The sequence below is a fragment of the Stegostoma tigrinum genome, chromosome 7, assembly GCF_030684315.1.
Source record: "Stegostoma tigrinum isolate sSteTig4 chromosome 7, sSteTig4.hap1, whole genome shotgun sequence".
In the NCBI taxonomy this organism is placed as follows: Eukaryota; Metazoa; Chordata; class Chondrichthyes; order Orectolobiformes; family Stegostomatidae; genus Stegostoma; species Stegostoma tigrinum.
Genome location: NC_081360.1, coordinates 104361999 through 104650356, shown reverse-complemented (window position 1 = coordinate 104650356; position 288358 = coordinate 104361999). Strand labels below are relative to the sequence as shown.

At 46.8% G+C, this 288358-nt stretch overlaps 5 protein-coding genes across 15 annotated transcripts in view; 1 reads left to right on the top strand and 4 right to left on the bottom strand.

Annotated features, from left to right (window-relative positions):
• tns1b (tensin 1b) overlaps positions 1 to 16096 on the bottom strand; it is a 571744-nt gene extending 555648 nt beyond the window's left edge. For 3 of the 4 annotated variants that reach the window (XM_059647607.1, XM_059647608.1, XM_059647610.1), the window contains exon 1: positions 15910 to 16096. In XM_059647607.1, the coding sequence (XP_059503590.1) occupies positions 15910 to 16011 (102 nt within the window). In that variant the 5' untranslated portion in view covers positions 16012 to 16096. The remainder of the gene's footprint in view (positions 1 to 15909) is intronic. The other variant, XM_059647611.1, reaches the window with a different exon arrangement.
• A 67654-nt stretch (positions 16097 to 83750) lies between these two features.
• LOC125453810 (FYVE and coiled-coil domain-containing protein 1-like) lies at positions 83751 to 156257 on the top strand. The gene is made up of 11 exons (XM_059647604.1): positions 83751 to 83767; positions 100753 to 100874; positions 101047 to 101153; positions 107690 to 107815; positions 108275 to 108381; positions 116626 to 116769; positions 127795 to 127876; positions 128714 to 130960; positions 150225 to 150331; positions 152264 to 152410; positions 153359 to 156257. The coding sequence occupies exons 2-11, from the start codon at positions 100823 to 100825 to the stop codon at positions 153462 to 153464; spliced, it is 3225 nt and encodes a 1074-aa protein (XP_059503587.1). The 5' UTR covers positions 83751 to 83767; positions 100753 to 100822; the 3' UTR covers positions 153465 to 156257.
• LOC125453811 (C-X-C chemokine receptor type 2-like) lies at positions 99922 to 217119 on the bottom strand. Of its 7 annotated transcripts, XR_009445975.1 has the most exons (4): positions 216976 to 217119; positions 124745 to 125040; positions 115939 to 116187; positions 99922 to 100867 (listed from the first exon to the last, which is right to left on the bottom strand). XR_009445975.1 is itself a non-coding variant. In XM_048533788.2 (2 exons), the coding sequence occupies exon 2, from the start codon at positions 209009 to 209011 to the stop codon at positions 207914 to 207916; it is 1098 nt and encodes a 365-aa protein (XP_048389745.1). In that variant the 5' UTR covers positions 209012 to 209014; positions 216976 to 217119; the 3' UTR covers positions 202805 to 207913. The 7 variants fall into 7 exon arrangements, 1 of the variants encoding a protein (XP_048389745.1); XR_009445974.1 differs by lacking the exon at positions 115939 to 116187; XR_009445973.1 differs by lacking the exons at positions 99922 to 100867; positions 115939 to 116187; positions 124745 to 125040 and adding exons at positions 129801 to 129901; positions 158515 to 158619.
• Positions 217120 to 221729: 4610 nt separating this feature from the next.
• On the bottom strand, positions 221730 to 228251 carry LOC125453812 (C-X-C chemokine receptor type 2-like). 2 transcript variants are annotated; one of them, XM_048533789.2, is made up of 3 exons: positions 228007 to 228251; positions 226888 to 227163; positions 221730 to 224172 (listed from the first exon to the last, which is right to left on the bottom strand). In XM_048533789.2, exon 3 carries the CDS (start codon positions 224167 to 224169, stop codon positions 223108 to 223110), a length of 1062 nt encoding a protein of 353 aa, XP_048389746.1. In that variant the 5' UTR covers positions 224170 to 224172; positions 226888 to 227163; positions 228007 to 228251; the 3' UTR covers positions 221730 to 223107. The 2 variants fall into 2 exon arrangements, with proteins under 2 accessions (XP_048389746.1, XP_048389747.1); XM_048533790.2 differs by having other exon boundaries at positions 226888 to 227147.
• A 28358-nt stretch (positions 228252 to 256609) lies between these two features.
• LOC125454263 (C-X-C chemokine receptor type 2-like) lies at positions 256610 to 264346 on the bottom strand. Its single transcript, XM_048534856.2, has 2 exons — positions 264251 to 264346; positions 256610 to 257944 (listed from the first exon to the last, which is right to left on the bottom strand). The coding sequence occupies exon 2, from the start codon at positions 257939 to 257941 to the stop codon at positions 256949 to 256951; it is 993 nt and encodes a 330-aa protein (XP_048390813.1). The 5' UTR covers positions 257942 to 257944; positions 264251 to 264346; the 3' UTR covers positions 256610 to 256948.
• Between the last annotated feature and the right edge of the window lie 24012 nt (positions 264347 to 288358).

Here is a 288358-nt window from a genome sequence, read left to right as displayed (position 1 = left end):
GCTGAATGGCCTAATTTCTGCTCCTATGACTTATGGTCTTATGGTTTTATGGTCTTATGGCCAGATCCTGTTACTCACAATACAATCAAGCCATTTTGCAAGATAATGAATGGATCTTTCCTCATTGCATATCACACTCTATCATGAATGGGTCAAAGGCCATGACTTTCACTCCTGCAAAAGTGCCTAGTCTATCTCACATTATACTGAAGGAGAAAGTGTCTCCCAGGTTTGACCAACAGATGACTCTAGCTGTTTCATGCTATTACATCATTGCTGGTTGTTGGAAAAACCCAACTGGGTCACTAATGTCCTTTAGGGAAGGAAACTGCCATCCTTACCTGGTCTGGCCCACATGTGACTCTAGACCCACAGCAATATGGTTGACTCTGAACTGTCTTAAGGGCAATTAGGGATGGGCAATAAATGCTGCCTGGCCAGCGACACCCTCACCCCGTGAACGATTATAAAAACTACCACGACACATGCTGGAACAAGAATGGTGTTTGCCCCTTACAGCAAGTCACTATCAGACAAAAAAGATGTTCTGCCTCTCATACAAATGGGGAATATAACGTTTGAGTTTTAGTGCTGCAGTGATGCCAGGTACGGCCATATGACCCCCAGCATGATGGGTCATATCAAACAGCACATTCCTTCAGTTGTTCAAAATAAGCAAGGTACTGACCATACCCAACCAGGCCACACTTGCAAAGCCCACAACACAGATGCAACATCAGGTGTAAGTCCACAATTACATAGTTAAGAAGCAACAAGGGTCAAAAAACATCAGCGGTAATAGCATGTATTGCAAGTTTCGAAACAATAGTGGTGATGTAGGGAATGATATTAAATAGAAAAGTAGAGAAGAATATAACTAAGGTTCTATAATAATCATGACTTTAACCTGTACACAAATTGTGAAAACCACCTCACCCAATAATATAATGGTGGATGAGTTCATGAAATGCATACAAGGTAGCTCTTCAACTAGCATATTGAGGATCCAACTTGTGAACAGATCATACTAGATTGGATGTTGTGTAAACAGAAGGGATTAATGAATAATTTTGCGGTACAGGGCCCTTTAGTGAAGCATGTCCAGAACATTTTAGTATGTCAGTCCAAGCTAAATCTAAGGTCCTTGAGCAAAACAAAGGAACTTCAAAGTTTTGGCACAAAAATACACTAGAAAGTGGCTCGACTGTAGCCAACAAAATAAATTGACATTAATATTAGATCTAAATAAAGTTGTATAAAGTTGCTATAACAAGCAACAAGCCTGGGGATTGGGAGCTGTTTAGAATATAACAAAGGAGGAGCTGAAGTTTGATTCAGAGGGGCAAAATAGACCATGAGATTAAACTTTCAAGGAACATAAAGGTAGATTGTAAAAGTTTATGCTAGCATGAAAAAGTGAAAGGATTGATGAAGATATTTTGAAGCCCCTTAGAGTAAGAATTGAGAAAATTCAGAATTGAGCCATAGAGAAACGGCAGAGCAACTACCTTCAATCTGTCTTTCACAGAAAAAGACTCAAATAACTTCTCAGAAATGCTTGGGAACTAGCATCTAGTGAGAGGGAGGATTTGGAGGAAATTAGTATTAGTGAAAAAAGTGCTGAAGAAATGAGTGGAACTGAAAACTCTCAGCTCTGAAGGGCCAGTTATACTGAAACCCCAGGGGACTCAAGGAGTTGGCCATGTACATAGTGGATGCCATTGTTGTCAAGGCCCTAAGAATCTTTTATGTTTGAAGTGGAACAGCTCTCATTCTAAACTCCAGAGAATATCAACCCAATTTCTCCAGCCTCTCACATTCTCAGTGAAGCCCTCTCTCACTCTAGAGATCACTCCAGTGAGCCTTCACTGCACTGCCTCCAGTGTGACTGTATCCTTCCTTAAATGAGGAGACCAAAACTGCACACAGTGTTCCAGATGTGGTCTCACTGAAAACCCTGAACAATTGTAACAAGACCTCTTTATTCTTTGTATCCCAGTCTCCTTGCAATAAAGGCCAAACTGGAATATTTCAATAAATTGGAAAATGTAGGTATTTCTCCTAAGCCCAAATGATATACAATATACTTTGCTAATCCATCAGGGATTCAGCCAGTAAAGAATTCCAGCTAAACCTGGAGCAGATTTCTCAGAGATTAACATGAAATGAGGGAGTTTTTAATAGAGGGATCACATCCAGAGCTGACACTTTTTGGGTTCATGTTTAACTCTAGATGTTAATGCAGCAGTTAAAGTTTGGGATGAGTAACGGAGTAATGAAATGAGGGAGTTTTCAATCAAATTCCTGGACGGTCCTTCCAGATTGGAGAGTGAAATATAACACCATTATTTAAGAAAGAAGGGAGAAAGATAACCAGGAAATACAAAATGTTTGAACATCGGTAGTAGGTAAAATCCAAAATCTATCTGACAAATGATGCGATAACATGGCGCCACTGAGAGAAAAAAAAACTAATGATTTTACTCAAAGTTAACGTGGATTTATGAAAGGGCAATCATGTTTGACAAACAGACAAGACTTTCTTGAGGACATTAATCACAAAATAGATAGGAGAGTACCAGTGAATGTGCTGTATTTGGACCTTCAATGATCTTTTGATAAAATCCTACAGGAGAGGTTATTGCATATTGGGAAAGGTGATGGCCTAGTGGTATTATCCCTGGACTCTTCATCCAGAAACCCAGATATTGTTCTGGGGACCTAGGTTCCAATCCAGCCATGGCAGATGGTAGAATTTGAATTCAATGAATGTCTGGAATTAAGGATCTAATGATGACCATAAATTGATTGCCAGGGAAAATCCCATCTGGTTCATTAATGTCCTTTAGGGAAGGAATATGCCATCCTCCCCTGGTCTGACCTACATGTGGCTCCAGACCCACAGCAATGTGGCTGATGCTAAACAGTCCTCAGGGCAATTAGGGATGGGCAATAAATGCTGCCCTGGCCAGCGACGCCCATGTCCCACAAATGAATAAAATAAAATCACAGGAAACAGAATTGGAGATAATCAGTAGCCAGGCAAGAAACAGACAATAGGTTAAAACAAGAGGATCATTTTCAGAGTGAAAGATGGTGTCAAGTGAGGTATGATAGGGATCAGCATTTGAGTTTCTTTAGCAGTTTCAGATTATCCTCCTCACCCTTTTGGCTGGGTGAAGTCCTAACTTCACAATTTGTAGTTAGCTGCCTCTTACACATCAGCCTATCGCACATCACCTTGGAGACTCCATTGCTCAACTTGAATCTTTAACCGCTGCATTAACATCAAGAGTTAAACATGAACCCAAAAAGTGTCAGCTCTGGATGTGATCCCTCGATTGAAAACTCACTCATTTCATGTTAATCTGAGAAATCTGATCCAAGTTTAGCTGGAATTCTTTACTGGCCGAATCCCTGATGGATTAGCAAAGTATATCGTATATCGTTTGGGCTTAGGAGAAATACCTACATTTTCCAATTTACTGAAATATTCCAGTTTGGCCTTTATTGCAAGGAGACTGGGATACAAAGAATAAAGAGGTCTTGTTACAATTGTTCAGGGTTTTCAGCGAGACCTCATCTGGAACACTGTGTGCAGTTTTAGTCTCCGCATTTAAGGAAGGATACAGTCACACTGGAGGCAGTGCAGTGAAGGCTTACTGGAGTGATCTCTAGAGTGAGAGAGGGCTTCACTGTGAACGTGAGAGGCTGGAGAAATTGGGTTGATATTCTCTGGAGTTTAGACGTAAAATATTCTAAGGGGGCTTGACAGGATAGCTGCAGACAGTTTGGGTCTTTTAGTATACTCAAGGCTGTAATAGATATATTTATAATCAGTAAAGTAGTGAAGGGTCATGGGGAAAAACAGGGGAGTAGACTGGAGGATTATCAGATCACAGAATCACTGAATTTTACCATATAAAATAGGGCCACTCGACCCACTGTGTCTATATTCCAGCTCCCAAAAGATTTACTCAGTAGAGCTTAAGAACACAAGAAATAGGAGCAGGAGTAAGCCATGTGCCCTTTTCAGTCTGCTGTGCAATTCAAACCATCATGGCTGATCTTTTGTGGACTCAGCACCGCCCACCAGCGCACCCCCCCCCCCCCCACCCCCACCGACCTGCCTCCTCAACGTAACCCTTAACTCTTTAACAGCTCAACAATCTATCTATCTTTGTCCTCAAAACATTCAAGAAGGTAGCCTCCATTGCTTCACTGGGCAGGAATTCCCTCTGGTTCACAGCCCTAAGCCAGCTAGTCCAGCCCAATCTCCACAGCCCCCTAACATCATCCCTTTCAAATATATATCCAGCTGCTGCCTTTAGAAACCTCCTGTGGAATCCACCTCCCCCACTCTCCCAGGCAGCTCATTCCAAATCCTAACTCCTCACTCAGTAAGGGAGTTTCTCCTCCTTTCACTCCTAGCTGACAATCTAGAAACTGCGATCCCCCTGGCTACTGACATTACAACTAGTGGAAACAGAATATTCTTCTTTACGCTGTCAAATTTGTTCCAGCATGAATGGCGGAACAGGCTCGATGGGCTGAATAGCCTATTTCTTCTCCTATGTCTTGTGGGCTTATAGAGTATCTCAGGCCTCTCTAATTCGTGGACATTACAAAACCTCCAGCTGAAACTATTCCCACATGGGACCGTGCCCTGTTTGGGATTGGCTTCAGTTGTTCAAGAATGGTGTGGATGGCTCACTGCGTGAGTACACTCTTTGCGCCACCTGCTGGTATCAATTGGAGCCTGAGCTAAATTGGATAAAGGACTTTCACGCTCAATTTGAATGCTGGGATACCACTATTCTCCATTCCTGTCACTCACTTCATGGATATCACTCCAACATCCTCCAGGCAAGGGCACTCTGACAGTACTAAGGCAAATACAGGAAAGGAGAGGGACTGAGAGTGAAAACCTGGGTGTGACTGGTACAAATACTTACTACCTAGTTTGCAACTTTTAAATTGTTTCCTCATGGTTTCAACATGGCACCAATCACAAAGTTGTCAAGATGCTGCTCGGAGGCAGCACCATCACCTCTGAGTCAGGAGATTGTGGGTTCAAGTCCCACTATAGAGGCTTGAACTGATATTGCAGGCTGACTTATCAATGCATTGCAGAACCAGTGCTAAACTGCTGGGGTAATAAAATGTGAGGCTGGATGAACACAGCAGGCCAAGCAGCATCTCAGGAGCACAAGAGCTGACGTTTCGGGCCGAGACCCTTCATCAGAGAGGGGGATGGGGGGAGGGAACTGGAATAAATAGGGAGAGAGGGGGAGGCGGACCGAAGATGGAGAGTAAAGAAGATAGGTGGAGAAAGTATAGGTGGGGAGGTAGGGAGGGGATAGGTCAGTCCAGGGAAGACGGACAGGTCAAGGAGGTGGGATGAGGTTAGTAGAGGTGTCCTCCGCTCAATTCGCAACAAACAACTGCACCTCCCAGTCGCAAACCATTTCCACTCCCCCTCCCATTCTCTAGATGACATGTCCATCATGGGCCTCCTGCACTGCCACAATGATGCCACCCGAAGATTGCAGGAACAGCAACTCATATTCCGCTTGGGAACCCTGCAGCCCAATGGTATCAATGTGGACTTCACCAGTTTCAAAATCTCCCCTTCCCCTACTGCATCCCTAAACCAGCCCAGTTCGTCCCCTCCCCCCACTGCACCACACAACCAGCCCAGCTCTTCCCCCCCACCCACTGCATCCCAAAACCAGTCCAACCTGTCTCTGCCTCCCTAACCGGTTCTTCCTCTCACCCATCCCTTCCTCCCAACCCAAGCCGCACCCCCATCTACCTACTAACCTCATCCCACCTCCTTGACCTGTCCGTCTTCCCTGGACTGACCTATCCCCTCCCTACCTCCCCACCTATACTCTCTCCACCTATCTTCTTTACTCTCCATCTTCGGTCTGCCTCCCCCTCTCTCCCTATTTATTCCAGTTCCCTCTCCCCATCCCCCTCTCTGATGAAGGGTCTAGGCCCGAAACGTCAGCTCTTGTGCTCCTGAGATGCTGCTTGGCCTGCTGTGTTCATCCAGCTCCACACTTTATTATCTTGGAATTCTCCAGCATCTGCAGTTCCCATTATCTCTAAACTGCTGGGGGTCTTGTCTCTCCATAACAATGTTAAACCAAGAGTCTGAGATGACCATGCAGCTTTTGAATTGTTTACTCACTGTCGATTGAAGTTTTTGGAGCACTGCTAAGAAGGGTGTAGACCCAAAATGTCAGCCTTCCTGCTCCTCCGATGCTGCTTGACTTGCTGTGTTCATCCAGTTCTACACCTTGTTATCTCTGCTGTATACTGTGTGTTCATCCCTAGCAGCGCAGGGTTTTGAGACCTCACACACATTGCCCAATTTACGCTGCAGATGTCTTGCCAATTGCATTCCCCAGCCTGCAGACCTGGTTAAAAACTGAATAATACCTGAAATTCCACCAAACCTCTCAAGAAAATGAACTCAATTCATGAAACAAGGTGCAATTCACCATTTGCAGTTTTGCCTGTCCTTCAGGGTGACACTTCATTCTGTAACAACATGGTGTGGGCATTTCAGCCTCTCAATCTGGTTACACAGAAACGTGAGGAGGCCATTCAACCCATAAATAGAACATAGTACATAGAACATTACAGCACAGTACAGGCCCTTCGGCCCTTGATGTTGTGCCGACCTGTCATAGCGATCTCAAGCCCATCTAACCTACACTATTCCATGTATGTCCATATGTTTATCCAATGACGACTAAATGTACCTAAAGTTGGCGAATCTACTACCGTTGCAGGCAACGCGTTCCATTTCCTTACTACTCTCTGAGTAAAGAAACTACCTCTGACATCTGTCCTATATCTTTCACCCCTCACTTTAAAGCTATGCCCCCTCGTGCTCCCCGTCACCATCCTAGGAAAAAGGCTCTCCCTATCCACCCTATCTAACCCTCTGATTATTTTATATGTTTCAATTAAGTCAACTCTCAACCTTCTTCTCTCTAATGAAAATAGCCTCAAATCCCTCAGCCTTTCCTCGTAAGACCTTCCCTCCATACCAGGCAACATCCTAGTAAATCTCCTCTGCACCCTTTCCAAAGCTTCCACATACTTCTTATAATGCGGTGACCAGAACTGTACACAATACTCCAACTGCGGCCACACCAGAGTTTTGTACAGCTGCAGCATAACCTCTTGGTTCCAGAACTCGATCCCTCTATTAATAAAAGCTAAAACACTGTATGCCTTCTTAACAGCCCTGTCAACCTGGGTGGCAACTTTCAAGGATTTGTGTACATGGACACCGAGTTCTCTCTGCTCATCTACACTACTAAGAGTCTTACCATTAGCTCAGTACTTTGCATTCCGGTTACTCCTACCAAAGTGCATCACCTCACACTTGTCTGCATTAAACTCCATTTGCCAACTCTCAGCCCAGCTCTGCAGCTTATCTATGTCTCTCTGCAACCTACAGCATCCTTTGTCACTATCCACAACTCCACCGACCTTAGTGTCGTCTGCAAATTTACTAACCCATCCTTCTACACCCTCATCCAGGTCGTTTATAAAAATGACAAACAGCAGTGGACCCAACACCGACCCTTGCGGTACACCACTAGTAACTGCTCTCCAGGATGAACATCTCCCATCAACTACCACCCTCTGTCTTCTTTCAGCAATCCTCTTACACAGGAACATAAGAAGGCCATTCAGCCCCTCTGCAGTCTGGAACATAGGGACTGGAAGAGGCAATTTAGCACCCACCCCCGAACTCCCACCTGATCAAGCCTGTTTCACACAAGGTATCTGAACATAAGAAATAGGATTGGGAATCTGTCCTTCTACTCCTCAAGCCTACACCAGCATTCAACAGGATCATGACTCTTCTCCTCTCTCATGCCAGCTCGCCATAACCTTCAGCTCTCTGATACTTCACAAAGCTCCCTACTTCCTCTTTAAACACTTTGAATGATCCAGCCTCCAGAAATACTGACACCAACATCAGGCTCCTATTTATTAACTTCAGCTCCGTTTTCAACCATAATTCCAAACAAACTCATTCCCCAAACTCCGAGATTTTGGACTGTACTTCCCCCATCTGCAACAGGAACCTTAACTTCCTGACCTACAGATGCAGTCAATGAGGGTAAGCTTCAACACCTCATCCACCATAATCGTCAACACCAGGCCCCTCGAGGCTACATACCGGGCTCTTTATATACTCAGAAATGTATGGCCAAATTCAACTTTGACTCTATTTACAAATTTGCTGATGACACCACTGTAGTAGGTAAGGTATTAAACAATGACAAGGCAGAGTACAGGAAAGAGATAGACACCGTAGTGACATGGTGTAAAAGACATCAACCTCTCCCTCAATGTCTGTGAAACAAAAGAGCTGGTCATTGACTTCAAGAAGTAGAGTGGAGGACATCTCCCTGTCCCTGTCAATGGTGTTGAGGTGGAGATAGTTAAGACCTTCAGGTTCCTAAGAGTAAATATCATCAACAATCTGTCCTGGTCCATCCACATTGACGCTACAGTCTAGAAAGCACACCAATGGCTCTATTTCCTCAGGAGGCTAAGGAAACTCGACATGTCCACAAGGACTCTTACCTATTTTTACGGAAGCACCATAGAAAGCATCCTACCCAATGCATCACAGCTTGGTTTGGTAACTGCTCTGCCCAAAACCACAAGAAATTACAGAGAGGTGAGAATATATCCCAGACTATCACACAAACCAAGCCTCCTCTATTGACTCCATTTACACTTCCCACTGCCTCAGGAAAGCAGCTAACATAACAAAAGACCCGTTCCATCCCAGTCATACTCTCTTCCACCCTCTTCCATGAGGCAAGAGATACAAAAGTTTGAAAAATTGTACCAACAGATTTAAGAACAAGATGTGAGGCAAAACAACTCCTTTTCAACCTCAGGTGGCTCAAGAAATTTGGCCACGTCCACAAGGATCCTCGCTAACTTCTACAGACGTACCATTGAAATCATACTGTCCATGTGCATCACGGCCTGGTACGGCAACTGCTCTGCTCAGGACTGTAAGAAACTACAGAAGGTAGTGTGTACAGCCCAGACTGTCACAGAAGCCAACCTTCCATCCATGGGCTCCATTTATACTTCTTGTTGTCATAGAAAGGCATCTAATGTTATCAAAGATCCATCGCATCCTGGTAACAATCTCCTACAAGCTCTTCAGTCGTGCGCAGGTTCAGGTACAGATTCTTCCAGGCCGTTATCAGACTGATGAATGGACTCTCTCGCCTCAAATAATGCCAATCTTGCTAAGTTGATCTCGCCCGGCACTCTCCCTGTGCAATGTAACCTGTATGGCTCTGTCTAAGCGTTTTTGATCTGTATGTCCCTGCTCACTATGATCTGCCTGTGCTGCTTGTTAACAAAGTGTCTCCCAGTACTTCATTACATGTGACAATAAATCGATCAATCAGTCAAGGACAGCTTCTTTTCTGCTGTTATCAGACTTTTGAGCAGGCCTCTTATATATTAGTGATAATGGGAACTGCTTTCTGATGAAGGGTCTAGGCCCGAAACGTCAGCTGTTGTGCTCCTGAGATGCTGCTGGGCCTGCTGTGTTCATCCAGCCTCACATTTCATTCTCTTATATATTAGAGTTGATCTTTCTCTGCACCTTCTCTGCAGCTGTAAATACTATATTCTGCACGCTGTTCTATTACTTTAATGTTCTTATGTAAGGTACGAGTTGTGTGGTTAGCATGCAAAACAATGTTTTTCACTGTATTTCGGTGCGTGTGGCAATAATAAATCACATCAAATCGAATGAAAACTCTGAGGTCAGGAATTTTAAATATCCATGACTTTCTGGGGAAAGAAATTCCTTTTTATCTCAGTTTTAAAGGACTGTCCCCTCATTCTGTAACTATGTTCCCGAGTTTGAAATTTCCCCACTAGTGAAGACATCTCAAGATCTTCCCTGTCAAGCCCCCTCAGAATCTTCCAGGTTTCAAGAAGATCACCCCTTATTCTTCCATACTCTCACAAATAAAGGGCTAATCTGTTCAGCTGTTCTTGATAAAACAATCTCTCCATCCCAAGGAGATAGTAGGAACTGCCGATGCTGGAGTTTGAGGTAACAAGGTGTAGAGCTGGATGAACACAGCAGGCCAACCAGCATCAGAGGAGCAGGAAAGCTGACGTTTCTTCAAAAGAAGGGTCCAGACCTGAAACATCAGCTTTCCTGCTCCTCTGATGCTGCTTGGCCTGCTGTGTTCATCCAGCTCTACACCTTGTTATCTCTTCATCCCAAAAGTAAGTCTCATGAATCTCCTTTCAACTGCTTCCAATGCCCGTCTATCCTTTCTTAAATATAGGGACAAAACTATGCACAGTATTACAGATACAGCCTCACCAACAAACTGTACAGTTGTAAAGACATTTTCCTGTTTCTAAATTCCAACTGCTGATCAATAAAGCATTACATTTCATTTGCCTTCTCAATTACTTGTTGCACTCCATGCTAACGTTTTGTGTTTCATGCACAAGAACACCCAAATTGCTCTATGCTGTTTAGAGACAGTAAGGAATGCAGATGCTAAAAACTAGAGTCAGTAAATGTGGAGCTAGAAAAGCTCCACCCTTGGAGAGGTAACCAAGTGTGAAGATGGATGAACACAGCAGGCCAACCAGCATCTCAGGAGCACAAAAGCTGACGCTTCGGGCCTAGGCCCTTCATCAGATGCTCTCTGATGAAGGGTCTTGGCCCGAAACGTCAGCTTTTGTGCTCCTGAGAAGCTGCTTGGCCTGCTGTGTTCATCCAGCTTCACACTTGGTTATCTTGGATTCTCCAGCATCTGCAGTTCCCATTATCTCTGATTACCCTTGGGGAGGTGATGGCCCAGTGGTATTATCATAGAACATAGAACAGTACAGCACAGAACAGGCCCTTCAGCCCCCAGAGACCCAGACAATGTTGTGGGGGCCTGTGTTCGAATCCCACCATGGCATATGGTAGAATTTGAATACAATAAAATATGGAATTAACAATCTAATGATGACTGTGAATCCATTGTCGATTGTTGGAAAAACTAATCTCGTTCACTAATGTCACTGAGGGAAGGAAACCTCCATCCTAACCTGGTCTGGCCTACAGGTGACTCCAGACCCACAGCAATGTGGTTGACTCTTAACTGCCCTCTGGGAAATAAGGGATGGGCAATAAATGCTGCCTGGTTAGCAACTTCCATATGCTATGAATGAACAAAAAAACTGGCCTTTAGTTTCCTGCTGAATAAACACTGACTCTGTACAGTTACACAGCAAGTGACCCTTACCCTGCTGAATAAACACTGACCCTGTATAGTTACACAGTGAGTGACCCTTACCCTGCTGAATGAACACTGACCCTGTATAGTTACACAGTGAGTGACGCTTACCCTGTTGAATAAACACTGACTCTGTACAGTTACACAGTGAGTGACCCTTACCCTGCTGAATAAACACTGACCCTGTACAGTTACACAAGTGAGTGACCCTTACCCTGCTGAATAAACACTGACCCTGTACGGTTACACAGTGAGTGACCCTTACCCTGCTGAATAAACACTGTACCCTGTACAGTTACACAGTGAGTGACGCTTACCCTGTTGAATAAACACTGACTCTGTACAGTTACACAGTGAGTGACCCTTACCCTGCTGAATAAACACTGACCCTGTATAGTTACACAGTGAGTGACGCTTACCCTGTTGAATAAACACTGACTCTGTACAGTTACACAGTGAGTGACCCTTACCCTGCTGAATAAACACTGACCCTGTACAGTTACACAGTGAGTGACCCTTACCCTGCTGAATAAACACTGACTCTGTACAGTTACACAGTGAGTGACCCTTACCCTGCTGAATAAACACTGACCCTGTACAGTTACACGGTGAGTGACCCTTACCCTGCTGAATAAACACTGACCCTGTACGGTTACACAGTGAGTGACCCTTACCCTGCTGAATAAACACTGACCCTGTACAGTTACACGGTGAGTGACCCTTACCCTGCTGAATAAACACTGTACCCTGTACAGATACACAGTGAGTGACCCTTACCCTGCTGAATAAACACTGACCCTGTACAGATACACAGTGAGTGACCCTTACCCTGCTGAATAAACACTGACTCTGTACAGTTACACAGTGAGTGACCCTTACCCTGCTGAATAAACACTGACCCTGTACAGTTACACAGTGAGTGACCCTTACCCTGCTGAATAAACACTGACCCTGTACAGTTACACGGTGAGTGACCCTTACCCTGCTGAATAAACACTGACTCTGTACAGTTACAGAGTGAGTGACCCTTACCCTGCTAAATAAAGTAAGATTGACACACGGAAGATTTGGTGACAGAGACATTGGCAGTCTGTAGGATTGGAGACAGTGTACCCAATGTGTTCAGTTTTCTGTTGTGGGATGAGACACTATGGAGTCAGAATGGGACTGTGGACAGAATGAGACACAGAGGATTCAACTACAGCTAAAGGACTGGAATGTTGTCATCAGTGAGATGTAAAGAAATTGTGGAATTGTGACAGTGGGATAGACTGTGTGCATGATTAGAGGTGGATAGATGGGTTCTGTGGGATTTGAGTTGTTTTAATTTTACAGGGTGTGGGTGTCACTGACTGGGCCTGCATTTTTTCCCATCCCTAATGACACTTGCGGAGCTATTTGAGAAGGCAGTTCAGAATCAATCATCTTGCTGTGGATCTGGAGTTACACGTGGAGAGATAGGTGAGGACAGCAGATTTCCTTCATGGATACCAAAACAGCTACGGATTTAAAATCAGGAACAAAAACGGAAGTTGCTGGAAAAGCTCAGCAGGTCAGCCAGCACCCCGGAAGGAAAAATCAGAGTTAAGGTTTTGGGTCTGGTGAACAGTTCTGAGGAAGGGTCACTGGACCCGAAATGTTAACTCTGATTTTTCCCTTCACAGATGCTGCCAGGCCTACTGAGCTCTTCCAGCAACTTCTGTTTTTGCAGCAGATTTCCTTCCCTGAAGTGTAATGACAACCCCAATGTGTCTTTGTGACAATTGTTGACCTTTCTGGTCGCCATTACTCAGATTTGCTTTATGTTCCACATTTATCGCCTTTACCAGTTCCTGCAATTGGATCTAAACACATTGTGTCCCAGAGCTTTCGCCTGGACCTCAGTGATCACTAAATCCAGTGACACCATCATCGATGGAATAATAGACAGAATGCAAGACCAAAGGGGGATGAGGGAGGCAGCCTGAAAACTTAAATTGAAATTGCCAACCAGGTTGGATTATCATTGGCAGCAGAGAGAGAGATGGAAATTCGTTCGGTCATGAACCCAGGCCCAAGAAGTGAACGGTCAGTGTCTGACCCACATACATCACCCACTGCCCAGGGTACCTCGCAAACACAGGAGTCTATTTAACATTGAACCTAAACATTTAACCAGACGTTATCAGTGTATAGGCCTTATTCAATGGGACAGCAGGAATTGAAGTCACTGCCTGTGTTTTAGATCGGTGAGTCAATCTGTACAAATGTCCTCACCAATTCTACAGTCTGTCCTGTGAGTGCCCTGAATTCAACTATCCGCATGGGGATTCAAACAGCCACATGGTGCTATTGCTAGACTCCAGAGACCCTGGTACCATTGGGAACCCACGTTCAAATCCAATTACAGCAGAGGATGGAATATAAATCTGATTTCAAAATTAAGAGTTTAATGATGACCATGAAACCTTTCCAGTAAAAACCCACCTGGTTCACTAATGCCCAGGAGTATAACTGCTGTCCTTACCAGGTCTGACCTGTATGCGACTCCAGACTCAAAGTAATGCGGCTGGCTTTTAATTATCCATTGGAGCAATTAGGGATGAGCAGTAAATGCCGTCACCCACATCACAGGAATGAATGACCAAACCTTGCATAATTGTCCCAGTTGCTGTCCATTTCTTCTTTCAGTTCTCTCCTTCGTCCCTGTACTTGTTTTGCCATTTCTCTCCATCTGCACACTCCTGACTATTTCTATCCTCCTCTGTTTCTGATTTTCTCTCCTTGACTGTCTGCCCTGTAACTGTTTCCTCTTTTCTCTGCCTGTAATTCTCTCCGTCTCTGCTTCACGTGCTCTCCCTCTCTATGTCTGCCTGTATCCCATACCACATTCTGTTGGTCTTATTCTCCCCTCCCACCATCATTTTGTCTACACTGCGAGGTGAGGGAGTTAGCGACAGTGCAGAATCCTGATTACCAGCACACATTCATACTGCTGCGTATTTTAGTCAGATTCAGGAGGGTGTCCAGCAAATATGGCATTCCTTTTTCACCATTCATCTCTCTTCTCCATCACATTGTCACCCAGCCTGTTTGCTCACCCTGCTACTCTCTCCAGGTTAAGCCCATAAGGAATAGGAACAAGAGTAGGCCATTCAGCCCCTCAAGTCTGCCCTATCATTCAGTAGGATCATGGCTAATCCGACATTCCTCACATCCAATTTCCTGCCCAATTTCCCTAACCTTGGATTGCCCGACTGATCAAGAATCTGTGTCAGCCTTAAATATGCACAAGGACTCTGCTCCCACAGCTCTCTGCAGCAAGGAGGCCCAAAGCATCACAAGTCTCTGAGAAGAAGTTCATAGAACCATAGAATTTAACAGCACAGAAGAAGACTGTTTGACTCACCGTGCCTGTACTGGCTCCTGAAAGAACAACCCAGCCAGTCCCACTCTCCAGCCCGATCTCCATAGCCCCCTAACTTCATCCCTATCAAATATATATCCAGCTGCCATCTGAAACCTCCTGTGGGATCCACCTCCCCCACTCTCCCAGGCAGCTCATTCCAAATCCTAACTCCTCTCTGAGTAAAGGAGTTTCTCCTCATCTCAGTTCTGAGGAAGGGTCACCGGACCCGAAACGTTAACTCTTGTTTTTTCCTTCACAGATGCTGCCAAACCTGCTGAGCTTTTCCAGCAACTTGTGTTTTGTCTCCTCAACTCACTCCTAGCTCTCTCACTGACAGTCATGAAATTGTGACCCCCTAGTTACGGACATAACAACCAGCGGAAACAGAATATACTTTTAAACCCCGTTAAAACTGTTCATGTGTTTGAACATGTCAATTCCTCCTCATCTCAGTCTTAAATTGGTGCCCTTTTATTCTGAGACTGCGCCCTCTGGTCCTTGCCTCTCCCCAGGAGGGGAAACATCCTCTCAGCACTGACTCTGTCAAGCCCCTTAAGAATCCTGTATGCCCTGATGCGATCACCACTAATTCTTCTAAACTCCAGTGAGTCTGAACCTGTTTAACTTTTGCTCACAAGGTAATCTGTCCACAGCAGGGAACATCCTCAAGAACCTTCTCCAAAGGCTTTTCTGCAACAATTCACTTGTTTTTGTCATGTTCACACTTCCCATCCTGTCTCTCTCAATCCCCTCCTTCTCACTCTCTCTGCTCTGTCCAATTTGCTGCAGTCTGTTTGCCTTCTCTCTGTAATTCTCTGACACTTCCCTCTCACTTTCTCAGCTGCTCTCTCTCTCTCTTTCTGCCTCCAACCCCCGCCCCCGCCTCAGACTGTCACTTTCTTGGTCCCAGGTAGAAAGTAGACCTCCCCTCTCTGGGGCCTCACTAACAGGGACTTTGTTCAAAATCTACAACAAAATACTAAGCCCTTTGTGTTGTTCTCTGCAATTATTTTAACACTTCATCTGCAGTCGGAGAAGACCCAGATACCACTCACCAAACCCAGCCTCTTCCCTCCCAGACCTCCCTCGATTTGACAAAACTGTTCTAACTTTCACCTGGATGAAGAATTTCCCCACCAAATGCGCAGAGCGGCTCGCACACAAACGGGAGTTTTGCTCAGTGAGGGAGAGAGGTACCTGAGGGAGGAAGGCTGTCTCCTCTCTGCTCTTCTCTTCACCTGAATCGCGGTAAGGCATATCCTGACAACAGCAGCGGTTCAGGCTCACAATGCAGCCCATCCAGGCAGAGAGAGCTCAGCTCCGTCCCTCCATCCACCTCAGGCAGCACACACACCCCCTCTCCTCTCCCTCCTACCCCGGGCTGCAGTCTCTCTCTCTGCCTGGCTCCGCACTCACAGACAGGGCTCTGCGCCGCTTTCTCAGGGGGTGGGGGGATTGTGAAAGTCAAAAAGTGAAGCTTCCTGCTCTCCCTCCCACACAGTGATCGGAAAAGCAGGAAGTCAGGACCGGCTCCCGCCTGACAACCGGGAATTATACCCCCACAGCACTGGGGAAACCCGGGGGCCGAACAGCCGGAGAGCTGACTGCACACCCACTCACACACACACTCGCTCGCGCAGTTACACGCACACAGTTACACACTCGCTCAGTCTTACACGCAGTTACACTCAGTGTTACACACACACAGTTACACACACACAGTTAAACACTCGCCCACAGTTACACACACACAGTTAAACACACACGGTTACGCACTCACACACACACTCAGAGTTACACACTCACAAAAATATTTACACACACATAGTTACACACAGAGTTACACACAGTTACACACTCAGTTGCACACTCACAGAGTTACACATTCACACACAGTTTCACACTCACACAGTTACACACTCACCCAGTTATGCACTCTCAATTACACATTCACACTGAGTCACACACTCAGTTACACACTCACAGAGTTACACATTCACACACAGTTTCACACTCACACAGTTACACACTCACTCACACAGAGAGAATTACACACAAAATTACACACACTCGTACACATTTACACCCACAGTTACACTCTCACACAGAGTTACATGCTCACAGAGCTACACACTCATTCATCCACACATAATTACATACTCACACACAGTTACTCACAGTCAGCCAGTTACACTCACACACAGTTACACATTACTCACACACAGTTACACACTCACGCAGTTATACACCCACTCACAATCACACACACACAGTTACACACCCACTCGCAATCACACTGAATTACACACTCATTCACACAGATTTAGACACTGACTCACACAGAATTGCTTGAGACATTCAGTTCCCATCTTTGGTCACCCTGTCACCATGTCTTTGTAATTCCAATTATATCGTCCCCGTTTACATCTATCTGCGCGATCAGTTCGTCCACTTTATTGCAGATGCTCTGCACATTCAGGTAAAAAGCGTTTAAGCTTGTCCTTTTAACATTCTGTGTGAGTTAGTGGGTGTGTGATTCTGAGTGTGAGTGTGTGTAATTCTGTATGAGGGAGTAGGTGTGTGATTCTTTGTGAGCATGATTGTGTGTAATTCTGTGAGTGGGTGTGTAATTCTGAGTGTGAGTGAATGTGTAATTCTCTGTGTGAGGGAGGGAGTGGGTGTATAAACCTGTGTGAGGGAGTGGGTGTGCAATTCTGTGTGTGAGTGTGCGTGGGTGTGTAGTTTCTGATGTTTGAGGAGAGGTTGACTAGGCTGGGATTGTTTTTGCTGGAATTCAGTCGGATGAGGGGGGATCTCATAGAGACTTATAAAATTCTAACAGGATTGGACAGCGCAGATACAGGGAGGGTGTCACAGGGGTCACAGTCTGAGGATTTGGGGTAGACCATTTACGACGGAGATGAAGAGACATTTCTTCACCCAGAGAGTGGTGAGCCTGTGGGATTCATTACCACAAGAAGTAGTTGATGCCAAAACATTGAATGTATTCAAGAGGCGACTAGATACAGCACTTGGCGGAGGGGGGGGGGGGGGGCGATGGGATCAAAGGTAATGGGGAGAAAGCAGGATTAGGCTGTTGAGTTGGATGAGCAGCCATGATTGTGAAGAATGGTGGCACAGGTTGGAAGGGCTGAATGGCCTCATCCTGTTCCTATCTTCTCTATTTCTATGTAATTACACACTCATACTCACAGAATTACACTCCCACTCACATGCAGAATTACACACTCACTCACTTACACAGAGTTACACACTCACACACAAAATTACATATTCACTTGCATTCGCACACAGAGTTACGCACTCATTTGCACTCACGCAGAATTAAATACTCACTTACACAATTACACACTCACTCACATATACTTCTTACACGCACACAGAATTATAGACACTCCAGTTTTATACAGACAGAACCCAGAATCACACACACAACTATACACACACAGAATTGTACACACACAGTCACACTTGCAACTATACACATACAGAATTGTAAACACTCACAGAGCCACACACACAACTATACACACACAGAATTATACAAGTTTAGACACTCACAACGCACAATCTCACATATACAGTTACAGACACACACCTTACACACAAGGAATTGCTCGTGTATGCTGAATTAGACACTCCCAACTGTACAATTTTACACAGTGTAATTTACACACTCCCAATTATACACGGTCCAAATTATGAACACAGCATTCACACTCTCAATTATATACATGCTATATTATAAACTCCGAATTATACACAGTCTTACAGACTGCCAAAACACATACTCATTCCCTATTATACACACTTACAATGATAAATACACAATGCACTAAATTGGCTGGATGGCTGGTTTCCCATGCAACTATAGTCATCATGAAGGATAACAAGGTCCAGAGCAGGATGAACACAGCAGGCCGAGCAGCATCAGAAGAGCAGGAAAGCTGATGTTTCGGGCCGAGACCCTTCACTCGAAATGTCAGCTTTCCTGCTCTTCAGCCTGCTGTGTTCATCCAGCTCCACGCCTTATTATCTCAGATTCTCCAGCATCGGCAGTTCCTACTATCTCTTCTCATGAAGGACTTTTTTTTTTCAACCTCTCCCCTTCCCAGAGTCATAGTAACCCAGTCATCTCTTACTAATGAGAGAGCAGCCCTATGGCTCTCGGGGGCAATGGCCAATTTTACCTTTATGCACAATCCAAGTTATAACCTCTCCCAATTCTATGCATTTCCATTACATGCACACAATATACACAAAGCCCATTATACATATTGTCTTAACATACATCATACACACTTAAACACCACAGTCTTGGACATAACTATGCACAGTCATATACAAATATAGTGTTTCACACACACAATCATACACAACCTTACACAGCCACAATTATGCTCATAGTTATACATACAATCTTTCAGAGTCACAGAGACATACAGCTTGGAAACAAAGCCTTCAGTCCTACCAGTCCATGCCGAACACGATCCCCAACTAAACTAGTCCCACTTTGTTCCTAGCCCACATACCTCGTTCCTATTCATGTGCTTATTTAAGTGTCATCTGAACATTGTAACTTTACCCACATCCAGCATTTCCTTAGGAAGTTCATTCCACAAAATAATCAAAAATAATCATAACTATACACTCAAATTCAAAATATGAACATGTGTAAGCATAGAAGTGATCATCTTCATGTGAATGTGTCCCATATATATTTGTGTGTGCATGTTCCACGTGCTGTATTATGTAAAATGATTAATGTATTTTACTTGATGTGTAACTGTGAGCTATTAATTGTAGTTGTATAAAAAACTGAATATAATTCTGGCAAAGGGATAACTGTGGGCATGCCAGCATGTCTGCTGAGTGAACTGGTATAAACAGATACTACTGTATAAATATTAACACTGTAACTGGGGGTGTATTTGTTTGCATGTGGTGTTTGTTAACTCATTTCATACAAACATATATTCACGCCTTATGCAGATTTGTTAAATGTGCATTTGTAGAACCATGCGATAACAAATTAAAACACAGATTTGCATATGCTGCTATCTAGCTTTATGTTTTACACCCATCCACACAAGCACAAACACTGCCATCATAAATGGCATATTTCAATTTTTATATTCACGCTGGCAGATGATGATACTCACACTGTCCATACACACATTTCACACCTACATCAACACGCAATTCAAATTTCTACATATACTATACACTGATACATTCACACTTAATCACACCCACTTATCACACTGCGTTGTCTTCACATTGAGAACACCCTCCATCGTGTTGTGTGGCACTATCCCCGTGCTCAATGGGACAGACTTCACACAGATCGAGCAACTCAAGGGCTGGGCATCCATGTGGCGCTGTGGGCGATCAACAGCAGCAGAACTGTACTCCAGCACAGTCTGTAACCTCATGGCTTGGCATATCCCCCACTCAGCCATTACCATTAGGACAGGGGATCAGCCCTGGTTCAATGGAGAGTGCAGGAGGGCATGCCAGGAGCAGCACCAGGCTTACCTGAAGGTGAGGTACCAACCTGGTGAAGCCACCAAACAGGACTACTTGTCAAATAGCGAAAGCAGCAAGTGATAGACAGAGCTAAGTGATCCCACAACCAATGGGTCAGATCTAACCTCTGCAGTCCTGCCACATCCAGTTGTGAATGGTGGTGGACAATTAAACAACTCATTGGAGGAGGAGGCTCCACAAATATCCCCCGTCCTCAGTGATGGAAGAGCCCAGCACATCAGTGTAAAAGATAAGGCTGAAGCATTCACAGCAATCTTCAGCCAGAAGTGCTGAGTGGATGATCCATCTCAGCCTCTTCCAGTAGTCCCCAGCATCACAGACTCCAGTCTTCAGCCAATTCAATTCACTCCACGTGATATCCAGAAACGGTTGGAGACACTGGATACTGCAAAGGCTATGGGCCCTGACACCATTCCGGCAATAGTACTGAAGGCTTGTGCTCCAGAACTTGCCGCTCCCCTAGCCAAGCTGTTCCAGTGCAGTTACAGCACTGGGATCTACCCGACAACGTGAAAAATCACCCAAGTATGTCCTGTACACAAAAAGCAGGACAAATCCAACCCGGCCAATTCCCGCCCCATCAGTCTCCTCTCGATCATCAGTAAAGTGATGGAAGGTGTCAGTAACAGCGCTATTAAGCAGCACCTGCTCAGCAATAACCTGCTCAGTGACGCCCAGTTTGGGTTCCATCAGGGCCACTCAGCTCCTGGTCTCATTACAGCCTTGGTTCACACATGGACAAAAGAGCTGAATTCCAGCGGTGAGGTGAGAGTGACAGCCCTTGATATGCATTCGACCGAGTGTGGCATCGGGGAGCCCGAGCAAAACTGGAATCACTGAGTATCGGGGGCAAACTCTCCGGTGGTTGGAGTCATACCTGGCACATAGGAAGATAGTTGTGGGAGGTCAGTCATCGCAGCTGCAGGACATCTCTGCAGGAGTTCCTCAGGGTAGTGTCCTAGACCCAGCCATCTTCAGCTGCTTCATCAATGACCTTCCTTCCATCATAAGGTCAGAAGTGGGGATGTTCACTGATCATTGCACATTGCTCAGCACCATTTTCTTAGATACTGAAGCAGTCCATGTTCACATGCAACAAGATCTGGACAATATCCAGGCTCGGGCTAACAGGTGGCAAGTGACATTTGCACCGCACAAATGTCAGGCTATGACCATCACCAATAAGGGACAATCTAACCACTGCCCCTTGACATTCAATGGTGTTACCATCACTGAATCCCCCACTATCAACATCCTGGGGGTTACCATTAACCAGAAACTCAACTGGACTCACCGCATAAATGCAAGGGCTACAAGAGCAGGTCAAAGGCCAGGAATACTGCAGCAAGGAACTCTCCTCCTGACCCTCCAAAGCTACAAGGCACAAGTCAGGAGTGTGATGGGATACTCCTCACTTTCCTGGATGGGTGCAGCCCCAACAACACTCAAGAAGCTCAACACCATCCAGGACAAAGCAGCCGCTTGATTGGCACCACATCCACAAACATCCCACTCCCTCCACCACCGACACTCAGTAGCAGCAGTGTGTACTATCTACAAGATGCTCTGCAGAAATTCACCAAAGATCCTCAGGCAGCACCTTCCAAACCCACAACCACTTCCATCTGGAAGGACAGGGGCAGCACATACATGGGAACACCACCCCCTGCAAGTTCCCCTCCGAGCCACTCACCATCCTGACTCGGAAATATATTATCGTTCCTTCACTGTCATATTGATGAAAATCCTGGAATTCCCTCCCTTACGGCATTGTGGGTAAGCCCACAGCACATGGACTGCAGCGGTTCAAGAAGGCAGCTCACTCCCACCTTCTCAAGGATCAAGTACGGATGAACAGGAAATGCTGGCCAGGCAGTGACACCCACATCCCACAAATGAATAAAACAAAATGATGGAATAGGGTTTAAGAGGACATGAGGTCTACACCTACTCCTAATTCCTATGATCATGAGTTGCATTATTATCGCAGGTACAAACTGAACAATTCTACAGATCTGCATGAACACAGCAGGCCACGCAGCATCAGAGGAGCAGGAAGGCTGAGTTTTGGGCCTAGATCCTTCTTCATTGTCTTTCTGAAGAAGGGTCTAGAACTGAAACGTCAGCCTTCCTGCTCCTCTGGTGCTGCTTAGCCTGCTGTCTTCATCCAGCTCTCCACTTTGTTATCTCTATAAGCCACTTCAAAGCAGCTTCCGAAAGAGACATCTATCAGTTTGAACTGTGCATCTATAAAGAGCTTACCTCTGCTGATGGAGAAACTATCTGTATGTGAAATAAAAGGAAGGAAGTCAGATCTAAATTGCTGACATGTTGTCAAGAGTAACTCCCTTTTGAAGAGAACTGAGGATGCTCAGACAGTGTCACATTTTCAATAGAAGCAACAGCACAACATGTTCCAGAAGTTCATTAACCCAGCAGAGATTCTGAAAGCCAAGTACCTCGCTGAAATAGGACATCCAATGCAATATGTCTCATTACAGCCTTGGTTCACACATGGACAAAAGAGCTGAATTCCAGCGGTGAGGTGAGAGTGACAGCCCTTGATATGCATTCGACCGAGTGTGGCATCGGGGAGCCCGAGCAAAACTGGAATCACTGAGTAAGGGCTGCTGTGACAAAACAATAGTCTCAAAGGGACAAGAATCTGCTGTTGCTATTAGAATGCAGTTGACATCCCGAGACACAAGATCTCGTCTCGTACAAAGGACATAGGGCAGAAGGAGATGTGGAATGCAGTTCATCAAGGACTGGAGTTATTTCTGCAGAAGTGCTTAACTGACCAAACATGAGCAATGAGATTAAGGACCCCAGAGCAGAACTTACAACAAATTCCAAACTAAAGACCTGCTTGTGACACTTGACATCCTAAAGAGTCAATGGATGAAGTTTGGAATAGACTTTGTTGCTCCCTCAGTAACTTGTGATCTTCTCACCAACGACTACCCTGACTACTTAGGTTTACACCAGAGACATCAACCAGGCGCGGTGAGCTTAAGGAATGTCTGAAAGCACGTGCGGTCATTTCGGCATTTCCTAACTTTATGATGAGTGACAATGGCTGCCAGTTCCTAAGTGAAGAATTTAGGTGCTTCACCAACTGTTGGGAAAGTTAACACTACACATCATCTACACACTACCTAAATCAAATGGAAAGGCTGAGGTGGTTCTGAAACCCATTAAAGGGATCACCAAATAAAAGTCAAGTAAAATCAGGACTTGTACAAAGTGATCCTTGAGCGCAAATGTACAACTACTGAAGACTTTGGAAAGCAGTCCAGGCCAAAACCTAATGTCATGCCACACACAAACTTCTCTTCCAGTCGTGAAAAATGCTAATAAAACCAGAAATAGTAACAAGCATAAGTTACAAAAGTAAGGTGAAATGCCAGAAATTTCACTTTGGTAAAGTTGCAAAGTCATTGCCAGAGCTGAGCATTAGAGATTAGTCAGAGTGCAAACATTCAACAGTCTTGACAAGAGTCAGCCCAAGTGGCTTTTGCAGATCTGTGCTGAGCAGTTATTACCTCGATCCTATGCAGTGAACATGAATAACTGGGTATAGTATTGCAACCACATGCGTCCATGTAAAACTAGTGCGAGATATAGTGCCCTCAGCCCCTGCACAAAGAATAGATTGACCATCCATCTCACAGGTCCACCATTCTCCAGCAATGCAAACGGTTCAATAATTACAATTATTTTCGGCAAGATGTTGCATCACCACAGTAACATCACTCCTCTAAGAAGGAACTTCATTCTTGGAGCAAGCAGATTCTAGATGAACAGCCAATGTGAATTCACAATATGTGCTGTTAAGAGATCTGCATGTGTGGAAACTGATGAAAATGGAACTGCCTAGAGTTATAACAAAGATCTGTTAATGAATGATAACTTTCTTTGCAACCATGTATATTGGGAACATGCATAACTTGTTACTGCAAATGATAGTGCTTTTTTTGTTACATTTTGTGAAGGAGAATGTTTGGAGAAATGATGTTAGACTTTGTGTACTAATTGGCTTTCTATAGCTATGTGACATTTACCTCCACTGTAAGGGCCTTTCTGTTCAGCCTTTTACAGTCATTAAACACGCATCACTTGAAACACAAGGCAAGGGAAGGCTGAAGAAGTGTTGGGGGGCGTTGGGGCTGGAGTTCTGAGAAAGGTAGACAATTAGAGGGATATTTGGTTTTGTGTCTACAGCAACCTGAAGTTAGCAGGACTTGCAAGAAAACAGGATATAGTGGAGGCAGTGACATAGGGGTAATGTCACTGGAATAGTAATCCGGAGATGTAATCTGGGAGTGTGTGTTCAAATTTTATCAGGGCAGATGATGAAATTTGAATCCGATAAAAATTTGGATAAATAGGTTAGTCTCATGATGACTATGTAAGCTCAGTCAGTTGTCATAAACACCCATCGGTTTCAGGAGTGCTCTTCAGGGAAGGAAATCTGCTGTCCTTACCTGGTGTGGCCTACATGTGACTCTAGACCAAAGCAACGTGGTTGATTCTTAAATGTCCTCTGGCTAATAGTTATTGGCTGAACCAGTGACACCATCATCCCATGAGTGAATGAAAAGGAGTTTCTTTTACTGGCGGAGTATCACTCAGATTGCTGAAAACACCGACTAGACCATAGCCAAAATACTGATATCCACTTCCGGGCATTGGATTACGGAAATAGAGTAATCGTATAATCAGGCACAAAGAGATTTCAGAGGATGTCATGAGCGATGAAGAATATGAGCTGTGGAACAGGTGGCGCTGAGTAGGGATTCTATGAAATGGTGACTAGATCATGAGACAGGATGGTACGCAGCAGACAAGAAAATCAAATTTCTCAGCAGAGAGATCAAACACCAGGAAACATGGAGCAGTTGTTGGAAGGTTTATCGGAAAATTGAGTAATTGTTTTACGCAGTTTGTGGAACACCCACACACCTTAAAGGGGTACAGTCAGATACCCTGTAACCTATACATGGGCCATGTTGGAGACTGTGATTAGGCTGGATGGCTCTTTTACACCAACACAGACATGATGGGCCAAACAAAAACTGAAAGAACTGCGGACACTTGTAGACCAGGAACAAAAACAGAAGTTGCTGGAAAAGCTCAGCAGGTCTGGCAGCATCTGTGAAGAATAAAATCAGAGCTAATGTTTCGGGTCCAGTGTGTCTTTCTCAGAACAGTCCTGAGGAGGGGGTCACCGGCCCTGAAACGTTAACTCTGTTTTTTCCCCTTTACAGATGCTGCCAGACTGCTGATCTTTTCCAGCAACTTCTGTTTTTGTTCATGATGGGCCAAAGGTCTCCCTCTGTACCATACGTACCAATGGTTTTTATGACACTTGCATTCACAATTACCTCGGTTTACACAACCAATACGCATGTTCAAATTCACAATCATTCACATAAACATAATGACCTGAAGGACACACTCAATCACTCCTACACAAGCAAAATTACAAACTGAGCTCATACCTATAGGCCCAACAAACCACAATTAAACTTGGATGAAAGACCTGAAGTCTAGAGGTGATAGCAGAGTGCCTTAGCGAAACTACAGTCAACCAAAGGTTGAAGTCTCTGCTGGTTGGTGTCATCCCCAACACATGGAAGATGGTTGTAGCTGTTGGAGGTCAATAATGGAATTCTTCCAACTTACTGGATGGGTACAGCCCCAACAACACACAAGGAGCTCGACACCATCCAGGACAAAGCAGCCGCTTGATTGGCACCACATCCACAAACATCTCACTCCCTCCACCCCCGACACTCAGTAGCAGCAGTGTGTACTATCTACAAGATGCACTGTAGAAATTCACCAAAGACCCTCAGACAGCACCTTCCATCCAGAAGGACAAGGGCAGCTATTGCATGGGAATACCTCCTCCAAGTCTCTCACCATCCTGATTTGGAAATATATCGCCGTCCCTTCACTGTCGCTGGGTCAGAATCCTGGAATTCCCTCCCTAAGGGACATTGTGGATCAACTCACAGCACATGGACTGCAGTGGTTCTCGAAGGCAGCTCACCCCCACCTTCTCAAGGGGGGCAACTAGGGACAGGTAATAAATACTGGCAATGATGGCATTCTATGAACAACAAAAATGCAGAATTTATTTGGTGCCGCCTTGAATGCTCTACTCTCCCTCTCTCTCCCTGTCTAGCTCATTGTCACACCCTCAGTCTTTCAGCATTCCTTATTTCTCATTTTCTATGTTGCAGTGTCTGTTTTTTATTGTGTTTTCTCTTTTCTTCGTTCTGTCGTTTTCTCTCTGTCTCATTCATGTGATTTGATGTTTCAACTCTGTATCTCTCATTCCTTTTCTCTCCACACCTTCTCTCCCAGTTTCTATCATTCACTCATGTTCTTTTGTTGCTGAGTCATCCCAACATAAGCTGACTGCTACATGACTTCCAGACATAAAGTGAACTGGAACAGCCTGATCTATTAATGTAGTGCTTAACACAAAGATCGCATATCACACTCAGTAAACTACTTTTTAACAAGTTAATATTTTCCAAACCAGGGAGTGTTTGAAGCAGGAGAATATAGAGGGAGATTAACTCTGTATCTAACCCTGTGCTGTCCCTGCCCTGCGAGTGTTTGATGGGAGCAGTGTGGAGGGAGCTTTACTTTGTATCTAACCCAATGCTGTCCATGTCCTGGGAGTGTTTGATGGGAGACGGTGTAGAGGAAGCTTTACTCTGTATCTAACCCTGTGCTGTCCCTGTCCCCGGGAGTGTTTGATGGGGACAGTGTAGAGGGAGCTTTACTCTGTATCTAACTCTGTGCTGTCCCTGAACAAAAGTACTGAAAGAACAGCAGATGCTGTAAATCAGGAACAAAAACAAAAATTGCTGGAAAAGCTCAGCAGGTCTGGCAGCATCTGTGGAGGAGAAATCAGAGTTAGCGTTTTGGAATGGGTGGCCCTTTCTCAGAACTGTCTGTAGCTCAACAGTGAAGAAAGGTCACTGGACCCAAAACAGCAACTCTGCTTCCTGTCCACAGATGCTGCCAGACCTTCTGAGTTTTTCCAGCAATTTCTGTTTGTGTTTCTGTATGTTATTGAGTTGATATCATTTCAGTAAATGACAAAGAGTAGGGCAATTCTGATCAGTGTCCTTGGCGATAAGGTTACAGGACTCAGTAATAGAAATGTACATTGCCCTAGCACCTATCACCAGCCCAGGGCATGTCAGATACATAGGGAGACAGCCGAGATTGTTGGAGGCAGCTCCAGGATATCTCTGCAGGAGTCCCTCAGTGTAGTGTCCCAGGCCCAACCACCTTCAGCTGCTTCATCAATGATATTCCCTCTATTGTAAGGTCAGAAGTGGGGATGTTTGCCGAGTAATGCACAATGTTCAGTACCATTCGTAACTCCTCAGATACTGAAGCAGTCCATGTTCAAATGCAACAAGATCTGGACAATACTCAGGCTCGGGCTGACAAGTGGCAAGTGACATTCGTGCCACACAAATGCCAGGCTCTGATCAACCAACAAATTCCAACCACGTGGACACCCGCCACCTGTGGTTAGACCTACACAACATAATGGGATACAAATGGAGTGCAGCACGATAGCGGACAAAAGCCCATCCCTCCCTGATGCACTCAATGCTTTCCACGCTTGGTTCGAGCAGAATGCCAGTGGCACGGTGTTACCTGCCCCGACAGCCCCTGGGCGTACCTGTTCCCTCAGTCACTGCTGAAGATGGCAGATCGATCTTTCCTGGAGCATCAACCAGTGGAAAGCGGTGGGCCCGGGCAGAGTCCCCGGCCGTGCACTTGGATCCTGTGTGGACCAGCTGGTGGAGATATTCACCAACAGCTTCACCCTCTCCCTCCTACACGCCGAGGTCACCACCTACTTCAAGAAGACCACATTCATCCCAGTACCTAGGAAAGCACATGCAATGGGCCTCAACATGACCTCCACAATCATGAAGTGCTTTGAGAGGCTGCTTATGGCCCACTTTGACCCCAGCCTCCCACCCTGCCTCGATCCCCTACAATTTGTCTAACGACATAACAGGTCCACAGTGGTCACCATTTCCCGAGCCCTGCCCTGATCCCTGGAACAATGGACAAAAGGACGCCTAGGTCAGACTCCTGCTCATCAACTCCAGCTCCACCTTCAACACCGTTATCCCCTCCAGACTAATTTCAAAACTCTAAGACTTAGTCGTCTGCAACTGGATCTTTGACTTGCTGACCTCTCGACCACAGTCAGTGAAGATAGATAACAACACATCCTCCATGCCAACACTGAACACTGGATCCCCTCCTCCCCCCACCCTCAGCTCTACTCCCTGTGCACCCATGACTATGTTGTTAAATTCTGAATGACCGCTATCTACAAGTTTGCTGATGACACCACCATGGTAGGACACATATCCACCAGCAACAAGTCTGAACGCAGAAAGGAGATAGAGGGCTTCATGACATGGTGTAATGAGAACAACCTCTTTCTCAACTTCAGCAAATTGGAAAACTGATCATTTAACATCAGGAAGAAAGGGTAAGAACAGCCACCATCACACCACACACCCCCACCCACCCACCCACCCAAATCTAGTTCCTAGGAGTGACAATAACCGATAACCTGGCCTGGAGTTCTCATGTAGCTGGGATGGTTAAGAAGGCACAACAATGCTGCTGCTTCCTCAGGCAGCTCAGAAAATTTGGTGTGTCCATAAGGACTCTCACCGACTTTTACAGATGCACCGTTGGAAGCAATCTGGATGCATAACGGCCTGGTACGGCAACTGCTCTGCCCAGGACCGTAAGAAACTACAGAAGGTGGTGTGTACAGCCCAGACTGTCACAGAAGCCAACCTTCCATCCATGGGCTCCATTTATACATCTCGCTGCTGCAGAAAAGCTGCCAACATCATCAAAGACCCATCCCATCCCAGTGATGATCTCCTACAGCCTCTTCCATCAGTCAGGAGATACAGAAACCTGAACACACGTACCAGCAGGTTCAACAACAGCTTCTTCCCTGTAGTTATTAGACTGATGGACGGACTCTCTAGCTTCAAATAATGTTGACCTTGCTCTGTGCACCTCTTGCACCGCCATAACCTAGTGTGCCTCACTCAGTCTAATCACCCTGTGTTCTGTCTGTACTTGTATTTTATTATCTACTTACACTGCTCACAAAACAAAGTTTCTCACTGTACTGAGGTACATGTGACGACAATGAATCAAACCAAATCAAATCACTAGAAGGGACAATCTAACCACTGCCCCTTGACATTCAATAGTATTACCATCACTCAATCCCTCACAGTTGACATATCAGTGTTTATCATTAGCCAGGAACTCAACTGGACTCACCACATAAACACAGAGGCGACAAGAGCAGGTCAGAAGCTGGGAATACTGCAGTGAGTAACTCACCTCCTGACTCCCCAAAACCTGTCCACTATCTATAAGGCACAAGTCAGGAGTGTGATTTTTTATTTATTTATTCACAGGATGAGGATGTCGCTGGCCAGGCAGCATTTATTGCCCATCCCTGATTGCCCAGAGGGCAGTTAACAGTCATCCACATTGCAGTGGGTCTGGAGTCACATGTAGGCCAGACCTGGTAAGGATGGAATTTTCCTTCCCTAAAGAGTACTAGTGAACCAGATGGGTTTTTCCCAACAGTCAGCAATGGATTCACGGTCATCATGAGACTCTTAATTACAGATATTTTGTTGAATTCAAATTCCACCATCTGCTGTGGCAGGACTTGAACCCAGGTCCCCAGAACATTACCGAGATCTCTGGATTAACAGTCCACTGATAATACCACTAGGCCATTGCCTCCCCTATTAGAATACTCCGCACTTGCCTGGATGAGTGTAGCTCCAACAACACTCAAGAAGCTCAACACCATCCAGGACAAACCAGCTGCTTGATTGGCACCACATCCACAAACATCCCACTCCCTCCACCCCCGACACTCAGTAGCAGCAGTGTGTACTATCTACAAGATGCTCTGCAGAAATTCACCAAAGATCCTCAGGCAGCACCTTCAAAACCCACGACCACTTCCATCCAGAAGGACAAGGGGCGGCAGATACATGGGAACACCACCCCCTACAAGTTCCCCTCCCAGCCACTCACCATTCTATGTTGGAAATATGTCGATGTTCCTTCAGTGTCACCGGTTAAAAAAATCCTGGAATTCCTTCCCTAAGGGCATTATGGGTCAACCCACAGCACATGGACTGCAGCAGTTTAAGAAGTCAGCTCAACGCCACCTCCTCAAGGAGCAACTAGGGACGGGCAATAAATGCTGGGCCCAGTCAGAGACACCCACATCCCACAAAATGAATAAGTGAATGAATTAATAAATCCAGTGAAATGATTATAAAGTCCACTCACTGTCACATTCTCAGTTAAGCAACACTCTTTGTGCAGATCAAACCTGCCATAGCAGTAAAATACTTGTGTTTTTGCAAAGTTGATTGAAGGGGAAATATTGGCAAAGCATTTTGGTCCCATCTTCAAAACAATTCCTGGCAGTTCTTGCTGTCTCCCTGGGAGGTCAGGCAGGACCTCAGTGTAACCTCTCATTTGAAAGGCAGCCTCTGAGGCAATGCCGCACTCTCTCAGCGCTGCATGGGAACATCAGCCTGTATTAGGAGCTGGCGCCAGTGGAAGGAGCATGGGGATTGAGACTGACTGAGGGTCACCTTCGAAGAGCTAGCAGAGCTCTGATAACCTGGAGTCCTCCTGTGCTAAATTGTTCTACTGTCACCTCCTCCATGTAAGCCTATAGGTATTCTATTGGCAGCTTTTAAACATGTACTTCCTTGATGATAAAGAACTTTTCTGGCTGTGCATTCCTTTACATCTTAAACTGGTCAGTCGTGCCAAGCCAGGTTTTGTTTGGTGATTTGAAGGAAAGGTTGTGAGTTTTTCCAAGTTGCTGGGGTCACCTGGGCCTTTCATGAGCAAATGAAGCAGCTAAAACGGTTTGGGTTGTCCTGAAGTCAGAAGAGGCACTATATAAATGTAAGATAATAAAATGTGGGGCTGGATGAACACAGCAGGCCAAGCAGCATCTCAGGAGCACAAAAGCTGACGTTTCGGGCCTAGACCCTTCATCAGCAGTAGCTCTCTGATGAAGGGTCTAGGCCCGAAACGTCAGCTTTTGTGCTCCTGAGATGCTGCTTGGCCTGCTGTGTTCATCCAGCCCCACATTTTATTATCTTGGAATCTCCAGCATCTGCAGTTCCCATTATCTCTGATACTATATAAATGTAATGTTGTTTTGCTTTGTTCCTATGAACTTGCTGGTCTTACAATCCTGAGCCGCTCAAATTCTGGAACGTATTTTCCGAACCATTTCTTTCAGGGTTTGTAATGTAAGCCTGGTCCGTAGCCGAGAAGCAGTCCACCTATTCCTCATTAAAACAGCGGCATTCTGCCTCAGTGAGTCGTGTTTGAAATGGAGCCAAACTGAAAAAACAAGGCAGAAGCTGGGGAAAATCGAGCTGGCCGTCGTTAACCCTTTCTTTACCACTGACTCTGAGGAAAGAGTTAGGTCCTTTCAGACAGTTGCTTTCACTCGGGTTGGAGAGGAGAAGGCAGGCCAACAATCTGATTAAAGCCTCCAGGAGATTGATGGATCTGTGTCTGGGAACAAACTGTTCCCACATGGAAACGGATCAAAAACCACAGGGCATAGTTTTAAAGCGATTTATGAACGGAGCAAATGTGCAGTGAGAGGAGCTTGGGGTGAGGAATGGATTTCCTGGTAATGTGATGGAGGGAGGTCCCATTGAGGCATTCAAGTGGGGCATTGAATTGTTTTTTTCAAATATAAACAAGGTGCAGGATTACAGGGAAAGAACAGGAGTTAGGCACTAATGTAAAACACTCAAAGCCAGTCAAAACATGTTGGGCTGAATGGCTTCCTTCTGAAACATAACAATTATGTTGCAAAGACCAGATAAGAGTCATAGAGTGATAGAGCATGGAAACAACCAGGCCACGTCAACCATAAGCCCAAGCTAAACCAGTCCCACCTTCCTGCTCCTGGCCCATATCCCTCCAAACAATCCTTATTCATGTACTTATCCGAGAGTCTTTTAAATGTTGTAACGTACCCACATTCACCACTTCTTCTGGCAGTTCATTCCACACATGAACGACTTTGTGTAAATCTTTTAACTTCCTTTACTTTTTGACCTGTGCATTAAAGAAGGAAAATACCGCTTTAAAGCAAGAAGGCAGAGGATTGGCGATCAGAGATAATGGGAACTGCAGATGCTGGAGATTCCAAGATAATAAAATGTGAAGCTGGATGAACACAGCAGGCCAAGCAGCATCTCAGGAGCACAAAAGCTGACGTTTCGGGCCTAGACCCTTCATCAGAGACGGGGATGGGGAGAGGGTTCTGGAATAAATAGGGAGAGAGGGAGAGGCGGATTGAAGATGGAGAGAAAAGAAGATAGGTGGAGAGGAGAGTATAGGTGGGGAGGTAGGGAGGGGATAGGTCAGCCCAGGGAGGTTGGACAGGTCAAGGGGGTGGGATGAGGTTAGTAGGTAGGAAATGGATTGGCAGTAGTTTTAAAAAATGGGTGCATTTTGAGTTGTATAAAAAGCTGTCGTGTTCCTGAAATTATGAGAGCAGAAGCTGAGACCACAGAGCCGATAGGTTCTGCACTAAAGGAAAACTGCTTGGCGACAGTGTTCTGATTGGTTCCTGGTGAGATGACTTGTGTGGAGACGTGAGGTTGGAAAAGCACAGCAGGTCACACAGTATCCTGTCACGTTGTGAGGCAGCAGAGCTAACCACTGAGCCATTGTGATGCTCCATCTTCTCCCCATCATGTTCACAGCTCCAAACTGTATAGCCTGCTGTGAACCAATCACACTTTTTTGGCAGTCAGAAGGTCCTGATCATCAATACAAGGTCACTCGTTCACAGACCAATCAGCTACACATTGCCAGCTGAATCTCTCTTTGTACCCGCCCTCGGCTCCAGCGCATCTGCATATTCTCCTCCTACTGCTTGAGCCAGCAGCTATGCAATTGGCTTCTGTGATAATTGTCAGCTTACTTACTCTTAAAGACAAGTTGTAATTCTTCGGCAATCCTTGGCTTCATAATAGATTTTCTTCATTTCAGCCACAAATGCAGAAAAGTGAAATGTCTCTAAAACAACTCCAACCTTTTGAACTGAAACCCAATTAATAAGAATTGTGTTTAGTTGCTTCCATTTAAGCACCAATATTTCAGGCTACGTTCCATGGGCATCTATCACACACTCCTCCACATCCGGGGAAATGGATATCCAATCTGTACCAGCCTCTAGGAACCCTGCTGGCCATCTCCAATCCACTGAGGGGACACTCTGCCCCTCAATGCTGACCCTCGAGCTGCCCCGGGACCTCTCACTGTAACCCCGTGGCAAGGTCACTGTGGGTCCAGGGACCCAGCCCGAGCTCAGAGACTGCTCCAGGCTGTGCCTCTGGGGTTCTCACTCACTCACTCACTCACTCACTCACTCACCCATTCGGTCACCCATTCGCTCACTAACTCACCCACTCCCTCACTCACTCACTCACTCAGTCACTCGCTCACTCACTCCCTCCCTCCCTTACTCACTATTAGAGTGGAGCTAAGTAGAAACGTCTTCAGCCAGAGAGTGGTGAATCTATGGCATTCACAGCCACAGAAGGCTGTGGAGGCCAGGTCATTGGTTACATTTAAGACAGAGATCGATAGGTTTTGATTATCAAGGGGATCAAGGGCTATGGCAGAAAACAGGGGAATGGGGTTAAGGGACTTATCAGCCATGATTGAGTGGGCAAGCTCAATGGGTCAAATGGCCTAATTTCTGCTCCGATGTCTTATGGTCTTATGGTCTCATTCACACACTCACTCCCTCCTTCCCTCCTTTACTCACTCACTCACACACTCATTCACTCCCTCACTCAATCCCTCCCTCCCTTCCTCACTCACTCATTCAGTCACTCACTCCCTCAGTTACTCTGTCTCTCATCTATTCACACTCAGTGTCTCAATCTCTCTGTCACCTTCTTCCATTCACTCCCTTCCTCCATAACTCCCTCACTCACTCACCCCCTCACTCCCTCACTCAGTCACCCCCTCACTCACTCACCCATTCGTCATTCACCCACTCGTCATTCACCCACTCCCTCCCTCTCTCACTCCATCACTCAACCCTTCCCTCATTCACTCACTCACTCCTTCATAACCTCTCTCAGGAGGTGTCCCGCTTGAGAGAATGGGCAGTGCAGAGGGCTTGTAGGGTCAGTGGTGTCGGGAATGGGGTGAGTGAGGGTGAGGGAGGTGAGATGTTGTAGGTGATAGTGAAGTGGGTAGAGCATGAGGCTGGGTGGGAGGTGGGTGCAGAAGCAGGGAGGGAGTGAGGGTAAGGTATTGGAGCGAAGATGGTACCACTGACCCTGGCAGAGTTGGGAAGGTCATTGACCATCTTCCTACAAACCCTGGGCATTCCTTTAGACATTGAGCCTGCACTGACCTGGGTGGGGGTGTAACCTGGGACTGGGATGGGCAGGGTACCCTCCATGGCTGGCCCTCGGGGTGTGTTGGGGTGTCCCGTCACTGTATCACCCCATCTGGCTGGAAATCCAGGCTCCTGCCCACAGAGCGGACATCAATGATTCCTTCTCTGCCCTGTCTGGGACAAATGACAGGAACCAAGTGGGGCATCTCCAGACTGATAGTGCTCCTCCAACATCTCACTGGGCTTTTGAAGATGACACTAGTGTCAGGGACTCTGGTTAATTCCAAGATGTCCCGGCAAAGGTGACCTGTTCCAGGAATGGCACTAATGGGAATGGAATGGGCAGAAGGAATGTTATTGAGATGGTTAATAAGGTACTTGGTAAGGTATGATGAGAGAACTTGAGAAGGTATGACAAGGCACCATGGTGAAGAAACTTTGGACGGTCTACCTGAATCTTTTTCGGTTTGTGATGTCTTTGGGAGGAGCAGGACTTTGTGGCCAACAACCTCTCCCAGTGAGCTTGTGACACAGTGATTCAGGCTGTAAGGGGTCTGTCTCTGTCCTCACAAAACCCCACTCACCGACACATTCACTGAGCAATACACGAGCAACACCAGCCCCTCAGTTTGAGTCATAGAGTCAGAGAGGTCTACAACATAGAAAAAGGCCCTTCAGCCCATCAAGTCTACACTGTTTGAACAACCACATAAGCAACATATTCTAATTTTCCAGCCCTTGCCCCATACTCACTTTACAATGACCCGTTGCACTCACACACTGCCTGCCTACTTTCCATCTCAGTGTGCCTGCGTGGGAATCTTCCTGAGTATGGCCCAGCAGCTGGCATCCTTAAGACTGAGGAATGGGAATCATGGGATCTCACTGACAAAGTCCCAAAGTGAAAGAAATGCCATCTGTGGATTGGCGCAGCGAACGTTCCCCTCGTTCAATAGAACAATCCTGCACAGCTAATCTTCACCACTCAGGCCACGACAATCCCAGGAGCAGCCCATCTTTGGGATGCTTGGTGGCAACCAACCTCATCCTCAGCAAATGAGGATGCTGTCACTGGGCTCTAGGAACTTCTCTTCGCCAAATAAATATTTAAAACTCTCTGGAGATCTGACTCTACCAGTTCCCAAAAGGTTGGAAAGGAGTATGGCTCTTTACTGGGTTTCCATTGGCCTTTCCTGGTTGTCTGAGCTGGGCTAAGATGATCATACAGACACCCATGGTATCCCCGTTTGTACAGAGTCAGAACCCTGCTCCTGATGATCAATTTCTCCATGTATGTGCCTCTATCACGAAAAGAGTATGATGTCAGGGGAGTGTTCACTCTGGAAGCCCTCACTAGTCACATTCTTTGCAGATATTTGATGGTTTTGTTCAAAGGTCGAAAATAAAGATTCAACTGGAAAGTGATTGCTCTGTTTTCTCTGTCAGCATTTTGGACTTTCTGGGCCATGGGAACAAGATGGGAAAAGCCATTTGTAGGAAAGTAGTAAAGAAAGCACTGCGAGAAGTGATCTGAGGATCCCAACAACTCGACAACAACCTTGTCTCCTGAGCAGCTCAGTTATTACCCAAAAGAGAAACATGCTCATCAGGATAAATGCAAGAATACCAAACGAAAAACATTAAAAACAATTTATTCTGCAGGAGAAAATGTTGCTAAATAGTCCATCAAAAACTATTTGCGCTGGACCAACCTGTAGGTAGCATTGTGTTTGCGATACGTCCATTCGCTGTGATACCTCAGTCACAGTAACTGGATGAGGAAGAAAGGAAAAGGACCTCAGGCATTTGAAGGCAAATGCTGAGGAAGGTCGCGATGTACAGATGTGTCGAACTCCATGGTGCGTCCCCCAAATGACTATGTTTCAGGAACATGACACATATTCAGTGAAAACTTTATGTTCCTCCAATGAAATTGGGCTCACCTGACCACCCCAGCTCCCAAAATTAGACAGAGTGTCAGTACTGAGGGAGTGCCGCACTGTCAGAGGGTCAGTGCTGAGGGAGTGCCGCACTGTCGGACGGTCAGTACTGAGGGAGTGCCGCACTGTCAGAGGGTCAGTACAGAGGGAGCGCCGCACTGTCGGAGGGTCAGTGCTGAGGGAGTGCCGCACTGTCAGAGGGTCAGTACTGAGGGAGCGCCGCACTGTCAGAGGGTCAGTACTGGGGGAGTGCCGCACTGTCGGAGGGTCAGTGCTGAGGGAGTGCCGCACTGTCCGAGGGCCAGTGCTGAGGGAGTGCCGCGCTGTCAGGGGGTCAGTACTGAGGGAGCGCCGCACTGTCAGAGGGTCAGTGCTGAGGGAGCGCCGCACTGTCAGAGGGTCAGTGCTGAGGGAGTGCCGCACTGTCGGAGGGTCAGTGCTGAGGGAATGCTGCACTGTCGGGTGGTCAGTGCTGAGGGGGCGCCGCATTGTCGGAGGGTCAGTGCTGAGGGAGTGCTGCACTGTCGGGTGGTCAGTACTGAGGGAGCGCCGCACTGTCGGAGGGTCAGTGCTGAGGGAGTGCCGCACTGTTGGAGGGTCAGTGCTGAGGGAGTGCCGCACTGTCAGAGGGTCAGCACTGAGGGAGTACCACACTGTCGGAGGTTCAGTGCTGAGGGAGTGCCGTACTGTCGGAGGGTCAGTGCTGAGGGAGTGCCACACTGTTGGAGGATCAGTACTGAGGGAGTACCACACTGTCGGAGGTTCAGTGCTGAGGGAGTGCCGTACTGTCGGAGCGTCAGTGCTGAGGGAGTGCCGCACTGTCGGACGGTCAGTGCTGAGGGAGCACCGCGCTGTCGGAGGGTCAGTGCTGAGGGAGTGCCACACTGTTGGAGGATCAGTACTGAGGGAGTGCCGCACTGTTGGAGGGTCAGTACTGAGGGAGTGCTGCACTGTCTGAGGGTGAGTGCTGTGGGAGTGCCGCAATGTCGGAGGGTCAGTACTGAGGGAGTGCCGCACTGTCAGAGGGTCATTACTGAGGGAGTGCCGCACTGTCCGAGGGCCAGTGCTGAGGGAGTGCTGCTCTGTCGGAGGGTCAGTACAGAGGGAGTGCTGCACTTTCGGAGGGTCAGTGCTGAGGGAGCGCCACACTGTCAGAGGATCAGTACTGAGGGAGTGCTGCTCTGTCGGAGGGTCAGTACAGAGGGAGTGCTGCACTGTTGGAGGGTCAACACTGAGGGAGTGCCACACTGTTGGAGGGTCAACACTGAGGGAGTGCCACACTGTCAGAGGGTCAGTGCTGAGGGAGTGCCGCACTGTCGGAGGGTCAGTGCTGAGGGAGTGCCGCACTGTCGGAGGGTCAGTACTGAGGGAGTGCTGCACTGTCGGAGGGTCAGTGCTGAGGGAGTGCCGCACTGTCAGAGGGTCAGTACTGAGGGAGTGCTGCTCTGTCGGAGGGTCAGTACAGAGGGAGTGCTGCACTTTCGGAGGGTCAGTGCTGAGGGAGCGCCACACTGTCAGAGAGTCAGTACTGAGGGAGTGCTGCTCTGTCGGAGGGTCAGTACAGAGGCAGTGCTGCACTTTCGGAGGGTCAGTGCTGAGGGAGTGCCGCACTGTCGGAGGGTCAGTACTGAGGGAGTGCTGCTCTGTCGGAGGGTAAGTACTGAGGGAGCGCCGCACTGTCGGAGGGTCAGTACTGAGGGAGAGCCGCACTGTCGGAGGGTCAGTACTGAGGGAGCGCCGCACTGTCGGAGGGTCAGTACTGAGGGAGAGCCGCACTGTCGGAGGGTCAGTACTGAGGGAGCGCCGCACTGTCGGAGGGTCAGTGCTGAGGGAGTGCCGCACTGTCGGAGGGTCAGTGCTGAGGGAATGCTGCACTGTCACATGGTCAGTGCTGAGGGAGTGCTGCTCTGTCGGAGGGTCAGTACTGAGGGAGCGCCGCACTGTCGGAGGGTCAGTACTGAGGGAGAGCCGCACTGTCGGAGGGTCAGTACTGAGGGAGCGCCGCACTGTCGGAGGGTCAGTACTGAGGGAGTGCCGCACTGTCGGAGGGTCAGTACTGAGGGAGTGCTGCTCTGTCGGAGGGTCAGTACAGAGGGAGTGCTGCTCTGTCGGAGGGTCAGTACTGAGGGAGTGCCGCACTGTCGGAGGGTCAGTGCTGAGGGAATGCTGCACTGTCACATGGTCAGTGCTGAGGGAGCACCGCACTGTCAGAGGGTCAGTGCTGAGGGAGTGCCGCACTGTCACATGGTCAGTGCTGAGGGAGTGCCGCACTGTCAGAGGGTCAGTGCTGAGGGAGCGCCGCACTGTCAGAGGGTCAGTGCTGAGGGAGTGCCGCACTGTCGGAGGGTCAGTGCTGAGGGAGTGCCGCACTGTCAGAGGGTCAGTACTGAGGGAGCGCCGCACTGTCGGAGGGTCAGTGCTAGGAAGTGCTGCACTGTTGGAGGGTCAGTACTGAGGGAGCGCCGCACTGTCGGAGGGTCAGTACTGAGGGAGTGCTGCACTTTCGGAGGGTCAGTGCTGAGGGAGTGCCGCACTGTCAGAGGGTCAGTACTGAGGGAGTGCTGCTCTGTCGGAGGGTCAGTACAGAGGGAGTGCTGCACTTTCGGAGGGTCAGTGCTGAGGGAGTGCCGCACTGTCAGAGGGTCAGTACTGAGGGAGTGCTGCTCTGTCGGAGGGTCAGTACAGAGGGAGTGCTGCACTTTCGGAGGGTCAGTGCTGAGGGAGTGCCGCACTGTCAGAGGGTCAGTGCTGAGGGAGTGCCGCACTGTCGGAGGGTCAGTGCTGAGGGAGTGCCGCACTGTCGGAGGGTCAGTACAGAGGGAGTGCCGCACTGTCGGAGGGTCAGTCCTGAGGGAGTGCTGCACTGTCGGAGGGTCAGTCCTGAGGGAGCGCCGCACTGTCAGAGGGTCAGTCCTGAGGGAGTGCTGCTCTGTCGGAGGGTCAGTGCTGAGGGAGTGCCGCACTGTCGGAGGGTCAGTACAGAGGGAGTGTGGCACTGTCGGAGGGTCAGTACAGAGGGAGTGCCGCACTATCGGAGGGTCAGTGCTGAGGGAGTGCCGCACTGTCAGAGGGTCAGTCCTGAGGGAGTGCTGCACTGTCGGAGGGTCAGTACTGAGGGAGTGCCGCACTGTCGGAGGGTCAGTACTGAGGGAGTGGGCACTGTCAGAGGGTCAGTCCTGAGGGAGTGCCACACTGTCGGAGGGTCAGTACTGAGGGAGGGCCACGCTGTCATAATCACTTTTCGGAATAAATATTAACATAAACTGCTTTCTGCTCTCTCATTAGTCCAAGAGTTATCTCACGCAAAGCATTGCCGGCGAGCAGAGGGAGTATCTGTGAATATTTAACTGCACAAAGAGTCACGGTCTGTGTGCGTAGCTGTCAGTGGCATTAACTCTGAGACCTGTGTGGTGTGGAGGTGCTGGTGTTGGACTGGGCTGGACAAGGTCAGGAACCACAAGCGACCAGTTTATTGAGGTAACACGGTGCGGAGCTGGATGAACACAGCAGGGCAAGCAGCATCAGAGGAGCAGGAAAGCTGATGTTTTGGGTGTGGACCCTTGTTCTGAACCCTTTTGGACCCTTTTTTCTGAAGAAAGGCCCAGACCTGAAACGTCAACTTTCCTGCTCCCGTGATACTGCTTGGCCTGCTGTGTTCATCCAGCTCCACTCCTTGTTATCTCAGATTCTCCAGCAATCGCAGTTCCTATTGTCTCTCAGAGACCAGGTTATAGTCCGTTTGAAAACACATGCTTTCTAAGCACTGCTCCTTCATCAGGTGCTCGAGGGAGAGGAAGGCTGTGCATGAGGGAATGTTTGTGTGTAATCTTGGCAGCAGGGTGGGGAGAGATAATGGGAACTGCAGATGCTGGAGAATCCGAGATAATAAAATGTGAGGCTGGATGAACACAGCAGGCCCAGCAGCATCTCAGGAGCACAAAAGCTGACGTTTCGGGCCTAGACCCTTCATCAGAGAGGCCTCAGGCCTGAAACGTCAGCTTTTGTGCTCCTAAGATGCTGCTTGGCCTGCTGTGTTCATCCAGCCCCACACTTTGTTAGCTGGGTGGGGCGCTAACTACTGCCAAAGTGTCCTGGCACTGAGAGATTGTGTGAGGTGCATGCTGCTGTCTCAGGCTGGATGTTTAACCCTGTGCCAGTGGGAGTTAGTTCCACTGACAGGAGCGTTTAATTATCAGACAGCACCCGGGCTATTGGTCCAAACAGGTTCCGTCAAATACACTTCACTGAATCGCTAAGTACCCTCAGGCCATTCGGCAGGTGAGCTTCTCCTGTTGTCCTTGGCAACACACCTCCCATGCATTGTCTGACCTCAGATGTCACCTTTTCTTTGATAAAATCTTTATTTATCTCTGGACAGAAATTTGGAGATTGGCGAATTAATGTGTGTGTATTGATGATACGCACTAAAGACACCAAATGTATAAGTGAATGATCAAAGTGTAATACACTGATGCGAAGTGAACAGAGCTAAGATGGCATTAAATCTTTAATCAGTTGGAAAGGAGATGCAGGTTTCGAATCATTAATACTCCAATCTCCAAATTTCTGTCCAGAGATAAGTAAAGATTTTATCAAAGAAAAAGTGACATCTGAGGTCACACAATGCATGGGTGGTGTGTGGCCAAGGACAACAGGAGAAGCTCACCTGCCGAATGGCCTGACGGTACTTAGCGATTCAGTGAAGTGTGATCAGTGATAACGGGAACTGCAGATGCTGGAGATTCCAGGATAATAAAGTGTGGAGCTGGATGAACACAGCAGGCAAAGCAGCATCTCAGGAGCACAAAAGCTGACATTTCGGGCCTAGACCTTTTTCTGATGAAGAGTCTCGGCCCGAAACGTCAGCTTTCCTGTATTTTATGGAACCTGTTTGGACCAATAGCCCGGGTGCTGTCTGATAATTAAACGCTCCTGTCAGTGGAACTAACTCCCACTGGCACAGGGTTAAACATCCAGCCTGAGACAGCAGCATGCACCTCACACAATCTCTCAGTGCCAGGACACTTTGGCAGTAGTTAGCGCCCCACCCTGCTGCCAAGATTACACGCAAACATTCCCTCACACACAGCCTTCATTCTGGCTGCAGTTCCACATGGAAATAGGGTGTGCCCTCATTTCTTTAATTGCAAAGATTTTAATTCCTTGAGCTGAGGCTGTGGTGAGCCCCGCAGATACACAGAGACTGCCTGAAACCTGACACCTTGGCCCTCTGTGCTCTTTCTGGATTCCTTTTCTGGCAGCTATTGACTTGTGACACAAACTCTCAGAGTTTTACATTCACCACAGACAGAATTCCAGCACTTAATCCTTTACTCAACTTTTGACAGATTGGCTCATGCTGCAGAATGTTTGGAGACAGATACAATCATGTGAAAGTATGATCGAATAGTGCTCATGGGTCAACATGAGCATATGCGTGTGTGTGTGTGTGTGTGTGTGTGTGTGTGTGTGTGTGTGTGTGTGTGTCTGTGTTTGTGTGTGTGTGTGTGTGTGTTTGTGTGTGTGTGTGTGTGTGTGTATTTGTGTGAGTGTGTGTGTGTGTGTGCGCGCACACGTGCGCATGTGAGAGTGTGTTTGTGTGTATGTGTGTGACCCTGTGTATGTGTGTAAATGAGACATAGTAGGAACTGCAGATGCTGGAGAATCTGAGATAACAAGGTGTGGAGCTGGATGAACACAGCAGGACAAGCAGCATCAGAGGAGCAGGAAGGCTGACGTTTCGGGCCTAGACCCTTCTTTAGAAACGGGGGAGGAGAAGGGGGTTCTGAAATAAACAGGGAGACAGGAGGAGGTGCGTAGAAGATGGATAGAGGAGAAGATAGGTGGAGAGGAGACAGTCAGGTCAAAAAGGCAGGGATGAAGTCAGTAAAGGTGAGTGTATGTGGGGAGGTAGGGAGGAGATAGGTCAGTCCGGGGAGGACGGATAGGCCAAGGGGGAGGGGAGGTTTTGAAGTTTGAGAAGTCCACATTGATACCATTGGGCTGCAGAGTTCAAAAGGTAAATATGAGTTGCTGTTTCTGCAACCTTCGGGTGGCATCAGTGTGGCACTGCAGGCGGCCCAGGATGGACATGTCTTCTATGACATGGGAGGGGGAGTTGAAATGGTTCGCAACTGGGAGGTGCAGTTGTTTATTGCGAACCAAGCGGAGGTGTTCTGCAAAGCTGTCCCAAAGCCTCCGTTTGGTTTCCCCAATGTAGAGGAAGCCACACTGGGTACAGCGGATACAATATACCACATTAGCAGATTTGCAGGTGAACATCTGCTTCATGTGGAAAGTCATCTTGGGGCCTGGGATGGGGGTGAGGGAGGAGGTGTGGGGGCAAGTGTAGCACTTCCTGCGGTTGCAGGGAAAAGTGCCAGGTGTGGTGGGGCTGGAGGAGAGTGTGGAGCGGACAAGGGAGTCCTGGAGAGAGTGATCCCTCTGGAAAGCAGCTGAGAGTGGGGAGGGAAAAATGTCTTGGGTGGTGGGGTCGGATTGCAGATGGCAGAAGTGTCGGAGGATGATGCGTTGGATCCAGAGGTTGGTGGGGTGATGTGTGAGGACGAGGGGGATTCTCTTTTGGTTATTATTGTGGGGATGGGGTGTGAGGGCTGGATTGCAGGAAATGCGGGAGATTGTGTATGCGATAGTGTTTGTGTATGTATTAGAGTATATTTTTCCACCTAGAAACTGATATCCATTTCAAGCCCACTGACTCCCACAGCTACCTAGCATACATCTCCTCCCACCCATCTTCCTGAAAAAGTGCCATCTCCTATTCCCAATTCCTTTGCTTTGAGGGTGTTCTCAACCACTGCAGGGGGGATGTTCGGTTCTTGAAAAACGAGGACATCTGAGATGTTCGGGAGTGGAATGCCTCATCCTGGGAGCAGATGCGGTGGAAGCAAAAGAATTGGGAATCGGGGACGGAATTTTTGCAGGAAAGTGGGTGGGAGGAGGTGTATTCTAGGTAGCTGTGGGAGTCGGTGGGCTTGAGATGGATATCGGTTTCTAGGTGGAAAAACATGCTCTAACACACACACAAACACTGTCACATACACACACTCTCACATACACACACAAACACATATAAACTCACGCACAACCACACTCACACACACACACACACACACACACACACACACACACACACACACACTCAAATACATGTACTCAAACACACACACGCACTCTCTCTCCCCTCCCACCACACACACACACACATACACACACACACACACACACACACACATATACACATGCACACACACACACACATTCTCTCTGTCTTCCCCACACACACACACACACACACACATTCTCTCTGTCTTCCCCACACACACACACACACACACACACACACACACACACACACACACACACACACACACACACACACACACACACACACACTCAAATACATGTACTCAAACACACACACGCACTCTCTCTCCCCTCCCACCACACACACAGACACATACACATACACACACACACACACACACACACACATATACACACACACACACACACACACACACACACACACATTCTCTCTGTCTTCCCCACACACACACACACACACACACACACTCAAATACATGTACTCAAACACACACACGCACTCTCTCTCCCCTCCCACCACACACACAGACACATACACACACACACACACACACACACACATATACACATGCACACACATGCACACACACACACACATACATACACGCAGACACACACACACACACACACACACACACAGACACACACACACACACATTCTCTCTGTCTTCCCCACACACACACACACACACACACACACTCAAATACATGTACTCAAACACACACACGCACTCTCTCTCCCCTCCCACCACACACACAGACACATACACACACACACACACACACACACACATATACACATGCACACACATGCACACACACACACACATACATACACGCAGACACACACACACACACACACACACACACACACACACACACACACACACACACACTGCATAGTGGTTCTATCACTCGACTAGGAATCCAGATTGAGAATCTGGGTTTGAATCCCCACAGAGGCAGATGGTGATATTTGAATTTAATTAAAAATAATATCTGGAATTAAAACCTCACCTAATGATAACCATGTAGCCGACACCTAACCAGAAACACTCACATCCCTGAGTCAGTTTAAAAAAAACACATGCACACTCTGACGCGTGTTCACTCTCTTTCTCTCACATAAACACTCACACTCTCTCACACACTCACACTCTCTCACACACACAGATGCTCTATCTCCCACACGTAAATAGACAATCTCTCACACTCACATACACACACACTCTCTGCCTGTCACACATTACAACACACATTTCTCAGACATAGATACACACGCTCTCTGACACTCACATACACTCTCCCTCATGCGTGCACACACACACACACACACATGCACTCACAAACTCTCTCAGATACACACACTTTCCCACACACACAAGCTCTCACATGCAAACACACACAATCTTTCTCTCTCACACACAGTCTCTCTCTCTCACACTCTCTCACACACTCAGACACTCTCTCACACACCCTCCGTCTGAGCCAGAAACAAGAAAATTGGGAGGTGTCAATAATGTAACCTTCACTATGTTTCAGCTGTAACCCTGTCCCATCCTATCCCTATCCCATTGTATCCATATTCCATTATATCCCTGTCCCACTGTATCCCTATCCCACTGTACCCCTGTCCCACTGTATCCATTCCCCACTGTATCCCTATCCCACTGTAACCCTCTCCCAATGTACCCCTTTCCAACTGTAAATATATCCCACTGTACCCCGTCCCACTGTATCCCTATCCCACTGTCTCCCTGTCCCACAGTACCCCGTCCCACTGTATCCCTATCCCACTGTCTCCCTGTCCCACAGTACCCCGTCCCACTGTATCCCTATCCCACTGTCTCCCTGTCCCACAGTACCCCGTCCCACTGTATCCCTATCCCACTGTCCCCCTGTCACACAGTACCCAATTCCACTGTTCCCTATCCCACTGTATCCCTATCCCATTATACCCTGCTCCCATTGTATCCCAACCTCGCTGATGGCACATTTTATGTTGGATTTGAGACTGATGCTCTCTTTGTTTTCGGGGATGATCACGGGAAATCCACTGGGATCTTCCCATAGAGATTCTCCCATGTACGTGTGCCAGTTTCCCACTGCATTGAGCGGCCATTCACATCATGCCAACCATCCCTCAGGGACCCAGGGACCAGTTGCATCAACACAGCTCTGTTCCTTCTTGGATTGGAAGATGAGGATCTGACCGTCAGTGATTCAATGGAGTAAACTGCCAGACGGTATTTCCTCTGGTGAGGGAAAGATAGAGCCAGTTTGAGGGAGCACTACCACTCAAAAGGGGCCTGGACATCTGGGAAACTCACCACTAAAAATCCGAGGATTCCAGAAGTGAACTGCAGGTTGCAAAACTGAGATTTCTGTTGGTTGATGGTATCCAGGAATGTGGAGCTAAGGTAAAGAATTGGGTTGGTAGAACCAGCCAATCAAACTGATCAAAAGGCTCGAGGTGGGGTGCTGAATGGCCTCCTCCTGTTCCACTGGTCCTGCTTGTTTGAGGTGGACAATTCATTGTGAATAGTGGGAGGATCCTGAGGAGTCAGATTCCAAGGGAGATCTGTGGCACTTTGGGAGTCTACGGGGCAATGTCACAAATAATACACGCAAACCCACAAATAATAAATGTGAACAAAATGATTCTGAGACAGTAGATTCACATTGCCAAGTGTGTAATCCTCCTTGTATCGCTGCCCCCGTGTTTTCGATTTAATGAGGAGGATGAGTCTGTGTGTCTGAGCTGCTAAGACCCTCGCCCCAGTTGTAGATTGCCATTTCACTCAATGTTTCACATCCCCTATCATCTCTTCAGCTCACATCAAAGAACTGATTGCTTCTGTCCCCGGGCCATTAGTTTAACAAGCGCTCAGCACTTAAACAGGATGTTAACTAAAGCTGGGCTTTCGACAGACAATGGGCAAGTATTGTTCAGCATGAGCTAGGTCAGGTTGAAAGGTCTCTGTCCCAGGGGGAAAAAATAACTTCCTTTCCCCTCTTGGAAAAAGGATCAAAGTGAGCGAGTGAGTTTTGGAGAGTCACCATTGACGTATATAGAAAGCCCCAAACAGAGAGGACTATGATAAACTCAGTCATAGAACAGTGACAGTACAGAATGTGGCAATTCAATACATCATTTCTGTACTAGCTCTCTGCAGAAAGTACTCACCTGGTCCCAGTCCCCACCATCTTCCTGAAGATATTTTTGAACCGACCTGTTCAGTGATGTTAATACACACTCCTGGGGAAGGTGGGGCTTGAAGCCAGGCTTCTTAGCTCAGAGGTAAGGACACTACCGCTGGCCACAAGGGATCTCTTCATTGTCTTCAGGTGCTACCCAATTCACATTTGAAAGCCACATTACAGTCTGCCACAGGGAGTGCATTCCAGATCTGAATTACTCCCTCCGCAAAACAGCTTTTCCTCATTGTTTCACCTTAAATCTAGGCCCTCTCACTCTCCATCTGCTGGGAGAAGGAAGTTTCTCCCTTTCTCCTTTGTCTAGACCTCAATCAAATCTCCGTTCATATCCATGTTGCAACTATCTCTTTATTCCATGGGTTTTAACTTAACTGGCAAATGTGAGGCACTTCATCAATTGCCTTCTGGAAATCTGGGAAAGTACAAGCCAGTGAGCCTTACATTAGTGGTAGGAAAATCATTGGAAAAGCTTCTCAGGAACAAAATTTAGCAACATTTGGAAAAATATGGGCCCCAGCTATGCCTGCCTCTTTGTAGGTTACGTGGAACAGTCCCTCTTCCGCACCTACACAGGCCCCAAACCCCACCTCTTCCTCCGGTACATTGATGACTGTATCGGCGCCGCCTCTTGCTCCCCAGAGGAGCTCGAACAGTTCATCCACTTCACCAACACCTTGCATCCCAACCTTCAGTTCACCTGGGCCATCTCCAGCACATCCCTCACCTTCCTGGACCTCTCAGTCTCCATCTCAGACAACCAGCTTGTAACTGATGTCCATTTCAAGCCCACCAACTCCCACAGCTACCTAGAATACACCTCCTCCCACCCACCCTCCTGCAAAAATTCCATCCCCTATTCCCAATTCCTCCGCCTCCGCCGCATCTGCTCCCACGATGAGGCATTCCACTCCCGCACATCCCAGATGTCCAAGTTCTTCAAGGACCGCAACTTTCCCCACACAGTGGTCGAGAACACCCTTGACCGCGTCTCCCGCATTTCCCGCAGCACATCCCTCACACCCCGCCCCCGCCACAACCACCCAAAGAGGATCCCCCCTCGTTCTCACACACCACCCTACCAACCTCCGGATACAATGCATCATCCTCCGACACTTCCGCCATCTACAATCTGACACCACCACCCAAGACATTTTTCCATCGCCACCCTTGTCTGCTTTCCGGAGAGACCACTCTCTCCGTGACTCCCTTGTTCGCTCCAAACTGCCCTCCAACCCCACCACACCCGGCATCTTCCCCTGCAACCGCAGGAAATGCTACACTTGCCCCCACACCTCCTCCCTCACCCCTATCCCAGGCCCCAAGATGACTTTCCACATTAAGCAGAGGTTCACTTGCACATCTGCCAATGTGGTATACTGTATCCATTGTACCCTGTGTGGCTTCCTCTACATTGGGGAAACCAAGCGGAGGCTTGGGGACCGCTTTGCAGAACACCTCCACTCAGTTCGCAACAAACAACTGCACCTCCCAGTCGCAAACCATTTCCACTCCCCCTCCCATTCCTCAGACAACATGTCCATCATGGGCCTTCTGCAGTGCCACAATGATGTCGCCTGAAAGTTGCAGAAACAGCAACTCATATTCCGCTTGGGAAGCCTGCAGCCCAATGGTATCAATGTGGACTTCACCAGCTTCAAAATCTCCCCTGCCCCCACCGCATCCCAAAACCAGCCCAGTTCGTCCCCTCCCCCCACTGCATCACAAAACCAGCCCAGCCTGTCTCTGCCTCCCTAACCTGTTCTTCCTCTCACTCATCCCTTCCTCCCACCCCAAGCCGCACCTCCATCTCCTACCTACTAACCTCATCCTACATCCTTGACCTGTCCGTCTTCCCTGGACTGACCTATCCCCTCCCTACCTCCCCCCCTATACTCTCCTCTCCACCTATCTTCTTTTCTCTCCATCTTCGGTCCGCCTCCCCCTCTCTCCCTATTCATTCCAGAACGCTCACCCCATCCCTCTCTCTGATGAAGGGTCTAGGCCCGAAATGTCAGCTTTTGTGCTCCTGAGATGCTGCTGGGCCTGCTGTGTTCATCCAGCCTCACATTTCATTATCAGCAATGGGCAACATGGCTTTGTGCTGGGAAGGCCATGCACCAATAACAATTGAGCTTTTAGAGTAAGTGTAAAAGATGGCTCATGAGAGTGGGGCTGTAGATGTTGCCTATATGGACCTCAGTAAGGCTTTTAGCAAGGTCCCTCATGGCAGGCTGATGCAGAAGGTGAAGTCGCATGGGGTCCAGGGTGAGGTGGTAGGATGGATGCAGAACTGGTTTATTCATATAGGATGGAGAACATCATTAGAAGGGTACTTTTCTGACTGGAGATCTGTGACCAGTGGTGTTGTTTGTAATAAACGATTTGGAGGAGAATGCAGGTGCCCTGACTAATAAGCTTGTGGATGTCACAAAGAGGGTTTTGGAGGGAGGGTAGGTAGGTTGGGCTTGAGGGATTGGAGAGAAGCTGCATATTTTGGAATTGAAGAAAATGGAGGGAAGTTGAAACAGGAGGATCCTTCACAGAAGGTAGTACAAGGTTAGTCTGAGGCAGCAACAGAGCTTCTGCAGGACTGCTTGGAATCAGTGGAGTGGACCATACGCAGGAATTCAGTGCTTAACTAGACTAGTGCACCAACACCGTCACAGACTTCAATAGCAAGTGCGTAGAGGACTGTGTACCAAAGAAATCACTGTGTGTTTTCCCAACTGGAAACCTTGGATGAACCAGGAAATCCACTACGTACTGAAGACCAGGCGTGCGACAGGCAAGTTGGATGACCCAGGCATATGCAGGAAATCTAGATATGACATCCACAGAGCCATTAGAGATGCCAAGAGGCAGTACCGGACCGAGTTTGAGGTCCAAACTGACCACGTGGACACCCGCCACCTGTGGTTAGACCTACACAACATAATGGGATACAAATGGAGTGCAGCACGATAGCGGACAAAAGCCCATCCCTCCCTGTTGCACTCAATGCTTTCCAAGCTTGGTTCGAGCAGAATGCCAGTGGCACGGTGTTACCTGCCCCGACAGCCCCTGGACGTACCTGTTCCCTCAGTCACTGCTGCAGATGGCACATCGGTCTTTCCTGGAGCATCAACCAGAGGAAAGTGACGGGCCTGTTTGGAGTCCCCGGCCATGCACTTAGATCCTGTGTGGACCAGCTGGTGGAGATATTCACCAACAGCTTCACCCTCTCCCTCCTACACGCCGAGAAAACCACCATCATCCCAGTACCTAAGAAAGCACATGCAATGGGCCGCAACATGACTTCCATAATCATGAAGTGCTTTGAGAGGCTGCTCATGGCCCATATCGACCCCAGCCTCCCACCCTGCCTTGATCCCCTACAATTTGCCTACCAGCGAAACAGGTCCACAGCAGATGCCATTTACCTAGCCCTGCCCTGATCCCTGGAACATCTGGATAACACTGACACCTACATCAGATAACTGCTCATCGATTACAGCTCTGCCTTCGATACCATAATCTCCTCAAAACTAATTTTTCAACTCTAAGGCCTAGGTCTCAGCTCTGCCCTCTGCAACTAGATCCTCAGCTTCTGACCCACAGTCTGCAATCAACGAAGATAGATAACAGCAACCCCCCATGATAACACTCAATGCTGGACCCAACAACACCTCTTCATCCTCAGGAGGCTAAGGAAATTCAGCAAGCCCATAAGGACCATCACTGGCTATTATAGTTGCAACATAGGGTCAAAAATCACTTGACACCAGGTTATAGTCCAACAGGTTTATTTGAAATCACAAATTTTCGAAGCGCGGCCTCTTCATCAGGTAAAGTGAGGGAGAAGCACACAGGTGCAGAATTTATAGGATGAGCGATCAAATGATCACACCACACAAATGGTGTGAATGAAGTGTCGACAGACTAAATAATAGGTCTCTGCGGATGATCAAGAGTGTCAGATTGTGTGAGTAAAGTGTGAACAGCTGAATAACAAATGAAGGGGTGATCTCTAATCCGATTAAATGAGGCACAGAGATAATTGCAAAAAATTAAAAGTAAGGTGGTGTTGGAGATAATCTAAAAGCCTGGAATAACACGGTAATTATAAGTGCTGCACGCCGAGGGTCTAACCAAAGTCATAGGTCACCCGTAACTGTACAAATGGATTAAGGTAGAAAGATCATAACAATTTATCCCGGTGATGGTAAGAGAACAGGGCAGTAGGGAAGGTTTTACAGATACAGAACAGTGTGGCGGGGTCACACACAACATAAAAAAAGACACAAGATCACGGATGAGGCTGTCTCAGTGGGTACTGAGCTAGGCTGCCAGCCTCTGCTTAGTGACTCTGCATTGTTGCCTATCTCAGAATCTGGGTTGGAGGACACTTACCTGAAGGTCAGAGGCTGAATGCCTGTATCTGCTGAAGTGTTCCCCCACTGGGAGGAACTTTCCTGTCTGGCGATTGTCGCGCAGTGTCCATTCACCCACTATCACAGCGTCTGCTTGGTCTCGCTAACACATCATGCCCCGGGGCATCTCGCCCTGCAGCATATGAGGGGGACAACATTGGCCGAGTCCTGTGAATTTCTGCTGTGTCCGTGGTGGGTGGCGTTCCCACGTGTGAGGGTAGTGTCGATGTTGATGATGTGACATGCCTTGCAGAGTTTGCCATGGCAGGGTTGTGGTGCTGTAGTCAATGTTCTCCCAAAGGCTGGGTAGTTCGCCACAAACGATGGTTTGGAGGTTGTGGAAGGAGAGAACTGGAGGCATACAGATGATCTTGGTGAGATGTTCATCGTCATCTATGATACATTGAAGGCTACAAAGAACCTGGCTTAGTCTCTCCTGTCCAGGGAGGAACTGGACAATGAAAGGCACTTCAATTAGTCTGTACTGTTTTGGAGTACTTGTTACTTTGGTTAGGCCCTCAGCATTGACTCTTTTACCTATCGTGTTATTCCAGTCATTTGGTTTGTCTCCAACACCACCTTATTTTTACCTTCTGTCTCCGCCTGTCTTCATCGGATTATAGGTCATTTCTTTGTTTGTCATTCAGCTGTTCACACTTTATTCTCACCAGCTGGCACTCTTGATCACCTGCAGAGGCTTATTATTCAGTCTGTCAACACTCAACTCATGCCATTTGTACGATGCTTTGACCTCTCGGGCCTATAAATTCTGTGCCTGTGTGCTTCTCTCTCGCTGCATTTGATGAAGGAGCTGTGCTTCAAAAGCTTGTGTTTTCAGATAAACCTGTTAGACTGTGACCAGGTGCCACCTGCTTTCTGACCTCGTCCACCCCAGTCCGAGAAGAGCCGCTCCACATCCTAGGTACATGTGACAACCATAAATCAAATGAAAAGTCTTGGCTTGAGGGAGGGTTGGTCAGTGTCATTGAGGTTTGGGATGGAGCTGATGTTTAAAACGGTACATTTCTTGCCAATCTGAAGTAATTGTGTTGATGACGGGTGGCGTGAGGGAGGCCATTGCTCACCAACCGCTGTGGTGAAACAGCTCCCCCTAGTGCCCACTGACATAGAGAGCAATCCAAAGCTTCAGCTTCAGTGAACAAGCACACTCGCACTAACACTCACACTCACACACACACACACACACACACACTCACACTCACACTCACACACACACACACACACACTCACACTCACACACACACACACACACACACGCATACGCACACACACACACACACACACACTAACACACACATACACACACACATGCACACACACACTAACACACATACACACACACACGTGCGCACACACACACACACTAACACACACATACACACACACACATACACTAACACTCACACACACTCACACTTGCGCACACATACTAACACTCACACATACACACAAACACACACGCACACACACACACACACACACTAACACACACACATACACACACTCACACACATACACAAACACACACATAGACAAACACACACACACATACACACATGCACACACATACACAAACATACACTAACACTCACACACACTCACACACACACACTCACACACACACACTAACACACACACACACATACACACACTCACACACATACACAAACACGCACTAACATGCACACACACATACACACACGCACGCACACACACATACACACACACACTCACACTAACACTGACACACACTCACACTAACACACACTACTACACAAACTGACACGCACACTAACACACGCTGACACACACACTAACACACTGACACATACTCTAATACACACACTGACACACTCACACTGACACATTGACACAGTCACACACTAATACACAAACTGACACTCACACTAACATACATTGACCCACTCACACGCACACTAATACACAAACTGACACTCACACGAACACACACTCATACACGCACGAATACACAAACTGACACTCACACACTAACATGTTCACACACTCACACACATTAATGCACAAACTGACACTCACACGAATACATTCTGACACTAATACACACACTCACACTAATGAGCAGAGTAGTAATCTCAGATTTGCTACTAGTGCCACAGGCTAGTGAGGCCAGAAATAGAGAGCCAGTGCAGCTGAATGTGTAACTGCAGAGCAGGTGTAGGAGGGAGGGCTTCAGTTATGTGGGTCACTGGGATACCTTCTGCGGAAGGTGGGACCTGTACAGGAAGGGCAGGTTGTGCCTGACCTGGAGGGGCACCAATATCTTGGGCAGGAGGTTTGCTAGAGCTCTTCGGGAGTGTTTAAACTATTTTTGACACTGGGATTGGAACCAGAACTACAGATCAGAGGATGGGGGAGCCGGTGTACAGACAGATAGAGCAAGCAGAGATCCTATGTGGAAGAATAGGGCAATGTGGCAGTCAGTGCGATGGGTCGGGGTGTGTCTACTTCAGTGCAAGAAGTGTCAGGAATAAGAATGACAAACTTAGAGCATATGGATCAGTACTTGGAGCTACAATGTTGAGGCCATTATGAAGACTTGGTTAACACAGGGGCAAGAATGGTTGTTGGATGTTCCTGGGTTTAGAGGTTTCAAAAGAAATAGGGAAGGAGGTAGACGAGGTGAGGGAGTGGCATTCCTAGTCAGGGATGGTATCACAGCTGCAGAAAGGGAGGTCGTGGAGAAGGGTTTGTGCACTGAGTCAGTATGGATGGAAGTCAGAAACAGGAAAGGAGCAGTCACTTTATTGGGAGTTTTCTACAGATCCTCCAATAGCAACAGAGACACTGAGGAACAGGTTGGGAGGTAGATTTTGGAAAGGTGCAGAAGTAGTAGGATTGTTGTCACAGGTGACTTCAACTTTCCTAATGTCAGCTGGAACCTCCTAAGGGCAAAGAGTTTGGATGGAGCAGATTTTGTCAGGTGTGCCCAGGAAGGACTTCTGACTCAGTCTGTAGATAGGCCGACTAGAGGGGAGGCCACACTGGATTTGGTACTTGGTAACAAACCAGTTCAGATGCCTGACCTCTTGGTGGGAGAGCATTTCAGTGACAGTGATCATAACTCCCTGACCTTTACTATAGTCATGGAGAGGGATAGCAGCAGGCTGTATGGGAAAGTGTTTAAGCAGGGAGGGGTAATTACAATGCTATTAGGCAAGAACTACGGAGCACTAATTGGGAACAGATGTTACCAGGCAAACGCATGACAGAAATGTGCAGGTTGTTTCGGGAGCGTTTGCTACGAGCACTGAATAGGTTTGTCTGTCTGATGCAAGGAAGGGATGGTAAGGTGAAGGAACCTTGGATGGCAAGACATGTGGAACATCTAATCAAGAGGAGGAAGGAAGCTTACTTAAGGCTGGGGAAGCAAGGATCAGACAGGGCTCTAGAGGGCTACAAGGTAGCCAGGAAGGAACTGAAGAATGGACTTAGGAGATCTAGAAAAGGGTATGAAAAAGCCTTGGTGGGTAGGATTAAGGAAAACCCCAAGGCGTTCTATATTTATATGAGGAACAAGAGGATGGCCAGAGTGAGCGTAAGGCCAATCAGGGATAGTGGAGGGAACGTGTCCACTGAGTCAGGGGACGTAAGGGAGGTCCTTAATGAATACTTTGCTTCAGTATTCAACAGTGAGGGGGACCTTGACATTAGTGAGGACAGCATGAAGCAGGCAGATAAGCTCAGACGGGTTGATATTAGGAAGGAGGATGTGCTGGAAATCTTGAAAAACGTAAGTATAGATAAGTCCGCTGGACCAGACGGGATATACCCAAGGTTTAATGGGAAGTGAGGGAAGAGATTGCTGCCCTTTGGCGATGATCTTGTGTTCTCACTGTCCACTGGAGTAGAACCAGATGAATGGAGGATGGCAATTGTTATTCCCTTCTTCAAGAAAGATAGATACAGAGAAAGAGAGACAGAGAGAGAGAGAGAGAGAGAGAGAGAGACAGAGAGAGAGAGACAGAGGGAGAGACAGGCAGAGAGACAGAGAGAGACAGACAGACAGAGTGAGAGAGACAGAGTTAGATACAGAGAGAGAGAGAGACAGGCAGAGACAGGCAGAGGGACAGACGGAGACAGAGAGAGAGAGACAGAGAGAGACAGGCAGAGAGAGATAGAGAGAGACAGACAGACAGACAGAGTGAGAGAGACAGAGATAGATACAGAGAGAGAGACAGGCAGAGACAGGCAGAGAGACAGATGGAGACAGAGAGAGTGAAAAACAGAGAGACAGACAGGCAGAGAGAGACAGAGAGAGAGACAGACAGAGTGAGAGAGACAGAGACAGAGAGAGACAGACAGAGACTGAGAGAGAGAGAGAGACAGAGACATACTGAGAGTGAGAGTGACATAGAGAGAGACACAGACAGTGACAGAGAGAGTCACAGAGACAGAGCGAGCGAGAGAGAGAGAGAGACAGAGACAGAGACAGAGAGAGAGAGATAGACAGAGTGAGAGAGTGTGGGTGACATAGGCAGACAGAGACATAACACATTCACATTCCTCACAAAGATAATGGGAACTGCAGATGCTGGAGAATCCAAGATAACAAAGTGTGGAGCTGAATGAACACAGCAGGCCAAGCAGCATCTCAGGAGCAGAGAAGCTGGCGTTTCAGGCCTAGACCCTTCATCTGAAGAGCCTTTTCTGATGAAGGTTCTCGGCCTGAAACGTCAGCTTTTGTGCTCCTAAGATGCGGCTCGACCTGCTGCGTTCATCCAGCTCCACACTTTGTTATCTTGGATTCCTCTCAGGTCTGGATCATCACTGCCACCCAATGGACATCACTGGCAATGATAGTTCGAAGTAGCTTAAAATTTTCATGGAGGCAATTCAAACACATGACGCCAAGGGGAGAGAAATCAGACAGTATCTCAGAGGGTCGGAGCCGACGGAGTGCCGCACTGTCAGAAGGTCAGTGCTGAGGGAGTGCCGCACTGTCGGAGGGTCAGTGCTGAGGGAGTGCCGCACTGTCAGAGGGTCAGTGCTGAGGGAGTGCCGCACTGTCAGAGGGTCAGTACTGAGGGAGTGCCGCACTGTCAGAGGGTCAGTGCTGAGGGAGTGCCGCACTGTCGGAGGGTCAGTACTGAGGGAGTGCTGCACTGTCGGAGGGTCAGTGCTGAGGGAGTGCCGCACTGTTGGAGGGTCAGTGCTGAGGGTGCGCCGCACTGTCGGAGGGTCAGTACTGAGGGAGTGCCGCACTGTCGGAGGGTCAGTACTGAGGGAGCGCCGCACTGTCAGACGGTCAGTGCTGAGGGAGTGCCGTACTGTCAGAAGGTCAGTGCTGAGGGAGTGCCGTACTGTCAGAGGGTCAGTGCTGAGGGAGTGCCGTACTGTCAGAAGGTCAGTGCTGAGGGAGTGCCGTACTATCAGGGGGTCAGTACTGAGGGAGTGCCGCACTGTCCGAGGATCAGTACTGAGGGAGTGCCGCACTGTCGGAGGGTCAGTGCTGAGGGAGCGCCGCACTGTCGGAGGGTCAGTTCTGAGGGAGTGCTGCACTGTCGGAGGGTCAGTACTGAGGGAGCGCCGCACTGTCGGAGGGTCAGTGCTGAGGGAGCGCCGCACTGTCGGAGGGTCAGTGCTGAGGGAGTGCCACACCGTCAGAGGGTCAGTACTGAGGGAGTGCCGCCCTGTTGGAGGGTCAGTGCTGAGGGAGTGCCACACTGTCAGAGGGTCAGTGTTGAGGGAGCACCGCACTGTGTGAGGGTGATGGGGGTCACAGAGGAAAATGGAGATTGACTTCTCTGCAGATCTGGGAGGGATTGAAGGTGATTACATCATGTCACTTGTCATATTTTGACTTTTCTGTACTGATTTTCATAGAACTATGTCCTGTCTTTAGGAATCAGTTTGGCATCAGTTTTTGAAATCCTAGATGTGCCAACACAGTTGGCCAAGGTGATTGCGAAGACAAATAGCATGCCTGCCTCGATGGGCCCCATTTGGAGTATTGGGTGCAGTTTTGTTCACCACGCTACCAGAGGGACGTGGAAGCTTTGGAGAAAATACAGAGAACACTTCCCAGGATATTGCCCAGTCTCCAGGGCATTGGCTATTGGGAAAGCTTAAAAAAGACTAGGATTGTTTTCACTGGAAAGATGGCGGCCGAGAGGAGACCTGATGGACATCAACAGAATTATGAGAGGCATAGATTGGGTGGATCATCAGAGGCTTTTTCTCAGGGTTGAAGTTTCAATTACAAGGGGGCACAAGTTTGAGGGAGGCGTGCAAGGAAAGTTTTTCACACAGAGGGTGGTATGATCCTGGAATACATTGCCAGAGGAGGTGGTGGAAACAGGCACATTGGCGATGTTTAAGAGGCATCAGGATGGTTACATGAATATGGAGGGAATAGAGAATATGGACTGAATAAAGGAAGGAGGTTGGCTTTTTAGTTTAGTCAGGGCATGATGATCGGACAAGCTAGGAGGGCCGAAGGGTCTGTTCCTATGCTGTAACTTCACTTTTCTCAAGTTTCTGTCTGCTTACAGTGCCGACTGGCCTGGTAAATTCTAGAATGTGATGCAGAAGCTTCTGTTTTTTTTCTCACAACACTGTCTGCCTTTTGTCTCCATTCCCATGTCCTGCCTGTGGCTTTTCAGTTTGCTCTACTCTCCAGTGGCCAGGAAAGGGTGTTCCAAATTATTTGAGGCAAAATCTTTATTGCAACAAGAATATAAGATGATCCCACAGAGATAACAAGGTGTGGAGCTGGATGAGTACAGCTGGGCCACGCAGTGTCAGAGGAGCAGGAAAGCTGACATTTCGGGCCTAGACCCCTTTCTGAAGAAGGGTGCAGACCCGAAACGTCAGCCTTCCTGCTTCTCTGATGCTGCTTGACCTGCTGTGTTCATCCAGATCTGCACCTTGTTATCTCAGACTCCAGCATCAGCAGTTCCTACTATCTCTAATCCCACAGAGCCTCTGTTTTGCACTTGAGGATATTAGGAGCATCATGGAGGTCATGGAATCTTGACAGTATGGAAGCAGGCCATTCAGCCCTTTGAGTTTCACTAACCCTCCGAGCAGCTTCCCACCAAGCTGCAGACCCCCACCCTATCCCTGTAACCCTGCATTTCCCAGGGCTAATGCACCTCCCCTGCACATCATTGGACTGTGGGAAGAAGCCCACACAGACACAGGGAGAACGTGCAAACTCCACACAGACAGTCACCCAAGACCGGAATTGAAACCAGGTCCCTGGTGCCGTGAGGCTGCAGTGCTAGCCACTCTGTACCAGACACCCACCCACCATGCCCCTCCCGCCACCCCACCCCACCTCTAGGACTGTGCCTCTGAGCTTCAATGTTTTGCATCAAATCTCATTGATTCTGGGTTCTTTGTTATTGTCCCTTTGTCTTACCTGATGAAAGAGCAACACTGAAAGATTATGATTTCAAATAAACCTGTTGAATTATCGTCAATACCGTGTAGAGCTGGAGGAATACAGCAGGTCAGGCAACATCAGAGAAACAGGAAGGTCAAAATTTTGGGTTTACACCTGATGAACTGTCAGCTTTCCTGCTCCTCTGATGCTGCCCGGCCTGCTGTGTTCCTCCAGCTCCACACTGTGTTACCTCTGACTCCAGTATCGGCAGTTCCTGCTGTCTCCTGTTGGACTACAACCTGGTGTCGTGTGGATTCTGACCTTTTTCTGTTTGATGATATTCGCAGTTTAATCAGAGTTGGTGTTTCGTGTTGTTTTTCAGCCAGGGCTGTTATTGTAGGCCTTCGATTGTGGTATCCCACGCTGTGTGATTGGTGATAGAGGGTGTTCCATTGTGCTCTGAATAGAGCTTCAGGAGAGACCCTTGTAGTGTGTCATGTCTTACCTTCAGCACACCTGGGTTTGAAATGTTGGCTTCTGCACAAATTATAGTGCTTCACAGAATCTTCTTTTGTTGCCTGTATCAGCCTCCAGTTCAGTTTTCCCACAAGTGGGGTCCATCAGTCGTTTTGCATGTTCTTTACTTGATGGTGATGGGTGCTATGAGATTGATGGCCATGGTCTGTTTTTCTTGGTCAGCCCCCTCCTATGTTTACAGCACATGCTTCTGAGCTGAGGTCCATGCTGAAAGAACATGCTGGCCACCGGCTGCTGTTAGCTCATGGGACTAGGGGAAGTGTACTGAAATGGATAGGAAGCTGGTTTGCAGAGTTGGAATTATTGGGACTTTTTAAGTTGGCAGGCTGTAAGTAGTGGGGTGCCACAGGGATTAGTGCTGGGACCCTAGCCATTCACAATATGTATTAATGATGTGGATGAGGGAACAAAATGTAACATCTCCAAGTTTGCAGATGATACCGAGTTGGGTGGGAGGGTGAACTGTGGCGAGGATGCAGAGATCCTTCGGCATGATCTGGACAGGTTGGGTGAGTGGGCAAATAAAAGGCAGATGCCGTATGATTTGAATAAATGTGAGGCTATTTATTTTGGAAGCAGAAACAAGAAGCTGGATTACTGCCTGAATGGCTGTAAATTGGGAGAGGGGAGTGTGCAGTGGGACCTGGGTGTCCTTGTGCACCAGTTGCTGAAGGGAAGCATGCAGGTGCTTGGATGACACTGGAGTATTGTGTACAGTTCTCAATGCCAAGCTCTAGGGAAGAAGTGAACACACTGGAGACAGTACAAGAGACATGCACAAAATGTTTTTAGGGTTAAGAAGCTTCAGTTAGTCTTCCTTATGATTTTGAAACAGAGACTAATTTAGAAAAGGTTGCTAAACAGCATTAGCACAGGCCACTAATGTATAGCTCTCTTTCCAAAGCCGGATTTTCCAACAGTTCAGGCCAATAAACCACATGCATCACTCCCCAAAAGCTTTGCTCAGCTGTTTTCCGACTTCCTGACATGATGTCATTAACAGATGGATCCCTGCCCAAATTAAACAGTGAACTTCTTCGCCGAGAAAACTCCCTCCTCCTTTGGTAAAACCCTGTTTAATACAGAAAATGCCCAAATATTTCAATATCTTCCCATTTTTCACTGAGTGTAGAAATGTTCCCAACACCAGGAATGGCAGCGTTGTCTTTGAGAGGGGAATTCTGGACAGGTTCTTAGAGATCCTTCTAGAAAGTGTCTGTACCAGCTGGTTTAGGAATCAGGACTGGATGATAAAACACTGAAGTGAGCAACAGCTGCTGGTGTTGGAACTGGTGGCGAGGGCATGTTTGGAATGACTATTTTGCAGACTTGGAAGTTTATTTTGTGATAGTTTTCTTGACCAGAGACGTCAGTGTGACCAATAGAGGGTGGTGTTGGTGTGACATTCTGACAGCTGCCTTGTTCTGAGAAGTTGATCTCACGAAATGTCTCGCCTCACTCGCTCACCAGAGCTGAACGTCACTCAGGTAACTGTTATCACCTGAGCTGAGAATGTTTCTGATGCTTCAGTGAGTGGATTCAACAATAAGGCTTATCTCCGCACCCCCACCACCGTTTAAGTGAGCTTGCCATTAGCTCTGTCAAAAACAGCTCCCACTGTGACAGTAGAGGAACAGAACCCCAGCTCCCACTGTCACCGTACAGAGCCAGAACCGCAGCTCCCACTGTCACTGTACAGAGCCAGAACCGCAGCTCCCACCGTCACTGTACAGAGCCAGAACCCCAGCTCCCACTGTCACTGTACAGAGCCAGAACCCCAGCTCCCACTGTCACCGTACAGAGCCAGAACCCCAGCTCCCACTGTCACTGTACAGAGCCAGAACCCCAGCTCCCACCGTCACCGTACAGAGCCAGAACCCCAGCTCCCACCGTCACTGTACAGAGCCAGAACCCCAGCTCCCACTGTCACCGTACAGAACCAGAACCCCAGCTCCCACTGTCACTGTACAGAACCAGAACCCCAGCTCCCACTGTCACCGTACAGAACCAGAACCCCAGCTCCCACTGTCACCGTACAGAGCCAGAACCGCAGCTCCCACTGTCACCGTACAGAGCCAGAATCCCAGCTCCCACTGTCACCGTACAGAGCCAGAACCCCAGCTCCCACTGTCACCGTACAGAGCCAGAACCCCAGCTCCCACTGTCACTGTACAGAACCAGAACCCCAGCTCCCACCGTCACCGTACAGAGCCAGAACCCCAGCTCCCACCGTCACCGTACAGAGCCAGAACCCCAGCTCCCACTGTCACCGTACAGAGCCAGAACCCCAGCTCCCACTGTCACTGTACAGAGCCAGAACCCCAGCTCCCACTGTCACCGTACAGAGCCAGAACCCCAGCTCCCACCGTCACCGTACAGAGCCAGAACCCCAGCTCCCACTGTCACCGTACAGAACCAGAACCCCAGCTCCCACTGTCACTGTACAGAGCCAGAACCCCAGCTCCCACTGTCACTGTACAGAACCAGAACCCCAGCTCCCACTGTCACCGTACAGAACCAGAACCCCAGCTCCCACTGTCACCGTACAGAGCCAGAACCCCAGCTCCCACCGTCACCGTACAGAGCCAGAACCCCAGCTCCCACTGTCACTGTACAGAGCCAGAACCCCAGCTCCCACTGTCAGGATACAGAACCAGAACCCCAGCTCCCACCGTCACGATACAGAGCCAGAACCACAGCTCCCACTGTCACCGTACAGAACCAGAACCCCAGCTCCCACTGTCAGGATACAGAGCCAGAACCCCAGCTCCCACTGTCACCGTACAGAGTCAGAACCCCAGCTCCCACTGTCACTGTACAGAGCCAGAACCCCAGCTCCCACCGTCACCGTACAGAGCCAGAACCCCAGCTCCCACTGTCACCGTACAGAGCCAGAACCCCAGCTCCCACTGTCACTGTACAGAGCCAGAACCCCAGCTCCCACCGTCACTGTACAGAGCCAGAACCCCAGCTCCCACCGTCACTGTACAGAGCCAGAACCCCAGCTCCCACCGTCACTGTACAGAGCCAGAACCCCAGCTCCCACTGTCACCGTACAGAGCCAGAACCCCAGCTCCCACTGTCACCGTACAGAGCCAGAACCCCAGCTCCCACTGTCACCGTACAGAGCCAGAACCCCAGCTCCCACCGTCACCGTACAGAGCCAGAACCCCAGCTCCCACTGTCACCGTACAGAGCCAGAACCCCAGCTCCCACCGTCACCGTACAGAACCAGAACCCCAGCTCCCACTGTCACCGTACAGAGCCAGAACCCCAGCTCCCACCGTCACCGTACAGAGCCAGAACCCCAGCTCCCACTGTCACCGTACAGAACCAGAACCCCAGCTCCCACTGTCACCGTACAGAGCCAGAACCCCAGCTCCCACTGTCACCGTACAGAGCCAGAACCCCAGCTCCCACCGTCACCGTACAGAGCCAGAACCCCAGCTCCCACTGTCACTGTACAGAGCCAGAACCCCAGCTCCCACTGTCACCGTACAGAGCCAGAGCCCCAGCTCCCACTGTCACCGTACAGAGCCAGAACCCCAGCTCCCACCGTCACCGTACAGAGCCAGAACCCCAGCTCCCACCGTCACCGTACAGAGCCAGAACCCCAGCTCCCACTGTCACTGTACAGAGCCAGAACCCCAGCTCCCACCGTCACTGTACAGAGCCAGAACCCCAGCTCCCACCGTCACCATACAGAGCCAGAACCCCAGCTCCCACCGTCACTGTACAGAGCCAGAACCCCAGCTCCCACCGTCACCGTACAGAGCCAGAACCCCAGCTCCCACCGTCACCGTACAGAGCCAGAACCCCAGCTCCCACTGTCACTGTACAGAGCCAGAACCCCAGCTCCCACTGTCACCGTACAGAGCCAGAACCCCAGCTCCCACTGTCACTGTACAGAGCCAGAACCCCAGCTCCCACTGTCACCGTACAGAACCAGAACCCCAGCTCCCACTGTCACCGTACAGAGCCAGAACCCCAGCTCCCACTGTCACTGTACAGAGCCAGAACCCCAGCTCCCACTGTCACCGTACAGAACCAGAACCCCAGCTCCCACTGTCACCGTACAGAGCCAGAACCCCAGCTCCCACTGTCACCGTACAGAGCCAGAACCCCAGCTCCCACTGTCACTGTACAGAACCAGAACCCCAGCTCCCACCGTCACCGTACAGAGCCAGAACCCCAGCTCCCACTGTCACCGTACAGAGCCAGAACCCCAGCTCCCACTGTCACCGTACAGAGCCAGAACCCCAGCTCCCACTGTCACTGTACAGAACCAGAACCCCAGCTCCCACCGTCACCGTACAGAGCCAGAACCCCAGCTCCCACTGTCACCGTACAGAGCCAGAACCCCAGCTCCCACTGTCACTGTACAGAACCAGAACCCCAGCTCCCACTGTCACCGTACAGAGCCAGAACCCCAGCTCCCACCGTCACCGTACAGAGCCAGAACCCCAGCTCCCACCGTCACCGTACAGAGCCAGAACCCCAGCTCCCACTGTCACCGTACAGAGCCAGAACCCCAGCGCCCACTGTCACCGTACAGAACCAGAACCCCAGCGCCCACTGTCACTGTACAGAGCCAGAACCCCAGCTCCCACTGTCACCGTACAGAACCAGAACCCCAGCTCCCACTGTCACCGTACAGAGCCAGAACCCCAGCTCCCACTGTCACTGTACAGAGCCAGAACCCCAGCTCCCACCGTCACCGTACAGAACCAGAACCCCAGCTCCCACTGTCACCGTACAGAGCCAGAACCCCAGCTCCCACTGTCACCGTACAGAGCCAGAACCCCAGCTCCCACTGTCACCGTACAGAGCCAGAACCCCAGCTCCCACCGTCACCGTACAGAGCCAGAACCCCAGCTCCCACTGTCACCGTACAGAGCCAGAACCCCAGCTCCCACCGTCACCGTACAGAGCCAGAACCCCAGCTCCCACTGTCACTGTACAGAACCAGAACCCCAGCTCCCACTGTCACTGTACAGAGCCAGAGCCCCAGCTCCCACTGTCACCGTACAGAGCCAGAACCCCAGCTCCCACTGTCACCGTACAGAGCCAGAACCCCAGCTCCCACCGTCACCGTACAGAGCCAGAACCCCAGCTCCCACTGTCACTGTACAGAACCAGAACCCCAGCTCCCACTGTCACTGTACAGAGCCAGAGCCCCAGCTCCCACTGTCACCGTACAGAGCCAGAACCCCAGCTCCCACTGTCACTGTACAGAACCAGAACCCCAGCTCCCACCGTCACCGTACAGAGCCAGAACCCCAGCTCCCACTGTCACTGTACAGAGCCAGAACCCCAGCTCCCACTGTCACCATACAGAACCAGAACCCCAGCTCCCACTGTCACCGTACAGAACCAGAACCCCAGCTCCCACTGTCACCGTACAGAGCCAGAACCCCAGCTCCCACTGTCAGGATACAGAACCAGAACCCCAGCTCCCACTGTCACTGTACAGAGCCAGAACCCCAGCTCCCACTGTCACCGTACAGAGCCAGAACCCCAGCTCCCACTGTCACTGTACAGAACCAGAACCGCAGCTCCCACTGTCACTGTACAGAACCAGAACCCCAGCTCCCACTGTCACTGTACAGAGCCAGAACCCCAGCTCCCACCGTCACCGTACAGAGCCAGAACCCCAGCTCCCACTGTCACCGTACAGAGCCAGAACCGCAGCTCCCACTGTCACCGTACAGAGCCAGAACCCCAGCTCCCACTGTCACCGTACAGAGCCAGAACCCCAGCTCCCACCGTAATGCTAACATGCTAACTCCGAACTAAGTCGAAAGGAGCTGTCATTTCTCTAACAATGCTACTTATTATTCTGTTCAAACATTACAGATGATGATTCTATTGTAACGTTATTGGTGGAAGCCCGACTCTAAGAGTGTTGAAAGTTGGCATAAACTATCATTGTTGCTTTTGATACTATCCACAGTTACTTTCCATGTGATTGCAGTGGCCTGAGGATTGGTAAATGCAGTTCAATACAGGTCAGTGTGAGGTGTTGTACTTTGGAAAGTCAAACCAAGGTAGGACTTAGACAGTAAATGAGAAGGTCCTGAGGAGTGTTGTGGAACAGAGAGACCTAGGAGAACATATGTATAGTTCGATGAAAGCTGTGTCACAGGTGGACAGGGTGGTGAAGAAAGCATTTAGCATGCTGGCCTTCATCGGTCGAGACATTGAGTACAGGGGTTGGGATATTATGCTACTGTTGTATAAGTCATCGGTGAGGCTGTACTTGGAGTATTTTGTACAGTTTTGGTCACCCTGCTATAGGAAAGAGATAGTTAAACTGGAAAGTGTGCAAAGAAGATTTACAAGGATGTTGCCAGGGCTAATAGGCCTGAGTTATAGGGTGAGCTTGGCCAGGATGGGACTTTATTCCTTGTAAAGTAGGGGAATGAGGCGGTGACCTTATTGAGGCGTATAAAATCATGAGGGGCATAAACAGGATGAATGCATATTGTCTTTCTCCCAGGGATGGGGAAGTGAAACTAGAGGGCACAGGTTTAAGGTGAGAAGGGAAAGATTTAAGAAGGACATGAGGGGCAACTTCTTTCCACAGACAGTGGTGTGTGTATGGAATGGGCTGCCAGGGAAAGCGGTTGAGGGAGGTACATCAGCAACATTTAAATAATATTTGGACAGGTGCATGGATAGGAAGGGTTTAGAGGGATAACGACCAAATGCAGGCAATTGGAACTATTGAGTGAGCACCATGGTCAGCATGGACCAGTTTGGGCCGAAGGGCCTGTTTCCATGCTGTATTACTCCGTGACTCTACGACTTTAAAGTTTGATGCCACCATTCTAATACTCCTTCCAATTCTGAATGGTAGGCAGTGGATTTGAAGTAAAAACCAAAAGAACTGCGGATGCTGTAAGTCAGGAACAAAAACAGAAGTTGCTGGAAAAGCTCAGCAGGTCTGGCAGCATCTGTGAAGAAAACGTCAGAGTTAGCATTTCGGGTCTGGTGGTCCATCCTCAGAACTGGATTTGAATTGTTTTATTCCTAAATTATCCATAAGCTTCCTTGAATAACTTTGTTGCAAACTTTCACCCTTGATCTGATTGTATTTCTGTAAGTAGTCCATATCTCGTAAAGAAAATTGAGTAACTCTTCTACAGTCCTTTAATATTTCACATTATGTAATGGAATGGCCTCCATTTATCTCATCGACACATCTGTTATGGTTAACAAATACTGATTGCCACATTTTGTTTTAGGGAGGGATCTTGAATAATTAATTCAGATTCTTGTAAATGGTTTCCCACATGCTGGAATCAGTATTAAAGTTGTTGGTATTATCACTGTCTGAGGTAAATGTGGATTCATTGGTCAAATCATTGAGTATAGAAGGTTGGATACCTTGGTGCAGTTGGTAAGGCCTCTTCTGGAGTACTGCGTACAGTTCTGGTCACTTTGCTATAGGAAGGATTTTATTAATTTGGAGAAGGTTCAGAAAAGGTTTGCCAGAATGTTACTGTGATAATGGGAACTGCTCTGATGAAGGGTCTAGGCCCGAAACGTCAGCTTTTGTGCTCCTGAGATGCTGCTTGGCCTGCTGTGTTCATCCAGCTCCACACTTATGCCAGGATGTTACTGGTCCTGGAGCGTTTGAGTTCGAAAGAGAGGGTAGATGGGCTGGGACTGTTTGACTGGCGTGTAGGAGTTTGAGGGGTGACCTTGTAGAAATTTCTAAAATCATGATGGGCAGAGATAAGATGAAAAGTAAAGGTCTTTTCCCTAGGATGGGGGAATTCAAAACTGGAGGACATAACTTTAAGATGAGAGGACAAAGATTTAAAAGGGACCTGAGGGACAACTGTTTTCACATGGAGAGTGGTTTGTATGTGCAATGAGCTACCAGATGAAATGGTATATGTAGATACAGCCACAACATTTAAAAGACATTCAGACTGGTACATGAATAGGAAAGGCTTAGAGAAATAAAGGGCTAAATTCAGGCAAATGGGACTAATTTAGATTGGGAAACTTGGTCAACATGACTGAGTTGGACTGGAAGGTCCATGCTGTGTGCATTCATGATTCCATGACTCTATGAAATGTTGTTCAGAGTAAGGACATACTCAGTCAGGCTGAGGAGGGTGGTGGTGGATGGGGATGGTTCAGGTCTTTTTTCTGGGAAGAATTGGAGAGCCCTGAAACCACTCCAATGGGGGATGGATGCATAAATAGATTGCATGTCCATGGTGAAGAGAAAGTGTCTGGAGCCCGTGGACTCATCATGTGTCCCTCCCACTTACATTCGCAATTCCTCTGATGCTTATGTTAGTTTCAGAATTTCCAGTTCATGGCTATTTGTTCTCCCAGGCTGATCTTTACCCATTCCTTTGTCTTTCCAACTGTTTTTCTCTCACTCTAGGCTCTACCTCCGCCACTTGCCACCTGCTCCTCCTATCCCATCTTCTGAATAAACAGCAACTTTTTCACAGCTACAATCACCTGTGATGAAGATTGGACACTTTTCTTTCAAATTTTCCAAAAATAATGTTAAAGGTTTGGATGGTGGAAGAATTTGTTGAATACGTCCAAGAAAATTTTCTTTATCGATACGTGAATGCTCCCACTAGAGAAGGAGAAAAGCTAAACCTTTTTTTGGACAATAAGGCAGGGCAGGTGACTGAGGAAATGCAGGGGAGTATTTTCAATCTAGCAATCATAATTCTATTGATTACAAAATAGTTATGGAAAAGGATAAACCTTCCATGAAAGTTAAAGTGATAGCGAGTTTTGAGAAGATTTGTAGCTCAGGTTGAGGTTCTGGATGTGAGTTTGCTCGCTGAGCTGGAAGGTTAGTTTTCAGACGTTTCATCACCATTCTAGGTAACATCATCAGTGAGCCTCCGATGAAGCGCTGGTGTTATGTCCCGCTTTCTATTTTTCTGGTTAGGTTTCCTTGGGTTGGTGATGTCATTTCCTGCATTGGTGATGTCATTTCCTGTTCTTTTTCTCAGGGGATGGTAGATTGGCTCCAAATCAATGTGTTTGTTGATGGAGTTCCAGTTGGAATGCCATGCTTCTAGGAATTCTCGTGCATGTCTCTGTTTGGCTTGTCCTAGGATGGATGTGTTGTCCCAATCAAAGTGGTGTCCTTCCTCATCTGTATGTAAGGATATGACATGATCCACTATCACTCGTGTCCTTACATACAGATGAGGAAGGACACCACTTTGATTGGGACAACACATCCATCCTAGGACAAGCCAAACAGAGACATGCACGAGAATTCCGAGAAGCATGGCATTCCAACCGGAACTCCATCAACAAACACATTGATTGGAGCCAATCTGCCATCCCCTGAGAAAAACAACAGGAAATGACATCACCAACACAGGAAATGACATCACCAACCCAAGGAAACCTAATCAGATAAATAGAAAGCGGGACATAACACCAGCGCTTCGTTGGAGGCTCACTGATGATGTTACCTAGAATGGTGACGAAACGTCTGAAAACTAACCTTCCAGCTCAGCGAGCAAACTCACATCCAGTTAAAGTGATAATGGGAACTGCAGATGCTGGAGAATCCAAGATAACAAAGCGTGAAGCTGGATGAACACAGCAGGCCAAGCAGCATCTCAGGAGCACAAAAGCTGACGTTTCGGGCCTAGACCCTTCATCAGAGAGGGGGATGGGGTGAGGGTTCTGGAATAAATAGGGAGAGAGGGGGAGGTGGACCGAAGATGGAGAGAAATGAAGATAGGTGGAGAGGATTTTTAATCGGAATAATGAAAATTTTAATGGTAAGAGAGAAGAACTTTCAGAAGTTGATTGGAGCAGACTGTTTGCGGGTAAAAGGGTGCCTGACAAGTGGGAGGCATTCAAGAGTATGATGGCAGAGGCATTTTGTTCCTGTTAGAGTGAAGGACAAGGCTGGTTAAGATTAAGGAACAATGGATGAATAAAGGCTTAGAGGTTCCAGCCAAGAATAAAAGAGAATCTTATTTCAGATGCAGACAATTTGGTTCAATTGAATCTCTTAATCAATATAAAGAATGTGAGGGCATCCTTAAGAAAGAAGTCGGGAAGGCAAAGAGGCGGTATGAGATAGCATTGGCAGGTAAGCATGATGTGGAGGTCCCGGTGTTGGACTGGGGTGGACAAAGAGGGAAATCACACGACCCTCTCTTTCATTACCCTTGTATTCTTGGTGTACTTGCTGAATCCCTTTGGATTATCCTTAAACTTATCTGCCAATGTCAGAAATCACACAACACCAGGTTATAGTCCAAGATAACAAAGTGTGAAGCTGGATGAACACAACAGGCCAAGCAGCATCTCAGGAGCACAAAAGCTGACGTTTTGGGCCTAGACCCTTCACCAGGTTATAGTCCAACAGGTTTAATTGAAAATGCAAGCATATGGAGCCACTCCCTCAGGTGTCAGTGAGAGAGGGTAGTATCCGACACTGAATTTATCAGTAAAAGATCAAACGGTCACACCACTGATCAGGGTGTACTGAACAATTTTGTTAGTGCTAATCGGGTGGATTTAAACTAGCTCAGAAGGGGGATGGGAAACTGAGGTGGAGTCCTAGTGTACAGGAGGATGAGCGTAGGGAGGACATGGGCAGGATCTCACTGTCACAGGAGTGTGCTGGCAGACAGCAAGCTGGATTGAAGTGTGTCTACTTTAACGCCAGGAGTATCCGGAATAAGGTAGGTGAGCTTGCAGCTTGGATAGGTACCTGGGACTTCGATGCTGTGGCCATTTCGGAGACATGGATAGAGCAGGGTCAGGAATGGATGTTGCAGGTTCCAGGGTTTAGATCTTTCATTAAGGTCAGAGAAGGTGGTAAAAGAGGAGGAGGTGTGGCTTTGTTAGTCAAGGACAGTATAACGGTGGCTGAAAGAACTTTTGACGAGGACTCGTCTACTGAGGTGGTATGGGCTGAGGTCAGAAACAGGAGAGGAGAGGTAACACTGCTGGGAGATTTTTATAGGCCCCCGCAAAGTTCCAGGGATGTGGAGGAGAGGATCGGCAAAACTATTCTGGGCAGGAGTGAAAGAAACAGGGTGGTCATTATGGGAGACTTTAACTTCCCCAACATTGACTGGAAATGCTCTAACTCTAAGACGTCAGATGGATCAGTTTTTGTCCAACGTGTGCAGGAGGGTTTCCTGACTCAGTATGTTGAAGGGCCGACAAGAGGGAAGGCCACATTGGATCTGGTACTTGGTAATGAACCAGGCCAGGTGTTTGATTTAGTGGTAGGTGAGAACTTTGGAGAGAGTGACCATAATTCAGTTATGTTTACTTTAGCAATGGAAAGGGATAGGAACATGCCACAGGGCAAGAGTTATAGATGGGGAAGGGGTAATTATAATGCGATTAGGCAAGACTTAGGAGGCATAGAATGGGTTAGCAAAATGCAGGGGATGGGGACAAGCGAAATGTGGAGCTGGTTTAAGGAACAGACATTGCATGTCCTTAACAGGTATGTCCCTGTCAGGCAGGGAGGAAGTGATAAGGTAAGGGAACCGTGGTTTACTAAAGAAATTGTATCTCTTGTTAAGCGGAAGAGGGAGGCTTGTGTGACATTGAGACGAGATGGCTCAGATTAAGCGATGGAGAATTACAGATTAGCTAGGAAGGATTTAAAGAGAGAGTTAAGAAGAGCAAGGAGGGGACATGAGCAGACATTGGCAGGTAGAATAAAGGAGAACCCTAAAGCTTTCTATAGGTATGTGAGGAATAAGAGGATGACTAGGGCAGGAATAGGGACAGTCAAAGACAGAAGTGGGAAGTTGTGTGTGGACCCTGTGGAGATTGGAGAGGTGCTAAACGAATATTTCTCATCTGTTTTCACTCAGGAAAAGGAGAATATTGTCGAGGAGATGACTGAGTTACGGGCTACTAGAATTGAAAGGATTAAGGTTAGTGAGGAGGAGGTGTTATCAATTCTAGAAGGCGTGATAGTAGATAAATCCCCTGGGCCAGATGGGATTTTTCCGAGGATTGTCTGGGAAGCTAGGGAGGAGGTGGCGGAGTCTTTGGCCTTGATCTTTGAGTCCTCATTGTCTACACGTTTAGTACCAGAGGACTGGAGGGTTACAAATGTTGTGCCCTTGTTCAAGAAGGCCAGTAGGAATGACCCAGGTAATTATAGACCAGTGAGCCTTACGCCTGTTATAGGAAAAGCTTTGGAAAGGGTTATAAGAGAGAGGAATTATAATCATCTAGCAAGCAACAACTTGATTGGAGATCATCAACATGGATTCGTCAAGGGCAGGTCATGTCTCACTAGCCTCATTGAGTTTTTTGAGAAGGTGACCAAGCATGTGGATGAGGGAAGGGCAGTTGACGTGGTGTACATGGACTTCAGTAAAGCCTTTGATAAGGTTCCACACGGTAGGCTATTGGAGAAAATACAGAGGCATGGGATTGAGGGAGAGTCAGCAGTTTGGATTAGAAACTGGCTTTCTGTAAGAAGGCAACCAGTGGTGGTTGATGGAAAATATTCAGCCTGGAGTCCGGTCACTAGTGGTGTGCCTCAAGGATCTGTTTAAGGACCACTGCTGTTTGTCATTTTTATAAATGACTTGGAAGCAGGCATAGGTGGATGGGTTAGTAAGTTTGCAGATGACACTAAAGTCGGTAGAGTGGTGGACAGTGTGGAAGAATGTTGCAGGTTGCAGGGAGACTTGGATAATCTGCAGAATTGGGCCAAAAGGTGGCAAATGGAGTTTAATACGGATAAATGTGAGGTGATTCACTTTGGGAGGAATAATAGGAAGGCAGAATACTGGGTCAATGGAAAGATTCTTGGTAGTGTAGATATGCGGAGGGATCTTGGTGTCCATGTACATAGATCCCTGAAAGTTGACACCCAGGTTGATAGTGCTGTTAAAAAGGCTTATGGTGTGTTAGGTTTTATTGGTAGAGGGATTGAGTTCCGGAGCCGTGATGTCATGATGCAACTGTACAAAACGCTAGTGCGGCCTCACTTGGAATATTGCGTGCAGTTCTCATCGCCCCATTACAGGAAGGATGTGGAAGCATTGGAAAAGGTGCAGAGGAGATTTACCAGGATGTTGCCTGGTCTGGAGCGCAGGCCCTATGAAGAAAGGATGAGGGACTTGGGTCTGTTCTCATTGGAGAGAAGGAGGCTAAGAGGGGATTTAATAGAGACATACAAGATGATCAGAGGATTGGATAGGGTGGACAGTGAGAGTTTGTTTCCGAGGATGATGACTTCAGCTTGTACAAGGGGACATAGCTACAAATTGAGGGGTGATAGATTTAAGAGAGATGTCAGAGGCAGGTTCTTTACTCAGAGAGTGGTAAGGGCATGGAAGTGTAGGGAGGGGCTTAGATTAGCTCACAGGTTGGCGCAACATCGAGGGCCGAAGGGCCTGTTCTGCGCTGTATTGTTCTATGTTCTATGTTCTATACACTGTTAAACCTTTAAGCAGTTAGAAGGTTTTAATCGATTACTTTGTGGAATTAAATCCCCGAATTCCTTTGAAGTCCCTGTGTTGAGAGAATAATAGGAGTCAGACTCATTTTATTTCTAAAGTAAGATTTATAAAATACCATATTGATAGTGTAAAAATTGTGTGCTGTTGAACAATATAGAATATATCTGCAAATACAAATTCACCGCATAGATTCACGTCTGTGTGTGTCTGTGTGTGTCTGTGTGTGTCTGTGTGTGTCTGTGTGTGTCTGTGTGTGTCTGTGTGTGTCTGTGTGCGAGACAGAGCGCGTGCCTGTAGACACACGCACACACACGCGCTCTCTCTCCCACACTTGTGCAGGCAGTCTCTCCCCTGCACAAACATACACACACACACACACACACACACACACACAGACACACAGACACACACACACACACACACACACACACACACTCTGATTCTTCCACATATGCTCACACTCTCTCTCTTCACTCCACCCACCCACCCACACAAACACACTCAAATACATGCGCACACACTCTCTCTTTCTCTCTCTCTCTCTCTCTCTCTCACACACACACACACACACACACACACACACACACACACACACACACACACACACACACACACGGATGCACACAACGATGGGTTGAATTTGTATTTGCAGATACAATCTATTTTGTTCAAAAAGCACACAATTTACAGACAGTCACTCAATTCTGACTTTAGAAATAAAACCAGTCTGACTCCAAACCAAAACACAAACTGATTGTAACATGCTTCACACCTAACGTGCATTGTCTGATCTCAAATGTCACCTCTTCTTTGCACTGATAAACCTTTAGTTCTCCCAGGACGGTGACTTCAAAGGAAGTCGGGGATTTACATACACAAAATAATCGATTAAGACCTTCTATAATGCTCTCTGATGAAGGGTCGAGGCCTGAAATGTCAGCTTTTGTGCTCCTCTGCTGCTTGGCCTGCTGTGTTCATCCAGCTCCACACTTTGTTATCTTGGATTCTCCAGCATCTGCAGTTCCCATTATCTCCGATTAAGACCTTCTAACTGCTTAAAGATTTAACAGTGTATTAGGTTTGTCTAGTACTTCCCGATCAGTGGGGTGACCCTTTGATCTTTTTCTGATAAATTCTATGTCAGACACTACTATGTCTCTCACTAATACCTGAAGGAGTGGCTTCAAAGGATTGCATACCCAATTAAACCTTTTGGACTATAACCTGTGTGGTTCATGTGATTTCTGACATTGGCAGATTAGGATAAGGATAATCAAAAGAAATTCTGCAACTACAGTAAGAGCATGAGTGTAACGAGAGAGAGGGTTGGGTCCTTTAAAGATCAAGAAGATCATTCTTTGTATTGAACCTCAGGAGATGGGAGAAATATTAAATGAATATTTCACATCAGTTGTTACTGTGGGAGAAGAAATGGAGTCTGGACAATGCAGAGAAATAAATTTAATCTTGCCAACTGGGTACATGATTGGCTCAACAGCAGGAGCCAGAGAGTGATGGTGGATGGTTGCTTTGCAGACTGGAGGCCTGTGACCAGCGATGTTCCGCTGGGATTGGTTCTGGGTCCTCTTTTGCTTGTCATTTATATAAATGATTTAGACGAGAATATAGAAGGCATGGTTTGTAAGTTCACGGATGACACCAAAATTGGTGGCATAGTGGACAGTGAAGAAGGTTTTCTAAGATTACAAAGGAGTCTTGATCAAATGGGTCAATGGGCTGAAAAATGGCAGATGGAGATCAATCTGGATAAATGCGGGGTGTTGCATTTCGGTACAACAAAAGAAGGGTAGTGCTTATACAATTAATGGTAGGGCCATGGGTAGTGTTGTAGAACAGAGGGACCTGGGAGTGCAGGAACATAGTTCTTTGAAGTTTGTGTCACACATAGATAGGATGGTTAAAAAGGCATTTGGTACACTTCTCTCTGTTGCTCAGCTCTTTGAATATAGGAGTTGGGAAGTTCTGTTGAGGTTGACAGGACATTGTTGAGGCCTGTTCTGGAATTCTATGTCCAGTTCTGGTCACCTAGTTATAGGAAGGATATCATTAGGCTGGAGAGGGTTGAGGAGAGATTTACTGGGATGTTGCTGGGTATGGAAGGTTTGAGTTATAAAGAAAGGCTGGATAGGCTGGGACTCTTCACTGGAGTGTAGGAGGATGAAAGGTGACATTATAAAGTTTATAGAACAATGAGGGGGATAGATAGAGTTAATGATAGTTGTCTTTTCCCTAGGATGTGGGATATCAAGGCTTGGGTCAATTTTAAGGTGAGCGCAGAAAGAGTTAAAAAAGGTACAAGAGGCAATCTTTTTTACACGGAGGGTGGTTCGCGTGTGGATTGAAGTTCCTGAGGAAGTGATGGATCTGACTACAGTTACAACATTTAAAAGACATTTGGATAAGTACATGAGTAGGAAAGGTTTGGTGGGATATGGACCAGGAGCAGGCAGGTGTGACTAGTTTAGTTTGGGATTATGGTCAGCATGGACTGGTTGAACCGAAGGGTCTGTTTCCATGCTGCATGTCTCTATGACTCTATGGCTGTGACTCTCACCTCACCTCTGGATTCCAGCTCTTTTGACCATGTGTGAACCAAGGCTGTAATGAGGTCAGGAGCTGAGTGGCCCTGGCGGAACCCAAACTGGGCGTCACTGAGCAGGTAATTGCTGAGCAGGTGCTGCTTAATAGCGCTGTTACTGACACCTTCCATCACTTTACTGATGGTCGAGAGGAAACTGATGGGACAGTAATTGATCAGGGTAAATTTGGCCTGTTATATGAGTACAGAACTGAATAGAATAGGATAGTACAGCAACGGACAGGCCATTCAGTTTGTCATGTCTGTGCCAACCGCGATGCCATTCTAAACTAATCCCATCTAACTGCACATGATCTGGATCCCCCTGTTCCCTGCCTATTCATGTGTCTGTCTAAATACCTGTTAAAACACTGCTATTGTCTCTGTTTCTACCAACTGCCCTGGCAGCACATTCCAGGCACCTACCATTCTCTGGGTAAAAGACTTACCTCCCACATCTCCTCTAAACTTTCCCTCTCACCGTGAACCTATGATTCCTAGTAATTGACATTCCTACCCTGGGAAAAAGACTGGGTCTATCCACCTTATCCATGGCCCTCATAATTTTATAAGTTTGACCCTCAGCCTCTGACACTCGAGTGTAAACAGTCCAAGTTTGCCCAACCTCTCCTTCGAGCAAATACATGCCAATCCAGACAACGTCCTGGTAAACCTCTACTGCACCCTCTCCAAAGCCTCCACATCCTTCCTGTAATGGGGCAATCAGAACAGCACACAGTAATTCAAACGTGGTCTAACGAAAGGTTCGTACAGCTGCAACTTGCCTTGCCAACTTGGAAACCCGGTGCCCCGACTGATGAACCAAGCATGCCATACGCCTTCTTTACCACCTTGTCCTCTTGTGTCACCACGTTCAGGGAGCCCTGTACTTGCACAGCAAGATCCTTCTGTATACCAATGTTGTATATAACTCCGTTGCAGTCTCCTGAGAGTGTTTGATAAGGAATAGCGCAAATAGGAAGCTTTTCTCTGTACCCAACCCAGTGCTGTACATGTCTTGAGAGTGTTTTTTGGGGAAAGTGTCGAGGGACCATGACTCTGTATTTAGCCCCAGGCTATCTCTATCCTGGGATGGATTGATGGGAATAATGTAGAGGGAGCTTTACTCTGTATCTAACCCCGTGCTGTCCCTGTCCTGGGAGTGTTTGATGGGGGGGGGACAGTGTAGAGGGAGCTTTGCTCTGCATCTAACCCCATGCTGTCCCTGTCCCTGGGAGTGTTTGATGGGGGACAGTGTAGAGGGAGCTTTACTCTGTATCTAACCCCATGCTGTCTCTGTCCCTGGGAGTGTTTGATGGGGGACAGTGTAGAGGGAGCTTTACTCTGTATCTAACCCCGTGCTGTCCCTGTCCCTGGGAGTGTTTGATGGGGACTGTGTAGAGGGAGCTTTACTCTGTATCTAACCCCTTGCTGTCCCTGCCCTGGGAGTGTTTGATGGGGGACAGTGTAGAGGGAGCTTTACTCTGTATCTAACCCCTTGCTGTCCCTGCCCTGGGAGTGTTTGATGGGGGACAGTGTAGAGAGAGCTTTGCTCTGTATCTAACCCTGTGCTGTTCCTGTCCTCAGAGTGTTTGATGGGGATATGTAGAGAAGCTTACTCTGTATCTAACCCCATGTTGTCCCTGTCCTGGGAGTGATAGTTGAGTCCTATTATACCATGAACAAAGAAAATTTCAGAACAGGAACAGGCCCTTCGGCCCTCCAAGTCTGCGCTGAACTGAGATCCTCTGTCTAACCCGTCATCTATTTTCTCTGGGTCTGTATCCATTTGCTCCCTGCTCAACCATGTACCTGTCCAAATATATCTTAAAAGACGCTAACGTGTCTGCGTCTACCACCTCCGCTGGCAACGCGTTCCAGGCACCCACCACCCTCTGTGTAAAGAACTTTCCACGCATATCTCCCTTAAACTTTCCTCCTCTCATTTTGAACTCATGACCCCTAGTAATTGAGTCCCCCCACTCTGGGAAAAAAGCTTATACCACAAGGACCTTTGTACATTTTGGCCTCAAGTCTTTTCCCATTCTTGGAGCAGTCCTGAATCATGCCTGTCGCATTTCAAACACTGACGGAACAGTCTGGAAGGTTTTGCCACACCCACCTCCTCTGAACTGTTGTCAAACCTGCTTTTCCTGGGTGTGCTGTGTTCAGACAAACTGATCCTGCCCAGGCGAATCAAACTCGGGCAGGAATAAAAGTCTAAGAGAAGCTCTGCAGAGTCTACCTTTCACTGTTAACGTCATTAACATCTGGAATCACTGGGATTCAGACTTTCATTGTTAAAAGGGTTTTGTGCACCATGCCCCTTTTCACTGGGCATTGCTCGCTGGCCTTCTACCCAACACCCCCAATAACATGATACAGTCTCGGCAGAATAAACAGGACCCAGCGACCCCTCTAACACTGCCAGCTATTAACAGCTAGGGTAGAAAGTTGTAACTGGGGTTTAATTGATGGAGGAAATGAGTCCATGTGGTGATCAGAATGTAGGTACAAATTACTGAAGACTCAGAATGTTGTTTTTAGTGCTGACCAGAATGTGTTGCATAGGACCCTGTAAATGCTAGTCAGTAACCTCTTTTTCCAGTATCACGCTACACGCGGAGTGACCCCTAGGGTGGAGAGAAGGAGAGAGAGAAGTAAGAGAAGCAATCAGCCAGAGTTCCTGCCCCTGATCACTCCCCAGTGATCTCTTGGCCAAGTATCTGTGGTGAGGTGGTCCAACCCCAACCTCACCATCAAACCCGCAGACAAGGGTGGCGCAGTGGTAGTATGGCGCACTGACCTCTACATCGCCGAGGCCAGACGCCAACTCTCCGACACCACCTCCTACCGCCTCCTCGATCATGACCCCAAACCCGAGCACCAAACCATCATCTCCAACACCATTCACGACCTCATCACCTCAGGGGACCTCCCACCCACAGCCTCCAACCTCATTGTTCCCCAACCCCGCACGGCCCGTTTCTATCTCCTTCCCAAAATCCACAAGCCTGCCTGCCCTGGTCGACCCATCGTCTCAGCCTGCTCCTGCCCCACCGAACTCATCTCCACCTATCTGGACTCCAATTTCTCCCCTTTGGTCCAGGAACTCCCCACCTACGTCCGTGACACCACCCACGCCCTCCACCTCCTCCAGGACTTCCAATTCCCTGGCCCCCAACACCTCATATTCACCATGGACGTCCAGTCCCTGGACACCTGCATTCCGCATGGAGATGGCCTCAAGGCCCTCCTCTTCTTCCTGTCCCGCAGGCCCGACCAGTCCCCCTCCACCGACACTCTCATCCACCTAGCTGAACTCGTCCTCACACTCAACAACTTCTCTTTTGACTCCTCCCACTTCCTACAGACTAAGGGGGTGGCCATGGGCACCCGCATGGGCCCCAGCTATGCCTGCCTCTTTGTAGGTTACGTGGAACAGTCCCTCTTCCGCACCTACACAGGCCCCAAACCCCACCTCTTCCTCCGGTACATTGATGACTGTATCGGCGCCGCCTCTTGCTCCCCAGAGGAGCTCGAACAGTTCATCCACTTCACCAACACCTTCCACCCCAACCTTCAGTTCACCTGGGCCATCTCCAGCACATCCCTCACCCTCCTGGACCTCTCAGTCTCCATCTCAGGCAACCAGCTTGTAACTGATGTCCATTTCAAGCCCACCGACTCCCACAGCTACCTAGAATACACCTCCTCCCACCCACCCTCCTGCAAAAATTCCATCCCCAATTCCCAATTCCTCCGCCTCCGCCGCATCTGCTCCCACGATAAGACATTCCACTCCCGCACATCCCAGATGTCCAAGTTCTTTAAGGACCGCAACTTTCCCCCCACGGTGATCGAGAACGCCCTTGACCGCGTCTCCCGCATTTCCCGCGACACATCCCTCACACCCCGCCCCCGCCACAACCGCCCCAAGAGGATCCCCCTCGTTCTCACACACCACCCTACCAACCTCCGGATAGAACGCATTATCCTCCGACACTTCCGCCATTTACAATCCGACCCCACCACCCAAGACATTTTTCCATCCCCTCCCCTGTCTGCTTTCCGGAGAGACCACTCTCTCCGTGACTCCCTTGTTCGCTCCACACTGCCCTCCAACCCCACCACACCTGGCACCTTCCCCTGCAACCGCAGGAAATGCTACACTTGTCCCCACACCTCCTCCCTCACCCCCATCCCAGGCCCCAAGATGGCATTCCACATCAAGCAGAGGTTCACCTGCACATCTGCCAATGTGGTATACTGCATCCACTGTACCCGGTGTGGCTTCCTCTACATTGGGGAAACCAAGCGGAGGCTTGGGGACCGCTTTGCAGAACACCTCCGCTCAGTTCGCAACAAACAACTGCACCTCCCAGTCGCAAACCATTTCCACTCCCCCTCCCATTCTTTAGATGACATGTCCATCATGGGCCTCCTGCATTGCCACAATGATGCCACCCGAAGGTTGCAGGAACAGCAACTCATATTCCGCCTGGGAACCCTGCAGCCCAATGGCATCAATGTGGACTTCACCAGCTTCAAAATCTCCCCTTCCCCAACTGCATCCCTAAACCAGCCCAGTTCGTCCCCTCCCCCCACTGCACCACACAACCAGCCCAGCTCTTCCCCCCCACCCACTGCATCCCAAAACCAGTCCAACCTGTCTCTGCCTCCCTAACCTGTTCTTCCTCTCACCCATCCCTTCCTCCCACCCCAAGCCGCACCCCCATCTACCTACTAACCTCATCCCACCTCCTTGACCTGTCCGTCTTCCCTGGACTGACCTATCCCCTCCCTACCTCCCCACCTATACTCTCTCCACCTATCTTCTTTACTCTCCATCTTCGGTCCGCCTCCCCCTCTCTCCCTATTTATTCCAGTTCCCTCTCCCCATCTCCCTCTCTGATGAAGGGTCTAGGCCCGAAACGTCAGCTTTTGTGCTCCTGAGATGCTGCTTGGCCTGCTGTGTTCATCCAGCCTCACATTTCATTATCTGTGGGCCCACTGTTTGAAGTGATGACTTGTTCTGTGCTCTGATGCTGGCGGAGATGGAGAATGTGGTGCTGGAGCATCTGTTCCTGTAGCCACAAGAGCCCATACACATTGGATGAGGAGCGTGCTGTGTAGGGAAACCAGGGTGAAAGTAGCTGAGGAGTTATTTTGCTAAAGCTCACTGTTTCTCACTGGCCTATTGGTGGGAGCACAAAGATGCATCTCAGTGGTCATTGAGGCCAGCAGGGTCCTGCCTTACATACAGGATGATGTGGGCAGGGAAGGGTTAATGGGCTCTGGGCGGTACTCTATTAACTTGGAACACTTCCTGTCTCTGTGTAACAAGTTCTGCAAACACACAAGACCAGTCAGCAGTACCTGATAGGATTGCCGTGCAGAAAACTGTCACTTTGAGCAAAAGTCACATCGCTGCTCCAGCGCTGGGGGAAGGTAGGAAGCAGTCTCTGTGTTAGGACACAACAAGATGAGGAAATTCCGTGTCTACTGTCTGGACATGTACAGAAACAACAGGGAAAGGGATCACTCACATGAGAGGATTCATGGATGAATCACAGACAAGACAGAGAGAGAGACAGACAGGGACAGAGAGAGAGAGAGACAGACAGACAGAGAGAGAGACAGACAGACAGAGAGAGAGAGACAGACAGACAGACAGACAGACAGACAGAGAGAAAGACAGACAGACAGAAAATCAAACACAGACAGGGACAGAGTCGAATAATTAACTAAAGACAGGAAGACACTAAGACAGACAGACAATCAGATAGAGACAGACACAGGAACTTGGACACTAAATCACTGACAAACAGGAGGCTGGAAGAACACAGCAGGCTAGGCAGCATCTGGAGAAAAGGAGCAGCCAATGTTTCGAGTATTACCCTTCTTCAGGACTACTTTTCTCCAGATGCTGCCTGGCCTGCTGTGTCCTTCTAGCCACCTGTTTGTTTATCTTGGTTTCCGGCATCTGCAGTTTTTTTGCTTCTCACTTTATCACTAACAATCAGGCAGCTAGCCAGGGAGAAGAGTGGCAGTCAGACGTTCATAGCAATCGACAATCCATCAGAGAGAGTTTACCAGGCTGAGAGAGGAATAATTAAACAGAGCAAAACACAGCCAGCCAATCAAACAGAAAACCAGACAGATAATCACAGAGACAGCTCAACAAACACAGGGACAACCAGACAGACAGAGAGAATTTGATTTTTGAGTGTCTTTTCTTGGTTTTACCAGCCAGTAATAGAGTTAGAATTGTGTCAGTAAAGGAATTCCTGAAGTTGTTTTAAAATTCATTCACAGAAAATGTTCATTGCTGGCTGGGCCCAGCATTTATTACCCGTTCCTAGTTGCCCCCATGAGAAGGTGGGGGTGAGCTGCCTTCTTGAACCGCTGCATTCCTCCTGCAGTTGGTTGACCCTCAATGCCCTTAGGGAGGGAATTCCAGGATTTTGACCCAGCGACAGTGAAGGAACACCAATATATTCATGGAATCATAAAATCATAAAGTACAGAAGATGTTGTTTGGCTCGTCGAGCATGCACCAGCAAAAATTACTGTAGATCTACAGGAGTCCACTTTCCCACACTAGGCCCATAGTCTTAAATGTCATGACATTTTGAAAGCTCATCAATTACTTGTTAAAGGTTATGAGGGTTCATGCCTCAACTACCCTCCCAAGGAGTAAATTCCAGAAATGCTCGGTGCCCTGGGTGAAAAATGCTTCCTCAAGTGCCCCCTTAAATCTCCTGCCTTTCCCCTTAAAATTGTGCCCCCTTGTTATTGACCCTTCAGCTAAAGGGAACAGCAACATTCTATCAACCATGTCCATGCCCCTCATAATCTTACACACCTCAACCAGATCCCCTCTCTGCTTCAGAGAAAACAACCTGAGCTTATCCAGCCTCTCTTCATCGCTGAAACACTCCATCCCAGGCAACGTCCTGGTGAATCTCCTCTGCACCCCCTCCAGTGCAATCACATCCTTCCTATAGTGTGGTACAACAGAACGGGATACAGTACTCCAGCTGTGCCCTAAGCAAAGTTCTGTACAGCTCCAACATAATTCCCCTGCCCTTTTAATCTACATCTCTGTAACTGAAAAAGGAAATCATCCTGTCTGCTTACTTAATGTCTCTAACTGTCCTGCCACCTTCAAGAATCTGAGGACAATGACCACAAGATACCTCAGTTACCCTGAGCTTCCTAGTGTCCTGCCATTCCATGTTTCCAAGTCAGGATGGTGAATGGCTCGGAGGGGAACTTGCAGGAGGTGGTGTTCCCATGTATCTGCTGCCCTTGTCCTTCTAGATGGAAGTGGTCGTGGGTTTGGAAGATACTGCCTAAAGATCTTCGGTGAATTTCTGCAGTGCATTTTGTCGTTTGTGCATACTACTGCTACTGAGCATCAGAGGTAGAAGGAGTGGACGTTGTGGGGATGTTTTACAGTACAGGCCTGAAACTATTGTACAATGCCACACCTTGTGGTGCAGTTAATGCTGTGGAATCGTTTGTTCCCACTTAATGGGACCTTGGTTTAACACCTCAAGAGAAAGATGTCCCCCCCACTCCTGGTGATGTGAGTCTCAGAGTGGGTCTGATTGGGAAGTGAACCTATGACCCTCTGACTCAGACTGAAAGTGCAACAGCTCAGATAAGGATGTGAGGTCAGAGAGGAGGGAACAGGGATCCACACAATACAACATCAGCACTTAATAACATTGTTGAACTGCGCTGTGTGTACAACATAGAAACTGGACAAACACCACAACTCCTTGATGTCAGTGACAACGTGACAACTGAGCTCCCCTCAGTTCACTTTTTCACATCCTCCACTAGCTAATTTATCTTTCAGGTATGTACCGTATCTACGTCAACTCGAGGTACAGGGGAGGTCCCAGAGGATTGGAGAATAGCCAATGTTGTTCCTTTGTTTAAGAAGGGTGGCAGGGATGATCCAGCTAATTACAGGCTAGTGAGCCTTGTATCAGTTGTAGGGAAATTATTGGAGAGGATTCTTTGAGACAGGATTTACTCCCACTTGGAAATAAGTGGGCATGTTAGCGAGAGGCAACATGGTTTTGTGAAGGGACGTCGTGCCTCTCTAATTTGATTGAATTTTTTGAGGAAGTGACGATGATCATCAATGAAAGTGGAATAGCGGATGTTATCTACTTGGACTTCACTAAGGCATTTGACAAGGCCCCTCATGGCAGGCTGGTACAGAAGGTAAAGTCGCACGGGGTCAGAGGTGAGCTTGCAAAATGGATAAAAAAACTGGCTCAGTCATAGAAGACAGAGGGTAGTGATGGAAGGGTGTGTTTCTGAATGGACGGCTGTGACTAGTGGCATTCCTCAGGGATCAGTGTTGGGACCTTTGCTATTTGTAATATCTATAAAAGATTTGGAGGAAAATGTAACTGGTCTGATTAGTAAGTTTGAGGATTGTGGATAGCAATGAGGACTGTCAAAGGATACAGCAAAATATAGATCAGTTGGTGACATGGCAGAGGGATGGCAGATGGAGTTTAATATGGGAAAATGTGAGGTAATGCATTTTGGAAGGTCTCATCCTGTTGGAAAATATATAGTAAATGGCAGAACCCCTAAGAGTACTGATGGGCAGAGGGATCTGGTTGTACAGGTACACTGATCACTGAAAGTGGCAACACGGGTGGAGAAGGTAGTCAACAAGGCATACAGCATGCTTGCCTTCATCAACCAGGGCATTGAGTTTAAAAATTGTCGGGTAATGTTGCAATTCTCTATCCATGTCAATATATTACCTCCAACACCAGGGGCTCACAGCTGATGACTTTACCTTTTGTGAGGTACTTTGTCGAGCACCTTCTGGAAGATCAAATAAGACACACCTCCTGGTTCCCCTCTATACACTCTGATTGAGACTTCCTCAAAAAAACTCCAGTAAATTAGTCTGGCATGATTTCCCTTCATGAAGACACGCTGACTCTGCTTGATCGGGTTATGAGTTTCCACATGAGCTGCTATTACTTCCTCAATAGTTAATTCAAATCTTTTCCAACAATAGATGTTAGGCTAATTGGCCCATAGTTACCCACTTTTTGCCTCCCTCCTTTTTTGGATAGTTTCCAATCCTCTAGCACTTCTCCAGAATCCGACGATTTTCAGAAAAGCACAGCAATGCATCCACTATATCTGTAGCTACTTCTTTTATGAACCCTAGATGCAAGCTGCCAGGGCCAGGGGACCTGTCTACGTTGAATTCCAACAGTTTGTCTAATGCTATTTCTCTAGTGTTGATAATGGTACTTAATCCTTGCCCTATACTCTTTCGTATTAGTGGGATGTTAGAAGTAACATTGACTTGCAGTTGTGTGCTATGAATGTTACTTGCCACATGCCAGCATAAACCTGGAATTTGTCCAGGTCTCGCTGCATTTAGACATGAACTGCTTCAGTACCTAAGTGGTTGTGAAAGGGGATGAACTTTGGGTCATCACTTCAGTTCATCAATTCCAAAGCTGTTGATTCTGACATTGATGCAGGACTAGAGTGAACATGTTCAATTAATCTGTCTTTAAAAAAGGAACACTATAACCTGAAATAATAGGAACTGCAGATGCTGGAGAATCTGAGATAACAAGGTGGAGCTGGATGAACACAGCAGGCCAAGCAGCATCAGAGGAGCAGGAAAGCTGACGTTTCATGCCTAGACCCTTTATCAGTTCCTGAAGTTCACTGAGAGAAATCTGGAAGTTTCACTCTGTCACACTATCAATCTCACAACTTGAATTTCCTGTTTATAAACTGTCAAATTGTGCTGCAAGTGAGACAAAAACAATGGGTTTACATCAGAATACTGATCCCAATGGGAACCATCGAAGTGAACTCATCTGCTCATCACTGAGCTTCAGCCAATTTAACATGGAATCAATATCACAAAGACAATGAACTATTCTTGCAGTGGTCAATCTGACAAGACCAACTACAAACAATCTTCAGAATTAACTCTGTATAAACTGGCAGTAGCTATGAAGTATTCACAGTATCAATGAGATCTTGAACCATAGCCCAATTTGCCCTGTCAGCTGGAGGTGGAAAATCTCATAGTCACTGAGATAATGGCAGAGTTCCTCATTGAAATTTATTTCTTCACCAAAGTCACTGTGCCACACAGGTCATTATCATGTTGCTGTTTGAGATCCTGCTGCATCCAGATCGACTGCCATGTTTCTGAAATTAAAGCAATGGCTACGCTTTAAAAAGCATTTCATTGGCTGTGAAGGGCTTTGGGACATCTGGGTTGTGGTGGGCACCACAGAAATGAAGGTTCCTCCAAAACTCTCGCTGATGGCCGATCAATAACGAAAAGACCAGGGTTTGTACAGATGCTTCAGATGTTATAATGGCTCATGGTACATCCATCACAGCAAACTGTTCACTCCATATTACTGAGGACAGATGTCACTGAGCAGCACAAAACCCTGGCAGCACCAACATAGAAAGGGAGAGCAATGTTTATATCACATTGGTCATCTGGTACATCAAATGGTCATTGACTCCATTTCCTTGTTCCCTTAGGAAACACTCCTAAAGCTCAGTAAAACAGAAGAGCACATGAGGTAGGGGCAGCATACTGGCCTGGATGCAAGATTGGGCAGCAGACAGGAAACAGAGCATAGAGATAAATGGGCCATTTTCTGCCGGGCAAATTGTAACTGGTGGTGTGTCACAGAGATCGGTGCTAAGGCCTTAATGACTGAAATCTAAATGAATGATTGGGTAGAAGCAACCAGATGTATGGGTGATAGGTTTACCAATGGCACAAAGCCAGGTAGAAAATTAAGTTGTGGAGAGGAGGTAGAAAGTCTGAAGAGGGATGTAGATATGTTAAATAATCAGGAAAAAAAAATTAGGTGAGTATATTGTGGGAAAAGTGAACTTGTCCACTTTGGCAGGAAGAACAGAAAGTCAGATTATTGTTTAGCTGGAGAGATGATACAGAACCCTGTCCTTTAGAAAAAACTTGCTGTCCTTCTGGATGTTTCACAAAGTTAGTATGCAGGCGCAGCAAGTGATTAAGAAGCAAATTATTAGCATCTGTTGCAAGGGGAATGGAATAAAAACATGAAAACATTTTACTGCAGCTGGACAGGATGCTGGTGAGACTACTTTTAGAGTATTTTCAAAAAGTCATAATGCACTGAGGATAGCGGTTTAAAATAAAACCAGAGATTGCTGGAGAAACTCAGCAAGTCTGGCAGTATCTGTGAAGAGAGAAACAAAGTTAATGCTTTGAGTCCAGTGTGACTCTTCTTCAGAACACAAAGCTTTGCAGAAGTCATATTGGACTTGAAACATTAACTCTGCTTCTCTCCCTATCTGTTTTTTCTTCAGTTGTGCTGTGAATAATTTCAGTCTCCTATTTGGAAAAGGGTAGATTTGCATTAGAAACTAGAACATAGAACATAGGACAGTACAGCACAGAACAGGCCCTTCAGCCCACGATGTTGTGCCAACCATTGATCCTCATGTATGCACCCTCAAATTTCTGTGACCATATGCATGCCCAGCAGTCTCTTAAATGTCCCCAATCACCTTGCTTCCACAACTGCTGCTAGCAACGCATTCCATGCTCTCGCAACTCTCTGTGTAAAGAACCCGCCTCTGACATCCCCTCTATACTTTCCTCCAACCAGCTTAAAACTGTTCAGAGAAGGTTCATTTGACTTATTCCTATTGAGAAGTGGCTGAACAAGTTGAGCCTGACCCTACTGGAGAAGAAGGGGTGATTAATGATCCTGCAGGTGGATGCTAGAGATGTTTTCCTAGTGCGACAGACAAAAACTAAAGGACACTGTTAAAGAATGAAAGGTCACATTTTAAGATGGCGATCTTAAGGAGATTGTTAACCCATGTAATTGTCTTTCCTAGAAAGCGATGTCGTGCTGCACCACTTCAGAAGGTAGTTAAGAGTCACCAATGTTGCTCTGGGTCTGGAGTCATATGTAGGCCAGACCAGGTAAGGATGGCTGATTTCCCTCCCTCAGGGATATTAATGAACACAATGGCTTTTTACAGCAATTGATGTTAGTTTTCATAGTCGCTATCACTGAGATCAGTTTTCAGTTCCAGATGTACTAATTGAATTTAAATCGCCCGAGGGTTAGCTCAGGACTCTCAGCACCTAAACACCTTACCATGCTGCACTGTGAAAGAGGAGGGCCATAGAAAGGAGGGGTGGCACGGTGGCTCAAAGGTTAGCACTGTTGTCTTCCAGTGCCAGAGACCCGGGTTCAATTGCAGTTTTGGGCGACTGTGTGGAGTTTGCACATTCTCCCTCTATCTGTGTGGGTTTGCACTGGTTTCCTCCCACAGCCCAATGATGTGCAGGTTATGTGCTTTGGCCATGGTAAATTGCCCATAGTTTCCAGGGATGTGCAGGCAAGGTGGATAAACCATGGGAAATACAGGATTATAGGAATATGGAGGGATTTGGGTCTGAGTGGAATGCTCTTTAGAGGGAGTAGAGGCTCGATGGGTTGAATGGCCTACATCTACTCTGTAGGGATTCCATGTCTAAACCAACTGGGGAAGCGGTGAGGGGATAATAATACGGAAGAGGAAAATTGGATCCCGTCATCAATGAGGTTGGAAGGTAGGTAGAATAGAATTGTCCCTCTGGGAGGTGGGTAGCAAGTTTGAGAATGTGGCAGGACTAGCGATGGCATCAGGGTGTATGACAATGGGGCGTGTAAAAAATGAATAATTAGCAGGAAAGATGTTGAAGTCAAACAACTGAAGGGAAGAAGCTCCCTAATTTGGGGTACGTTGTCTGAAATTCTCAGTGCCGTTGCCTGCAGCCCTACATACATCTGTTCACAGTGTCCACCTGGGATCAAGGACTCTGCCCCCAGAAGTTCCTATGGAGGAGATAGAGCTCCATCTATGGACAGAGGCATTGGGAAAGTGTGGCCAAAGACAGTGTATCTCCTGAGATCATCAATTCCCATCTTCCCAGCAGGATATTGTGGGAGCTGGAACACAGACTGGAAAAAGGGCATAGTGATTTCCTGTGCTGTCTACTTTGGGGGTTCAATCTATCTGACCTTTACAGAGAACATTGTTTCGGATAGTCCCCTCCCTTGAATTTAGTTTTAGAAGGACACAAACTACCCCACAGCAGGATTGGAGATGCTCCTGAGTGAGAAAGCTAAGAACTGGGTAATCCCAGTACAATGCTACCAAGAATTGCAGGGTCCTAGTGCATATAATTGTCACTGACCTACCCAATTTCACCAAGTGCAGGAGACTTGCATGAAGTCATAATGCTGTGTTAACAAGCCTGCGCAGATACAATGGGAGATTTCGCCTCCTTTTGCATTGAAACACTTCAATGGTTCTACAAGTTGCACACTTGGCAACATTCTGAACTCTGGTTTTGGAAGGTATTAGTATTGTGAAGTGAGCTTTGTTTGATTGTGTGCCAGTCAAAGAAAAAAATAAACGAAAGGTCTGCAGATGTCAATCAGAAACAAAAATAGAAATTGCTGGAAAATCTCGGCAGGTCTGGCAGCATCTGTGGAGAGAAAGCAAGGTCGGACATATACAGTAACAGTAAGGCCCCGAGGGGTGTTGTGGAACAGACAAGATTTGGAGATGCTGGAGTCGGACTGGGGTGGACAAGGTCAGAAATCACACGATACCAGGTTATAGTCCAACAGGTTAATTTGAAATCACAAGCTTGTGGAGTCTTACTCCTTCTTCAGGTGTTAGAGAGAGAGCTGGTATCTGACACAGAATTTATCAGTAAAAGATCAAAGGATCACCCCACTGATCGGGAAGTACTAAACAAACCTAATACACTAGTGATAATGGGGACTGCAGATGCTGGAGAATCCGAGATAATAAAGTGTGAGGCTGGATGAACACAGCAGGCCAAGCAGCATCTCAGGAGCACAAAAGCTGACGTTTCAGGCCTAGACCCTTCATCAGAGAGGGGGATGGGGTGAGGGTTCTGGAATAAATAGGGAGAGAGGGGGAGGCGGACCAAAGATGGAGAGTAAAGAAGATAGGTGGAGAGAGTATAGGTGGGGAGGTAGGGAGGGGATAGGTCAGTCCAGGGAAGACGGACAGGTCAAGGAGGTAGGATGAGGTTAGTAGGTAGGAGATGGAGGTGCGGCTTGGGGTGGCAGGAAGGGGTGGGTGAGAGTCCGTCTTCCCTGGACTGACCTATCCCCTCCCTACCTCCCCACTTATTCTCTCCCCTCCACCTATCTTCTTTTCTCTCCATCTTCGGTCCGCCTCCCCCTCTCTCCTTATTTATTCCAGAACCCTCACCCCATCCCCCTCTCTGTTGAAGGGTCTAGGCCCGAAACGTCAGCTTTTGTGCTCCTGAGATGCTGCTTGGCCTGCTGTGTTCATCCAGCCTCACATTTTATTAAACCTAATACACTGTTAAGCCTTTAAGCAATTGGAAGGTTTTAATTGATTAAAATGTATACGTAAATCCCCAAATTCCTTTCAAGTCACTGCTCTGAGAGAACTAAAGGCTTTAATAGTGTAAAGAAGAGGTGACATTTTAGGTCAGACAATGCATGTTAGGTGTGAGGCCTTGTTTAGAATCAGTTTGTGTTCTGGTTTGGAATTCAGACTGGTTTTATTTCTGAAGTAGGAATTTATAAAACACTATATCGACTGACTGCCTATAAATTGTAGGCTTTTATAAGTTCATGAGAGATAGAAGCAGGAGTAGGCCATTAGGCCCATCGAGCTTGCTCATCCATTCAATAAGAACATGGCTGATCTATCTGTGGTCTCAGCTCCTCACCACCTGTATTATCCCAAAAAGCCTTAATACACCCGTGCTATGCAAAAATCTATCCAACTGCATCTTAAATGCATTGAATGAAGCTGCCTCTACTGCTCCCTTGGGCAGAGAATTCCATAGATTCACCACTTTCAGGGAAAAGCAGTTCTTCCTGACCTCCGTCCTGAATTTACTCCCCCTGATCTTGAGGCTCTGTCCCCTAGTCCTAGCCTTTCCCACCAGTGCGAACAACTTGCCTGTCCCTAATCTTATCTATCCCTTTCAAAATGTTATACGTTTCGATAAGATCCCCTCTCATTCTTCTAAATTCTAGTGAGTACAGTCCCAGGTAGCTCAGCCTCTCCTTGTAGTGTTAACCCCTTGATCTCTGGAATCAGCCCAGTGAACCTGTTCCACACCAGCTCCAAATCCAGTATATCCTTCCTCAAGCACAGAGACTAGAACTGCGCACAGTATTCCAGGTGCAGCCTCACCAGCACCTTGTACAATTGCAGCAAAACCTCCCTGCTTTTAAATACAATCCCTCTCGCAATGAAAGCCAACATTCTGTTTGCCTGAGATAACAAGGTGTAGAGCTGAATGAACACAACAGGCCAAGCAGCATCAGAGGAGTAGGAAAGCTGATGTTTTGGGCCTAGACCCTTCATCAGAAATGGGGGAGGGGAAGGGTGTTCTGAAATAAATAGGGAGGGGGGGAGGCGGATAGAAGACGGGTAGAGGGGAAGATAGGTGGAGAAGAGACAGACAGGTCAAAGAGTTTGCCTTGCTTGTCTTGCTCATTACCTGCTGCACCAGTAAACCAACTTTTGATGATTCGTGTACAAGAACTCCTAAGTCTCTTTGCACAGCAGCATGCTGCAATCTTTCACCATTTATATAATTATCTGACTGACAATTTTTACTTTAGAAGCACATGACCTCACATTTACCAACATTGTATTCATCTGCCAGACAGTTGCCCAAACACTTAACCCATGTGTATCTCTCTGCACACTCCCCATATCCTGTGCACCATTTGTCCTTCCACTCATTTTAGTGTCATCAGCAAACTTAGCTACATTACAATCAGTCGCCCCTTCCAAATCATTTCCATACATCATGAAGGCCCAACACTGACCCCTATGGCACCCCGCTCTTATTAATCTCCAACCAGAAAAACACCCATTTATCCCAACTCTCTGCCTTCTATTGGTTAACCAGTCCTCTTTCCATGCTAATACATTCCCCGCATCTCCATGCAATCTTATCTTATGGATGAGTCTTTTACGTGGTACCCTGTCGAATTGCACAACATCGTCCTGCTCCCTTCTATTCACCACGGTTGTTATATCCTCAAAGAATTCCAGTAAGTTTGTCAAACACGACCTTCCCTTCCTGAATCCATGCTGCGTCTGCCTGATGGAACCCTTTCCATCCAGATGTCTCGCAATTTCTTAATGATAGCCTCAAGGATTTTGCTGACTACAGATGTTAAGCTCACTGGCCTGTCGTTACCTGCCTTCTTCCTACATCCTCTTTTTAAACAACACCATGACATTCGCTATCTTCCAGTCCCACTGGAGTCTGCCCAGAGTCCAGCAAAGTTTGGTAAATTACCACTAACGCATCTACTATAGCTTCCTCCATTTCTTTCAGCTCCCTTTTTTAAATTCATTCATTGGATGGGGGTGTCGCTGGCTAGGGCAGCATTTATTGTCCATCCCTAATTGCCCAGAGAGCAGTTCAGAGTCAACCACATTGCTGTGGGTCTGGAGCCACATGTAGGCCAGACCAGGTAAGGATGGCAGTTTCCTTCCCTAAAGGACATAAGTGAACCAGATGGTTTTTCCCGACAATTGACAACGGATTCATGGTCATCATTAGATTCTTAATTCCGGATATTTTTATTGAATTCAAACTCCACCATCGTCATGGTGGGGTTCAAACACAAAGGTTGGAGGGGCCGTTGATAGTATCGAGGGCTGTTGCAACCTTCAGCGAGACAATGACAGAATGCAGAGCTGGGCTGAGAAATGGCAGATGGAGTTCAACCTGGATAAATGCGAAGTGATGCATTTTGGAATGTCGAACTTAAATGCTGAATATAGGATTAAAGGCAGGATTCTTGGCAGTGTGGAGGAACAGCGGGATCTTGGTGTTCAAGTGCGTAGCTCCCTCAAAGTTGCCACCCAAGTGGATAAGGTTGTTAAGAAAGCACCCGGTGTTTTGGGTTTCATTAACAGGGGGATCGAGTTTAAGAGCCGCGAGGTTATGCTGCTGCTCTACAAAACCCTGGTGAGACCACACATGGAATATTGTGTCCAGTTCTGGTCGCCCTATTATAGGAAAGATGTGGAGGCTTTGGAGAGGGTGCAGAGGAGATTTACCAGGATGCTGCCTGGACTGGAGGGCTTGTCTTACAAGGAGAGCTTGACTGAGCTCGGACTTTTCTCTCTGGAGAGAAGGGGGAAGAGAGGTGACCTGATCGAGGTGTACAAGGTAATGAGAGGCATGGGTAGAGTCAATAGCCAGAGACTTTTCCACAGGGCAGGATTGACTGCCACGAGGGGTCATAGTTTTAAGGTGTTAGGAGGAAGGTATAGTGGAGATGTCAGAGGGAGGTTCTTCACCCAGAGAGTTTTGAGCGCATGGAATAGTTTACCAGTGGTAGTCATTGATAATAATTGAATCAAGGCCCTCACCTCCTGTAATATCCTTAACATCATTATGCGTGGAAATTTCTTTACACAGAGGGTGGTGGGTGCCTGGAACGCGTTGCCAGCGGAGGTAGTAGACGCAGACACGTTAGCGTCTTTTAAGATATATTTGGACAGGTACATGGATGGGCAGGGAGCAAATGGACACAGACCGTTAGAAAATAGATGACAGGTTAGACAGAAGATCTTGATCGGCGCAGGCTTGGAGGGCCGAAGGGCCTGTTCGTGTGCTGTAATTTTCTTTGTTCTTTGTTCTTCTTTGTTCTTTGTTCTTTATCATTTTTTGTCATGATGGACACATCTTCCAGTGTGAAGACTGACCCAAAATGGTCATTCAATGCCTTTGCCATTTCAGCATTACCCAGAATGAATTCCTCTTTCTCTTCCTCCAAGGGGCCTACATCCACTTTAGCCACCTTTTTCCATTTTGTATATTTATAAAACCTTTTCCCATCTGTTTTTATATTCTGTGCTAATTATGAATATTCTATTCATAATCTATCTTTCCTTTCTTTATCTTTTAAATGTTTTCCCGATCTTCTTGTTCCCCACTATTGTTGGCGACATTAAAAGCCTGAGCTTTTAATTGGATGCCTTCCTTTATTTCCTGAGTTACCCAAGGCTGGCTCTTCCTACCCTTGCTATTCTTGTTTTTGACCGGAATATGCTTTTTTTGAGCACTGTGAAAAATCTCTTCCACTGTTCCTCATCTGTTCCACCATACAACTTGTGTTCCCAGTAAAAACTGAAAGAACTGTGGATGCTGTAAATCAGGAACAGAAACAGAAGTTGCTGGAAAAGCTCAGCAGGTCTGGCAGCATCTGTGAAGGAAAAAACAGAGTTAACGTTTCGGGTCCGGTGACCCTTCCTCAGAACTGATGGTGGCTGGGAAAATGTCAGTTTATATGCAGAAAACAGGGAGGTTGGTGGGGTAGGGAGTAAATGATAGGAGAGAGACCAAAGAGAGAGAAAGACAGCTGGACAGACAAAGGTAACAAAGTGTGGAGCTGGATGAACACAGCAGGTCAAGCAGCATCTCAGGAGCACAAAAGCTGACGTTTTGGGCACAGACCCTTCATCAGAGAGGGCGTTGCTAACGATCAGACTGGGAGGGTGAGTAGTTGTTAATGAGGACTGTTAGTGACTAACAACAGGGGGTGTGTAGTGGGAGGCTATGTGGTAACAAGGCCTGGTGTGTGGTATACGGGGCTGGGCCATGGGAGAATTCAGCCCGAAAATGATTGAACTCGACATTGAGCCTGAGGGCTGTAGGGTCCCCAAGCGGAAAATGAGGTGTTATTCCTCCAGCTTGCGCTGGGCTTCACTGGAACGATGCAGCAAGCCAGAGACAGAGATGTTGGCCAGGGAGCAGGGTAGTGTGTTGAAATGGCAGGCAACGGGCAGTTCAGGGTCCTTTTTGCAAGCAGAACGTAGATGTTCAGCAAAGCGATCGCCATGTCTAAGCTTCGTAGAGAAGACCACACTGTGAGCAGCAAATGCAGTGGACTAGATTGTGGGAAGTGCAGGTGAAGTGTTGCTTCACCTGGAAGGTATGTTTGGGCCCTTGGATACTGGGGAGGGAGGAGGTAAATGGGCAGGTGTTGCACCTTTGCCGGTTACAGGGGAAAGTGCAGTAGGGCTGTGGGGAGGTGTGGGGGGTGAAGGAAGTGTGGGCCAGGGTGTCCCAGAGAGAACAGTTGAGCTTGTGTTCCCAGTCTGCCTTAGCCAATTCCCTCCTCATCCCATTATGGCCTCCCTTGTTTAAGTTTAAAACCCTGCTTTTCGATGATACTATTTCACCCTCCATTTGTATCCAAAATTTGATCATACTGTATCAGAGCAATGGGAACTGCAGATGCTGGAGAATCCAAGATAATAAAGTGTGAAGCTGGATGAACACAGCAGGCCAAGCAGCATCTCAGGAGCACAAAAGCTGACGTTTCGGGCGAAGGGTCTGGGCCCGAAACGTCAGCTTTTGTGCTCCTGAGATGCTGCTTGGCCTGCTGTGTTCATCCAGCTTCACACTTTATTATCTTTGATCATACTGTGATCACTCTTTCCGTGAGGATCCCTAACTACAAGATCATTAATTTTATCTGTCTCATTACACAGGACCAGATCGAAGATTGCATGTTCCCCTATAGGTTCGGTAACACGCTGTTCAGGAAAGTTATCATGGATGACTTCTCTGAATTTCTCTTTAACACTGCCTCAATTGCCTTGATTCGCCCAATCAATATGCAAGTTAATGTCCCCTGTGATGACACGTTCCATTCTTACATATATCAGATATTTCTTGCTATATTGCCTGTGCCACTGTCGTATTAATACTAGGTGATCTCTAGACTATTCCCACCAGTGACTTCTTCCTCTGACTGTTCCTAATCTCCACCCAGGTGGATTCAACCTGTTGCTCCTTAGATCCTATATCATCTCTCACTATCGCCCTGATCTCATCCATAAATAAGAGTGAACCCACCTCCCTTACCTTCCTGCCTATTCTTCTGAATCACGTGAAACCCTTGGATATTTAGTTCCTAGTCATCACCACCCTGCAACCATGTTTCTGCAATGGTAACCAAATCATTACCCCGTTGTACTGATTTTTGCAACAAGTTCATCAATTTTGTTTCGAATACTGTGGGCATTCAAATAAAGTGCCCTTATATCATTGTACTCAGTATTTTCTAAATGGGGAGAAAATTCAGAAGCCTGAAGTACAAAGAGACTTGGGAGTTCTAGTCCAGGATTCTCTCGAGGTAAAGGGAAGGTCTTTTAGAACGGAGATAATGAGAAACTTCTTCAGCCAGAGAGTGGTGAGTCTGTGGAATTCTCTGCCAGAGAAGGCTGAGGAGGCCAGGTCATTGAGTACTTTTAAGCACAAGATAGATAGGTTCTAGTTTATGAAGGGGATCAAAGGTTATGGGGAGAAAGCGGGAGAATGGGGCTGAGAAACTTATCAGCTATGATTGAATGGTGTAGCAGACTCGACGGGATGAATGGCCTAATTTATGCTCCTATGTCTTATAGTCTTATTGTGCCTATAGAGTTTAGTAGTCTTCTCGTCTTTTGCATTTGATTCTCTCCTCCAATTTTACTTTTCTATTTTCTAACTTTTTCCCTGATCTCTGCATTGCTTCCTTCTGCCTTTCTGCATGGACTCCCATCCTCCTGCCACTTTAGTCTGTCCTTCCTCACAGTCTCCCTACTCATTGCAGCTACCTTTACACCAACACATCCATCTTCTGGCCTAATGCTCTGGTTCCCATTCCCCTGCCAACGTAGTTTAAAGCCTCCCCAACAGCTCCAGCAAACCTGTCCACAAGGATATTGGTCTATCTCGAGTTCAGGTGTAACCCGCCTCTATTGTACAGGTCATATTTTCCCCAGAAGGGGTCCCAATTGCCCACAAATCTGAAACCCTGGCCCCTGCACCAACTCTTCAACCATGTGTTCATTGGCTATATCTTCCTATTCTTGCCCTGATTAGCGCATGGTACAGGCAGCAATCCAGAGATGACTACCCTTGATGGCTTCCTTTATAGCTTCCTTCCTAGCTCCCTGTACTCACCTTTCAGGACCTCATCCCTTTTCCTAGCTACGTCATTGGTACCAATGTGTACGACAACTTCTGGCTGCTCTCCTTCCCCCTTAAGAATTGTGTAGACTCGATCCGAGACATCCCTGACCCCAGCACCTGGCTCTTTTTGAACAAAATAGAATGTATCTGCAAATACAAATTCACCCCATTAATTTATATTTGTGTGCGACAGTGAGAGAGAGAGAGAGTGAGTGAGTGTGTATGTGTGTGTGTGTGTGTGTGTGTGTGTGTGTGTGTGTGTGTGAGAGAGACAGAGAGAGAGTGTGTGTGTGTGTGAGTGTGAGTGAGAGTGTGTGTGTGTTTGTGTATGTGTGAGTGAGTGTGTGTGTGTGTGTTTGTGTATGTGTGAGTGAGTGTGAATCAGTGTGTGTGCTTGTGTTTGTGTATGTGTGTGAGTGAGTGTGTGTGTGTGTGTGTGTGTGTGTGTGTGTGAGAGAGACAGAGAGAGAGTGTGTGTGTGTGTGAGTGTGAGTGAGAGTGTGTGTGTGTTTGTGTATGTGTGAGTGAGTGTGTGTGTTTGTGTTTGTGTATGTGTGAGTGAGTGTGAATCAGTGTGTGTGTGTGTTTGTGTATGTGTGTGAGTGAGTGTGTGTGTGTGTGTGTGTGTGTGTGTGTGTGTGTGTGTGTGTGTGTGTGTGTGTGTGTGTGTCTCTATGAGTGAGTTTGCGTGTGTGCGCGTGTGTGTGCGCGTGTGTGTGTCTGTGTGTGAGTGAGTGTGTGTGTGTGTGTGTGTGTGTGTGTGTCTCTATGAGTGAGTTTGCGTGTGTGCGTGTGTGTGCGTGTGTGTCAATGTGAGAGTGTACAGTGTGGATGGGTCACCTGTGGTGTGAGATGAACCCAAGACCCCGGTTCGACTGAACTTGCCTATCAGCCTCTGCTCGGGTCACCCTGTGTTGTTGTACATGCCAGAGCCTGCCTTGGAGGACATTTCGCCGAAGATCAGAGGCCGAATGCCTTTCACCACTGAAGCATTTCCCCACTGGGAGGGAACATTCCTGTCTGGTGATTGTTGCGTGATGCCCATTCATCTTTGTCGTATCATTTGCATGGTCTTGCCATTATACCATGTCTCGGGACATCCTTGCCTGCAGTGTGTCAGATAGACAACGTTGGCCAAGTCTCGCGAGTATCTGCTGTACACATGCTGGGTGGTGTTCCCACGTGTGAGGGTAGTGTCTGTGTCAAAGATCTGACATGTCTTGCAGAGGTTTCCATGACAGGACTGTATAATGTTGCAGCCAATATTGTCCTGAAGGCTGGGTGGTTTGCTGCAAACACTGTTCTGTGTAAGGTTTGGTGGTTGTTTGAAGGTGAGAGATGGAGGTGTGGGGAAGATCTTGGTGAGGCACTCATCATCATCGATAATCTGTTGAAGGCTGCGAAGAACGTGGCACAGTTTCTCAGCTCCCAGGAAATACTGGGCGATGAAAGGTATTCTATTGGACGCATCCTATGTCTGTCTTCTGAGGTGGTCATTACGGTTTTTTTGCTGTGATACATTGGAACTGGCGATCAATGAGTTCAGCATTGTATCCTGTCCCTGTGAGGGTGTCCTTCAGGTGTCTGTCTCATTCTTTCTCACCTGAATGGGTCCTGTGTATGTGTAGGATGGCTGGAAAAATGCAGAAGAGTGAGGTACACAGGTGCCTGTCCCTGATGGAGATGTGTGTGTCCAAGAATGAGACTGATTCTATAGAATAGCTCATGGTATGCCTGATTGTGGGACGAGATTTGTTGGTATCACCATGTAGTTGTTTCTGGGATTCCTTGCCATGAGTCCAAAGGAAGCAAATGTCTTCAATGTATCTGGTGTACGGTGTTGGTCGGAGATTCTGTGCAGCAAAGCAGTCTTGTTTGAAGACAGTGGGAACTGCAGATGCTGGAAAATCTGAGATAACAAGGCGGAGAACTGGATGAACACAACAGGCCAAGCAGCATCAGAAGAGCAGGAAAGCTGATGTTTTGGATCTGGACCCTTCTTCTGAAAGAATTTTCTACACAGGTGTAGAGCTGTGTTCATCCAGCTTTACACCTTGTTATCTCAGCCTTGTTTGAATCTGTGCATGAAAATTGTGGCATATTTGGGAGCAAATCTGGTCTACATGGCTGTTCCCATGTGTCTGGATGAAGAATTAGTTTTCAAAATTGATTGTTTAGAACATCTTCATCAGTGTTGTGACCCTTTGATCTTTTATTATAAATTCTGTCTCTGATACAACATCTCACACTAACACCTGAAGAAGACAAAAACTCTGAAAGCTTATGTTTTCAACAAAACCTGTGGAACAGAGGTGCCCAGGAGTACAAGTGTATGTTGAAAGCGGTGTCACAGGTGGACAGGTTGGTGAAGGAGGCATTTAGCACGCTGGCCTTCATCTGTCTCGGCATTGACTATAGGAGTTGGGACATTATGTTATAATTGTATAAGTCATTGGCGAGGCTGCACTTGGAGTACTGTGTACAGTTTTGGTCACCGTGTTGTAGGAAAGACATTGTTAAACTGGAAAGTGTGCAACGAAGATTTACAAGGATGTTTTGTTTCATTCCTTAATGAGATGAGGGTGTTACTGGCCAGGCAGCATTTATTGCCCATCCCTAATTGCCCATCGGGCAGTTCAGAGTCAATGACATTGCTGTTGGTCTGGAGTCACATTTGACCAAACCAGGTAAAGAATGGCAGTTTCCTTCCTTAAAGGACATTAGTGAACCAGATGGGTTTTTCCTGACAATGTTGCCGGACTAGTAGATCTGAGTTATAGGGAGAGTTTGGCCAGGATAGGACTTTATTCCTTGGAATGTAGGAGATTGAGAGGTGACCTTACTGAGGTGTATAAAATCATGAGGGGCATGGATAGGATGAATGCATATTGTCTTTTTCCCAAGGATCGAGAATTGAAAACTAGACAGCAGAGCCACACTTGGAGCATTGCGTACAGTTCTGGTCACCGCATTATACTCTGGTGCGGCCACACTTGGAGCATTGCGTACAGTTCTGGTCACCGCATTATACTCTGGTGCGGCCACACTTGGAGTATTGTGTATAGTTCTGGTCACCGCATTATAAGAAGGATGTGGAAGCTTTGGAAAGGGTGCAGAGGAGATTTACTAGGATGTTGCCTGGTATGGAGGGAAGGTCTTACGAGGAAAGGCTGAGGGACTTGAGGCTGTTTTCGTTAGAGAGAAGAAGGTTGAGAGGTGACTTAATTGAAACATATAAAATAATCAGAGGGTTAGATAGGGTGGATAGGGAGAGCCTTTTTCCTAGGATGGTGATGGGGAGCATGAGGGAGCATAGCTTTAAATTGAGGGGTGAAAGATATAGGACAGATGTCAGAGGTAGTTTCTTTACTCAGAGAGTAGTAAGGAAATGGAACGCTTTGCCTGCAACGGTAGAAGATTCGCCAACTTTAGGTACATTTAAGGCGTCATTGAACAAGCATATGGATGTACATGGAATAGTGTAGGTTAGATGGGCTTGAGATTGGTATGACAGGTCGGCACAACATTGAGGGCCGAAGGGCCTGTACTGTGCTGTAATGTTCTATGTTCCATGTTTAAGGTGAGAGGGGAAAGGTTTAAGAAGGACCTGAGGAGCAACTTCACGCAGAAAGTGGTGTGTGTATATGGAATGGGCTGTCAGAGAAGGTGGTTGATGCAGGTACAGTAGAAACATTTAAAAAAAACAACAGGATAGGTACATGGATGGGAAGGGTTTGGAGGGAAATGGACCAAATGTGGGCAATAGAACTAGCTGAGTGGGAAGCATGGGCCAGTTTGGGCCGAAGGGTCTGTTTCCTTGCTGCATTGCTCTATGACGCTATGACTCTGAATCAGGGTTAATGTTTCAGGTCGATGGACCCTTCTTCAGACAGTTGGAAAGATTTCAGAATGTTCAAAGTGCTTGAGGTAGTTTGTTGAATTAAGTAAGGAGAAACTGGTTGCACTGGCAGGAGGTCGGTGTACAAATGCACAGGTTCCAGAAAGCTGGCACAATTTCAGAAAGAGATGACAGGAATTTATTGATGTATCAAGTTAGGATGATGTGTTGTGATGGGATTCATGGTGTTACTGAATGGTGACTGAAACTATCCATATCTGAGGTTGTGAACCCTCATCATTATGAGCAGGAACCATCGTCAGAATCAGTCCATCACAGCAGACCACAGACATCACATCAGAGCAGATTCCAGAACCAGAATGGCAGGAGACACCGATATCCAACTTCTCAGGGTGATCAGAGACCTACAAGGTAAAATAATTTCATTCACACCATCTCTTCAATCTCCAATCCTGCCCTGTCCGTGTTAAATCCTCTAACATTGTTTACCCCTGCACTGTCCGTGGTTAAATCCTCTAACACTGTTTACCCCTACGCTGTCTGTGTGAGATCTATTCACTGTAGAACCTGGTCATTTTCACAGCTTCTATTGAAGAGCTTCGCAAAGACCAGGAGAGGAATGAACTTCCGATCACAGATGACAACCCAGTTCTCCACGGTCTGTGCACAAGACTTGAATACCTGTTACAGGTGAATGGCATGACTAACCAATCCCCTTCCTTTATCCACATCATTTGTATAACTTGTAATAAAATTGAGGCCTGATTTCTGTGGAACACTTGTTACATGTGACCAAACAGAAAATAATCTGATAATAAGAGAGCCAGCCATGGATGTCTAGGGAAATAAAGGACAGTATCAGATTAAACAAAATACACACAAAAAGCAAAGAGTAGTGGGAAACGAATAGACTGGGAAATCTTTAAAGGCCAACAGAAAGCCACTAACAAAGTTACGAAGAAAAGTAAAATAGATTATGAGAGTAAACTAGCTCAGAATATAAAAACAAGCAGCAAGAGTTTCTATAAATATGTGAATCGTAAAAGATTGGTGAAGGTAAACATTGGTCCTTTAGAGGATGTGAGGGCCAGTTTAATAACTGGGAATGAGGAAATAGCCGAGGCATTAAACAGTTATTTTGTGTCAGTCTTCACGGTGTGAGACACAAATAAGATGCCGAAAACTAATGGCAAGAAGCTTATAGCAGGTGAGGACCAAGAAACTATCATTTTCACTGAGGAGGCAGTGCTGGGCAAGCTAATGGGGCTCAAGGTAGACAAGTCTCCTGGCCCTGATGAAATGCATCCCAGGGTACTAGAAGAGGTGATGGGGGAAATAGCAAATGCACTAGTAATTATGTACCAAAATTCACTGGACTCTGGGGTGGTTCCTGCAGATTGGAAAACAGCCAATGTGACGCCACTGTTTAAAAAAGGAAATAGACAAAAAGCAAGTAACTATCGGCCAGTTAGCTTAACTTCAGTAGTGGGGAAAATGCTTGAATCTATCATTAAGGAAGAAACAGCAAGACATCTGGATATAAATTGTTCCATTGGGAACACCCAGCATGGGTTCATGATGGGTCGGTGATGTTTAACTAATTTGGTGGAATTCTTTGAGGACATTATGTGCATGGTGTACAATGGGGAACCTGTGGATGTGTTGTATCTCGATTTCCAGAAGGCATTTGACAAGGTGCCACACCAAAAGCTGCCACATAAGATAAGTTGCACGGTATTACAGGTAATGTATTGGCATGGATAGAGGATCGGTTGGCTAATAGAAAGCAAAGAGTAGGGGTAAATGGGTGTTTTTCTGATTGGTGGTTAGTGGCTAGTGGTGTACCTCAGGGATCAGTGTTGGGACTGCAAATGTTTACAAGTTACATTGATGATTTGGAGTTGGGTACGAAGTGTGATGTGTCAAAATTTGCAGATAACAGTGAAAGTCTGAAGAGGGATATAGATAGTCCAAGTGAGTGGGCAAAGGTCTGGCAGATGAAGTGCAATGTTGATAAGTGTGAGGTCATCCATTTTGGTAGGAATAACTGCAAAATGGACTCTGTTTTAAATGGTAAAAAATTGCAGCAGGCTGCTGTGCAGAGGGACCTGGGTGTGCTTGAGCATGAATCGCTGAAGGTGGGATTGCAGGTGCAGCAGGTAATTAAAAAGGCAAATGGAATTTTGTCTGCCATTGCTAGAGGGATGGAGTTTAAAAACAGGGAGGCTTTGCTGCAGCTGCATAGGGTCCTGGTGAAGCCTGGTGTACTGTGTGCAGTTTTGGTCTCCTTACTTGAGAAGGGATATACTAGCACTAGACGGGGTGCAGAGGAGATTCACTCGGTTGATTCCAGAGTTGAGAGGGTTGGATTATGAGGAGAGACTGAGTAGACTGGGCTTATATTCATTGGAATTCAGAAGAATGAGGAGAGATCTTATGGAAACATATAAGATTATGAAGGGAATAGATAAGGTGGAGGCAGGGAGGTTGTTTCCGCTATCAGGTGAAACTAGGACTAGGGGGCATAGCCTCAAAATAAAGGGAAGTAGATGTAGGACTGAAGTCACAAGGAACTTTTCACCCAAAGTGTTGTGAATCTGTGGAATTCCCTGCCCAGTGAAGTGGTTGAAGCTACCTCGCTGAATGTGTTTAAGGCGAGGCTAGATAAATTCTTGAACAGTAAAGGAATTAAGGGTTATGGTGAGTGGGTGGGTAAGTGAAGCTGAGTCTCAAAAAGATCAGCCATGGTCTTATTAAATGGTGGGATAGGCTCAAGGGGCCGGGTGGCCTCCTCCTGCTCCTAGTTCTTATGTTCTTATGTTATGACTACTCTCTGCTTTCTGTTAGCCAGTGAATCTTCTGTCCATGCCAATATATTACCCCTCTATTTCATGAGCTTTTATTTTCTTCAATATTTTTGGATGGGTTCACACACTGATAATGTACTTGGAAATTCTTTTTTGACATTAAATGTTATTTCTTCAAAAACTCCAATAAATTGGTTAAATATGGTCAGAAATCTTGGGTTCATGTAGCAGTACAGGCGGCCCCACCACACTTAACATGCATACACACACATACATACAGGCACATGCACTCACACAAACACACACTCACTCTCCCTCCTACTCACACAAACATACACACACACGCACTCTCTCTCTCTCTCTCTCTCCCTCGCTCACAAATGCACACACACTCTCTCTCTCTTTCTCCCTCCCCCACACACCCACTCTCTCTCCCACACACATACACACAAAAACACACTCACTGTCCCTCTCTCTCTCAAACCCCCATACAGATACACACACAAACACACATGCGCACACACATGTGCATGCGTGGACACACACGTGTAAATCTCTGGGGTGAATTTGTATTTGCAGATACATTCTATTTTGTTCAAAAAGCACATGATTTATCGACAGTCAGTCAATGTGGTGTTTTGTGAATTCCTACTTTAGAAGTAAAACCAGTCTGACCCCAAACCAAAACTCAAACAGATTCTAAACAAGGCCTCACACCTAATATGGTTACGGAGATAGTAGGAACTGCTGATGCTGGAGAATCTGAGACAATAAGATGTAGAGCTGGATGAACACAGCAGGCCAAGCAGCGTCAGATGAGCAGAATAGCTGATGTTATGGCTCTGGACCCTTCTTCAGAAATGGGGCCCATTTCTGTACAAGGGTCTGGACCCGAAATGTCAGCTTTCCTGCTCCTCTGATGCTGCTTGGCCTGCTGTGTTCATCCAGCTCTACAACTTGTTATCTCATACCTAATATGCATTGTCTGACCTAAAATGTGGCCTGTTCTTTACAATGACAGAACCTTTAGTTCTCTCAGGACAGTGATTTCAAAGGAATTCGGGGATATACACATACATTTTAATCAATTAAAACCTTCTAATTGAACAAAGATTTAGCTACATCTTGCGTTTGTTTAGTACATCCTGATCAATGGTGTGAATGTTTGATCTTTTACTTATAAATTCAGTGTCTGATACTCCCTCTCTCTATCACCTGGAGATGGAGCGAGGCTCCAAAAGCTTGCATTTTCAATTAAACCCGTTGGACTATAACCTAGTGTCGTGTGATTTCTGACCTTGATCACCCCAGTCCAACACTGGCACCAACACATCATGCTTAAACAAGGGTATCAGAGATAATGGGAACTGCAGATGCTGGAGATTCCAAGATAATAAAATGTGAGGCTGGATGAACACAGCAGGCCAAGCAGCATCTCAGGAGCACAAAAGCTGACGTTTCGGGCCTAGACCCTTCATCAGAGAGGGGGATGGGGGGAGGGAACTGGAATAAATAGGGAGAGAGGGGGAGGCGGACCGAAGATGGAGAGTAAAGAAGATAGGTGGAGAGGGTGTAGGTGGGGAGGTAGGGAGGGGATAGGTCAGTCCAGGGAAGACGGACAGGTCAAGGAGGTGGGATGAGGTTAGTAGGTAGCTGGGGGTGCGGCTTGGGGTGGGAGGAAGGGATGGGTGAGAGGAAGAACCGGTTAGGGAGGCAGAGACAGGTTGGACTGGTTTTGGGATGCAGTGGGTGGGGGGGAAGAGCTGGGCTGGTTGTGTGGTGCAGTGGGGGGAGGGGATGAACTGGGCTGGTTGAGGGATGCAGTGGGGGAAGGGGAGATTTTGAAACTGGTGAAGTCCACATTGATACCATATGGCTGCAGGGTTCCCAGGCGGAATATGAGTTGCTGTTCCTGCAACCTTCGGGTGGCATCATTGTGGCAGTGCAGGAGGCCCATGATGGACATGTCATCAAGAGAATGGGAGGGGGAGTGGAAATGGTTTGCGACTGGGAGGTGCAGTTGTTTGTTGCGAACTGAGCGGAGGTGTTCTGCAAAGCGGTCCCCAAGCCTCCGCTTGGTTTCCCCAATGTAGAGAAAGCCGCACCGGGTACAGTGGATGCAGTATACCACATTGGCAGATGTGCAGGTGAACCTCTGCTTAATGTGGAATGTCATCTTGGGGCCTGGGATGGGGGTGAGGGAGGAGGTGTGGGGACAAGTGTAGCATTTCCTGCGGTTGCAGGGGAAGGTGCCGGGTATGGTGGGGTTGGAGGGCAGTGTGGAGCGAACAAGGGAGTCACGGAGAGAGTGGTCTCTCCGGAAAGCAGACAGGGGTGGGGATGGAAAAATGTCTTGGGTGGTGGGGTCGGATTGTAAATGGCGGAAGTGTCGGAGGATAATGCGTTGTATCCGGAGGTTGGTAGGGTGGTGTGTGAGAACGAGGGGGATCCTCTTGGGGCGGTTGTGGCGGGGGCGGGGTGTGAGGGATGTGTCGCGGGAAATGCGGGAGACGCGGTCAAGGGCGTTCTCAATCACCGTGGGGGGGAAGTTGCGGTCCTTAAAGAACTTGGACATCTGGGATGTGCGGGAGTGGAATGTCTTATCGTGGGAGCAGATGCGGCGGAGGCGGAGGAATTGGGAATAGGGGATGGAATTTTTGCAGGAGGGTGGGTGGGAGGAGGTGTATTCTAGGTAGCTGTGGGAGTCGGTGGGCTTGTAATGGACATCAGTGTCGGTGGGCTTGTAATGGAATTTCCACCCCAACCTTCAGTTCACCTGGGCCATCTCCAGCACATCCCTCACCTTCCTGGACCTCTCAGTCTCCATCTCAGGCAACCAGCTTGTAACTGATGTCCATTACAAGCCCACCGACTCCCACAGCTACCTAGAATACACCTCCTCCCACCCACCCTCCTGCAAAAATTCCATCCCCTATTCCCAATTCCTCCGCCTCCGCCGCATCTGCTCCCACGATAAGACATTCCACTCCCGCACATCCCAGATGTCCAAGTTCTTTAAGGACCGCAACTTCCCCCCCACGGTGATTGAGAACGCCCTTGACCGCGTCTCCCGCATTTCCCGCGACACATCCCTCACACCCCGCCCCCGCCACAACCGCCCCAAGAGTATCCCCCTCGTTCTCACACACCACCCTACCAACCTCCGGATACAACGCATTATCCTCCGACACTTCCGCCATTTACAATCCGACCCCACCACCCAAGACATTTTTCCATCCCCACCCCTGTCTGCTTTCCGGAGAGACCACTCTCTCCGTGACTCCCTTGTTCGCTCCACACTGCCCTCCAACCCCACCACACCCGGCACCTTCCCCTGCAACCGCAGGAAATGCTACACTTGTCCCCACACCTCCTCCCTCACCCCCATCCCAGGCCCCAAGATGACATTCCACATTAAGCAGAGGTTCACCTGCACATCTGCCAATGTGGTATACTGCATCCACTGTACCCGGTGCGGCTTTCTCTACATTGGGGAAACCAAGCGGAGGCTTGGGAACCGCTTTGCAGAACACCTCCGCTCAGTTCGCAACAAACAACTGCACCTCCCAGTCGCAAACCATTTCCACTCCCCCTCCCATTCTCTTGATGACATGTCCATCATGGGCCTCCTGCACTGCCACAATGATGCCACCCGAAGGTTGCAGGAACAGCAACTCATATTCCGCCTGGGAACCCTGCAGCCATATGGTATCAATGTGGACTTCACCAGTTTCAAAATCTCCCCTTCCCCCACTGCATCCCTCAACCAGCCCAGTTCATCCCCTCCCCCCACTGCACCACACAACCAGCCCAGCTCTTCCCCCCCACCCACTGCATCCCAAAACCAGTCCAACCTGTCTCTGCCTCCCTAACCGGTTCTTCCTCTCACCCATCCCTTCCTCCCACCCCAAGCCGCACCCCCAGCTACCTACTAACCTCATCCCACCTCCTTGACCTGTCCGTCTTCCCTGGACTGACCTATCCCCTCCCTACCTCCCCACCTACACTCTCTCCACCTATCTTCTTTACTCTCCATCTGCGGTCCGCCTCCCCCTCTCTCCCTATTTATTCCAGAACCCTCACCCCATCCCCCTCTCTGATGAAGGGTCTAGGCCTGAAACGTCAGCTTTTGTGCTCCTGAGATGCTGCTTGACCTGCTGTGTTCATCCAGCCTCACATTTTATTATTATGCTTAAACAAGGTTTCCCTTTCAAAAATCCATGTTGACTTTGCCCAAGTATATTTTGCTTATGACAGCTTGTAGATTTCTGCTTTCAACCTCTCGCTTTTTTGAATAAATGACATTTGCTAAGAGAAACCGTCAGATAGGCATCAATGTTACCACCTTAAAATGTGAAAATCCAGCCATTCCAGCAAATTGAGATGAAGTTATTTCATTTCTTTTCTCCTTGTTACCAGTATGATCAGAAGGAGAAGAAGGCGATGTTTGGGAGCCGAAAGGATTACTGGGATTATATCAGCCTGTGTCTGAATAATCACAAATGTGGAACAAACGCTGTGCAATTTATTAACCACACAACACAGGTAGGAGTGGGTAGAACAGGTGTCATGCCTTTTGTCTGTAAATGTACCAGTTTATTCACTAACACAGTGACATACAGAAAAGTAGAAGAGACCAAATTGTTTGCGACCCCTGTCCCCATCCTGACACAGTAGAGCCGTTCCATAGTATCAACTCTATACAGCCCTCACTCACCCTGCAGTTACTCAGAAAAGTAACAAAGACAAGGAACAGCCAGTCAAAATGTCTGCAAAGTTAGTTATCCCCAGGGATAAAGCAGGAGATGAAGGTGACCAATGTCACTTATCCCCATCAACCTATTGATAAATCTCAACTATCTCCAATCATTCAAACAGAATGGGTTTTGCAGCAGAGACCAGGGAGGGAGACATTGACACATTGCTGTTTGTAAGAAAACTGTTCTTACACACCGAATCTCATACCAATAAGGCTCCAATGCTCTCTCTCTTTGTGATCTGCAGTTGAACACCTCCCTGGGGAAGGGGCGAGCTTTTATCCGATACTGTCTGGTCCGACAGAAACTGGCAGACTCATTACAGCTGTGCTTCCTCAATCAGCAGCTAGTCGGGTAAGGCGAGTGTCGTTTACACCCCAGGACAGGCAATGAAAGGACTGAGGAGCCTGAGAGGCAAATCATCGATTGAAAATCAAAGTTATCTTTCTTTATTCATGGAATTTACTGCACCTGATGTTAGTCAGATAGCAAGCATCAATTTCGTGCACCATGTAGCAGTCAATTATCAGCTGCCTCTCTCTACCCAATCATTCCTGTCACTATCTTTCCGTCCTCATAGTCTGGATCCTTCTTGCTCTGTCTTTCCATCTGAATCCCTCAATGAAATTGTCTCTCTGACTCCTGTTTGTCAAGCTCATTTATCCTACCATTATAACTGAACAGATTTCTATCGACCCCTCCCCAGTCCTTCAGTGTGTCTGTTAGATCCTTAAGCGTGGTTTCTCTACGTCGGATCTGACACGCTGCTTTCTGCAAACACAAGACTGTTTCTCCTGTTCTCTTTGTAACTTTGTCATTGAGGAAACAATTAAACCTTAAAGCTCTTTCTGTCTTAGATTTCTGTTCCATAATGAGAGAGGCACATCAGGCAGAAGGTTCTGCGAAAATATGTAGAAAATAGGAGGAATAGGCCATTCAGCCCATCAAACCTGCTCCATCGTTCAGTATGACCCTGACTTATCTTCCAACTTGATCCACTGTTCCTGCTTTCTCCCCATACCCTTTCATAGCTTTATCTCCAATAACTACATCTAACTCCTTTTCGAAAGCATTCAATGTTTTGGTCTCAGCCACTTTGATTGGTGGAGAACTCCACAGACTCTCTGGGTGAAAAGATTTCTTCTCATCTCAGTGAGACAATGATAAAGGTTGTTACTGGCCTAGGTTTCTTGTCTTTACTCTGGAGATCTCTGAGGACAGGCTGAGGGTGATCTCTGAATCTTCTTGCTTCTAGTGCAGGGCATCGGGGCTCGTGGCACAGAGTAAGATATTATGGTTAGTTGTTTTAAAAAAGCCCATACAATCTGTCAACCTGACAAAAGAACCCAGCCCTTTATCTTTTAACCTTGTCTGCGATGCCCATGATAGGACTGGATGGTAGTCCTTGGTGACAGAGTTACAGTGTCTCTCATGTGAAATTAAATCAGGGCCTCATTTAAGCTGTCAGGTGGGTGCGAAAGGAATGTCCCAGATGTTTGATTCATATTTATCAATGACACAAAAAGATTATGCTTACAGTGTTATTTGTGGGATCTTGCTGCGTGCAAATTAGATGCTACATTTCCTGGAATATGATTTGGAGGTGCTGGTGTTGGACAAGGTTGGAAAAAGCCAGAAGTCACACAACAGCTGGTTTATTTGAAATCAGAATGCTGCCCTTTCAACAGGTGAAGTGAGAGAGAAGCACACAGGCACAGAATTTATAGGCAGAGGGGTCAAAAGATCATACAAATGGCGTGAGTGGAGTGTTGACAGACCGAATAATAAGTCTCTGCTGGTGATGAAGAGTGCCAGATGGGTGAATAAAGTGTGAACAGTTGACTAGCAAGTGAAGGGCTGACTTATGATCAGAGATAATGGGAACTGCAGATGCTGGAGAATCCAAGATAACAAAGTGTGAAGCTGGATGAACACAGCAGGCCAAGCAGCATCTCAGGAGCACAATCCCGAGATGCTGTTTGGCCTGCTGTGTTCATCCAGCTTCACATTTTGTTATCAAGGGCTGACATATAATCTGATTAGGAGAGGCAGAGAGACAATTACAAAACATTAAAAGTAGGCTGGTATTGGAGACAAACCAAATGACTGGAATAACAATAGGAAAAAGAGCCGTTTGCCAAGGGTCTAACCAAGGTCATAGGTAATCCAAAGTCATAGGTAATCAGCGCTGCTCCACAGGATTGGTGCTGGGTACACTGCTTTTTGTCATTTATAAAAACATTTCGGATGTGAATGTGGAAAGTATGGTTAGTAACTTGGCTGTTGGCTTCAAAATTGGAGGTGTAGTGGACAATGAAGGAGGTTACCTCAGAGTAAAACAGAACCATGATCAGATTGGATGATTGAGCCGAGAAGTGGCAGATGGAGTTTAATTTTGATAAATGTGAAGTGTTGTGTTTTGGCAAATCAGGGAAGGACTGAGACGCTTAATGGTAAAGTCCTGGGGAATGTTGCTGCACAAAGTGACCTTCCGCTGCAGGTTCATAGCTTCTTGAAGGTGAGGTCACTGGTAGCCAGGGTAGTGAAGAAGCTTAGAGACAAAAATACTGCAGATGCTGGAATCCAAGAAAGATAAACAGGAGGCTGGAAGATCACAGCAAGCCAGGCAGCATCTGGAGGAAAGGAGCAGACAACATTTCGGGTATAACCCTTCTTCAGGAAGGCCTGGCTTGCTGTGTTCTTCTAGCCTCCTGTTTGTCTACCTAGTGAAAAAGGCATTTGGTACATTTGCCTTTATTGGATACAGCATTGAGTTTTAGAGTCGGGACGTCATAGTGTGGCTGTACAGGACATTGGTTCGGCCACTTTTGGAATACTGCATTTAATTCTGGACTCCCTCCTACATAAAAAATGTTGTGAAACTTGAAAGGGTTCAGAAAAGATTCACAAGGATGTTGCCAGGGTTGGAGGGTTTGAGTTACAGGGAGAGGCTGAACAGACTGGGGCTATTTTCCCTGGAGCGTCAGAAGGTCAGGGGTGACGTTATAGAGGTTTATGAAATCATGAGGGACATGGGCAGGGTAAATAGACAAGGTCCTTTTCCCCAGGGCAGGGAGTCCAAAACTAGAGGGACATAAGGGGCAACTTTTTCACGCAGAGGATGGTGTGTGAATGGAACGAGCTGCCAGAGGAAGGGATGGAGGCTGGTACAATTACAGCATTTAAAAGGCATCTGAATGGGTACATGAATAGGAAAGGTTTAGAGGGATAATAAAATGTGAGGCTGGACGAACACAGCAGGCCAAGCAGCATCTCAGGAGCACAAAAGCTGACGTTTCGGGCCTAGACCCTTCATCAGAGAGGGGGATGGGGGGAGGGAACTGGAATAAATAGGGAGAGAGGGGGAGGCGGACCGAAGATGGAGAGTAAAGAAGATAGGTGGAGAGAGTGTAGGTGGGGAGGTAGGGAGGGGATAGGTCAGTCCAGGGAAGACGGACAGGTCAAGGAGGTGGGATGAGGTTAGTAGGTAGCGGGGGGTGCGGCTTGGGGTGGGAGGAAGGGATGGGTGAGAGGAAGAACCGGTTAGGGAGGCAGAGACAGGTTGGACTGGTTTTGGGATGCAATGGGTGGGGGGGAAGAGCTGGGCTGGTTGTGTGGTGCAGTGGGGGGAGGGGACGAACTGGGCTGGTTGAGGGATGCAGTCGGGGAAGGGGAGATTTTGAAGCTGGTGAAGTCCACATTGATACCATATGGCTGCAGGGTTCCCAGGCGGAATATGAGTTGCTGTTCCTGCAACCTTCGGGTGGCATCATTGTGGCAGTGCAGGAGGCCCATGATGGACATGTCATCAAGAGAATGGGAGGGGGAGTGGAAATGGTTTGCGACTGGGAGGTGCAGTTGTTTGTTGCGAACTGAGCGGAGGTGTTCTGCAAAGCGGTCCCCAAGCCTCCGCTTGGTTTCCCCAATGTAGAGGAAGCCGCACCGGGTACAGTGGCTGCAGTATACCACATTGGCAGATGTGCAGGTGAACCTCTGCTTGATGTGGAATGTCATCTTGGGGCCTGAGATGGGGGTGAGGGAGGAGGTGTGGGGACAAGTGTGGCATTTCCTGCGGTTGCAGGGGAAGGTGCCAGGTGTGGTGGGGTTGGAGGGCAGTGTGGAGCGAACAAGGGAGTCACGGAGAGAGTGGTCTCTCCGGAAAGCAGACAGGGGAGGGGATGGAAAAATGTCTTGGGTGGTGGGGTCGGATTGTAAATGGCGGAAGTGTCGGAGGATAATGCGTTGTATCCGGAGGTTGGTAGGGTGGTGTGTGAGAACGAGGGGGATCCTCTTGGGGCGGTTGTGGCGGGGGCGGGGTGTGAGGGATGTGTCGCGGGAAATGTGGGAGACGCGGTCAAGGGCGTTCTCGATCACCGTGGGGGGAAAGTTGCGGTCCTTAAAGAACTTGGACATCTGGGATGTGCGGGAGTGGAATGTCTTGTCGTGGGAGCAGATGCGGCGGAGGCGGAGGAATTGGGAATAGGGGATGGAATTTTTGCAGGAGGGTGGGTGGGAGGAGGTGTATTCTAGGTAGCTGTGGGAGTCGGTGGGCTTGAAATGGACATCAGTTACAAGCTGGTTGCCTGAGATGGAGACTGAGAGGTCCAGGAAGGTGAGGGATGTGCTGGAGATGGCCCAGGTGAACTGAAGGTTGGGGTGGAAGGTGTTGGTGAAGTGGATGAACTGTTCGAGCTCCTCTGGGGAGCAAGAGGCGGCGCCGATACAGTCATCAATGTACCGGAGGAAGAGGTGGGGTTTGGGGCCTGTGTAGGTGCGGAAGAGGGACTGTTCCACGTAACCTACAAAGAGGCAGGCATAGCTGGGGCCCATGCGGGTGCCCATGGCCACCCCCTTAGTCTGTAGGAAGTGGGAGGAGTCAAAAGAGAAGTTGTTGAGTGTGAGGACGAGTTCAGCTAGGCGGATGAGAGTGTCGGTGGAGGGGGACTGGTCGGGCCTGCGGGACAGGAAGAAGCGGAGGGCCTTGAGGCCATCTCCATGCGGAATGCAGGTGTACAGGGACTGGACGTCCATGGTGAATATGAGGTGTTGGGGGCCAGGGAATTGGAAGTCCTGGAGGAGGTGGAGGGCGTGGGTGGTGTCACGGACGTAGGTGGGGAGTTCCTGGACCAAAGGGGAGAAAATGGAGTCCAGATAGGTGGAGATGAGTTCGGTGGGGCAGGAGCAGGCTGAGACGATGGGTCGACCAGGGCAGGCAGGTTTGTGGATTTTGGGAAGGAGATAGAAACGGGCCGTGCGGGGTTGGGGAACAATGAGGTTGGAGGCTGTGGGTGGGAGGTCCCCTGAGGTGATGAGGTCGTGAATGGTGTTGGAGATGATGGTTTGGTTTAGAGGGATATGGCCAAATGGGGGCAAATGGGATTTATCTGGGATATCTGGTTAGCATGGACAAGTTGGACCAAAGGGTTTGTTTTCATGCTGTATATTTCTATGACTCTATGAGACATTAAGGAAATGGGTGCCTCAACATTCTCAATGAGGTCTAAGTTGTCCTGTTTCATTCTGTTTGATGGCATCATTGACAGTGCCTGCAGTCATATGGTGCCATCCCTGTACATAGTTTTTTGTGGAATCATTCCTCGTGAGCCTTAATTTTAAATTTAATCCCAGTTGGATTCTGAGCGGCGTCTTGACAATTTTGTGCATGTTCAGAAGAATGACCAATGGTTTATGGTCAGTTTCAATTCTGACAAATAATACCACGATAATCTGGGCATTTTTCACATCTGAAAGATTAGAGAAATTGGCCTTATTCTCCAATGAGAAGAGAAGATTAAAGAGGTGACCTTATTGAGGTCAAAATTATGAACAGTATTGACAGGGTAAGAAGGACATTCTGTTACCACTAGTTGCTATGTCAGTAACTAAGGTCACAATTTCACAACTGTCAGTGAGAGAGCTTGGAGTGAGACAAGGAGAAACCCTGTTATTTGGAGAGCTGTTCGGATTTGCAACACACTGCCTGTGAGAATGTTGGAGGCAAATTCCACAGGAGGCTTCGAAAGGGAGCTGGGTATATATTTGGAGATAGTGGGAACTGCTGATGGTGGAGAATCTGAGAAAACAAGGTGTTGAGCTAGATGAACACAGCAGGCCAAACAGCATCAGAGGAGCAGGAAAGCTGACGTTTCAGGTCTGGACCGATTTCTGAAGAAGGGTCCAGACCTGAATCAGGAGCACAAAAGCTGACGTTTCGGGGCCTGAAACGTCAGCTTTTGTGCTCCTGAGATGCTGCTTGGCCTGCTGTGTTCATCCAGCCTCACACTTTATTATCTTGGATTCTCCAGCATCTGCAGTTCCCATTATCTCCAGACCTGAATCGTCAGCTTTCCTGCTCCTCTGATGCTGCTTGGTCTGCTGTGTTCATCCAGCTCAACACCTTGTTTTCTGGGTGCATATTTGAAAGTGATTTAAGTTAGAGGGATATGGAGGTAGAGCAGGAGAGTGAGACTAACTGGGCAGCTCTTTCGGGTGCCAGTACTGGCACACTTGGTTGAATGGCCTCCTTCTGTGCTGTGAAATTCTACGAATCTGTGCCCAAATTACTGCCAATGCCACATTTTCCATTCTGGGCTGCACTGCTGTGTCTGTGTTAAGTGCTGTAGACAGTAGAATGGTCCTCACTTGCTGTTTTTCTGCGCTGAGCTAGATCTCCCATGCTCCTGTGGGCAATTCATCTGCTGCTGGGATAAAGGTGGATCGTAACGTGTTACAATTTATCAGGAGAATAAGAACCGTCCAGTTTTTCAAAACTGCTTTGCTGCTGCAAGGCAAGTAACATTGCCAACCCTGCCCTCAAAAACTGTCTCAAGAACGTGAACAGAAATTGCTGGGAAAAGCTGAGCAGGTCTGGCAGCATCTGTGCGAGAAATCAAAGTTAAAGTTCTGAGTTCTGAGGGAGGATCACGGCAGGATCACTCTACCAAGGAATCTTTGAATTTCTGTGATCTTTGTGGGTGATGGAAAAGCCTCTTAAAGCATTTCTTTTCCAGGTCAGCAATGATTCCAGTGCCTTGAATGATACATTCAGGAATCATTGGTTTGATGAGTTCTCATTTCTCATTAAGCATTAAGCCTGTCGGGAACCCTCTGACCCTTTTGGTCATGTTCCTGTTTGAATCAATGTGTCAGTCATTATCCAGGTAGCATTTACACTGTCAATGTCTTCTAATCTGCTGGATATCATTCTTTGAAAGATTTCCCAAAGGCAATCTGTTTAAAGAATAGCTTCAGATAGATATTATAAATACCATCAGAAACCTAGAGTCTTCACCCAGGGTGTTGCCAGTTCCCATTATCACTGTTGCCAGAATCTATTGTTAGCACCCAGTTCAGTAAATGCAGTGTTCCTGACCCATGCTGCTAGATTTTCAACCTCAGGCCACTGGGTGAATCTTGTGTTTCTTTGCTTTATCTAATGGAGTTAAATCTACTCAGATTCTTGTGGAGCCTTTGGGACTGAAACCATACCTGAATGCCTTCTTCCAGGCACAATGCCCAGGGAGACAACCCTTGCTGTGTCATCTCGTGGGATAGTGTGAAATTTGTTCTTTAATTTTCCCCAATCCTGAGGCCAGCACAAAGGACTCATCTTCAAAAATTCATTCATGTGCTATGAATCAGTAATTTCAAGTCAATCTCAGTATGCCTTTTGTAAAAGAGGACATTCCCGCTTCTGAATGATATTGAGACATTCAAAGCTTTCTTGTTTTTTGAGTCTCACCGGGCAATCACATAGCAGAAGGTCAAAGGGCACAGTGAATCCATGACAAGTGGCCAGATTATAAAATATTTGGCTGGTTGGCACCTGACCCAAAAGCTTCAAAGCTCGCTTGCTGAAGGCACTGACTCACAAGCAGCAGTGTGTACCATTTACCAGATGCAGTAACTCACCACGGCTCCTCAGGCAGCACCTTCCGAACCCAGAACCACTTCCAGATAGAAGATCAAGGGCAGCAGATACATGGGAACACCATCCCCTGCAAGTTCCCCTCCAAGCCGCTCATCATCCTGAAATATATCTCCGCTCTCTGGGATAAAATCCTCAAACTCCCTGACAGTCACACTCCCGACAGCCTGGTGACTGTGCATAAAGACAGTTCACCACCACCTTCTCCAGTTGGTCAATAACAACAGAAGCACCTACACATCATGAAAAGTAATTCAGTAATTGGACAGTTCTTTCAAAATGTTAGCATAGCCACACTGGGATGAATGGCATCCTTCAACACTGTAGGAGTTTATGGTGTGGGAGCTGGGATTGCATTGGCCTCCATCTGCTCTGGGCACTGTACTTTGCACTATAACTGTCGGGTGAAGAGATTCAAATGTGCGAGGAGCCCTCTGACAGGCTAGCTGCATTGTCTTCCACAAACTGCCTTGACCCATCACAGGATCAGAGATAATGGGAACTGCAGATGCTGGAGAAGCCTCTCTGCTGAAGGGTCTGGGCTCGAAACGTCAGCTTTTGTGCTCCCAAGATGCTGCTTGGCCTGCTGTATTCATCCAGCTTCACACTTTGTTATCTTGACCATTCACATCATCCCTTTGACACACACTGCGTTGATTGCTCCCTTACAGTGACTGGTATTATGCTCGGAGCCCATTCCTGTCAGACCGGCTCCGCTCTGACATTGTGGACATGTTATACTCCCTGAATGAAATAAACTTCGACCTGGATTTGGAGGGTGTCGACTTGGACACAGCCTGGCCATTGGGCAAACGGTAAGGAGGCAGATCAAACTGACTTCTAATGGTTGTAGGTACATGCTTGTTCATGGAAATCTAGCAGGGATACAGTCCCACACACACTGACTCTCACTGGGATACAGTCCCACACACACTGACTCTCACTGGGGTACACTCCCACACACACTGACTCTCACTGGGGTACAGTCCCACACACACTGACTCTCACTGGGATACACTCCCACACACACTGACTCTCACTGGGGTACAGTCCCACACACACTGACTCTCACTGGGATACACTCCCACACACACTGACTCTCACTGGGATACAGTCCCACACACACTGACTCTCACTGGGGTACAGTCCCACACACACTGACTCTCACTGGGGTACACTCCCACACACACTGACTCTCACTGGGATACAGTCCCACACACACTGACCCTCACTGGGGTACACTCCCACACACACTGACTCTCACTGGGATACAGTCCCACACACACTGACTCTCACTGGGATACAGTCACACACACACTGTCTCTCACTGGGATACAGTCCCACACACACTGACTCTCACTGGGGTACAGTCCCACACACACTGACTCTCACTGGGATACAGTCCCACACACACTGACTCTCACTGGGGTACAGTCCCTCACGCACTGACTCTCACTGGGGTTCAGTCCCACACGCACTGACGCTCACTGGGGTACACTCCCACACACACTGACTCTCACTGGGGTACACTCGCACACACACTGACTCTCACTGGGGTACAGTCCCACACACACTGACTCTCACTGGGATACAGTCCCACACACACTGACTCTCTCTGGGGTACAGTCCCACACACACTAACTCTCACTGGGGTACAGTCCCACACACACTGACTCTCACTGGGATACAGTCCCACACACACTGACTCTCTCTGGGGTACAGTCCCACACACACTGACTCTCACTGGGGTACAGTCCCACACACACTGACTCTCACTGGGATACAGTCCCACACACACTGACTCTCACTGGGGTACAGTCCCACACACACTGACTCTCACTGGGATACAGTCCCACACACACTGACTCTCACTGGAGTACAGTCCCACACACACTGGCTCTCACTGGGGTACAGTCCCACACACACTGACTCTCACTGGGGTACAGTCCCACACACACTGACTCTCACTGGGATACAGTCCCACACACACTGACTCTCACTGGGGTACAGTCTCACACACACTGACTCTCACTGGGGTACAGTCCCACACACACTGACTCTCACTGGGATACAGTCCCACACACACTGACTCTCACTGGGATACAGTCCCACACACACTGACTCTCACTGGGATACAGTCCCACACACACTGACTCTCACTGGGGTACACTCCCACACAAACTAACTCTCACTGGGGTACAGTCCCACACACACAGACTTTCACTGGGGTACAGTCCCACACCCACTGACTCTCACTGGGGTACAGTCCCACACACACTGACTCTCACTGGGGTACAGTCTCACACACACTGACTCTCACTGGGGTACAGTCCCACACGCACTGACCCTCACTGGGGTACACTCCCACACACACTGACCCTCACTGAGGTACAGTCCCACACACACTGACTCTGACTGGGGTACAGTCCCAGACGCACTGTCTCTCACTGGGGTACAGTCTCACACACACTGACTCTCACTGGGGTACAGTCCCACACCCACTGACTCTCACTGGGGGACACTCCCACACACACTGACTCTCACTGGGGTACAGTCCCACACACACTGACTCTCACTGGGGTACAGTCCCACACCCACTGACTCTCACTGGGGGACACTCCCACACACACTGACTCTCACTGGGGTACAGTCCCACACCCACTGTCTCTCACTGGGGGACACTCCCACACACACTGACTCTCACTGGGGTACAGTCCCACACACACTGACTCTCACTGGGGTACAGTCCCACACACACTAACTCTCACTGGGATACAGTCCCACACACACTGACTCTCACTGGGATACAGTCCCACACACACTGACTCTCACTGGGGTACAGTCCCACACACACTGACTCTCACTGGGATACAGTCCCACACACACTGTCTCTCACTGGGGTACACTCCCACACACACTGACTCTCACTGGGGTACAGTCTCACACATACTGACTCTCACTGGGGTACAGTCCCACACACACTGACTCTCACTGGGGTACAGTCCCACACACACTGTCTCTCACTGGGGTACAGTCTCACACACACTGACTCTCACTGGGGTACAGTCCCACACACACTGACTCTCACTGGGGTACAGTCCCACACACACTAACTCTCACTGGGGTACAGTCCCACACACACTGACTCTCACTGGGGTACAGTCCCACACACACTAACTCTCACTGGGGTACAGTCCCACACACACTGACTCTCACTGGGGTACACTCCCACACACACTGACTCTCACTGGGGTACAGTCCCACACAAACTAACTCTCACTGGGGTACAGTCCCACACACACTGACTCTCACTGGGATACAGTCCCACACACACTGTCTCTCACTGGGGTACACTCCCACACACACTGACTTTCACTTGGGTACAGTCCCACACACACTGACTCTCACTGGGGTACAGTCCCACACACACTAACTCTCACTGGGGTACAGTCCCACACACACTGACTCTCACTGGGGTACACTCCCACACACACTGACTCTCACTGGGGTACAGTCCCACACACACTGACTCTCACTGGGGTGCAGTCCCACACACACTGACTCTCACTGGGGTACAGTCCCACACACACTGACTCTCACTGGGGTACACTCCCACACACACTGACTCTCACTGGGGTACACACCCACACACACTGACTCTCACTGGGGTACAGTCCCACACACACTGACTCTCACTGGGGTACAGTCCCACACACACTGACTCTCACTGGGGTACAGTCCCACACACACTGACTCTCACTGGAGTACACTCCCACACACACTGACTCTCACTGGGGTACAGTCCCACACACACTGACTCTCACTGGAGTACACTCCCACACACACTGACTCTCACTGGGGTACAGTCCCACACACACTGACTCTCACTGGGGTACAGTCCCACACACACTGACCCTCACTGGGGTACAGTCCCACACACACAGACTTTCACCGGGTACAGTCCCACACACACTGACTCTCACTGGGGTACACTCCCACACACACTGACTCTCACTGGGGTACACTCCCACACACACTGACTCTCACTGGGGTACAGTCCCACACACACTGACTCTCACTGGGGTACAGTCCCACACACACTGACTCTCACTGGAGTACACTCCCACACACACTGACTCTCACTGGGGTACAGTCCCACACACACTGACTCTCACTGGAGTACACTCCCACACACACTGACTCTCACTGGGGTACAGTCCCACACACACCTACTCTCACTGGGGTACAGTCCCACACACACTGACCCTCACTGGGGTACAGTCCCACACACACAGACTTTCACCGGGTACAGTCCCACACACACTGACTCTCACTGGGGTACACTCCCACACACACTGACTCTCACTGGGGTACACTTTCACACACGCTGACTCTCACTGGGGTACAGTCCCACACACACTGACTCTCACTGGGGTACAGTCCCACACACACTGACTCTCACTGGGGTACAGTCCCACACACACACTGACTCTCACTGGGTTGAAGTGTCCTTTCGGTAGCGTTATAAGGAAACCATCTGTTGTCTTGTAAAACGGAAACAAAACCATTTGGTGAGTCTGCTGACCTCATTTAATCATGAGCGAAAAGGGAAATTGACAGCCTTGTGAAAGGAGCAGGAAAAACAAGATATAATTCACAAAAGAATGCTTTCTCTGGCTGTCTGTTACTCTGTTTACAATCCTATTCACTAGACCCTTCAATTCCATTCCAGCCTCTGACTCACTCCCAGGGATCTTTTATTCATAGAACATAGAACATAGAACAGTACAGCACAGAACAGGCCCTTCAGCCCACAATGTTGTGCCGACCATTGATCCTCATGGATGCACCCTCAAATTTCTGTGACCATATGCATGTCCAGCAGTCTCTTAAATGACCCCAATGACCTTGCTTCCACAACTGCTGCTGGCAACGCATTCCATGCTCTCACAACTCTCTGCGTAAAGAACCTGCCTCTGACATCCCCTCTATACTTTCCACCAACCAGCTTAAAACTATGACCCCTCGTGCTAGCCATTTCTGCCCTGGGAAATAGTCTCTGGCTATCGACTCTATCTATGCCTCTCATTATCTTGTATACCTCAATTAGGTCCCCTCTCCTCCTCCTTTTCTCCAATGAAAAGAGACCGAGCTCAGTCAACCTCTCTTCATAAGATAAGCCCTCCAGTCCAGGCAGCATCCTGGTAAACCTCCTCTGAACCCTCTCCAAAGCATCCACATCTTTCCTATAATAAGGCGCCCAGAACTGGACGCAGTATTCCAAGTGCGGTCTAACCAAAGTTTTATAGAGCTGCAACAAGATCTCACGACTCTTAAACTCAATCCCCCTGTTAATGAAAGCCAAAACACCATATGCTTTCTTAACAACCCTGTCCACTTGGGTGGCCATTTTAAGGGATCTATGTATCTGCACACCAAGATCCCTCTGTTCCTCCACGCTGCCAAGAATCCTATCCTTAATCCTGTACTCAGCTTTCAAATTCGACCTTCCAAAATGCATCACCTCGCATTTATCCAGGTTGAACTCCATCTGCCACCTCTCAGCCCATCTCTGCATCCTGTCAATGTCCCGCTGCAGCCTACAACAGCCCTCTACACTGTCAACGACACCTCCGACCTTTGTGTCGTCTGCAAACTTGCTGACCCATCCTTCAATTCCCTCGTCCAAGTCATTAATAAAAATTACAAACAGTAGAGGCCCAAGGACAGAGCCCTGTGGAACCCCACTCACCACTGACTTCCAGGCAGAATATTTTCCTTCTACTACCACACGCTGTCTTCTGTTGGCCAGCCAATTCTGTATCCAAGCAGCTAAGTTCCCCTGTATCCCATTCCTCCTGACCTTCTGAATGAGCCTTCCATGGGGAACCTTATCAAATGCCTTACTGAAGTCCATATACACCACATCCACAGCTCGACCCTCATCAACCTTACTAGTCACATCCTCAAAAAACTCGATAAGGTTTGTAAGGCATGACCTACCCCTCACAAAGCCGTGTTGACTGTATTTGATCAAGCCATGCTCTTCCAGATGGTCATAAATCTTATCCCTCAGAATCCTTTCTAACACCTTGCAGACGACAGACGTGAGACTTACCGGTCTGTAATTGCCGGGGATTTCCCTATTTCCTTTCTTGAAGAGAGGAATTACATTTGCCTCTCTCCAGTCCTCAGGTACGACTCCAGTGGAGAGCGAGGATGCAAAGATCTTCGCAAGTGGCGAAGCAATTGCATTTCTCGCTTCCCAAAGCAGCCGAGGACAAATCTGATCCGGGCCTGGCGACTTGTCAATCTTAATGTTTGACAAAATTTTCAGTACATCAGCTTCCTCTATCTCTATCCATTCCAGCATGCACACCTGCTCTTCAAAGGTTTCATTCACTACACAGTTCGATTCTTTCGTAAAGACAGAAGCAAAAAACTCATTTAGGGCTTCCCCTACCTCCTCAGGCTCCACACACAAGTTCCCTATGCTATCCCTGATCGGCCCTACTCTTTCTTTGACCATTCTCTTATTCCTCACGTAAGTGTAAAATGCCTTTGTGTTTTCCCGGATTCCTTCTGCCAAGCCTTTCTCGTGCCCCCTCCTGGCTCTCCTCAGACCATTTTTGAGCTCCTTCCTTGCCTGCATGTAATCCTCTCTAGCTGAACTTGACCCTAGCTTCCTCCACCTTATGTAAGCTACCTTCTTCCTTTTCACTAGAAGCTCCACCGCTCTCGTCATCCAAGGTTCCTTTATCTTACCCCTTCTTGCCTGTCTCAGAGGGACATATTTACTCATCACTCCCAACAACTGTTCCTTAAACCATCTCCACATGTCTATAGTTCCCTTACCATGGAACAACTGCTCCCAGTCCATGCTTCCTAACTCGTGTCTAATCGCATCATAGTTTCCTCTTCCCCAATTAAATATCCTCCCATTCTGCCTAATCCTCTCCTTCTCCATAGCTATGTAGAATGAGAGAGTGTTATGGTCACTATCACCAAAATGCTCTCCCACCACAAGATCTGATACCTGCCCCGGCTCGTTTCCGAGCACCAAGTCTAGAATGGCCTCTCCCCTCGTCGGCCTGTCAACGTACTGCGTTAGGAAACCCTCCTGAACACACCTTACAAAAACAGCTCCATTCAAATCTTCTGCTCGAAGGAGGTTCCAATCAATATTAGGAAAGTTAAAGTCACCCATTACAACAACCCTACTGCGTCCACACTTTTCCAAAATCTGTCGACCTATGCTTTCTACAATCTCCCTGCTGCTATTGGGGGGCCTGTAGTAAACCCCTAACGAGGTGACTACTCCCTTGCTGTTCCTAATTTCCACCCATACTGACTCAGTAGGCAGATCTTCCTCGACAATGGAAGCTTCTGTAGCTGTGATACCCTCTCTGATTAGTAGTGCTACACCCCCTCCTCTTTTTCCCCCCTCCCTATTCTTTTTAAATGTTCTAAACCCTGGAACATCCAGCAACCATTCCTGCCCATGAGAAACCCATGTCTCTGTTATGGCCACAACATCATAGCACCAGGTACTGATCCATGCTCTAAGTTCATCACTTTTATTCCTGATACTCCTTGCATTAAAGCAAACACACTTTAACCGATCCCTTGGTTCCTTCCCAGGAAAATCCTTCCCACTAGCTGGTCTACCTTTTGCTACTGCCTCACCTGCATCAACGCTCACCTCTGGTATACAGCTCAGGTTCCCACCCCCCTGCCATACTAGTTTAAACCCTCTCGAACTACTCGAGCAAACCTTCCACCCAGGACATTGGTCCCCTTCCAGTTCAGATGCAACCTGTCCTTCTTGTACAGGTCCCACCTTCCCCAGAAGGCATCCCAATTATCAACATATCTGAAGCCCTCCCTCCTACACCAGCTGCGTAGCCACGTGTTCAGCTGCGCCCGCTCCCTGTTCCTCACCTCGCTATCTCGTGGCACCGGTAGTAAACCAGAGAACACTACTCTGTTCGTCCTGCTCTGCAGCTTCCATCCTAACTCCCTGAAATCACTTTTTATATCCTCAAACCTATTTCTGGCTATATCATTTGTGCCAATATGTAACACGATTTCTGGCTGTTCACCCTCCCCTTTCAGAACTTTATACACCCGATCGGAGACGTCCCGGACCCTGGCACCAGGGAGGCAACATACCTTCCGGGAATCCCGATCTTGCCCACAAAATCTCCTGTCGATTCCCCTAACTATCGAGTCCCCTACCACGAGTACTTTTCTATTCTGCCCCCTTCCCTTCTTTGCCACAGTGTCAGGCTCAGTGCGAGAGAACTGACTACTATGGCTTTCCTCTGGTAGGTCAACCCCCCCAGCAGTATCCAAAACGGTATACTTATTGCTGAGGGGAATGCCCACAGGGGATCTCTGCACTGTCTGTCTGTCCCCTTTCCTCCCCCTAACTGTAACCCATCTATCCTCGTCCTGAGCCTTAGGAGTGACCAACTCCCGATAACTCCTCTCAATTACCCCCTCTGCCTCCCGAATGATCCGTAGTTCATCCAGCTCCAGCTCCATTTCCCTAACACGGTTTTCAAGGAGCTGTAGCTGGGTGCACTTCCCGCAGATGTAGCCAGCGGAGACGTGTGCCACATCTCCCAACTGCCACATTTTGCAGGAGGAGCAAGCAACTGCCCTAGCATCCATACCCCACTTATCTGAACACCCACTCAATACTAAAGCAGAAAGCTCACTTCAAGTAATAATAACAAATTAATAACAAACTTATGTTCAATAGAGAAAGTTTAGAATGAACCTTACCTTATTAACTAGGTTAGAGGAGGAGGGCAGGTGGGAGACACTACAGTTGTAGAGTCTCGGGTTTAGCCGCCTTGCTGATATATATGGTCACTGCTTTCCTTCCCGGCTGCCCCTCTGGTCCTCGTCACTTCCTCTGATGCTCCCGCTCCTTCTCTGAAAGAGGAAAAAAAAACACCGCTGCCCGCTACCGGTAAGTAATTTTAAAAATAAACTGCTTTACCTTAGCTGCAGTCTTCCGGGTCCGTCTTGCCTCCGCTGCTGCTCGCACTCAAACATATAATCAGCCGTACCTGTTGCTAAGATTCCAGTTTGTAAGTGAGTCACTCCTGAGTATCTGTTATTTTACGTATACAAAGCACTCCGAACCCCTCGAATAGATCTCAATCTGTAACTCACTCCTCGGTATTGGTTATTCACTATAGGTAAATTTGAACCCACCACAAATCCTGTGTTACTCTGAGTGGTTCACTGGCTCTGTGTTACTCTGAGTGGTTCGCTGGCTCTGTGTTACTCTGAGCGGTGCGCTGGCTCTGTGTTACTCTGAGTGGTTCACTGGCTCTGTGTTACTCTGAGCGGTGCGCTGGCTCTGTGTTACTCTGAGTGGTTCACTGGCTCTGTGTTACTCTGAGCGGTGCGCTGGCTCTGTGTTACTCTGGGCGGTGCACTGGCTCTGTGTTACTCTGGGCAGTGCACTGGCTCTGTGTTACTCTGGGCAGTGCACTGGCTCTGTGTTACTCTGGGCGGTGCACTGGCTCTGTGTTACTCTGGGCAGTGCACTGGCTCTGTGTTACTCTGAGCGGTGCGCTGGCTCTGTGTTACTCTGGGCGGTGCACTGGCTCTGTGTTACTCTGGGCAGTGCACTGGCTCTGTGTTACTCTGGGCGGTGCACTGGCTCTGTGTTACTCTGGGCAGTGCACTGGCTCTGTGTTACTCTGGGCGGTGCACTGGCTCTGTGTTACTCTGGGCAGTGCACTGGCTCTGTGTTACTCTGGGCAGTGCACTGACTCTGTGTTACTCTGGGCGGTGCACTGGCTCTGTGTTACTCTGGGCAGTGCACTGGCTCTGTGTTACTCTGGGCGGTGCACTGGCTCTGTGTTACTCTGGGCAGTGCACTGGCTCTGTGTTACTCTGGGCGGTGCACTGGCTCTGTGTTACTCTGGGCAGTGCACTGACTCTGTGTTACTCTGGGCGGTGCACTGGCTCTGTGTTACTCTGGGCGGTGCACTGGCTCTGTGTTACTCTGGGCAGTGCACTGGCTCTGTGTTACTCTGGGCGGTGCACTGGCTCTGTGTTACTCTGGGCGGTGCACTGGCTCTGTGTTACTCTGGGCAGTGCACTGGCTCTGTGTTACTCTGGGCGGTGCACTGGCTCTGTGTTACTCTGGGCGGTGCACTGGCTCTGTGTTACTCTGGGCAGTGCACTGGCTCTGTGTTACTCTGGGCGGTGCACTGGCTCTGTGTTACTCTGGGCAGTGCACTGGCTCTGTGTTACTCTGGGCGGTGCACTGGCTCTGTGTTACTCTGGGCAGTGCACTGGCTCTGTGTTACTCTGGGCGGTGCACTGGCTCTGTGTTACTCTGGGCGGTGCACTGGCTCTGTGTTACTCTGGGCAGTGCACTGGCTCTGTGTTACTCTGGGCGGTGCACTGGCTCTGTGTTACTCTGGGCGGTGCACTGGCTCTGTGTTACTCTGGGCAGTGCACTGGCTCTGTGTTACTCTGTAAGAGTAACAATAACAACTAGCTTTAAGGAGGGTTTCTCTCTGTGAAGCCAAAGAAGATCTCTCGTTGCATCTTACCAAACTTTTTATGGGAAGTGGGTGACACTGACTAGACCAGTATGTATTGCCCATCCCTAGTTGCCCAGTGTGCAGTTAAGAGTACAGTCTCACATTGCTGTGGGCCTGGAGTCACGTGTAGGCCAGATCGGGTAAAGGTGGCTGTTTCCTTCCCTCAAGTGAATCAAATGGTTTTTTGCAATAATCAACAATGATTTCATAGTCACCATGGGCTTTTTTGATAAATATTTTGAATTCAGACTTAATAAACTATGTGATTTTAACCAACTAACTCAGAACATTAGCCTGAGGTTTTCACTTTCTATTCCAGTAACTGCATCCCCTAAACATTGCCTCATTAACAACCTATAGTACTCCTGTTGCCCTGGCCTTGCCCAATTCTCGACCCGTTCTACCACCTCTCATTCCCAGGAGTAGTTACCACTTACTGAGCATGTGCTGAAAAAGCTGGCATCCTGCAGCATCTTTAAAATACTGCCCTGCACCCAGATAAGAACTGACATGCTGGGGCTGACCTGTTCACCACCGCACAGTTGTTTCAAAGATATTGGAGAAGGAGGAAATGTATGCTGATTCTGTGTTAAGGCCCTTGAGATCCAGGTGGGTGGGGAGCTCCGGGGAGGCCAAGCCGAAGAGACCTCGAGACCCTGGCAGCATAGTTGAGATTGCCAGCATAGTCAATGTCAATTCAAGGAACAAAGGAACAGCCAGCAATGCCAGAAGAAGGTCAGTTACCTTCTCCACCCAGCGAGGATCAATGCTACACCCTCTCTCTGCTGACTCACACTTACTGCAAGGATTCTGACCCAGCAACACCAAAGGGACAGCGATATTTTTCCAGCAGAAACAAAGAGAAAACAGAGTTAACATTTCGGATCCGGTGACCTTTCCTCAGAGCAGATATTTTTCCAAGTCCAAATGGTGAATGGCTTGGAGGAGAACTCGCAGGTTGTGATGTTCCCATGTATCTCTGCCCTTATCCTTCTGGATGGAGGTGATCATGCATTTGGAAGGCGTTGCCCAATGGAACTTTGATGAATTTCTGCAGTGAGTCTTGTAGATAGTACACATTACTGCTACTGAGTTTTGGAGGTGGAGGAGAGTGGGTAAATATCTGTGGATACTAATTTTTAAAATATTAATACTAATATTTTACAGTAACAGCCAAATGAGTTAAGCTATTTGTATAAGTAAAATTGAACATTTAATTATCATTATCATTAATCAAACCCCCTACTCTTCTGTTGATTACAGTGAATATAAGATTCCCAGGAGGACAACAACAACTAGAATTCCATTCAAAAGCCTGTTTAAGGCAAAGAACATCTTCAAAGTGGTACCAATGAATTAATTTTATTTTGTTTCTGAGATTCTGGGAAAAGCAAACATTGCCATTTCTGGTCTTTAGTTTTGGGCAGAACACCAAGGCAGATATACAATAAACTCCATTGACGCTACCCCCTCAATCACTGCCAGGGTTGGGTATGGAGTAAAGCTCCCTCTACACTGACCTCGTCAAACACTCCCAGGGACAGAGACAACACGGGGTTAGATACAGAGTAAAGCTCCCTCTACACTGTCCTCATCAAACACTCCTAGGACAGGGACTGCACGGGGTTAGATACAGAGTAAATCCCCCTCTACATTGTCCCCATCAAACACTCCCAGGGCAGGGATAGCACAGGGTAACATACAGAGTAAAGCTCTCCCTTCACTTTCCCCCAACCAAAGACTTGCAGCACAGGGACAGCACAGGGTTAGATACAGAGTAAAGCTCCCTCTACACTGTTCCCCATCAACCACTCCCAGGACAGGGACAGAAATAAAAAAATGCAGGAGATCACAGCAGGTCAGCCAGCATCCATGGGGAGAAAGCAAGTTAATGTTTCGACTCTAGAATGACTTTTCATCACTGCAGGACAGGGATAGCAGGGCGTTAGATACAGAGTAAGTCTTCCTCTACACTGCATCATAACTCTTGCAGCATGGTTTTAATTCAAAATAAGTGCTTACTTTATCAATAAAAATACTGTCCGTGACCTTCTTGTCGAATCCATTTCATCTTATTGATCATTTTCCACCTTCCATGTTAATGGAGGTGGAGAAAGGAATGTTCTATGATAATTGCTTAACATCTGATATTTAACATTGATGATATTGGCTTCACATTCAGGGGCTGTACAAGAAGCCAAATTACTGGCTAGGAAAGGAACCTGAGCATGAGAAACCAGTGGCTATCGGAAGGATGCAGAGTTCCATGAAATCTGAAGCACCAAGGATACCATCAGGAGCATCGGCAACACACAGTGCTTCAAAGGGTCTCAGTGATCTGCTAGGAAACCAAGAACCAAATCTGGATGTGTATGGTAATGGTTCCAGGTCAAACCCATGTCAACAACTCCAATCTCAACATGATGAGCAGGTGCACCAGCATGAAGAACAGAGCATAGGATTGGTGAGCAACCTGAAGCAAAAGCCTAATGGATCAGAAGTGCCCAGAGGGAGCAGCCGAGTTGCTGTTCAGAGATCTCAGGAACTTGTATCCACCTTAACAACAGATGAGAAGAGAGAGACTGAACTCGAAGTTATATCAGAACAGCGATCTCTCCTAGAGAAACTCAGCATAGATCTAACTGAGAAAGAGGATGTCATTGAGCAACTAAACTTTCTACTCAAAGAGAGAGAGAAGACCCATGAGGAGGAATCCTCCAAACTTCAGCAAGAGATCTCAAACTTGAAGGAATTGCTGAAGAATATTGAGGAACAATCAAACAAGTTGGAGCAGCTGGAGGACAGTAATAACTTCCTGAATGAAACAGTTGAGGAAATGGATAAGATTCTAGATGAACTGAAACAAGCCATGGTTGAGAAAGACCACGAGAATATGTTACTGAGAAAGGAGCAGGTCGAAAAGATAGTAGCAGCCCAGCAGATCCACGAGCCAGAGTTGGAGAAACTGAAGTGTACGCTCGGTGAACATCAAAAGGAAGATGATGGATTGAAAGAAGATACTGACGAAAGGCTCAAAACAGCAAAGGAGGAACTGAGAAACAAAAAGCCAATTCTGGTTCAATTTCAGAGTAAGACCAATTTGGAAAATTGGCATCAGTTGGATGAGATGAAAGAGCTACAGATAAAGCTGCAAAACATGGCATCTGAGAACAATTCACTTGAAGAAAAGTACAAAGCAAGCCAACAGGAAGTCAAAGGATTAAAAATGTCTCTCATCTCACTTCAGTCAGAGATCAGCAAACTCCAAACTCCTGAGAAACAGCTGCTTCAACAGAGTGGTGCTGTTTTTCTCTCTCCTAATGGCGGGCAGTTAAAGCTGGCAATCGACAATGGGAATCCTGAAGAAAACCTGAGGGAAGGCCAAAATGAGTTAGTCAATCAAGAGCTGCAAAGGAATGAATCCACACAGGAAGAGACTGCAAGTTTGGAAAACGTCATAGCCTTGAAGTTGGAACACCATCAGGCCATGGTGAAAAAGGAGAACACAAACATTGCCACAAGGGAAAGGGAAGATCTAAATGTTTTGAAGGACAAATTGGAGGAGATTAATCAGAAATTAGAAGCTTCAAATGCAGAGAAGTTAGAAACCAAACAGAAACTGGAGGAAACTGTGGACCAGCTCCATATGTTAATGGCAAAGCAATCAAGCACAGAAAACCAAACAACAGAATCGAAAGATCGACACGTAGCTCATGAGGCAGAGATGAAGGTGGAGTTGGCAACATCTGCAAGAAATCACACAGAAACTGTGGTGGTACAACCTGAAAGTGCTGAACTGAAACAGCGTTTGCACGAGGTCTGCAAAGAGAGAACAACTGCACAGAGAGAGCTGAGCGCAGCCCTTTCTGCTCTTGAGCAATCTGATCAGGAGGTCACCAGGGTTAAGAAGCAAATGGAAGAGCTGGAGAATGGTCGTAGGCTCCAGGTTCAAGAAATGCTGGGAAGAATCAAGACCATTGAAGCTGAGAGGGAAGCACTGGTGCAACAGAAGGACGACCTGAGAAAGACAGTTTCTATTCTTGAGGAGAACCTGCTGTACCTGAGGGACAATACTGCAAAAGTTGAGCTGACTAGTGACAAGTCTCAAGGTGGGATGGAGAGGGCCCAGGATAAGGTGAAGCACTTACAAGCACAGCTGGTAGAGCTGTCGTCTGAGAAGGTTGAACTGGAGGGAGAGATTGTCAGGTTGACAAAGCAACAAGAGGACGATGCAGTCTGCCAGCTGGAGAGCACACGGGACAGCAAGGAGCAGCTGGCATCCCTTGCAAAGGAAAAAAAAGAACTTTGTGCGGAATTGCAGACTGTGAGGGAACAAGTGAGCTCACTGCAGCAATTGTTGGAACAAGCGAGGTCAGAGTTTGAGCTGGAAATGGCCAAGAAAATGGCTGAATGTAACAGGCAAACAGAGGTACAAACTCAGCCTCAGCGGCTGTGCCAAGCATGGACACTCTTTTGTCTGAGATAACAAGGTGTAGAGCTGGAAGAGCACAGCAGGCCAAGCAGCATCAGAAGAGCAGGAAAGCTGATGTTTCAGGCCTAGACCCTTCTTCAGGACTGCAGAGGCAGAGGGACCTGGCTGTATATGTTTTTGTATCATTGAAGTGGCAGAACAGGTAGCAAGAGACTTGGGGAAAGTCCATTGTGCTCCTCTGATGCTGCTTGGCCTGCTGTGCTCATCCAGCTCTACACCTTGTTATCCCAGATTCTCCAGCATCTGCAGTTCCTACAATCTCTGAAACTGTCTTTTGTCTATTACTTTGCTAAATTTGTCATCAATTTGGTGTGCAGTGGGATTGTGCAATTTTAAAGTTTGCAGATGACACAAATTTTGGAACAATTGTAAACCATCAGCCGGCCAATGTAGAATTCCAAAGAGTGGATGGAAAGGTGGCAGATGCGGTCTAACGCAGACAAGTGAAAACTTGTGAATTTTGGTCAGAAACACATTAAATAACGACATAAATTAGGAGTAACATTTAAAAGGGGAGTGCAGAGGAAGAGGGCCCTGGCTCTACATGTGTTCAGATCATTGAAGGGGCAGGTCAGACAGCAAGAGAATTGGGAAAGCATATCATGTCCTGAGCTTTGTTAATCAGGGTATAGACCACAGGAGCAGGGAGGTGATGTGGAACTTGTACAAGACTTTTGTTAGACCTCAGCTGGAGGATTACACACAGTTATGGTTGACAGATCGTAGGAAATATGTGAATACATTTGAGAGAGTGTCGAAGCAGTTTTAAAATTTTTTAGTAATTCACTTGTGTCATATGGACATCACTGGCTGGGCCCAGCATTTACTGCCTGTCCTGCCCCAGCTGCCCCTTGAGAAGTTGGTGGTGAACTTCCTTCTTGAACTGCAGCAGCCCATGTGCTGTAGGTGGACTCATAATGCCCTTAGGGAGGGAATTCCAGGATTTGACAGAGTGATCCATCACTCCAAGAACCTTCTCCCCTTCCCCCCTCTCTGATGAAGGGTCTAGGCCCGAAACATCAGCTTTTGTGCTCCTAAGATGCTGCTTGACCTGCTGCGTCCATCCAGCTCCACATTTTGTTGTCTCGGATTCTCCAGCATCTGCAGTTCCCATTATCTCTGATACAATTTTAACCTCACTGCGGAGCCTCTTTCAGGGATACCTAACCTGAAGAAGTCACCCTCCTCCCTCCGGACAAACCTCAGGGGGTCTCTCTCCTACTATCCATCTTCGATCCGCCTCCCCCTCTCTCCCTACTTATTTCAGAATCCCCTCCCCATCCCCCTTTTCTGATGAAGGATCTGGGCCTGAAATGTCAGCTTTCGTGCTCCTGAGATGCTGCTTGGCCTGCTGTGTTCATCCAGCTCCACACTTTATTATCTCTTCCCCTCTGAGACACTCACTATCCTGACTTGAAATTATGTCACCACTCCTTCAGCGTTGCTGGGTCAAATTCCTGAACAGCATTGTTGATCTGCCAACGCTAAATGGGCTGCAATGATTCAAGAATGCAGTTTGCTCCCACCTTCTCAAGGGTAATCAGGCACAGGCAATAACTGCTTCCCTGGCCAACAATGCCCGTGTCCCGCGACTGAATTTTTAAAAAATGACTAGGTTGCAAGTAAGACAAATAAATCACTGTTTCATTTTGAAGAATTGCTTGGGGAGATAAGAGCAAATGAAAGAATATGTTTTCCATCTGTTCCCTTTGCAGAGAAAGGTGTGTCTGGGAGGGAGAAGGAGAGACTGAGGAACAGAGCAAAGAGTAATGCAGGAAAATGTCCTTCCAGATTGCTGAAAAGGGAGAGAAGAGAGGAATGGGTTTGCGGTTGCAAGGGGTAGGAGTGTGTGAAATAGACTGGGCATGTTGGTGGAACCATTGGCCGTACTGGGAAGGTGCACCTGGTGGTGGCAAAATGATAACATGCCAGAAGCATGATCGTGGAAGTTTACATCATCAGGTCAGATGCAAGGAAATAGTTAAGTGACAGAACGTAACAGAAAAAGCAGAAGATTAACAATAAGGAATGCTGCTGATTTGAAGAGCCAGTGCTCACATGATCGGTTCCATCTGCACTGTAAGATTTCTATAGTACTGATTCAGTGATGGAGAAGTGCAGTGGAACTAGCTGTGGATGTTGGTAGTTTTGTAAAGATAATTAGTGGTAGCGAGTTTTGAGAAGATTTGTAGCTCAGGTTGAGGTTCTGGATGTGAGTTTGCTCGCTGAGCTGGAAGGTTAGTTTTCAGACGTTTCGTCACCATTCTAGATAACATCATCAGTGAGCCTCCGACGAAGCGCTGGTGTTATGTCCCGCTTTCTATTTATCTGGTTAGGTTTCCTTGGGTTGGTGATGTCATTTCCTGTTCTTTTTCTCAGGGGATGGTAGATTGGCTCCAAATCAATGTGTTTGTTGATGGAATTCCGGTTGGAATGCCATGCTTCTAGGAATTCTCGTGCGTGTCTCTGTTTATGTGTTGTCCCCATCAAAGTGGTGTCCTTCCTCATCTGTATGTAAGGATACGAGTGATAGTGGGTCATGTCGTTTTGTGGCTAGTTGATGTTCATGTATCTTGGTGGCTAGCTTTCTGCCAGTTTGTCCAATGTAGTGTTTGTCACAGTTCTTGCAAGGTATTTTGTAGCTGACGTTCGTTTTATTTGTTGTCTGTATAGGGTCTTTTAAGTTCATTAGCTGCTGTTTTAGTGTGTTGGTGGGTTTGTGGGCTACCCTGATGCCAAGAGGTCCGAGTAGTCTGGCAGTCATTTCGGAAATGTCTTTGATGTAGGGGAGAGTGGTTATGGTTTCTGAGCCCGTTTTGTCTGTTTGTTTGGGTTTGTTGCTGAGAAATCGGCGGACTGTGTTCATTGGGTACCCATTCTTTTTGAATACGCTGTATAGGCGATTTTCCTCTGCTCTGCGTAGTTCCTCTGTGCTGCAGTATGTGGTGGCTCGTTGGAATAATGTTCTAATGCAGTTTCGTTTGTGAGTGTTGGGATGGTTGCTCCTGTAGTTCAGTATTTGGTCCGTATGTGTTGTTTTCCTGTAGACGCTGGTTTGAAGTTCCCCATTGACTGTTCGCTCTACTGTGACATCTAGGAATGGCAGTTTGTTGCTGTTTTCCTCCTCTTTTGTGAATGTTATGCCAGTAAGGGTATTATTGATGGTCTTGAAGGTTTCCTCTAATTTGTTTTGTTTAGTGATGACAAAGGTGTCATCCACATAGAGGACCCAAAGTTTGGGTTGGATGATTGGCAGAGCTGTTTGTTCGAGTCTCTGCGTTACAATAACATTGTTATGCATAACATCAATAACAAAACCTACAGACAAACCAACGGTACACCCATGGGATCTCCGATATCAGGGTTCTTAGCAGAGGCAGTAATGCAGAGACTCGAACAAACAGCTCTGCCAATCATCCAACCCAAACTTTGGGTCCGCTATGTGGATGACACCTTTGTCATCACTAAACAAAACAAATTAGAGGAAACCTTCAAGACCATCAATAATACCCTTACTGGCATAACATTCACAAAAGAGGAGGAAAGCAATAACAAACTGCCATTCCTAGATGTCACAGTAGAGCGAACAGCCAATGGGGAACTTCAAACCAGCGTCTACAAGAAAACAACACATACGGACCAAATACTGAACTACAGGAGCAACCATCCCAACACCCACAAACGAAGCTGCATTAGAACATTATTCCAATGAGCCACCACACACTGCAGCACAGAGGAACTACACAGAGCAGAGGAAAATCACCTATACAGCGTATTCAAAAAGAATGGGTACCCGATGAACACAGTCCGCCGATTTCTCAGCAACAAACCCAAACAAACAGACAAAACGGGCCCAGAAACCATAACCACTCTCCCATACATCAAAGACATTTCCGAAATGACTACGAGACTACTCGGACCTCTTGGCATCAGGGTAGCTCACAAACCCACCAACACACTAAAACAGCAACTAATGAACTTAAAAGACCCTATACAGACAACAAATAAAACGAACGTCATCTACAAAATACCTTGCAAGAACTGTGACACACACTACATTGGACAAACTGGCAGGAAGCTAGCCACCAAGATACATGAACATCAACTAGCCACAAAACAACATGACCCACTATCACTCGCATCCTTACATACAGATAAGGAAGGACACCACTTTGATTGGGACAACACATCCATCCTAGGACAAGCCAAACAGAGACATGCACGAGAATTCCTAGAAGCATGGCATTCCAACCGGAACGCCATCAACAAACACATTGATTTGGAGCCAATCTACCATCCTCTGAGAAAAAGAACAGGAAATGACATCACCAACCCAAGGAAACCTAACCAGATAAATAGAAAGCGGGACATAACACCAGCGCTTCGTCGGAGGCTCACTGATGATGTTACCTAGAATGGTGACGAAACATCTGAAAACTAACCTTCCAGCTCAGCGAGCAAACTCACATCCATAGTTCGTGGTCTGCATATCCCCCGAAGTAGAAACAAAGAGGTCAAGGAAGAGCAGAGTGCTGGAGAAACTCAGCTGTGAAGAGAGAAAGAGAATTAACTTTTTGGGTCCGATATGACTTCTTCAGAACTGAAGTCAGAGGAATAGAGTAGATGACCGGGAGGTAAAGAGAGAAACCGGAAGCACAGGCAATGACATTTCCAGCTCATGGCGAGTGCACGGGGCATTCACCAATTTACTGAGAAGGGAGACGAGGGTGGGGTCCTGAGTAGGACTGAAAATATGAATGTTCACAAAAAGGCCAGTAAAGCTGGGACTGATGCAGGTGACCATATTAACATCTTTTATTTGGAGCAGCTGAGTGGAGTTGAAGAACAAAGAATGGTATAGCACAGCAACAAACCCTTCAGCCCATCAAGCTTGTGCCAAAACATGATGCTTTTCCCAACTGAAAACCCTTTTCCCTCTCTCCCCTGCCTATTCATGTTTTTGGCAAGATGCCTGTTAAAAGTTGCTATTATATCCATCTCCATCATCCCGGCTGGCAGCACATTCCAGGTACTTGCCACCCTCTGTGTTCCAAAAAAACCCTGCCTCTTACATCTCCTTTAAACTTACCCACTTTTACCTTAAACTTATGTCCCCCAGTAATTTACAATTCTACCCTGGCAATGAGATGCTGACTATTGTTTCTATAACAATTTCGAAAGCTTCAATCAGGTCACCCTTCACCTTTCAACATTCAGGTGAAAATAAATGAAGTTTGTCCAATCTCATTGACCAGGCAACTTCCTGGTAAACCATTTCTTCACCATTCATTTCCTCCGGCTCCATTCATAAATTCTCCTCTTTGTTCTTCAGTGGACTGATCCTTTCCTTTCCTACCCTCTTGCTCCGTATTTATGTATAAAACACTTGGGGATTTGTCCTAACCCTGTATGCCAAAGACATTTCATAGCCCATTTTAGCACTCCAAATTCTTTGTTTGAGTTCTTTCCTGCTATCTTCGTGTTCTTCGAGGACTCAGCCTGACTTCAGTTTCCTAAATCTTAAGTATGCCTCCTTTTTCTTTTTGACTAAGCCTTCAATTTCTCTTGTTAGCCAATGTTCCCAAATCTTGCTATCCTTATCCTTCATTATCACAGGACCACTTTGGTCCTGAACTTGAATCAACTGGCTTTTAAAAGATTCCCATGGGTCAGATGTGGATTTGCCCTCAAAAGCTGCCCCAAATCATTCTCCAATTCTTGCCTGATATTGTAGTGGTTAGCGTTCCCCTAATGTAGTAATTTCACACAAGCACTGTTCTTGTCCATAAGAAACTTTAAACTTACGGAATTGTGGTCATTGTTCCCAAAATGCTCCCTCACTGAAACTTTGATCACTTGTCCAGGCTTATGCCCCAATACCCGAATTTGACTATTTACATTTTGTTTCAGAAAACCGTTTTGGACACACCAAACAAAATCTGCTCCCATTCAGACCCCTGGCAGTAAGTGAGCCCCAGTCAATAAAGGGGAAGTTAAAGCCACCCACCACGACAACCCTATTATTGGCACGTGTTTCCATAATCTGTCCACAGGTCTGGTCCTGGATAACACACCCGCTGTTTGTCGTACAATCTCATCATAAGACCATAAGACATAGGAGTGGAAGTAAGGCCATTCAGCCCATCAGGTCCATGCTGCCATTTAAATCATGGCCAATGGGCATTTCAACTCCAATTCCCTGCACTCTCCCCGTAGCCCTTGATTCCTTCTGAGATCAAGAATTTGTCAATCTCTGCCTTGAAGGCATCTAACGTCCCAGCCGCCACTGCACTCCGTGGCAATGAATTCCACAAGCCCACCACTCTCTGGCTGAAGGAATGTCGTCTCATTTCAGTTTTAAATTTATCCCCTCCAATTTTAAGGCTGTGCCCACGGGTCCTAGTCTCCCTGCCTAATAGAAACAACTTCCCAGCGTCCACCCCTTCTAAGCCATACATTATCTTGTAAGTTTCTATTAGATCTGATTTACCTGATTGAGGTGTACAAGGTAATGAGAGACATGGATAGAGTCGATAGCCAGAGACTTTTCCCCAGGGCAGGATTGACTGCCACGAGGGGTCATAGTTTTAAGGTGTTAGGAGGAAGGTATAGAGGAGACGTCAGAGGGAGGTTCTTCACCCAGAGAGTTGTGAGCGCATGGAATAGTTTACCAGTGGTAGCCGTGGAAGCGGAGTCATTAGTGACATTTAAGCGACTGCTGGACATGCACATGGACAGCAGTGAATTGAGGGGAATGTAGGTTAGGTTATTTTATTTTTGGATTAGGATTATTCCACGGCACAACAGCGTGGGCCAAAGGGCCTGTACTGTGCTGTACTTTTCTATGTTCTATGGTCTATGTTCTATGTTCTATCTCCCCTCAACCTTCTAAACTCTAATGAATACAATCCCAGGATCCTTAGCCGTTCATCGTACGTTAAACCTACCATTCCAGGGATCATCCGCTGGAATCATCCGCTGGACACGCTCCAGGGCAAGTATGTCCTTCCTGAGGTGTGGGGCCCAAAATTGGACACAGTGTTCTAAATGGGGCCTAGAGCTTTATAAAGCCTCAGAAGCACATCGCTGCTTTTATATTCCCACCCTCTTCAGATAAACAACAACATTACATTCGCTTTCTTAATCACGGACTCTTCCTGCAAGTTAAGCTTTAGAGAATCCTGGACCAACACTCCCAGATCCCTTTGCACTTCTGATTTGCGAATTTTCTCACCGTTTAGAAAATAGTCCATGCCTGTATTCTTTTTTCCAAAGTGCAAAACCTCACATTTACTCACATTGAATTTCATCAGCCATTTCTTGGACCACTCTCCTCAACTGTCTAAATCTTTCTGCAGCTTCCCCACCACCTCAGTACTACCTGCCTGTCCACCTATCTTTGAATCATCGGCAAACTTCGCCAGAATGCCCCCAGTCCCTTTATCCAGATCATTAATATATAAGGTGAGCAGCTGCGGCCCTAACACTGAACCCTGCAGGACATCACTCGTCACCGGTTGCCATTCTGAAAAAGAGCCTTTTATCCCAACTCTCTGCCTTCTCTCAGACAGCCAATCCTCAATCCAAGCTAATAGCTCACCTCGAACACCATGGGCCCTCACCTTGCTCAGCAGCCTCCTGTGAGGCACCGTATCAAAGGCCTTTTGGAAGTTGAGATAGAATACATCTACTGGGTTTCCCTGGTCTAACCTACTTGTTACCTCTTCAAAGAATTGTAACAGGTTTGTCAGGCACGACCTCCCCTGACTAAATCCAAGCTGATTTTTTTCTAATCCGGCCCTGTACTTACAAGAATTTAGAAATCTCATCCTTGACAATGGATTCTAGAATTTTACCAACTACCGAGGTTAGGCTAATCGGCCTATAATTTTCCATCTTTTGCCTTGATTCTTTCTTAAACAAGGGGGTTACAACAGCAATTTTCCAATCATCTGGGACTTTCCCTGACTCCAGTGACTTTTGAAAGATCACGACCAAAGCCTCCACTATTTCCTCAGCCACCTCCCTCAGAACTCTAGGATGTAGCCCATCGGGGCCAGGAGATTTATCAATTTTTAGACCTTTTAGCTTTTCTAGCACTTTCTCTTTTGTAATGCCTATCGTACTCAACTCTGCCCCCGGCTCTCCCTAATTGTTGGCATACTACTCATGTCTTCCACTGTGAAGACTGACAAAGTACTTATTAAGATCTTCAGCTATTTCCTTATCTCCCATCACTAGCATTCCAGTATCAATTTGGAGCGGCCCAATGTCTACTTTTGCCTCACGTTTGTTTCTTATGTATTGAAAGGAGCTTTTACTCTCATTTCTAATATTACTGGCTAGCCTACCTTCATATTTGATCCTCTCCTTCCTTATTTCTCTCTTTGTTATCCTCTGTTTGTTTTTGTAGCCTTCCCAATCTTCTGATTTCCCAGTGCTCTTGGCCACTTTATAGGCTGTCTCTTTTTCTTTGATATATTTCCTGACTTCCTTTGTCAGCCATGGCTGTCTAATCCCACCCTGGATAATCTTTCTTTTCTTTGGGATGAACCTCTGTACTGTGTCCTCAATTACGCCCAGAAACTCCTGCCATTGTTGCTCTACTGTCTTCCCGCTAGGCTCTGCTTCCAGTCGATTTTCATCAATTCCTCTCTCACGCCCCTGTAATTATCTTTATTTAACTGTAACACCATTACATCCGATTTTGCCTTCTCTCTTTCAAACTGCAGACTGAACTCTACCATATTATGATCGCTGCCTCCTAAGTGTTGCCTTACTTTAAGGTCTTTTATAAAGTCTGGCTCATTACATTGCACTAAGTCCAGAATAGCCTGGTCCCTTGTGGGCTCCATCACAAGCTGTTCCAAAAAGCCATCCTGCAAACATTCCATGAATTCCCTTTCTTTGGATCCACCGGCAACATTATTCACCCAGTCCACCTGCATATTGAAGTCCCCCATGATCACCGTGATCTTGCCTTTCTGACATGCCCTATCTATTTCTCGGTGCATCTTGTGCTCCTGGTCCTGATCACTGTTAGGAGGTCTGTACATAACTTCCATTATAGTTTTTTTTGCCTTTGTGGTTCCTCAACTCCACACACACAGAGTCCACATCCTCTGACCCTATGTGATTCAGTGCCCGAGATTTAATTTCATTCTTAACTAACAAGGCAACCCCACCCCCTCTGCCCACCTCCCTGTCTTTTCAATATGTTGTAAATCCTTGGATGTTTAACTGCCAGTCCTGAGCTCCCTGCAACCATGTCTCTGTGATGCCTACCACATCATAATCATTCAAGAGGATTTGTGCTGTTAATTCATCAAAGTGACTACACCCAAGAGCAATTTGTTTGGAGTCAGAATGAGCTCAGAATGAGCTCAGAATGGTGGAGGTGTTTGATGGATGGGAACTGTTCAGGCTTCCATTGGACAAAAAGTGGAGAGTTTGGTGGTGGAGAAGTTACTACAAACAATTCTGAGGGACACTTTGGAGTGACACAGATTAATCAGGAATAGCCAGTGAGGATTTGTTCAGAGAAGGTCATATTTGACAAATTTGATTAAACATCTTAAGGAGGTAACCAAGAATGTTGATGAGGGAAAGGTATTTGATGTGGTCTACATGGACTTTGAAACAACTTTTGATAAGATCTCTCAAGAAGGTTCGTTTAGCAAGTAATAGCCCATGGGATCTATGGCAAAGTGGCTCACTGGATCTATAATTAGCTGAGAGGTAGGAAGCAGCGGGTGATGATCGAGCATAAAGTCGCAGTGGCAAAGGAAATTCAAACTGGAAAAGTGTAAAGTCCCTTACTCTGAGGTCTATCTCTAAGGTCCATCCCTCTGACTTGGAGAGGGCCAACAAGGCTAGGGGTTACACTGTGAATGGTGGGAAGATAGAAAGTACAGAAGGACCTTGGTATGCAATTCCCAAAATCTTGAAGGTAGCAGAGCAGGTAGGGAAGGTGGATAAGAAGGCATAAGGAATATTTGCCTCGATTAGCCTTAGGAACAAGGAGGTTATGCTGGAATTGTATAAAACACTGGTTGTGTCAGAACTGGAGTAAAGTTCTGATCACTACATTATGGGATGGATGCGATTGCATGAGAGAGGATGCAGAGGAGACGTAGCAGAACACTGCCTGAGCTGGAGGGCCTGAGCTACAAGGAAAGATTGGAAAGGCTGGAGTTGTTTTGATTGAAGCAGCGAAGGTCAAGGGAGGGACTGAAGAGAAGTGTATAAGATTAAGAGGGGCACAGAAAGTATGGAGGAAGACATTTATTTGAATAATTGGCTCATTAAGCAGGGGACACAGACATCAGGTATGAATGTAGGAATAGGAGTAGGCCATTCAGCCCCTTGAGCATGCTCCACCATTCAATGAGATTATTGCTGATCTGTGGCTTAACTCCATATCCCTTCCTTTAGCCCCGTATAAAGTCATAGGGTCACACTGTCCATTTGGCCCATTGAATCTGCACTGATATAATTACCACTAAATGCAAGCTGAACCCAATTTCCTGCACTTGTCACATACCTTGAATGTTATGATATTTGCATTTTTTTTAAGAGTTGTAATGTATTTTGCCTCCACTACCTTCCCAGGCAGTGCATTCCGAATTCCCACCAGCTACTGAGTGAAAACATATTTTGCCAAATCCCCTCTGAATCTCCTGCTCCTTACCCTAAAACTCTGCCCCATCATGCTTGATGCCCCAACCAACAGAAACAGCTGCTCTCTACTCACCCTGTCCATACCCCTCATAATCCTATACACCTCAATCATGTCCATCTTCTGCCTTCTCTGCTCTAAAGAAAACAATCCAAGCCTTTATCTTAATACATTTGCTTAACAAAATATTATCCATCTCAGACTTAAAATTAACAACCGATCGAGCATCCACTGCCATCTGTGGAAGAGAGTTCCAAACCTCTACCACCATTTGTGTGTACAAGCACTTCCTAACATCTCTCCTGAAAGATATGGCCCAAATTCTCTGGGTATGCCCCTAGTTCTGGAATCCCAACCAGTGGGAATAGTTTCTCTTTATCTACCCTGTTAATATCTAGAAGATGTCAATCAGATCACCCCTTAACCATCTAAATTCTTGAGAAAACAGACTTTAATCGTATTATCATTCTTCATAACATAAGCCCTGAAGTCCAAGTATCATTCTCGTGAAACTACATTGTCCTCCCTCTAAGACCAATCTGACCTTCCTAAGGTGTTGTACCCAGATCTGCCCACAGAGCTCCAGCTGGAGTCCTACCTGGGTTTTGTATAATTGCAGAATAATTTCTGCATCCATGTACTCCAGCCCTCGAGATATAGGGACCAGCATGCTTGTAACTGTTTGTGATATTTGAAAGCTCTGTGCCCCTCTACCCTCAAGTCTCTTCGGATATCCACTGTATTTAACTTCATACCACCTAGAAAATACCCTGATCTGTCTTTTTGCAGTCCATAATGGATAATCTCACACTCGCTGATATTGAACTCCATCTGCAATAGTTTTGCCCATTCACTTAGTCTGTCAATACTCCTTTGTAACTTTTTACCTCAACCTACACTGTCCACAATGCTGCCTAACTTTGTGCCACCAGCAAAATTGAATATATGGCTTTCTTTTCTGTTAATAATGAATAAGCTGTATGAATAATTGAAGCCGTAATCCTTGTGAGACATGATTGGTCACTTCCTGCCAATTTGATCACCTACTGATTTCTGTAACCTGCCACTCAAACAATTTCCCAGCCACATCAGTAATTTGTCCCAATTCCATGGGAATCTGCCTTAGCTAAGTTTCTTATGGAGGACTTTATCAAGTGCCTTCTGGAAACCCACATGAACACATCAATAGATATTGCCCTTTTTAATACTTCAGTCATGCCTTCAAAAAAATGTAATGAGATTTGTCAGGCATGACCTACCTGTCACAACTCCATGCCAGTAACAGGAGAGCTGCAGAGATATTTTTTACTCAAAGGGTAATGTGCATTTGAAAGCCACTGTCTCTCCCACTGCAACTCTCTTGTAATCTTCCCATCCACCCACTGCATCCCAAAACCAGTCCAGCCTGTCTCTGCCTCCCTAACCTGTTCTTCCTCTCACCCATCCCCTCCTCCCACCCCAAGCCGCACCTCCATCTCCTACCTACTAACCTCATCCCACCTCCTTGACCTGTCCGTCTTCCCTGGACTGACCTATCCCCTCCCTACCTCCACACCTATACTCTCCTCTCCACCTATCTTCTTTTCTCTCTATCTTCGGTCCGCCTCCCCCTCTCTCCCTATTTATTCCAGAACCCTCACCCCATCCCCCTCTCTGATGAAGGCCTGCTGTGTTCATCCAGCTTCACACTTTATTATCTTGGATTCTCCAGCATCTGCAGTTCCCATTATCACTGATGCATAGATAGTTTACCAGGAAAGACAGTAGAGCAAACAGTAGCAGAGATTTAAGCAGGCATCAAAACATCCCAGTAAGGAGGAAAGATTTGAAGAGCTGGATAAATCAACCACAGCTAACCAAGAAGGTTAAGGAGAGTATATTTTGAAAGAAAAAGCATATAGGAAGGCCAAAGTCAGTGATCGCCCGAAGACTGGGATAAACCAGCAAAGGAGGACAAAAAAGATACAAAAGCAAGAGAAGATAAACTATGAGGGCTAACTGCTGAAAGTGATAGTTTCTCTAAAGACATAAAAAAGAAGAGAGAGGTCAAAGGGCCTCCTAGGTAGTGAATAAAAACCAAAAGAACTGCAGATATTGTAAGTCAGTAACAAAAACAGAAGTTGCTGGAAAAGCTCAGCAGGTGTGGCAGCATCTGTGAAGGAAAAAAAATCAGAGTTAATGTTTTGGGTCCAGTGACCCTTCCTCAGAACCCTCAGGAAGTGTTGCCGGACCTGCAACGTTAACTCTGTTTTTCCCTCTCTCTCATCTCTCATGTCCGACACCCACCGGCAGCAGCTCAGAGAATATCGATTCTTGGATACTTACAGCCCAGAAGGAGGCAGTTGCCCATCATGTCTGTGCTGGTCAACAAAAATCTGACTACTCTAATCTCCTTTTCCAGTTCTTGGCCCACAGCCTTAGAGGCAATACAAGTGAACATGGTTAAACATTAGATAATAAGGTGCAGAGCTGGATGAACACAGCAGGCCAAGCAGCATCAGAGGGGCAGGAAAGCTGATGTTTTGGGCATAGACCCTTCTTCAGAAAAAAAAATCATGGTTAAATGCTTACTAGAGTTTCTGACTCAACCACTTTTTCAGGCTTCGCAGTGAGGTTAAAATAGTATCAGTAATAATGGGAACTGCAGATGCTGGAGAATCCAAGTTAATAAAATGTGAGGCTGGATGAACACAGCAGGCCAAGCAGCATCTCAGGAGCACAAAAGCTGCTGTTTTGGGCCTAGACCCTTCATCAGAGGGGGGGATGGGGAGAGGGAACTGGAATAAATAGGGAGAGAGGGGGAGGCGGACCGAAGATGGAGAGAAAAGAAGATAGGTGGAGAGGAGAGTATAGGTGTGGAGGTAGGGAGGGGATAGTTCAGTCCAGGGCAGACGGACAGGTCAAGGAGGTGGGATGAGGTTAGTAGGTAGGAGATGGAGGTGCGGCTTGGGGTGGGAGGAAGGGATGGGTGAGAGGAAGAACAGGTTAGGGAGGCAGAGACAGGCTGGACTGGTTTTGGGATGCAGTGGGCAGAGGGGAGATTTTGAAACTTGTGAAGTTGACATTGATACCATTGGGCTGGAAAATCTCAGCAGGTCTGGCAGCATCTGTGAAGAAAAACCAGGGTTAACATTTCGGGTGCAGTGTCCCTCCTTCAGAACTGATGGTAGCTAGGGAACATTGCTTTGTGCAAAGGATTGGGTTGGGGAAGGTGTAAGAAATAAATGATAGGCGTGATAGAACCCAAAGAGAGAGAAGAATAGTTAGACAGACAGAGGAGTGGGTAATAGTCAGCCTAAGAGAATGAATGACAGCTGTCGACTATTAGTGGCTAACAATGGGTGCCATGTATTAGCAGCTCATGTGGTAACAAGGCCTGGGGGGTGGGGGTTGGGGTAAGGACATGGGAGAAGGTGCCTCAGGCCCTAAAATTGTTGAACTTGATATTGAGTCCGGAGAGCTTCAGGGTCCCTGAGTGGCAAATGAGGTGCTGTTCCTCTGGCTTGTGCTGAGCTTCGCTGGAGCATTGCAGCAAACCCGAGACAGAGATGTTGGCCAGGGAGCAGGCTGTGTTAAAGTTGCAGGTAACTGGAAGCTCAGGGTCCTTTTTGTGGACAGAACATAGGTGTTCTGTGAAGTGTTCACCCAGTCTACGCTTTGTTTCCCCAGTGTCAAGGAGACCACATTGTGTGCCGCAAATGCAGCAGACTAGATTAAGTGAGGTGCAAGTACAGTGCTGCTTCACCTGGAAGTTGTGTTTGGGTCCTTGGATACTGAGGAGGGAGGAAGGAAATGGGCAGGTGTTACATTGTTCTGCAGTTGCAATTGAAGGTGCCATGCAGCTGTGGAAGGGTATTAGGAATGAAGGAGGAATGGAGCACGGTGTCCCAGAGTAATAGTCCCTACATTCGGCTGACAGGGAAGGGGGGAGCGGAATCTGTGTCTGGTGGTGACATCCCACTGAATATGGAGAAAGTGAAGGCTAATGATCCTCTGGATACAGATGCTGGTAGGATGATAGGGAAGGACAAAGGGGACCCTACTGCTGCTATAGGAAGAAAGAGAGGGGCTGATGTCTGAAGTGCAGGAAATGGGCAGGAGCTAGCCAAGGCCCCTGTCAAATACAGTGCTGGGGAATCCTTTTTTGAGGAAGAAGGACTCTCCTGTCCCTGTCCACTGGACTGAATTCTCAGGGATGTGACTGCCTCCTGAAACACAGCATCCAGGTAACTCTTCCCCTCCCTGATACAAGGCATAAGTCTCCACTTGCCTGGATGACTACAAAGTGACTGCACATAGTCTCCTTAATAGGGTAGGAACCCAAAGTGTTAGAAGTAGTATGTTAGCATGGAAAGAGGATTGGCTGACTAGTAAAAGGTAAAGAGTTGGGATAACAGGGGCAACCTGTAAATAATGGAGTGCCATAGAGATCAGTGCTCGTGGCCACAAATATTTACAATATATATTAATGAGTTGGATGGCAGATGTAAATGTACTATTGCCAAGGTTATGAATGACACAAGAATCGGTGGGTAGGAAGTGATCAGAATGAATCAAAGAGTCTGCAGCTGGATATTGACAGATTATGTGACTGGGCAAAGCTTGGCAGATTACTTGAGATTATTGCTTTTGTAGGAAGAATAGAAGGGATGAATATTATTTAAACAGGGAAAGATGGCAGAAAGCTGCAAAATGAGGGATTTGAGAGTCCTGGTGCATGAATCATGAATAGCTAGCATCCAAGATCAATGAGTAATAGGGAAGGGAAATGGAATGATGACTTTTATTTCATAGGGAATTGATTATACAAATAGGGAGAGACAGTAGGAACTGCAGATGCTGGAGAAACTGTGATAACAAGGTGTGGAGCTGGATGAACACAGCGGGCCAAGCAGCATTGGAGGAGCAGGACAGCTGATGTTTCGAGCCTAGATCCTTCTCCTACCCTCCCTCAACCTCTTCAACTCCAACTGCCATCAAGACATCAATTGCCTCAACGTCTCCACCCCTCTCACCCAGTCCAACCTAAAAAGCATTTCTGATGAAGGGCCTAGGCTTGAACTATCAGCTTTCCTGCTCCTGAGATGCTGCTTGGCCTACTGTGTTCATCCAGCTCCACACCTTGTTATCTTATAAAAATAGGGAGGTCTTTCTTAAACTGTACAAGGCACTAGTCAGACCACAACTGGAATACTGTGAACAGTTTTGGGCCTCTTATCTAAAGAAAAATGTATTGGCATTGGAGGCAGTCTATAAAAAGTTTGCTAGGCTAATAGCAGATATGAAAAGATTGGTTGAGTAGATTAGGTTCCCTATAGTGTGGAAACAGGCCTTTCAGCCCAATAAGTCCACACCACCCCTTGAAGCATCCCACCCAGACCCATTCCCCCTATAATCCACACACCCCTGAACGCTATGGGCAATTTAGTATGGCCAATCCACCTAGCCTGCACATCTTTGGGCTGGGGGAGGAAACCGGAGCACCCAGAGGGAATCCACACAGACACAGGGAGAATGTGCGAACTCTGTACAGACAGTTACCCGAGGCTGGGATCAAACCCGGATCCCTGGCTCTGTGAGGCTGCAGTACTAACCAGTGAGCCACCGTGCTGCCCGAGTAGATGGGTTTGTATGCATCAGAGTTCAGAAGAATGAGAGAGCTTATCGAAATGTGTAAGCTTCTTAGGGATTTTGACACGGTAGCTACAGAGAGGTTGTTTCCTGTTGCCTGAGATACTAGGATCAGAAGGCACAATCTCAGAGTAACGAGTCACCCATTTAAGACAGAAACAAAGAGGAATTTGTTCTCTCGGAAGGAGGTGAATCTGTTTTTGTGTGAAGCTGTTGAATTCTTTGCCGCAGAGGGATGTCGAGGCTGGGTCATAAGGTATATTTAAGGTAGAAAGAGACAGATTTTCAAAAAGTAATGCTGAGAGGGAAAGGGCAGGAAAGTGGAGTCGAGGCTGATTAGTTTCTCCAAAAATTTCTATTTTTGTTCAGTTCTCCAGCATCCACAGTTCTTTGTCATATTTTGAGGATCAGCCATGATCACATTTAAAGGTGGAGAAGAATTGCTCGGCTGACTGGCCTATTTCTGCTCCTACGTCTTATGGTCTTATGGTCTAACTCACCAAAGCTCCTTTGACAGAGACATCCAAACCCATGACCACTACAATCTAGAAGGACAGGGGCAGCAGATACATGGGAACACCACCCCCTGTGTGTGTACCTCCAATCAATTTATTATTCTGATAGAATAAACAATACAGCTCAGGAAGGGGCCCTTTGGCCTGTGATGTTGAGCTGAACATGACACTAAATTAAACTAATCCCCTCTGCCTGCTTTTGGCCCATATCCCTTCATTCCTTGCATATTCATGCAGTTATCTAAAAGTCCTTTAAATGCCCCTATTGTATGCCTCCACTACCACCCCTTGCAATGTGTTCCACACTCCTTTTGCTCTCTGCGTTAAAAAAAGCCACCCCTCATGTCTCCTTTAAACTTCCCCCACTCACCTGAAATGTACGATCCCTAGTATTTGACATTTCAATTCTGGGAAAAAGATTCTAACCATCAACCCGATCCATGCATCTCATAATTTTATAGACTTCTATCAAATCTCCCCTCACCCTCTCTTTATACCCTCTAATCCAGGCAGCATCCTGGTAAACCTCATCTTGCACCCTTTCCAAAGCCTCCACGTCCTTCCTGTAATGTGGCGACTGAAAGTGAACACAATACACTAAGTGTGGCCTAATCCTAGTCTTCTGAAGCAGCAACATGACATCCTGACTCTTCCCTGACCAATAAAGACAAGAATGCCATCCATCTTCTTTACAACCCTACCTCCTTGCGTGGTCACTTTCAGGGAGCTATGGACTTGAACCCCAGGATCCCTCTCTACATCAATGCTCCTCAGGATCCTGCCATTAACTGTATACTTTTCCTTAACATTTGATATCCCAAAGTGCAGCACCTCACACTTACCCATATTAAACTCCATCTGCCATTTCTCCGCCCGTATCTGTAACTGGTCTATATCCCGCTGTATCCTTTGACAACCTCCTACACTATCTACAATTCCACCGATCTTTGTATCGTCTGCAAACTTACTAATCCACCCATCTACACTTCCATCTCAGTCATTTATATACATCACAGACAGCAGAGGTCTCAGCATGGATCCCTGCGAAACACCACCAGTCACTGACCTCCAGCCTGAAGAACACCCTTCCCCCACTGCCCTCTGCCTTCTATGGCCAAGCCAATTCTGAATCCATGCAGCCAAGCCACTGTGGATCCCATGCACCTTAATCTTCTGAAAGAGCAGACCATGAGGGATCTTGTTGAAAGCCTTACTAAAACCCAAGTTAGACAAGATCCACTGCTCTACCCTAATCGATCACCTTCATCACCTCCTCAAAAAATTCAATCAAGTTAGTGAGAGATGACCTGCCCTGCACAAAGCCATGTTAACTGTCTCTAATTAGGCCATGCTTTTCCAAATGTGCGTAAATCCTACCCCTAAGAATTCTCTCCAATAGCTTCCCAACCACTGATCAGAGACTCACTGGTCTATAGTTTTCTGGATTATCCCTATTTCCCTTCTTGAACAGAGGAACAACATTAGCTCCTCGCCAGTCCTCTGGGATCTCTCCAGCAGATAGTAAGGGTACAAAGATCTTGGTCAAAGCCCCAGAAATCTCCTCCCTTGCCTCTCTCAATAGCCTGGGTTGGATATCATCAAGCCCTCGGAACTTATCCATCTTAATGCTCTTCAAGAGACCCAATGGAACTTCTTTCTTGATGTCAAAATGCCCTCGCATATTAGCATACTCCAAAAAAATTCCACTATCCTCCATATCCTTCTTCTGGGTGAATACTAATGCAAAGTCCTTCTTTAGGATCTCTCCCACAGCCTTTGCCTCCACGCACAAGTTCCCTCCTTTATCTTTGAGCAGTCCTACTTTTTCCCTAGTTATCCTCTTGTTTTTAATGTATCTATAGAACGCCTTGGGATTTTCTTTAACCCTACGTGCCAAGGTCATTTCGTGGCCCCCTCTTGCTCTCCTAATTCCCTGCTTGAGTTCTTTCCTGTTTTCTTTATATTCCTCACCAGCATTTGGAACTATATTGCCACGCCTTCATTTTTCCTTGGCCAAAATCCTGGAATTTGTCCTTAGCAGCATTTTGGATGTTCTTAAACCCCAGGGCTACTGCCGTTGAGGAAATTGTCTCAATAACCTCTGGGGTAATTAGGGATGGACAGCAAACACTAGCTTATTGATTACGACCACATCTCATAAACAAAAATCGCTGATGTCCTTCAGTTGAATACCTGGGTGATCCTTGCGGTCTCATCCCAGCAATGAGGAATGGGTGTTTGGCTAACATACTGGTGGATTACCAAGTGAAGGTCACCCACTTCATGGGAAGGCTTCCTGTTATTTATCAAGAAAGAATTGACAGTGGGTTGTGGGCTCTCCTTTGAAATGAATCTCTCTATTTTCCCCTATACCCAGGCTCTCAATGAAGATTTGCTGACCACGAGAAAGGACGTCCAACACAAACTGGAAGAACTAAAGTCCAAGGATGATGAGCTCCTGTCTCTGGCTGAATCTCTTACACAGTAAGGCTCGCTCAGTCCCAGTGCAAACACATATCACTATCTCCCCCTCTCTCCCCATCCCCCTTTTCTGCTGAAGTGTCTAGGCCCAAAACAGCAGCTTTTGTGCTCCTAAGATGCTGCTGTGTTCATCCAGTTCCACATTTTGTTATCTCGGATTCTCCAACATCTGCAGTTCCCATTATCTCTGATACATGTCACTGTCTGTTCATCTTTTGAAGTGTCAGGTTCCATCCTTGATATGTTACTCTCTGTTTAATTGTTCTCCACTAGTGGATACATTCTGATTCAGACTACTTAGTCTATCTAGGAGAACCATCACCCTTAACCAAAGCCAGTCACACATATATATATATATATATATATACACACACACACACACACACACACACACACACACACACACACACACACACACACACACACACACACACACACACACACACGCCATTTCCCCCAAAACGCCTTCTGATGTTAAGTTGTTTTCCAAAATAATGCAACTATCTAAGTGAAAATACTATAAGCAAATTGAATGTTTTTATTCAACCAATGAAACAGTATAGGTCATTTTAGTAGCACCATATTCAAGTAAAAATAGCATTCTTCTACACATTGCTAAATAGCTTCATGGACTAGGACGGTAGTATCTCTATCTCTGGACAAGGAGATCTGGGTTTAACCTGCTCCATCCAGTATCGGACAATAGCTAATCTTTCTCTTATACACAGTGGTTGCTCTAGGTGTAATTCGTGGTGTTGGTTCCCAGGCATTTTTTAAGATGGTAAGAACTGCAGATGCTGAAGTCAGATAACACAGTGTGGAGCTGAAGGAAGGCAGCAGGCCAGACAGAGGAGCAGGAAAGCTGACATTTCGGGACAGGACATTTCGGAAAACAAGATTCTTTCTGAAGAAGGGTCTCAATTTTAACCAGTAGATGGAGCCCCATTCTGCTTTACATCAGCGAAAAGCTTGCAGTATGTTGTAGAGATGATACTGTCTTCATCAGAATCTGTTATCCATTTTCTTGATTACTGCTGAGGTATAAGGGTCATACACACTGAGTAATGCAAAGTTACAATAGCCACACACAGTGCATGAGACAAGACATTTCTATGACATTCTGTTCCTACGTGAAGCTTAATTATCTTGACTGTCCAGATTTTTGCATTAACTTGATCAACTATCCAACCTGCACCAACGCAATCATTGTCCCTTACTTAACATTGAGATTGCAACTTTTATTTATAAAACACCTCCAAAATACAGACATGCCCCTTGGCACGGGTGTGTGATCAAATAGTGACACCAAACCACAGGTACACAATGACTAACTGCATGCGAAAGGGCTAGATTTTAAAGAGAGATGGAGTAATTTACGTAAGAAACTCCAGAGCTCGGGGCCCTAAATAACTGAAAAGTCGAGAGGACAGGATAGGAGGAACACTGAGATCTCAGAGAGTTATTGGGCTGAAGGAAATTATGGAGACAGGAAGGTAAAAGGATAGCAGGGTTTGAAAACAAAACCGAGAATTTTAAAATAATAAAATGTGAGGCTGGATGAACACAGCAGGCCCAGCAGCATCTCAGGAGCACAAAAGCTGACGTTTCGGGCCTAGACCCTTCATCAGATGAAGGGTCTAGGCCCGAAATGTCAGCTTTTGTGCTCCTGAGATGCTGCTGGGCCGGCTGTGTTCATCCAGCCTCACATTTTATTATCTTGGATTCTCCAGCATCTGCAGTTCCCATTATCACCGAGAATTTTAAAATCCAGGCTTTGATAGATCTGTGAGCCAATCACACAATCTGATTGAGAGGGCTGATTGGGAATGTCCTCAGAGAGCTTCACATCACAAAATCTGTTTGAAATTAAACATTTGCACACAGTTGTACAGTATTTAATTTCTGTGAAATTCACTCTTGTATATTCATTCTCAGAATGAGGAGAGCTGAAGAAGATTTGAAGGACACTTTGAAAAAGACACAAGAAGATGCAAAACGTAGGGAGGAGGAATCCCAGTGTGAAATCCGGGTTCTCAGGGAAACTGTCAGATCACTGAAGGAGCGGACAGTGGAACTGCTGAGGTGGGGGACTGAGTAAAACAACTAAATAAAAAAAAGTCACTGCATGAAAGCTGGAAGGGACAATAGAAAAGGCAGATCTATTATTATTTGAGCTGAATGTGACAGGGATGGGGCATGACAGTCGGCGGTGAAAGTGACACTATCAAAGATAATGGGAACTGCAGATGCTGGAGAACCTGAGATAACAAAGTGTGGAGCTGGATGAACACAGCAGGCCCAGCAGCATCTCAGGAGCACAAAAGCTGACGTTTCAGGCCTGGACTCTTCATCAGAAAAGGGGGATGCGGCGAGGGTTCTGAAATAAATAGGGAGAGAGGGGTGGGGGGGAGGACTGAAGATGGATAGAGGAGAAGATAGGTGGACAGGAGACTATAGGTGAGGAGGTGGGGAGGGGATAGGTCAGTCCGGGGAGGACAGACAGGTCAAGGGGGTGCGGGATAAGGTTAGTAGGTAGGAAATGGAGGTGGGGCTTGAGGTGGGAGGAGGGGATAGGTGAGAAGAAGAACAGGTTAGGGAGGCAGGGACGAGCTGGGCTGGTTTTGGGATGCGGTGGGGGAAGGGGGAGATTTTGAAGCTGGTGAAGCCCACATTGACACCATTGGGCTGCAGGGTTCCCAAGCGGAATATGAGTTGCTGTTCCTGCAACCTTCAGGTGGCATCATTGTGGCACTGCAGGAGGCCCATGATAGACACGAGCTAACGTGACATATGTGTCGTGCGTGTGACAGGATTTGTGGTGGTTATAATAGGATATGACTATAATGGGATCTGAAGTGTGTGATGAGTGTGACAATTTATATAGTGATTGTGATAGGGTTTTGTGATAAGTGTGACGGGTTGTGTTGTATTACAGTGTGTGTAGTGAGTGTGACAAGATAAGTTGTGAGTGTAACAGATGTGCAGTGAGGATGAGGAATGTGTGGTTAATATTGATTCTGTGTCTCGCAGGGAGAAGGATATTCTATGGCAGAAGTCGGATAATTTGGAGTTTAACCAGCGACAACTGGATCAGAAACGTTTGTCAAGAAAAGATCGATTTGGAAGCAAGAAGTGAATTTAATCAGTGGCTGGAAATTTGAGGACAGCTGGGCTCCGTTCTGTTGGTGCCTGTAGAGGGTGAAATTCCGATCCTTTTTGTTAAGTGGAATATTGGTGGATGGTGAGCACTTTCCGTTTCAAATCCTGAAGGGGGATGATTTGTGCTGAGCACGTGTTAATGCACTGGAACAGGACTGGAGAATCACTTCTTTGAATCTACTTTCTGACCTGCGATTTCCAGTCTGTGATGGCTGTCAGTGCACTCCTACAAGACCTGACTAACTAAACTGACCACAATTCCGGGGCTCGCTTTGCGTGTAACATTTAGATGTTACTTTTATTTTTTTTCAAACGTTTGTTCGGTTTCTTTTGAAGAGTTGTTTTGGATGCTGCTGTTTCCAGTCGGTGGATACCGGCGTAAAAACCTAATACTGCTTTGCCTTTATCTAAGAAAGACTTGGATGCTTTTTGCGTCTGTGAGAAACACCCTGCAGCAGAAGCGAGCACTTCGAACATAGACACCGCCAGTGGGATGCCCAAGAGCAGAGTGACCCAGAATATCTGTCTGTAGGATAAATCTGAAACAGGATGCTGAGGCGAGCTGCCGGATGGATGAGTCCACACTGCTGACCACCGTGTTGTACAAGTGGCCTGCATTATTGCTCTCATCATGAGGTGTATTTGTTGCCAATGCTGTTTTTCCTGGTAGACCCACAGTGCTAAAGGGAAAACTACCTGCTCACCTAACATGAAGATGTTGTTGTGATGAACTGGGTGGAGCTAATTGCAGGTGGTAACTATCAGGTGGTAGACGCTGTCAGAGACAACCTGATCATATGGCCTCACTCTTTTGCGATTCTAAGCTGTTCACCCACAAAAGTCCAGTGAGATAATCGGAGTAGGTGGTATTTCAAGCATGCCTCACTGTTAACCCTATCTGACCTATGTTCCCTTTCACAATGCTGCTTGTCTCTTTTTCCAGTCATACCAATAGGATCTTAGAACATAGAACATTACAGCACAGTAAAGGCCCTTTGGCCCTCAATGTTGTGCCGACCTGTCATACCGATCTCAAGTATTCCATGGTCTCTGATGAAGGGTCTAGGCCCGAAACGTCAGCTTTTGTGCTCCTGAGATGCTGCTTGGCCTGCTGTGTTCGTCCAGCCTCACATTTTATTATCTTGGAATCTCCAGCATCTGCAGTTCCCATTATCTCTGATACTATTCCATGTACGTCCATATTCTTGGCAGTGTGGAGGAACAGAGGGATCTTGGTGTGCAGATACATAGATCCCTTAAAATGGCCACCCAAGTGGACAGGGTTGTGAAGAAAGCATATGGTGTTTTGGCTTTCATCAACAGGGGGATTGAGTTTAAAAGTCGTGAGATCTTGTTGCAACTCTATAAAACTTTGGTTAGACCGCACTTGGAATACTGCGTCCAATTCTGGTCGCCTTATTATAGGAAAGATGTGGATGCTTTGGAGAGGGTTCAGAGGAGGTTTACCAGGATGCTGCCTGGACTGGAGGGCTTGTCTTATGAAGAGAGGTTGACTGAGCTCGGACTCTTTTCATTGGAGAAAAGGAGGAGGAGAGGGGACCTAATTGAGGTATACAAGATAATGAGAGGCATAGATAGAATTGATAGCCAGAGACTATTTCCCAGGGCAGAAAAGGCTAACATGAGGGGTCATAGTTTTAAGCTGGTTGGAGGAAAGTATAGAGGGGATGTCAGAAGCGGGTTCTTTACACAGAGAGTTGTGAGAGCATGGAATGCGTTGCCAGCAGCAGTTGTGGAAGCAAGGTCATTGGGGACATTTAAGAGACTGCTGGACATGCATATGGTCACAGAAATTTGAGGGTGCATACGTGAGGATCAATGGTTGGCACAATATTGTGGGCTGAAGGGCCTGTTTTGTGCTGTACTGTTCTATGTTCTATGTTCTATATGCTTATCCAATGACGACTTAAATGTACCTAAAGTTAGCGAATCTACTACCGTTGCAGGCAAAGCGTTCCATTCCCTTACTACTCTCTGAGTAAAGAAACCACCTCTGACATCTGTCCTGTATCTTTCACCTCTCAATTTAAAGCTATGCCCCCTCATGCTCGCCGTCACCATCCAAGGAAAAAGGCTCTCCCTATCCATCCTATCTAACCCCCTGATTATTTTATATGTTTCAATTAAGTCACCTCTCAACCTTCTCTCTAATGAAAACAGTCTCAAGTCCCGCAGCCTTTCCTCTGAAGGCCTGAGAGAGAATGTAGAACCTCAACATCATGTCCCATCTGGAAAGATGCTACTTCCAACAGGGTGACATTCCATCAGAACTGATCATCTGAAAGTGCGGCCCTTCCCCATGACTGAACCTCCGACAGTGCGGCACTCCCTCAGCACTGACCCTCCGACAGTGCGGCACTCCCTCAGCAATGACTCTCCGACAGTACGGCACTCCCTCAGCACTGACCCTCCGACAGTGCGGCACTCCCACAGCACTGACCCTCCGACAGTACAGCACTCCCTCAGCACTGACCCTCCGACAGTGCGGCACTCCCTCAGCACTGACCCTCCGACAGTACGGCACTCCCTCAGCACTGACCCTCCGACAGTGCGGCACTCCCTCAGCACTGACCCTCCGACAGTGCGGCACTCCCTCAGCACTGACCCTCCGACAGTACGGCACTCCCTCAGCACTGACCCTCCGAAAGTACGGCACTCCCTCAGCACTGACCCTCCGACAGTGCGGCACTCCCTCAGCACTGACCCTCCGACAGTGCGGCACTCCCTCAGCACTGACCCTCCGACAGTACGGCACTCCCTCAGCACTGACCCTCCGACAGTGCGGCACTCCCTCAGCGCTGACCCTTCGACAGTTCGGCACTCCCTCAGCACTGACCCTCCGACAGTGCGGCACTCCCTCAGCACTGACCCTCCGACAGTACGGCACTCCCTCAGCACTGACCCTCCGACAGTGCGGCACTCCCTCAGCACTGACCCTCCGACAGTGCGGCACTCCCTCAGCACTGACCCTCCGACAGTACGGCACTCCCTCAGCACTGACCCTCCGAAAGTACGGCACTCCCTCAGCACTGACCCTCCGACAGTGCGGCACTCCCTCAGCACTGACCCTCCGACAGTGCGGCACTCCCTCAGCACTGACCCTCCGACAGTACGGCACTCCCTCAGCACTGACCCTCCGACAGTGCGGCACTCCCTCAGCGCTGACCCTTCGACAGTTCGGCACTCCCTCTGCACTGACCCTCCGACAGTGCGGCACTCCCTCAGCACTGACCCTCCGACAGTGCGGCACTCCCTCAGCACTGACCCTCTGACAGCGCGGCACTCCCTCAGCACTGACCCTCTGACAGTGCGGCGCTCCCTCAGTACTGACCCTCCGACAGTGCCCACTCCCACTGCACTGACCCTCCGACAGTGCGGCACTCCCTCTGCACTGACCCTCTGACAGCGCGGCGCTCCCTCAGCACTGACCCTCCGACAGTGCGGCACTCCCTCAGCACTGACCCTCCGACAGTGCGGCACTCCCTCAGCACTGACCCTCCGACAGTGCGGCACTCCCTCAGCACTGACCCTCTGACAGCGCGGCACTCCCTCAGCACTGACCCTCTGACAGTGCGGCGCTCCCTCAGTACTGACCCTCCGACAGTGCCCACTCCCACTGCACTGACCCTCCGACAGTGCGGCACTCCCTCTGCACTGACCCTCTGACAGCGCGGCACTCCCTCAGCACTGACCCTCTGACAGTGCGGCGCTCCCTCAGTACTGACCCTCCGACAGTGCCCACTCCCTCTGCACTGACCCTCTGACAGCGCGGCACTTGCTCAGTCTAGGCTCTGCCTTCTGAAGAGTCATAATTGAAACATTTAATCTGTTCCTCCCTCTGTAGATGCTGATAGATTTATGGAACATTCCCACAATGCGTTTATTTGCAATCATTTAGTTCCTCTTAAAAGTGGGAGGTTTAATCCATCGTGCGCTTTCATATTACTATATCCAATGTGCTTTTCCTTACCACTTATTTTGTTGGAATTATACTGGAGTGAACATAGAACATAGAAGATAGAAAAGTACAGCACAGTACAGGCCCTTCGGCCCACGATGTTGTGCCGTGGAATAATCCTAATCCAAAAATAAAATAACCTAACCTACATTCCCCTCAATTCACTGCTGTCCATGTGCATGTCCAGCAGTCGCTTAAATGTCACTAATGACTCCGCTTCCACGACTACCACTGGTAAACTATTCCATGCGCTCACAACTCTCTGGGTGAGCTTGGCAGTGGCAACGATGATGCAGCTGTCCGTCTCTAGTCATTGCACCAGTGAAGGTACTTGGAATCTCAGGGGTGAACGCAATAAAATCGCCCCTGCATCCCAAAATTACAGTGAGCCATTCTGCACTGCTGTTAATGGTTTGTATCTGAGTTCTGCAGTATTATCGTTGAGTGAAAAATGATTTGACACATCAAGGTTATTATATTTTGTACATTTGCATTATTTATTTTCCAAATATAGTCACTGTTGTGATGTGTAAATTGTGGCAGTTAATTTGTGCATAGTAAGATCCCACAAATTACCAAGCCAGATAACCACATGAGCTGTTTATTTATAATGCTAGTCAAAGGATACATATTGGACACAGCTTTTCCGATGATGCATTGAGATCATCCAATTGTCTACTGGCTTTTTCTTTACCTTGTAAATATTTTTCACTGTGAGCTGGGCACGGGTTACTGAAGGATTACTGTTTTTTCTAAAAGCAACTAGCCAGACATTCATTGTAAGCGCGATGTAATAAAAACCAAAAGAACTGCGGATGCTGTAAATCAGAAACAAAAACAGAAGTTGTTAAGGAAGTGTCACTCACCCCGAAACGTTAACTCTGATTTCGCTCCACAAATGCTACCAGAGCTGCTGAGCTCTTCCAGTGATTTCTGTTTTTGTTCCTGTTTATACAGCTGCTGGTTCAAGCAATGATAAGATGAGATGCAGAGGAGCTGGAGCCAAGGGTAGGTACAAATGAAGGTACAGCCAGCAACAAGTAACTACCAGTTATCAAGTCAAAGGTCTTCTGGCAGATAACCACTAAGGAAGATGAAGAACTCTGGAGTAGATAGGGAGAAGCCTTCATAACTCCACCAGGTCAGGAGCTCTCTGCAGTAAAAGTGACAGATGAAAACCAGTTATTTTCCCTTCAGCAGTTGCTGTAAGCTATGCCTTTTACTAAATAAGTCAGAGACCACTGATACGTGTAAACCAGCCACCCTGCAACTTCTGCAAACCAGTAGAAGCATTTGGAGAAGGAAGACAGAGAAGCAGTGTTTTGATCAGCACGAGAATCATCTCAGCAGATCGTGTGAACAGAAACCGCTGAGCAGCTTTCCTAAGCCTCTGCTTAAAACCCCTCTGCTTTTTACCCTGTCTGTGTGTGTTTGTGTGTGTAAGAGGGGGTTTGTAACGGGATTAGCGTTGTAACTACTGATGCTTCATAATTGTTTACATGTAGGGAGTCTAGTTATTTGTAATAAATAGTGATTCTTATCAAAAACCTAAAATGTGGCCCGTGCTTTCTATTAACCTGGGTCTGAAAGACAAGTCCATGGGAAATTCTATTTTTAAAATACTTAAATTTTGTGACAACTCAAGGAATAGCATCTTTATTTCCAACATGCTACCCCAGTAAGCCATGACAATTAGACAATAAGTGCTGTCAGTATATTACAACTGGAATGATACATTGCTGACAATCTTTCAAAATTCTACAGATTCTTGAAAGGTTCCTGCACGCTCAAAAGTAGTGAATGTAACTCTATTGCTCCTCTCTCCAATGGGATTTCCATTCCGATTTTTATTCTTGTCCACCAACATTAATTTCACTGTCACTCCTGGTGTTTGACCAGGCATTTGCTAAAACTCATTTCCACATCCATATCACATTCTCAGTGATAATGGGAACTGCAGATGCTGGAGAATCAAAGATAACAAAGTGTGGAGCTGGATGAACACAGCAGGCCAAGCAGCATCTCAGGAGCACAAAAGCTGACGTTTCGGGCCTAGACCCTTCATCCTCTGAGCCCGAAACATCAGCTTTTGTGCTCCTGAGATGCTGCTTGGCCTGCTGTGTTCATCCAGCCTCACACTTTATTATCTCACATTCTTAGTGACTGCCTCTGGCTCAGACTCACCCCACATGGATTCCAACTGAAATTTCATCCCTCATGTTTTGAATCCTCCCAGGATCACAGGTATCTCCGTGACGTTCAACGTTCCATAGACAGCTGCTCTCACCGCATCCTGAGATCCACACTCAGTGCCATGTGCAGTCTCAACCTTTCTCACCAACAGTATCACAATGTGCTGGCTCAGGCCTGGACCACTCCTAGTTCCACTCCATCCTCCGGCTCATCCGTCATGCTAACAAGAAACTTTTCCTTTCAGGCATCAAGACCCACAAGACACACCAACTCAAAGATACCCATGGCCCTCTAAAACCATCCTCTCCTCACCTGCCCTCTGACACTATCCCCTGCCCCAACCCTCCACCTCCTGTCGGGTATGCGCCATCCCTCCTAACCCTCCGCTCTCTGATGATGAACACTCTGTAATCAGCAAAGGCCTCAGCTTTATCCCTCTGCCTCCCCACCTTAACAAATTTCGGGCACGACATGACACCGAACTGTTCTTCCGCCATCTTCGCCTCCGTGCTCATTTCTTTGGACAAGAGCCCTTCCCTGTCCCACAGACCCTTTTGCCCAACTCCAACACTCTCCCTCCACCTGGACCCCTCCCTCCAGCCTTTTACCTGTGCTTGATCTGTTCATTGAGATATTAGCCACCTCAATTTCTCTGCGCCCCTCACCAAATCCAACCTGTCTCCCGCTGAACTGTCTGCACCCCGTGCACTCAGATCTAACCCTCACTTTGTCATTAAGCCTGCTGATAAGGGTGGTGCTGTTGTTGTCTGGCCCACTGACCTCTACACTGCAGAGGCTGAGCACCAGCTTTCAGATACCCCCTCCTACCTTCCCCTGGGCTATGACCCCACCATGCTACATCAGGCCATTGCATCGACTGTGGTCACTGACCTCATTACATCTGGTGTTAGTCCGCCAACCTCGCACAGCCCGCTCCTACCTCCTTCCAAAAATCCACAAGCATTACTGTCTGGGCAGACCCATTGTTTCAGCCTGGTCCTGGCCCACGGAACTCAACTCTTCCAACTTGACGCAGTCTTCTCCCCCCGGTCCGATCCCTACCCACATACATCCATGATTCCTCTGACAGCTTACACCGGTTTCAAAACTTCCAATTTGCAGGTTCCAGCCACCTCCTCTTTCCCATGGACGGGCAGTCCCTTTACACATCCATTCCCCACCAGGAGGGTCTTAGAGGTCTCCACTTCTTCTGGACCAAAGACCTGAACCATCCCCACCCACCACCACCCTCCTCCACTTGGCCAAGCTTGTCCTCACCCTCAACAACTTCTCTTTCAACTCCTCTCATTTTCTTCAGGTAAGAGGGGTTGCCAAGGGTACCTGCATGGGGCCTAGTTATGCCAGTCTCTTCGTGGGGTATGTGGCATATTCCTTGTTCCAGTCCTATTCCGGCCCCCACCCACAACTCTTTCTCCAATACATCGATGATATCATCGGTGCTGCTTCCCTCTCTCATCTGGAATTGGAAAACCTCATCAATTTAGCCTCCAATTTTCACCCTGCCCTCATGTTCACCTGGTCTATCTCTGGCTCCTTCCTTCCCTTCCTCAACATCTTTGTTGCCATTTCTGGGGATAGACTGGCCACTAATATCCATTACACATCCACTGACTCCCACAGCTGCCTGGTCTATACATCATCACTCCCTGCTTCTTCTGAAGACTCCATCACATTTTCTCAGTTCCTCCGCTTTTGTCTCATATGTTCAGATGAGGCCAACTTTGACAAGGGAGCCTCCGAAATGTCCACCTTCTTCCTCAACTGAGGATAACCCAGCGTCATGGTTAACACGGCCCTCATCTGGGTCTGACCCATCTCCCACACTTCCACCCTCACCCCTTCTCTTCCCTCTTGCAACAGCGATAGTGTTTCCCTTGTCCTCACCTACCATCCCACCGGCATCCACATCCAGAAGGTAACCAGTTGCCATTTCCGCCACCTCCAGCGAGATGCCATCACCAGACACATATTTCCTTCTCTTGCTCGCCTTCTGCAGGGAGCGTTCCCTCCAGGGCACCCTGGTCCACACTTCCTGCACCCCCAACAACCAATGATAGCCCGACGGCACCTTCCCCTGTAACCGGCGAAGGTGCAACACCTGCCCATTTACCTCCTCCCTCCCCAGTATCCAAGGGCCCAAACATACCTTCCAGGTGAAGCAACACTTCACCTGCACTTCCCACAATCTAGTCTTCCTGCATTCGCTGCTCAAAATGTGGTCTCCTCTACATTTGGAAAACTGAAGCATAGACTTGGTGACCACTTCGCAGAACATCTACATTCTGTTCGCAAGAAAGACCCTGAACTACAAGTTGCCTGCCACTTCAATGCACCGCCCTGCCCACTGGCCAACATCTCTGTCTCTGAGATAATGAGAACTGAGATGCTGAAGAATCCAAGATAACACAGTGTGGAGCTGGATGAACACAGCAGGCCAAGTAGCATCTTAGGAGCTCAAAAGCTGACGTTTTGGGCCTGGCTTCTTCAGCAGAAAAGAAGGTTGGGGAGATGGATCTGAAATAAATAGGGAGAGAGGGGGAGGCGGACCGAAGATGGATAGAGGAGAAGATAGGTGGAGAGGAGAGTATTGGTGGGGAGGTAGGGAGGGGATAAGTCAGTCCTAGCAGGACTGGCAGTTCAAGGGGGCGGGATGAGGTTAGTAGGTAGGATATGGAGATGCGGCTTGAGGTGGGAGGAGGTGATAGGTGGGAGGAAGAACAGGTTAGACAGGTGTGGACGGGCTGGGCTGGTTTTGGGATGCGGTGGGAGAAGGGGAGATTTTGAAGCTTGTGAAATCCACATTGATACCATTGGGCTGCAGGGTTCCCAAGCGGAATATGAGTTGCTGTTCCTGCAACCTTCAGGTGGCATCATTATGGCACTGCAGGAGGCCCAGGATGGACTTGCTTTGTAAGGAATGGGAGGGGGAGTTGAAATGGTTCGCGACGGGGAGGTGCAATTGTTTATTGCGAACCGAGGGTAGCTGCTCAGCAAAGCGATCCCCAAGCCTCTGCTTGGTTTCCTCAATGTAGAAGAAGCCACACCGGGTACAGCGGATGCAGTATACCACATTGGCAGATGTGCAGGTGAACATCTGCTTGATGTGGAAAGTCATCTTGGGGCCTGGGATGGGGGTGAGGGAGGAGGTGTGGGGGCAGGTGTAGCACTTCCTGCGGTTGCAGGGGAAGGTGCCAGGTGTGGTGGGGCTGGACGGGAGTGTGGAGCGGACATGGGAGTCGAGGAGAGAGTGGTCTCTCTGGAATGAAGACAAGGGTGGGGTTGGAAAAATGCCTTGGGTGGTGGGGTCGGATTGTAGATGGCGGAAGTGTCGGAGGATGATGCATTGTATCCGGAGGTTGGTGGGGTGGTATGTGAGAACGAGGGGGATCCTCTGGGGGCGGTTGTGGCGGGGGCGGGGTGTGAGGGATGTGTTGCGGGAAATGCGGGAGACACAGTCGAGGGCGTTCTCGACCACTGTGTGGGGGACAGTTGCGGTCCTTGAAGAACGAGGACATCTGGGATGCGCAGGAGTGGAATACCTCATCCTGGGAGCAGATGCGGCGGAGGAATTGGGAACAGGGGGTGGAATTTTTGCAGGAGGGTGGGTGGAAGGAGGTGTATTCTAGGTAACTGTGGGAGTCGGTGGGCTTAAAATGGATATCGGTTTCTAGGTGGCTGCCTGAGATGGAGACAGAACGATGCTACTCAGTTCACCGCCAATGTAACTCCGTGCACCATCGACGGCACTCCACTTGCAACTAACGGAACTCCGCCCACCGCTGACGGAACCCCGCCCACTGCCGACGGCATCGGACACCCTCCCACAACCTCCACAGCCAGCAACCCCAGAGGAGACAGCCACACTGTGCCCTGCCGCATCTTCACCATCCCCGCAGACCTCCCACTGACTGAGGACGAACAGTCAGTCCTAAGCAAGGGGCTCACCTTTGTCCCCCTACAACCACACATCAATGAATACCAGTCACGATTGGACATAGAGCAGTTCTTCCGCCGCCTTCGCCTCCACGCGTACTTCTTCAACCGGGAGCCTAACCCTCCCTCCACTGACCCCTTCACCCACTTCCAACACAAGTCCTCCTCCTGGACACCACCCCCAGGCCTCCTACCCTCCCTTGACCTCTTCATCTCCAACTGCCATCGAGACATCAACCGCCTCAACCTCTCCACCCCTCTCACCCACTCCAACCTCTCCCCCACAGAACGGGCAGCCCTCCACTCCAACCCCACCCTCACCATCAAACCCGCAGACAAGGGTGGCGTAGGCGTAGTATGGCGCACTGACCTCTACATCGCTGAGGCCAAATGCCAACTCTCCGACACCACCTCCTACCGTCCCATTGATCATGACCCCACCCCCGAGCACCAAACCATCATCTCCAACACCATCTACGACCTTATCACCTCAGGGGACCTCCCATCCACAGCCTCCAACCTCATTGTTCCCCAACCCCGCACGGCCCGTTTCTATCTCCTTCCCAAAATCCACAAACCTGCCTGCCCTGGTCGACCCATCGTCTCAGCCTGTTCCTGCCCCACCAAACTCAGCTCCACCTATCTGGACTCCATTTTCTCCCCTTTGGTCCAGGAACTCCCTACCTACGTCTGTGACACCACCCACACCCTCCACCTCCTCCAGGACTTCCAATTCCCTGGCCCCCAACACCTCATTTTCACCATGGATGTCCCGTCCCTATACACCTGCATTCCGCATGCAGATGGCCTCAAGGCCCTCCGCTTCTTCCTGTCCTGCAGGCCCGACCAGTCCCCCTCCACCGACACCCTCCTCCGCCTAGCCGAACTCGTCCTCACCCTCAACAACTTCTCTTTCGATTCCTCCCACTTCCAACAGACAAAGTGGGTGGGCATGGGCACCCGCATGGGCCCAAGCTATGCCTGCCTCCTATTAGGTTACGTGGAACAGTCCCTCTTCCACACCTACACAGGCCCCAAACCCCACCTCTTCCTCCGTTACATTGATGACTGTATCGGCGACGCCTCTTGCTCCCCAGAGGAGCTCAAACAGTTCATCCACTTCACCAACAACTTCCACCCCAACCTCAAGTTCACCTGGGCCATCTCCAGCACATCCCTCACCTTCCTGGACCTCTCAGTCTCCATCTCAGGTAACCAGCTAGAAACAGATGTCCATTTCAAGCCCACCGACTCCCACAGCTACCTAGAATACACCTCCTCCCATCCACCCTCCTGCAAAAATTCCATCCCCTATTCCCAATTCCTGCGCCTCCGCCACATCTGCTCCCAAGATGAGGCATTCCACTCCCGCACATCTCAGATGTCCACGTTCTTCAAGCGCCACAACCATCCCCCCACAGTGGTTGAGAACACCCTTGACCGCGTCTCCCGCATTTCCTGCAACACATCCCTCACACCCCCGCCCCCGCCACAACCGCCCACAGAGGATCCCCCTTGTTCTCACCTACCACCCCACCAAACTCCGGATATAACGTATCATCCTCCGACTCTTCCGCCATCTACAATCCAACCCCACCACCCAAGCTATTTTTCCATCCCCACCCTTGTCTGCCTTCCGGAGAGACCACTCTCTCCGTGATTCCCTTGTTCGCTCCACACTGCCCTCCAACCCCACCACACCTGGCATCTTCCCCTGCAATCGCAGGAAGTGCTACACTTGCCCCCACACCTCCTCCCTCAACCCTATCCCAGGCACTAAGATGACCTTCCATATCAAGCAAATGTTCACCTGCACATCTGCCAATGTGGTATACTGCATCCACTGTACCCAGTGTGGCTTCCTCTACATTGGGGAAACCAAACGGAGGCTTGGGGACCGCTTTTGAGAACACCTCCGCTCAGTTCGCAACAAACAACTGCACCTCCCAGTCGCAAACCATTTCAACTCCCCCTCCCATTCCTCAGATGACATGTCCATCATGGGCCTCCTGCAATGCCACAATGATGCCACCTGAAGGTTGCAGGAACAGCAACTCATATTCCACTTGGGAAGCCTGCAGCCCAATGGTATCAATGTGGATTTCACAAGCTTCAAAATCTCCCCTCCCCCCACCGCATCCCAAAACCAGCCCAGTTCGTCCCCTTCCCCCGCTGTATCACACAACCAGCCCAGTTCTTCCCCTCCCCCCACTGCATCCCAAAACCAGCCCAGCCTGTCTCTGCTTCCCTAACCTGTTCTTCCTCTCACCCATCCCTTCCTCCCACCTCACGCCGCACCTCCATTTCCTACCTACTAACCTCATCCCACCTCCTTGACCTGTCCGTCTTCCCTGGATTGACCTATCCCCTCCCTATCTCCTCACCAATACTCTCCTCTCTACCTATCTTGTTTCCTCTCCATCTTCGGTCCGCCTCCCCCTCTCTCCCTATTTATTCCAGTTCCCTCTCCCCATCCCCCTCTCTGATGAAGGGTCTAGGCCCGAAACGTCAGCTTTTGTGCTCCTGAGATGCTGCTTGGCCTGCTGTGTTCATCCAGCTCCACACTTTGTTACGTTTGGACATCGAGCAGTTTTTCCGCCACCTTCGCCTCCACACTTACTTCTCTAACCGAGAGCCTAACCCTCCCTCCACTGACCCCTTCACCCGCCTCCAACACAAGTCCTCCACCTGGACACCACCCCAGGTCTCCTACCCTCCCTCGACCTCTTCATCTCTAACTGCCGTTGAGACATTAAGCGCCTCAACCTCTCCACCCCTCTCACCCATTCCAACCTCTCCCCCACAGAACGTGCAGCCCTCCGCTCCAACCCCAAACTCACCATCAAGGAGACAAGGGAGGTACAGCTGTAGTGTGGCGCACTGACCTCTACATCGCTGAGGCCAAACGCCAACTCTCCGACACCTCCTCCTACCGCCCCCTGGATCATGACCCAACCGCTAAGCACCAAACCATCATCTCCCAAACCATCCATGACCTCATCACCTCAGGCAACATCCCACCAATAGCCTCCAACCTCATTGTTCCCCAACCCCGCACCGCCCGCTTCTATCTCCTTCCCAAAATTCACATACCGCCCTGCCCCGGTCAACATATTGTCTCAGCCTGCTCCAGCCCCACCGAACTCATCCTCACCTATCTAGACTCCATTTTCTCCCCCTTGGTCCAGGAACTCCCTACTTACGTCCATGACACCACCCACACCCTCCACCTCCTCCAGAACTTCAAATTCCCTGGTCCCCAACACCTCATCTTTACCATGGACGTCCAGTCCCTATACACCTGCATTCCCCATGCAGATGGCCTACCGGCCCACCACTTCTCCCTGTCCTGCAGGCCCGACCAGTCCTCCTCCACCGACACCCTCATCTGCCTAGCCGAACTCGTCCTCACCCTCAACAACTTCTCTTTTGACTCCTCCCACTTCCTACAGACAAAGTGGGTGGCCATAGGCACCTGCATGGGCCCCAGCTATGCCTGCCTCTTTGTAGGTTACGTGGAACAGTCCCTCTTCCGCACCTACACTGGCCCCAAACCCCACCTCTTCCACTGTTACATTGATAACTGTATCGGTGCCGCCTCATGGTCCCAAGAGGAGCTCGAACAGTTCATCCACTTCACCAATCACTTTGCACCCCAACCTCAATTTCACCTGGACCATCTCCAACACATCCCTCACCTTCCTGGACCTCTCTGTCTCCATCTCAAGCAACCACCTGGAAACCGATGTCCAATTCAAGCCCACTGAAACCCACAGCTACCTGGAATACACCTCCTCCCACCCACCTTCCTGCAAAAATTCCATCCCCTATTCCCAATTCCTTCACCTCTGCCGCATCTGCTCCCATGATGAGGCATTCCACTCCCACACATCCCGGATGCCCTTGTTCTTCAAGGACCTCAATAGCCCCCTGCAGTGGTTGAGAACGCCCTCAACAGTGTCTCCCGCATTTTCTGCAACTCATCCCTCAAACCCTGTCCCCTCAATATCTGCCAAAACAGAATCCCCCTCGTCCTCACATACCACACTACCAACCTCCGGATTCAACGCATCATCCTCCAACACTTCTGGCATCTACAATCCGACCCCACCACTAGAGACATTTTTCCATCCCCATCCTTGTCTGCTTTCCGGAGAGACCACTCTCTCCGTGACTCCCTTGTTCGCTCCACACTCCCCTCCAACCCCACCACACCCGGCACATTCCCCTGCAACCGCAGGAAATGCTACACTTGTCCCCACACCTCCTCCCTCACCCCCATCCCAGGCCCCAAGATGACTTTCCACATCAAGCAGGTGTTCACCTGCACATCTGCCAATGTGGTATACTGCATCCGCTGTACCCGGTGTGGCTTCCTCTACATTGGGGAAAGCAAGCGGAGGCTTGGGGACCGCTTTGCAGAACACCTCCACTCAGTTCGCAATAAACAACTGCACCTCCCAGTCGCAAACCATTTCCACTCCCCCTCCCATTCTTTAGATGACATGTCCATCATGGGCCTCCTGCAGTGCCACAATGATGCCACCCGAAGGTTGCAGGAACAGCAACTCATATTCCGCTTGGGAACCCTGCAGCCTAAAGGTATCAATGTGGACTTCACCAGCTTCAAAATCCGTCCCCTCCCCCCACTGCATCCCAAAACCGGCCCACTTCGTCCATGCCTGCCTAACCTGTTCTTCCTCTCACCTATCTACTCCTCCTACCTCAAGCCACACTTCCATTTCCTACCTACTAATCTCACCCTGCCCCCTTGACCTGTCCGTCCTCCCCGGACTGACCTATCCCCTCCCTACCTCCCCACCTATACTCTCTCCACCTATCTTCTTTTCTCTCCATCTTCGGTCCTCCTCCCCCTCTCTCCCTATTTATTCCAGAACCCTCACCCCCATCCCCCTCTCTGATGAAGGGTCTAGGCCCGAAACGTCAGCTTTTGTGCTCCTGAGATGCTGCTTGGCCTGCTGTGTTCATCCAGCTTCACACTTTGTTATCTCTGTCTCTGTCTTGCTGCAGTGTTCCCGTGAAGCCCAGTGCAAGTTGGAGGAACAACACCTCATTTTCCAGTTGGGGACCCTACAGCCCTCTGGGCTCAATATTGAGTTCAATAATTTTAGGGCCTAAACTCTCCCATGTCCCTGCCCCCCCACCCCACACACCGAGCCTTGTTACCCCACAGCCTGCCACTACACACCCCCTGTTGTTAGTCATTAACAGTCCCCATTAACAACTATTCACCCTCCCATCCTGATCGTTAGCAACTCCTCTGTCTGTCCAACTGTCTTTCTCTCTCTTTGGGGTCTATACTTTAGTTTACTCCCTACCCACCACGTCACTATTTTCTGCATATAAACTGACATTTTCCCACCCACCAAAGACGAAGGGTGACCGACCCCGAAACGTTAACTCTGTTTTCTCCTCCACAGATGCTGCCAGACCTACTGAGCTTTTCCAGCAGCTTCTGTTTCGTTCCTGATTTACAGCATCCGCAGTTCTTCCGGTTTTTATTCATCAATTTTTGCTGTTGGAACTCTGGACTGGCATATAATGAAAATTTTGTGGCTGCTGCCAGGATAAAGCGCATTCACCAACTTTATGCCTAGGGATAGTTACACACCAACTTAGACCATAAGACCATTCGGCCCATTGAGTCTGCTCCGCTATTTGATCATGACTGATATGTTACTCACTCCATTCTCCTGCTTTCTCCCCATAGCCCTGGAGAAAAGACCTTGACTAATCACCCTATCCATGCCCCTCATAATTTTAAATACTTCTCTCTGATCACCCCTCAGCCTGCAATGCTCCAGGGAAAAGTAGCCCTAGCCTACCCTGCCTCGCCCTTCAGCTCAAACCCTCCAACCCTGGCAACATCCTTGTCAATCTTTTCTGAGCCCTTTCAATTTTCTCAACATCTTTCCTGCGGTAAGGAGATCACAATTAAACACAGTATTCAAAAAGTGGCCTAACCAATGTCCTGTACAGCTGTAAAATGACCTCCCAACTCCTATACTCAATGAACCGATAAAGGCAAGCATACCTTAACACAATGGCAGTCTCAGTGTATGTTAGGAAAATTAAAATACCTTACATTGCAATCTATTGCTCCTGCAAGCCTCTCCAGTCTCCCTGCATATTTGTTCCTCTAATTCTGTTGGCTATCTGGGGGCCTACAATGCAACCCCAATAACACCTTCTTCACCGCCCTGTCTACCTGCAACTTTCAAGGAATTGTAAGTCTGAACTCCAATGTCTCTTTGTTTGGCACCATTCCCTAGGATCTTACCACTGAGTTTATAAGCCCTTCCCTCATTTGCTCTACCAAATGCAGCACCTCACATTTATCGAAATTAAACTCCATCTGCCACTCCTTAACCAATCAGCCTATCTGATCAAAGTCTGTGCTCTGAGCGAACCTTCTCTACTGTCCACTACACCACCAATTTGAAATCATCTGCAAACTTACTAACCAGATCTCCAATATGCACATGAAAATCATTTATATAAATGATAAAAAACGGTGGATCCAGCATTGATCTTTGTCGCACACTGCTGGTCATGGGTCTCCAGTCTGAAAAGTTTCTTAGCACAAAAGCTCTAAAGCTATCTTTGAAACTTATTTTTCCTATTCACAGTATGTGATGCCTGCCCCATTTCAGATGTGGTATACATGGGATTTGAGAAGGCATTCGGGCTAGAGCAACGGCTGTAGTCGAATTTCCCGGGGGTCATTACTGGTACCCTTGCTTATCCTAATATATATTTTCCCAAAGTGGTAATGTCTAATACTAGGGGGTTTGCATTTAAGGTCAGAAAAAGAAAGTTAAAAGGAGATGTGAGGGGCACGTTTTTAACACTGAGAGTGGTAGGAGTCTGGAATGCACGTCCAGGGCTGGTGGTGGAGGCAAATATGATAGGGGCATTTAAGGGACTTTAGATAAGTGCATGAGTGTGCAAGGAATGGAGGGAAATGGACCAATGGCAGGCAGAACGGATTAGTTTCATTTGGCATCAAGTTCAGCAAAATGTCATGGGTCAAACGGTCCATTCGAGTGCTATATAGTTCTATCTTCTTTATTCCATATTAATGATCTGGATCTTGGGATGCAGGATGAAGTTTGAAAGGATGAATTGAATTGTTATCAGTGAAGAGGGTATAGAACTCTGGTAGGACATTGATGAGGCAAAAGGCTGACAGGCTTCAATACAGAGAAGTGTGAGATGGTGCATTTTAAGACCATTAAACAATTAAGAAATAGGAACAGGAGTAGGCTGCTCGGCCCCTTGAACCTGCTGCACCTTTCAATGGGATCATTACTGATCCAACAGTTTTCACCTACACTTTCCTACCATTTCTCCATAGCCCATGATTCCCCAATGGATCAAGAATCTATTGAACACAGCCTTAAATATACACGTGGACTCTGCACTCACAGCCCTCTGTGACAAGGAGTTTTCACTATACTCTATACTTCTGTACTTGAATACATGTGACATTAAAATCTAAATCAATAAAATTTAAATCTAAATCCTCAAAAACAAAATGAAGGGTCTAGGCCCGAAACATCAGCTTTCCAGCTCCTCTGATGCTGCTTGGCCTGCTGTGTTCATCCAGCTCCATACTTTGTTATCTTGGATTCTCCAGCATCTGCAGTTCCCATTATCTCCCTTTCTCAGTCTTAAATTAGCACCCCTTTATTATAAAATTACACACTGCGGTCCAAAACTGTCCCATGAAAGGATACATCGTCTCAGCATTTACCCTGCCAAGCACCTTCACAATCTTTATTTTCCCTTTATCCATTCATGGGATGAGGGAGTCTCTGGCCAGGCAGCATTTATTGCCCATCCCTAATTGCCCAGAGGGCAACTAAGAGTCAACCACATTGCTGTGGGTCTGGAGTCACATGTAGGCCAGACCAGGTAAGGATGGCAGCTTCCTTCCCTAAAGGGCATTAGTGAACCAGATGGGATTTTCCCGACAACTCATTCATGGTCATCATTAGATCCTTATATTCCAGATATTTATTGAATTCAAATTCCACCATCTGCCCTGGCGGGATTTGAACCCAGATCCGCAGAACATTATCTGGGCCTCTGGAGTGACAGTCCAGCGACAATACCACTAGGCCATTGCCTCCCCTGTTAGAATACTCCCCACTTGCCTGGATCAGTGCAGTCCCGGCAACACTCAAGAAGCTCAACACTATCCAGGACAAAGCAGCCACTTGATTGGTACCACATCCACAAACACCCTACTCCCCCCACTTTAACTCTTAAAGGAACCACACACTGTTCTCCCTTATCTTTTTTTTATCAACAAATTCTAGCTTCCTGCTTTCCAGTTCATGATTAATCTACACTATTTCGTAACACATTTAGCAACTTCCACCCCATCTAAGCCCTTAACACAATGGCACTCTCAGTGTATGTTAGGAAAATTAAAATCCCCTACAATTCAATCTGTTGCTCCTGTCTCTCTCTCCAGTCCTCCTGCATATTTGTTCCTCTCATTCTGTTGACTATTTGGGGGCCTACAGTGCAACCCAATAACATCACCATCCCCTCCTTGTTTCTTAACTCCACCCACAAAGTCTCACTGGATGCTCGCCTAGTTACTTCATTTCTGTCTGATACTCGCCTAAAACAAAAATTTAACTGCCCCTCCCCTATTTCCTCCACCTCTGTCCCGCCTGAAGCACCTGTACCCTGGCTCATTTCGCTGCCAGTTCTGTCCCTCCCTTAGCTATTTTCCTGCAATAGCTATAATGTTCCTGCCCCACATCCTATCCATGCCCTGAGTTCACCAGCCTTATCTGTCAGCCCTCTTGCATTGAAATAGACACAATGGCCTAGTGGTATTATTACTGGGCAATTAATCTAGAGACCCAGGTAATGTTCTGGGGATCTGGGTTTGAATCCTGCCATGGCAGATGGTGGAATTTGAATTCAATAATAATCTGGAATTAAGAATCCAATGATGACTGTGAATCAATTGTTGATTGTCAGGAAAAACCCATCTGGTTCACTAATGTCTTGGAGAAGGAAACTGCCATCCTTACCTCATCCGGCCTATATGTGACTCCAGACCCACAGCAATGTGGCTGACTCTTAACTGCCCTCTGGGCAATCAGGGATGGGAAATAAATGCTGCCCAGATAGCGATACCCGCATCCTGTGAATGAATAACAAAAAAAAGTTAATCTAACGTGCATTCCTCACTCCCCGTTATGTTCCAGCCTGACCTGTCTCTTCAACTTGCTATTTCTGATTTCTGTATCTCCTCCCAGCCTCACACTTGCCCCCTGCTGTTGAGGATCCCACTCTCAAACTAGTTTGAACCCTCCCTCACAGAACTAGCAAATCTGCCTGCCAGGATACTGGTCCACCTCCAGTTTTTCATGCCCATTATTCAATTCTCTATCCATGCCAACATGCTACTGCCACACTGTGGGCTATTATCTTACATTTAAACATTTGTGGGATGCCTTGTTAAATGCCTTCCGGAAGTCCATATACAACACATCTCCTGGATGCCCTCTAACCACACTGGTGGGGACTTCCTCAAAAATTTCTAATAAATTCCCTTTCACAAAGCCATGCTGCCTCTGCTAAATCTGTTTCTGATTTTCCACACGAGCTGCTATTACTTGCTTAATAATTGACTCAAATACTTTTCCAACAATAAATGTTAGGCTAATCGGCCCATAATTACCCACTTTTTGCCTCCCTTTCATTTTAAATAGGGGTGTCACATTAACAGTGTTCCAATCCTTTGGTACTTTGCCAGTATTCAAAAAATGTTTGCAAAATTATAACCAACACATCGTGATCTCTGTCGCTACCTCTTTTAGGATCCTCGGATGCAAGCCACCAGGGCCAGGGGACTTAATTTGCCTTTAGACACATTAGTTTGTCTAATACTACTTCACTAGTGATGGTGATTATACTTAACTAATTAAGGTTGGAAAAAGGTTGAAAAACAGGGGAGTGGGCTAACATGGGTAAGTGGTTAGCACTGCTGCTTCACAGGGCCTGGAACCTGGGGTCAATTCCACCCTCGGACTACTGTCTTTATGATGTTTGCACATTCTCCCCGTGTCTGCGTGGGTTTCCACCGGGTGCTCCGGTTTCCTCCCACAGTCCAAAGATGCTCAGGGTAGGTAGACTGGCCATGCTAAATTGCCCATAGTGTTCAGGGATGTGTGGATTAGGTGGGTTATAGGGGGATGGATCTGGGTGGGAGACTCAGAGGGTTGGTGCCGACTTGTTGGGCCATAGGGCCTGTTTCCACATTGTAGGGATTCTATGATTTATGATCTACAATTCTAAGGGGTTTGCAGCAGTTGAGGGACATAGATGTATATGTGCTCAGATCATTGAAGATGGCAGGTCAGGGAGAAGCACACAGAGCCCTTGGCTTTATTAATAGCAGCATAGAGTATAAGAGAAAGAAAGTGAAGTTGAACTCATATACACATTTGTTAGACCTTAGCTGGAGTATTGTCTATAGTTCTGGGGACCACATTATAGAAGGGATGTGAATGCATTGGAGAGAGTGCAGGAGAACGGTTCACAAGAACGGATCCAGGAATGACAAACTTCAGTTATGAGAATAGATTTAAGAAGTAAACCGTTCATAGATCATAAAGGAGCAAGAACAGTAGAGCCTAGATTTAAAGTCATTTGCAAAAGGAGCGACGGTAAATCAGGATAAACATTCTCACACAGCAAGTAGTTAGAATATGGAATTCACTGTCTGGAAATTGGATGATTGTTTGAATAGAAATAGTGTGCAAGAGTATTGGGGGAGAAAAACAGATTAGCACTAGGCAATAATGGCAATGCAAGCATGATGGGCCAAATGGCCTCCTTCTCTACTGAATACTTCTGTGATTCTGTGAAAATCAAGGTTTATTTAACAGCTGCAAGTCTGATAGTGACCAATGTTATATTACTGGTGAGTGACCCATAACACCAGGCTAATGTTCAAGGATCATGGGTTCAAATCCTAATTTTTTTCTCATTTGTGCATGAAATATAGCTTATACTGGCTCAGCCATCATTATTCCCATCCCTAATGGCCCTGTAACTGAGTTGCTCGCTGGAACACCTCAGAGGGCAGTTATGAATCAACATCATTGTTGCGGGTCTGGAGTCATATGTCAGCCAGACCAAGTAAGAATGATAGATTTCTTCCTAAATGGCTACTAGTAAACTAGATTGGTTTTTTACAATAATTGAGTGGCTACGGGGTAACCTTTAGACTAGTTCTTCATTACAGAAATTATTGAATTCAAATTTCACCATCTGCCATGTGTGGGATTTGAAATCATGGCCCAGAACATTATTCTGGGCTTCTGAATTACTAGCACAGTGGCAATTAATAATTCTGGAATTCAAAACTAGTCTCAGTAATATTGACCATAACAAGGATAATTGATTCTGGTAAAGACCACTAATGTCCTATGGGTCCAGCCCACAGCAATGTGTGTGACTCCAACTGTCTTCTGCAAATTCTTCTTCAAATCACTCAGTTCAAGGGCAAATAGAGATGGACAAAAAACGCTGACATTGCACACCTCATAGCAGAATAAATCATAAATGATCTAGTTACAGAGAGTGATACAAGTCTTTGCCCACTACCCTGAAAAGGCACAGGTGCCAGAAACTGGGAATTTAGCTGGAGTTAGCAGAGAACACTCTAGCACCTCTTGCTATTCTCTTTGCAAGTGGCGGTCTCTGCCACCTGGGGTCCAGCTTTACCTGACCTGTTGCAGCCGAAGGAAAACTGCAGAAGCAAATCAATTGTTTAAATGCATTTCATCTGCAAGTGGAATGTGTTGCCTTGAGAAACAGATTCACAGAAAGGAGGGCAGTAATAGAAGCGCTAGGTCAAAGAGAGAAACTCTGATACCAGTCAGCACCAGAAGTGACCACTGTCACGATCTGAGTGCTATATATTCTTCCCCATATAAGCGGAGATGGTGGCATAGTAGTCATATCCATACATGGGTTGTTCAAATTATCAATTTTCAGGAGACATGGTCTCAAATTGCACTGTGGTCGTAGGTGATATTTAATTTCAAGTCACAAGCCTTGAATTAAAAACACACCTGCTGGTGGCCATACAATGATTGTTGAGTCATGTTAGACACTGAAGCATTAATGGTTTTTCTCTCCACAGGTATTGTCAGATGTATTGAGTTCTTCCAACACTTTCTGTCTGTGTTTCAGATCTCCAGCATCTGGAGTTTTGCTCATATTTTATTGCTTTGAGTGCAGTGAAAACTCCCAGGAATGGAAAGTCCCACCTGCCTATTCAGTTTTGAAAGTCTTAGTGAATTTGACATCCTGTAACTCTGTAAAAGTTGCCTCATAACTGACCATGGTGCTAAAAATCAAGATCTGTGTTACAAAGCAGGCTTGCACAAGCTCTTGTATCATCACTCTGTTTTGTTCCATAACTGTCAAACCGCACAATTACACAAACATGTGATATTGTGAGTGACTCACTGTGTAAAACTTCTCTTACACTGGTCCTATCCATATTGAATTGAATCATTTATTGACACGTGTATTCAATGTAAAAGTACAGTGAAAAGTGTGTGACTTTGCCTTGCATACATGGCACCATTCACATTAAATTAAAATTAGATAAGCAGAGAAAAAAAGATGATGGATAGAGGAGAAGATAGGTGGAGAGGAGACAGACAGGTCAAGGAGGCGGGATGGAGCCAGTAAAGATGAGTGTAGGTGGGGAGGTAGGGAGGAGATAGGTCAGCCCAGGGAGGATGGACAGGTCAAGGGGGCGGGATGAGGTTAGTAGGTAGGAGATGGGGATGGGGCTTGAGTTGGGAGGAGGGGATAGGTGAGAGGAAGGACAGGTTAGGGAGGCAGAGACAAGCTGGGCTGGTTTAGGGATGCAGTAGGGGAAGGGGAGATTTTGAAGCTGGTGAAGTCCACATTGATACCATTGGGCTGCAGGCTTCCCAAGCGGAATATGAGTTGCTGTTCCTGCAACCTTCGGGTGGCATCATTGTGGCATTGCAGGAGGCCCATGATGGACATGTCATCTGAGGAATGGGAGGGGGAGTTGAAATGGTTTGCGACTGTGAGGTGTAGTTGTTTATTGCAAACCGAGCGGAGGTGTTCTGCAAAGCGGTCTCCAAGCCTCCGCTTGGTTTCCCCGATGTAGAGGAGGCCACAACAGGTAACAGCAGATACAGTATACCACATTGGCAGATTTGCAGGTGAACATCTGCTTGATATGGAAAGTCTTCTTGGGGCCTGGGATGGGGGTGAGGGAGCAGGTATAGCACTTCCTGTGGTTGCAGGGAAAAGAGCTGGGTGTGGTGGGGTTAGAGGGGAGTGTGGAGCGGACAAGGAAGTCCCGGAGAGAATGATCCCTCCGGAAAGCAGACAAGGGTGGGGAGGAAATAATGTCTTTGGTGGTGTGGTTGGATTGTAGATGGCGGAAGTGTTGGAGGATGATGTGTTGGATATCCCCCCTCTCTCCCTATTAATTTCAGAACCCCCTCCCCTCCCCAATTTTCTGAAGAAGGGTCTCGACACGAAACGTCAGCTTTCCTGCTCCTCTGATGCTTCTTGGCCTGCTGTGTTCATCCAGCTCTACACCTTGTTACCTCAGAATCTGAAGAGTTGTGATTGGTGCTGAACATTGTGTAATCATCTGTGAACATTCCCACTTTTAACCTCATTTTGGAAGGAAGATCATTGAATGAAGCAGCTGAAGAAGCTCTGAGGGACTCCTGCAGAGATGTCTGTGAAGACTGACCTCCAATGACAGCAACTATAGGCCAGATGTGACCAACCAACAGAACATCTGCCCCCGATACCCATTGACTCCAGTTTTGCTTGTGCTTCTTGATGCTGGAATTCAGCTCTTTTGTCTATGTTAGTACTAATAAGGGCAGGAGCTGAACAGCCGTGGTGGAACCCAAACTGGTGAACAGGTTATTGGTGGGCAGGTACTGCTTGACAGAACTGTTCACACACCTTTCATCCTTTTTCTGATGATCAAGAAATTGGTAAGGCCATAATTGATCAGGTTGGATTTATCTTGCTTTTTGTACACAGGGCATAGCTGTGGCCAGAACTAAACATGACATTCTAGTTGTGATCTAAAGAATTTTGTAATGCTCTAGTTCCAACTTCCAGTAAAATTGTTAAACTAACAGCCTTCCTTTGTTGAAGTACCTGCCGAGATCCTTTTATTTCCTATCAATTTGTGGGACATGGGCATCGCTGCCTGGCCAGCATCTCTTGCCCATCCCTAGTTGCCCTTGAGAAGATGGTGGTGAGCTGCCTTCTTCACCTACTGCAGTCCTCCTGCTGTGGATTGGACCCACAATGCTATTAGAGAAGGAATTCCGGGATTTTGACCCAGCAACAGTGAAGGAACAGGGATATATTTCCAAGTCAGGATGGTGAGTGGCTCGGAGGGGAACTTGCAGGGGGTGGTGTTCCCATGTATCTGCTGCCCTTGTCCTTCTGGATGGAAGTGGTCGTGGGTTTGGAAGGTGCTGTCTGAGGGTCTTTGGTGAATTTCTGCAGAGCATCTTGTAGATAGTACACACTGCTGCGACTGAGTGTCGGTGGTGGAGGGAGTGGGATGTTTGTGGATGTGGTGCCAATCAAGCGGCTGCTTTGTCCTGGATGGTGTTGAGCTTCTTGAGTGTTGTTGGGGCTGTCCCCATCCAGGCAAGTGGGGAGTATTCCATCACACTCCAGACTTGTGCCTTGTAGATGGTGGACAGGCTTTGAGGAGTCAGGAGGTGAGTTATTCGCTGCAGTATTCCCAGCTTCTGGCCTGCTCTTGTAGCCCCTGTGATTATGTGGTGAGACTATTTGAGATTCTCATCAATTATAACACCCAGGATGTTGACAGTGGGAGATTCAATGATAGTAACACGAATGAATGCCAAAGGATGATGGTTAGATTGTCTCCTTTTGGTTATCATCACAGCCTGGCATGAATGTCACTTGCCGCTTGTCAGCCCAAGTCTGGATACTTTCCAGATCTTGTTGCTTGTGAACACGGACTGCTTCAGTATCTGAGGAGTGTCAAATGGAGATGAACATTGTAAAATCATCAGTGAACATCCCCACTTCTAACCTTATGGTGGAGGGAAGGTCATTGATGAAGCAGCTGAAGATGGTTGGGCCTCAGACACTACCCTGAGGAACTCCTGCAGAGATGTCCTGGAGCTGAGATGATTGACCTCCAGCAACCACGACCATCTTCCTATGTGCCAGGTATGACTCCAACGACCGGAGAGTTTTCCCCTGATACACATTGATTGCAGTTTTGCCAGGGCTCCCTGATGCCACACTCGATCGAATACAGTCTTGATTTCAAGGCTGTCACTCTCCCCTCACCTCTGGATTCCAGCCCTTTTGTCCATGTGTGAACCAAGGCTGTAATGAGGCCAGGAGCTGAGTGGCCTTGATGGAACCCAAACTGGGCGTCACTGAGCAGGTAATTGCTGAGCAGGTGCTGCTTAATAGCGCTGTTACTGACACCTTCCATCACTTTACTGATGATCGGGCGGAGACTGATGAGACGGTAATTGGCCGGGTTGGAATTATCCTGCATTTTGTGTACAGGGCATACCTGGGTAATTTTCCACATTGTCGGGTAGATCCCAGTGCTGTAACTGTATTGGAACAGCTTGGCTAGGGGAGGGGCAAGTTCTGGAGCACATGCCTTCAGTATTATTGCCGGAATGTTGTCAGGGCCCATCACCTTGGCAGTATCCTGTGTCTCCAACTGTTTCTTGATGTCACGTGGAGTGAATTGAATTGGCTGAAGACTGGAGTCTGTGACGCTGGAGACCACTGGAGGAGCCTGAGATGGGTCATCCACTCAGCACTTCTGGCTGAAGATTGCTGCGAATGCTTCAGCCTTATCTTTTGCACTGATGTGCTGGACCCTTCCATCACTGAGGATGGGGATATTTGTGGAGCTTTCTCCTCCAGTGAGTTGTTTAGTTGGCCACCACCATCTATAATAAAGGACATTCACTTACTGAGAAATCCCACCTCATGGTGTTCGCTGAAGAATAGATTTCCGAGAAAAGTCTATTTAACATCAAGTGTATGCTTACAGAACTCCTGGAGGAGAGAACCTTTTTGCTACACAAAGAAATTTTAGTCCATGTTGTCATTCATCAAGGAGGACAGTTTAGAAATCCCCTTTTGATCTTGCTCTGGCAGTATTTTGGATGGTTGTAATAAAGGAGTCAGCTTGCAACCGGACTCAACTCAACTTTTGACGTGCTCTGCAGCCCTGCAGTGTCACGGACCCGGGTTTGATTTCATCTCGGGGGATGGTGTGGAGTTTGCACATTCTCCCCGTGTCTGCGTGGGTTTCTTGCTTGTGCTCCGGTTTCTTTTCACAGTCCAGAAATGTGCAGGTCAGGTGGATTGGCCATGCTAAATTGGACATGGTGTCCAGGGATGTGCAGTTTAGGTGGGTTAGCCATGGGAAATGCAGGGATAGGTTCGGTGGGGTGGGTGGGATGGTCTTTACAGGGTTGGTGTAGAGTCAATGGTATGATTGGCCTGCTTCCACACTATATGGATTCTTTGACTGTAAGTCTAGGATAAGTTTGGAATGTTGAAACAGAGCAAAACGTCTGAGCTACATTACTGAACAGATTATTTCAGCATGCTATTTGTGGGATCTCAGTTTGTGTACATTTCAGCAACTGCACCTAAGAATCATGAAAATATAATGCAAATGTTCAACTCAAAGAGACACAAATTCAGAACCTACAATATCTTAGGATAAGGTCTGTATGAGGCAAGGCGGGAGCCAGCAATAAACAGATATTAATAAAATGTGGCCTCAAGACCAGACAATGAATGAAATAATTGACATTAATATCAGTTAGAAGAAATGTTGTAGTTACATAAAGGGAAAGCAGGTGTTCTAGAGCAATATTGGCTCAGTGAAGACTGGAAGTAGAGTATTGTCAATGACTGGGGAAATGGCATGCATATTCAATGAACACTTTGCCACAGTACTTATAGAGAGGGAAGCTAACTTTCCAAAAGACGTGAGGAAATTGATAGGGGATTGGGAAGAGGGGCTGATTAAAATTAATATGAATAAAAAACTGATAATGTGCAAATTAATGGAATAAAAGAGTGACAAATCCCTAGAAACTGATGGTTTCCAGCAATGAATGTTAAAGGAAGCAGAGGAGCACAATGTAAATGCTCTAATATAATCTTTCAGATGAAATAAAACAAAGAACTGTGGATTGTGGAGATCTAAAACAAAACCAGAAATTGTTGGCAAAACTTAGCAGGTGCGACAGCATCTGTGGGAAGAAAGAGTTAACATTTTGATGCAGTGACTCTTCAGAAGAATTCCTTATATATCTAGAGGACTCCTGTAGAACGATGTGAAAGGAATGCTGCAGTTATACAAAACCCTAGTTAGACCCAATAAAAACCGAAAGAACTGCGAGTGCTGTAAATCAGAAACAAGAGCAGAAGTTACTGGAAAAGTTCAGTGGGTCTGGCAGCGTCTGTGAAGAGGAATCAGGAGTTAGCGTTTTGGGTCCGGTGACCCATTCTCAGAACCAATGGCTTTGGACGGAGTTTAACACAGGTTTACAAGAATGATACATGGGCTTCAGGGATTGTTATGAGAAGGAATAACACAAATAACTTCAGGAGGAAAGGAAAAGGACATGCTCCTATCTATATCAATGGAGAGCAGGTGAAGAGGGTCAAGACCGTCAAGACCGTCAAGTTCCTTGGAGTGAAGATGACCAACAATCTCTTCTGGACCTGCCACCTAGATGCGAGGGTGAAGAAGGCAATCTAACACCTCTTTCACCGCAGGAGGCTGGGAAAATTCAGCACGTCTGTAATGACCCTCACCAACTTTTACAGATGCACCACAGAAAGCGGTCTATCCAGGTGCATTACTGTTTGGTGTAGCAACTGCTCAGCCCAGGACTATAAGAAACAACAGGACGTTGTGCAGACAGCCCAGACCATCTCAAAAGCAAACCTCCCATCCACAGACTCCATCTACACTTCTTGATGCCACAGAAAGGCTACCAACATCAAAGACCCCTGCCACTCCAGTAATAAACATAACTTAGAGAGGAGCTGTTTACAACAGGCCAGCCAGCTTCAGAGGAGCAGGAAAGCTGATGTTTCGGTTTAGGACCCTTCTTCCAGGGACCCAAAACATCACCTTTCCTGCTCCTCAGATGCTGGCTGGCCTGTTGTGTTCTTTCAGCTCCACACTGTTATCTCTGACTCCAGCACCTGCAGTTCTTACCATCTCTGAGTGAGTTACCACCCCAGTAATGCGCTCCTCCATCAGGTAGAAGATGCAGAAGCTTGAACACATGTACCAACAGGTTCAAGAACAGTTTCTTCCCTGCAAGTTATCAGTTTGCTGATTGAACTTCTTTAATTTAAAATCTAATGTTGATCTTGCTTTTGTTCACCTCCTGTACAGCTGTAACCTTGTTTGCCTCGCTCTGTCTACACATCCTGAGATCTATATGCCCTTGTATGCTATTATCTACCTGTGCTGCTCACAAAATAAAACCTTCCCTGTACTTTGGCATGTGACAACAAGAAATCATATCAATTAAGTGTGTTCTGTGTAGAAGTTAGAAGGTTACGTAGTGATCTGATCAAAGTCTTCAAGATTTTGGTAAGACAAACCAGGGCAGGACTTAGGCAGCTTGTGATAGGGTTCTGGACAGTGTTGTCGGACAAACAGATGGAGGGGTACAGGTGCATAATTCCTTGATAGTTGAGTTGTAGGTGGACGGATGCTGAGGGGTGACCTGATAGACGTTTACAAAATCATGAGGGTCATGGCAAGGGTAAATAAATAAGGTCTTTTTCCCAGGGTGGGGAAGTCTAAAACTGGAGGGCATAGGGTTAGGGAAGAGGGGAAAGGTTTAACAGGGACCTAAGGGACAACTTTTTCACACAGAGGATTGCGAGTGTATGGATTGAGCTGCCAGAGGAAGTGATGGAGGCTAGTACAATTACAATATTTAAAAGGCAAGTGGATGGGTACATGGACAGGAAGGGTTCAGCGGGATACAGTCCAAATGCTGGCAATGGGACTAGATTTATTCAGCATGTTTGGTCAGCCATGGGCGAATTGGATAGGAGGCCTGGTTCCATGCTGTGTGACTATGATTGTATAATAAAAGGGAAATACAGGGTAGAAAAGATAATCTACCTCCACTGGTTGGGATTCTAGAGCGGGAGGGGCGGGGAGCAGGGGTACAGTCTGATAATTAGGACAGACTTCAGGAGAGATGCTAGGAAGCATTCTGACACACAAAGGGTAGTAGATATTTGGAACTCTCTTCCACAAATGGCAACGGATGCTGGATCAGTTGTAAATTTTAAATCAGAGATAGTTTTTTTTGTTAAGCTGAAGTATTGTAGGCCAAAGGCAGGAATATGGAGTTTGGCCACAGATTAGCCATGATCTCACTGAATGGTGGAACAGGCTCAAGATGCTGAATGGCCTATCCCTGTGCAACAAAACTATTTTCAAAACAGAGATAACGGGAACTGCAGATGCTGGAGAATCCGAGATAACGAAGTGTGGGGCTGGACGAACACAGGAGGCCAAGCAGCATCTTAGGAGTACAAAAGCTGACGTTTCGGGCCTAGACCCTTTTCTGATGAAGGGTCTAGGCCTGAAACGTCAGCTTTTGTGCTCTATTTTCAAAACAGTTTTTTTTAAATTAGTCATTCATGGGATAAGGGTGTCACTGGCCAAGCAGCATTTATTGCCCTTCCCTAATTGCCCAGAGGGCAGTTAAGAGACAACCACATTGCTGTGGGTCTGGAGTCACATGTAGGCCAGACCAGGTAAGGACGACAGCTTCCTTCCCTAAAGGACACTAGTGAACCAGACAAATGTTTTTCCTGACAATCAACAATGGGTTCATTGTCATCATTAGACTCTTCATTACTGTTTTTAATAAGTGATTCAAATTCCACCTTCTGCCATGGCAGGGTTTGAACCCAGATCCCAGGACATTATCAGGGTACCTGGATTAGCAGTCCGGTAATAATATCAGCATCACCTCCCTCCCATAGTTAGGTTTAATGTTTTGCACCACTAACAAATGTCATTTCTAACCATTCGTCCTCTAAAAAGATATTGAATACCTACCTTTAGTTAGATAGGAATTGACAAGCTCGTGGAACTTTGGGAATGGCGGTTACGTTCACTTTTTTTTTAAAGTCAAAAGGACCGTAACTCAGGAACAAAAACAAAGTTGCTGGAAAATCTCAGCAGGTCTGGGGGCATCTGTGAAGAAAAGAATCACAGTTAACGTGTCGCGTCCTAGCTATGCCTGCCTCTTTGTGGAAAATTCCTTGTTCCAGACCTAATCTGTCCCCCACCCACAGCTCTTTCTCCGATACATCAATGATATCATTGGTGCTGCTTCCCTCTCTCGTCTGGAATTGGAAAAGTTCATCGATTTCGCTCCCAATTTCCATCCTGTCCTCACTTTCACCTGGTCTATCTCTGACTCCACCCTTCCCTTCCTCAACGTTTCTGTTTCTATTTCTTTGGATAGTCTGGCCACTAATATCCATGATACACCCACTGACTCCCACAGCTACCTGGAATGTACATCCTCACACCCCACTTCCTGTAATGACTCCATCCCATTCTCCCAGTTCCTCCGTCTCTGCCGCATATGTTCGGATGAGTCCAACTTTGATAACAGAGCCTCTGAAATATCCATATTCCTCCTCAACCAAGGATTTCCCAGCACTGTTGTTGACAGGTCCCTCAACCGGTTCTGACCCATCTCCCACACTTCCGCCCTCACCCCTTCTCTTTCCTCCCGCAACAGCGATAGTGTTTCCCTTGTCTTTATTTGCCATCCCACAAGTATCCACATCCAGAAGACCATCAGATGTCATTTCCACCACCTCCAGTGAGATACCACCGCCAGTCACATATTCCCCTCCCCTCCCTTGTCCACCTTCTGCAGGACCATTCCCTCTGGGGCACCCTGGTCCACACTTCCTTCACCGTCAATACCCAACAGCCCTACGGCACCTTCCCCTGTAACCAGCGAAGGTACAACACCTGTGCATTTACCTCCTCCCTCCCCAGTATCCAAGGGCCCAAACATACCTTCCAGGTGAAGCAACACTTCTCAGAATCTAGTCTACTGTATTTGCTGCTCACAATGTGATCTCTTCTATATTGGGGAAACGAAGCATAGACTGGACGACCGCTTTGCAAGACATCTACACTCTGTTCGCAAAAAAGACCCTGAACTACCTGTTGCCTGCCACTTCAATGCACTGCCCTGCTCCCTGACCAACACCTCTGTCTCTGTCTCTGTCTTGCTGCAGTGTTCCACTGAAGCCCAACGCAAGCTGGAGAAACAACACCTCATTTTCCGCTTGGGGACCCTCCAGCCCCATGGACTCAATATTGAGTTCAATAATTTTAGGGCTTAAACTCTCCCATGTTTCAGCCCCCACCCCACACACCAGGCCTTGTTACCACACAGCCTGCCATTACACACCTCCCGTTGTTAGTCATTAACAGTCCCCACTATCAACTACTCACCCTCCCAGCCTGATCGTTAACAACTCCTTTGTCTGTCCAACTGTCTTTCTCTCTCTTTGGTCTCTATCCTATCGTTTACTCCCTACCCACCCACCTCCCTATTTTCTGCGTATAAACTGACGTTTTCCCAGCCACCACCAGTTCTGTGGAAGGGTCACTGGACCCACAACATTAACTCTGTTTTTCTCCTTCACAGATGCTGCCAGACTTGCTGAGCTTCTCCAGCAACTTCTGTTTTTGTTCCATATTCGTTCACTTTTAAACCGGCCCCCGCTCGAGCAAGGCCCCTTTGGCAACAGCGGGGTGCCCGGAAACTGCTGTTGGAGTTTCAGTGTCGCAGCGGGAGCAAGGCATCTGGAAACTGCTGATGGAGTGAGCAGGGGGCCAGAAAAGTTGCATGGGAATGGCTGCCATTTGAAGGAGTGGAGTGGGCAGAAAGGCAAGGAACAGAAACAAAGGCTTATGGCTTAATACTGAACATATAATGTTTTTTGAGCTGACAGGATGAAACTAAAGTGAACCACTCACATTTTTGATTGGAGTAAAAATCCAGTAATCCCTGTTTTTATACGAGAATTTATTGGAAAAATTGGAATTCTTATTTTGAAAGAGAAGAAGTTTGCCTCAGCCATTCCCAGTGGAAAGATGGTTCCCTGACATCACCAGCTTACTTGCTCATTGTCAGCATGCCTACACTTTGCACAGATTTGAACACTTTCTAACATTCCCATTTTTGCATTTGCCATGGGTCTTATGCCTATGGATAACAATAACAGAATTTTCAATTTTTTTGCCCAAAGAGGTTCAGAGCAGAAATGGAAATGCTGTTCATCAGGGACCAGTCACTGCAAAAGTGAGCACCATGGGCCATTCTCTCATTAATGAGGCACAACCAGAACTGGTGGTTTAGCCTGAGGGTCACCACCCCTCAGGTGAAGGGGGAGGTTGAGAAGTTGAGACCCTCATGGTAACCTCAGCTGGAGCAGGATTTGGAACTCTTGCTGTTTGTGTCTCTCTGCATTGCAAACTGGGCCAATAGAGCTAAACAACCCAAAATGCCATCAGTTATGTAAATGTATTGAGCAGCTTGTTTGGTGATATTATCCTCCTGATTTTGAGTTTGAAACATTAAGTTCTTAAACATTTGCCTTTCATTTGCTGGAGGCAACATGCATCATAGAATCCTTACGGTGTGAAAGCAGGCCATTCGGCCCATCGGGTCCACACAGGCCCACCAAAGACCGTCTCACCCCTCGCTTCATTTCCCACCCTGAATACTATGGGCAATTTAGTATAGCCACTCCACCCTAACCTGCACACCTTTGGACTGTGGGAGGAAACCAGAGCACCCAGAGGAAACCCACACAGACGAGGGGAGTATGTGCAAATTCCACACTGGCACCATGAAGCCGCAGTACTAACCACTGTGCCACCCTCAAACATTTCTTTTACAAAACATATGAGTGGATCTCCACTGCCATCACTCACTGTGAATCAAAGGGTATTTTCAGGAGAGTGGTATCACATTAGTCAGTAATACCAGGAACCCATTAACCCTGGGAATGGTCCTTTGGATCCGAGAGCCATTGAGAACGGATGGTTTTGCTGACGTGAGCTTTGATTGCATCTTGGGGCTGAATGATACTTTGAGATAAGGTCCAAGGCTGGGAAACCTCTGGGGCAAAGTGGGACTAAGATTTGAAGAGCAGATCCTGGTATATCACACTACAGGGACCATGTGATTTCACTAAAAGAGTGTGCTAAGAGAAAAGATTGGCTAGGATGTCACATGGGCTGGAATGATTCAGCTATGAAGACAGGTTTGGTTGCCGAGAGACTAATTATTGTCTTTAGAGTGTAAAACATTGAGTCTGGTATCTGTTTGAAGGTTTGAAGAACATAGTGTAGAAAGGGAGAAACTTTTCCTCCTTAAACTGGTCAATAACTAGGGGACAGAGTTTTAAGGTAAGAAGCCAGGGGTCGAGAAGGCATTTGAGTAAAAAATAGTTTCAGGGTGAAAAGTTACTTTAATATTTAACAACACCGAAGGTGTTTCAATTGTCACTTAATATTTGTTTCTGATGTTTCAATACTAAGAGTACCTGGTCTCTCCTGAATTTTCTAAACACAAATCCTGAGCTAACCCTCTGATTGTGTCTGCCTTCTTCACTTTAGCAGGAAATTGCACTCCCGACTTATTTGCCAATTCGAGTATACTGGCTCTTGTAGAGTTACAGAGGTACAGAACTGGAAATAGAATCTTCAGTCCAATCATCCATGCCAACCAGATATCCTAAATTATCCCGATCCCATTTGCCAGCATGTGGCCCATATCCCTCTAAACCCTTCCTATTCATGTACCCATCCAGATGCCTTTAAAATGTTGTAATTGTACCAGCCTCCACCACTTCCTCTGGCAGCTCATTCCATACACGCACCACCCTCTGTGTGAAAAAGTTGTCCCTTAGGTCCCTTTTAAACCTTTCCCCTCTCATGTTAAATCTATGCCCTGTAGTTTTGAACTCCCCTACCTAGGGGAAAGACTTGAAATTTTCATCCTATCCATACCCATCATGATTTTTTAAACTTCTACAAGGTCACTCAGCCTCCGACGCTCCCGGGAAAATAGCCCCAGCCTATTCAGCCTCTCCCTGTAGCTTAAACACTCCAAACCTGCGAACATCCTTGTAAATCTTTTCTGAACCCTTTCAAGTTTCACAACATCCTTCCTATAGCAGGGGAGACCAGAACTGAATGCAGTATTCCAAAAGTGGCCCTAACCAATGTCCTGTATGGCTGCAACATGACCCTCCCAACTTGTTTTTGTTCAGACGTTTCATCACCATGCTAGCTAACATCATCAGTAAGGCCTCTGATGAAGCAATGCTGTTCTACTCCACTTGGAGTTTATATGGTCCAGTCTGTTATGGCAAGTTGTGTCATTTCTGGTTTTGTTCTGTACGGTTTGGATAAGGGGTTCAATTCTAAATGTTTGCTGACTGCATTACGGGTTGAGAACCATGCCTCTTGGAATTCCTGCGAGTGTCTATGTTTAGCTTGGGCTACAATGGTTACCTTGTCCCAGTTAAACTGATGGCCTTCATTGTTCGAGTGGACCGATATCAGGGAATGTTTGTTGTATTATTTCAAGAACATATTAGAACTGACAACAAGGCCCCTAAGACCACTAGGAATCATGGGAAAACACAAGGCCACAGCCACTCTATGACAAACACTTAAAGACCCCATTCCCACAACATGCAGGACCGATGTAGTCTACAAAATACCATGCAACGGCTGCTACAAACATTACATTGGACTGACGAGAAGGAAACTAGCCATCAGAATTATTAAGCATCAGTTAGCAGCAAAACGACATGATGAACTCTCCTTAATATCTGGGACAACCTACCATCAAACATATCTATAATCATACCATATTATAATATAATAAACCTCTATAAGGCCACCTCTCAATGCCCTACGTCCCAGTGAAATGATTCCCAGCCTACCCAACCATCGTTTGAACTCAAACCTTCTATACCTGCCAATATCCTGGTCAGTTGCTTTTGAAGCCTCTCCAGTTCAAAAATATCCTCCCTCTAACTGAACAACCAGAATTGGAGATAATAAAATGTGAGGCTGGATGAACACAGCAGGCCAAGCAGCTCCTGAGATGCTGTTTGGCCTGCTGTGTTCATCCAGCCTCACATTTTATTATCTTGGATTCTCCAGCATCTGCAGTTCCCATTATCTCTGATGCTATTTTAACCAGAATTGGACATAGTATTCCAGAAGAGGTCTCATCAGTGTCCTGTACAACCTCAACATAACATCCCAACTCCTATACTCAAAGAACTGAGCAATGTGTAACTAAACACATTTTTTTAACCACCCTGTCTACCTGTGATACAAACTTCACAGAATTATGTACTTGGACCCCTAGGTCCCTCTGTTCTGCAACACTACCAAAGGCCCTACTTGATCTACCAAAATGCAATGCCTCACATTTATTTATTACAAACAAATTAATTTTAACCACAGGCAAACAAAAACTTGATTTGGAAAAAATATAACCCTAATATTAGTTAAAGTTCTAAGCCATTTCTTAAATCCCTACGCATACACGCAGACAAACACTGGATACATAGCCAACAAGGGAAACATAGCTCAATACCACCAGTCCACGTAATTGAATGAGGCATCCCTCTTCCTTTCCGATTCTTTCAGTTTGTTACTACAGATACAGCACATTTGTCACAATAATTCAGTCTTTCAGTCTGATCTGACACAGCCGCTTATTGCAAATGGTGAGACAGAATAACGAGTTATCTTCCAAGTTTTGATTATTTCATTACAAAGAGAGAGAGAGAGGTTGACCCTTTCTCTGAAGCAGTCTCCCGTCTTCTGCATCTGGATACACTCCATCTGTTCACCTGCCTAGAAGCTAATCAGAGAGTTGTCATCATGCTGATAATTCTTCACCTTCACAACTGGTTCTGATTGCACAAACTAATCAGCAACCTGTCTCTGGACAGGCCTTATTGCCACACACAGGTCAGACTGTGGTGCGTTAGACATCTTCCCAACTGCTTCAACAAAGCAATAATGGAAACACAAGTCACAATGTCAAAGACCATAAGTCCATAAGACCATAAGACATAGGAGTGGAAGTAAGGCCATTTGGCCCATCGGGTCCCATCTGTCATTTAATCATGGCTGATGGGCATTTCAACTCCACTTACCCGCACTCTCCCCGTAGCCCTTGATTCCTTGTGAGATCAAGAACTTATCAATCTCTGCCTTGAAGGCATCTAACGTCCCGGCTTCCACTGCACTCCGTGGCAATGAATTCCACAAGCCCACCATTCTCTGGCTGAAGAAATGTCTCCTCATTTCAGTTTTAAATTTACCCCCTCTAATTCAAAGGCTGTGCCCACGGGTCCTAGTCTCCCCGCCTAATGGAAACAACTTCTCGGCATCCACCCTTTCTAAGCCATGCATTATCTTAGAAGTTTCTATTAGGTCTCCTCAAACTTCTAAACTCTAATGAGTACAATCCCAGGATCCTCAGCCGTTCATCATATGTTAAAGTAAGTTGTTTCTAAAAGTGCAACAACTCTTTCCACAGTCCTTGTTTATTTTTCTTTTCTCACAATTTTGGTCCATATCCCAAATTAAGAAAAATAGAAAGATGTGGGATTTACGAAAGTCATACACCTGAAACATATTCCTCTCTCCAAATTTTATTTGACCTGCTGGGTATTCTCAACATTTTCTGTTTTTGGGCAGAATCTTCTAGGAACCAGAATGATGTACACCATTCTGAAAAGTATGGCAGAATTAAGTCATCCTGGTGAGGCCTGTATTGACTACAGGATCAAATTATTGCATCATTGACCAAGTTCCAGACATTGAGGTGAGATTTTCAGTGGGGCATTGCCTATTAAGGCTGGTTATTACTAGTCAGTGGCATTGGTAGCTTCGCATCTCACCTCATTAATGTTCAGCTTCCTATCCTACCGCAAGCAAACTAGATGCCAAGAATTCTTGAAATTGAGCAGGCAATTGACAATTTCACCTTCCATATTCTCAAAACGACTTTCATGTTAGACACTGGGCATCAATGCCTCCAAGCATGCTCCATGACCACTGGCCGCACACACCTGACTTTTGCAGACATAGGCACTTGATATATACAGGGCAGTCAATGGCCTAGTGGTATTATTGCTGGATTATTAATCCAAAGACGCAGGCAATGTCTAAGGGCCTGGGTTTGAATTCTTCCATGGCAGATGGTGGAATTGGAATTCAATAAGTATCTGGAGTTAAAGATTCAATGCCGATTGTTGGAAAAATCCATTTTGTTCACTTTATAGGGTGGCTCAGTGGTTAGCACTGCTACTTCATAGCACCAGGGACCCAGATTTGATTCAGGCAACCATCTGTGTGGAGACTGCACATTCTCCCTGTGTCTGCGTGGGTTTCCTCCCACAGTCCAAAGATGTGCAGGTTAGGGGGATTGGCCATGGGAAATTGTTCATAGTGTCCAAGGATATGCAGGCCAAGTGGGTTAACCATGGGAAATGCAGGGTTATAGGGATAGGGTTGGGTGGGGAGGTGGGTGTGGGTGTGGATGGAATGCTCTTCAGATGGTCATTGTGGACTTGATGGATCAAAAGACCTGTTCCGCACTGGAGGGATTCTATGTAAGGATATCTATATGTAAGATTCTGTGTGTGCTGGCTTCTAGAAATTCTCATGGCACAACAGCAGTCCATTTACAGGACACTTGTGCAATTCAGTCCTGCATCTTGTGGTACAATGGCAACTAGCATTGTAATGCTGCAGGAAATACATTTTGCATTCAGGGCCATGCTAATGGCATGAATAGGCTGCATTTCCAAGGCTAAAGGGTGGCAGATTTAAAACCAAGAACAAATTATTCCCTCAGTGGTTGTAAATCTGTGGAATTCACTATTCAGAGTGTGGTGGATGCCAGGACTCTGAATAAATTTATGGAGAAGAAAGATTTTTAATTAGTAATTGGTTAAAGTGTATGGAGAGTGGGCAGGATTCTAAACAGATTCTAAACAAGGCCTCACACCCAACATGCATTGCCTGATCTAAAATGCCACCTCTTCTTTACACTGATTAAACCTTTAGCTCTCTGGGGATCATGACTTGAAGGAATTCAGAGATTTATGAACATATAATAATTGATTAAAACCTTCTAAACAAGTAAAGATTTAACAGCATCTTAGGTTTGTTCAGTACATCCTCATCAATGGTGGGAACCTTTGATCCTTTAGTTATAAATGCTGTGTCTGATACGACATCTCTCACAAACACCTGAAGGAGAGAGGCTCTGACAGCTAGTGTTTTCAAGTAAACCTGTTGGACATTAGCCTGGCGTCATGTGATTTCTGACCCTAAGTGCTTTTCATTCGCCCATGGGATGTTGGCATTGTTGCTTGCCCCTAGTGCTGCTTGAGAAGGTGGTGTAAATTGCCTCCTGAACAACTACAATCCATGTGCTACAGGTAGACCCACAATTTCCTTACGTGGGGAATTCCAGGATATTGACCCAGCAATACTGAAGGAACAGTGACATGTTTCCAAGTCAGGAGGCTGAGTGGCTTGGAGTTGAACTTGGTGTTCTCATGTATCTGCTGCTCTTGTCCTTCTAGATGGAAGGTCATGAATTTGAAAAGTGCTGTCTAAGAATCTTCAGTGAATTTTTGCAGTGCATCTTGTAGATAGTACACCCTACCGCTACTGCATTTTCATAGTCGATGTGGTACCAATCAAGCGGGCTGCTTTATCCTGGATGGTAAATAAAAACCAAAAGAAATGTTGATACTATAAACCAGGAACAAAACAAAGTTGCTGTAAAAGCTCAGCAGGTCCTGGCAGCATCTGTGGGAGAGAAAACAGAGTTAAAGTTTCGGGTCTGGTGACCCTTCCTCAGAACCAGTTTATCCCGGATGGTGTCAAGCTTATTGAGCGTTGTTGGAGCTGCACCCATCCAGGCAAGTGGGGAGTATTCCATAATACTGTGACTAGGGCCTTGTAGATGGTGGTGAGTCTTTGGGGAGTCAGGAGGTGAGTTATTCACCACAGTACTCCTCACCTCTGACTTGAGCTTGTGGCCATTATCTTAATGTGGCAAGTCCAGTTCAGTTTTTGGCCAGTTATAAGCCATGAGGATGCTGTTAGTGGGAGATTCAGCAATGGTAACATCTTTGAATATCACAGGGCTTGATTGGGTTGTCTCCTATTGGGGATGTCGTTGTCTGGCATTTGTGTGGCACAAATGTTTTGCTGGCACTCCCTAATGCCATACCCAATAGAATGTAGCCCTGATGTTCAGGGCTGTCCCTCTCCCCTCACCCTCTGGAATTCAGCTCTTTTGACCATGTGTGAACCAAGGCTGTAATGAGATCAGGAGCTGAGTGGCCCTGGTGGAACCCAAACTGGGCGTCACTGAGCAGGTTATTGCTGAGCAGGTGCTGCTTAATAGCCCTGTTACTGACACCTTCCATCACTTTACCGATGATCAAAGCAGTCTTTGGATTTGTCCTGCATTTGTGTGTGGGACATACTTGGACAATTTTGCACATTCTCGGGTAGATCCCAGTGTTGTAGATGCACTGGAACAACTTATCTAGGGGGAAGCGGCAAGTTCTGGAGCACAAGCCTTCAGTACTATTGCCGGAATGTTGTCAGGCCCCGTAGCCTTTGCAGTATCCAGTGTCTCCAGCTGTTTCTTGATATCACGTGGAATGGACTAAATTGGCTAATGTTCTAGAGTAACAAAACTTCTCTTGGGTAATAAGGGAAACAGCTGTTGGGAGCTGATAATTGAAATTTTAGTGGTTTTCTCTGGTCACAACGTATACTTGGTTATTAAAACTCTAAATATTTTGTATTCTGAGTGATTCAGATTGTCCATGCTGTGTTTTTGCAAATGGGTACATATAAATCATTCTGAGATTACAGTTTCTTCTTTTCAAACCAGTCCACTAATGACTGACCTTCTGATACATGTATCATGAAATCAGGATAATGGTGGAAAATGAGAAGCATTAATAATCCACAGTGAGAAAAACATCAGTTGGCAGAGGGCTGACTTCAGTGGTGCAAGAGCAGAGATTTGGCAGCAGGATTTACTGGAATGGGAGGTGGGAGGATGGTGGAGAAACTGTACAATGGGTCACCTACAGAGAGCAGATGGTTCAGGGACAGTCGAGGTACATTCCCTCAAATGGCAAAGGTGGGCCAAACGAATCCACACCTCCCTGGGTGACAAAGGAGGTTAAAAATAGTGTTATAAGGAAAGCATGCTTCTAATATGTGGAAGACCAAAAATGGATTTAGACATAACACAGTGTGGAGCTGGAGGAACGCAGCGAGCTAGGCAGCAACAAAAGAACAGGAAAGTTGATGTTTTTGGCTGTGACCCTTCTTCAGAAAAACAAAAGTGTCCCAATCCAAAACGTCAGCTCTCCTGCTCTAATGATGCTGCCTGGCCTGCGGTGTTCCTCCAAGTCCACACTGTGTTGACTCTGACTCCAGCATCTGCTGTTCTTATTATCTCTGAGATGGATTTAGATTTAGACTTTATTGTCACATGTACTCAAATACAAAAAGCACAGGAGTATGGTGAAACATTTCCAACACACTGAACTAACTTAGGCACAAGTACCTAGGTACAAAAACGTAAGAACAAGGTAGCAAGAAATAAGGAACACAGAGTTAAGTTAAACATTACAGTCGTTCTTAATATGGAGTTTCTAAAAAAAGAAGAAAGCTAAAAGTTCAAACGTTGCAGTCTTTCTTAAGTGCTTGGGCATGCTGGGACCGCACTTCCTACAAGCTCCCAATCTCTTCTGCTTTGGCACGGTTTCCCTGCATTGGCTCGATCCCCCTTGTTCTTTGCATCACTGCAGTTGTTGGGGGAACCTCCTTTGCCACATGGGGTTCATACCTAGGATATCAGACTGCCAAAGTTCTGCTCCAGGCCTTCTGCCACTGCCACAAACCGGACCACCAAAACCCTGATCCCAGCACCGTCTGGGCCTCAGCCTCACCTTACGTTCATGTGCTGGGAACTCACCGAGTACTGTATCAGGCCCCCAGCCAGTGCCTTGTACTGGACAGCTAGCCGACCGCCAGCTTAAATGAGAATGTAAGTTAGTAGAAAAAAAACTACAAAATACAATTGGTAACCAAAAGAAATACTGAAGGCATAGAGGGGAGGTAAAAAGGTAGATAAGAAAAGCAGAAAAGAATTATGAGAAAACACCAGCAGCTAACATAACGGGGAATCCCGAAGACTTGCAGAGGTATGTAAATAGTAGAAGAACATTTAAAGGAGGAGTCAGACTAATTAGAGACCAGAAAAGGATTTACACAGGGCGTGGCGCAGGTGGTGGCATGGCAGAGGTGTTAAATTAATACTTTGCAGCTGTTTTTACAAAAAAAGTGGCTATTGCCTAAGTTGTAGTGATGGAGGAGGAAACTGTCCCATTTGACATGATTAAAGTTAATAAGGAAGGAACCTTGAATAGACTCTGAGTACTTAAAGTTGACAAGGCCTTTGGAACAAATTAGATTCACCTGAGCATTTTGAAGGAAGCGAGTGTAGAAATTGCAGAGGTGCCGGCCATAATCTTTCAATCTTTCTGAGATTCAAGGAATGTGCCAAAAGATTGGAGAATTCCAAACATGGCCATGGTATAAAAGGGGCAGTAGCTACATGAATACAAAATTGTCTGAGTGATAGGAATCAGAGAGCAATGGTCAATGGATATTTTTCAAGCAGAGGAAGGTCTGTAAGTGGAGTTCCCTAGGGGGCTGGTATTTGGACCCTTTCTTTTCAAGGGTGCCACATTACAGCAAAGATGTGAATGCATTGGAGAGAATGCAGAAGCACAAGAATGGTTCCAGGAATGAGCAACTGCAATTATGAGAATAGATTGAAGAAGTTCAGACTGTTGTGAGTGGAAAGAGGAGAGTTGAGAGGAGATTGGATGGAAGTTTTCAAAATCATGAAAATGCTGGGCACGGCAGATAGGGAGAAGCTGTTCTCATTCTTAAAAGGAACATGAACATGTGGACATAGATTTAAAATTATGAGGGGAATAAAGCAAGGTAATGTGAGTAAAATCATTTGTAAGAGCAAATGGTTAGGTAGAATTTTTAATTGGCATGTTCAATTGAGGCACTCAATGGGGTATTGGATGATTATTTTGACAGAATTAATGTGCAAGGGTGTAGGGTCAAAAGCAGGAAGTGGGCATGAGGTATTGATGCTTGTTTGAAGAGTTAGTGCAGGCTTGAAGGGCTGAACGGCTTTCACTTGCTGTGTAACAATTCTGTGCTGTTAGCTTTTATATGACATAGCAGCTAGCATTTTCACCATGTTTTTATTCAACTTCCTTTCAAATATGTATCTAAATGATCCTTGAATGTTTCAAGCACAAACTTTCATAGCACTTTTTACAACCCCCAAAACACTCAATTTAAAAATATTTCTCCTCATTCATCTGTGGCAGCTCTCTGGATTTTTCAGTGCCCCGATTTATGAGACAAATATTGTATCCCCATTTGAAGAACTTTATAGGCTTTTTATAATAAGGCTTCAAGAATTTCTCCTGTCACCTTCAGAGATTTGTGCATAAGGTCACCAGATCTTTCCAATTAGGAAAATAAAACACTCTGCTCTCTCCTTCCTGGACCTCTCCGTTTCCATCTCTGGCAACCACCTGGAAACTGATATCCATTTCAAGCCCATCGACTCCCACAGCTACCTAGAATACACCTCTTCCCACCCACACCCCTGCAAAAATTCCATCCCCTATTCCCAATTCCTTCGCCTCCGCTGCATCTGGTCCCAGGATGAGGCATTCCACTCCTGTACATCTCAGATGTCCTTGTTTTTCAAGGACCGCAACTTCTGCCCCACAGTGGTCAAGAACACATTTCCCACAACTGATCCCTCACATTCCCTCCCTGCAATAACAACCAAAACAGAAACCCCGTCGGACTCCGGATCCAACGCATCATCCTCCGACACTTCTGCCATCTACAATCCGACCCCCACCACCAAAGACATTTTTCCTTCACCACCCTTATGTGCTTTCTGGGTGGACCACTCTCTCCGTGACTCCCTTGTTCACTCCACACTCCCCTCCAGCCCCACCACACCTGGCACCTTCCCCTGCAACCACAGGAAGTGCTACACCTGCCTCCACACCTCCTCCCTCACCCCCATCCCAGGCTCCCAAGAAGACATTTCACATCAAACAGATGTTCACCTGCACATCTGCCAACGTGCTATACTGTCCCCACTGTGGCCTCCTCTACATCGGGGAAACCAAACGAAGGCTTGGGGACCGCTTTGCAGAACACCTCCGCTCGGTTCTCAATAAACAACTGCACCTCCCAGTCGCAAACCACTTCAACTGCTCCCCCACCGGTATTATGTAATAATGCTTGCAACCTTTACTTCCTCTAACATCATCCTGTAACTCTGGAGGATAGGGTGACAATGCCCAGGGCCTCTGCGGTTTCCACTCCCAGTCCATTAAGTAACATTGCTAATCTTTCCATCTTAATCACTGCCAAACATTTGAATACTACTTTACCTGATTTTATCTTATCCAATATTATGATGACCTACTCCTTCAGATGCCACTTAAGGGCATCCTCTTCATTAGCGATAATCAATGTGAAGCAGTAAATGAGTAGCTCTGCCATAACCTGTGCCTCCACAAGAAGAGAGATAACAAGGTGTGGAGGGTTGCAGAACACCTCCGCTCGGTTCGCAATAAGCAACTGCACCTCCCAATCGTGAACCACTTTAACTCCCCCTCCCATTCCTCAGACGACATGTCCACCATGGGCCTCCTGCAGTTCCACAATGATGCCACCCGAAGATTGCAAGAACAGCAACTCATATTCCGCTTGGGAACCCTGCAGCCCAATGGTATCAATGTGGATTTCACAAACTTCAAAACCTAGCCCCCCCCCCCCAACACCCGCCACTGCATCACAAAACCAGCCCAGCTCGATCCACCTCCCTAACCTGTTCTTCCTCTCACCTATCCCCTCCTCCCACCTCAAACCACACCTCCATTTCCCAACTACTAATCTCATCCTGCCCCCTTGACCTGTCTATCCTCCCCGAACTGACCTATCCGCTCCCCACCTATACTCTCCTCTCCACCTATCTTCTCCACTATCCATCTGCAGTCCGCCTCCCCCTCTCTCCCTATTTATTCCAGAACCCTCTCCCCAGCCCCCTCTCTGATGAAGGGTCTAGGCCCGAAACATCAGCTTTTCAGCTCCTGAGATGCTGCTTGGCCTGTTGTGTTCATCCAGCTTCACACTTTTTTAACAAGGTGCAGAGCTGGATGAACACAACAGGCCAAGCAGCATCAGAGGAGCAGAAAGGCTGACATTTCGGGCCTTGGCCCGTCTTCAGAAATGGGGGAGGGGAAGGGTGTTCTGAAATAAATAGGGGGAGAGGGAGGCAGATAGAAGATGGATAAAGGAGAAGATAGGTGGAGAGGAGACAGACAAGTCAAAGAGGCGGGGATGGGGCCAGTAAAGGAAAGTGTAGGTGGGGAGTTCGCAAGGAGATAGGTCAGTCCAGGGAGGATGGACAAGTCATGGGGGTGGGATGAGGCTAGTAGGTAGGAGATGGGGGTGAGGATTGAGTTGGGAGAAGGGGATAGGTGGGAGGATGGACAGATTCGGGAGGCGGGGACGAGCTGGGCTGGTTTTGGGAAGCAGTGGAGGGAGGGGAGATTTTGAAGCTAGTGAAATCCACATTGATACCATTGGGCTGCAGGGTTCACATGCGGAATACGGGTTGCTGTTCCTGCAGCCTTCGGGTGGCATCATTATGGCACTGCAGGAGGCCCAGGAAGGTCATGTCGTCAGCGGAATGCGAGGTGGAGTTGAAATGGTTCATGACTGGGAGGTGCAGTTGCTTATTGCGAACTGAGCGTAGGTGTTCTGCAAAGCGGTCCCCAAGCCTCTGCTTGGTTTCCCCGATGTAGATGAGGCCACATCAGGAATAGCAGATGCAGTATACCACATTAGCAGATGTGCAGGTGAACATATGCTTGATGTGGAAAGTCTTCTTGGGGCCTGGGATGGGGGTGAGGGAGGAGGTGTGGCACTTCCTGCGGTTGCAGGGAAAATGCCGGGTGTGGTGGGGTTGGAGGGGAGTGTGGAGCGGACAAGGGACTCCCGGAGAGAGTGGTCTCTCCAGAAGGCAGACAAGGGTGGGGATGGAAAAATGTCTTGGGTGGTGGGGTCGGATTGTAGATGGTGGAAGTGTCGAAGGATGATGCTTTGTATCCAGAGGTTGGTGAGGTGGTATGTGAGGACAAGGAGGATTCTGTTTCAATTATTATTGCAGGGCCGGGATATGAGGGATGTGTTGCGGGAAATGCGGGAGACACTGTCAACGACATTTTTGATTGCTGTGGAGAGGAAGTTGCGGTTTTGAAAAAAGAGGACATCTGTGATGTGCGCGAGTGGAATGCGTCATCTCAGGAGTAGACGCAGCGGATGCGAAGGAATTGGGAATAGGGGATGGCATTTTTACAGGAAGGTGAGTGAGAGGAGGTGTATTCTAGGTAGCTATGGGTGTCAGTGGGCTTGAAATGGACATCGGTTTCTAGCTGGTTGCCTGAGATGTAGACAGAGAGGTCCAGGAAGGAGAGAGGGGTGTCAGAGATGGTCCAGGTAAACTGAAGGTTGGGGTGGAAGGTGTTGGTGAAGTGGATGAACTGTTCGAGCTCCTCGTGGGAGCATGAGGTGGCACTGAAACAGTCATCGATGTAACGGAGGAAGAGATGTGGGATAGGGCCAGTGTAGCTTTGGAAGAGGGATTGTTCCACGTACCCTACAAAGAGGCAGGCATAGCTTGGGCCCATGTAGGTACCCATGGGATAAAAAACAGGAGACGTCCTTTGTAGGTCTGGGAGAGGGAGGCTCTGAGCTAGGGTAGGCTTGATTGCAGTGCCTGGAGATGCTGGCGCATTGCAGCGAGGGTGTATTTCAGAAGTCGCAGCGAGAAACGCTTCTGCAGGAGATCAACGTTCTGAGTGTAGCAGTCGTCGTGGTTGGGACCAAATTTGGAAGGTTTAAATGTAGACCCGGGGGCGGCCATGATAAAAAGCATTAAAGAATTTTTTTAATGCTAAGGGCTAGGAATGGAGACTGAGACTTAATGTGTTGTGTTCTCGTTGCACAAGACTAAGTAACATTACTGTGGATGCTGGGGAAGCAGAAATCAAAACCGAACATGTTGGAGAAACTCAGCAGGTCTGGCAGAATTGGTAGAAAGAGAAACAGAGTTAATGTTTTGAGCTCTGTATGAACTCTTCTTCAGAACGCCTTCCGATTTCTCCAGATTTGGGGAGGGGAGGTCAAGGTGAGTCTTGCAGTTGGATCCCTGCAATGATATAACTAAGCTCGTGTTTGAGCATAGCGGACGTGGTCATTCAAAGAAGGTGCGTGTGATGAGGCAATGTGGATTGTTTGATTTTTGTTACAATGGGGAATGGCCGAACCCCTCTGATAATTAAACTAAAACACAAGCCGCGATCTGTTATGACATAAGTAGGGCACCCCTGTAATAATTACCCCCAAAACACCCAGAGAAGCTCATCTTTCCCCTCGTAACCTATTAAAAGCCAGGTTAAAAGAAAGAAAACCCCTGATCTCCACTTTACAAGCAAGAAGAAACAATTTATTTATTTAACCCAACCATGAACAAATTAACAAAATTACTAACAAGCCAACAATCCCCCCCCCCCCCCTTATACTAATAATTACTTCCTAGCTGGCATAAATTCTACTGGAATGCTATTTAAACAAAGACAGGTCTCAGTAATACAAACCCAATTAATAAGAGGCAATAAATTATAACTTAATTTCTCCAAGTTCACACAGACTGTCTTCTGGAATATTCTGTCATCTCCAGTGTCTTTGCAAACACTTTTTCTTCCATTAATTCTGCTATCGGGAACGTTTTTTACCCTCACCCTCACCCTCACCCTCACTCCCCAACAACAGTTGGCTCGCTCTGATTTTCCTAATGCCTTCATCCTATGTACCTGTGATGACATAACCGAGTCCGTATAATATTGGCTTCAGGCTACCGACACCTTCAGATTTAAATTCAAGTGGCTTTCTGTATCTAGGTGCTTCGTTTAAATTAATTGGCCAAATTCAAACTGTTTGGCTGCTCAATACAGAATGTTTGAATTTGGGCACTCTCTGCGTACCTGCATTTATAAACCTCCAAGCACAGGCAAAGCACAAGCTCTTAAAGGGACCACAACACTCTTTACCGCACAATTATTTTTCCAACAAATTCTAACTTCCTGCCTTCCAGTTCTTGAATACTCTACCCAACTTCATAACGTGAGTGAATGTATGTTTGGCTGATTAGTTATCAGGAAAAGTTATACAGATGTATGGAAGCTATACTGACCATGATCTTTGGCCAAATAAATACTTCAGAAGCATTGTCACTACTGTAATGTAAAAACTAAGTGTCAAAATTACACACAACAGTGTGACCCTGGTCAAATAATCTGTTTTATGATGTTGATTGAGGGATGAATATTGTCTGGGGTAGAAGTTTCTGCTCTCCTCCTAAATAGTGTTGTAGGATATTTATGTTCCCCTGAGAGGGCAGATGGCGTCTCCATTTAAAAGCTCAGTCAAAACAAGGTATTTCTAACAGTGCATATGCCCTCAGTTTTACATGATCTAGTGGCTTAGATTTTTTTTGTGTACACAGGTGTGAATTGGGTCAAAACCAAAGTCTTGTGATTCACGGGCAAACATGTTATCACTGAGCCACAGCTGACACTACAAGGTGAATAGTCTCATGGAGTTATGTTACTCCATTCCAATAAGATCCTGCTGCTGCTGATTATGTACTATAGTGTTCCTGGAAGACAAAGTCATAATTTCATTTCTATTTTTGTCTATCAATGTGTATTTCATGGTTGAAGAGCTGTAAAATAAGGCTGAGATGTGTGCATTAACTGTTAAGGATGTAATAGCAGTGCAGTGTGATATCATTTTGCTGTTTAATAGGAATACAGTGTCACATCGTGATTCTAGATGTGGTCTAGTTATTGAGGAACATATTTGTGATATGGCATCTTATCTTAGCTGGTCAAATTGTTACTTTGTTAAGCATTGGAAATATATTTATTGCCTATGTGGCCTTCATCACAATAGCAGGTACTGAACATCTCACCCTTGCTACACCTGCCCTACCAGAATCTTCATTTTCATCTCAGAGAATATATCAGCTACCCCCCCCATGGTCCCTGAATCATGAGTATATGAGCTGTTACCTGTTCGTGCACAGATTCCACATTTTCAATGGAAGAACAGCTTTGGAAGCGATACAATTTTGCTTCAAGCAAACTGTTACTTGTCAGTACATTTGTGTTAATCATGCATATGTTGGGTTTGGCACTTTATTTAAACCATTGCTGTTGGCTCAAAGCTGTTGACATTTAATCTAGACACAATTCAGTCTTACTTTCACTCTTTACTCAAAATAGTCCCTTGTATCTTTGTCTGAAATTAGAAGAAAGAACTTCACACGCAGTCTTGCATTGATGAGTTCTAAAGTTTGGCTTAGAAGTTCTTTTATACTGGTGTAATATTCTTCATTCAATCTTTGAAGGGAGTTGATTTAGTTCAGGTGGCTGGACAGCTGGTTAGTCATGCCAAAGGTGTGGGTTCAAATTCCAACTACTGGCTCACGTTACAACGAAGGGCTGTCCATCTTGACTTCTCCGTTTGCCCGATGTGGCGCCTTCAGGTTAAATTACTGTCAGTTGCTCATCTCTATTGAGAAAAAAGCCCTATGGTCTGATAAAACTCTGAGTACTCTACCTTTAAAAGCCTTCAAAAGTAAATAGAGACACCAGTAGACCTTGTTTAAAATATAAACATGAAGTGGATTTATTAAATAAACAATGAACAAGCAAGTAATCTGACAGTGATTTAATAAGTTATTTACACGAATTATATAATCTAAATGTCACAGAATGGTAAAATAACAAATACAGGAAGAAGCTTCTTGAACATTTTCTATTCATTTAGATCATGGTTCACTTCATTTCTCTGCCCTTGTTTTATAACCGTTAAGACAATTTACATACATATCCACAAACTATTTACAGGAGAAAATGCCAGATTTCCACCGACTGCTTTGAGGAATTTTTTTTAAATTTCATCCCTAAATGGCCTAGCTTAAATGGTGAGAGGTTGGAAAATGCTGATGTGCAAAGGGGTTTGAATATGCTGATGAGTCACTTCAAATTGTTCTTAATCAGGCAATTGGGCATTTTATGACACATATCTTGGCAAGTTGGACTTGGACTCAGCCATTCTGCCCAGAGATAAGGACATTACCATGACACTGCAAGAGCGCAGTGAGTCACTTAAAGTTAGCATCCGATTGGTGAGTCAAATGGTATGTTGGCCTTCTTCGCAAGGAGATTTGAGTACCAGAGGGGTCATTGTAAACTGTGAGGAAGACAATGTGGAACTCCAAAAGGACGTAGACAAGTTGGTGGAGTTGGTGGCAGATGAAGTTAGATGAAGAGAAATCGGGTGAGGTAGTTTATTTTCATATTAAGAACAACAAAAGACAAGGCAATAAAATATTAATGAAATTTGCAAGGGGGTGCAGGAGCAGAGGCAGATATGTGCACAGATCATTGAACATAGAAGGTGGAGAAAGCAATTTAATGTCCTGGAATTTATTGAGAGGGACATAAGATATGGGGAGCAAGATATTTGTTAGATCTCCAATGGAGTACTATGAGCAGTTATGAGTGCCACAGTTTAGGAAGGATAAGAATACATTGGAGAGAGTATAACAGAGGTTTAGAAGAATGGTTCCAGTGTAGAGACCATTTTTTTTCATTTTACATTTGGGCCGAAATAAAAAAAAACTTCTTTAGACAACCACTATCAAAGGGGGATTGCTACACTTTTAAAAACAAGTTGCTGGGACTCATTGAGAGTTGTGTTATCACTGTCCCCTTATTCAAGTGGTGAGATATGTTTGAAATCCAAAGAGTGTGTGCACGTGTGTGTGTGTGTGTGTGTGTGTGTGTGGGTGTGTGTGTGTGTGTGTGTGCACGTGTGTGTGTGTGTGCATGTGTGTGTGTGTGTGTGCACATATATGTGTGTGTGTGTATGTGTGCATGTGTGCACGTGTGTGTGTGTGTGCACGTGTGTGTGTGTGTGTGTGTATGTGTGCGCGTGTGTGTGCGCACGTGTGTGTGTGTGTGCACATATATGTGTGTGTGTGTATGTGTGCATGCGTGTGTGTGTGTGTGTGTGTGTGTGTGCACATATATGTGTCTGTGTGTATGTGTGCATGCGTGTGCGTGTGTGTGTGTGTGCACATATATGTGTCTGTGTGTATGTGTGCATGCGTGTGCGTGTGTGTGTGTGTGTGCACATATATGTGTGTGTGTGTATGTGTGCATGCGTGTGCGTGTGTGTGCTTGCAAGACAGAGAGACAAAGGCAAATTTCACCCAGAGACTGCTGACTCATGGGCAGGTGGATCGCCTTCGTGTGAACAATACAAAGGCAGACGGTATGCGGAATGCAAGAGACAGCATGTTTCTTTATCTGTCTCTGCAGTGATATCTATTAAAAAAGACACAACAATGCAACATTTGGAAGCATTCATGGGATTGGATAAAGCCGGCGCAGTTCATCAAATATAATTATGCTTAAGAATTCTACTGGAGTTTTTTTGAGGATGTGACAAGTAAAACAGGTAAGGGAAATCCAGCGTATTTGGATTCTTAGGTAACAAAGTGTGGGGCTGGATGAACACAGCAGGCCAAGCAGCATCTCAGGAGCACAAAAGCTGACGTTTCGGGCCTAGACCCTTCATCAGAGGGTTTTTAAATGGCTTTTGATAAAGTGTTTCATAAGAGGTCAGTGGGAAAAGTTTAAGCACTTGGAAAGGGACTAGTGTATTGACATGAATCAAGAATTAATTGACAGACAAAGAATAGAGAATGGGAGTAAATGGATCATTTTCCAAGTGGCAGACAATGACTAGTGTGGTGCCACAGGAACAGCTCTTAGCCTCAGCTATTCATGATTTAACATAAATGATGTGGATGAGGTAACCATGTGCAACATTTAAGTTTGCACAAAACTGGGTGAGAATGTGAGTTGTGAGGAAGATGCAAGGAGGCTTCAAGGTGATTTAAGCAAAGTGAGTGAATGTGACTAAATGTAAAGTTATACACTTTGATGTGAAGTATGGATAGGAACAGTATTCTTCAAATAGTGAGATATTTGGAAGTGTAGATGTACAAAGGGATTTGTACACTGCACTTTTTCATATATTTAAATTGAAGGAACTCCCATTTAAGGTCAAGATGAGGAGGTTGTTAGTCTTTGGAATTCTCTACAGCAAGGAATGTTGGAGGATGGGTCGTTGAATATGTTCCTTACACACCAGTAATGAAAGCAAGCAGAACCAAAAGAACTGCGGATGCTGTAAATCAGGAACAAAAACAGAAGTTGTTGGAAAATCTCAGCAGGTCTGGCAGCACGATGAAAGGAAGCAGGCAGTTTCAGCAAGCAATTAGGAAGGCAACTCATTCATTGCAAGTGGATTTGATTTCAGAAATAGGAATGTCTTACTTCACTTGTACAGGGCCTTGGTGAGATCACAAGTGGAGTATTGTGTGCAGTTTTAATTTGCAGATAACCTGCCCCTGAGGAAATGCAGCGGAAGTTCACCAGGCTGCAACCAGGGATGGCAGGACTGGCCTATGGGGAGAGAGTGGTTCCCGAGCATCCAGCATTTAGAAGGATGAAAGGGGGTCTGTTTGAAATGTAAGGAACTCTAACCGGGCTGGACAGACTAGATGCAGGGAGGATGTTTTCCATGGCTGAGGTGAAGAACCAAGGGACACAGTCTGACGATAGGGCAGACCATTTTCACAGTGAGATGAGGTAATGGGCCTGCAGAATTGTCTACCACAAAAGGCTGTGAAGGCCAAGTCATTGAATATTTTCAAGAAAGGGATAGATACATTTTTTTAGATTCTAATAGGCATCCAGAGGTATAGGGAGAAAGCAGGATTGTGACATTGAGATCAAGCATCTACCACAATCATATTGAATTGTGGAACAGGCTTGAAGTGATGGAAGGCCCACTCCTGATCCCAATTTCTATGTTTCCATGTCATCTAGAAACGAAACAAAGATATTCCGTCTCACCACTTGCTCTAAACCACTGTGTTTAATCAGTGACTGAAAGACTGAACAATTAATTGGTCAACTGCACCAGATCTTCAACAAAGTACTTGAAAGGATCAGGGAAATGAGTGAGGAGGCTTGCCATGGCTAATCCACCCAGCCTACACAACTTTAGACATTACAGGACAATTTAGCATGGCCGATTCACCTAATCTGCATACCTTTGGACTGTGGGAGGAAACTAGCTCATTTCGCAGAAACTCACACAGACACAGGCAGAACGTCCAAACTCCATTCAGACAGCCACCCAAGTTGGAATCAAATCCAGGCTCCCGGCACTGTGAGGCAGCAGTTCCAACCACATCAGAGATTGAAATCTGCTAATATGCAAATAGATTATGGGATAGTGTAGGGGGAGGGCCTGTTCTGCGCTGTATTGTCCCATGTTCTATATTCTATGTAATGGGATTCTAACGTGAATGCCATTCGAGTAGGCTGAGATACTATTGGGTAATCATGGGACAATAATGCACACCGAGTTCAGAGTCAGGAAAGCTGACCTACCTGAAAGATTCTGAGAACTTCAATGCCAAATTTTAACTAGCCATCAGGGAAACTGTATTTTTGCCACCCGTCCCATCCTGCCCCAACTGAATGAAGATTCCCCATTTATGCTTCTAAAAGCTCAGTTCAGGCCTAGAAAATTCTGCCTAATTTCTTGTACTTAAATCAGCAGGGTCAACTTTCATTGAAGGTCATCGACCACTTTGTTATGTCAGCCTGAGTGAAAGTAGCTTTTATGCTCTTCATTATTGGGCCTTTTCTATGACAAGCATTGCAAATTCACCCCCCATCTGGGCCTCGCACCTACAGATGTGGGAGATAGAGTGCAGTTCCACCTCTCACCACCACCATGGGGACCTTCCACCCACTGCTGGAAAAGTCAATCTGAGAAGCCAAGGTAAGAAATTTTTGTACACTGCATTTTTTCATATCTTTAAATTGAAGGAACTCCCATTTAAGGTCTAGATGAGGAGGTTGTTAGTCTTTGGAATTCCCTACAGCAAAGAATATGGGAGGATGGGTCATTGAATATGTTCAAAGTTGAGTTTGATTGTTCATTGACAGGTGAACCAAATGTTATGGGACAGAGAGGAAGTGGACTTATGGCCACAAACGGATGACACAATATCTTATTGAATGGTGAAGCAGACGTGAAGGGATGAATGATTTATCTGTGCTTCTATTTATTAAGTTTTTAATATTTACTGTCTGCTTCATTTATGCTGAGACCAGATGAGGAGTGAGTGAATAGTATAGGCATTGAACTTTTGAAACCTTTTCAAGATCATATAGTTGTTTCAGACATAGCTCCTTCTGAATGCACTCCGACACTGAGACAAGTTAATACCAAACGAAAGAACAGTTCAAGGAGTTGCTCATTTCACAGGAGTGTTTTAGTCAGACCATAGTTATATTAATTCAATTCCATTACATACAGTGCAAATCAAGCAATTGTTCCTTATCATTATTCTGTGACTAAGCAGTACGGTCATCTTTGGTAGCAAAGCAGAGTCATTGTTCAGAGTTAGCCATCAGATCATTATCCAACCAATAATATGGATATCCCTCTCTGTCAAGTGCAGGCAAATTAATGTGATCTGAATGAGTACTCATCACACCAGACTTTCAGACAATTGTATGTCAGATATCATTGGCCCATCTCATTGACACACCTCAAAACTTCATAATTACTGCATTCAGAACTGAAATCTCTAAAGCATTCCTACTCATTCTTTTAGTACTTTGAAACTTTGCCCCCTCCTTTATTCATGTTTATTATCTTCTGTCTAACTGACATTTTCGTCAAAAGCAATGCGTATACTAGTTGACATAAATCCAGATTCAGAGATTGAGGACACAGATCTCCTGAATTTTGACATGATGGTTTGCTTAATGATCCCTTTCTTGCAAAAGACTTTCACTAAGTTCCTCCTGAATTTTACTCCAATGAATGCATATAAGATTGGATTAATGCAACTGTGCAGGATACCCAAACTTTGAGTTGCAGAGAGAGCCCTGTCAATATCATTGCGCCTGTCACAAGTCTCAGCAATGAGCTTGCTTCTCATCAGTGTGTCCACGAGCACAGTGACATTGAACGGCAGCCAACAAATTACAAAGAACACCACCACAGTTATAATGATCTTCATCGCTTTATGTTTCTGGAACCCCTTTGTTTGACACAGTTTCAGGATTATCACAGTGTAACAGAAAATCATGACAGCTAGTGGGATGAGAAACCCAAAAAAATGCTGCAAAAACCTTATGGTTATTCTCCATGCTTCGACTGATTCAACATCAAATATCTCATAACACATGACTCGTTCAAAATGAATATATTCACCCTTGTACAAAACTGGGAAAGACAGAGCAACAGACACCAGCCAAACAGTGGCACAAACCAGCATAATTAGAAATGGTCTCTTCTGCTTCTGGACCTGTGTAGCATGGACAATGGACAGATAACGATTGATCGTAATGCAAACCAGAAACAGAATCCCACTGTAGAAGTTAATCTCCTGTAACATGCTGATAATTTTACACATGGCATCGCCAAACACCCAGCCAGATACAGCATCCACAATCCAAAAAGGCAGGGTCACAGCAAAGAGCAGATCAGCCACTGCCAGATGTAGCAGGTAGGTGTCTGTGGATGATATGGTACGTCGCTCATAAAGTAGGACAATCATTATAATAATGTTCCCTGTCACAGCGAGGAAGCACACCAGGCTGTAGATAACAGCCAGAGCTGTGTTGATTGATTCATTCACTTCAGAGTGACAGGGCGACATGTCTGGGTCAATAATGTAGTCGTAAGGAATTGTAATATTTTCAAATATATCAGCAAAGTCAAAATCGTCTAATTCAAATTTCTGGCTTGCCATTTTCTGAAAGAGAAAGAGTAGTTTAGGGAGTCAGACTAATCTTCAGTTATAGTATCAACTGTATATATCCTTCTCCTCTAACCAAAAATAAAGACTGTGTGGATGCTCAGAAAGATAAGGTAAGGCTTTTTTTTCCACTTTACTCTTTTGGCAATCTAGAGTCGAGGGACTGGAAGCGAGGGCAGTTGCATGCTCCCCTTGCAGGATGTGGGAGGTTAGGGCCACTGCTGGTGTCCCTCTGACTTCACCTGCAGGAAGTGCACCCAAATCCAGCTCCTCAAAGACCGTGTTAGGGAACTGGAGCTGGAGCTGGATGAACTCCGGATCATTCAGGAGGCTGAGGGGGTAATAGAGAGGAGTTACTTGGAGGTGGTCACACCCAAGGTACAGGAAAAAGGCAGCTGGGTGACTGTCAAGAAGGGAAAAGGGAATAGCCAGACAGTGCAGGGACCCCCTGTGGCCGTTCCCCTCAATGATAAATATACTGCTTTCGATACTGTTGGGGGGGAAACGACCTACCAGGGGAAGGCCACAGTGGACGGGTCTCTGGCACTGAGCCTGGTCCTGTGGCTCAGAAGGGAAGCGGGGAGGAATAGGAGAGTGATAGTGATAGGTGATTTAATGGCTAGGGGAACAGGCAGGAGATTCTGTGATATCAAAGCAGAGACATGCATGGGAGTTCCTCGATGCCCCAACTGTAAGGTCATTGGATAAACATATGGATGATAATGGAATAGTGCAGGTTAGATGGGCTTCGGATTGGTTTCACAGGTCGGAGCAACATCGAGGGCCAAAGGGCCTGTACTACGCTGTAACGTTCTATGTTCTATGTACCGAGCGAGACTCCCAGATATGTTGCCTCCCGGGTGCCAGGGTCAGGGATGTCTCTGATCAAGTCTACAGGATTCTTAAAGGGGAGAGTGAGCAGCTGGAAGTCGTGGTACACATCGGTACCAATAATACAGCTAGGAAATAGGATGAGGACCTGAAAAGTGAATAGAGGGAGTTAGGACGGAAACTAAAAGCCAGGACGAGCAGAGTAGTAATCTCAGGATTGCTACCGGTGCCATGGGCTAGTGAGGCCAGAAAATAGAGAGCCAGTGCAACTGAACACGTGGCTACAGAGCAGGTGTAGGAGGGAGGGCTTCAGATATGTGGGTCACTGGGATACCTTCTGCGGAAGGTGGGACCTGTACAGGAAGGGCAGGTTGCACTTGAACTAGAAGGGCACCAATATCCTGGACAAGGAGGCTTGTTAGAGCACTTGGGGAGTGTTTAAATTAGCTGGTTCATTGTTCCACTGCCATTTCATTACCCTACTGGGTAACATCCTCAGTGCAGCCTCCGATGCAGCACCGGTCTGTTTTCCCATCTGGTTTTTAAACTCTGGAGTCCGTTGATCTGGAATACCTCACTTCTAGTTTTCCTTCTCAATGGAGTGTATAGGGGGTTGAGTTCTATGTGTTTGTTGATGATTCACGGCTAATACTCACTCACCACCATTTATGGGGATAAGGAGAGCCACCAATTCGATTGGTACAACACCAAGATTCTAGGACGAGCAAAGCAGAGACAGGCACGGGAGTTCCTAGAAGCCTGGCACTCCACAAAGAAAGCCATCAACAAACACATAGGATTCTACCCCACATAAACTCCATTGCAAAGGAAAACCGGTAGTGAGGTAATCCTGCCCAACAGACTCCAGAGTTTAAAAACCAGGCAGGAAAACACAATGGTGCTTCACTGGGGGCTGCACCGAGGATGTTACCCAGCACGGTAGTGAAAGGTCTGCGGGACAACAAACCAGCTCAGTGAGCCAACCAGCCACAACATCCACAAGCCAGGCTACAGATCCACTCCAAATCCTTAAACAGCTTTAACTATTTTTGACACTGGGATTGGAACCAGAACTACAGATCAGAGGATGGGGGAGCCGGTGTACAGACAGATAGAGCAAGCAGAGAGCCTATGTGGAAGAATAGGGCAATGTGGCAGTCAGTGCGGTGGGTCGGGGTGTGTCTACTTCAGTGCAAGAAGTGTCAGGAATAAGAATGACAAACTTAGAGCATATGGATCAGTACTTGGAGCTACAATGTTGAGGCCATTATGAAGACTTGGTTAACACAGGGGCAAGAATGGTTGTTGGATGTTCCTGAGTTTAGAGGTTTCAAAAGAAATAGGGAAGGAGGTAGACGAGGTGAGGGAGTGGCATTCCTAGTCAGGGATGGTATCACAGCTGCAGAAAGGGAGGTCGTGGAGAAGGGTTTGTGCACTGAGTCAGTATGGATGGAAGTCAGAAACAGGAAAGGAGCAGTCACTTTATTGGGAGTTTTCTACAGATCCTCCAATAGCAACAGAGACACTGAGGAACAGGTTGGGAGGTAGATTTTGGAAAGGTGCAGAAGTAATAGGGTTGTTGTCACAGGTGACTTCAACTTTCCTAATGTCAGCTGGAACCTCCTAAGGGCAAAGAGTTTGGATGGAGCAGATTTTGTCAGGTGTGCCCAGGAAGGACTTCTGACTCAGTCTGTAGATAGGCCGACTAGAGGGGAGGCCATATTGGATTTGGTGCTTGGTAATGAACCAGGCCAGGTTTGTCGCACTGAGGCAAGGAAGGGATGGAAAGGCGAAGGAACCTTGATGGCAAGACATGTGGAACCTATAGTGAAGACGAAGAAGGAAGCTTACTTAAGGTTGAGGAAGCAAGGATCAGACAGGGCTCTAAAGGTCTACAAGGTAGCCAGGATGGATTTATAAGAGTTAGAAGAGGGCATGAGAAAACCTTGGCGAATAGGACCAAGGAAAGCCCCAAGGCGTTCTATACTTATATGAGGAACAAGAGGATGGCCAGAGTGAGGGTAGGGCCAATCGGGGACAGTGGAAGGAACTTGTCCGTGGAGTCAGGGGAGGAAGGGGAGGATTACTGAATACTTTGCTTCAGTATTCATCAGTGAGAGGGAGCTTGACGTTTGTGAGGACAGCATGAAACTAGCAGATATGCTCGAACAGGTTGTTATTAGGAAGAAAGATATGCTAAAAATATTGAAAAGCCTAAGGATAGGTAGGTCCCCTGGGCCAGACCGCATATACCCAAGGTTTCTAAGAGAAGCAAGGGAAGATTTTGCTGCCCCTTTGGCAATAATCTTTGTGTCCTCACTTCACTGGGATAGTACCAGAAGATTGGAAGGTGGCAAATGTCATTCCCTTGTTCAAGAAAAGGAATAGAGATAATCCTGGGGATTACAGACCGGTCAGTCTTACTTCTGTGGTGTGCAAATTATTGGAAAGGATTCTGAGAGATAATATTTTTGGTTTTTTGGAACAGTACAGTTTGATTAGAAATAGTCAGTATGGCTTTGTGAGGGACAGGTCATGCCTCACAAACCTTACTGAAGCCCTTGAGGATGTGACAAAACACATTGATTAAGGCAGAGCAGTGGATGTGGTGTATATGGATTTTAGCAAGGCATTCAAAAAGGTTCCACATGGTAGAGTCATTCAGAAAGTATGGAGACATAGGATTCAGGGAAATGTGGCTGTCTGGAAACAAAACTGGCTGGCTGTCCAATAGAAGACAGAGGGTAGTAGTAGATGGAAAATATTCAGCCTGGAGCTCAGTGACCAGTGGTGTTCCGCAGAGATCTGCTCTGGGACCTCTACTCTTTGTGATCTTTATAAATGACTTGGATGAGGAAGTGAAAGGGTGGGTTAGTAAGTTTGCCGATGACACAAAGGTTGGTGGAGTTGTGGACAGTGTTGCACCAGGATATTGACAGGATGCAGTGCTGGTCAAAGAAGTGGCAGATGGAACTCAACCCAGAAAAGTGTGGAGTGATTCATTTTGGAAGGTCGAATTTGAATGCAGAATACAGGGTTAATGGCAGGATTCTCAGCAGTGTAGAGGAGCAGAGGGAACTTGGGGTCCACGCCCATAGATCCCTCAAAGTTGCCACCCAAGTTGATCGGGTTGTAAAGAAGGCATATGGTGTGTTGACTTTCATTGGCAGGGGGATTGAGTTTAAGAGCCGTGAGATTATGATGCAGCTCTATAAAACCCTGTTTTGACCACACTTGGAATATTGTGTTCAGTTCTGGTCACTACATTACAGGAAGGATGTGGAAGCTTTAGAGAAGGTGCAGAGGAGATTTGCCAGGATGCTGCCTGGACTGGAGGGCAGGTCTTATGAGGAAATGTTGAAGTAGCTCGGGCTTTTCTCATTGGAGTGAAGAAGGATGAGAGGTGACTTGATAAAGGTTTTCAAGATGATGAGAGGCATAGATAGAGTGAATAGTCAGAGACTCTTTCCCAGGGTGGAACTGACTATTATGAGGGGGTATAATTTTAAGGTGATTGGAGGAAGGGATAGGGAAGATGTCAGAGGTAGGTTCTTCGCACAGAGTGGTGGGTATGTGGAATGTGCTGCCGGCAGTGGTAGTGGAGTCAGATACATTAGAGACTTTTAAACGACTCTCAGATTTGCACATGGAGGAGAGTAAAATGTAGAGTATGCAGAGTAGTTTGACCTTAGAGTACGATAATAGGTCAGTACAACATGTGGGCCAAAGGGCCTGTACAGTGCTGTACTATTCTATGTTCTATTGTTCCATCAGGTATGTTGTGAAAACTATATGTTTGTGTTTTTCTGATTTTTGATTGTGGCTGAAATTGCAATTTACATTGTTTGTTCAACTGGTGAGGGAAACAACTGCAGGCAATATATTAACACCCTCTATCCAGGGCCTAATGGCCTGCACCTGGCCTTATACAAGAATGGGCTGTAGGGGTAGTGGAGGCATTGGTCAGAATATTCCATCACTCACTGGATTCCAAGAAGATTCCAGCAGATTTGAATGCAACTAATCATGGAATCATAGAATTTCACAGTACAGAAGGAGGCCATTCAATCCATTGTGTCCGTATGAGCTCCTGAAAGAGCTCTCCAACTCAATCCACTCTCCAGCCCATCTCAATAGCCATTTAACTTCATGCCTTTCAAATATATACCCAGCTCTCTTTTGGAACCTCTGATGAAATTCACATCCACCATTCTCTGAGGCAGTGTGTTCCAAATCTTACACAACCTTCTGATTAAAGAATGGGAGGCGATGGCCAAATGGTATTATCAGCAGATTATTAATCCAGAGACGCAGATGACATTCTGGAGACCTGAGTTTGAATCCTGCCACAGCAAATGATGGAATTTGCATTCAATAAATATTAATCTATTGTTGATTGCCCAGAGAAAACCGAAAGCCAATCCATCCATATTTTTAACACTGATAAAGCTGTGTAATCAGGTGCTATCCTTTACTGCCACTCCTTACCTGTTCTGGCCTACATATGACTCCAGACCCGCAACAATATTGTTGACTCTACCTGCCCTCTGGGCAATTAGGGATGGGCAGTAAGTGCTGGCTTAGCCAGTGATGCCCTCATCCTGTGAACAAATAAATAAAAAGCTTCTCTTCTATTCCCTCCTAGCTCTGTTCCTGCCAGCCTTGAAAATATGCTGCCCCGTTCAAGAAGAGTTTGTGGTTTCAGCAAGGTAATGCATTATCATGGATTGAGGATTGATTACTGCACAGGAGATAACAGTTGTGATTAACAGGTCATTTTCTTGCTGGAAAGATGGAACTAGTGCAGTGTCACAAAGATTAGCCCTCGGGCATCAATTATTTGTTGTCTATATTGATGACTCGAAGGGGGAAAAGTGTAGTGTATTTCAGAATTGTTCTGAAGAAGGCTCACTGGACAGGAGTGATTAATTCTGCTTTCTCTTCACAGATGCTGCCAGACCTCCTGAGCTTTTCAGCAATTTCTGTTTAGGCTTCTGCTCACCTATCCTCTGTTTCATTTTCCAATAATTTAAAGTCTCTCGCCTTTGGTTACTGCTTCTCCTCTTGATGATGTTTAAGTTGGATTTATGACAAAACAGGAAATGGTCACAGAGAGAAGGCTCTGGCGTGGGCCAAAACATTGCTCCAAATGTATGTTGCCTTCCCTCATGTCCAAACTATTTAGAATTTGCCTGAATAGGTGCTTGGGCTAAAACACTGATATATATCTCTGGTTAAACTAACAAAGAAATTCTGAAGCAAAATATCAGATGTTGGAAGAAATTACCTTGTGAAATGTCCTTGTGAAATCAAATGCACACAGAGATATCTTTTCAGTATCCTGGAAGTAGCCATCTCAAAATGAAGTCAAAATGAAGATGGCGATATCATCCTTTTAGCACAGAGAGGTATAAATCCATTATAAAAGCTGTCAAAAGTATTCTCTTGTTACAGCCAGCAGGACTCTCCAATATAGAAATTGGGCCATGTAACACAACTCAATTTCCAATTGAAATATTTGTCTGTATTAGTTGGAGCATTCACCATAAGTTATGACCTGTTTCACCAGAGATGAATTAAGAGGTCTGTGTAAATTAAATCTTTTGTGGGTTCTAGTGGAGCAGGAATTTCCTTCTGGTGCTAACATATATGCTGTTATCCTAGGCCTGAAAGCAATAAGTGTTGGAGGTCACAGCGGGTCAAGTAACATTCATGGAGAGAAAGCAAGCTAACGTTTCAAATCTAGATGACTCTTTGTCAGAGCTGATGTGAAGTGTGGAGGGGACCTACCATAGGTCTCACAAACATCATGGTTGCAGTAACCTCATCATCCCATGCAGCTCACACTGCTGGTAACTACCCCAGAGCAATCCTGACGCCTCAGGCCAGCAACTGTATCAGAACGTCTACTTTACATCCCACAAATAGAGGTGGCTCAGTGGTTAGCGCTAGGGGCCTGGGTTCAATTCCAGTTTGCACATTCTCCCTGTGTCTGTGTGGGTTTCCTCTGGTTTCCTCTCACAGTCCAAAGATGTGCAGGTTAGGGTGGACTGGTCATGTTAATTTGCCCCATAATATCCAGGGATGTGTAGGTTAGTTAGAGTAGCCATGGAAAATGCAGGGTTACAGGGTTAGAGTAGCAGTTGAGTCTGGGCGGGATGGTCTTCTGAGAGTCAGTGTGGATTTGTTGGGCCAAATGCCTGTTTCCACACTGTAGGGATTCTATTCTTATTCTCATTCTACATTCAAACGGCATTAAAGTAGGCTGAACTGGATAACTAGCCACAGCACCCTTCCACTTTCTGTTGTACCCAAGGTTTGTACCTAGGTACTTACAATGATGTTTGGTTCTAGATGCAATGTGGCACCCAGTTAAAGAACAGGCATTACTAGACAGAAGAAAGGACATCCTGTCTCCTTATGTTGAGCATTACTGCAGAACTTCCAATATGATTCATCATGCATTTGAAACTTGAAGTGAGCAGAATAATATGAACTGCAAATGAATGTTCAGCACGCAGCCAAATTTTCCCTCCTGCCCCGGAGTAGGACGGTTCATGTATAGACAGTTTCCAGAACAGCCTGGCATTGTATATTCCAAGGCCACCATTTTAGTACTGTTGTCTTAAAAGAACAAGCAGGTTTTTATTTCTGCCTTTCTGAATTAAAAAAAAGTAGCTTATATTACCTTTTTGCAAGCTATGATTAGTTCTTCATGCTTAGCAATACAAGCAATATGTTGTGCAATTCCATTTTCCAGCACCAGCCCTCCACCCCCCAACCATTTCCAGCCACCCACCACACACCCATCCACCCCATCCCCCATCACCTGATTTAGTATAACACGAGGCAAAGGATAACAAGCATACACCCCCTTAAAGCCTTTTGCACACCTGGGCCTCTTGCCTCTATACCACCGAATAAAAGCATCGCACTCTCCTTCAGGATGGAGGTAGCGTCAGCCTAGAATTTTGTGCTCAGTCCTGTGTAGCTGACAGATGGCATTATAGTCTTGACTGCATGTCATCTTTGTGAGAAGCATTGTGAGATATCTGCTCATTTTGTAAATACAATACTAAGATTTTCAAATATGGAAATTGAACAGCAGAAAAATAATACCTACATACCTTCTTAAAAGATGTTTTTGTTTTCCAGTCTTTACACTTCTGCACAAGAATTGTTAACCAGGCAGTGTGGCATGCACAAAGATGGCAATTCAATGACTGCTATGACATTTAGCGACATGAACCACAGCTTTATATCTCGCCTGAGTGAGAACACTGTCTAATGTGTATCCTGTCAAATCTATGGTCTAGAAATTTTGCAAAGCGGTGGGAAGTATGTTGTAATACATTTAGTAATTTTAAGGCAATGTGCACAATGCCTGCAAGAAGTGATGCAAGGATTGAAATACTATACATCATGTGCAAAACTTAGTATGGAGCGAAAAATGTCACAATCTGACTCATAGCTCTTATCGTGCAAGTGTTACAGGAGTAGAATTGGGATTGGTAGTTTGTCTAGCATAGTTTCTTGCAGAATTCTTATCTCAACTGAATTTGCCATTTGGGAATCATGCATGTGTAACACTGATGTTTTAGTTGTGGTTCTGTTTATTCAAAAATAGATTTTTAGATTGAGATTTGTTTGAGATTTAGATGTTATTGTCACCGTAGAGGTGTACAGTGAAAAGTGTATAATGTCACTACATGTGGCGTCGCCTCAGGTATCAAAGTACCGATGTGCAAACTAGGAAGGGAAACAATGGTTGAAAACTTAAGCGTTACTTCCTAGAAACAGCAGAAAAAATGAAGAAATAAGACAATTGTTAACATTAAAGTCTTTTGTAGTCTGAATGAGGAAAATAAAGGAATAAGTTAAAAAGTTCATCAATCTTTGATGAGCTGCCGAGAGACCAGGCTGTGACTTACTGTGAGCTGCCAGAAGGCCAGGCAGAGATCTGCTGAGAGCCGCTGAGAGTCCAGGCTGAGAGCCACTGGGAGACCAGGCTGAGAGCTACCAAAGACCAGGCTGAGACCCACCACGAGCTGCCAGAAGACCAGGCTGTGAACCACCACAAACTGCCGAAAGACCAGGCTGAGAGATACTAGGAAAACAGCCAGAAACCCTCCACAGGCAAGTTGAACACCAAGATGGAGAAAACACCAGATAGTGGGATAAAAGGGGGAAAAAAAGAAGTAAACAAGAACGAAACAGAAGGAACAGAGGAACTCGGGTTCAAAAGTCCTCCTCCACTGCTATCTTGACCCCATGGTGTTCTTATTAAAATGGCTCAGTTGAGAGATATCATTTAAGCATTGAAGTGCCGATTATTTTATCCCTCTGCCTTGTACCACATACCAGATGCCAGTGAGAGAAGGATCGAGCTCCTGATATCACACCTTCATCAGTAAAAAAAATTGTTTGGCTCTGAGAATTAGGATATCTCTTTCTCCAATGTAGATAAGGAATACTGATGTAAGGACTTGGAAACAGACAGTCTTCCATCTCATAGCCAAAATTTTGCATTAGAACATAGAACATAGAAAAGTACAGCACAGTACAGGCCCTTCAGCCCACGATGTTGTGCCGTGGAATAATCCTAAACCAAAATTAAAATAACCTAACCTACATTCCCCTCAATGGAACGCTTTGCCTGCAACAGTAGTAGATTCGCCAACTTTAGGTACATTTAAGGCGTCATTGGATAAGCATATGGACGTACATGGAATAGTGTAGGTTAGATGGGCTTGAGTTCAGTACGACAGGTCGGCACAACATCGAGGGCTGAAGGGCCTGCACTGTACTGTAATGTTCTATGTTCTATAATTCACTGCTGTCCATGTGCATGTTCAGCAGTCGTTTAAATGTCACTAATGACTCCAATTCCACGACTACCACTGGCAAAGTATTTCACGCGCTCACAACTCTCTGCGTGAAGAACCTCCCTCTGCTGTCTCCTCGATACCTTCCTCCTAACACCTTAAAACTATGACCCCTCGTGGCAGTCAATCCTGCCCTGGGGAAAATTATTTTGTGACTTTTATTCATTGCCTGCTGTGACTCAGAATATCTACTCTGGTATGGCAGTCTCTGCTATATTTGCTGCAGAGAAAGACAGTCGGCTGAGCAAATACATGATCCGTTGGCCTGTTTTTTTTCTGTCTCTGGGCCCTCTTCTCAGTTATGTAGCGTTTTCTGTTTTTCACTCACCTCTCTCAGACGTTCAGGTTTCAGAGGTCAAAGCAGTCCCCCAGTTGTCAATGAAAATGTCTGGCATCTCGTTATCTCACTTGCAGGAGTATTTGTAATGAACGCGTTGAGGACATAATCTCAGAATAAAGTGTTGCACATTTAAGACAAATGGGGAGGAATTTCTTCTCTTTGAGAGTTGTTTCACCCGTGTGTATTGACTGTAAAAGTTACAAGCTGTTTTTGAGACATTGCCGCTTATTATGAAGAGTGTTTGACAAAATAACGTATCAATAAAGACATGTTTAATCACTAGTAGATTCAAAATTAATACAGTTTATTAAGCTAAAAGTACATGAGAAGCAACAGAATTTATACAAATTCTATTTTTCTTGAACAGAGCTTTTACAAATAAATAACTAGAAATGGCTTTTCAGGGATTTTATTGTAATTCCCAGTAGAAACCTTGCATTCAGATAAGCTGATCCTTGTCCTCCACCCTATTTTGTTTGGCATTATAGTCACCATATTTGGTTGAAGGATCTTTATCACAAAAAATTTTATGGCGAGTGGGACAAGTGAGGTGACAGATTGCTCACCCTCTCACCACCTCTATTGAATACAACAGATTATTTAAAAAGCCACGTCCAGTAAAATAGCATGCTGCAGACAAACTTTTCGAAGTGAGAGTGAAACTTGTGAGTCATAGAGAGACAGAGAGATACAGAAAAAGAGTGAGAGCAGTTTTAGCAGTGTCAATGCTCAATAGTGGCTGCTGATTGCACTGCAAATAGGTGACAGAAAAAGAGCAATGAATCCCAGACTAAAACAAGTTTGGAGCAGGAAGGGATTTTGGAGCACAGGTCAGGAAGTACAAAGGGGTGTCTGAAATTCATATAGCACCCCAAAAAGGACATACAGCTTTCCACCCACCTTTTCAACAATGATTTTTTTTTAAGAGCTGCCTTCTCAACTAACCGTGAGTCAACCAGATGGACACAGTGCCCAGTAAGAGAGAAAAGAAAGGGAAGAAAACAAAGGGATCGCTGATAGTGAACCAGGTGAGAAGTAAGTGCTCATTCGGTGCTAGCAGGAAGTATGAACGGTTGAAGAAGGGTTGGCTGTACTGGGAGTAACTGATAGAGAACATGACCTGAGAGTTTGGGGGGTGAGTAATGAACATGCAGGAAGGTTTTCACACTCTGAAATTGTTAAACACAATGTTGAGTCCCAGTATCTGTCAGGTACTTAGGCAGAAGATGAGGTGTTGTTCCTCCAGCTTACACTGAGCTTCGCTGGAGCTCATCAATAGGCCTGAGGCTGAAATGTTGGCATGGAAACCTGGTGGTGTGTTGAAGTGGCAGACACTAAAATCTCAAGGAAATTTTACAGATTGGATATCTATAGCAGGTGGTGAGGGAACCAACAAGAGGGGAAAATGTACCTGACCTCATCCTTACCAATCTGCCAGCTGCAGATGCATCTGTCCATGACAGTATTGGTAACAGTGACCATCGCACAGTCCTTGTGGAGACAAGTCCCACCTTCACATTGAGAACAACCTCCATCGTGTTGTGTGGCACTATCCCCGTGCTCAATGGGACAGACTTCACACAGATTGAGCAACTCAAGACTGGGCTTTGATGAGGCGCTGCAGGCCATCAACAGCAGCAGAATTGTACTCCAGTACAGCCTGTAACCTCATGGCTTGACATATTCCCCACTCAGCCATTTCCATCAGGACAGGGGGTCAACCCTGGTTCAATGGAGAGTGCAGGAGGGCATGCCAGGAGCAGCACCAGGCTTACCTGAAGGTGAGGTACCGACCTGGTGAGGCCACCAAACAGGACTACTTGCCAAATAGCGAAAGCATTAAGTGATAGAGAGAGCTAAGCGATCCCACAACCAATGGGTCAGATCTAAGCTCTGCAGTCCTGCCACATCCAGGTGTGAATGGTGGTGGACAATTGAACAACTCACTAGAGAAGGAGGCTGCACAAATAGCCCCATCCTCAATGATGGAAGAGCCCAAAGCATCAGTGCAAAAGATAAGGCTGAAGCATTTGCTGCAATTTTCAGCCTGAAGTGCCAATCCACCTCGGTGTTCTCTAGTGGTCCCCAGCGTCACAGATACCAGTCTACAGCCAATTCAACTGACTCCACGTGATATCAAGAAACAGCTGGAGACACTGGGTACTGCAAAGGCTGTGGGCCCTGACAACATTCCGGCAATAGTACTGAAGGCTCGTGCTCCAGAACTTGCCGCTCCCCTAGCCAAGCTGTTCCAGTGCAGTTGCAACACTGGGAGCTACCCGACACTAAGGTCGGTGGATTTGTGGATAGTGACGAAGGATGCTGTAGGTTGCAGAGAGACATAGATAAGCTGCAGAGCTGGGCTGAGAGGTGGCAAATGGAGTTTAATGCAGACAAGTGTGAGGTGATGCACTTTGGTAGGAGTAACCGGAATGCAAAGTACTGGGCTAATGGTAAGATTCTTGGTAGTGTAGATGAGCAGAGAGATCTCGGTGTCCATGTACACAGATCCTTGAAAGTTTCCACCCAGGTTGACAGGGCTGTTAAGAAGGCATACAGTGTTTTAGCTTTTATTAATAGAGGGATCGAGTTCCGGAACCAAGAGGTTATGGTGAAGCTGTACAAAACTCTGGTGCGGCCGCACTTGGAGTATTGCATACAGTTCTGGTCACCGCATTATAAGAAGGATGTGGAAGCTTTGGAAAGGGTGCAGAGGAGATTTACTAGGATGTTGCCTGGTATGGAGGGAAGGTCTTACGAAGAAAGGCTGAGGGGCGTGAGGCTGTTTTCATTTGAGAGAAGAAAGTTGAGAGGTGACTTAATTAACATATAAAATAATCAGAGGGTTAGATAGGGTGGATAGGGAGAGCCTTTTTCCTAGGATGGTGACGGCAAGCATGAGGGGGCATAGCTTTAAATTGAGGGGTGAAAGATATAGGAGAGATGTCAGAGGTAGTTTCTTTACTCAGAGAGTAGTAAGGGAATGGAATGCTTTGCCTGCAACGGTAGTAGATTCGCCAACTTTAGGTACATTTAAGTCGTCATTGGATAAGCATATGGATGTACATGGAATAGTGTAGGTTAGATGGGCTTGAGATCGGTATGACAGGTCGGCACAACATCGAGGGCTGAAGGGCCTGTACTGTGCTGTAATGTTCTATGTTCTATGTTCTATGTTCACACGAATGCCAGGCTATGACCATCACCAATAAGAGACAATCTAACCACCGTCCCTTGACATTCAATGGTGTTACCATCACTGAATCCCCCACTGTCAACATCCTGGGGGTTACCATTGACCAGAAACTCAACTGGACTCACCACATTAACACAGTGGCCACAAGAGCAGGCCGGAAGCTGGGAGTACTACAGTCACTGGTGGATAGGGATGGTTAAGACCTTCTTTCAAGGAAGAAGCAGAGAGCAGTAAGACCATTCTGATAGAGGATGAGTGTGTAAATGGGTGCAGAGTGAAGAGGAGGTGACTGTAGCCTGCAAGCAGGAAATTCTGAAACCAATGTAAATATCTGAAGAATCGTGAATCTAAGTGGGAAGAACTGAAAACGGGAGGAGAAAAAAGCAAGACAGGATAGGACGAGATAAGCCCCATGGGACGGGAAGAGTCTGAAACAATAGGTTTCCCCAGGCTTTCCTGTTTGTGGATTTTGAGAAGAACATCAAAGTGAGCTGGGCAGGGCTGGAGTCTGTGATGGGAAATCCCAGTGGGGGAGATCCCCAGATGAGGTGAGGTTAGTGACAGTTGCGGAAGCAATAGCCTGATATTATGATGTGGTCGATGTGATATTTGATTCAACTGGCATGTGAACAAGTTCAATTGCACGATAAGAATTTATTTTTTAAATAACATTCAGGCTGTCATTTTTAACAGTTACCCACTTACACTATTGGGGGGATCAAGGCAGGACCAATTGAGTGGGAACAGATTAACCTGTGATATTAGTGTGCACTGCCTGCTGAAAATATGCTCATGGGAGGATAGAGTTGGGATCACCATAATCCTGCCACTAAAGAGTCTATATGTTGACTGAAATTAATTCTGAGACGGGTGTAGATCTCTCACATGATGTTTCACTTGGGACAAAGATGCCTTTTGAACCCATGAGTTTGATCAGGTTATGCCTGAATTTCACCCCAATGAATGCATACAGGATTGGATTCATGCAACTGTGCAGAAATCCCAAGATTTGAGTTGCAGACAAAGCCTGGTCAATGTAATTGCGCATGTTACAAGTCTGAGCAATGAGTTTACCCCTCATCAGTGTGTCAATGAACACAGTAATATTGTGTGGGAACCAACAAATGACAAAAGCCAACACCACCACGATGATAACTTTCATGGCTTTATGTTTCTGGAATCCCTTTGTTTGATACAGTTTCTGGATTATCACACTGTAGCAGAAAACCATGACAGCCAATGGAATGAGAAATCCAATTAAATGCCGCAAAAGTCTAGTGATCACTCTCCATTTTTCAGCCGATTCACCATCAAGTAGCTCATAGCATAGATTTCTGTTCAAATCCTCTAGATGGTATTCACCTTTGTACAGAATAGGCAAAGACAAGACAGTAGCCCCCACCCAAACTGCAGCACAGACAAACTTAATTATTAACGGATTCAGCTGCTTGTGGGCCTGCGTCGCGTAGATGATGGACAGAAAACGATCAATACTGATACAAACCAGCAATAAAATCCCACTGTAGAAGTTAATCTCCTGTAACATGCTGATAATTTTACACATGGCATCACCAAACACCCAGCCAGATACAGCATCCACTGCCCAAAAAGGCAGGGTCACAGCAAAGAGCAGATCAGCCACTGCCAGATGCAGCAGGTAGGTGTCTGTGGATGATAAGGCATTTCGATTATGAAGTAGGACAGTCATTACAATCATGTTCCCTGTGACAGCGAGGAAGCACACCAGGCTATTGACAATGGCAATTATAATGTTGTTTGAATGACTGTTAATGAATGGATGACAAGGTGACTCATAAGGACCAAAAGTGTAGTTCTCAAAATCAGTGTAGTTTTCGAAAAAATCAGGCAGATCATCAATCTTTATCTTTATTGCCTCCATTTTCTGAAAGAAATGTAGATTTGTAAATGATAAGAAAGTCAGATGATGACTTATGATTTTGACAGTTATTACACGCAGATATACTCAGTATTGGGAGACATATTGCAAATAAGTATTTCAGAATCATAGAGATTGTAAGAGCTGCAGATGCTGGAGTCAGAGATAACACAGTGTGGAGCTGGAGGAACACAGCAGGCCAGGCAGCATCAGAGGAGCAGGAAGGCTGACGTTTCAGGTCGGGATCCTTCTTCAGAAATGGTGGGGATGATGGGGAAGGGAACTCAGAAATAAATAGAGGAGGGATGGGGCTGGGGAAGGTAGGTGGGATGGCACCATACCACCTACCTTACCCAGCACCATCCCTCTTCTATTTATTTATTTCCTCCCCATTTCTGAAGAGTCCTGACCCGAATCAACTGATGCTGCCTGGCCTGCTCTGTTCCTCCAGCTCCACACTGTGTTATTTCAGAATCATCTCAGGAGCACAAAAGCTGACATTTCGGGAGGGTCTAGGCCTGAAACGTCAGCTTTTGTGCTCCTGAGATGCTGCTTGGCCTGCTGTGTTCATCCAGCCTCACACTTTGTTATCTTGGATTCTCCAGCATCTGCAGTTCCCATTATCTCTAATTTCAGAATCATATCTGTTTTATGGCAACCACATAGAATCATTGAATGGCTACAGAGAGATCTGCAGTCAGGGATGGTGTGGGGGAATTGGCCCCTCCTACTCCTCTCAAGGCATGTCATTCACAGAAAATACCACTCACAAAGCCACTGCATCATAGCATGAAGCATCCTCCAGAACTTTCTGGAAAAACTTTTGAGATAGTTTATCTTTCCAGAATAATTTAAAGTAAACTGGGCACTCTTCATACACAAAGGAGGTAGTGGTTTTACTGATTTTCAAGTTTGAGTAATATGCAATGAGATTTGATCTGATCATGACGTCCTGCACTAGATGATAAATTTGATGCACTCAATTTCTGTGTCAAAGCTCTAAGTAGCAAATTGTTTAGGCCCTATTTACAATTTGGTCGTGAAGCCAATCTAATTGTGCAAGGAAATCTCTGGTCGATTAACATCTACAGCTCTCACAGCCATGAATGCCACTATATTAGGGTGACAAAACACAGACTGTCTATCCGTTTTGTGGAAAACCTTCATTGTGTCCATAAAAATGACCTTGAGCTACCCTTTGCCTACCACTTCGACAATCTGCCATGGTTTCCATTTCAACATTTCTGACTCAGGCCTGCTGCAGTTCTCCAGTGAGGCTCTGTGCAAGCTAGAAGAATGGCATCTCATCTTCCACTTGGGGACCATATGACCTTCTCTACTCATGAGCAATCAATAATTTTGGAGCCTGAACACCTTCTTCATGCCTTTTACCCAACCCCACTTCCAGGGCCTGCCATAACATGGATTTCTTTCGCCCTGCCCAAGCCATTTTTCAACTACTGACAACTTCTATTGTCACCTATCCAGCTTCTCTGCATCCCTGGCTTATTATCAACAATCCCTTTGTCGGCCTATTCTCTCTCTGTCTCTGTCTCTCTTTCTCTCATTCTCTCTCTCTCTCTCTCTTTCTCTTGTCTCTCTCTCTCTCTTTCTCTCTGGGCTCTCTGCCCCCTACTCCCTTTCATCAGCACAAATAGAACCTTTTCCTAGCTGCTACCAGCTCTGGAGCAGAGTCACAGGACTCGAAACATTAATTATGTCTTCTGTCCACAGGTACTCACAGACTTGCTAATTTTCTCCCTTTCATCAGCACAAATAGAACCTTTTCCTAGCTGCTACCAGCTCTGGAGCAGAGTCACAGGACTCGAAACATTAATTATGTCTTCTGTCCACAGGTACTCACAGACTTGCTAATTTTCTCCAGCTATTTTTTTGTTTGCATTTGTTTCTTACGTTCCTACGTAAGACTGGAGGCAGATTTGACCAGCAGGAAGGTTGCAGACACACTGTAAACTGCATTTTACAAGCCTGTTCAAATCTGCTAGCAGGAGCATGTAAAGTCTACAGACAGATCGTTTCTGCTTCCATCATCTTCGTGGTTAACAAGGTCATTGCTGCTGATTGCATAAAAAATTCTTCCTCACAAAGCCCATGTTTTCTTTGTTAGAATCTTTAAACCTGCGTCTTGTAGGCCTTGGACAATCAGCTTTTTCTTGCTGATGTTGTCCAAACCTGTCATGATCCAGTGCACCTTTATCAATGCCTGCGTTGCTTCAAGGAACATAAGCTTGGCTTTTCTAAACTAACTCCCACTCATCCCTGGAACCATTCTGGTAAATCTCCTCTGTGCCCTCTTAAAGACCCCCAGTCTTCTTAAAATATGGTAATCAGAATTTCTGGAAAGATGTCACCTCCAACTTCTCTATCTGAAATCCTATCCTTGTACTCTTTCATCCCTTGCGCTCCCCAGGTACAACTCTACCACATTAAAAATTAACCCCAATTCTTTACCAGCCTTTCCCCACTTCCCTACAACTTACTTAGGTGCAGGCACACAGCAGGTCCTGCTTAAAACCATCCAACTATGGATGTTCCCCAATTTTGTGGGTGAGCTTTACCAGCTCAGAGTTAAATTCCATCCTTATACATTTGACAGAGTGATCTGATTTCCAACGTCATGCCAACATATCTCATCATAGTAAGCTAAAGAATCTATTTAATAAAGTCAGCTCAATTAAATTTGTAATTAAATCTACATACCTTCTCAAGGAAAGATCAATTTTGCCCATCTGGCGATATGTTGAGAAAATTGTCTTCTTGACCATATAGCATACTTGATGCAAGTAAGCTCACTCAGTGCATCTAAAGAAGGTTCCCGACCCAAACGTCAGCTTCCCTGCTCCTTTGATGCTGCCTGGCCTTCTGTGTTCTTCCAGCTCCACACTGTGTTGTCTCTGACTCCAGCATCAGCAGTTCCTATTATCTCTGAGCTCACTCAGTGGTTTAGTGATGTGATATTTCTGCAGAACAAGAGAACTGTCAAGTATGCAAAGTTAAACAGAATTGGGTGTTCCTTGAAGGGTGAAGTGTTGCAATATATTAAGTAATTTAAAGTAGGAATTGAAAAAAAAAACAAACAAGAAGTAGCAAACTAAAACTGGACAAATTGCCATAACATTTGTAACATCACATTTAGCAGAACTGGGGCTAAATGTTTCCATGTTTTGGCGAAAGGACGATTTTGAAAATTTTCGAAAAAAGTTTCCCCCTGACAGCATTAGTCACCTCACTCACAGAATTCCTCCCTGCTCACCTCATTAAGTACACATCCAGTAAAGGTGGAATTCTTCCACCTGCCAATTATTTCACTTTCTGGCATTCACTCCAAGACCCATATTTAAGCTTTAGCTACGCACAGTTCAAATGCTACAGGGTGCGAATTGCTCTTTCATGGTGTTGCTGCACACTTTGTGAAATGTTGTTATACATTCTTTAAAGGCCATGTCTGAGAGAGGCACACTGACATCCTGTTTCATCAAAAAGGACCTGCAGGTCCTGGTGGATGACACAGTGGACAGGAGGGCTGTCCTCTTCTCCAGGGCTCCCAGAAGAGACCCTGGCACCAAACCTGCCAGTTGCCATCCAGATCAGTGTGATGCCCATAGTCCAGCCAAATGTGTAGCAGTGTCACAAGAAGAATAATGACCTTTTGTGCCCTGCAATGGTAAGCGCCAGCATTTTCTTTCTGCTTTTTCTCATTCATTCTAACCTGCTACTGCACCTTTCTCCAACCAAAGCTCATGGTCTGCTGCTGTCACTACTGCATGCTACATCTTCCCTCACTGACCCTCACACATCCCATTCCGAGAAACTGCTAACCTTCACTGCCCTGTGTGCTTCCTACGCATTCACGTGGATGCTTCTCCAGCAGTTGATTGATTAATTGATTGATTTATCATCACAAGTACTGAAGTACAGTTTACAAGCAGTACAGGTGGATCATAGTAAGCAAGGATGTACAGATCAGAAAGATTTAGACAGAGGCATACAGGTTACATTGCGCAGGGACAAAAATAGAATTTGCTGGAAGCTCAGCAGGTCTGGCAGCATATCTGAAGAAAAGATCAGAGTTAATGTTTCGGGTCTGATGGTCCTTCCAAATAACCGGACCTGAAACATTAACTCTGATCTTTTCTTCAGAGATGCTGCCAGACCTGCTGAGCTTCCAGCAACTTCTATTTTTGTTCCTGATTTACAGCTTCTGCAGTTTTTTTGGTTTCAACATTGCGCAGGGCGTGCACTAGGCGAGATCAATGTTAACAAGATCGGCAAGTTCTGAAGAAGAACCATACTGAACTTAAAACCTGAGCTCTGTTTTTCTCTCCACAAATGCTACTGAGTTTCTCAAGCACTTTTGATTTTACTTCACTACCTGTCCTACGCCTGCACTAACTCTTGCAGCCATTTTCGTTTCACTCAATTCCTGACCTGTTTCATTGCAGGAGAAAACAGCCCACAATATGACTGAAAAGGGAAAGAGGATAGCAGGGTGATCAACATTCACCTGTCACTGCCTGCTTGGAGAAGATTCTTGAATTAGTGCAGAGGATACATACCTCTCAGTGGGGACATCAAGACATTTGGATTATTAATTCGGATTATTCCTCGGCACAGCATCATGGGCCAAAGGGCCTGTACTGTGCTGTACTTTTCTATGTTCTATGTTCTACATCCATGCCATAGCTGCCATTCAAGATATATCATAATGTGCAAAACTGCTCCTCCATTCCCACCAGAATTCATTCCCTCTTTTATCTTCTGTAGGCACCTCAGCACTCACACAGCCTCTACCTGCAGGAACCAGCCGCCCAAAAATCAGCTCCTCCTGAACCTCCAAGGAAAACATCACAAATCCATCAGAGGATGCCTGCAAAGCTTTCTCCTACACCCCTTCACTAGCTCAGATACTTTCGCCTTGTGACCTCCTGAGCAAGAGTACAGTTGGGAGCATCCTGGTTTTTCTCCTCCAAATGCCCTAAACAGGAATGTTGACCTGCCAATCCTGTACATCTTTCAGTGAACTCTTAGTCATAACAATTATATCATATTGTGACATGCCCCAAACTATATCCTCAGCAAGGTCCTTACATAAAATAACCATGCTAAAAGCATAACAAAGTGTGGAGCTGGATGAACACAGCAAGCTTTTGTGCTCCTGAGATGCTGCTTGGCCTGCTGTGTTCATCCAGCTTCACACTTTGTTATTCACACTCCCAGCCTGATTGTTAGCAACTCCTTACTCTCTCTTTGGTCTCTATCCTATCATTTACTCCCTACCTCACCCACCTCCCTATTTGCTGCATATAAACTGACGTTTTCCCAGCCACCATCAGCTCTGAGGATGGGGCACTGGACCCAAAATGTTAACTCTGTTTCCTCCTCCACAGATGCTGCCAGACCTGCTGAGCTTTTCCAGCAACTTCTGTTTTTGTTCCTGATTTACAGCATCCGCAGTTCTTTTGGATTTTATGTTTATTCAGAGACCCAGTGCAGGAATAATGAGCCGTGTAGACTCCTTCAATACCATAACACCTCTGTCATTCTGCAATCAGAGATAATGGGAACTGCAGATGCTGGAGATTCCAAGATAATAAAATGTGAGGCTGGATGAACACAGCAGGCCAAGCAGCATCTCAGGAGCACAAAAGCTGACGTTTCGGGCCTAGACCCTTCATCAGACCCTCTCTGATGAAGGGTCTAGGCCCGAAACGTCAGCTTTTGTGCTCCTGAGATGCTACTTGGCCTGCTGTGTTCATCCAGCCTCACATTTTATTATCTTGTCATTCTGCAATGTTGTGTTATTTCAGTATGGACATTAAAGATATTATTGTAAATTAGACATGAGTATGCATTCTTAAAGCATTAAAGGATTCCTGTTTCAACATAACCTGTGAACAGCGCTTGTTTCCTGTTCACATTTGGCAATCATGTTTTCAGTGTGATGTTGAATATTTGCTGCACAAGACAGAAAAGCAGTTGCTCAATCGAGAAAATTATTTTTCTGTTATTTCTCAGAATTAATTTTAAAAATTAGTGATCAGTTATTGATGGAAATTTTGGTGTGAGCTCGGGATAGTTAATGGGTTGCGTTTTGTTGTCTTGGGCCCAGGTTATAAAATATAACGTATCGGTAATTCATTCCTGGATTTTGATCAACATCAACATCTGTTGCCAATGCCTAATTGTTCTTGAAAAGGTAACGGTGAGTGAAATAACTCCATGAAGGCCATGAAGGTGTTCCATCAACAAGTCAGCCCTCATTTGCACATGCATGCTGCACAGCACTGTTTCCTAGAGTCAGCCTTGAATACTGGCAGCATGTATTGGACGGCAGCCCATCTCTTACACCGGGAGTGTCTTTGGAAAACTCATTCAGGTAGTAATAGTGTTGAGGCCGAGACATCCATAATACCAGAAGACCATAAGACATAGGAGTGGAAGTAAGGCCATTTGGCCCATCAAGTCCACTCCACCATTTAAATCATGGCTGATGGGCATTTCAACTCCACTTCCCTGCACTCTCCCCGTAGCCCTTGATTCCTTGTGAGATCAAGAATTTGTCGATCTCTGCCTTGAAGGCATCCAACGTCCCGGCCTCCACTGCGCTCCGTGGCAATGAATTCCACAAGCCCACCACTCTCTGGCTGAAGAAATGTCATCTCATTTCAGTTTTAAATTTACCCCCTCTCATTTTAAGGCTGTGCCCATGGCTCCTAGTCTCCCCACCTAACGGAAACAACTTCCTAGCGTCCACCCCTTCTAAACCATACATTATCTTGTAAGTTTCTATTAGATCTCCCCTCAACCTTCTAAACTCTAATGAGCACAAACCCAGGATCCTTAGCCGTTCATCATACGTTAAACCTACCATTCCAGGGATCATCCATGTGAATCTCCGCTGGTCACGCTCCAGGGCTAGTATGTCCTTCCTGAGGTGTGGGCTCCAAAATTGGACACTGTATTCTAAATGGGGCCTAACTAGAGCTTTATAAAGCCTCAGAAGCACATCACTGCTTTTATATTCCAACCCTCTTGAGATAAACAACAACATTACATTCGCTTTTTTAATCACGGACTCTGCCTGCAAGTTAACCTTTAGAGAATCCTGGAACAACACTCCCAGATCCCCTTGTACTTCTGCTTTGCGAATTTTCTCACCGTTTAGAAAACAGTCCATGCCTGTATTCTTTTTTGCAAAGTGCAAAACCTCACATTTACTCACATTGAATTTCATCAGCCATTTCCTGGACCACTCTCCTAAACTGTCTAAATCTTTCTGCAGCTTCCCCACAGCTGCGGCCCCAACACTGAACCCTGCAAAACACCACTCGTCACCGGTTGTCATTCCGAAAAAGAGCCTTTTATCCCAACTCTCTGCCTTCTGTCAGACAGCCAATCCTCAATCCAAGCCAGTAGCTCACCTCGAACACCGTGGGCCCTCACCTTGCTCAGCAGCCTCCCGTGAGGCACCGTATCAAAGGCCTTTTGGAAGTCTAGATAGATAACATCTACTGGGTTTCCCTGGCCTAACATACTTGTTACCTCTTCAAAGAATTCTAACAGATTTGTCAGGCACGACCTCCCCTGACTAAATCCATGCTGACTTGCTCTAATCTGACCCTGCACTTCCAGGAATTTAGAAATCTCATCCTTGACAATGGATCCTAGAATTTTACCAACTACCAAGGTTAGGCTAATCGGCCTATAATTTTACATCTTTTGCCTTGATTCTTTCTTAAACAAGGGGGTTACAACAGCAATTTTCCAATTGTCTGGGATTTTCCCTGACTCCAGTGACTTTTGAAAGATCACGACCAAAGCCTCCACTATTTCCTCAGCCACTTCCCTCAGAACTCTAGGATGTAGCCCATCGAGGCCAGGAGATTTATCAATTTTTAGACCTTTTAGCTTTTCCAGCACTTTCTCTTTTGTAATGCCTACCATACTCAACTCTGCCCCCTGGCTCTCCGTAATTGTTGGCATACTACTCATGTCTTCCACTGTGAAGACTGACGCAAAGTACTTATTAAGATCTTCAGCTATTTCCTTATCTCCCATCACTAGCCTTCCAGCATCAATTTGGAGCAGCCCAATGTCTAATTTTGCCTCTCGTTTGTTTCTTATGTATTGAAAGGAGCTTTTACTCTCATTTCTAATATTACTAGCTAGCCTACCTTCATATTTGATGCTCTCCTTCCTTATTGGTCTCTTTGTTATCCTCTGTTTGTTTCTGTAGCCTTCCCAATCTTCTGATTTCCCAGTGCTCTTGGCCACTTTATAGGCTGTCTCTTTTTCTTTGATATATTTCCTGACTTCCTTTGTCAGCCATGGCTGTCTAATCCTACCCCGGATAATCTTTCTTTTCTTTGGGATGAACCTCTGTTCTGTGTCCTCAATTACACCCAGAAACTCCTGCCATTGTTGCTCTACTGTCTTCCCCGCTAGGCTCTGCTTCCAGTCGATTTTCGTCAGTTCCTCTCTCATGCCCCTGTAATTACTTTTATTTAACTATAACACCATTGCATCCGATTTTGCCTTCTCTCTTTCAAACTGCAGACTGAACTCTACCATATTATGATCGCTGCCTCCTAAGTGTTCCCTTACTTTAAGGTATTTTATAAAGTCTGGCTCATTACATAGCACCAAGTCCAGAATAGCCTGCTCCTTTGTGGGCTCCATCACAAGCTGTTCCAAAAAGCCATCCTGCAAACATTCCATGAATTTCCTTTCTTTGGATCCACCGGCAACATTATTCACCCAGTCCACCTGCATATTGAAGTCCCCCATCATCACCGTGATCTTGCCTTTCTGACATGCCCTATCTATTTCTCGGTGCATCTTGTGCCCCTGGTCCTGATCACTGTTAGGACGTCTGTACATAACTTCCATTATAGTTTTTTGCCTTTGTGGTTCCTCAATTCCACCCACATAAACTCCACATCTTCTGACCCTATGTCATTTAGTGCCGTAGATTTAATTCCATTCTTAACTAACAAGGCAGCCCCACCCCCTCTGCCCACCTCCCTGTCTTTTCAATATGTTGTGAATCCTTGGATGTTTAACTGCCAGTCCTGAGCTCCCTGCAACCATGCCTCTGTGATGCCTACCACATCATAATCATTCAAGATGATTCGTGCTGTTAATTCATCTACTTTGTTGCGAATACTACGAGAATTTAGATAAAGTGCGTTAATGCTAACTTTCTTATCATTATTAGAGAGGTTGGAAATCCCAAGATGTCTTAAGCTATCCTTCCTTTTTGCTGTATTCCTAGTCTGCCTCGAGCTTAAACCCACCTGTACACATGCTATCCTGTTGCTTATCTTTCCATTTAACTCCACACTCCCTGTCTCTTTCACTTTCCCTTCCCCCCGACTCGGAAGTTTAAAGTCCGACTGACCACCCTATTTATCCTTTTCGCTAGAACACTGGTTCCAGATCGGTTCAGGTGGAGACCGTCCCAACGGTACAGATCCCCCCGGTTCCAAAACTGATGCCAATGCCCCATGAAATGGAAACCCTCTTTCCCACACCAATCCCTTAGCCACATGTTTACTTCCCTAACTTTCTTTTCCCTATGCCAGTTGGCACGTGGCTCGGGCAGTAATCCAGAGATTATGACCCTTGGGGACCTGTCCTTCAATTTCTTTCCTCGTGTTTCATAATCCCTGAACAGGTCCTCTACCCTCGCTTTGCTTATGTTGTTAGTCCCAACATGGACCACAACAACTGGCTCCTCCCCCTCCTGCTCCAATATCCTTTCAACCCGGTCAGAGATGTCCCGCACCCTGGCACCGGGCAGGCAACACACCATGTGGGACTCCCAATCCGGCTTGCATAGGATACTATCTGTCCCCCTAATTATAGAATCCCCTATAACAACTACCTGTCTTTTTGCTACCCCCCCCCCCCTTGAATGGCCTTCTGCACCACGGTGCCATGGTCAGCTGCCTCATCCTGTCCACCGTCCTTTTCCTCAGCCGTACAGGGAGCAAGAATCTCATACCTGTTGGTCAAGGTCAAGATCAAGGGCTGAGGCTCCTGCGCTCCTGAACTCGGAATCCCTCTACCTGCCTCACTTACAGTCACACCTTGTCCCTGAACACTTTCTGAATTTGAGTTATTTAATCTACCGGGTGTGACTGCCTCCTGAAAGAAAGTGTCCAGGTCACTCTCCCCCTCCCGGATGTGCTGCAGTGTTTGAAGCTCAGATTCTAGATCATTTACTCTGACCCAGAGTTCTTCCAGCAGCCAACACTTGCTGCAGATGTGGTCGCTGCTGTTCACAGTGGGATCAGCCAGCTCCCACATCATACAGCTACAGCACATCACCTGTCCAGCCATTACTACTTACTGAGTTAACTTTTACAATTTATGTATTAAATGCTTTCTAGTAGTTCTCTGCTGCACTCTTTTTCAATTAAGCAATTGACTTTTAATCAATTACACAATACACAAGAGTATTAATTGAAAAGCCTTACCTTAACAAGACACGAGAGTCCTTCTCGGTTAGAGCTCCCGCTCTTTCTGCTGCTGGAACAGGAATGGAGGGCTCCGCCGGTCAAGGTAGGTATTTGCTAATCTTTAAAGCAGAGACTCACCCACCTGTAGGCCTCTGATCGATGCTCCCGCTCTTCCTACTGCGAGTCTGTGGACTTTTAATTAGGTTAGAGGAGGAGGGAGGGAGGGAGGTCCTACTGTGTAGGACCTGGGGCTTCGAGGTAAGTGTTTAAATAACGGTCACTTACCTTCCCAACAGCCTCTCTGCACCAACTTCACTTCCGCCCAGCTCCCACTGCTCTCTGTCCTGTCCATCTCGTCCTCAGAAGTTTCTTCGACGCTCGGTGGAGGGGAAACATCCACGGGCTCTGGCAGCCTTACTGGGTGCTCTGAGAGGCCGGGTATGTTTTGCATCTGCCACACGTGTGTCCATGTGCTCGTTCAGGACCATCTGTCTGAGCTGAACTTTGTACATCACTGGCCCTGTCCTCGCATCAACCATGCCTTTTACCCCTGCAGCGTTATTCCTGTGGTTTTGACACCAAATCTCATTCCCTGAAATAAACTGCTGACAACAGTCTTGCATCTGGCATTGGTTTTCCTGATGCCATTTCACCATCCACCCCAGGCCCTTTACTTTTTCCTTTAATTCATTCACAGGATGAGGGTGTCGCTGGCCAGGCAGCATTTATTGCCCATCCCTAATTACCCAGAGGGTAGTTAAGAGTCAACCACATTGCTGTGGGTCTGGAGTCACATGTAGGCCAGATCAGGTAAGGATGGCAGTTTCCTTCCCTAAAGGACATTAGTGAACCAGATGGGTTTTCCTGACAATCAACAATGGATTCACAGTCATCATTAGATTCTTAATTCCAGATATTTATTGAATTGAAATTCCAGCGTCTGCTGAGGCAGGGTTTGAACCAGGGTTCCCAGAACATTCAAGATAATAAAGTGTGGAGCTGGATGAACACAGCAGGCCAAGCTGCATCTCAGGAGCACAAAAGCTGACGTTTCGGGCCTAGACCCTTCATCAGAGAGGGGGATGGGGTGCGGGTTCTGGAATAAATAGGGAGAGAGGGGGAGGCGGACTGAAGATGGAGAGAAAAGAAGATAGGTGGAGAGGAGAGTATAGGTGGGGAGGTAGGGAGGGGATAGGTCAGTCCAGGGAAGACGGACAGGTCAAGGAGGTGGGATGAGGTTAGTAGGTAGGAAATGGAGGTGCGGCTTGAGATGGGAGGAAGGGATGGGTGAGGGGAAGAACAGGTTACGGATGCAGAGACAGGCTGGGCTGGTTTTGGGATGCAGTGGGGGGAGGGAAGATTTTGAAGCTGGTGAAGTCCACATTGATACCATTGGGCTGCAGCGTTCCCAAGCGGAATATGAGTTGCTGTTCCTGCAACCTTCGGGTGGCATCATTGTGGTACTGCAGGAAGTCCATGATGGACATGTCATCTGAAGAATGGGAGGGGGAGTTAAAATGGTTCGCGACTGGGAGGTGCAGTTGTTTATTGCAAACCGAGCGGAGGTGTTCTGCAAAGCGGTCCCCAAGCCTCCGCTTGGTTTCCCCAATGTAGCGGAAGCCACACCGGGTACAATGGACACAATATACCACATTGGTAGATGTGAAGATGAACCTCTGCTTAATATGGAAAGTCATCTTGTGGCCTGGGATAGGGGTGAGGGAGGAGGTGTGTGGGCAAATGTAGCACTTCCTGAGGTTGCAGGGGAAGGTGCCAGGTGTGGTGGGGTTGGAGGGCAGTGTGGAGCGAACAAGGAAGTCGCGGAGAGAGTGGTCTCTCTGGAAGGCAGACAAGGGTGGGGATGGAAATATGGCTTGGGTGGTGGGGTCAGATTGTAGATGGCGGAAGTGTCAGAGGATGATGCGTTGTATCCGGAGGTTGGTGGGGTGGTGGGTGAGAACGAGGGGGATCCTCTTTGGGCAGTTGTGGCAGGGGCGGGGTGTGAGGGATGTGTTGTGGGAAATGCGGGAGACGCGGTCAAGGGTGTTCTCGACCACTGTGGGGGGAAAGTTGCGGTCCTTGAAGAACGTGGACATCTGGGATGTGTGGGAGTGGGATGCCTCATCATGGGAGCAGATGCGGCGGAGGCGGAGGAATTGGGAATAGGGGATGGAATTTTTGCAGGAGGGTGGGTGGAAGGAGGTGTATTCCAGGTAGCTGTGGGAGTCGGTGGGCTTGAAATGGACATCAGTAACTAGCTGGTTGCCTGAGATGGAGACTGAGAGGTCCAGGAAGGTGAGGGATGTGTTGGCTTGGCCCAGGTGAACTTGAGGTTGGGGTGGAAGGTGTTGGTGAAGTGGATGAACTGTTCGAGCTCCTCTGGGGAGCAAGAGGCGGCGCCGATACAGTCATCAATGTAACGGAGGAAGAGGTGGGATTTGGAGCCTGTGTAGGTGCGGACGAGGGACTGTTCCACGTAACCTACAAGGAGGCAGGCATAGCTGGGGCCCATGCGGGTGCCCATGGCCACCCCCTTAGTCTGTAGGAAGTGGGAGGAATCAAAAGAGAAGTTGTTGAGGGTGAGGACGAGTTCGGCGAGGTGGATGAGGGTGTCGGTGGCGGGGTACTGGTCGGGCCTGTGGGACAGGAAGAAGCGTAGGGCCTTGAGGCCATCTGCATGAGGAATACAGGTGTATCGGGACCCCAGAACATTCCCTGGGTCTCTGGATTAATAATCCAGCAATAATACCATTCGGCCATCATCTCCCCTGGAAGGTCGAGGAAGATCAAATTTAACCTTGTTCAAGAGACTTCTCCCCATTTGCAGCTCTTCTGTAGCTGTCCCTGTAATTGTGTGAGCGGTTGTCCTATAATCAAACAGGAACTGGAACAGTTTGGTGTTGAGTGAACGTGTAGACTGATTTTTAAACTTGCCTTCAAAGTTTAGACTGTTCTTTCCACCAGGCCATTGGATGATGGATCGTATGGACTTGTCCTTTCATGCCAAATCTGATTCTACTTTAGAAAATACTCCGATTTCCAGTTGCTAAATGATGGCCCTTTGTCTGTGATCAAAATCTCTGGGAGTCCGTGTATTGCAAAAGATGCTCACAACTTTTTTGACTGTCAACCGCGAGTTTGACAAATGAACTCGAAACACGTCCAACCACTTTCAATAGGCAACAACAATGACTAAAAACTTAGAGCTCATGGCATTGTCAACATGTAACTGAGTCCAGAGTTTATCCAGCCATTCGCACAAATGTGGGGATCTGCTGATGGCAAGTTTTGACCTTCTTGACACTCTGGGCACAGCCACACCTGTGCCACTTGGTTCACATCCAATCCTGGCCAACAGACATAACTTCTTGCCAACATTTTCATTTTGGAAAACCTTGGATAACTCTGATGCAGTTCACCTAGTAACTAGCAGCGACCTTTACTCTGGACTATTGCTCTTTCTCCCCATAATAATATGCCATCCTGTATGGAGACCTGGTCTCACCAGGTCCAGATAGTTTCAATTCTGGTTGTGATAGCTGTTTTAGTTTTGCCAGGAGGGGATCTTTTTGTCACCACATTCTGATGTTGTCAGTGGTGACCAGAAGGGTGTCCTGGAAGTTAAAAACCAGAACAAACTCTTCCAGCAGCAGCACCCCTGAGGTGTATCTGCCAATGGGAGGAGGCTCAGAAAATGAGCCTACTGCTGAATTTGACTCAAAGCTGTGGGTGGCATGGTTCCTTCCTCTTTAATTTTGCTGTCAGGGGTTTGTGGTTTGTTACTATTAGAAATTTACATCAATGGAACTTTCTCACACCAAAGATGACCACCAAATCTTCTTCTCTATCTGGGCATATCTTCATTCGTTGCCAACCACTAAATCCAAAGTGGCCTCTCCTCGTGTTGATCTATCTACATACTGCGTCAGGAATCCTTCCTGAATGCACTGGACAAAATCTGCTCCCTCTAAACTATTACAACTAATATGCTTCCAATCAATACTTGGAAAGTTGAAGTCACACTTGACTACAACCCTGTGACTTCTGCACCTTTCCAGAATCTGTCTCCTAATCCGCTCCTCTACCTCTCTGCAACTATTTAGGGGTCTGCAAAAACCTCCCCTAACAAAGTTGGGGCGGCACAGTGGCTCAGTGGTTAGCACTGCAACCTCACAGCGCCAGGGACCGGGGTTCGATCCCAGCCTCGGGCAACTGTCTGTGTGGAGTTTGCACATTCTCCCCATGTCTGCGTGGGTTTCCTCCAGGTGCTCCAGTTTCCTCCCACAGTCCAAAGATGTGCAGGCTAGGTGGATTGGCCATGCTAAATTGCCCGTAGTGTTCATGGGTGTGTGGGGTAAAGGGGAATGGTCTGGGTGGGATTCTTTAAGGGGCAGTGTGGACTAGTTGGGCCGAAGAGCCTGTTTCCACACTGTAGGGAATCTAATCTAAAAGTGACTGCTCCTTTCTTGTTCCTGATTTCAGCGCAAGCTGATTCTGTAGACATATCATTCTCAAACTGCCTTCCAGAAGCTGTTATACCCTTCCTGACTAACAATGCCACTCCCCCACCTCTTTGACCACCCTCCCTATTTCTTTTAAAGCATCTAAATCCCGGAACTTCCAACAACCATTCCTCTCCCTGAAGTACCCAAGTTTCTGTAATGGCCACAACATCGTAGTTCCAGGTACCGACCTATGCCCTAAGTTCATCCACTTTATTTCTGATGCTTGTAGCATTCAAGTATACACACCTCAAACCATGTCGGTGTCCGCAAATACCCTCCATCGACCACATGTCTTTATAAACCACCTCACTCCCTGTTGTGTCTGTTGGAAGGCCGAATACCTCATCCTCTGAATTATAAATCCGGTTCCCCTTCCGATTCATTTGCAACCCATCCTTACTGTACAGGTCCCACCTTCCCCAGAATGTGCTCCAATTATCCACATAATGGAAGCCCTCCCTCCTACACCAACCCTGTAGGCACGTGTTTAGCTGCACTCTCTCCTTATTTCTTACCTCATTATCACGGGGCACTGGTAGTAATCCAGAGGTCATTACCCTGCTTGTCCTGGACTTCAGCTTCCAGCCTAACTCCCTGTACTCATTTTTCACATTCTCTGTCCTTTTTCTACCCATGTCATTGGTACCGATGTGTACCATGACTGCTGGTTGCTCACCCTCCCCCTTAAGGATCTTGAAGACATGATCTGAGACATTACGGACCCTGGCACCCGGAAGGCAACATACCATCCTTTCATCTCGTTTGTGTCCACAGAACCACCTGTCTGTGCGTCTTACTATCGAATCCCCCACGACAACTGATCTCCTATTCTCAGTGCCAGACACCTGTCTGCTGTGGTCTTCCCCTGGTAGGTCAACCCCCCAGCAGTATCCAAAATGGATACAGTTTTCCCCTCCAACCGCAGGAAGTGCTACACCTGCCCCTATACCTCCTCCCTCATCCCCATCTCAGGCCCCAAGAGGACTTTCCACATCAAGCAGACATTCGCCTGCAAATCCACCAAAGTGGTATACTGCATCTGTTGTACCCGTTGTGGCTTCCTCTACATTGGGGAAACCAAGTGGAGGCTTGGGGACTGCTTTGCAGAACACCTACACTCGGTTCTCACTAAACAACTGCACCTCCCAGTTGCGAACCATTTCAACTCCCCCTCCCATTCCTCAGACAACATGTCCATCATGGGCCTCCTGCAGTGCCACAAGGATGCCACCTGAAGGTTGCAGGAACAGCAAAAAATATTCTGCTTGGGAACCCTGCAGCCCAAAGGTATCAATGTGGACTTCACAAGCTTCAAAATCTCCCCTTCCCCCACCGCATCCCAAAACCAGCCCAGCTCGTCCCTGCCTCTCTAACCTGTCCTTCCTCCCACCTAGACTCTCCTCCCAACTCAAGCCCCACCCGCATCTCCTATCCACTAACCTCATCCCACCTCCTTGACGTGTCCGCCCTCCCTGGAGCGACCTAACCGCTCCCTAATGTCCCACCTACATTCACCTCTACTGGCTCCAAACCTGCCTCTTTGACCTGTCTGTCTCCTCTCCACCAATCTTCTCCTTTATCCATCTTCTATTTGCCTCCCTCTCTCCCCCTATCCCGTTCCCCTCCCACATTTCTGAAGAAGGATCTCGACCCAAAACATCAGCTTTCCTGCTCCTCTGATGCTGCTTGGCCTGCTGTGTTCATCCAGCTCTACGCTTTGTTATCTCAGTGTTCAAAACGGTATACTTATTATTGAGGGGAACAGCCACGCGGGATCCCTGCACTGTTTGCCTATTCCTTTTCCCCTTCCTGACAGTCACACAGTTATCTCTTTCCTGTATCTTGAGTGTGCCCACCTCCCTATAACTCATCTCTATCACCCCCTCTGCCTCCCGAATGACCCAGAGTTCATGCTGCTCCAGCTCCAGTTCCCTAACATGGTTTGTGAGGAGCTGGAGTTGGGTGCACTTCTCGCAGGTGAAGTCAGAGGAGACATCAGCAGTGACCTCTACCTCCCACATCCTGCAAGGGGAGCATGCAACTGCCCTCACTTCCAGTCCCTCGACTCTAGATTTCCGGAAGAATAAAAAAAAGCCTTGCCTTACCGAACATGCACACAGCTTTTTTTCGGTTAGAGGAGAAGGACGGATGGAGAGCTACACTTGTAGTGTTTCAGGTTTAGCCAATACCCGAATATATCAGTTCCTTCTTGGCTCGCGTTCTCACCATTCCTGCTGCTGAACACAAGAGGGCCGCTGCTGCATGAGGTAAGGCACAAATAGGCTTAAAGTGAGAGGGGAAAGACTTAAAAAGGACTTGAGGTATAATATTTTTCATGCAGGGGTGGTTTGTGTTTGGAGTGAGCTGCCAGAAGGAGTATGCTTGCCGATATTGGCCAATGCATTAAGTATAGGAGTTGCAAGGTCATGTTGCAGCTGTACAACACACTTTTAGAATACAGCATTCAATTTTAGTCTCCCTGCTATAGGAAGGATGTTGTGAAATTTGAAATTGTTCAGAAAAGATTGACAAGAATGTTGCCAGGTTTGGAGGACTTGAGCTATTTGGAGATGCAGAATAGCCTGGGACTATTTTCCTTGGAGCATCAGAGGTTGAGGGCTAACTTTATAGAGGTGCACAAAATCCAGAGGGACATGGATGGGGCGAATAGATAAGGTCTTTTCCTTAGGGTGGGGAGTCTGAAACTAGAGGCAACAGGTTAAGGTGAGAGGGGAAAGATTTCAAAAAGACCTAAGGGACAACTTTTTCACACAGAAGATGGTGCGTGTATGGAATATGCTGCCTGAGAAAGTGGTGGAAGCTGCTCCAATTACAACATTCAAAGGATGGGTATATGAACAGTTGGAGCAAATTACTTTAGATGCTGGAATCTGCACTCGTACAAATGCTGAAGATCACATCAGGTCAGACAGCATCCATGGAGAGAAAGCAAGCTCATGTTTTGAGTCTAGATGATTCTTCTTCAAAGCTAAGGCGTAGTGTGGAAGGGGCAGCATTTATGCTGGAGTTGGAGTGGCGGGTTGTGGGGGTGGTGGTGGGTTTAGGGTGGTGGTGGAGAAAAGATGTTAATAGTTCCGATTATGTGATTGGAATGTGAGAATGGCAGAACAATGGTGTGTCTCACAGCCAGACTGGAAAGGACAGACAGTCCCGGTGGGTTGGGGGGAGGTGGGGGGAGACGAGACTGTGGCAGAGAATGTAGCAAGTAAAGCTAAAAGAAAGGGCAGAAATGAGAGAATGTAAAAAGTAGAAGTGAAAGGGAATAAAGTTAGTTCACAATTTGAAGGCGTTAAACTCAATATTAAGCCCAGAAGGTTGTAAAGGGCTAGTCTGAAGATGAGATGTTCCTCCAGTTTGCACTGTGATTTACTGGAACCCTGCTGCATGCCAAGGACAGGTACATGGGAGTGCGAGTAGGACGCTGTGTTAAAGCGGCCAGCTATGGGAAGGTCGGGATATTGCTTGCTCACAGACCGGAGATTTTCTGCTAAGCAGTCGCCCAGTCTGGGTTTGGTTTCCCCAATTTAGGGTAGGCCATGTTGCATAAAGCAAATAATGATACATAAGACTGGAGGCGAAATGTGTGCTTCACCTGGAAAGACTGTTTAGGGCCTGGGATGGTGTTCAGGGAGGAGGTGAAGGAGCAGTTCATGCACTGTTCCACTGTTGTGAGTGATGGGAAGAGGTAAGGGCAGAAGCACAGGTGATAGGTCAGATGCGATTGGAAGGTGGCATCATCTGAACAGATGCAACTTAAGCAAAGGAACTGGGTGAATGGGATGGAGCCCTTCGTTGCTGGTGTTTGACAAGGTGTTTGCCAAAACTCGCTTACACAGCCATGTTTCCTTCCACAGCGAATGCTAATGACTCAGACTTACCCTGCATGGATTCAACTCAAGTTTCACCCTTTGTGTTTCAAATCCAACCAGGATTACGAGTATCCCCAGGACATGCAACATTCTTCAGACTGCTGCACCCACCACATCCTGTGCCTTACGACTAATGCCGCGCATCGGCATTTGTGCACACACGGTTCCACTCTGCAACAACATTGACTCGCCCTCTCTCCGATCTGCTCCATTGGCTAGTTTCACTTCATCTGTCACCTCAGCAAAAGGCTTTTTTCCTTTCTCCCAGACATCAAGGCATGTGAATTCTGGCAACTTGTGGACTCTAACATCTGTCCTGCGGACCTTCCCTTAGCACTCATCCCTTTCTAACCCTCAGACACTATCACATTCTGTCCGCCTGAGGCCACATCACCCCCCTCAAATTCCAGGCTTTGCCATGTTTTCACCTTACGTCCCGACCTTGGCCTCTCTGAGGATGAACCTACTGTCCTCGTATATGAATAAGACTGAATTATTCCTGGTAATCCAAGACAGAGGGCCGGAAAAAATTGCCGCTGCAAGAGTTGCTCCTTCTTTGAGGTATTTGCAGTTTTGGAGCTGATTTCCTTGAATTCTAGGAGCAGTAATTACTGTTTTATGAACTGTGGCGTTGTTTTGGAACTTTGGTGAAGAGAAATAATAACAATGACACTTTAAAAAGGGAGGAAAGCAAGCAAATGCAGTGGCAGTGACCACGTGGAAAATGATTCAAATGGGGAAAGAAATCTAAACTGCTGTCTGACCCAGCAGAGAGCCTGCACATCTACTGCCTCTGCTGTTTGATTTCAAGTATCTCTGGACATTGGAGTTCATCTAAGAAAAATGAACAAACAGCGAAATTCACAGCTGACATTGGAGAAGACTTTGTGGGAGGACTCATATCAGAGGAGCATCTAAGTGGCTTTCTTAAAGTGTAATCATAATGTTTATTTTGTAAAACTATGATAGTGAGTAGAATGGTTTCTGTTTTGATCATATGTTTTATTGAGATGTCTCTTTTGATAAATCTTTGAAAATATAAAATATAGACACAAAGTTAGCCTCAAACAGTGTATTTTAGAGCGGCAAAACTGTGCTATTTTCTGGGTCTGGAGATGGTTACGGTGCAAGGATGGCCTTTAGTAGAGTGATGTGCTCTTCCTGTGGATGTGGAAGATTAGGGAGAGTTTCCATATCACTCATGATTATGTCTGAAGGGCATGTGTTTGGTGCGAGTGCTATAGAATCATATGGATCAATTGGAGTGCCATTCAGAGGCAATGGGGAATTCACAGAAGCTAGGGCATGTAATGGATACAGTCACGTAGATGGGTTACCATCAGGAAAGGTAGGGGAGGGAGGAAGGTAGTGCAGGAGTCTCCTGTGGCTATCCCCATCTCAAACAAGTCTGCTGTTTTGGAAAATGTAGGGGGTGATGGGCTCTCAGGGGAATGTAGCATGGACAGTGAGGTTTCTGGTATCAAGACGGGCTCTAATATAACGAGGGGTATGGCAGGTTCAAAGCAATTGATTGTAATGGGGAACTGTCCAGTCAGAGGCACAGAGAGATGATTCTGCGGCCAACAGTGAGACATTAGAATGGTGTGTTGCCTCCCTGGTACCAAGATCAAGGATATCTCAGAGAAGGTGGAGAATATTCTCAAACGGGACAGGGACCAGCAGGAGGACATTGTACACATTGGAACTAACCACGTAGGAAGAGAACAAAATGAGATTGATAAATTAAACTGCATTTACTTCAATGAAAGAGGCCTCACAGGTAAGGCAGATGAACTCAGGGGATGGTTAAGAACATGGGCTGGGATATCATAGCTATTACCAAGATGTGGCTCAGGGATGGACAGGATTGGCAGCTAGCTGTTCCAGGGCAGAGATGCTGTGGGAAGGATAGAAAGTGGTGCAAGAGAGAAGGGGGTTGTGGTGTTTTTGATTAGGGATAACATTACAGCTGTACTTAGGGAAGACGTTTCTGCAAGTATGTCCAGGGAAATTATTTGGGTTGAATGGAGGAATAAGAAAGGGATGATCATCATATTGGGATTGTATTACAGACTCCCAAATAGTCAGCGGGAAGTTGAGAAACAAATTTATAACACGATTTCAATTATCTGTAAGAATAGTAGGGTGGCTATGGTAAGGGATTCTAACTTTCCAACACTGCCATAATGTGAAAGGTTTGAATGCAGAGGAATTTGTTAAGTGTGGACAAAAAAAAATCTGATTCAGTACATGGATGTACCTCCTGTGGAAGCTGTAAAACCTGACCTGGTCTTGGGAAATAAGGCAGTAGGTGTCAGTGGGGGAGCACTTTGAGGCCGGCAAACATAATTCTATTAGTTTTAAACTTGTGATGGAAAAGGATAGGCTGGATCCAAAAGTTAAAGCTTTAAATTGGAGGAATGTCAGTTGTGTCGGTATTTGACAAGAACTTTCAAAAGTTGATTGAGGGTGGATGTTTGCAGGTAAAGGGGTAGCTGGAAATTAGAAGCATTTAAAAATGAGATAACGAGGGCCCGGGGACAGTATAACAAAGTGTGAAGCTGGATAAACACAGCAGGCCAAGCAGCATCTCAGGAGCACAAAAGCTGATGTGGGTCTTGGCCTGAAACGTCACCTTTTGTGCTCCTGAGATGCTGCTTGGCCTGCTGTGTTCATCCAGCTTCACACTTTGTTATCTTGGATTCTCCAGCATCTGCAGTTCCCATTATCTCTGATCCCAGGGACGGTATGTTCCTGGTAGGGTGAAGGGCCAGGCTGGTAAGTGTAGAGAATGCTGGATGACTTGAGAAATTGAAGTTTATGTCTAGGAAAAGAAGAAGGCATATGTCAGATATAGACAACAGAGATCAAGTAAATCCTTAGAATAGTATAAAGGTAGTAGGAATATATTGAAGAAGAAAATCACGATGGCACAAAGACGAAGTGGCATAGTTTTGGCAAATAGGGTTAAGGAGAATCCAGAGGGATTTTACAAATACATTAAGGACAAAAAGGTAACTAGGGAGAGAATAGGGCCTCTTAAAGATCATCAAGGCCACCTGTGTGTGGAACTGTAGGAGATGGCGAAGATACTAAATGAGTATTCTGCATCAGTGTTTACTGTGGAGAAGGATATGGAAGATATAGAATGTGGGGAAATAAATAGCAACATCTTGAAAATTGTCCATATTACAGAGGAGGAGGTGCTGGGCAGCTTAAAATGCCTAAAGGTGGATATATCCCCAGAACCTGACTGGGTGTACCCTGGAACTCCTTGGGAAGCTAGGGAAGAGATTACAGGGCCCCTTGCTGAAGTATTTGTATCGTTGATAGCTAAAGGTGAGGCGCTGGATGACTGGAGTTTGGGCTAATGTGGTGCCACTATTTGAGAAAGGTGCTAAGGCAAAGACAGAGAGCTATAGCCCTGTTAGCCTGAGATCGACAGTGGGCAATTTGTTGGAGGGAATCCTGAGGGACAGGATTTACATGCATTTTGAAAGGCAAGGACTGATTAGGGATAGTCAGCTTGGCTTTGTGTGTGGTAAATTGTGTTTGACTGACTTGATTGAGTTTTTTTGAAGAAATAATAAAGAGGATTGATGAGGACAGAATGGTGGAGGTGATTTATACAGACTTCAGTAAAGCATTCAACATGGTTCCTCATGGTAGACTGGTTAGCAAGATTAGATCATATCGAATACAGGGAGAACTGGCCATTAGGATACAGAGCTAGCTCAAAGGTATGAGATAGGTAGATAGTTGATTTTCAGACCGGAGACCTGTGACCAGTGGTATGTCACAAGAATTGGTGCTGGGTCCACTACTTTTTTGTCATTTATATAAATGATTTGGATGTGAACATAGGAGATGTGGTTAATAAGTTTGCAGATGACACCAAAGTTGGAAGTGGACAGGGAAGAAGGTCACAGAGTACAACAGGATCTTGGTCAGATTGGCCAATGAGCCAAGGAGTGGCAGGTGGAGTTTAATTTATGTAAATGTGAGGTGCTGCATTTTGGAAAGGCAATTCAGGGCAAGTCTTATACACTTAATGGTAACATCCTGGGGAGAGTTACTGAACAAAGAGACCTTGGAATTCAGGTTCATAGTTTATTGAAAGTGGAGTAGCAGGTAGATAGGATGGTGAAGGCATTTGGTACGCTTGCCTTTACTGGTCAGTGCATTGGGTATAGGAGTTGGGAGGTCATGTTGCGGCTGTACAGGACATTGATTCAAGATAATAAAGTGCGAAGCTGAATGAACACAGCAGGCCAAGCAGCATCTCAGGAGCACAAAAGCTGACGTTTTGGGCCTAGACCCCAGGACATTGGTACAGCCACTTTTGGAATACTGAGTGCAGCTCTGGTCTCCGTGCTATAGGAAGGATGTTGTGAAACTTGAAAGCATTCAGAAAAGATTTACAAGGATGTTGCCAGGGTTAGAGGGGTTCAGTGATAAGGAGAGGCTGATAGACTGGGCTATTTTCCCTGGAGCCTCTGAGACTAAGGGGTAACCTTATAGAGGTTTGTAAAATCAGGAGGGACATGGATAGGGTAAATTGACAAGGCCTCTTCCCTGGAGGAATTCAAAATTAGGGGGCATAGGTTTAAGGTAGAGGGGAAAGATTTCAAAGGAACCCTAAAAGGGCAACTTTTTCATGCAGAGGGTGGTGCATGTATAGAATGAGCCGCCAGAGAAAGTGGTGGAGGCACTTTCAATTACAACAGTTAAAAGGCATCTGGATGCATATGTGAATAGGAAGAGTTTAGAGGGACATGGGCCAAATGCTGGCAAACGGGACTAAATTTATCTAAGATATCTCACTAGCTTGGACGAGTTGGACTGAACAGTTTTTTCCATGCAGTACATTTCTACGATTTTATGACTGGTACAGAGGGATATGGGCCAATTGCTGCCAACTGGGTCTAGATTAATTTCAACATGGATGAATAGAACATAGAACATAGAGCACTACAGCGTAGTACAGGCCCTTCAGCCGTCGGTGTTGCGCCGACCTGTGAAACCAAACTGAAGCCCATCTAACCTACACTATTCCATTGTCATCCATATGTTTATCCAAAGACCATTTAAATGCCCTTAAACTTGGCGAGTCTACTACTGTTGCAGGCAGTGCATTCCACGCCCTTACTACTCTGAGTAAAGAACCTACCTATGACATGTGTCCTATATCTATCACCCCTCAATTTAAAGCTCTGCCTCCTCGTGCTAGCCATCTCCATCTGAGGAAAAAGGCTCTCGCTGTCCAAGCTATCTAATTCTCTGATAATCTCGGATGAGTTGGAGTGTGGAGTCTGTTTCTGTGCTGTGCATCTCCATGAGTCTACGATTCTAAGTTATGAAAGCAGGTACGATTACAACATTTAAAACACATCTAGATGGGTATATGAATAGGAAGGGCTTGGAGGGATATCGGACTAATGCTCTGCAGATAAGACTCGGTCAGATTGGGATGTTTGGTCGACACGCATGAGTTGGACCGACAGGTCTATTTCCATGCTATATGACTCTGTGACTCTATGAATGCCTTTTGTGAAACCAAGCTGATACTGGTGAATTGTTTTACCTCAGGCAAGGGTTTAGTTATCTCCTCCTTTATAATTGACACCAGCAACTTCCCCACGACAGAGGTCAAACTAACTGCTCTGTAGTTTCTGATTTTCAGCCGATCTTCTTTAATTAAAAGTTACTTAATATCTCTCTAATGTTATGAAGTTGTGTAGAATATTTGTGAATTGGACGGGAGGAAGCTAGGATTTCTTTGTCAAAAAAAGAGAACAGTGCGTGGTTCCCATAGGAGGTAAAGTGCCTTTCTAAGATCAGAGATTAATACAAAAATGTGTCTGCGTGTAGTTGAAGGTGTACAGCCAGTTGTAAAATGGAAACATACCAATTGGCTGTGTGATCGGAAACTTTAGGTATGTTTTAATGTTTTGGCAATCAGCTGGAATCAGCCAATTAATTTAAACCAAGCGTTTAGCAATTGAAACCCAATTGAATTTAAATCAGAGATAATGGGAACTGCAGATGCTGGAGAATCCAAGATAATAAAGTGTGAAGCTGGATGAACACAGCAGGCCAAGCAGCATCTCAGGAGCACAAAAGCTGACGTTTCGGGCCTAGACCCTTCATCAGAGAGGGGGATGGGGTGAGGGTTCTAGAATAAATAGGGAGAGAGGGGGAGGCGAATTGAAGATGGAGAGAAAAGAAGATAGGTGGAGAAGAGAGTATAGGTGGGGAGGTAGGGAGGGGATAGGTCAGTCCAAGGAAGACGGACAGGTCAAGGAGGTGGGATGAGGTTAGTAGGTAGGAAATGGAGGTGCGGCTTGGGGTGGGAGGAAGGGATAGGTGAGAGGAAGAACAAGTTAGGGAGGCAGAGACAGGCTGGGCTGGTTTTGGGATGCAGTGGGGGAAGGGGAAGAGCTGGGCTGGTTGTGTGATGCTGTGGGGGGAGGGGACGAACTGGGCTGGTTTTAGGATGCGGTGGGGGAAGGGGAGATTTTGAAGCTGGTGAAGTCCACATTGATACCATTGGGCTGCAGTGTTCCCAAGCGGAATATGAGTTGCTGTTCCTGTAACCTTCGGGTGGCATCATTGTGGCACTGCAGGAGGCCCATGATGGACATGTCGTCTGAGGAATGGGAGGGGGAGTTGAAATGGTTCGCGACGGGGAGGTGCAGTTGTTTATTGCAAACCGAGCGGAGGCGTTCTGCAAAGCGGTCCCCAAGCCTCCGCTTGGTTTCCCCAATGTAGAGGAAGCCACACCGGGTACAATGGATACAGTACACCACATTGGTAGATGTGCAGGTGAACCTCTGCTTAATATGGAAAGTCATCTTGGGGCCTGGGATAGGGGTGAGGGATCCCAGGGAAACCAAGCGGAGGCTTGGGGATTGCTTTGCAGAACACCTCCGCTCGGTTTGCACCTCCCCGTCGCGAACCATTTTAACTCCCCCTCCCATTCCTCAGACAACATGTCCATCATGGGCCTCCTGCAGTGCCACAATGATGCCACCCGAAGGTTGCAGGAACAGCAACTCATATTCCACTTGGGAACCCTGCAGCCCAATGGTATCAATGTGGACTTCACCAGTTTCAAAATCTCCCCTCCCCCCACTGCATCCCAAAACCAGCCCAGTTCGTCCCCTCCCCCCACTGCATCACAAAACCAGCCCAGCCTGTCTCTGCATCCCTAACCTGTTCTTCCTCTCACTCATCCCTTCCTCCCACCCCAAGCCGCACCTCCATTTCCTACCTACTAAACTCATCCCACCTCCGTGACCTGTCCGTCTTCCCTGGACTGACCTATCCCCTCCCTACCTCCCCACCTATACTCTCTCCACCTATCTTCTTTTCTCTCCATCTTCGGTCCGCCTCCTCGTCTCTCCCTATTTATTCCAGAATCCTCACCCCATCCACCGCTCTGATGAAGGGTCTGGGACCGAAACGTCAGCTTTTGTGCTCCTGAGATGCTGCCTGGCCTGCTGTGTTCATCCAGCTTCACACTGAATTTAAATCTGATGATTTTGACAACATCAGACCAATGTTATCATAAGAAAATTGATATGACATCCAGAGTGTATAAGGAGAGGACTTTGAGAATTGGTATAAAAGCGAACTGCCACCTGAGAAATAAGCATTTAGTTTTCATAAGAAATCGCTAGGCTCTCTAAGAAAAGCTCCACCTTATCTATAAAAAATACCATTGGCACTTCTACCTAAGAGTCATCACAGAGAAAACATCCCTGACAGCAGGATCAGTGGAAGAAAGGTGTTTATGACTTGAGAATAACAGAAGAAAGGTGTTTATGACGGGACTGACAGTGGAGAAGGCAGAGCATTCTGGAAGACACATTCTGTGTCATCTTTGAAAGACTAAGTTTTTTTTCTTACTACTTGGGTTATGTAAGTGGGACTTGTGTTCAATGGGATAGTATACCAGGAGAATTTTGTTCAGCTAGGAAATAGTTAGAAGTTAGAAGGGAATTGTTCACTTTGTTAGTAGTTCTGTTAATATGTTCACTGTTAGACTTAGATAAATAAATTGTTACTTGTTGCGTATTTAGGATAAAGGGATTTTCTTTCATTTAACCTCCCCTTCTCCATAACACGCAGCATTTGCCACTATTCAATAGCCCTGCCCTGTGATACTTTTGGCCAATCCAATATTGATACTTATAAGGCAGCTGTCTGATATGCTGGCTCTCTGAGAGTGTCAATACATGTGGTTGATGTTAGTGTTGCTGGTAGGTGCAAGATGATAAAAGTTTATCAGGTGTAGGTGGGGGCATAGAATATTCAGATCATCTATGATTTTATTTATAGGAAGCAGGCTTAAAGGGCTGAGTGGCCAATTAATTCATAAGCTTGTATGTTCATATGCATCAACTTATAAATCCTATTGTCTGTTTTTTGCCACCCTCTCATGGGAAACTAATGGTGGACAATAAATACTGGCCTAGCCAGTGAAGTTTATATTCCATGAATAAGTAAAGAAAATTAATCTATGTATTCACATTACTCTCACTAGGTTGATCGCAGCCATGGCAGGATTTTTTTATCAGGGGAGGTTGGGCAGGCTGGGCTTATCGTCATTGGAGCTCAGAAAAAGTGAGACGTGACCAATTGAAACATATGAATATCAAGGAGCTTGATGAGATAAGTGCACTGAGGCTGTTTTCCATTGCAAGAGAATCCAAACTGAAGGGCGTAATCTCAGAGTAAAGAGGCATCCATTTAAGGAATAGCGGAGGAGGAATTTCTTCTCTCAGAGGATAGAGAATCTGTGAAATTGTTAACTGTAGAGGGCTGTGGAAGCTGGGGTGTTAAGTATTTTCAAGGTAGATTTTTAATCAGTCAGGCTGTGGTCTCCAAAACAGATTGCTGTCGACCAGTCCAACACAGAGTTTCTGACAGTCGATCTCATGGCCCTCTCACATTCCCTCAATGCATGCATGTTGATCATCATGCCATTCATGGCTTCTGCTTCCTGAAGCTGTGTGGCTAGAAAAAGCGCAGGCTTTTAGCAGGCTTTGCCAATGTGTTGTATCGTGTTTCAGTTGGGCCCAAATGGACTATCGTTGCTTGGTAAAATACATTTTGAGGCATGGCAAACAAACGAGTAAGAAATTTGCAAAGAACAGACATATGAGGCCAGTATATTACAATACTGTAAAAATAGGAGGCTATTCAGCCCATCATGCCTATACAGACCCTGTACAACAAGTATATTATACAGGGAGGCCTCACTTTCTTAGATAGGGAGACCAACACTCCAGGTGTGGTCTCACCAAATTTAAATCTGGTGGTTTTGACGACCTCAGACCAATGTTATTATAAGAAAATTGATATGTCATCCAAGGTATATAAGGCGAGGGCTTTTGAAAATTGGTGTGAAAGCAAACTGCCATCTGAGAAATAAGCATTTAGGTCTGTACAACTGCAGTGGGACATCCCTACTTCTGACTTCATGGGAAAAGCCCTGAATTCTGGTCCCTCCTTCAGGACTTGATGGTTGTGGAAAATATGTTTGTGATGCAGTTGAACATGCAAACTATAAGCCCATAAATCCTTCAGTGAGGGGAGAACAAAGTCTCCTGGTCCACATTGACTGATGTAAATTGGTGCCACTCAGACTATTGCTTCTGGTAACACATAAATTAGCCTGCCCCACGAAAATCTAGCTGCGGAAACAAATATAAGCACACGCTTTGCTGGCCTCACACATCGCTCGATATGTGAAAGTCGCTAAGCCTAAGTTATATAAGTGTAAGTTGTTTTCGCACTTCACTATCTGGATTCAATCACCATCTGCAATCCAGGTATTATAATTAGGGGCTTGCCAGTGCAGTTGTAGAATATATATTAATGATAAACACTGTGGCAGATGAAACAAAGTTTTAGTTTTAGTTTTATTTTATTTGTTAACATCCATTTACTACACATATGCAATGTAGAAGCATATAGCAGCTGGTCAGTTTCTTTAAATTTATGAACAATTTCTGAAAAGCCATTTAAGTGAATGGAAGTCTTTTTTATTCACTTATGGGGTGAGGGCATCTCTGGCTAGGCCAGTATTTATTGGCTATCACTAAATGCCATGTTTGTTGTCCAATAGACCAGAACAGGCTCCAAATGGTCTTTGTTCTCCCTTTATTTCCACCATTTGCACAAGAGGTTGACTCAACCAGTGGATAAATTTGCACTATCTTTCATCGGTACACTCTGATGGCATGACTGTGTAAGAGTTGACCAGCATTTGCTTGACAATTATAAACATAGACACATCAGAAGCCTAAAGCTATTTTCATTTACTGTACAAGATAAAAAAAGTGTGGAGCTGGCTGAACGCAGTAGGCCAAGCAGCATCTTAGGAGCACAAAAGCTGACGTTTCGGGTTCAGAGGATGAAGGGTCTAGGCCTGAAACGTCAGCTTTTGTGCTCCTAAGATGCTGCTTGGCCTGCTGTGTTCATCCAGCCCCACACTTTGTTATCTTGGATTCTCCAGCATCTGCAGTTCCCATTATCTATCTGCATTTACTGTACATATGTGCACTGTCCAACGTTAATTACCAGCTGACATTCAGAGCATTGTGTTTGGCAAAGTTTCTTCCCATCGAGGGATATTGAGGCTGTTGCAGTGTCACTGATGCTTCTGTGACAGATGTACTAACCCACCTCACTTCTTAGTTTACATTTCATTTTCACAAGTTCCAATAATTCATTCCTAAGATTCAAATTACAATCCTACATATATGTCAGTCATCTATTTCCATATTAAAAGAAATATATCATTTAAAACAGGAGGATTCTTTGGACCCTGTAAGGCTATCAACACTGTTTGAGACTTGTAACATCCCGTTAACCTCAAGAAAATGGTACTTAAAATTGACCCCACTATTCGCATTTCATTAGTTTGACTGCTTGTTAAAGCTGTATTTCAATTAGAGTATGAAAAGTAGGGTAAGGAGTCCATGGGAGTAGTAGACATCTTCCTAGTTAAAAGCACAATGATCACCTGATTTATGTGGTTCAGTAATCTCTAATTTGGTACTCATCAACATTGGACTGACTATACAGTTCTAATTCTAAACAGAAATAAGACAAAGCTAATGTTGTTTTTATGTTGCAGTATATGCTGTTACACCCATTTTTAAAAAAAAATTGATGAGTTTATCAGCTTAAAACTGGTATTGAAATCATGCCCCAACAGATTTAAGAACAGCTTCATCCCCACTGTTATCAGACTCATGGACAATTCTCTCCTATATTAGAGTTGATCTCTCTGTGCATCTTCCCTGTAGCTGTAACACTGTATCTTGCATTCTGTCCTATTACTTATGTAAGGCAGGTTAGCAGGTTGACTGGTTAGCATGCAAAACAATACTTTTCACTGCACTCGACACATGTAGCAGTACTAAATCAAATCAAATCAAATATAATTAGCAATGAACTCCAGACCATGGACTGTCCAATAATGTTACAAATGACTATCACAAGACAATCCAGTTTCTGTTTCAAAAACAAAGTTGCTTGAAAAGGTCAGCAGGTCTGGAAAAAATTAAAGTTAACTTTTTGAGTACGTTGACCCTTCCTCAGAACTTTTTCCGTTTCCCTCCAATATCTCAGCAATAGAGGAATTTCAGATAAAATGTCATAATTCAAAATGATACCTGAAAGGTAAGTCAAGCTGAGAGATGATGGATGATATTTATGAGTGAGAGGCATTAGTTAAACAAAACTCAATTAATTACTCTCCAGCTGAACTAAGTCGAGTGTGCATGACAGCCAAAGACAGCACTCACATGATTGCTAGAGTGTGTCAGTCTGAATAAATGAAAATAGCCTGGAGTACTGCAACATGCGATCGCCAAAATAAAGATGTTACAGAATCATTTCTGAGGATGATGTGAATAATGAAATAGCCCTCATGTTCCATAGTTGTGTCTAATTCTATGTATTATATCATACATTATACAACTGTGTTGTTGGCATAAATCTTCCCACATTTGGTTAAGCATATTTTGGCAGAGCTTGATGGAGGTTTTCTTCCCTCAGTGACCCTGGCAGCTTTGCTCATGCATTCTTCTGCTGCTCATGTTATTAATCTGCTTACCAGGATATACATCTCACTCAATTGTGCAGTTGCGGACATCGAATCACTCACCACTGCCATAACCTTTTACCATTGACTCTAACTGCATATCCGTTCGCATATTACAAGCCAGCAACTGGCATTCAAAGTTTGCAGCTCGACTATTCTAAGGAAATGGACGCAAAAAATGTCAATAGCCCACAGCATTTGGAAGTGCTGGTGACGGTGAATTCCTCCTTTCACCAGGGTGATTGTAACTCGTGAAAGCTCCACCCCTGCCACAGTGCCCTGTGCCCTCACATCCAATATCGGATCCCACCCTTATAGCTGGATTTTCCCCAGAGTAATGGCTGCAAGTCAGAAACCTGAGCATCCAACTTTCCCTAATACAGCATGGACTGGCCACTCATAAACCCTGCTTAAAGTGTCCACACTGCCCATAGCCCCACCACTGATTGTGGCCCACTACCCCAGAATGGCTAGTGAGGTCAGCCCCAACTAAGGACAGCCTATGACCTTGAGTGATGCTGCTACAACTGTACAACCTACTTACCTGTACCCCTGACAACAAAGTGTGGGGCTGGATGGACACAGCAGGCCAAGCAGCATCTTAGGAGCACAAAAGCTGACCTTTTGGGCCTAGACCCTTCATCATCTGATGATAGATAGGCCCAAAACGTCAGCTTTTGTGCTCCTAAGATGCTGCTTGGCCTGCTGTGTCCATCCAGCCCCACACTTTGTCATCTCAGATTCTCCACCATCTGCAGTTCCCATTATCCCAGATTATATCTGTGCACCTGGGCTGGTTTAACCTGATTTGACCTGCCAGACTGATGTCAATGCTGCACTTGACTAAGTGTGTCAGCACCCTCTGATTAAACATAATCCGCCTTTACTCAATTACATGTTTGATGTGGGAACTGGTGCATGCTATAGGTTTGACATCAATGTAGCACAGTGACGTACAGCAATTTAGTTTAATAGATGTTCAACATTTTGAAGGATTTTGATAGCATAAATGATGAAAAGCTGAGTATACTACAAGAAGGTCAGTCCCCAGTGGAGACAGATTTAGGTTAACTAGCAAAAGGGCTAAAGGGAAGTTGAGAATATTTTTTGTTAGCTGGTTGACATGTCCACACAGCTTGAAAGGGAAGTAAAAGCCTATTTAATGGTACATGTTGAAGATAAATTGAATAAATACTTAATGAGGCAACTTTTGCACAACTATAGTTAAAGAAAAACCAAAAGAACTGCAGATGCTGTAAATCAGGAACAGAAACAGATGTTGCTGGAAAAGCTCAGTAGGTCTGGCAGCATCTGTGGAGGAGAAAACAGAATTAACATTTCGGGTCCAGTGACCCTTCCTCAGAACAGTGTGTGTGTATAGTTCAAGAACACTGGAGCGGGACTAATTGACTCCCCCAATCAAGAGACATAGTCACAATAGGCTGAATGAAAGCAGATCTTTGCAAACAATGAGACTGAATACACAGGTAGAAAGTAATTAATCAAAAGATTAAGCAGACAGTGTAATGGAGATTGGAGCAACAGCGGGCACATTGTGGGAAAAACTCAAAACTCATTTCTGATCATTGTGAATTGGATACCAACACAACAAATCATCCAAGAAACAATTTGTTTACTTTGTTCATACCCAAAAACCCGTGACAGAACTTTCATTCAATCACTTAATTCTTAAATAGCTCAGTTGCCCGTTTCCTGATTGGTTGAAGTGGAGGAGCAGAAGATGGATGTCTCATTCTGTGTCTCCTCAATGAATTTAACAATTCAGTTCATGGCTAAGAGGTTGATGAGGTTCCTCCTGAATTTCACCCAGAGGAGACCATATACAACTGGATTAATACAGCTGTGCAGGAATCCCAAACTTTGAGTTGCAACTAGAGCCCTATCAATATGATTACGTTTCTCACAATTATCAGCAATGAATTTGGTCCTCAATAGTGTATCAGTGAATATAGTAATATTGTACGGCAGCCAAAAAATTACAAAAGCCAACACCACCACTGTGATTATATTCATGGCTTTGTGTTTCTGAAATCCCTTTGAGTGATACCGTTTCAGGATTGTCACGCTGTAGCAGAAAATGATGACAGCCAGTAGGATGAGAAAGCCAATAAAATGACGCAAAGACCTGATCTGCACTTTCCATGTTTCTCCTGGTTCACCATCAAGTATCTTGTAACATATCTTTCTGTTGGCATTAGGGGGAGTATATTTGCCCTTATACAGAACCGGTAAAGATAGAAGAATGGCCAGCAACCAAACAGTTATGCAGACCAGCTGAGTTCGAAATGGTGTGTTCCACCTGTAAGTCTGGTTGGAGGAAATAGTTATCAAAAAATGATAAATACTGATACAAGCCAGCAATAAAATCCCACTGTAGAAGTTAATCTCCTGTAACATGCTGATAATTTTACACATGGCATCACCAAACACCCAGCCAGATACAGCATCCACTGCCCAAAAAGGCAGGGTCACAGCAAAGAGCAGATCAGCCACTGCCAGATGTAGCAGGTAGGTGTCTGTGGATGATATGGTACGTCGATCATAAAGTAGGACAATCATTACAATAATGTTCCCTGTCACAGCGAGGAAGCACACCAGGCTGTAGATAACAGCCAGAGCTGTGTTGATTGATTCATTCACTTCAGAGTAACAGGGCGACACGTCTGGGTCAATAATGTAGTCGTAAGCATTTGTATAATCTTCAAACATATTATCAAAATCGAGATCGCCAAATTCAAATTTCTGGCTGTCCATTTTCTGAAAGAAAGAAAGTCAGGCAGTGAGGACAATATATAGACAATAGCCAGTGTTGTGTGGATTGATTTGTTTTCCATGGAAAATGTGTTTAGGTCATTGTCAACTTTGCCATGATCAGCATAATTGTCAGACAGGTTGTTTGGTTTGTGTCTTTCTGAAAGCAAACAGTAGCTGCAGCTAAAGACACAAAACAAAGCCAAAATATGACTCTTTTTTAAAATTTGCAACTAGGCACACAAAGAGAATACTAAAGGCATGCAGGAACAAAGGGCTAATGAGCAGGAGTAGGCCATTTGGCCCTTGAATCTGCTTTGCCATCCATTACGGTTAATTGGGTTGGGATTTTGCTGCCTGCCTCATTCTCACTCCCCTCACTACAACCTCCTCCTCTCCCCTCCCTCACATAACCCTCATCTCCTTTGAATATTATTGAAACATTTCTGATGGGTTCATGATACAGCTAAGCTGCAATGTGACTTATAAATAGGATTCATGGACGCTGCAAAGAGGTATTGACAGGTAAATTGAATGGACATTAAGGTGGAAGAAGGGCCAAACTGGCCCTCAATCACTAGCATTTAGAAGAATGACATTTGAGCAGATGAAAGTCTAAAAGATTCCAAAAGCTCTCAACAGTGCAACTGAAATGAAGTAAAGCTGAGAGATTTTTTCCCCCAGATAGCAAGGTGTGGAGCTGGTTGAACACAGCAGGCCAAGCAGCATCATAGGAGCAGGAAAGCTGAAGAAGGGTTTAGGCCCGAAACGTCAGCTTTCCTGCTCCTGAGATGCTGCTTGGCCTGCTGTGTTCCTCCAGCTCCACACCTTGTTATCTCAGATTCTCCCGCATCTGCAGTTCCTACTCTCTCTGAAACAATCTTTTCCCCAGTTGGTGCTATATCTTGTGGTCCTGTCCATCAAAGCCTCTGAGATGCCATGGGTGGATTTACTAGCATCAATCCTTCTTTTTAACATTTGTCTTAAGTTAATGACACCAAATGGGTTAAGATACCCACATGAATCTTTATGCAGAAGATAATCTCAATATTGAGAATCAGTGAAGATTTATTGCATTAGCTCTGTGAATAATATTATGTGTTGATTGTAAAGGATGATAATTGCTATGGTCATGTTCCCTGATACACCAGACAATAGGTAACAGCCAGAGATCTAAAAGCCACTAACCACAAAGGTACGGGACTTATGTCAGGGTGACTGTAAGAGTACCAGTTACCAAACAAATCACTAGAGTCTATATCATGGTTATGCTCTCCAGTCTTGAAAGAAACAAAAAATAGATCAGGAATTAAGCACTCATAATGCAATATGTTGATCAAGGTTACTCAACATGGACTTATCCCAATAACAGTTAGAGATTTCTTGAAATAATGACGGATGAGGTAGATAAAGGATTTCTATTATATGGAATTTAAGAGGAAGCTTATCATAAAATTCATGCATCTATACATCAGATAAGAATTGCTGAAAAATTCTGCAAATAGTCTGATAAAACAATTGGAGTAAAGACAGATTTCTTGGATTGGACACGGTAAACTCAGAGATCAGCGCTGGTGTGAGGTAAGATGTGTAGTTTATAAATATCAATATCATTTATTTTAGACTTTGAATTCTGAACTAGTGCATGAGGGTTTTAACCTATCTATATAAGTGCTTTTAGTCATTAACTTCTCAAGTCTTTCTGAAACCATGATTTTAAATGTATACATATATTGACATAAAATTAGGTGGAATTCAGGGTTGTGACGATAGGAGGGGACTTCAGGGACATAAGTTGAGTAGGTGGACATACTGGGAGATGTCAGAGGAGTAGCAGCACAGCGTAAGGGCTCCTGCCTGGAGCTCATCTGCTCCATCCATGACTACTTATTCTGCTTCTTTCTCTGCTTTTTTTTATCACTTTAACCTTACTTACCGTATGTGGAAGCTTCAAGGTGTCTAGAGCATCTGATGCGGGCTTCTCCCCAGCAGCAGTGGAGCAAGTCAGGTTTGTGCTCCCGGCAGTGGAGGAGGGAGGCAGGAATGTTTTCCTGATGGTGGAGGAGGGAAACAGGTTTGGGCCCTGTGCCCGGTGCGGAGCCCAGCAGCTTCAGCAGCGGCTGCATTGCCGCGATCTGCCCAACCCAAACTCATGGAGGCCGTGTGATCGGTAGAGGCAAGATGGCGATGGGCAGCAAGGCAAAGGGGTCGAGGCTTCCTGCTGGTGTTGGAGTGGAAGGGCCCAGATTCAGGCCCAAGGCCAAACTCCTAAGAAGAACTGCAAAGGTGAACTTCTAATTTATTTATTTTCTACTCTTTTTTTTGCTTTATTCATTTACAGGATGAGGGTGTCGCTGGCCAGACAGCATTTGTTGCCCAGAGGGTGGTTAAGAGCCAACAACATTGCTGTGGGTCTGGAGTCACGTGTAGGCCACACCAGGTAAGGATGGCAGTTTCCTTCCCTAAAGGACATTGGTGAACCAGATGGGCTTTTAACAACAATCGGCAATGGATTCGTGGTTATTGTTAGATTCTTAATTCCAGATATTTATTGAATTCAAATTCCACCATCTGCCATGGAGAATCTGCGAGAATCGAACCCAGGTCCCCAGAATATTATCTGGGTCAACAGTCCAGTGATAATACCACTAGGCCATTGCCTCCCCTTTATATCTAAGATTTTATATCGAGTCACCTTTGCATGGCCCTGGGAATGCTGACTTTGTACATTTTTCGCTGTACTCATGTATCCCTGTACTTGAGCACACATGACAATAAAATCTAATTCTAAATTGCTGAAATACATGGCCAGAATAATATGGGCGAAGGTGAGGTCCTACACTTCACTGCAGAAGAAAGAAAGACAGAGGATTAGTTAAATGGTCACCAGACCATTAGCAAGGGTCACCAGGTCTGAAACATTAACTCTCTTGTTTTCTTCACAGATGCTGCCAGATCTGCTGAGCTTTTCCAGCAACTTCTGTTTTTGTTCCTGACTTACAGCATCTGCAGTTTAAATGGTGATATATTGGGAGCTGTGCATGTATGAAGGGATCTGAGTGTCTTTGTACATCAGTCAATGAACGTAGACAGGCAGGTAGAGCAAGCAATTAAGAAGGCAAATTGTATGCTGGCCTCTGTTGCAGAAGGATCAATGTTCAGAAGTAATGATGTCTTTCTGCAGCTGTATAGGGCTCTGGCTAGACCCGACTTAGAGTATTGTGTGTGGTTTTGTAAGAGCATACTTGTCATAGAAGGAGATCAGTGAAGGTTGCATGACTGGGCTGACATTGTAAGGAGAGATCAGGTTGACAGGATTTGTATTCATTAGGGTTAGAGCAGAGATCTCATTGAAATGTATAAAGCCCTAACAGGCGGCACGGTGGCTCAGTGGTTAGCACTGCTGCCTCACAGTGCCAGGGACCTGGGTTTGATTCCAAGCTTGGGCAACTGTCTTTGTGGAGTTTGCACATTCTCCCCATGTCTGCATGGGTTTCCTCCCACAGCCCAAAGACATGCAGGTTCAGGTCAATTGGTCATGCTAAATTGCCTGTAGTGTTCAGGGGGTGTGTAGATTAGGTGGGTAGTGGGGAATGGGTCTGGGTGGGATGCTCCGGGTGTAAGTGTGGACTAGTTGGGCCGAAGGGCCTGTTTCCACCGTGTAGAGATTCTATCCTATCCTAACAGGGCTGTACAGGCTTGATACAGGGACAATACTTCCCCTGGTTGGGGAGTCTAGAATCAGAGGACATAGTCTGAGCACACAAAGTAGGCCGTTTAGGACTGAGATGAGGAAACATTTCTTCACCCAACTTAGTCAACCCATAAAATCTTCTACCACAAAAAGCTGTCACTGAGTGTATTCAAAAGATATTGAAGGCAGCATATCCATACCCCTCATAAAATACTGAACAGCATTAGCTTACTTTTGATGTAGAAGAATGAAGGATTGACTTTTACTTACAAGAAGCTATAGTCTGGAAGGCTATAACGGGTCGGGTGCAGACCTTGCTTACTTACGCTATACATGTCCCTCATGATTTTAGTAAACCTCAATAAGGTCACCCCTCAGCCTCTGACACTCCAAAGAAAATAGCCCCAGACTGAGGATTCCAGGTAGAACATTTAGAGATAAGGAGACATTTCTTCACCCAAAGAGTGGGACCCTGTGGAATTCATTACCACAGGAAGTAGTTGATGCCAAAACATTGAATGTATTCAAGAGGCGAGTAGATATAGAACTTGGGGCAAATGGGATCAAAGGTTATGGGGAGAAAGCAGGATTAGGCTGTTGAGTTGGATGATCAGCCATGATCCTGATGAATGGTATAGTAGTCTCGAAAGGCCGAATAGCCTCTTCCTGCTCTGAAATTCTATGTTTCTGTGTATCCATGTTTCTATATATCTATGTTTCTATTCAGGCTCTCCTTATAGCTCATACCCTCTAATCCTGGCAACATCCTCGTAAATCTTTTCTGAACCCTTTCTAGTTTCACAACATCCTTCCTAAAGGAGATGCCCAGAATAGCACACAACATTCCAAAAGTGGCCGCAACAGTGTCCTGTACATCCGTAACATGACTTCCCAACTCCTATACTCAATGTACTGACCCAAAAAGGCACACATACCAAACGCCTTCTTCACCACCCTAACTACCTACAATTCCACTTTCAAGGAACTATGAACCTGCATTCCAATGCCTGAAGTAAGACTTCCCTACTCTTATACTCTAACCCCCTTGATATAAGGCCCAGTATTCCATTAGCCTTCCTGATTACCCGCTGCACCTATGTGCTAGCTTTCTGTGTTCCATGCTCAAGTACTCTCACGTCCCTTTGTGTTCTGCAGTTTTTCCCCATTTAAATAATTTTCTGTTCATTTGTTCTTCCTTCCAAAATAAACAACTTTGCACTTACCCACATTATATTCCATTTACCAACTTTTTGACCATTTACTTAACCTGTCCTCTGTAAACTGTTTTAGAACATAAGACCAGAAGAACTAGGAGCAGGAGTAGGCCATCCGGCCCCTCGAGCCTGCCCCACCATTTAATAAGATCATGGCTGATCTTTTTGAGACTCAGCTCCACTTACCCCCCGACTCACCATAACCCTTAATTCCTTTACTGTTCAAAAATTTATCTAGCCTCGCCTTAAACACATTCAGCGAGGTAGCTTCAACCACTTCACTGGGCAGGGAATTCCACAGATTCACAACCCTTTGGGTGAAGAAGTTCCTCCTGATCTCTGTCCTGTATCTGCTTCCCTTTATTTTGAGGCTATGCCCCCTCGTCCTAGTTTCACCTGATAGCGGAAACAACCTCCCTACCTCCACCTTATCTATTCCCTTCATAATCTTATATGTTTCTATAAGATCTGTCATAGAACATAGAACATAGAACATTACAGCACAGTACAGGCCCTTCGGCCCTCGATGTTGTCCTCATTCTTCTGAATTCCAATGAGTATAATCCCAGCCTACTCAATCTCTCCTCATAATCCAACGCTCTCAACTCTGGAATCGACCGAGTGAATCTCCTCTGCACCCCGTCCAGTACTAGTATATCTTTTCAGAAGTAAGGAGACCAAAACTGCTCACAATACTCCAGGTATGGCCTCACCAGGACCCTATACAGCTGCAGCATAGCCTCCCTGCTTTTAAACTCCATCCCTCTAGCAATGTATCTCTCTCAGAACCTGCCTTTCCACATCTTTAAGTGTCATCTTCAAATATGACCACAGTGCATTCACATCCTTTTTCCAAGCCTTTAATATCTATTCAAAATAATTGAGGTCCCAGCTCTGATCCCTACAGAACATCACTGGCTGTCTAACCCCCTCCTGCCACTTAGTCAATTCTCTATCCTTGCCAATCTACTGCCTGCAAGACCATGGGCTCTCATCTTATAAGTTAGCTTTTTGCGAGATATATTGTCCAATGTATACTGGAAGTCCAAATACAACACATCTCTTGGTTCCCCTCGATGCACTTTGGTTCAGACTTCCTCAAAAACCTCAAATAAATTAGTCGGACATAATCTCCCCTTCATGAAGCAATGCTGCGTCTGCTTGATTAGATTATGATTTTCCAAGTGAGCTTCGATTACTTCCTTAATAATAGATTCCAATACTTCTCTAATAGTAGAAGTTGGGCTAATAGACTGATAGTTTTTGCCTCACTCCCTCCTTTTTTTAAAGACATTTGGACAGCAAAATATGTTTTTGTAATGATGTACTTTCCATAGATCAAAAACTATTTCTAACACACTGAGTCAAACACCTACAGCTTACTATAAGCTGAATGTTACATACCTGTGGCCAATATCAGGATCTCCAAGTTTCGTCGCTGTGGAATTTACACACTTTACAACTCAGCTTCCCCTGTGTTCCCCTCATGTCACATTAAATATATTTTATCTTTTGAGTTACATAATTTCATGTGTTCTTGATAAGCTTCATCACTGCTTTCACGCCCATTATTGAAATGTTCCTGGAGTTCTTAATGCTTATCTCTAACTGATGTTGTGCTCTCACAGACTGGTGTTAGTTACAGATAACATGCACTCTAACTAAAGAACGAAGAAAATTACAGCACAGGGACAGGCCCTTTGGCCCTCCAAGCCTGTGCTGATCCAGATCCTTGATCTAAACCTGTCGCCTATTTTCCAAGGATCGGTATCCCTCTGCTCCCTGCCCAGTCATGGATCTGTCTAGATACATCTCAAATGACGCTATCATGCCTGCGTCTCCCACCTCCGCTGGCAACGTGTTCCAGGCACCCACCACCCTCTGCGTAAAGAACTTTCCACGCATATCTCCCTTAAACCTTTCCTCTCTCACCTTGAACTCATGACCCCGAGTAATTGAGGCCCCCACTCTGGGGGAAAAAGCTTTTTACTATCCACCCTGTCTATACCCCTCATGATTTTGTAGGCCTCAATCAGGTCCCCCCTCAATCCCCATCTTTCAATAACAACATGGTGCTAATGCTGCTGACTCAGTGGAAGAAAGATTGAGAGAGAGCACAAAGTGTGGAGCTGGATGAACACAGCAGGCCAAGCAGCATCAGAGGAGCAGGAAAGCTGATGTTTTGGGCCTAGACCCTTCGTCAGAAATGGAGGAGGGGAAGAGGGTTCTGAAATAAAGACGGAGAGAGGGGGAGGCGGATCGAATACGGATAGAGAAGAAGATAGGTGGAGAGGATAAGAGAGTTGCAGTGGGAGAGAGAACCCCTGGGGTTTGTCCGGAGGGAGGAGGGTAACTTCTTCAGGTTAGGCATCCCTGGAAGAGGCTTCACACCTGTGTGATGGACTGGGCTGCATTCACAACTCTCTGTAATTCCTGGCCACCTTGCGCAGAGCAGTTGCCATACCATGCTGGGTAGGATATGGTGCATCTGCAAAGATTGGCAAGATTCATTGTGGACATGTCAAATTTAGATTTAGATTTAGATTTTATTGTCACATGTACTCAAGTATGGTGTACAAGAGTACAGTGAAAAGTGTACAATGTCACCACACACTTAGGTCCAAAGTAACTAGGTACCTAATCTTAGTTCCAGAAATAGAGAGGTAAAGAGGGAAGTAAAAAGATCAGCACTCCAGTCTTCTTACCAAAAAAGTAGAAAAATAAAGAAATAAAGTTAAAATGTCAAACATTACATTGTATGTCTAGTAATGAGGATAGTAAACTTTATCATTGAATTCAAACATCCTTAAGTGATAGGCAAATATAACACAGGGAGAAGAAAACGCTCACAACTCATTAGGGAAAGAAAGCTAACTGTAGGTGTAACAATAAAACTTTTCATATTAAAACTAATATTATGAATCTTAAGCAATCAGTAAGAGCTAAACTCCTTTTGTATCTGGAGAGTTTCTGAAGAAGGGTCCAGATCCGAAACGTCAGCTTTCCTGCTCCTCCGAGGCTGCTCGGCCTGCTGTGTTCATCCAGCTCTACGCCTGGTTATTTCTTTTTGTATCTCCTGTGATTAGGATAGTGAGAATATATGCTGAGTAACAGAATTTGATAGCAATAACAGTGAATAATTCAATTCATGCAGTCCTTAGAGATGATTAAGTCTGAAAGTAAAATTGATGGGGTACATTGTAAGATCCCAAGACCTGATGATATGATGTCCCATAAACATCATGAGGTCATGGGGGTAATAAAATGTGAGGCTGGATGAACACAGCAGGCCCAGCAGCATCTCAGGAGCACAAAAGCTGACGTTTCGGGCCTAGACCCTTCGTCAGAGCACTGACTGCCACTGCCACCATCCTTCACCGTTGCCATCAGCTCCCGATGCCATCTGGGCTCATGCTGGGCCCAGCCTCTGCCATGTTCCATCACTGCCACTGCCTCCACAGCTCCAGTTTTACAAATGCTCGAGCTCTGTGATGAAAGGTCTAGGCCCGAAACGTCAGCTTTTGTGCTCCTGAGATGCTGCTGGGCCTGCTGTGCTCATCCAGCCTCACATTTTATTGTATCAGAGATAATGGGAACTGCAGATGCTGGAGATTCCAAGATAATAAAATGTGAGGCTGGATGAACACAGCAGGCCAAGCAGCATCTCAGGAGCACAAAAGCTGACGTTTCGGGCCTAGACCCTTCATCAGAGAGGGGGATGGGGGGAGGGAACTGGAATAAATAGGGAGAGAGGGGGAGGCGGACCGAAGATGGAGAGTAAAGAAGATAGGTGGAGAGGGTGTAGGTGGGGAGGTAGGGAGGGGATAGGTCAGTCCAGGGAAGACGGACAGGTCAAGGAGGTGGGATGAGGTTAGTAGGTAGCTGGGGGTGCGGCTTGGGGTGGGAGGAAGGGATGGGTGAGAGGAAGAACCGGTTAGGGAGGCAGAGACAGGTTGGACTGGTTTTGGGATGCAGTGGGTAGAGGGGAAGAGCTGGGCTGGTTGTGTGGTGCAGTGGGGGGAGGGGATGAACTGGGCTGGTTGACCCACTGCACCACACAACCAGCCCAGCTCTTCCCCTCTACCCACTGCATCCCAAAACCAGTCCAACCTGTCTCTGCCTCCCTAACCGGTTCTTCCTCTCACCCATCCCTTCCTCCCACCCCAAGCCGCACCCCCAGCTACCTACTAACCTCATCCCACCTCCTTGACCTGTCCGTCTTCCCTGGACTGACCTATCCCCTCCCTACCTCCCCACCTACACCCTCTCCACCTATCTTCTTTACTCTCCATCTTCGGTCCGCCTCCCCCTCTCTCCCTATTTATTCCAGTTCCCTCCCCCCATCCCCCTCTCTGATGAAGGGTCTAGGCCCGAAACGTCAGCTTTTGTGCTCCTGAGATGCTGCTTGGCCTGCTGTGTTCATCCAGCCTCACATTTTATTATCTCACATTTTATTGTCTTGGGTTCTCCAGCATCTGCAGTTCCCATTATCACTGAGGTCATGGGGGACCTGGGGATGTCCATAGGAGTGTCAATCATTGATCAGGTGTTTCACAAAATTGAATGCATAGATTAAGAGGGAAGGAACAATGACAATGTTGCGTGCGATTATTGTATGAATAATGCATAAATGTATAATGTAAAATGTATAAAAATGCCATATCCCACTGGAGAAATCAGAATGTCATTGACTTCCCTTCTGATTTGAGCTTGTATTTAAGAGGGTGACCGTACGCCACATGGAAGGCAGTTTTAGAGCAGTCTCTGACCTCTCCCACATGTGTGGTAAAGAGCTCAAGTAAAGATTGATTGTATTTCTGAATACAGAAATCAAGACTGGATTTGATATCACTCTCCCCACACTTGGCATGCTTCCACCCGCACTGGCCTAAGACCCACCCAGGCATGCCAAGCTTTGCTGCTGCTCATAAGGATTCAGCCCCAAACATCACATCACCACTGGCTGCCACTGCCACCATCCTTCACCATTGCCATCAGCTCCTGATGCCATCTGGGCTCATGCTGGGCCCAGCCTCTGCCATGTTCCATCACTGCCACTGCCTCCACAGCTCCAGTTTTACAAATGCTCGAGCTCTGTGTTGGGCCAGCTCTCCTCCGTACAGGCCTAACTTGAGCTCAGTGCTGGGCCTATTCTCCTCCAAACAGGTCAAACTCGAGGTCTGAGCTGTGCTCGCTCAAGGTCCATGAGATCTGCCGCTGATGTTAGCAAACTCAAGACGTGAGTAAAGAAAACAGAGAAAAACAAGAAAAGAGAAAAGAAAAAGCCAGCGTGGATGAGCTCCAGCTCAGGAACCCCAGAATATCCTTAACCTTCTGACAAACACTTGTTTCATTAATGCCTTTTATGGAAGGAGAAATCCAAATTCCTTACATGGTTTGTCCCACATGTGGCTCCAAACCTGCAGCAGGCAACAAATGACACCTATACACAATGGAACTTTTAAGAAAATAACAACTCTTTTGCAGACAGATGTAGAAATGGTCATGCAGGAGGCCAAATTGGAAAAGCATTGATTAGAATTAGCATTAACTTATTGTCACATGTATTCACATCACTAGAGTGAAAAGTTTATGATCCACTACTTACAGCACCATCTTAGGTACTAGGTTATATAGGTACAGATTCTTATGCACGAATTCTCAGGAAAAATTAGAAAATAAAGGAATAAAATGCCCAACAACTACTGTGGAGACAATTGCCCAGTAACATTATCGCTGGGCTATTAACCCAGAGATGTAGATAATGTTCTGGGGACCTGGGTTTGAATCCCATCACAGCAGATGATAAATATCCAGAATTAAGAATCTAACAATGGCTGTGAATCCATTGTCGATTGTTGGAAAAACCCATCTGGTTCACCAATGTCCTTTAGGGAAGGAAACTGCCATCCTTACCTGATCTGGCCAACATGTGACTGCAGACACACAGCAATGTGGTTGACTCTGAACTGCCCTCTTAGAGATAGGCAAAGATTGCTGCCCAGCCAGCCATGCCATTCATCCTGTGAATGAATAAAGGAATAGATTAGATAAATAAGAGTATAGAATAACAGTCCTTCCAGCCCCCAACCTCACCAGGCTTCACCTCAAGGCTGGGAATGCTGGGAATCAAGTCCAAACTGAAGATGAGAGTTGGCATCCACATTGGCTTTCACCCAGAACATCACTGACAGTACCCAAGGGCAGGAGGTAAAAATAGAAATAAAGAAAAGCGAAAAGAGAGACAAAAAGAAAACAAATGGATGGAGTAGATGAGCTCTGGCTCAGGGGTCCTATTCCACCACCATCTTGTCATAATTATTGAAACACAGAAAGGAGAACAACAGTGAAAAGGGCAAATATGGAGGAAGAATTCCTGAAACGAGTGCAGGCGATCCTTCTTGGCAATAATGGTTCCACTTCACAGACGGAGGAAGCTATTCGCATCAGTGTCTACTGAATGAAACGGAGATGGAGCATTTTTCAGCGAAGGAACATTTGGGAAATAGTGATTACAATTATTAGGAATAAAATAAATATGCATTCACTATTTCATTTCCCAAAACAATGCCGTGACCTGTCAGAGTCAACTTGCCAGGTTTAAAATTTTAGAAATCACTAGTAGTTAGCTGTCAATCAGCATCCCTGGATTCATTTATCATGGCTCAACCCATAAACAGATGTTTAAAAAGGTGCCCAACTGAAAAAGGGCTAAGTGCGATGGATTTGATACGAATTTGGTTCAAGTAGATTTAAGTGAAGAAATGACAAGTACGACAGTAAATGAGCAATATTCAAAAGCCCGTTAGTTTGGGTACAGATCAAATATATGGTGAGGTTCATGAGTGACTATCGACATGTAGATTAAACTGTAATGGAGAAATCAAGCTTATGACAAATAAGAACAGGAAATGCTGTAAATACGCAGTATGCCTGGCAGCATTTGTGGAGAGTTTTATGATCCAGGTTGATCTAAAATTGGACAAGTCAGATCCCAGAAAAGAATCTGGCTTGATAAATCATATATTTAATTTGAGTACTTGGTTACAATGGTGGTTAGTCACAGAAACATTCCCACACAAAACATGTATTTATTCTAAATAAAATAAAAGTGTTTTCAGAAATACATACAATATGTGAGACAGTAAGAAAGAACAGAACACCAACAATAAAGCAAAAATTCAACAGTTTCCCTAACACAATCGTTTTACACGTATTCAATTCTAGAGAGAGACTTCACCACTAACAACTCCATACAGCCTACATTAACACATTTGGGGAGGCAGGGGGCGCAGAATCTAATAGAACATAGAACATAGAACATAGAACAGTACAGCACAGAACAGGCCCTTCAGCCCACAATGTTGTGCCGACCATTGATCCTCATGTATGCACCCTCAAATTTCTGTGACCATATACATGTCCAGCAGTCTCTTAAATGACCCCAATGACCTTGCTTCCACAACTGCTGCTGGCAACGCATTCCATGCTCCCACAACTCTCTGCGTAAAGAACCTGCCTCTGACATCCCCTCGATACTTCCCACCAACCAGCTTAAAACTATGACCCCTCGTGCTAGCCATTTCTGCCCTGGGAAATAGTCTCTGGCTATCAACTCTATCTATGCCTCTCATTATCTTGTATACCTCAATTAGGTCCCCTCTCCTCCTCCTTTTCTCCAATGAAAAGAGACCGAGCTCAGTCAACCTCTCTTCATAAGATAAGCCCTCCAGTCCAGGCAGCATCCTGGTAAACCTCCTCTGAACCCTCTCCAAAGCATCCACATCTTTCCTATAATAGGGCGCCCAGAACTGGACGCAGTATTCCAAGTGCGGTCTAACCAAAGTTTTATAGAGCTGCAACAAGATCTCACGACTCTTAAACTCAATCCCCCTGTTAATGAAAGCCAAAACACCATATGCTTTCTTAACAACCCTGTCCACTTGGGTGGCCATTTTAAGGGATCTATGTATCTGCACACTAAGATCCCTCTGTTCCTCCACGCTGCCAAGAATCCTATCCTTAATCCTGTACTCAGCTTTCAAATTCGACCTTCCAAAATGCATCACCTCGCATTTATCCAGGTTGAACTCCATCTGCCACCTCTCAGTCCATCTCTGCATCCTGTCAATGTCCCGCTGCAGCCTACAACAGCCCTCTACACTGTCAACGACACCTCCGACCTTTGTGTCGTCTGCAAACTTGCTGACCCATCCTTCAATGCCCTCATCCAAGTCATTAATAAAAATTACAAACAGTAGAGGCCCAAGGACAGAGCCCTGTGGAACCCCACTCACCAATGACTTCCAGGCAGAATATTTTCCTTCTACTACCACTCGCTGTCTTCTGTTGGCCAGCCAATTCTGTATCCAAGCAGCTAAGTTCCCCTGTATCCCATTCCTCCTGACCTTCTGAATGAGCCTACCATGGGGAACCTTATCAAATGCCTTACTGAAGTCCATATACACCACATCCACAGCTCGACCCTCATCAACTTTTCTAGTCACATCCTCAAAAAACTCGATAAGGTTTGTGAGGCATGACCTACCCCTCACAAAGCCGTGTTGACTGTATTTGATCAAGCCATGCTCTTCCAGATGGTCATAAATCTTATCCCTCAGAATCCTTTCTAACACCTTGCAGACGACAGACGTGAGACTTACTGGTCTATAATTGCCGGGGATTTCCCTATTTCCTTTCTTCAAGAGAGGAATTACATTTGCCTCTCTCCAGTCCTCAGGTACGACTCCAGTGGAGAGCGAGGATGCAAAGATCTTCGCAAGTGGCGAAGCAATTTCATTTCTCGCTTCCCAAAGCAGCCGAGGACAAATCTGGTCCGGGCCTGGCGACTAGTCAATCTTAATGTTTGACAAAATTTTCAGCACATCATCTTCCTCTATCTCTATCCATTCCAGCATGCACACCTGCTCTTCAAAGGTTTCAAAATTTACTGATGATACAAAAATAGAGTGGAGTATTCGTCTTAATGAGGACATAAGGAATCTGCAAGGAGATAGGCTGAGTGACTGGTCAAAAACTTGGAAGATGAAGTTTAATTTCAAAAAGCAGGCTATTATTTAAATGGAATGAGCCTCCTATAGTGCAGCATACAGGTGTTCTTGTGCATGAAACACAAAAAGTTAGAATGAAGGAGCATGAAGGAGTAATTAAAAAAGCAAATGGATTCTAGCCTTAATTGCTTGGGGGTTTGGAGTTTAAAAATGGGTTAAACTGGTTACAACTGTACAATGTGTTGGTGAGACTATGTGTGGAGTTCTGTGTCCACTTTGGCCCATGTAATTAAGAAAGGATATACTGGCTGTTCATAAGGGATTCATTTATTCTTCTAAACTCTAAAGCATAAAGGGCTAACCTGTTTATCCACTGTGGATAAGTCAAATCCTTCATCCCAGAGATTCACTTATGGCTTAAGCACAAAAAAGTTAGCATGAAGGAGCAGCAAGTAATTAAAAAGACAAATGAAATTATTAACCTTATTTGCTCAGGGGTTGGAGCTTAAAAATGGGTCAGTGTAGATGCAACTGTACAGAGTATTGGTGAGGCTACATGTGGAGTTTTGTCCACATAATTAAAACAGGACATACTGGCAGTTCATAATCTCTGTCAGCTAGGCAGGTAAAGAACTCATATCGAAATAGATTTCCACAGGGAGATTAATTTGTGATTCCCCATGAACTTTGTTGATGTTATCTTCAACAATTCTTCAATAATATTGTTTGTTACTTGTTACAAAGTTGCTGATGCATTTTCTATTCCGAACAGTGTAAAACTCTGATGGGAAATGAGCGCTCAAACTCAAGTCCCACTTCTCCATTTTCCATAAGAAAAGGTATAACTATTTACGAATTGACAAACAGATTAATTAGTTTCTCTTTATCACTAGAATGAAAAATGACTTTTACGAGGTTTCTTCAGCAAACTTGAAGATAATTCATTTACTAGAAGCAAACCTATGTTTCAAAAACACAGACAAGCTAATTATCAAACTACTGCGCAGAACTAAACATAGGCATTGGTATTACTATTAAGATGATAATTCATATTTCAGAGTTTATGAGCAGATCAGAGTTTGCAAGTACCTGGAAAATATTTCAGTGAAGTATCTCTACATCTGATTTTCCTTAAGGGTTATCATTTACTCGCCAAGAGAAAGGGACGGACAGAGAGAGAATAATTAACATACGAAAAGCATCCAAGTTCAGACAGCAGCAGGAAAGGTAAATGAACATATGAACAAGGAACAAGAGTAGGCCACTCAGCCCTTCTAGCCTGTTCCACCATTCAATACAAACATGGCTAATCTGATTTTAACCCCAACTCCACATTTCCCTAGTAATCTTTCATCCCTTGGCGATGAAGGATCTATCATTGAGTCATAGAGCACAGACCCTTCGGCCCAACTCATCCATGCCAACCAGCTTCCCAAACTAGACTAGTTCCATTGCCTGTATTTGGCCCATACACCCCTAAGCCTTTCCTATCCACGTACCTGTCCAAATATCTTTTAAATGATGCAAATTTACCTTCATCTACCACTTCCTCTGGCAATTCATTCCACACACAAGCTACCCACTGTGTGAAAAAAAATTGTCCTCAGGTCGCTTTTAAGTCTTTCTCCTCTCACCTTCAACCTAAGCCCTTTAGTTTAGAGCTCACCTACCATAGGGAAACAACCGTTGCAATTCACCTTATCTAAGTCCTGCATGATTTTATAAACTTCTATAAGGTCATCCTTCAACTTCTGCGTTAAAAATATTTAAAGACTCTGCATTCAATTCATTTTAAGGAAGAGAATTCCAAAGACTCACTACTCTCTGGGATACGGTTTTACCTTTAAATTCGCATCCACTTTTTTTAAAGATATGACCCCATCATTCTAGATTCTTCCACAGAAGGAATCATCTGGTCAAGTCTCCTTGCACTCCTATATGTTTCAGTGAAATCACTTCTGACACTTCTAAAGTCCAAAGGATACAGGCCTTGACTCTATAGCCTTTCCTCATAAAGGGATCCACTCATTCCAGATATTAGTCTAATATACAAAATCGGAAATTGCTGCAAAAACCCAGCAGCGTGGCAGCATCTGTAGTGAGAAAACAGAGTTAACGTTTGGGCCCAGTGACCCTTCTTCAGAACTGATCGCAGCTAGAAAAGAACAGCAACTCATATTCCGCCTGGGAACCCTGCAGCCTAATGGTATCAATGTGGACTTCACCAGTTTCAAAATCTCCCCTTCCCCAACTGCATCCCTAAACCAGCCCAGTTCGTCCCCTCCCCCCACTGCACCACACAACCAGCCCAGCTCTTCCACTCCACTCACTGCATCCCAAAACCAGTCCAACCTGTTCTTCCTCTCACCCATCCCTTCCTCCCACCCCAAGCCGCACCCCCATCTACCTACTAACCTCATCCCACCTCCTTGACCTGTCCGTCTTCCCTGGACAGACCTATCCCCTCCCTACCTCCCCACCTATACTCTCCTCTCCACCTATCTTCTTTTCTCTCCATCTTCGGTCCGCCTCCCCCTCTCTCCCTATTTATTCCAGAACCCTCACCCCATCCCCATCTCTGATGAAGGGTCTAGGCCCGAAACGTCAGCTTTTGTGCTTCTGGGATGCTGTTTGGCCTGCTGTGTTCATCCAGCCTCACATTTTGTTGTCTTGGATTCTCCAGCATCTGCAGCTCCCCTTATCTCTGATACTATTTTAACCTCACTGCGAAGCCTCTTCCAGGGATGCCTAACCTGAAGAAGTTACCCTCCTCCCTCCGGACCAACCTCAGGGAATCTCTCTCCCATTGCAACTCTCTTATAATCTCTTCGGCCTTGAAACTGCTCGACCATGTCCTGAAGCAAACCAGGTACCACAGCCACATCACCTTCCTCAGCACCTGCCTACAGAACCGGATCATCCCCAAGGGACTACAGTCTACATTTCAGCCTTCCCAATTTGGCCCCAACCTTGACCACCTCTACACCCAGAATATTCAGACCCTTCAGAAGCGTTTCTCCCTGCGACTCCTGGAACAGACACTCGCAGCCATGCGCCGGCACCTCCACACACTGCAATCCAGCCTGCCCCAGCTCAGACCCTCCCTCTTCCAGACCTGCAAAGGACCTCTGCTGTTTTTTATCCTCCGCAGGATCCACAGACTGAACAGCCAGTTCCACTCAGCTTTACTGGACAACAAAAATCGTAAGTACAACCTACTCACTGGCCCCTGCCACCCACAAGAGGATTCCTGCGCCTCCCAAATCCCGAGTCTGTCCCTGTCCCTCCCCCACCATGCACCCGCCGCCATTGACCATGAGGACACTGCCGGAGACCCCACCGATGGCGTCACATCCGCCTCCGCCGGCCACACCACTTCCGGGACCGCTGCTGCAGTCACCCTCACCGCAGCCGCTGCTGCCGCCCACCCCGACACTCTCACCGCCAACGGAACCCCGCCCACGGCCGACGCCGATGGAACCCCGCCCACGGCCGACGCCAACGGAACCCCGCCCACGGCCGACGCCGATGGAACCCCGCCCACGGCCGACGCCAACGGAACCCCGCCCACGGCCGACGCCGATGGAACCCCGCTCACGGCCGACGACCTCATTGCTCCGCCCACAACCTCCACAGCCAGCAACCCCAGAGGAGACAGCCACACTGTGCCCTGCCGCATCTTCACCATCCCCCCAGACCTCCCACTGACTGAGGACGAACGGTCAGTCCTGAGCAAGGGGCTCACCTTTGTCCCCCTACAACCACACATCAACGAACACCAGTCACGATTGGACATAGAGCAGTTTTTCCACCGTCTTCGCCTCCACGCCTACTTCTTCAACCGGGAGCTTAACCCTCCCTCCACTGACCCCTTCACCCGCTTCCAACACAAGTCCTCCTCCTGGACACCACCCCCAGGCCTCCTACCCTCCCTCGACCTCTTCATCTCCAACTGCCGTCGAGACATTAACCGCCTCAACCTCTCCACCCCTCTCACCCACTCCAACCTCTCCCCCGCAGAACGGGCAGCCCTCCGCTCCCTCCGCTCCAACCCCAACCTCACCATCAAACCCGCAGACAAGGGTGGCGCAGTAGTAGTATGGCGCACTGACCTCTACATCGCCGAGGCCAGACGCCAACTCTCCGACACCACCTCCTACCGCCCTCTCGATCATGACCCCACACCCGAGCACCAAACCATCATCTCCAACACCATTCATGACCTCATCACCTCAGGGGACCTCCCACCCACAGCCTCCAACCTCATTGTTCCCCAACCCCGCACGGCCCGTTTCTATCTCCTTCCCAAAATCCACAAACCTGCCTGCCCCGGTCGACCAATCGTCTCAGCCTGCTCCTGCCCCACCGAACTCATCTCCACCTATCTGGACTCCATTTTCTCCACCTTGGTCCAGGAACTCCCAACCTACGTCCGTGACACCACCCACGCCCTCCACCTCCTCCAGGACTTCCAATTCCCTGGCCCCCAACACCTCATATTCACCATGGACGTCCAGTCCCTATACACCTGCATTCTGCATGCAGATGACCTCAAGGCCCTCCGCTTCTTCCTGTCCTGCAGGCCCGACCAGTCCCACTCCACCGACACCGTCATCCGCCTAGCCGAACTCGTCCTCACCCTCAACAACTTCTCTTTTGACTCCTCCCACTTCCTACAGACTAAGGGGGTGGCCATGGGCACCCGCATGGGCCCCAGCTATGCCTGCCTCTTTGTAGGTTACGTGGAACAGTCCCTCTTCCGCACCTACACAGGCCCCAAACCCCACCTCTTCCTCCGTTACATTGATGACTGTATCGGCGCCGCCTCTTGCTCCCCAGAGGAGCTCGAACAGTTCATCCACTTCACCAACACCTTCCACCCCAACCTTCAGTTCACCTGAGCCATCTCCAGCACATCCCTCACCTTCCTGGACCTCTCAGTCTCCATCTCAGGTAACCAGCATGTAACTGATGTCCATTTCAAGCCCACCGACTCCCACAGCTACCTAGAATACACCTCCTCCCACCCACCCTCCTGCAAAAATTCCATCCCCTATTCCCAATTCCTCCGCCTCTGCCGCATCTGCTCCCACGATAAGACATTCCACTCCCGCACATCCCAGATGTCCACGTTCTTCAAGGACCGCAACTTTCCCCCCACAGTGATCGAGAACGCCCTCGACTGCGTCTCCCGTATTTCCCGCAACACGTCCCTCACACCCCGCCCCCGCCACAACTGCCCAAAGAGGATCCCCCTCGTTCTCACACACCACCCCAACAACCTCCGGATACAACGCATCATCCTCCGACACTTCCGCCATCTACAATCCTACCCCACCACCCAAGACATTTTTCCATCCCCACCCCTGTCTGCTTTCCGGAGAGAACACTCTCTCCGTGACTCCCTTGTTCGCTCCACACTGCCCTCCAACCCCACCACACCCGGCACCTTTTCCTGCAACCGCAGGAAATGCTACACTTGCCCCCACACCTCACCCCTCACCCCTATCCCAGGCCCCAAGATGACATTCCACATTAAGCAGAGGTTCACCTGCACATCTGCCAATGTGGTATACTGCATCCACTGTACCCAGTGTGGCTTCCTCTACATTGGGGAAACCAAGCGGAGGCTTGGAGACCGCTTTGCAGAACATCTCCTCTCAGTTCGCAACAAACTACTGCACCTCCCAGTCGCAAACCATTTCCACTCCCCCTCCCATTCTTTAGATGACGTGTCCATCATGGGCCTCCTGCACTGCCACAATGATGCCACCCGAAGGTTGCAGGAACAGCAACTCATATTCCGCCTGGGAACTCTGCAGCCCAATGGTATCAATGTGGACTTCACCAGTTTCAAAATCTCCCCTTCCCCTACTGCATCCCTAAACCAGCCCAGTTCGTCCCCTCCCCCCACTGCACCACACAACCAGCCCAGCTCTTCCACTCCACTCACTGCATCCCAAAACCAGTCCAACCTGTTCTTCCTCTCACCCATCCCTTCCTCCCACCCCAAGCCGCACCCCCATCTACCTACTAACCTCATCCCACCTCCTTGACCTGTCCGTCTTCCCTGGACAGACCTATCCCCTCCCTACCTCCTCACCTATACTCTCCTTTCTACCTATCTTCTTTACTCTCCATCTTCGGTCCGCCTCCCCCTCTCTCCCTATTTATTCCAGAACCCTCACCCCATCCCCCTCTCTGATGAAGGGTCTAAGCCCAAAACGTCAGCTTTTGTGCTCCTGAGATGCTGCTTGGCCTGCTGTGTTCATCCAGCCTCACATTTTGTTGTCTTGCAGCTAGAAAAGGGCTGTTATATGTGCTTGAGAAGGGGTAAGGAGAGGGCGAAAGAGTAAATGTTAGGTGGAGAACCAGAGAGAGATAAAAAATGTTGGGCAGACAAAAAGATGGGTAAAGGTCAGCCTGGTAGAATGAATAGTTGCTAATGGGGTGGGTTACTGGCTGACAATGGGTTGCTTGTGGTTGTTCTGTGATTCACACCCTTGTGCGCTGAGCTTTCACTGCATCTCAGAGCTCGGCAGCCTCTCACCATTTGTAAAATATGCTTCATTTTACATTCTTTCTGCTAAAATGGAAAATTTCACAATTTCCCACATTATGCCCCATTTGCCAGACCTTTGCCCACTCACTGAACCGATTGATATCTCTTTGTAGATAATAAAATGTGAGGCTGGATGAACACAGCAGGCCAAGCAGCATCTCAGGAGCACAAAAGCTGACGTTTCGGGCCTAGACCCTTCATCAGAGAGGGGGATGGGGAGAGGGAACTGGAATAAATAGGGAGAGAGGGGGAGGCGGACCGAAGTTGGAGAGTAAAGAAGATAGGTGGAGAGGGTGTAGGTGGGGAGGTTATCTCTTTGTAGGCTCCTTATGCCCTCTTTATTGCTCACTTTCCAACCTATCTTTGTGTCAGCAATGGTTACCAAACCCTTCACCCAAATCATTATGATAAAATGTAAAGAGTTGAGGCCCCTGCATCAATTCCTGTGGCACACCACATCATTCATAACGTCCTGACAGCCTGAAAGAAAGGACCCACTAGCAGAGTGGCTCAGTGGTTAGTACTACTGCCTCACAGAGCCAGGGAGCCTGGGTTCAATTCCACCCTCGGGTGACCCTCTGTGTGGAGTTTGCACATTCTCCCCGTGTCTGCGTGGGTTTCCTCCGGGTGCTCTGGTTTCCTCCCACAGTCCAAAGATGTGCAGGTTAGGGTGGATTGGCCATGGGAAATTGCCCATAGTGTTCAGGGGTGTGTACATTATGTGGGTTAGACATGGGGGATGGGTCTGAGTGGGATGCTCTTGGGAGGGGTGGTGTAGACATATTGGGCCAAATAACCTGCTTCCACACTGTAGAGGTTCTGTGGTTATCCCTACTCTCTATTTCCCATTGTCCCCAAAACCATCAGGTTTATTTTCCTCAATAACCTTTGATGTGGTGCCTTATTCAATGCCTGCTGGAAATCTAAATACAATACATCCACTGGTTTCCCTTTATCTACCGCAAATTACTTCTTCAAAGAAGAAATTAGTTACACATGATTTCCCTGTGATAAAAACCATGTTGGTTCTGCTTAATTACCTTGAACGTATCTGTGTGCCCTGTTAAAACATCTTTAATAATAGCTTCTAAAGATTTCCCCATGGTGGATATTAAGCTAAGTGGCCTGTGGATTCCTGCTTTCTGCCCCATTCCATTTTAATTAAAGGAGGTACAGTAGCTGTTTTTATATCTAAATGAATCTTCTGAATGGACTGAATTCCTTTACTTTAAAGGGAATAGAATTTAAAAATAGGGAGGCCTTGTTAAAACTGTGCAAGGCACTAGTCAGACCACACCTCAAATCAGTGAGCAGTTTTATTCCTCTTATCAAGGGGAATAAATATTGCGATTGCTGCCACGTTGGTTCCTACTCAAATTCTCTGCATCTTTGTGGCACTGTGGCATCACTGAAGATAACCTTTAGTTGTAATTTCAATGAGCCTGTGTGGGAAACATAGAAGATAGGAACAGGAGGAGGCCATTCAGCCCTTCAAGCCTGGTCCAACATTCATCACAATCATGGTCAATCGTCCAACTCAATAGCCCAATCCTGCTTTCTCCCCAGAACCTTGGATCCCATTCACTTCAAGTGGGGCATCTAGTCATCTCTTGAATACATTCAATGGTTTGGTATCAACTACTTCCTGTAGTAATAGGAACTATACGGTAAACGAAAAAGCCCTGGGGAAAATTGATGCACATTGAGATCTGGGTGTTCAGGTCTATTGTGCCCTGAAGGTGGCAACGCAGGTGGATAGAGTGGTCAAGAAGGCACACGGCATGCTTTCATTCATCGGACGGGGTATTCGGCCCACCAAGTCCAAACCAACCTTCCAAACAGCATCACACACGGACCCAAACCCCTGACCTATTCCTGTAATCCTGCGTATCGCATGGCTAATCCACCGAGCCTGCTCATCTCTGGACACTGTTGTAAGGCCAATTTAGCTAACCTGCACATCTTTATCCCAGGATGACATGGCCAACCTGATCAAATGGCTAAACAGTGACAAGGAATTCAATCCTCAGAAATTGTGGGAGGATGCATTTTGGGAGCATTAACAAGGCAAAGGAATAAATAGTCAATGGTAAGCCCCAAGGAAGTACAGAGGATCAGTGAGACCTTATGTGCAAATCCATAGACCCTTGAAGGCAGCAAGTCAGGTATATAAGCTGTTTAAGAAAGCATGTGGGATATGTGCTTTTATTCGTCAAGGCTTTGAATATAAGAACAAGGAGGTCTCAACAATGTAACTCTAATTCCAACCTTTTTTAATGATTTTATTGATATTTTATTGAACCCAGGTCCTAAGATCATTATCTCAAGTACAATTAATCACTTCACTTCCATACTTTCTCAGTTTCTGTCTGCCTGTCTGTGTCTCTCTCTGTCTCAACCAGAGGGAGAGACAGGGAGACAGGAAGGCAGAGGGACAGAAAAATAGACAGAGAGAGCTAGAGAGAGACAGAAAGAGACAAAGAGAGAGACAGAGAAACCGACAGACAGGGAGAGAGAGGCAAAGAGAGAGGGAGGGGAGTGAGATAGAAACTTTTCATTTCAATGCTGCTGCAAAGGCCACTTTGCACTCAGGGAAAGTACCCAACTGCTGCTTTGGAACAGGGTTCACCTTAAGAGTCTTAGCTTGCTTTTTTGGTTCTTTTTCACTTTGCACATAATCGGATGTTTATTGCATCTCAGCCTTTCTTTACCTTCCTGTGCACTGAGCATCCAATGAATTGTAAAGTGAATGAGAACTTGGAAATTAGGCCGGGAAATTAGGGCTGGGCAATAAACACTGGGCTAGTACGTGATTTTTTTACAAAAATTATAAGTGAGTCAGGGATGTATTGGATGAAGAGGCAGTAGGAACTGCCGATGCTGGAGTCTGAGATAACAAGGTGTAGAGCTGGATGAACACAGCAGGCCAAGCAGCATCAGAGGAGCAGGAAAGCTGATGTTTCGGGTCTGGGCCCTTCTTCAGAAATACTGTCTGAATGTGTTCTTTTTTAATATATTTACTTTTAAGACATGTGCGTCAGTGGCTGGGGCTGTATTTTTAACACCTGCACCTAGTTGCCCCTTGATAATGTGGTAGTGAGCTGCCTTCTTGAACGACTGCAGTCCATCTACAATAGGAAATCCACAATGCCCTGGGGATGTGGGGGTGGGGGTGGAGTTCCAGGATTTTGACCCAGCGACAATAAAGAGACACCAATGCATTTCGAAGTCAGGATGGTGAGTGGCTTGAAGAGGAACTTGCAGGTGGTGGTGTTCCTATGTATCTGTTGCCCTTATCCTTATCAATGTAAGTAGTTATGAGTTTGGAAAGTTCTGCCTGAGGAGCCTCAGTGAATTTCTGCAGTGCATACGACACTGCAGTTACTGAGCGTCTATGGTGAAGGGAATAGATGCTCTGGATGTGATGCCAATCAAGTGGGCGACTTTATGGTGTCAAGCTTCTCGAGTGTTGTCGGGGCTGCACCCATCCAGGCAAGTGGGGAGTATTCCATCACACTCCTGACTTGTGCCTTGGAGATGGTGGACAGGCTTTGAGGAGCCAGGAGGTGAGTTACTCACCACAGTATTCCTAGCTTTTGATCTGCTCGTGTAGCCACTGTGTTTATGTGACAAGTCCAGTTGAGTTTCTAGTCAATAGTAACCCCAAGGATGTTGATAGTTGTGGACTCAGCAATGGTAACACCATTGATTGCCAAGGAGAGATGGTTAGATTGTCTCTTATTGGAGATATCTTTGCCCTGGCATTTGTTTGGTGTGAATGTCACTTGCCACTTGTCAGCCCAAACCTGCATATTGTCCAGATCTTGTTGCATTTGAACACGGACTGCTTCAGTATCTGAGGAGTGACGAATGATGCAGAACGTGGTGCAATCATCAGTGAACATCCCCACTTCTGACCTTATGATGGAGGGAAGGTCATTGATGAAGCAGCTGAAGATGGTTGGGCCTAGGACACTACCCTGAGGAACTCCTGCAGAGATGTCCTGGAGCTGAGATGACTGACCTCCCACCAGCACACCCATCTTCCTATGTGTCAGATATGACTCCAACCACCGGAGAGTTTGCCCCCGATACCCAGTGATTCCAGTTTTGCCAGGGCTCCTTGATGCCACACTCAGTCAAATACAGCTTCAATATCAAGGGCTGTCACTCTCTCCTCACCTCTGGAATTCAGCTCTTTTGTCCATGTGTGAACCAAGGCTGTAATGAGATCAGGAGGTGAGTGGCCCTGGCGGAACCCAAACTGGGCGTCACTGAGCAGGTTATTGCTGAGCAGGTGCTGCTTAATAGCCCTGTTACTGACACCTTCCATCACTTTACTGATGATCGAGAGGAGACTGATGGGACAGTAATTGGCCGGGTTGGATTTGTCCTGCTTTTTGTGTACAGTTCTTGCAAGGTATTTTGTAGATGACGTTCGATTTATCTGTTGTCTGTATAGGGTCATCTTCAAAATACCTTGCAAGAACTGTGACAAACACTACATTGGACAAACTGGCAGAAAGCTAGCCACCAGGATACATGAACATCAACTAGCCACAAAACAACATGACCCACTATCACTCGTATCCTTACATACACATGAGGAAGGACACCACTTTGATTGGGACAACACATCCATCCTAGGACAAGCCAAACAGAGACATGCACGAGAATTCCTAGAAGCATGGCATTCCAACTGGAACTCCATCAACAAACACATTGATTTGGAGCCAATCTACCATCCCCTGAGAAAAAGAACAGGAAATGACATCACCAACACAGGAAATGACATCACCAACCCAAGGAAACCTAATCAGATAAATAGAAAGCGGGACATAACACCAGCGCTTCATTGGAGGCTCACTGATGATGTTACCTAGAATGGTGACAAAACATCTGGGAACAAACCTTCAAGCTCAGTGAACCAGCTTACATCTGGAACACAATAAAGACCCACTCTCTTGTGAACTGAGGGGGGAGACCACTGTCTTGGAGGTGAAAGGAAGACGTCGGGTTGGCTGTGCACCCTTGCAACCGGTGGATCTTAATGCTGGCTTCGGCCTAACGCTGGTTCAGGGGAGCAGCCAACCTGCAACGATGGCTGCGGCAAGTGCTCGTGCCCCAGGTCAGGGGGTCCGGAACACCATCCGTGTTTCCGTAAAGAAGGTGGATGAAGGTGCACCTGTGGACCGCATCTTCTTCGTGAAGAGGGTCCTGTTGGACTGTTGTGGGTTTGCTGCTGCGGACATTTACTGCCTGCAGGATTTCCCATGAGGAGGTTTTTACGACGTGACCTTCAGGAGTGCCAAGCTTTGCGAGTGCTTCCTGGAGGTTTTCAAGGAGAAAGGAGGTGAGGGCCCCCTCTCTGTATTGACCGCTGTCCCGCTGTTCGTGATGCCAGCGCAGAGGAGCCGTATGGTGACTGAACACATGTACAACCCGCATGTGCCAGCAGTTGATGTCCTGACCTTCCTCGGAAGGTATGTGAAGGTGGAAGGGGACCTAACTGACATCGTGGACCCTTTGGCATCTGGACGAGTAAGAGGCAGGTCAAGGTGACGCTGAGGATGGGCGCAGACGGGAATGTCGCACACCCACCGTCCAGCTTCGCGATCGCGGGAGCAGGGGCTACCTGACCTACGCAGGGCATCCTAAAGTCTGCCATGCCTGTGGTAGGTCAGGCCACGTGGCGGCCGACTGCAAAGCCACCATCTGCAGGAACTGCAGGGAGGAGGGACACTTTGCAAAGGATTGCCCACGAGAGAAAAGCTGTAACCTTTGAGGGGAAGCAGGCCACTTCTATAGGGCATGCCCGCGGCGGGGTACCACCTACGCCCAGGTCACCGGCAGGGGCAATGCGGGGCCAGCTCCCCCGGAGGAGAGGAAGGCACCAGGGCCCAGCAAGGACCCCACTAATGTGCAGGAGGGCCAGATTGTGCAGGAGGGCCCAGCCCCGCAGGATGGGCCCAAGGCCAGCAAAGTGCCCCTGCAGGCTCCGGTCCCCCACGACAACCCGGAGTCGATGGAGGCGGCGACAGGCGATCCAGGGGAGTGGACGACGGCCCGGAAAGCGAGGTGGAAGGTGCGTCGGCGGGCCCAGGAACCGCAACCATCAGGCGGGAAGAGGCAGCTACAGGGGGGCTGTAAGAGCTCCTCTGACGAGGGGGATTCGGAGAGGGTCCGCCCGAAGCAGAAGTTAAAGATCTCAAGGGAGAAGGAAAGCAGCACCACGCTTCCAGGTGACGGGAGGCGTCCTGAGGCTCCGTCTGACACCCAGTCACATGCTGTTGGGGCACTGGAGGGGCCCCCGGAACTTCCAGGCGGGAAGGAGGAAACAGCGCGTCCCCAGCCTGACCCAGAGCTGGACTCTCCTGCCTCCATACCCAAGACGGGGGGATGCCACCCAGAAGGCAGCACGGACAGTTTCCTCAGCCCGGAGAGCGTCCAGCAGTTCGCCCGGGCAATGGGCATGAAGGGACAGATGGAGGGGCTGGACCTTGGACTTGGGGAGGGTACTGCGGTCACTGCCCACAATGGGGGTACGAGTTGCGAGCATTAATGTGCACAGTGTCAAGTCCACCTCAAGATGTGTGTCCACGTTGGCCTACCTGACCACCATCAAGGCGGACCTCCTGGTTCTGCAGGAGTGCGGGATACCGCACCTCAGCAGGTACGGGAAATGGTCCGGCGCCTGGACCTGTGGGCCTTCGATCTGGTCGGGGGGGTAACGACTGTCGCTCCTCGAGCCTAGCTATTCTGCTGCGGGGGCGTGACTTCACCATCTCTCAAGTTCAGGAGGTGGTGGGGGGGCGCCTCCTAGTGGCTGTCGTCACCTACAGGAACGCTCCCCTGAGTCTGATCAACGTGTACGCCCCAGCGGTACAGAGTGAGCGGTTGGCCGTCCTGCAGCGGCTTCCACCCCTGCTGGCTACGTCCAGGCCGGTCATCCTAGGCGGAGACTTCAACTGCATCATCGATGCAGATGGAAGATCCGGTGTGGGGACAGCGGGTGGGGGGAGTCAACCGGACGTCACGTCCAGATTCCTGATGGGCACGGTGAAGGACGCCAAGCTGCTCGACGTCTTCAGCACCCCCGCAGACGGAGCGCAGCAGAGGTACACCTGGTCGCGGCCGGACGGGTCTATTCGCTCAAGGATAGACTTCCTGTTTGTGTCACGGGCGTTCTCAGTCAGGTCCACCGGCGTCGAGCCGGTGTTCTTCTCTGACCACTGCCTCCTGCTGGCCGACTGTCACTTACAGGACGACCAGCCGGCCGGAAAGGGGACGTGGAAGCTCAACACGACTCTGTTGACCCCAGAGAACATGGAGGAGCTTAAGAGGGAGTACGCCGGTTGGAGAACCGTGAAACCCCTCTTTGAGTCTCCGGGCAACTGGTGGGAGACGGTGAAGGAGAACATCAAGAGGTTTTTTGTCCTCAAGGGTGTTCGGAAGGCAAGAGAGAGGCGGGGAAAGCTGTCGCAACTCCAGAAAAGGGTGCAGAACCTGCTCCTTCTTCAGTTGATGGGGGTCGATGTCACGGAGGACCTCCACGAGGAGAGGGGCCAGCAAGCCTCGCTCTTCGCCGTGGAGGCCTCCCGGATAATCTTCCGGTCCAGGGTCCGCTCCGTGGAGCAGGACGAGATATGCTCGCGTTTCTTCTTTCAGAAGGTGCACAAAGAGAGCTCTGTGCTTAGCCGGCTGAAGGACGACGACGGCTCGGTGACGTCGTCTCGGCCCGACATTTTGAGGATCAGCAGATCCTTCTATGCCAGACTGTACGACACGAAGCCCACGGACAGCACGGCCTCCGAGTTGTTCCTGTCGTCTATCACGGAGGTCTTAGACGACGGCACGAGGGAGTGGCTGGACCGGCCAATATCCCTGGATGAGCTGACCAGAGCCCTCAAGTCCTTGGAGAGGAATAGGACTCCCGGGAGCGACGGCTTACCGGTCGAGCTGTATTCTGCTCTGTGGGGCCTGGTCGGCCAGGACCTGCTGGAGGTGTACGATAGTGCGCTTCAGGCAGGGGAAATGTGCAAGTCCATGAGGAAGGGCATCATCACCCTCATTTACAAGAAGAAGGGGGAGAGGGAAGAAATTAAGAATTGGCGTCCCATTTCACTACTAAACGTGGACTACAAAATCCTGGCCAAGGTCATAGCCAACCGGGTCAGGTCTGTCCTGGAGTCGGTGATTCACCCTGACCAAACCTGTGCTGTGCCGGGCAGGAAGATCGCTGAGAGCCTCGCGCTCATCAGGGATACGATCGCCTACGTACAAGACAGGAGGGTGGACACCTGCCTCCTCAGCCTGGACCAGGAGAAGGCCTTCGACAGGGTCTCTCGTGCTTACATGAGGGACGTCCTCTCCAAATTGGGGTTCGGGGAGGGCATCCGCAATTGGATCCGGCTGCTCTACACCAACATCGTTAGCGCAGTCTCGATCATCGGGTGGGAATCGGACAGTTTTCCTGTTAGATCTGGAGTCAGGCAGGGCTGCCTGCTCTCTCCTGCCTTGTTCGTGTGCTGTGTGGAGCCCTTCGCCGCAACCATCAGGAAGGATGTGAGCCTGAAGGGCGTGACTATCCCAGGCAGCGGAGGCCTTCAGGTCAAGACCACCCTGTACATGGACGATGTCGCCGTCTTCTGCACCGATCGTCAGTCGGTGAGTAGGCTGTTGGACATCTGTGGCCTGTTTGAACTGGCCTCGGGTGCCAAAGTCAATAGGAGTAAGAGTGAGGTCATGTTCTTCGGGAACTGGGACGACCGCTCCTTCATCCCCTTCACCGTCAGGACAGACTACCTGAAGGTGCTGGGTGTTTGGTTTGGTGGAGCTGGGGCGTGCACTAAGACTTGGGATGAGCGTATCACCAAATTGAAGCAGAAGCTGGGCAGGTGGACACTCCGGTCCCTCTCCATCGCGGGTAAAAACCTGGTTGTCAGGTGTGAGGGGCTTTCGGTACCGTTGTATGTGGCGCAGGCCTGGCCTATTCCCTGGACCTGCGCCGCTGCGGTCACCCGGGCCATCTTCCACTACGTTTGGGGGTCGAGGATGGACCGGGTCCGCAAGGACACCATGTACAAAGACCTGGGAAATGGGGGAAAGGGCGTACCGAACGCCACCCTCGCCCTGACGGCTACCTTTGTGTGTGGCTGCATCAAACTGTGCGTAGATCCTCAGTACGCAAACACCAAGTGTCACTACTTACTGAGTTTCTACCTGTCCCCGGTGTTGCGAAGGATGGGCCTGGCCTCGTTGCCATAGAACGCTCCGAGTAGTTGGACTGTTCCGTACCACGTGTCCTTCGTGGAGAAATTTTTGAAAGGAAACACCTTTGACCATAAGGCCATCAGGCGGTCGTCAGCACGTAGTATCCTCGAGGCCCTTCGGGAAAAGGAGAGGCTGGATCCCGTCGTGTGGTTCCCCACGCAGACTGCCAAAATCGTTTGGTGGAATGCCTCATCGCCAGAACTTTCAAACAAGCACAAGGACACTGCTTGGCTGGTGGTGAGAGGGACTCTGCCAGTGAGATCCTTTATGCATGCCCGGAATCTCTGCGCCACCGCACGCTGCCCTTGAGGCGGCTGCATGGGGGACGAGACTGTCGATCACCTCCTTCTGGAGTGTGCCTATGCGCAGGAGGTCTGGAGGGGGATGCAGTGGTATTTGTCGAGGTTCGTCCCGAGCAGCTCCGTGACGCAGGATTCCGTGCTCTACGGGCTGTTTCCCAGGACACACTCTGAGACCAACATCAACTGCGCCTGGAGGACCATCAATGCGGTGAAAGATGCTCTTTGGTCTGCCCGCAACTTGCTGGTATGCCAGCTGAAAGAACTGACCCCAACCGAATGTTGCAGACTGGCGCACTCCAAGGTACAGGACTACGTGCTGAGGGACGCGCTAAAGTTTGGAGCAGCCACCGCCAAGGCGCGGTGG

Coding starts and splice junctions, on each gene's coding strand:
- LOC125453810 (XM_059647604.1), top strand. CDS start 100,823: ATGGCAGGAGACACCGATATCCAACTTCTCAGGGTGATCAGAGACCTA. Junction 100,875..101,046: donor GGTGATCAGAGACCTACAAG/GTAAAATAATTT, acceptor TCATTTTCACAG/CTTCTATTGAAGAGCTTCGC. Junction 130,961..150,224: donor AATGTAACAGGCAAACAGAG/GTACAAACTCAG, acceptor CCCTATACCCAG/GCTCTCAATGAAGATTTGCT.
- LOC125453811 (XM_048533788.2), bottom strand. CDS start 209,011: ATGGCAAGCCAGAAATTTGAATTAGACGATTTTGACTTTGCTGATATA.
- LOC125453812 (XM_048533789.2), bottom strand. CDS start 224,169: ATGGAGGCAATAAAGATAAAGATTGATGATCTGCCTGATTTTTTCGAA.
- LOC125454263 (XM_048534856.2), bottom strand. CDS start 257,941: ATGGACAGCCAGAAATTTGAATTTGGCGATCTCGATTTTGATAATATG.